This window comes from Bos mutus, chromosome 11, assembly GCF_027580195.1.
Source record: "Bos mutus isolate GX-2022 chromosome 11, NWIPB_WYAK_1.1, whole genome shotgun sequence".
Taxonomy (NCBI): Eukaryota; Metazoa; Chordata; class Mammalia; order Artiodactyla; family Bovidae; genus Bos; species Bos mutus.
Window position 1 is genome coordinate 5744956 of NC_091627.1, and position 226029 is coordinate 5970984.

A 226029-nucleotide genomic window follows, 5' to 3' on the forward strand; every position below is an offset into this window, starting at 1 on the left:
GCACACCAGGCCTCCCTGTCCCCCATCATCGCCCGGAGTTTGCCCACGTTCATGTCCATTGCATCGGTGATGCCATCCAGCCATTTTATGCTCTGACGCCCTCTTCTCCTTCTGCCCTTAATCTTTCCCAGCATCAGGGACTTTTCCAATGAGTCAGCTGTTCGCTAGCTTGATGAATTTTTCCATGGGTGTGTGTTAGTCACTCAGTCGTGTCCAACTCTTTGCGACCCCATGGATTGTAGCCCACCAGGCTCCTCTGTCCATGGGATTCTCCAGGCAAGAATACTGGAGTGGGTTGCCATTTCCTTCTCCATAGGTATGTACCTATAAAGGGGTTTCCCCAATGGCTCAGTGGGTAAGAAATTCACCTGCAGTGCAGGAGACACAGGAGATTCAGGTTTGATCCCTGGGTCAGAAAGATCCCTGGAGAAGGAAATGGCAACTCACTCCAGTATCTTGTCTGAAAAATCCCATGGACAGAGGATCCTGGCAGGCTGCCTTCCAAAGGGTTGAGAAGAGTCAGCTACAACTGAGTGACTAAGAACACTCGTTGTAAAAACACCACCAGGATCAAGACCAAGAACATGGGTCGCTGGGGAAAGTCCCCTCCGGCTCCCTCCTTGTCACTGTCACCTTTCCAAAGGGAGCTACACCTCTGTGACTCTAAGTCACTCCACGTCACTCCACAGGTTCTAAAACTTCAGAAAAATGCAACTGTATAATATTAATATGTACTCTTTAGTGTCTTTTTCTCGGAGAAGGCAATGGCACCCCACTCCAGTACTCTTGCCTGGAAAATCCCATGGGCTGCAGTCCATGGAGTCGCTAAGAGTTGGACACAACCGAACGACTTCACTTCCACTTTTCACTTTCATGCACTGGAGAAGGAAACGGCAACCCACTCCAGTGTTCTTGCCTGAAGAACCCCAGGGATGGAGCCTGGTGGGCTGCCGTCTATGGGGTTGCACAGAGTCGGACACGACTGAAGCGACTTAGCAGCAGCAGCAGTAGCAGCAGCAATGTCTCTTTTCTAATTGTTTGACATTAGGGTAGAGGAGATGCATCCATGTCACTGAGTATATCCGGGGCTCCTCCTTTTTCATTGCTGTGAAATATTTCATTGTTGTGGATACACACTTGTTTCGTTCATTCTCCTGTGGATGGACATTTAAGCTATTTCTAATTTGAGGCAATTGCGAAGAAAGCTACTGGTACGTATCTTTTTGGGAATATAAGCCCTCATTTCTCTTGGGTATATGGCTGTGAGTGGAATTGTTGGGTTGTAGGGTAGGTAGAGGTATATTTAATTTTACCAGAAAATATAAAGCACGTCTTCAAATTGGCAGTGACATTTCACACGCCCACAACAATGTGTAAGAGTTCCAGTTGCTCCAGGTGTGTGTCAACACTTGGTGATATCTGTCTTTAATTTTAGCCATTCTGGTGGCTATGTTCTGGATCTCACTGTGGCTTTTGTTTGTATTTTCACCACTGACTCTTACCTAGATGACTGCATTGGCCTCCCATCTGGGGTCCCTAGGCTGGTCCCTGGCCCCTCTAGTCCATCCTGTATTCAATAGCCAGAGGGATCAGTTGTCAGGTTAAAACTCTCCTTTGCTCAAAACTCTCCCAAAGCTCCCAGCTTGCTGACAGTAAAAGCTGAGGTCCCGATGGGTCCCACTGTGCCTGGGCCTTCCCCTCTGTTGTCCTCTGTCTCCCCTGCACCCCACCAGATGCTAGCTCTCCAAGGGCAGCACATGTGTTTTGCTCCATGTTACATCCCCAGAGCCTACACCAGTGTCTGGCACAGAACAGAAGCTCAGTCAGTACTGGTCGAATAACTGAAACAAGTCAGTGGCAGGTAACATGGCATTTGGTGGAGCCACTGTTTTGAATGAACATGGAACTCATGTAACATAAACTACTACTACTACTACTACTAAGTCGCTTCAGTCGTGTCCGACTCTGTGCGACCCCACAGACAGCAGCCCACCAGGCTCCGCCATCCCTGGGATTCTCCAGGCACGAACACTGGAGTGGGTTGCCATGTCCTTCTCCAATGCATGAAAGTGAAAAGTCAAAGTGAAGTTGCTCAGTCGTGTCCGACTCTTAGCGACCCATGGACTGCAGCCTACCAGGCTCCTCCATTCATGGGATTTTCCAGGCAAGAGTACTGGAGTGGGGTGCCATTGCCTTCTCCGATGTAACATAAAGGTAACCATTTAAAAAAAATTATTATCTGGCTGAATTGGATCTTAGTTGTGGCACGCAGCATCTTAATGTTGCAGCATCTGAACTCTTGGCATGTGGGATCTAGTTCCCTGGCCAGGGATGGAACCTGGGCCCCCTGCACTGGGAGAGCGGAGTCTTAACCACTGGACCACCAGGGAAGTCCCAAAAGTAACTGTTTTAAAGCACACGATCTGGTAACAGATACTGCAGACACATGGTCATGCGACCACCATCTTTGTCTTGTTCCAAACAACAGCCATTAAAAAAAAAATTTTATTTTTGACTGTGTGTGTGTGCTCAGTCGTGTCCGACTCTTTGCGACCCCACGGACTGTATGTAGCCTGCCAGGCTCTTCTGTCCATGGGATTTTCCAGGCAAGAAGACTGGAGTCGGTTGCCATTTCCCTCTCCAGGGAACCACAGCCATTTTGATGTGGCCTCTTCAACCCCTGGTGTGACCTTAATAGTTCCCACCCCCATCTTTTTTATTTCCAAAAAACTAGATGCCTCTGCGCTTCCAACTCCCAGCTCTGAGTGTTGCTGTGACCTGGAGCTTTCTCCCATGGAGGTTACAGATCAGCAGAAGGTCCCACCTTGGGACTTCCGTGGTGGTTCAGTGGCTACGACTCTGTGCTCCCAACGCAGGGGGCCCGGGTTCGATCACCAGTCAGGTAACGAGATCTTACGTGCCGTGATAAAGATCCTGTGTGCCACAACTAAGATCTGATGCAGCCAAATAAATAAATATTAATAAATATTGGGGGAAAAAAGTCCCCCGTTGAAGGTTGGCCGACCAAGGACTCCCATCCAATGCAAAGCACCCCCTCCCACCACGCAACCCTCCCACCACGTGACCCTCACACCATGCGACCCTCTCAGGGGCCTGATGGAGAGACCAGGGGCAGTGAAGGGGTTGGTTATCCACACCTCCCCGCTTCCCCCTGCAACACACACACACACACCATTGACCACTCCGCCTGGGCCCACGGGTCCCCTAGAGGTGGGACAGTCCTGGGCAAACCTGGGCTCTGCCTCCCCACACCCTTGCCAGCCTCCCTCTTCGACCCCCAGGCGTCTTTCCTTTCCTTTGGCTGATAACTGGGAGAGGGGAGGACGACCCAATTTATTTGGCAACAAATAAAGAGCTGCCATGATTAAGAGTAGGGGAGAAAGTTTAAAGGAGGAAAAATTCCTCGGGTAATGCCATCTCCTGTGTCTTTATATTCTGAAACGGATCGCTCTGGACGCGGGCAGAAGGCCTGATTTAATATCGTCATGGAAAATACTGCACCTGATCCAATTACCACGGGAATTTTGATACAGTCAGCAGTCAAGTTGAAAGATTCAGAGGCACTCGCCGTGGGAGTAAACGCAGAGACTGAATTACCCGGACTCCTCTGGGGGGTGTTAAGCGGTCCAGGTCGCCGTGAGGGCACCTCAGGGCAGCCGGCTTGCTGCAGCCGGCCCTGCGGCCGTGCTTCTGCGTCCCTCTGGTCGCCCTCCAGGCCAGCGGAAGGCCCTCGGCTTTGGGCCCTGGTGCGGTGGGCCAGGGTCTCCGTGTGGAGAGGGGTGGTCCACACAGGTGCCCGGGCCCGGTCAGGCCCTGGAAGTCCTCCTTGACGTCCAGTCTCTCCTCAAACCCATCCAGGCTGCCTTCTGAACCCATCTCCATGCACCCACCTGGCTCAGTTTCCAGCCATCAGACTGACCCAGGCTCCAGTGCCCTCTCTGGTCGCCCTGTCTGGTCCTGCTCCCCTCCCGCGACAGACAGCCCTCAAGCATGAGTCTAACTGAGCTCAGAACCCCCCAGTCACCTCCAGCTGGTCTCAGAAATAAGTCCAAAGCCAGGAAACACCTCTGAGGGGCTGCCCACCCGGAACCGGCCTGCCCCTTCCCCACTGTCTCCTTCCCCTGCACCCACTCCAGTGCCCAGACCAGTCCCGGTCTCCCTGCTCCATGCACTCTGTGAGCCCCTGTGCTCTGCCTGCAAAACACTGGCCATGACTGTAATTATATCAGAACCACCCAGGGACTGTGGGTGGAAATCATCTGCCCCGCTGGATTTGGGCTGCACAGATGTTGGAAGGGCCACAAGCTGCAGAGTCTCTGTCCCGTGCAGGCCACGCAGCCTTGAGCCAGTCTCTAGACTCTGAGCCTCGGTTGACTGATCTGCACAATGGGACCACAGTGTCTGCTTCACGGAGGTGGGAGGTTGGGGGAGAGGCTGAAGGAGAAGAGCCTGATGAAGAGTGAAGGTTCTGCCACCAGACTCTTTGGAGTCAAGTCCCAGCTCTGCCCCCCACAGCTCTGCGTCTCAGGCTCCTCCTCTGTGAAATGGGTCATTATGGTGATCGCATGAGCTACTATCCCTGGTCATAATAACACCGTAGCTGTGTTAGCTCTTGCTGTCTGGTGAAGTACCTTGAACATTTCCTGGTTCATATTGGAGCTTCTTCCCTCTGGGAGGGTCAGCTAAAGGCTTCGGGCAGCCCCGCCATCAGAGACCAAAGCCAGATTCAAAGGTCCTGGTGTTTCCTGCTGAAGCCAGATGTTATCCTGTTAACCATAAACCCACGAGTTCAAGCAGGCTGTCACCTCCAGAGCTCACCTTTGGGAAGGGACATGGCAGGTGGGGTGCACGGGAGGAAGTTGAGAAAGGAGGCGCGAATGTAGCCTTGGGATTGCTTTGTTCCCTGGGTGACTTTTGTTCTAAGAAAAGGTGACTCAGACAATGCCTTTGACTTTAAACATTCAGATCTGATTCGTGAATATTTCATATTTTAAAAAATGCTGTTCTGGGAATTCCCTGGCAGTTCAGTGGTTATGACTCTGAGTTTTCACTGCTGAAGGCACAGGTTCAAGCCATTTAAAATATATATATTTTATGTATTTATTTATTCGGCTGCACCAGGCCTTACTTGCGGCACGGGGGAGCTTCAGTTGTGGCACCCAAACTCTTAGTTGCAACGTGTGGGATCTAGTTCCCTGACCAGGGATCGAACTCAGGTCCCCTGCGTTGGGAGAGTGGAGTCTTAGCCACTGGACCACCAGGGAAGACCCCCCAGGTGCAAGCCCTGGTCGGAAAACTAAAATCCCGCAGTCCACATGGTGTGGCCAAAAAATAAAAATAAAAACAAAAATGCTGTGCTTTCTTAAGGTCAGTCTACATCTAGCTATTTTATTTCTATTTCTATATTTATAAATGTAGCACATCTACACAATCTCTTTCAAGGGCCACTGATTACCGTTTGTTCCCATTTACAAAACTAGTTAATCAAACTCCTTAAAGCATTTGAAACGGCATAAACAGATTGAATACGTCCCGCTTTCCTTTAGGTACTGCAGTGATCCGACTGAGAAGCCAGCCTCACTGCAGAATTAAGTGCATCCTTTGTACATCTAATATACGGAATCTATAAACTCCAGCACTGTTTCCAAACTTCCCGAGAGTACAGCCGGAAATCCCAAGTCTAAATCAAGTGCTCAGTCTCATATTTTAAATTCGAATCACAAGGCTGAACTAGAGCTTTAAACAGCAAAATGCTCCTGAAACTTAGAAATGCGTAAGCCACGCAACCCGCACACACTTCAGACAAAGATATTGATATTGCTGTTTTGATTCTCTTGGAGATGCCTATTCTTTATTTTTTTAATATTATTTATCTGGCTGCACCAAGTCTTGGTTGTGGAACACGGATCATCTGTGATGATGCAAGGACTCTCTAGTCGTGGCGAGAGGGCTCGGTAGTTGTAACCCGCGGGCTAAGTTGCTCTGCAGCATGTGAGATCTTTGTTCTCCAACCAGGGCTCAAACCCACGTCCCCTGCATCGCAAGACAGTTTGTTAAGCACCAGAACACCAGGGAAGTCTCGGGGTGCCTATTTGCCACCCAAAAGCTTCTTGGGTCCGATAGATGCTAACCCAGCATGGAAAGCACGGGGCTCCCTGGGCCCCCCTGGCTGGTGGGCTCATGCTGCTGGGCCCCTCTTTCTCCTCTGCTCAGCCCGCCTGAAGCCCCCCACCACGTCTTCCCCCTCCCCAGAGGATTGGATTCAGCTAATCAGTTTACTGATTCCTCCCGTCCGGGACTCTTCTCCTTCCTCTACGTTAGAGGCGACGTGGAGGACTCCTAATGACAGGTGATTGGATTCTGTGTGTCTCTCAGGGCTTTTATTGCGGTTCTGAGGTCACTACGAGGACAGAGTGGGGTGGGTAGAAAGCCTGGCCACCGCCCTGGAAGAGGCCCAACCAGAGTCGGAGGAGGAGTGGGTGGTCATTAGGAGACTGGACCTCTTCAAGGGCTGGAGGAGGCGCCAGTCTCCCCGCCGTTGTCCGCTGCAGGCCCCGTGTCCGCCGCTGCTGAAGCCACAAAGCGGGGCTGCTCCTTGCAGAAGGCGGGCTCCGGGGAAGACCTTGGGCTTCGGGTCACACGAGCCTGGCGGGCCTCCACCACCTTGCCCTCCCTGCTGAGAGAATGCGGTAGGGCTGTAGCTCTCGCTCTCTCGGGATCCCACTCGTTACACAAACCAAGCGCACGCAGGGTCTGACGCTTCCTCCTGGGGCCCCGAGCAGGGCCTGGTACCTAGCCGGCTCCACGTGACCATCCGACCCCTTCTCTTCCGGAGGCTGCGGTTGTGGCGGAGGGGCAGCATCCACACCAGCCCCTGTCACTGACTGCCCGCTTCCTGGGTGCCACGTGCCCGGGAGGGGCTGTCCACACCATCTCTTGTCTGATGTCCCAACGAACACCTGAAGACTATAACTAGTGTCTGGGTCAGTCCTGGGGCTCAGAGAAGTTAAGTAAGTTGCCCAGCATCACGGAGCTTAGAGACAGTGGAGCTGGGGTTGGCGCTCAGGCAGGTCTGACCCCCAGGGCCCCCTCGTCTTGGCCCCTGTGCCATCCTGCCCGCACATTCCTGCCTGAGACAGGCCAGGCAGCAGGCAGCAAGAGGAAGCAGCGTGACCCAGCTCCTTCCACAGAGGAGAGGATTTCGTTCCATCGGCTCGTCTCTCCCTCCTCAATTATCTCAGCACCAGGAACCTGAGGAATGAAATGTACCGCGACCACCGTGTCCCGCAGATGAAAGCCGTGGCCTTCGAGTGGGGCTGAAAGCCCCATGGCAGGGGTGCCCCGCTGGAGCGTGGGGGCCCTGGGGGAGAGCCGGCGTCGGGGGAGGGGTCTCCCCTCCAGCCTCTCTCCCTTCCCGCCAGCCAGCGGTGGGCAGGGTAGGTTGTCTTGGCAACTCAGGCTGAGTTGATGTTAGTCATCTTCCTGGGATTTTTTTTTCCCTGTGATGAAAGGTGGGAGCGGGAGGGGCAGGGTAGGAGGGAAGAGCCAGAAGGAATCAGACGCCCTCCTTCCACAGGGGGCTGCCGACTTAATAAGAATAAAGGCAGCTCTGGGGAAGCTGGAAAACCCCAACTGCAGGTTTGAGATATGTCCTGGGGGGATGGGGAAGCCAGGCCCGGCTGTGGGGAAAGTCCTCGGGTCCCATATGTCTCCCCACCCCAGGGGGCAGGGGCAGAGCCTTGGAGGGACCAGTGTGGGTCAGTGATTCCACAGACTTGGGTATAGCAGTCCAGTGGTTAGCGCTCACCCTGGTTGACCTTGACTCCCCTCTTCACAGGCGGGTGGCCTTTTCCTCGTCAGAACAGGGTGGGTGGGGTGTGTGTAATAGTGTCCCTCCCCCTGGGGTAGGGGGTTGAGTGAGATGCTGCCCTTAGTGGGCACCCCCTCCAATAGGCCAGCACCGCCCTCATCGTGGTTGTGGTGGGCTAGATGGCCTGGCTGGGACGTCCACCCAAGAACTGGAGGGCACAGGACCGAGACCAGCTTCCCTGTTCCTTTTCCTTTTCTTTGAACCAGCCTGCAGAACAGCAAATCATCTCCCTTGGACTGGGAAGAGAGGCTAACCCTGGCCTGCTCGGGGCAAGGGCACGTCTCTGCCTTGACCCCTTACTCACGCATGTTGTCCCTCTTTATAGCCATGGCCACAAGCTTGGCAGGGCGCAGCATGACTTGCCAAGGGGTTCTCAGCCAGTTGGGTTATCTCAGACCCAGGTGGGTGTCCTGGGGTGGGGGTGGGGGGGGGTCCAGGCGGCCCCCACCCACGACTCTTTTTTTTGACAGCCCATCGGCTCTGCCCTCTGCTCAGAGACCCTTGAGGCCGCCTGGAATGCGGATGGCTTCACCGTAAAACGTCATCACTCTCTAACCCGGAGCCCCGCATGGCCTTGGCCACGCCTCCAGGAAATGGCCACGTTAGAGGACAAACCCGCTCTCCTAACTCACCACCCCCAAGGCACCAACCCATGGCCTGAGAGTTGGGCAGAGCAGTTCTAATCAGAGAGCCAAGGACGAAAACTCTGATGGGAAAAGGTGGGTGGGACAGGACTCAGAGGCGGCTACAGACATTTCTTTTTTGGCCACGCCGCATGATACGCAGGATCTTAGTTCCCCAAGCAGGGATCGAACCCTTGCCGCCTGCAGTGGAAGTACAGAGTTAACCACTGGACCGCCAGGAAGTCCCAACAGACATTTCTAAAGCTGCTTCTCCCCAGTCACTGAGCCAGTGAGCTGGGACAACCAACCCCGACTGCCCGAGGGGCAATGCCTCATTCCTGAGTACCCTACTGACAGGACTGCGGTGTGTTCCACAGTAATCAGAAGAGATTTCATTTAGTGAGCCCTTACTGTGTGCCAGGCCCTATGCTAAGGCCCCTCATGCTAGCAGTGAGGAATGTCACGTCCATTTTACAGATGAGGCAAGTGAGGCTCAGAGAGGCAAAGTCACCTGCTTACGTTAGGTGGATTCTTCCAGGAGCAGACCTGAGTCGAGGATTTCAGGGCAAGTGATTTTATGAAGGAAGTGCTCCCAGGAGAAGCCAGAAGGAACAGGGGAAGCAGGACCAGGATAGAGAGAAGGCCAATGAGGGTGTGATTTCAGGTCAGGCCCTAGGCTCAGCACGGGAACATAGATTGTACGCTCGGCGTTTGTCTCATTGGAGGAGTGGCTGGGCTTCTGTGTAAACTGAAGCCAATGGTTGTAAACAGTTCTCGGCAAAGCTGGAGGAGCTGGCAGATGGGCACCAGTGCCACTGGGGGGCTCTGGGGACCTAACAGGCTTCCCAGGTTGTGCTAGGAGTAAAGAACCCTCTGCCAATGCAGAAGACCTAAGAGACGTGGGTTTGATCCCTGGGTCAGGAAGATCCCCTGGAGGAGGGCATGGCAACCCACTCCAGTATTCTTGCCTGGAGAAGCCCATGGACAGAGGAGCCTGGCGGGCTACAGTCCATGGGGTTGAAAGGAGTTGGACATGACTGAGTGACTTGGCATGCATGCACCCGGCCAGACACCAGAGTCCCTAGCTTACTTGCTGTCAGTCACACCCTTGGCCAGTGGTGGAGCCAGGATTCAAACCAGCACAGCCAGGTGCCTAGCCCTGGGCTCTCACCCATGCCCCCCCACTCATGGCCTCTCATGGGGCTGGCATGTCCTCATTCAGATGTTGGTGTCCCCTCTGTTTCCTGCTCTCTGCTAGGAAGGCACGGGGCTCACTGTAGATGTGACAGGCGCACACATCACACACTTCCATCACTCCACACTCTGCATCATGTCTAATACAAGTCTCGCCACGGAAAGCATAGCTCAGGGCCTCATGTATCTTTTATGCATCAGGACTTTCGGTGCAGGTACTGTGGGGGAGCCCTGGATATATACCAACGTGGCCCTGCATGCTTGGAGCATCTTCCGTGTGCAGGGGGACAGTTAGACACTCCTGAATTAGGGCCCCTCTCCTTGCCTGGCAAAGCGAACAAACAAACGAGTGGATTTGAAGAAAAGGACCTGTGAATATGTGATGGTTGGCCCGTGGATATGGCAGGGTGACTGAGGTTCGGATCACACTGCCCACTTAGGGGTTAAGGGAACAAAGGGGCAGGGACAGGGAGGCAGGCCTGGGGATGAGGTCTCGAAAGAGTCATTCCTGCCCTACACTGGGCATCGGCTCGTGCCCTCTGGAAGTTAGACACGGACATGTGACTAGCTCTCGCAAAGGAAAGCTGACATGGAAAGATGGGGCCACTACTGGGCCAGAGCAGGTAGATGGGGGTGCAGGAACCCCGGCCCGGCTCTCCCTCCAAATAGTAGAGCATCTGTTCATCTGGTCCCCACAGCCTAGGAGCCGCAGGTGCTGACAGAGACGTCGGGAGGGCCGACTGGGGACTGCACAAATAGGGGGTGGGGGTGGTGGCACCCTCCGGTTGGGTCCCCAGCAGGCCAGGGGGCCTGTGCAGCTCCAAGGGCCACCTGAGGCCACAGCCCACCTGCTGCAATTTCAAAGGCAAATGTTCTGAGAAGAAGCGAGGCATAATAAACCGGGTTGATCGATATTCCACTGAAGGAGAGGGACAGAGGGAGGGGGAGAGACTGACCTGGAGAGACATAAAGAGACATGGAGAGACCCGGAGAGACACGGATTAACAGGAACGAGACTAGAGAGAGACACTTCTGTATGGAGAGGTATGACAGAGCGAGATAGAGGTAGAAATGCACAGAGAGAGGGGGATGGAGAGAGACAGACACAGATAAATACATGACCAACAGGGGGACACACAGAGAGACAGACACTGAGACACCCACCAGCCCCACCGTACACCAGACACATGTGACAGACACGTGCACAGACAGACAGGGACAGACAGACAGACAGGGTTGCAGGCGGACACCCGGGGAACGGGGGATGCACACGATCGGGGGGCTGTGGGAGAGGGATGTAAGAGGCGGGGGAGGAGAGCTGTGGAGTCCGAGCCTCCTGGGGAGCTCAAGTGAAGCTGCTGGAGTCCTGGGCCCGCTGTCATTCCAGCCTCGAGGTCTTGTCCTTGGTCCTCCGGCTCTAAGGCAGTGGGGCAGGCATGTGGTCACCCCTACCCCAGTGCTCAGAGTGACAATCAGAGGGACGGGCGGGGCTGCGACCTCCCACCTGGGGCCAGCCCACCTCTCACCGGCCTCAGTGTCTACATCTGCGAAATGGAGGAGGCCCAGCTCTCGCCTCCCAGGGTGATCTCGAGGGTTAAATGAGGTGACGACCACAGAGACCACTAGTCCAGCAGCAGTTACCCTTTCCAGAAACTTCTGATGTGCCAGGCCCATCTGGGGACCCGGGGAGTCCAGCAGTGAGTGAGGCACAGAGACCCCATTTCCAGGTGAGAACACAGGGGGTCAAGAAGAGAAGTGACTCGCCTGAGGCTGCAGAACTGCCTTCACAGAGATGAGATGAGACACTGGCCCCTTCCTGTTCTTTCAACCTTAAAATATGTTTCTACCACTTTTAGGAGCAGACAGCACAAGTCCTGTGTTAAGTACGGTGAATGAATAGCCAAGAAATGGAAGCAACCTACACGCCCATCAACAGAGGAATGGATAAAGAAGACCTGTGTGCACACAACGGAATATTACTCTGCCATGAAAAGAAGGGAATGACGCCATTTGCAGCAGCATGGATGGCCCTAGAGATGATCACACTAAGTAAGACAGACAAAGACAAATATCATAGGATGTCACTAACATGTGGAATCTAAAAAAAGACATACAAATGAACTTATTTACCAAACAGAAACAGACTCACAGACATAGAAAACGTATGATTATCAAAGGGCAATGGTCAGGGGAGGGAAAAACTTGGAGGCTGGGATTAATATATACACACGGCGTGCGTGCTAAGTCACTTCAGTCGTGTCTGACTCTTTGTGACTCCCTGGACTGTAGCCGCCCAGGTTCCTCTGTCCAAGGGATTCTCCAGGCAAGAATACTGGAGTGAGTTGCCATGCTCTCCTCCTATATATAAAACAGATAATCAAAAAGGACCTACTGTATAGCATAGGGAACTCTACTTAATATTCTGTAATGACCTTCATGAGAAGAGAATCTGAAAAAGAATGGGTATACAAATATGTATAGCTAAATCACTTTGCTATGACACACCACTGTAAATCAACTATACTCCAATATAAAATAAAAAAAATTAAAAAAAAAAACCAGGTGAACGTCCACCCTGGAGAGCAGAGAACCATTCACTCATCCATCCCCCCATCCGCTCACTCATTCATTCTTTCCCTTCTTGAACACTTGTGAATTATCTGGCTATCACAGATTACTGATAACTAAACAACATTTTAGAAACCAGCTATCTCCTGTCCCTTCCACTGTTCCTCGGAGGCTGTTCTGAGTGTCCTTGGCTATCCGTGGACTGTGGGACCTCAGGCCTCCTCCAAGCTCAGCAATAACGCGCACCCTCATCTGTGCGAGGTTCACATCTTGGCTGGTGTGCCCCCCAGAGCAGGGCAGGGGACAGGGGGCTGCAGCTGGACATCCGTCTCAGGGGCCTGCCTGTCTCGCCCCACCAGACCAGCCTGGGCCGCATCCGTGCGGCCACCACTGGAGCATCTGCTGGACGCCCGCCCCGTGCCAGGCCCACACGCTGCCCCTCTCAGCTTCGCCACTGCAGGAAGGGGAGATCTTCACAGCTTTGTTCAACAGCTGGGAGAGGGAGGGGTCAGATCCAGGTCACACGGCTTGCGATGGCAGGACTGGGACCCCAGCCCACACTCTCGACCACCCTCCCACCCTCCAGGACAGGCCTGTCGCCCAGCAACACCTCCTGGGGCCCAGGGCCTCGCTCAGTGGCCACACTGGTGTGGTCACATCTCTGGAGCTTGGTCCTGGATTCTTGCCTCCGCGAGGAGCAAAAGGCCTTCCCCACCCTGGTCTAGGAATTGTCACCATAATCCAGCGAAGCAGCAGCTGGACTCTTTTCCTTTTTCTTCTTTTTTTTTTGAATAATTGATTTACTTCTGGGCCTGCTGGGTCTTCGTTGCTTCGAGGGCTTCTCTCCAGCTGTGGCAAGCGGGATCTACTCTTTAGTCGCGGTGCTTGGGCTTCTCCTGGAGGGGGCTTCTCTGATTGTGGAGCACCGGCTCTGCGGCGTTTGGGCTTCAGTACTTGAGGCAAGTGGGCTCAGTAGTCGCGGTTCCCAGACTCTAGAGCACAGTCTCAACAGTTGTGGCACACGGGCTCAGTTGCTCAGCAGCACGTGGGATCTTCCTGGACCAGGGGTTGAACCCACGTCTCCTGGCATTGGCAGGCGGATTCTTTACCACTGAGCCACCAGGGACTCTTTCTGCAGAGCACTGGCTCAGTGGTCCAGCCCTCCTGCAGTGTACACGCTGCATGGGCGTTGGGGCTCAAGTAGAACAGGGTTTGAGAGAAAGTGCTCCCCTCTCTGTCCCACTCCCCCTCTCCCGAGAGCTTCCTCTCCAAACGTGCACTTCCTGAAGACCCCTCCCTTAGATGTCTGCCACCCAACCCCGGCTGCACATCAGAGGCCCAGATTCCTGTGTCTCACACAGCACAGTCCAGTTCCACCAGCCTGAATATCTCCTGATAATTGTTTATAGTGGTAAAAAACACAAAACATAAAATTTGCTGTTTTAACCATTTTAAAGTGTATAACGTGATGGAATTCAATATATCTACAATGTCCTGCAACCACCTCCATCATCTGGCTCCAGAACTTTTCCATCATCCCAGTGGAAACCCTATATCCACTAAAGGGTCAGTCTCCATTCTCACCTCCCCCAGTCCCCACCCCGACCCCAGCAACCATTTATTCTACTTATTCTACTTCCTGTCTCCACAGACTCGCCTATTCTGGGTATTTCATATAAATGGGCTCATACAGTATTCGACCTTTTGGGTCTGGCTTTTTTGTTTGCCATGCTGTAACAGGCATCAGAACGTCATTCCTTTCTATGACTCAGCAATTTTCCAGTGTACGGACGTGCCACATTTTGTTTGTCCATTCATCATTCCACTGATGGACACTGGGTTGCGTCCATTTAAAAAAAAATATTTATATTTCTTTATTTGACTGTGCCAGTTCTTAGTGGCCGCACACAGGATCTCTAGCTGTAGCATGTAGGAGCTAGTTCCCCGACCAGGGATCAAACCTGGGCCCCCTGAGTCAAAACTGCGGAGTCTTAGTCACTGGCCCGCTTTCCTGCATTGGAGAGGGAAATGGCAACCCACTCCAGTGTTCTTGCCTGGAGAACCCCAGGGACGGGGGAGCCTGGTGGGCTGCCGTCTATGGGGTCGCACAGAGTCGGACACGACTGAAGCGACTTAGCAGCAGCAGCAGCAGTCACTGGACCACCACAGAAGTCCCTGCTTCCATCTTTTGGCTATTGTGCATAAAGCTACTATGAATGTGGGTATACAGATATCTCTTTGAGACTTTGCTTTCAATTCTTCTGGGAATATATTTTCTCGGGATGTACCCAGAAGTGCAATTCCTGATCGTTCTAGTTTTAATTTTTTGAGGAACCACATTTTACGTTGTAACCAGCAGTGCACAGAAAGCCAATGTCTCCATGTCCCCATCAACATTTGCTATTTTCCGATTTTTTTTTTTTTTAATATATAGCCATCCTAATTAGTGTAAAGTGGTATCTCTGGTTTTGATTTGGATTCCCTGATGGATGCCTTTTATCTTTTTCTTGCTTAACTGCTTTGGCTAGAATTTCTAACACTACGTTAAACAGATGTGGCAAAAGCAGACAACTTCGCTTTGTTGCTTCATGGTGGTTTTGCCCAGAGTATTTTTTCAGGATCTGGGATGATTCTGACGGGCAGCCTGCGGTATAGGCTTGCTTTGGTCAGTGTTTCCCCATCTTTTTTACTTCTCACAGCAGTCTTTTGAGGCCCCATTTGTGTACTCACTTTATAATAAGAGAGAAAACAGAAGTCATGAGGTGGAGGTTCTCCACAGGATGGGGGCTGGGCAGCAGAGCCAGGAGGACCCAGGCAGGGACCCTACTCACGACTGGCACCTGTTCTGATCGGTGGAATGAAGTTGCACAGCTTGGTGACTATTTCAAAGGTCACCACTCCTGGCCCAGGTCTGCCTGATTCCAAAGCCCTTTGCTCCTCCCTCTCTGGGCACACTATGGTAGCCCTGGCATTGGCAAACTATGGCCCACAGTCAAATTCAACTCCAGCCCGTAAGCTAAAGGTGTTCACGTGCTTAAAGGGTTGCAGAAAGAAATCTAAGACGCACATGCAAACAAAGCCTAAAGCATTTACTGCCAGCCCTTTACAGGAAAAGTTTGCTGGCCCAGCTTTGCCCAGAGAAGAAACTCTACTGGAAGGACCCTCCCTCGCCAGGGTTAGATTGGCATCCGTGGGTAGTGTCTCCCAGCTGTGCTTTGTCCAGGGACCAGGCCCTGGTCGAGGGGTGTCCCCACCCAGTGCCAGACATCAACTCTCAGCAGCTCAACCCTCACTCATCCCAGGAGGTGAAAAATGTGACACCTCAAAGTAGGCCATTAAAGTTTAAAGGGGCGATGCATATTTAATGGGGCTTAACAAAGCATTCTTACAGAGGCTCAGACAGCCCCCCAGGGGTGGGGGCAGGCTGCAGGAGAGCCACCCTGCCCATGGCAGCCCCCCTCCCACCCGAGTCCCCTCATCTGTCTGTGGTGGGACAGCTTGGCATTCCAAGCTCCTTCGGGAGCCAAGTGCAGGCCCTTCCATTATTAATATCATGCGGATGTCTGAGGAGCTGTGTGAGTAGGGTCGCAACTCAGGCTGGCCTGGCCCCGTTCCAAGCAGTCCCCAGCCTGTGGGACCTTTGTGGGAAGGCTGCCCCCCACCTCGTCTCTATCCTCTGACCCTCCACTCGTGTTAGGGGTCACTGCCGAGGGCGAGAGGTCAGCAGGAGGCATCCTTGGGAGTGGGGCATGGAGACAGCCCTCCTGGGAGTTTTGCTCGTGACAGGCCCCAATCCCTGACTCAGAGATCAGTGTCTGGGAATCAGAGGTCACAGATTCATAGATTCACGGCATCTTAGAAGAGCTGCTACTGACCCTCCTACATCCCAGCGGCCAGGCATCTATGAGTTCTGACGAACCCACATGAGCCACAGAACTCACTTTGCTGCTCCTCACCATCTGAAAAGCAGAGACATCACTTTGCTGACAAAGGTCTGTCTAGTTGAAGCTATGGTTTTTCCAGTAGTCATGTACAGATGTGAGAGTTGGACCATAAAGAAGGCTGAATTGATGCTTTTGAACTGTAGTGCTAGAGAAGACTCTTGAGAATCCCTTGGACTGCAAGGAGATCAAACCAGTCCATCCTAAAAGAAATCAGCCTTGAATATTTATTGGAAGCACTGATGCTGAAGCTGAAGCTCCAATACTTTGGCCACCTGATGTGAAGGAAGAGCTGACTCATTGAAAAAGACCCTGACGCTGGGAAAGATTGAAGGCAGGAGGAGAAGGAGACGACAGAGGATGAGATGGTCAGCTGGCGTCATCCACTCAATGGACATGAGTTTGAGCAAACTCCAGGAGACAGTAAAGGACAGAGAAGCCTGCCGTGCCGTAGTCCACAGGGTCGCAAAGAGTCAGACACGACTGAGCGGCTGAACCAGCACCATCCACATGGTTGTGTGGCCTCTGTCTACTCTCAGAGCCACCCAGAGCCTTCCAGGGACCCCAGGGGTTTCCCACAAGGAGGCCACCAGTCCTTACTGATATCCTGCCCTGGCCACCTGATGGAGGAAGCTCTCCTTGGCCACATGGCAGGTGCCCCGCCCAGGACGGTGAACTGGAATTCTCAAGCTGGGAGTCCCTGAGACTTGCCACGGCATCTCTAACCCTTGATCATCCCGTGTGCAGAGATGACACATGACCTGCACCCACAGTCCAGCACATGGACCTCTGCCTTCAGGACTTGCCGCATGGAAGGTTTCAAGGGTTCCCCCCAGCTTAGGGTATCAGTAGAAAGCTTCAGATCTACATCTGCTCCCCCCGCAAGCCTGATCCTCACCTGGGTTCCTTGTTGAATAGCACCCCATCATTGAAATGCCTGCACCAGATGCCAGCTTGGTCACCCCTTGACACCCACCTCTTGTTCACCTGTTTCTGACACTGTCCTTCCTAAGGCCCCACCAACTCTGTCCTCCCAACTCCCCCTCTTCTCCCCAGGCTGGTCCAAGTGGGCAGCACCTCTCCTGACCCCTGTGCAGCCCGCTCATGGGCCCCCAGTCCATCTCCCATTGTCATCAGAATGGACTTCCGGAAGTGCCATCTGATTACACCAAGTGCCTGTTTGAAACCATCAGTGAGTTCCCAGTTCTGTCCCCAGCAGGACATGCAGGGGATGTGGAGTCTGACCGCTCTTCCCACCAGCCCCTATCACACACCTTTTCCCTCCCCTCCTCCCAGCTGTCCCCCGCATCCCCATCACAGGGCCCTGGCTCCCTCCCCTCCTCACCTGTAACACCTATTAGCCTTCCCATCTCTTCTATTCCTTGTCACTTCCTCAATTCCTCCACTGACCCTTCCTGACCAGGTCAGACCCCTAAGGAGGTTCCTGCCTCCCAGAGTTACACCTCACAGAGGACACTCGATAGCTCTTGGGTGAGCCCCCGTACCAGCTGACCCCTTCACTGCCCAAGGGGTGCTGGCTCTGCTCTAAGACTCCTGGCACCACCCAGGAGCCCAGCTTCAGGCCGAGATGAGAGATGACCCCCTCTGTGTCAGTTAATCTGTAGTTAATAAGCACCTGCCCTGGGCCAGGCCTGGTCCCCTGGGTCCCAGAGCAGCACCATGTAGCCCCAAGTATTGCAAGTTTCAACTCCCAAGGTCCAACTGGGAGTCCCTGAGACTTGCCGAAGCATCTCTAGCCCTTGGTCATCCCTTGCGCAGAGATGACACATGACCTGCACCCACAGTCCAGCACACACACGTCCTAACCTCTAGGACCTGCCACACGGAAGGTTTCAAGAGTTCCTCCCAGACTTGCTCCATGGAGGGTTTCAAGGGCAAGGCTGGGGGGAAAGGCCCCTTCTCAGAGCAGACACACCAACCCCCACCTCCTTCAGTGACCTCTGCTGGCCGACATCTGGGCCCCTGCTCAGCTGGTCACAGATGCGAGCAGAGTGGCTGGCCAACCTGGCAAGGAGCCCAGGTTCCCTTGGCATCTGAGGAGCTGACCCATTGTCTTAGACTCCGAGGGTTTTCCAGTGTGGGCAGGTTTGATGTTACCTCTGCAGAGCATCCCTCCAGGCCAGGGGTTAAAGATGTCTCTCTTGCCAGCTCAGGTTCTGCGGAGCGGCTCTGCGGGGCTGAAGGTAGGAGGGGCTGAAGAGGGCGGCTGGCAGGTCAGCAGGGAGCCAGGGGCTTTCAGCACCCCCTCCCCACCCCCTCAGAACAACTTTGCTCTCCAACCGCAGGGTTCCATAAAAGATCTCTTTTAAACAGAGTATCTCGGCTAAAATCAAATCCAGAGACTTCATTTGAAGATGGGGGAGGTGGGGCAGGGCCTGGGGGGAGGGGGCGCTGGGCTGGGGGCTCGTCCTGGTCACAGTGGCATCCCAGGCTAGCAGGGACCCAGCCGCAGGGGTGGGAGTTAGCAGGAAAAGGTGGGAGTGGGTGGGGGGCTGGGCGACATCTGGAGTGGGTGTCGGTCTCTGGTTCCGGCTCAGGAAGCAGCAGGTGTCCTAGCAGCCTCTCCAGCAGCCCCCTCCGTGTTCCAACCCCCTCCCAGACACCCCGCACCCACCCGCCAAGAGGCACAAAGGAATCAGCCGTGCTCACATTTGGGAAGAATTACCAAATTCCTTTGCCATTTGCTATCTCTCACTTTTCTTTTTTTTTTTTTTAAATATTATCCCAAACATCCTGGGAGGCCCATGATTTCATGATTCTAAGAGCCTCTGGTCCTCAGATTCAGCAGTCGGAAGATTCTAAAAGCTGGAGATCCCTCTTCAGTGTCTGGGCCCAGGGTCCCCAGCCAGGTGGTCAGCAGAGCCCATCCTGGCCTCAGGCCACCCGCCTTCTTCCTACTTTGGTCTGAGGCCTCACCTAAATGGAGGCAGCCCAAGGTACGATGAGGGCACCTCCTGGCTGTGCAATCATAGGTGGATGTCTCAACCTCTCTGAGCCTGGGTCGGGACTCAGCACAGGCCGTGGAATGGGACAACATATTGGTCCATAGGCTTGTAGGAGAGGGCTCACGCTAGGGCGAGTGGTAGCAGCCCAGAGCCTTGGGATCCACGCAGGAGGCTACCCTGCCACCGATCCCCCCCACCCAAGGATGGACCGTCCTCACCCTGGAGGAGAGGACCCAGCACATCCTGGTGGTTTAGAAGCCAAAGCTCCCCCTCGCCCACCGGTTTCAGAGGAGGAGCCTCGGAGGTGAAGAGCCGTTCTGAGCTGCTGAGCTGTGGGTCCCAGGGATACCAGGCAACCCAGGGCCATGCCTGGCTGCCTGGAGGAGGTCATCGCACACAGAACCCGTAGGGCCTCTTGGCGGGGGGGACCTCCAGGCTGGGCTGCAGCCCCCTGCGCAGCACCCAAGCTGTTGATAATGGGGGAGATTGAAAAAAAAAACAAAACCAGATGCTTCTCTGAACATTTTTGGCATTCATGAGTTTCATCCCAAACGCAGCTAACTTCCGCTCCCCTGCTGCCGCCTGTCTCTGCCCTACGCTTCCCACACCCTCCAGGTGGGCAGCAGGATGAAGGGAGGGCCCTCTCCTCCCTCCAGGTCCCCCTCTGCCCCCCACCCCCTCCCTCCCCCATCAGCTTAGCCTCCCCAGGGAGCCACATTCCTGGCCTGGCAGCTACAGCTGGCCCCATGCCTGGGTCCCCGTCTGATGACCCCTCACCCGCTCCCTCCTCCGCATGCTGGAGGCCATGGCCTCTGCCAGCCCCTGGGGGCCTCTGATGGAGCAAACAAAGCCCCAGCTGTGCTCTGGAGAAAGGTGACTCATGACAGGAGCTTGCTCAGTCAGCACCCGGGGAGGGGCGGGCCTCTGGGGGGCTTCTGGGAGGCTTCAGCTTCAAGGGAGGTGGACTCACCTGCCAGTTCCAAAGGGGCAAGAGATCTGGGCTCTGGGTCTTTCCTGGACACCTGCCCCGGAAGGAATCTGTGGAGGGGCCCCTGCTCCATGTGCTGAGGGCCCTGTGGCCTCAGTTTCCCCCCCAGACATTGAAGGGAGTTAGACTGGACAGCCTGATGGCCCTTCTGACTCTGATAGTGCAGGATTCTAGAACCGTGACCCGCAATAACCTCACCTCCATCGCTAAGGAAAAGAAAAGGAAAAAATAACACCCACCCCATCTAATCCTTTGCTGGCTTATACCACGCAGCTCAGCTCTCTCGCCGGCTCCTCTGGGGGATGATGGAAATGTGAATTTAAATAGAGTTATGCCGAAAGAACATTAGCCAGCAAGGCCCCAGCAGGGAGAAGCCCCGCGGAGCCGCAGAGGCAGGCCGTGCGGTCTGCGTGTTCACGAGGAGGCCGGCACCTTCGGACAATTACAATCAGGAGGCTTGATTAGCCCTCCTCCCGCCTAGCCAGCCCCTTTCCCAGGACTCTCCTTAATAGCCCACTGCCTCCTCTCCGAGCGCCGGGGGGCCGGCTGCTGGGGACCAGCCGGGTGTAGCTAATCTCCCAGTGGCACCACTCTGCCATCCACAACGAATGGGGACTCCGAAGCAGCTCTCCGGGGTGGCTCAGTGCCCCCTCCCGGCCGGGGGCGGCTGCCAGCCTGAGACGGAATTAGCATGGCTGTCAGCTCTGAGTTCAGGGCTCAGCCATGGGGCTCCGGGCAGAACAGAGCTGGTGCCAGGAGCTGGGGGCATCTGGGAGGCCCTGGCTTCCCCCCAACCCCCGCACAGCCCTGAGCCAACCCCCTCCTCTGTGGTCCCCACACTCCCTGCTCTTTCCCATCACCTGGGTGCCCTGGAGGGAGGGGGCGGTCTGCCTCCCTGACTGCTGGGCACAAGGCAGACCCTCAGGGGATGGCTGTTCCTGCTCTAGGCCAAGGGTTTTGTAGGGTTTGGAAGGTGGGCAGGGCTGCCAGTGAGGCCTTGTGTTGGAAGCGCTCCTTGGGGCGGGGGTGGGGGTCCCAGTACAACCAAGCTCAGGCCAAGGGGGCAGGACAGGCCCCAGGGTGCAAGCCAGGAGGCAAGTGGGAGCCCAGTGCAGTGATGCCAGGGAAGGGGGTTGGACACGCCGAGTGAGCCAGGCCCTGGATTGGGAGCGAGAGGCCTGGACTGAGCCCAGAAGGCAGGATCCTCACGTGATCAGAGCAAGGGGCCTCCGAGCCCACGCAGGGCAGGATCAGCATGGGGAAGGGACTGTGCTTCCCACTCTCCTTTCTGACACTGTGGGGCCTGATGTGGCTAAATGGTGCCTGCTTTGGGGTTAGGTTCCAGAGGCTGCTCTTACCACACCCCCACCCCCAGAAGTGGTGGTGGAGATGATCACAGCTACTTGTGGGCCCCCAGGATGAACCAGGTACATCTAGAGGCCCCCCCCGGCCCCCGGCAGGCCCCAACCCTCCTGCCAAGCTCTGGTTACTGCTGGAGGTTCTGGGGTGCACTCTCCGGACCCCAGGAGCAGGTGGCTCCAGTTCTGTGCCTGCAGAACTCCAGCCCTCTGAGTAGGCTCCTGGCCGGGCCCTTCTCCCGGCCCCAGGAGGCAGCAGGACCAAGGTGACAGCGTCCATGGAGCTGCTGGACTCACCCTTGCATCTCAGGTCGGCATGGTGACAAGGCCCCTTCCCCTTGCTGAGCTGAACTTAACCCCCTCCTGCCCATTAGCCACACTCTTGGGTCCAGAGTCTCAGTCTTTCCAGGGAACCACTGCTGGTTTGAATGTTCTGGGTGAGCCTGTACCATCCTCTCCAAATCTTTGCCTTCTAGCCACATACTAAGGCCTCTGCAGCCCCATCATCCCATCCCGTGCTTTTGGTGAATTAGGGAAAGGCGCCCATTTCAGTTCTTACCACCTTTTTCAGCCAGGTGCCCTTGTTTTTTGTTTTGTTAATTATTTTAATTTATCATTTATTTGGATGCACTGGGTCTTCGTTGCAGCACACAGGATCTTTAGTTGTGGCATGTGGGATCTGGTTTCCTGACCAGAGATTGAACCCAGGCCCCCTGAATTGGGAGCTCGGAGTCTTAGCCACTGGACCACCTAGGAAGTCCCATAGCCAGGTGCCCTTGTGCAGTGCACAGCCTGGACAACTGTTCCAGGCAACCCTGCCTCATTTCTCCTCCTGAACACCTAAGGCAGAAAGTCCTCTTGCATTAGTTGCCTGCGTCGGGATCTCCCAGGTGTACCAGTTCTTTGAGGCTGCAGGCAAATCCACTCTGGATCCCAGTTTTGACTCAGCTGTTGGTGCCATTTGACATAGACTGGGTGTTGGATAATTGTAATCAGGTTGGATGCTGGGTAGATAAAACAGAGGGCCTGCGGGTGCCAGTGCCAGGCTCAGAGCTTGTCAGACCCATCTCCATGTATTCTCAGCACCCCTGGGAGGCAGCAGCAGTGGGCTTTTGAAAAAAATATCCGTTCCTTTCTTAGGGCAAACCTAATTCCCCTCCCCCTGAGTGCGGACTGTCCATAGGGGCTCCTTTCTGATGAACAGAATGTGGAGGAAATGATGAAGTATGACTTCTAACCATAGATCATAAAATGCACGGTGGCTTTCCTTGCTCTCTCTGACCCACTCCTATGGGGGAAGCCGGGGACCATACTGTAAGGATGCTCGTCACCCTCTCGAGAGGGCCATGTGGTGAGGAGGAACTGAGGCCTCCCGCCAAGCAGCCACATGCGCTCTCCACCTTGGAAGTGGGTCCTCCAGCCCCAGTCAAGCCTTCAGATGATGTAGCTCCGTCAGCATCTTCTCTGCACCCTCCAGAGCGGGCACTGAGCAAGAACCACACAGCCCAGCTGCTCCTGAAGTCCTGGCCCCCATACACTGCGTAAGATGATAAGTGTTTGTTGTTTCAAGCTGCTAGGTTTCAGGGTAATTTGTAATGGTGCAGTTGATAACCAATACAATAGGCAATTTTGTTCCCTGGTTTGTTCAGACCAGAAAAGTGAGCTCCAAGGTGTCCTGGCAGGGACCTGGCTTAAGCAAAGGAGCCCTGGCTGGAGCACTTGTCTCAGAAAGAAAAGCACTTGTCACATGCACAGTGAGATGGGACCAGGGATGGCTCTGGGGCTTCGGTTGCAAAACTGAGGGGTCCCTTCCCTCCTGCCCACCAGTGGTGGGGGGGGGGCTGCCCTGTGGGCATGGCTGCTGGCCCTGTGGGCTCCAGAGTGGGGAAGCTGCTTCATGGGAAAGCTGCTTCATAAGGAGCTGCTGGGCAACCAGCAGTGGATCCAGGCAGGCCAGGCATCTTGTTTGTTTGTTCATTCATTTAGAGATAACCAAGCCCCCACTGTGTGCTAGGAGCAGCCACGGTCCCTCCATTAAGACCCTCCTGTCCTCTCCTCTACCATCCTTTCTGGAAAAAAGCTGACTCATGGAGAGCCTCTGGCCTCCTTGGCGGGGATACAAGACAGGACCCGGGATGTCAGGCTGGAGGTCAGGGACAGATCTGGGCACGCGGGGGCCAGGCGGAAGGAGGCCAAGGCTGGACACCTCCCAATGATGCTCGGCTCAAGACAGTGTGGGAAAGAAGGCCAGAGATTCCAGAAGCAAGGCCGGAGCAGGGCGATGGGGATGAAGAGTCTTAAAGACAGTCCTGTCCTTTGACCCTGTAATTCTCTTCCTGGAAATCCACCCTAAGGAAGTAATTAGCAAGACCGACAGCAATGGGGGGTGGTAGGAGGCTGTTAGCTGTGCATTGTTTACAACAACTGGAAAATAGAGATAAATGTCTAAAAATGAGCCAGGCTTGTAAATGCCATGTCCCCTTCCCACCCCAACTCTGGAGTTGGAGTCCGATGACCCGGATGTAAATCTCCTGTCTGCAGCGGTGACCTCTCTGTGCCTCCGCTTCCTCTTCTGTCAATGGGGAGAATAACAGGACTGAGCTATGGGCACCTGTAAGGGTCTGATGAATCAGCTCTCTGAGCAGGCTAAGCTCAGCTCCTGGTGCAAAGATCCCCTCCCGTACATACTGCCTGATAGCTTTGTGGTGGTATTGCTTAGTCACTAAGTCGTGTCCGACTCTTTGTGATCCCCATGGACTGTAGCCTGTTAGGCTCCTCTGTCCATGGGATTTCCCAGGCAAGAACACTGGAGTGGGTTGCCGTTTCTTCTCCAGGGTATCTTCCCAACCCAGGGATGGAACCCGTGTCTCTTATGTCTTCTGCATTGCCAGGTGGCACTGTACCACCCGGGAAGCTCTGACACAAGCCTAACTCTAACAGTGAGTTCTGGAATCACGAAGAACATGGGCCAACTCTCACAATTAGGTTACGCGAAGCTATGTACCGCAGGCCCTCCATCTGGTGAAACGTGATGTGTGCCAGAAATAACCATCTCCACCGCTGCCTGGGGCCCTCCTCTGGGTCAAGGGTGAGACCTGGTCACTGGGGCACAGATGCCGGGCCACTTGCATCGGTGCATGGGTCATGGTCCACATCTGGCACACAGCAGCAGCAAGCGGAGTGCGGTGACGCTAGAATTTGCTGAATGACTGTGAGAAGGGATGGAGACGCAGGTGAAGCTTATACACAGAACACCTGGTTGCCTTACGTGGGCTTTCCCAGAAGCAGAGACGTAAACACAAGCGGTTTGTTTGGAGGTGATCCCAGGAAGTGCGGCCAGGGGAGGAGGAGGGTGACATGGCAGCAGGGAGGCAGACAGCATGGTGGGGGGAATGTGTATCAGATTGCACCGTGGCATCTGGGGCACCAGCCCCGGGGGACTCTGGGAAATGGGCCAGACCACGCACTCAACAAACAGTGAGGGAGCTGGGGATTTACCCCTCACTCTCCTGACTCCCAGAGAAGGCAATGGCACCCCACTCCAGTACTCTTGCCTGAAAAATCCATGGATGGAGGAGCCTGGTGGGCTGCAGTCCATAGGGTCGCTAAGAGTTGGGCACGACTGAGCGACTTCACTTTCACTTTTCACTTTCATGCATTGGAGAAGGAAATGGCAACCCACTCCAGTGTTCTTGCCTGGAGAATCCCAGGGACAGGGGAGCCTGGTGGGCTGCCGTCTATGGGGTCGCACAGAGTTGGACACGACTGAAGCAACTTAGCAGCAGCAGCAGCTCCTGACTCCACTCTGTCATTGGCCAAGGGCTGCCCTTTGGGGAGAAGGTACAGCACATTCTGGAACCATGAGTACCCACATGGACAGAGATGCAGCAGTGCCCGCTGCACTGATATCTGGTAAATGTTGAATAAATGCTGCTGGTATTTTCCATCTCAGCCCCACCGGCCTGCCCAGAAAAACACTGCCAAGATCCTCTCCCGTCTGTGTTATGTATCGGTACATACAGATAGACTCCCAAGCCTTTGCTAGTCCCACAGCCTGTAGTCTCTGGCAAATACTTGGAAAAAAGACTAGAAGGAAGAACCCCGAAATGGTAACCAGAGTCGTGTCTGGACACAGCTAAACTAGGTGATTTTTACAACTGGAAAAACTGATGAGATTGAAGACAGAAACACAGATGGACAGATGGCATCACCTGCGAATCTAAGCCCGAAAGGCTCCCGTCTGAGTGTTCCCATCCCTGGGCTCCTCATGGTCGCCCCTGCCACAGTCTGTCCCATCTGTTTCTCAGCCAGTGCTCAGCGGGTCTGGTGTTGGGTGCGCAGAGCTTCCAGATGGGTCTCCAGAAGGGGACACGGATGGTATGGGAACCATGGCTCTTGAGCCCTGGGCCCCGGAAGAGGGCAGGCCAATCCCTGCTGGGATGTTCTGGCCCAGAGGACCTCCCTGGGGTCTGTCTGCCTGCCGGGCTTTCTCTGTCTAGCTTCATCTGTCACTCAGGTGAGACCTGCAGCAAGGGACAGAGGCTACCTGGAACCTCCCACTCCAAGGCCTTGAGATCCGGGAAGGCAGGGAGTCAGAACCCGGCAGAAAGCCGGGGCCACACCCTCAGTGAAGGAGGAGACTGAGGATGTACCCACCCACACGAAGGAGCAGTTTAAGGAAATACATCTGCCACAAGTGTATGGCTGGAGCCTTGTTCTCGTGGAGATTTGGGGTTTTTTGTTTTGTTTTGGCTGGGCCATGCAGCATGTGGGATCTCATTTCCATGACCAGGGATCAAACACGTGCCCCCTGTAGCAGAAGCATGGAGTCTTAAGCACTGAACCACCGGGGAAGTCCAATTTGGGCTTTGAATTTTATTTTCCCCCTCATGCTGCTAATGGGAGGAGCAAAGGCTTACAACCACGTTGCGAAGCAATTGGACCACTGTTTCAGGAGGCACGGCCTTCAGCCCTTGATGCTGCTGGGTGCTGGGCAGTGCGGCTATAGAGAGCGGGGAGGGGCAGACTGGGAAATAGAATGATGATTGACAGGCGCTTCCACACGCTGACACGTTTCTGAGGTTTGAGCAAGACATCAGCTTCAGAGCACAGACGACAGCCGAGCTGGCCTCCCGACCACAGCCACGAGACAGACCCTCAGGCGGGTGTGTTGGGAGAGGGCACCCTGATGGGCAGAGTGGCACCAGCGGGCAGGACGCCCAGCCATCCCGAGGCCCTAATGAATGGGACAAAGCAGGGGAGGTGCTCAGGAAATGTCTGCAGAATGACAGGGAACAAGCGATGGGGCTTTGAACACCCACATGAGAGCCACCATCACCCATGTGGCACCCACAGGCGCCCTACACCTAGGAGGAAGCCAGGTGTAAGTCACGGGCCACCTGCACCCCCCAGACACTGCCCGTAGGGTGTCAGGGTGCACAGCCATGTTGGAAAGCAACTTGGCTGTTTCCTATACAGTTAAACTTCCTCCCACCCTATCAGCCAGCGATTCCAAGGACTGTGTACATGTGTGTACCAGCACGGGCGTACAAATGCTCACAGCAACGCCGGGCTTGACAGCCCCGCGTGGAAACAGCCCAAACGTCCATCACCAGCGAAGTGGTTAAGCCAATTATGCAGAACCATAAATAAAATACTATTGCAGTAAAAAGGAACAAACGACTGAAATACACAACATGGACGCGTCTCTTCAGCCTGACGCTGAGGGAAGGAAGTCAGATCCAAAGGAACACACGCCATGTGGTCCCACTACGTGAAATTTAAGAAAAGGCAGAATGAAGCTGTGGTGACAGAAGTCAGAGCAGTGGTCACCTCTGGGGGGACCGTGTGTGATGGGGGAGGGGCAGGAGAGAACTTCCTAGGCTGACAGAAAGGACAGGAGTGATGGCTGGAATTCACCAAACTCTACCCTTAAGATCTGTGCATTTGGGGACTTCCCTGGTGTCCAGTGGTTAAGACGTCACTTTCCAATGCAGGAGGTATGGGTTCAATCCCTGGTCGGGGAGCTAGGATTCCTACCTGCCTTGAGGCCAAGAAACCGAAACATAAAACAGAAACAATATTGTAACAAATTCCATAAAGACTTTAAAAATGGTTCACATCAAAAAAATCTTTAAAAAAGAGCTGTGCATTTTATCATACATAAATTAGAATTTATTTATTTTTTTAGTTAAAAAAAGTAAATAAGCATGAGAGAAGAAGTGAAAGTGAAGTCGCTCAGTCGTGTCCAACTCTTTGTGACCCCATGGACTGCAGCCTACCACGTTCCTCTGTCCATGGGATTTTCCAGGCAGGAGTACTGGAGTGGGTTGCCATTTCCTTCTCCAGAGGATCTTCCCAATCCAGGGATTGAACCTGGGTCTCCTGCATTGTAGGTAGACGCTTTACCGTCCGAGCCACCAGGGAAGTCTTGAGAGAAGAAGGGACTTGTGTTTTTAATAATATGGTAGACTAGACTCCTACCTGGTGGCTCAGTCGGTAAAGAAACCACCCGCAGTGCAGGAGACCCAGGCTCAATCCTTGGATCAGGAAGATCCCCAAGAGAAGGAAATGGCAACCCACTGCAGTATTCTTGTCTGGAGAATTCTACAGACAGAGGAGCCTGGTGGGCTACAGTCCAGGGGGTCACAAAGAGTCAGACACGACTTAGTGACTAAATACCACCCCAGACACCTACTACAACAACAACAAAGCTGCAAAAGTTGGATATGATATCGCAGATATTCTTTTAAATGTGTAGTTAGACTGAAAAATAAAGAAGGAATCAACAGGGGCCAGAAACCAAGAAGAACCAGGGGCCAGGGAACCTGCCTGGAGATGGGCAGACTAGGAAAAATTCCACCTTGGGAAGGGAAAAGGCCCAGGAAAAAGTTTCCACTTTGGATGACCAAACAGAAATCTGTTTTCATGAGGATCTGGGGTCTGAATTCGTTCTATATACAAGATAAGAACTTACAGTAGCTCTGAGTTTGAAGTATCTTCGGTTATCTAATGGAAACAAAAGCCATTCCTCCCGGGAAGGACAAATTCTCAGCTCAGAACACACTGGATTCCCAAAGATAAAATTTTGACCAAATTGGAACACGCGATCCAAAATTACAGAACACGCGGGGAAGCAGTCACCACGAGTGAGGGTCGGCAGACTCAACGACCAACAGAATTAGCAGGGACTCGAGATGGTGCAGGGACTCGAGATGGTGAACCAGTATCATAGCACAGAGAACAGGAGACAAGCAGAGAAACAGGCACGCCGTCTTTGAAAGTTTGGCCACGTGTAGGTTGGGATGTGGCCACTGGTTGCAAGATATTTTCTTTTCTACACCCAGTTTCTTTCATTCAACAACAAACATTGGGAACCTGAGGGTTAACCATACAGGGGTCCCCGAATTCTAAAGGAGTGGGTTCTGGGACCAGAATGCGGAGGTCAAATTGATGCTGTGACGTTTATCAGATGTATAACCTTGAGCAAGGCACTCAGCCTTCGCCTGCTTCAGCTGTTCCTTTATCTGTGAAGTGGCATAAGAAATGCTAGCAATCTGCCTCTTAGGTACCGGCCAGGGTTTCCGTGAGAAAATTCAAATCACCTACGTGGTGCGTAGCGGGCATTCAGTAAAACAGCACCTATCCTGATTCCTCTATAACGAAAGCTTAAGTCACCTGCCGGCTGGATTTCTTGCTTGGCCTGAATTCTGGACCACAGCTGTAGCATCCCTCCCGTCCCCTGCCATAGCCGACCCTTAACTGTGCCTTGCGCTGATCTCGGTAGGGGCAGGGCCCACTCCCTTCATTTCTCCCAAGCCTTTCCAACACAGGTTGTTGAGCAAAGCAGACTCTTAACCAAAGACTGGGGGATAACAGATGCGCTCTCCTGTATCGCAGCTCGGAAACCACAAACATCCCGCTCACACTCACATCAGCGCTGGGGTTCCCAGGCCAGCCTTCTCCCCAGGCCCCCATGCGGCTGGGTGGGCTTCAGTCCCTCCCTTTCTGGTTCCCTCTGCCTCCCTTCCCCTCCCCCACATCCCCTCCCCTTCCAGCTGCTTCTGCCGAAACCACATTTCTCCCTGAGTTTCTTACCTCCCCGCCTCTCCAGGTCCTGCCCTCCCCTCCCCAGTGAAGCCTGAGCCTCAGCTTTTTACACCCAAGTAGTCCATCGGGATGTTTTGCTGAATAAAAAGCCAGAATTCTGCCTCTAGCTTTAAAAATACCAGTGTTCCCTCCCTGCTCCGTATTTCCAGAGCGCTGATCTCAGAGGACGTGGGAAGAGGGCTGGGGACACTGAGACCCACAGGGAGGTCCCGTCTCGCCCGCCAGGCCCGAGTTATCCTGCTAGGTTCCGGCCTCAGCCTCAGCCTCAGCCTGCATTTCCCTGGCACCCTCCGACAGGCTGGCGGCAGAGGTGACCACACACAGCATCCCAGGGGACCCCGGGGTGCAGACCCCCCCGCCCATGCACAGCGCATCAACGCCAAAAGCTCACACACGCACGTTCACTCCATGCTAATTCCTGCCTTTGATCGCGGCCTCTAGTCTGTCATCACCACTCAGTGTTGACAAAGCAAAAATAAAAAATAAAATGAAAGAAATCCGCCCTGTCATTTGGACTGCCCCCCCACCCACCCCCGCGGGCTTGGCAGCCCCCGCCCCCGCCCCCGCCTTTGTATTATGGGTTTATGTCAAGGTATGTTGGATTCTAAATTAAATGTCAGCCCACTGTACGTTTCTGCCTCCAGCCGCAGAAAATGAAGAGCCAGCGCTGGAGACCATCCAGTTGTTCCGCTCCCCGTGCCTAACCGTGAGGGGTGACAAGCCCATTGAATCACTGCACGGTAGCTTTCCATGCCATGGGAAGCCAAGATAAATTTATTTTTAATGATAAATGTGACTGTCAGAGTGAAGTTGAGACAGCTTTACGGTGAGAGTCAAGCACCCTAGGCAGCCCGGGGCAGAGGCTGGGTGGACAAAGGCCAGAGGTCCCAACCTCCCGGTCAGCCGGTCCCCAGGGCCCCATGAGACAAAGCATATTCAACATTCAGCCCACGTGTGCTGAGCTCCTGCCACAGGCCAGCTTCGTAGTGCTGGGCTCAGGCCCAGCGCTGGCCAAGCAGGAGGACAGAGGCGAGGAAGAAAGGAAGACGCGCTCCAGCAGTGGGAGACTCCAGTTCACATTCTGGCTCCGTCAGCTGCTATGTGATCTTGGCTGAGGGACTTAACCTCTCTGAGCTTCAGTCGCCTCATCTATGAAATGGGTATATCAATAACATCCACGGGCTTTTGTGGAGAACCACATGAATTAAGATCTATTGCTAATGAACGGTACACAGCACATGAAAAATGCTTTCTGAATGGTAGCTATTATTTATATCATTTTTGCTAATAGCACTTTTACCCAAGTTATGTAACTTACCTTTGGGAGTCAATTTTGTCATCCGTGAAACAAGGATAACAATAGCTCTCACTTATGAGGGTGGCTGGGAGGATGCTCTGTGCCCGGAGCAGGGCTGAGTGTAGGAATGAGGGGCAATGGATTCTAGCCAGTCGGACAGCAGTAACCCTGAATGTTGTCACCCGGCATCTCTGGCCACGCTCATCTCCTTGATGAGAGGGTCTCTTCCTTTCTATCCCTCTCAGGCTGGCAGGCCTCACAGCCTGTCCTGTACCCCCTCCCTACAAAGAAAAGGGGGTACCATGCATCAGGACCCCACAGCCATCCCCTCCTTCACACTACGGTGGGCACCTGGCCAAAGACAGCTGATGACCTATGAGTGACATGTCCTGGCTCCAAAAGATGAGCAGGATGAATCAGAGCACTTCTTTTGGGAATTTAAAAATCCCCCACGAGGGATTTCTGTTGGTGCGGCCATCATGTCCAAGTGGCCAAAGGCAGGAAAGACAGGAACACGGGGAATCAGTGAACCAGAGGGAGAAGGGTGAGGCGATGTGTAAGGAGTGGGCGGGGTCCCGGAGCAGCCTGGGGGTCCCGGGTTCCAGCTTCCCTGAGGTCCTGGCTGAGGTCCTGGCTGGAGTGCCCTCCTCCAGCCCTGAGTCCACTGAGCACACCTGGGCTCTCCCGGGGGCTCTGTGGACACCAACTGTGCCCAAAGGAAGTTAGAGGCAGGGGCACTGGCCCTTCTATGGGGTCAGCTGCCCTTTTGCTCACATAGATCTGGAGCTCACAAACAGAGGGCAGACCCTCCTCTCCCCCAGACAGGGTATCTTGTAAGGCGCTGAGCAAACGCCGGTGGGCTCCTTCTTCTGGGTGGGCTCTTCTCCTGGGGGGGCTGAGCAGGGGCCATCATCACAGCGGGGGTCATGGGTGAAGACCACTCCCACACATGCACTCACCACACCCCCGCAGGCGGGAAATTGAGGAATCTGTGGCCCAGCGTGTGAGGCAGGCTGACCGCAAACAGTGCCATGAGCAGCCGCTAGGTGGCCCCCGCTTACCTGTCCAACCGCCCTTCTGCAGGCCTGGGAGCAGGTCCTCTGGCTGGTGTCCTCTGGTTGGTACCTGCCTGTGCCAGGGAGCTGTCATTTTCCATCCTCTGCCTTTGCTTTGCGGCTTTGCTGCCTGGAATGCCTTGCCCCCAACATTCCAGGTGTCTCCACCTTCACAGCCCAGTACCCCACCCCCTCCTCTAGGATGTCTTCCCCGCCCATCCAGAGCAGATACCCCCAAAACTCTGCTGGCCCTTAGCACCCCCTCCACTCAGAATCTCAGCTCAGGGTCCTCCAGAAGGGTGACCTTCTGTCTGTACAGAAACACTTCTGGAGCTTACCTCCTCTCCCCAAATCGGACTCAGGTTTGCAGTTCCCGCCTCACGTCTACAAACCTCATAAGTCCCCATTTAGAAGGGGGAGGTGGTGATTTCTTGTTCAATGAGGAGACTCAGGCTTGGAGAAGACAGGGAATCTGCTCAAGGTCACAGTGGGAAAGTCTGAGGTCTCATCCTGCCAAGTGTTTCAACGCACTCTCAGAACTTCACAAGAGCCCTCTGAAGAGGGTGCTGTTGGCCCTTTAGCAACCGTGGGGAAACCGAGGCTCAGAGGCACAGCTGCTTGCCCCAGGCCACTTGGCCACCACATGCCTCTCCGCAAGGCTGATGGCCCCCCCTGCCAATCCATTTAACCTACTGGAAAGGCCTCAAGAGAGATGACATCGAGAAAGAGCCCAGGGACCAAGACTCCAACCCAGGTCCCCGACTCCCAGTCGATGCTGGGGGACCCAAACTCCCAGGTGGCCCGACTGCCTCCCTTGGGCCTGGGGAGTGGGCTGCAGGTGAGGCCGGCAGACAGCTCTGGAAGGAGGAGGCGGCTGGCAGGTTGGGAATCCACCTTCTGTGGGTGAGTGACAGTCCACTCGGATTCCAGGGGCAGCGAGTGCGCCCCAACCCCAGCTTTCTGGGGCCCCCCCCCCAGGCAGTCTGCTGCACTCGTGAGGGCCCCGGGAGAGGGACGAGTACGGGGCGACAGACTGGCAGCCGGTGGGAGAGAGACGAAGACGGTGCCAGGGAACAGCCTGGTGGGCCAAGGCGCCCCGGGAACCTGAACACAGCTCTGGGGAGAAGCGTGGGGAAGGGAACACGGGAGTCTATTCTGAAGCTGGGGGAGCCGAAGATGGGGGGCCCCCGCAGAGAGGGGCGGGGGAGGGGCAGTCGGTGGCCCGGGGGAGGGGGCGGCCAGCTGGGAGTGCGGCCTCGGTCGTGTGGGCGCCTCCCGGTCAGGAGTCACAATAGCAGCTCGTTAACAGCGCAGATTAAGGACTTTTGTCAATTACCTTTGAAGGCTACACCGGGCGGATTAAATGCTTTTTAAAGTGCTGCCGGTGGGAGGGGGCGACTAAGAAGCCCCCTCCCGGCACAAATCCCTCCTCTCCCGGACAGAGGAGGAGGCGGGGGCCGAGGCAGCGCTAGGCGCGCCGGGGGAATGCGGGCGATCGGCCGCGAGCGCGGGCAGAGCGCGGAGCGGCTCGCACGCGACACCGCGGGCCGCCTGGGCGAGAAGAAGGCGTGGGGCCGGCTGTCCGTCCGCGAGCACCGGACGCAGGCCTACCGGCTCTGGCTGAGGAGCCCCCAGGGCCGGCCTCGCGGGTCGGGGTCGGGAGCGGGCAGTCCCTGGTGACCGGAGACTCCGGGCCTGGGCGCACTTGCCCCGGGACCAGGACCCATATCTCGGACACCCGAAGGGGGCGCCCTTCGGCTGGCCCCCACCCCCCGGACCCCGACGGGTCTCAGGGTGAGCCCCTGCACCTTGAGGGGGCCGGGAGGAGCGCGGCGCCACTCCCCGGAGACGGCCGAAGGCCCCCTCGGGGGCGACCCCGGGGCCTGCCCGGCGCCGCGCTCCCCGCGCACGGTGAGTTGGCGCGGGTCCGGCCCGGGAGGAAGTTTGCGAGGAGGCGGCCCCCGGGGTTCTCAAGCCCCTCCGGGCCCGGAGAGAGGAGGGCTGGCCGCAGCTCTTTGCTATCCTCCCGGGCTGGCCCCGGGGGTCTCGGCCCGCCCGCGTCTTCTCTATTAATTAGCCTTTGGGGAGGTGGAGTTTCCCCATTGCCGTCCGCGGTGTGTGCGTGTGTATCAGAGGGAGAGCGGGGGAGCAATAAAAGGCAAAGAGAGTCCGAGACAAAAAAGACACGGAGATTGAGAAGGAGGGAGGGAGGAGGGAGGAGCGCGCAGGGGAGGCGCGGGAGCCGGGAGCGGGGACGGCGCGCAGCGCGAGCGGCGGGCGGGCGGCGGGCGGCCGGCGGCTCTCGCGCTCCCGCTCCCGCTGTCGCCCGCACAGAACCGCGCACACGCCGGCACGCATACACACACGCACACACACACACTCGCACACCCGCCCGCTGGCCCGGGCCGTCCAGGTGCGGGGCACCGAGGCGGGAAGCCGGCGAACAGAGCGAGCCCGCGCCCACCTCGGCGCCTTTGCGCTCCGCAGCGGCGCGCCTCGCCCAGCGTCCCCGCCGGCGGTCCTGCCGGAAGATGGTCAACGACCGGTGGAAGACCATGGGCGGCGCTTCCCAACTTGAGGACCGGCCGCGCGACAAGCCGCAGGTACCCGCGGGCCCGGGGCGTGGGGATACGGGGGTCCCGCGCGGTGGGCGAGGCGGTGGCGGCTCCAGCCGGCGGGCTGGGCACCCGGGCTGGAGTTTGGGGCGTACCTCCCGTGAGGCTCGACAGGCCCGAATTGGGGCGGGCACCCTCCTCGGCTCCAGAGGAGACACTTGAACTTGGGGTTCGGGCTGCCGATGGGGGCGGCACCCCTGCAGGAGCCCCCTTGCTCCTCCAACGGACTCAGGTGCACGCCTGCACAGAGAAAGTAAGGGACCCACAGAGTTTACAGTGCCACCAGCACTTGAGCGCGAGCCTCTGTTTCCTCATCTCTACAATGGGCATCTGAACCATTTACTAAGTATCCCACCCTGGGCAGCACCCCGTGCCAGGCGCCTGGCATGCGACCCCCTCCCCTTCATCTCCTCTGAATCCTCACACTTTAGCCAGCCTATCCCTACCCCCATACAGCAGAGGATCAATAAATATTTGCCTCTTGTAAGAACACTGGATACTGTGATTCTCCAGCCCTAAGACAAGGGAAGCAGGATTCAGAGAGAGTTGCTCCTGCCCCCGGCCTGTGGCTCTGCTGGGATTTGAACCTCAGGTCCTTGGGCTGCAGGTCTGTTCATCCCATGCTTTGTGCCCCCTCTTCAGGGGGCCGTGGAAGATGCCCAGGGCTGTGCACTGGAAGGGGGGTGAGGACAGAGCTCCAGGGCTGGCCGGAGAGGGGGCTAGGGATGGGAAGCCGAGTGGAGGGGCAGCCCCGGGGCCGCCCCAGGCTGGGCTGCCAAGGGACTGGGGCAGGCAGGCGAGATGCCGAGGTCTGCTAGCCAAGGAGAGGAAATAATGGAGCTGCCCGTTTTAAATTTCAAATTTCTCCCAGACAGATGTCATTGGGGAAGGAACAGTTCTTGTTTGCAGAGGCAGGAGGGGGGTGGCAGGGGCGGGCCTTGGCGGGCCCCTCACTCTCTTGGGAGCGGCAGCCTGAGTGAGCGTTGTCTGGAGCCACATGCCTCCACACTTTGCAAAGCCCTTTCCCAACCGTCTGCACAACCTCGCTGTTGGCAGCAGCCTGGGTGGGGAGGCAGGGGTGCATGTGCCCTTGTCGCAGGAGAATGGTGGTGCAGAGAAGTCGAGGCATGCACCCAAGTCACACAGCATGTTAGCGGAAGAGCAAAGTTTCAAAGCCGGGTCTGACTCCATGCCTCTCCCAATACCTCCTGGTCCATTCCCCTTTCCTGTGAGCCCCCTTACAGGTACTGACTGCTTGTCATTTGCCAACAAGCAAATGACACCAGACTGCCTGTTTCCAAACGTTTGCTGCCTCATCGTCCCCCAAACACACACACACACAGACACAGACACACACACACACACATACACTTCATTCAGGGAAACCCTACATATACTTCAAAACCTACTCAGATGCCACCTCCTCCAGGAAGCCCTCCCCGATGCCTGATGCCCCGTGGGCTTTACCTTGATTCCCAGCAGCAGTTAGCCTGTGCCACTCAGCTGCCTTTATCTCCCTGCCTTGTTCCCTAGCCTTGGTCCGTCCTCTAGCAGGAGCTCCCTTTGCACATATGCTTCTTCTGGGCCCCCATCCTGGGGTCTCCCCCTGGGTCCAGGCTCCTGTCTTTCCATGCAGCTCAGACCGGGAGTTGAGGGATTTTTGCTGAATTGAGCTGCATGAAGCCCGGCCAGAAGGAGCTGGGAGAGCAGCAAGTGCTGATGTGTCTCAAGGGGAGGTGGCTTCTGGGGGATGTATTTGAAATGTGGCTTTAAGGCCTCCTGGGTCAGCCCTGGCCTCTCTGCTGCGTCGTGGGGTATATATTCCAACTGCCACCAGGCCAGAGCTCAGCTGTCTGCCCCTTGGCATCGGAGGCTGCCAAGAGCTTGTGGTCCCAGCGGCCTGGGCCAATATCAAACACCACCTTCTCACTCCACCCCTTTGGTGATCCAACATGTTAGACAGGCTATCCCATTGCCAGCTCCAGGCTTGTCTGAAACTTCAGGTAGGAGGCAAGCCCTTTCCTGTGCCCACCATCAAAAGGGAACCAGGGTTCCCTTGGGCCTGGCCTTCTTGCATCCATTGCTTCTAGTTTCATCTCCACCACTGACATGCTTTGTGACTGGGTAAGTTATGTCCCCTCTCTGAGTCTGGGCTTTACCATCTGTAAAATGGGAACAGCAATCACTGCTTCCTCCTCACTTCACAAGGACTTAACAAGAGCTGAGTGAAATAATGGTATGCTTTACAAATTGTAAAGCGCTGTACACCCTTGAGGAAGGTGGTTCTCAGAGCAGCCTGACCCCTTTGCCAGGCTGTCAATGTCCTGATCACCCCTTTGCCCACCAGGGAAAGCAATATGACCCCCCAGTTCCCTCCAGAAGACTCTGACTGAGGTTCTCTAACAAGGCACTTCCTCCAGAAAAGGTGCCAAAGCCACAGTCTGAGTGCCAGCTGTGCTCATCTGCATAACTTCTCGTTTCTGAATCAAACCACTCTCAGAGTTTGGCAGCAGGAATGATCAACCCATTAAACAGATGAGGAAACTAAGGCTGAGAGTTGCAACCAGGACTTGAACTTGGGTGGCTGATGAGCCTTTTTGGGAAGACTAAGGGAAGAGAGGCTGGCTGCCCTTGGCTCCTCCTGCTCGGGCACATTATGTAATTCCCAAGGAGAGGGCTCTGGTACCTAGTGCGTGGTTCCCCAGGGCACACACCGTACCCACTGCCATTGAAGGGCCTACATCCAAGTGTTGCTGTTTCTGCGGACAGCCTCAGGCCGGCTGTGTCCTGGGCCTGTCCGGCCTCAGCTCCTCACTTGCCAAGTGACCTTGGACAAGGTGCCAACTTCATTAGAGCTTCACTCCTTCCCCTGTGAAACCAAGGGGCTCTCACACCCTTAGGGCAGCAGGTGATGGTGGGATATTTGCCAGGAGTTCGGAGTTGCTCAGATAAAAGGACCCAGAAATAGTCACAATTCTCCTAATCTTCTAGTGTGGGGCAGAAAGTCACCCTGTAACTATCTCCTCTTGTTGCAGGAGGGTGGGGGGGGGGTGGCGGGGAGGCTCATTTCTGAGCAATCCCTGAGTCAAACCACCCCACAGGGAGGTCAACCTCTGAACCGTCCCAGACAGTGTCTCTTGATATTTTCAAAACTTTGAAAAATATTCCAGACAGGGAATACAGTTCTCATTGGGAAGTTCTTCTTGATGTCTAACCTAAACCCTGCTGCATTTAATTCACTCAGTGGCTATTTATAGAGTCGCTCCCTCCTCTAGGAGAGACAGCTGTAAACCTGTGCCTTGGGAACTTCTATAGAGTCTCTTGGGAGGAACACACTCGCATCATGGGATTATGACAAACCTCGATGGGCACTGTAAAGAAAACCATGCAGCCTCGGTCCTCATTGCCTGGGCTTTGGGCGGAGGTCACTGTGTTCGGGTTGGACGACAAGGAGGCTGAAGAGAACAGGGCCTTCCTTCCCCTTCTGTTTCCTGGGCCCCTCTCCATGGAACTCACCCCCAGACCAGCGTGCGGCAGTGATGAGGAGGCCGGAGGCTGGGGTGGGAGGTCAGAGACCACTCGGGCATTTAAGCTGGACAGCATCTGTCGGATCTGTGACACCAACGTGTGTTGGGGGAAATGACAGAGGGGGCGTCCCAGGTGATGCTAGTGGTAAAGGGCCCGTCTGCCAGTGCAGGAGACGTAAGAGATGCGGGTTCGATCCCTGGATGGGGAAGATCCCCTGGAGGAGGGCATGGCAACCCACTCCAGCGTTCTTGCCTGGAGAATCCCACGGACAGAGGAGCCTGGCGGGGGGATATGGTCCATAGGGTCGCAAAGAGTCGGACTTAGCATGCAGGCAGGCGGCTGGAGAGAGCTGGGCAGGAGTGGGGGTTGGGGGAGGTTGCAATAGCGGAGGCTGGGGGTGGGGCGGGACCTGCTCCTGAGGCCTCCGCAGCCCCGCAGTGGTCTGGCCGGAGCGTCCTGGGCTTTTTGCCATCAGGAGGGTCCTGGGCCTCTGGGTGGGGTATTGGTTGGTAGGGCTGGGAGGAGGTGGGGAGGCTAACGGGGAGATGGTTGAGGTGATTTTAAAGCAGACGATGGGGCTTGGACCATATCAGGGCTGGGGGGCCATAGGAACAGAGGGGCCCTGGGGATTCGAGGAGGTAAGAGTGTACGCAGCCAGGTGCTGGCTGGGGATGGGGTGAGGGAGGGGAGCCCAGGGAGGTCCCCGGTTTTGGAGGGGGCTGGTGAGGCTGATACCATCCCTGGGTGGAACTCTCAGGAGGGCTCAGGTTTGAAGTGGAATGAGCCTGGTTTAGGGGTCAGTGGGCTGGAGGCCTGGAGATCTGGGGGGTGGGGAGGGTGAGCAAGACCCTCACAAGATACATCAAGAGACCCTCCCTCATCAGAAATGGACTCAGAGCTGAGTGCTCTATGGGGAGTGACAAGGCTGGCGGCTCAGCTCCTTCGGGAGGGGTGGACGCAGGCAGTTCCCAGACCCTCCTCTTTGTCCCTAGAACACCTCCGGCCAGTCTCCTGGGGACTTCCTGGTGGCCTGAGGCTTCAGATGGCCTTCAACGTGGGTCATGTTCAGAGGCCCCTGGCAAGACAGGGAGCTCTTCCCCCAGGACTCATAGAGTGAGCCAGCAGGCCCTCTTCCTAAATCTTTGGGACCCCACCCAGAATTTTAAGCAGAACAACCACCTCCTCTTTTTAAGGGGTCTCTGGGACCCTCCTTCTGCCAGGGCCAGAGCATCAGAGCCCAGCCCAGGTCAGGCGCTGTTTGCCTGGCTGGGGCAGCAGATGTGTGTTCCTGGGGAGAGAGGAGGAAGACTCCCCCAGGGCCTTTGGGCTGGGCAGGGGCTGGGCTGCCCTGCTCGCGACGATCCACGAGCCCAGGTGCAACTCTGAGTCTCTGCCAGGCTCAGACCACACTGCCGCACCTTGGCTTTCTCAACATAGACCCACACAGTGGGTTTCTGGGGCTGGGGTGCTCCTAGGAGATGGGGGGCTGGGAGCGGCCTGCACCTGGATCTCACCTTGCCTGGCCTCCCCCTCGGGGAGGTTTTCTTCTTCCCACTTTGCTACAAGAAGTGTAGTCTCAGCCTACTCACGGGACCACAACCCAGCTCCCTTAAAAAAATAGGGAAAGGGACTTCCCTGGTGGCCTGGTGGTGGCCCCCTGCACACTCCCAGTGCAGGGGGCACAGTTTCAATCCCTGGTTGGGGAACTAAGATCTCACATGCTGCACAGTATGGCCTTAAAAAAAAACAAGAAGTGAGGTGCAGTGCAGGCAGAGCACTGTAGCCGTGAGCCCTTCCTTCTCTTAGTCTCAGCCAGACCCCGTGGCCATCCCTGGAGGCTGGGGACTCAGAGGAGGCAGTCGGGACACATACCACCCCTCTAATGAGGCAGCTCTGGGGCTTTCTCCTCCTGCCTCCCCTGGCGTGAGCCCACCATGTCCTACCCTGGCTGGGGCGTCCTGGGCCGCCTTGGACCACGGGCCAGCACTAGGGCTGATGCAGGGGACGAAGCCACATCCCCCCAGCCGGAAGCTTGCACAGGCGTTTAGCACTAGCAGCAGGTCTCAGACCCTGGGGTTCCTCGAATGCCCCCCACCCCCCTCCTGGGATGCCTTCCCAAACTACAGGCTCCTTGCCCCGGGAGGTGGGGACCCCAGGCATGCACCGCTCTGCCCCGGCCAAGGGCTGATGAGTTAAACGCCAGCCCCCCACACGCTCCGCTGGGCAGCGCGCACCCGAAGCCCCCCTTATGGTCTCGGATAGATTTCTTTGCAAGGCACGTAAACTGCAGCCTATAAAAGCGAACAGCACTTCACGTTTAAGGTGATCTCTGAAGACTGGTTCTCCTCTGCTGAGTGGCCGGTTTCATCTCCAGGCTCCGGCATCCCCCTGCCCCTCAGGGGACCCCCTGCAGCCTTCTGCAGCACGCCCCCTCTGCACCCTTGGCCTTCCCGCCAGGGACCAAGGGCCTGGGTGGAAGCAGATGCCCAAGAGGACCTGGGGATGCACATGGGGGACGTGGCTGGCTGCTCTGCCTCCCCAGCTGGGGACCTTAACGCTCTCCTGTGGAGGACGGCGCTCAGAGCTGCTCGGGGCAAGGTGTCTCTCGATGGAGTCCGGGAGGGGACTGACAGGGACTCACTGGCTGACACAGGGCTTTGTTTCAAACCCGGGCCAGGCTTCCCACAAGGCAGGACTGTGGTCAGATGGCTCAGCAACAGCCGCACAAACGGGCGATGGGTTTGAACCCAGTCACCCAGGCCTGGGTTCACATGCTCCTGTGACCTTGGGCAAGGCTCTTCACTCTTTGAGCCTCAGTTTTCCCATCTGCAAAATGTAACCAACCTCAACAAGGGGATGTTTGGAGGTTTCACTGGTGGGAACACAGCATAAACTCAAGTAATAGTGGTGATGATGCAATGCCCGCCCCTGTGGATCCTGCCGACTCGTGGCAGGGTTGGGGCAGCCTGGAGGCAAACTTCATTCTGTGCCAGGCCATCCTGGGTGGGCACAGGGCTCAGCATGGAGGTCATGATCCTCTGCCCTGCCACGCACCATGGGTCCCAGGGCCTTCACCTCCTCCCACGCCAACAAGGTCATGGAGAAATGACCTAGCCCGTCTGTCCTGCCCTCCATCCATCCAACAACCAGCCGCTCTATGCCTTTTGGGGGAGTGGGGGGGCTCACGGTTTAGAGCAGGTTTCCTAGATCTGGGCTCTGCAGGCCCCAGAATTCTAGCTTTCTTGTATCCACAGCTTTCATCATCTCCAAGGGGACCCATGCCCCCAAAGAGGGTAAGAGTCATAGTCCATGGGACACGAGGTCCCTACGGGCAAGGCTGGCATGACTGTCCACTGCTACCCCTCAGGGACTGGCTTGGACGCTGGCTCAGGGGGAACACCTGGTAATACTGAATGGATGTTTGAGTGAATGAATGCAGTCAAAGGTGATGACTGTGTTTTTCAGCCGGGAGCAAGAGCTGTGGAAACACTGAGGAGGAGCCTCACCCAAACTGGGAGGAGGGCTGAGGAAACAGTCTAGGAAGGCTTCCTGGAGGAAGTGACATCTAGCTGAGCCCTGAAAAAAGAGAGTTTAGCTGTGGAAGAGAAGCAGGGGAGGCTGATGCCTCGGCCCGAGGGAGCAGCCTGTGTAGAGCTGACGGAGGGAAGCTGACGTGTTCAGGTCTGGCTGGAATAAATTGTCCCACTGTGTGGAGTCCCAGCATGTCTGGGCAGGTGTGGGGAGAGGTGGGGTAGAATGTTGAGTCCCATCACTGCAGGGACAGGCTAAGGAACCCTCTCCCTTGTCTCTCCAACAACACAGACCCCTGACCCCTTCCTCCTCTGGTGCCAAATGGGAGATTCAGGAGTTACTTGTAGAATTTGAATTTAGGGAAAAGTAGCTATTTGCTCTACCATATTTTCTCATAGAAAAACACTGTATATAAGAGGCTGTTTTTTTTAATTTGGCTGCATCCTGCTGCACATGGGATCTTAGTTCTCTGACCAGAGATCAAACTTGCACCCCCTGCAGTGGAAGCATGGAGTCTTAACCACTGGACCACCAGGGACGTCCCTAGAGGCTACTTTATGTATCACCAAGAAAGAAAGTTGTCAATCACAATTGTAAGATCCTCCCATATGTCAGAGATGTTGAGATATGGAGATAAAAAAAAGGGGGGGAAGGGACATTCTAGCATCAGTGACACAGAAATAGCACTTTGGGTGGAAAATAAAAAACCCGACACCTCCAGATGCTCTGTGCACATTGATCACGAGATAATAAAAGCCGCTAATATTTATTGCGCAAACACAGTATGCCAGGCATGGCTCCAAGTGCTTTAATATACTAACTCATTTAAAGATGCCTCTTGGATTCAGAAAGTTGAAAATGTGGGGCAAATTCAGCGCTTGGACATTCCTGGCCCGGGAAGAGGCGGGAGGTGGGGGGTCCAGTCCAAGCCCAGCTTCTCATCTGCAGGGTGACCGTGGGCAAGCCCCTGGCCTTCTCTGGGCCTCAGTGTCCCCGTGTGTCAAAGGCTGTGATTGCTCTGCAGGCTTCCCTTGGGCCGTGAGTGATGCGGGCCAGTGAGTCTGGATTTGTGCTCCATCACGGTGCCTCCTTTAATTACAAGCTGTACTGGGTCCAGGGGGTGGCGGGGGTGCTTTGTGAAAGAGGGGGAGGAAGGAAGGGCAGGCAGGAGAGGAAAGGGGGTGGGGAGGTGCTCGGGAGGCCATCCCCGGCCTGGGGACTCATGGCAGCCTCGTGGGCCTGCAGTGGCTTCAGGACGCGGGGTGTGGGTGCTCTGGGTTGAAAAGACCGTCAGTGACAGCAGCCCATGACCCCAAGGCATCCATTCCGCTGAGACAGCGCGATGATTTGCAGCATCGCTGTGTCACCATCGCAGCTCCCCCTTCCCGAGTGTGCACGGCATCGGGCGCCTGACTATGGGGTAGGCGAGTCATCATTGCCCCCATTTCACAGATGAGGACACCGAGGCTCAGGGAGGCAAAGACCTTCACTCAAGGTCACCCTGCAGAAAATGACAGCTTGGGGACCTGAGCCTGGCCTGTCTGGCTGCAGAGTGGGAGTCCACCTCCCGCTCGCCCTTACTAGACCTGGGAGGGCTCCATGTGGGGCGATGTGCCCACCTGGGGCAGGGGCAGCGAGGGAGAAGGGACTGTCCCTCTATCTCCTGGCTCTCTGCCCTGGTTCCTCTTGTCGCCATCCCCATCTCTGTCTCCCTGCCTCTCTTGCTGTCTCGAGCTCGCCGTCTTTGGTTTCTCTGTCTCCCTTCTGGGGCTGTTTTTCCAAGACTCCCCTCTCTCATGCCCCAGAAGGAGGCTCGTCCAGGCTTCACAAAGGGCAGAGGGCCCCGTCCGAGGGTTGGAGCCGGAGGCCCGGGTCTGCCCCTGACGCTGTTCCTTCTCTCTCCCGTCTGTCCCTGTCCGTCTCTGCGTCCATGCGCCCGGGCTGGCCCGCAGCGGCCGAGCTGCAGCTGCGTGCTGTGTACCGTGCTGCTGTCCCTCGCCGTGCTGCTGGCTGTGGCGGTCACCGGTGCTGTGCTGCTCCTGAACCACGCCCGCGTGCCCGGCACGGCGCCCCCGCCCGTCGTCAGCACCGGGCCGGCTGGGGCCAACAGCGCGCTGGTCACCGTGGACAGGGCCGACAGCTCGCACCTCAGCATCCTCATTGACCCGCGGTGCCCTGACCTCGCCGATGGCTTCGCCCGCCTGGAGGGCGCCCAGGCCTCCGTGCTGCAGGCACTGAGCCAGCGCCAGGCCGAGCCGCGGCTGCCGGGTGAGCAGGAGCAGGAGCTGCTGGACACGCTGGCAGACCAGCTCCCTCGGCTGCTCGCCCGGGCCTCGGAGCTACAGGCCGAGTGTTCTGGGCTGCGGAAGGGGCACGGTGCCCTGGGCCAGGGGCTCAGCGCCCTGCAGAGCGAGCAGGGCCGCCTCATCCAGGTAAGGTGGGGTCTGTGCCTCCCTCGGGGTCTGTGCCTCCCTCGGGGTCTGGGCAGGGGTGGGTGGGGTGGCTGCCACCACCTGCTGGCCCTGCTGAGTGCCTGGTGCCCTCAGCATCACTCCGTCCCAGGGCCAGGGGCTGTTGTGATTCCTGTCTGTGGACAAGCAGATGAGGCTCAGAGAGGTGAGAGTCTCACCCAAGGTCACACAGCTTGTGCGGCCATCCTGGTGACCTGGGTGTTAGTGTAATCTCCATGGCATGCAGTGGTCCTTCCATCAGTCAAATCCATCCATCGAGTCAAATCCAGGCCTGGAGGGGCTTCCCAGGTGCTCCCGTGCCAGTGGACACAGGAGAGGCAGGATGTGGCCTCCATCAGGCTAATAGAAGTTCAAGGTCATCAGGCTAATAGAAGTTCACGGTCATGTGGTGCCCAGTGGCAAGCCCCCACACCCTCGGCTGTGCCATGTGGCCAGAGAGAGCCGTACCCCCTCCGCCAGGTCACCCCATCCACTGCCATTTGATGCCCACAGCCTTCCAGGGAAGGGGGGACCAACTGAAGAGCTCAACCAGACCCTTAGTGTGTCCCCAACACCTCCGCCCCACTCCAGCCCCCACCAGAGCCCAGCCAGGTAGGTCCCAGCAAGCACCAGGTGGATCTGGGTGAAGGGTTTCTAACACTGACCATGCTTGCAGCACCAGCAAGAATCTTCCCCCTCATAGAATCAGGGTTCAGGATCAGCTCACTGGCCCTCTGCTGTTTTCCAGAAGAGAAAACTAAGGGCCTGAGCGGAGCAGTGATTTGTCCGGGGTACAGTGGCCAGGTCTCCCCAGGTGGCGCTAGTGGTAAAGAACCCGCCTGCCGATGCAGGAGATATAAGAGACACAGGTTTGATCCCTGGGTCGGGACGATCCTCTGGAGGAGGGCATGGCAACTCATGCCAGTATTCTTGCCTGGAGAATCCCCTAGACAGAGGAGCCTGGCAGGCTATAGCCCATAGCATCACAAAGAGTCAGACACGACTGAAGCGACTCACCACATGCTTGTGCACAGCGGCCAGGTCAGGCCTGGCATCTGGCCTCTGGAGCATTGCCCAGCCTCCAGCCTTTACCCTGCTGCTGCCCATCCCCCACCCCCATGACTTAGGTCCTTAGGGACTGGGAGGCGAGCCCCACCCCTGCCATGGGTCCACATTCCGGACATGTGAGATGGCCAGGCATTTGGTCACTCACCAGCTCAAGAGTGACGGGCCTTTTCCCTCCCCCGAAGGCTGCAGCTGGAGAAATTACAGTCCTCGTCATCCTGTCTAGGTGACTGATGGGGAAGCGGCCTCCCCATCCTGGGGGGATGTTCAGCTGCCCTCCTGCTGCCCCTCCATCTGCAGCGGCCCTGCCCCTCATCCTCAGGACTCGGGGAGACCTCCAGACTTTCTGGGGCATGTGGGCGCCTCACTCTGCTCTCCCCGTGGCTCAGCCCTGGACAGCCTGGCCTGCCCGCAAATGCTCACCTTCAGGGCAGGGGCGGGGGACTGGGTGGGAGCCCTGGGCCTCCCACCCGCTCACCTGCATGGAGGCCTAAAGCCGTCCCCGGAAGACTAATGGCTCTTCTGGGGCCCAGCACTGCCTCAGCTCACCTGATATATTCACTTCTCACAAGAATGTTTAATTTGACTCATTTCCCACAGACTCAAGGTGATTTCAGAGACCATGTGTCTTGCAGAGCTGTGTTGCCATAGCTCCTAGTTCCCCTTCTACGAGCTTCCCAGACCCTCCGCTGTCAGCCCGAGACCTGGGCTTCTCAGAGGAATGCCCACGGCACTCCCTGTTGGAGTGACCAGAGCTGCTCATTAAAAGGCGTGTCCCTGAACCTCACCCCCAAACCCCCGGGTCCCAGCAGGTCGACAAGCACCTGGGTGACTCCTGTGCACTGATGCACAGGTGTCTAAGACCCATTGGCCCAGGAGCGGCAGAGCTGAGTGTTCCTGCCCTCACGGTTTGAGTCAGTAGAGTCAAGGCTTCACCGAGGACCAGCTGTGCGTCCCTGAGCACCTCCAGTGCCCTCTCTGGGCAGGGCACTGCCCTCCTCACCAGTAACATGGGGCTAGCACGGTCCATGCCCAGTAGGATGCTGTCACTCATAGCTGTATTGGGCCTGGTGGGCGTGTGGCATGTGAGAGATGTTGTCTACACATTCCCACTTCTTTTATTATGATGGTAGAAACTTTGTAAACTGAAGTTTCAGCCTATGGGGAGCCACCACTGAAAATCTTTTTTTTGGTCCACACTGTGTGTAATCAGCACTTTGTAGTACAATAGCCCTAGGAGGTGGTGAAGTGAAAGTGAAAGTCTGACTCTTTCAACCCCATGGACTATACAGTCCATGGAATTCTCCAGGGCAAAATACTGGAGTGGGTAGCCTTTCCCTTCTTCAGGGGATCTTCCCAACCCAGGGATCGAATCCAGGTCTCCCACATTGCAGGAGATTCTTTACTTTACTACAGGGGAAGCCCAGGAAGTGGAGGGAATCGTTATCCCCATTCTGCGGAGCGGCAGACTGAGGCTCAGTGTGGCAAAGCGACTTGTTTAAGCTCCAACAACTGAGAAGTGCTGGAAGCAGCAGCTCCGATTTCACTGCCTCTGAAAGTCGCCAAGTCCTCTTGAATGCAGCTGTGCGGCTCAGCGAGCAGGGACTGACTTTCCCCATTAATTCGGGGCATGTTTTTATGTACATTTTCAACTTTAATCATTTGCTGGTTTAAACTGAGGTCTTCCTTGCCCGTTAGCAAGAGCTGGCCGTGCCTGAGTTTCTCGAGTGTGTCTGCCTCGTCACAGAAGGATGGGCAGTACAGATTTGACTGAACCGATGGGCTCGGTGATCTTTCCTGCTTACATCCTGCAGGGCCGCCCCCTACCCCTGCTCCCTGGGGCTGCCTGCATCCCACCGCAGGGCTCCTCCAATGGGGCTTGTCTCCAGGACACTGCAATAAAACCCCAGGAGAAAGCTGCCACCCCGCCTCAATGCTCTCTCCACCCATCTGGGTGCCTGTTCCCCGGGCCTGAGCCCCCACTGAATCACCTGCTCAGCAGAGGGGAAACTGACAAGGAAACTAAAAGCATTGTCGGGCCCCTGCTCCCGGACAAGCCGAGAATCATATTTTGTGAACTGCTGGCACTGTATATTTCTATTTCCCTTCCTCGAACGAGCTATTATCTGGCCAGTGACAGATTCGGTGTGTAAAGACCCAGCAAGCTGCATGCTCACTGGCTGGCTGCAGTCTGCCCGTGACCCTGCCTCCCTCCCCCTGGAGCCCTGGGGTGGGGAGGTGACAGACCACAGAAGGCACAACCGAGAGACCCCAGGTGGAACAGAGCTGCACTAACTGAGCCCCAAACCTCTGGACCGCAATCACAGTGGGGATGGTACAAATCGAGAAGGAAGACTGAACACATGCTGTCGTGAACCTTCCCCCCTCCCCAGAAAACAGGGCCCACTGCGGTGGTTCGTGGGGAGGAGATTAATGTGAAAGGGGTTTGGTTACCCTTCCAGGGTTATTTGAAAGTGATTGGAGGAGGGTCCTGAGCCAAAACTCAGAATCAACACCAGAGCCTGGGTCCAAATCACCGCCCGGCCTGCCCCCACCTTAGGCTCCCTGCACGATGGCACAGCCCTGGGTTCCTTTCCTGCCAGTCAGCCCGCGGGTCATGGCCTGAGTGTGTCCCCCACAGGGACCTCCCCTTCTGGGCCTCAGTTTCCCCATCTGTAATAAGGGATGACACCTCAAGCCCTTCTACCTGGCACTGCTATGGGGTCAGGTGAAGGGGTGGACATCAGAGAGCCCTGGAAAGTCAAAGCCGGGTTCTCATGGGGTGGTGCAGGCCTCCAGGGTCCCACCTGTGGAGTGCAGACCCAGCACCCCTGCTTTGTAGCCTTGCTGGGCAATAAGAAGAGATGTTGAGTGAAGGTGTTTTGTAATCTGGAAGGTGCCTCATGAATTCCCATACTGAGGCAGGCACCCAGGTGCTGAGTGCTGAGTCCCTGCTGGGGGCCGCACGCTGTGACTGATCCCCAAGACAGCTGGGCCAGGGAGGCTAGGTTAGCCCCATCTCAAGGCTGGGTTAATCACTCACCTGCAGCGGTGTAACTGGCAAGTGGGTGAGCTGGGATTTGAACAGCGGGGTCTCCTTTAGTCAGCTCAGCTGGGCTGAAGGCACAGAAATGGATGAAGGACGGGGCCTGCAGGCAGCAGCGGCACAGGTGTCCCCTCCCACCTGAGCCCCCTCCTTTGCACACCGGGGCTGAGACCGCCGTGGGCGGCGGCCAGAGTAAATCAGGGGCTTGCACCAGGGGAGTGCCTCCACCTTGAGGACTAGTATGTGTGCGCCAGAGGTGTTGCCGGGTGCTCCACTCACCCAGGGCTCCATCCACCAAGAGCTCCACCCACCTGGGGCCCCACCCACCAGGAGCCCCACCTACCCGGAACTCCACCCACCCAGTGCTCCACCCACCAGGAGCTCCACCCATCCAATGCTCCACCCACCAGGAGCTCCACCCACCCAGTGCCCCACCCACCCGGAATTCCACCCACCCGGAGCTCCACCCACCCAGAACTCCACCCACCCAGTGCTCCACCCACCAGGAGCTCCACCCACCTGGGGCCCCACCACCCAGAGCCCCACCCACCAGGAGCTCCACCCACCCAGCAAACCATCCACCAGGAGCTCCACCCACCCAGTGCTCCACCCACCAGGAGCTCCACACCTTGGGCCCCACCCACCCGGAGCCCCATCCACCCGAAGCTCCACCCATCCAGCGACCCACCCACCGAGTGCTCCACTCACTAGGAGCTCCACCCACCCAGTGCCCCACCCACCAGGAGCTCCACCCACCTGGGGCCCCACCACCAGGAGCCCCACCCACCCGGAGCCCCACCCACCAGGAGCTCCACCCACCTGGGGCCCCACCCACCAGGAACCCCTCCCACCCGGAGCCCCACCCACCAGGAGCTCCACCCACCTGGGGCCCCACCCGCCAGGAGCTCCACTCATCCAGCGATCCACCCATCAGGAGTTCCACCCACCCAGTGCTCCACCCACCAGGAGCTCCACCCACCAAATGCTCCACCCACCAGGAGCTCCACCCACCCAATGCTCCACCCACCAGGAGCTCCACCCACCCAGTGCCCCACCCACCCGGAATTCCACCCACCCGGAACTCCACCCACCCAGAGCTCCACCCACCTCTGTGCCCCACAGCTTCTCTCTGAGAGCCAAGGCCACATGGCTCACCTGGTGAATTCGGTCAGCGATGTCCTGGACGCCCTGCAGAGGGACCGGGGGCTGGCCCGACCCCACGTCAAGGCTGACCTTCAGAGGGCACCTGCCAGGGGATCGCGGCCCCGCGGCTGCGCCAACGGTGAGTGAGGTGGGGACTGCCTTCCTTGCATGACCTGGGTGCCCAGGTTCATTCCCACAACGTCCCCCACCTGCCCCACTGACAAGGCTACACTGCTTCTGTGTGCCGAGGACTTCCTGCTGCCGGGCAGCCCTGAGCACCTTACCTATACCCTCCTGTTGACCCCTCTCCCTGCCCGATGAGGTGGAGCTCACTGCACCCATTTTCCAGATGAGGAAATTGAGGCTCAGAGAGGGTGCTCACTCACCACATCCACCAAGGGAGAGGCAGAGCCACAGTCTGCCCCCAAGGCCAGTGCTCTGGAGCCCACCTGACACTGCTGGACAGACAAGTCAGAGACCCAGGGACACAGGAGAGAGGGGAGGAACGTGGGTGCGGGGCCCAGTGCCCTGACGGTCTTCCCTGTCTCAGGCTCTCGGCCACGTGACTGTCTGGACGTCCTCCTGAGCGGACAGCAGGAGGACGGCGTTTACTCCGTCTTCCCCACACACGACCCCGCCGGCTTCCAGGTCTACTGCGACATGCGCACAGATGGAGGCGGCTGGACAGTGAGTCTCCCCGAGTGTGCGGCCGGCTGGGCCAGGCCCCGCCTCCTCTGGGCCCTGCAGATGGTCGGGGCAGATGCTGGGGTGATCCAGGAGGCTGTGCACGTGAGCCGGGGTGCTCTGCCTGGCCCTGCCCAGAGGCTCACCAGCCATCACAAACCTGCCCGTAATCTCACCAAAGCCTCCACAGGGCAAGTGGGGGGCATGTGCTGACACGTGGGGGCCACTTGGGAGCAGGTGTCAGATCCCCATGTCTGAGTGGAGCCGCCTTCCACTCCCTGAGCCTGCAGCCCCCGCCCCCACCCTGGACAGTGGTTCTGGAGGGGTGGGGGTTGCTGAGATTGGGTCCTGGAACTAACGGCTGCTAATGTGAGGGCGGAGGTTTTCAGTTACTCAGTAGACGGTGCGTGTGCAGGAGACACAAGGAGCAGCACAGCTGCTGTGAGCAGAGAGCCCCCCCCCCGCCACCAGGGTCTCCTGGCGAAGGGCTGTCGCCATCTCCTTGCACCTCCTGATTCCTGCCCTGATGGGAATTGGGAGCAATGGAAAGGGAAGGGTGAGAGCCACAGGTGGCCCGAGACCTCCCCGGGGCCAAGAGAAGGAGGAGGTGGCGTGGCGGGGCAGAGGCCCTGGTTTGAAGACCTGGAGGTCTCCTGATTGGACAGCGGAGAAGCCCCTTCTACAGCAGGGTCGACACACAGGTCTCCCCTGGTCTGCGCCGCAAGTCCTCAACTCTGGCTTTGCAGGGGGAATGTAGCCACAAAACTAAAACGCCTGGGGGTGCATGCTGGCATACAAGGGTGAGGGCAGGGGGGTTGGCCAAATGGAGCAGGAGGCGAGACGGGGAGGCCCGAGTGAGGCAGGTGGGCAGGGCCCAAGCGGATGCTCTCGGAGGGCAGAGCTGCCATCAGGAGCTGGTGTGAGAGCCGCTGAGAGCCCCCCGAGGACCCCAAGACAAACATTCTTCTAAATATCCCTACAAGCTCCGGAGAGAGGAGCATTTAAATGCACTGGACTCACATCTGAGCCTAAAAGCACTTTTGTTTTCCTATCTCAGAGCATCTGAGTTATGGCCTCCACCTCTGGGACCCCCTCGGCGGGCAGAACAGCTCTGATACACCAGCCAGAGCCCAGAAATCAGAGTTAAGGGTTAGGACAGGCTTAATGAAAGACCAGGATGCCGGCCCAGACCATGCATCTTCCACTCGGGTGGAGTGGAAGCCAGTCTCCTGGGAAGTCAATCAGGGTTGGGGTTGGGAGGCGAGTAATTTCTTGGGCCTGGGCTTCGGGGGCGATTAGAGGGGAGTCGATGAGGTGCACAGGTCTGCCCAGCCCTCCCACCCAGACATCTGGATCAGCCAGCCTGGAAGAAAGGCCATTCTCAGCAGAGAAGGGCTAGCGAGGCCCACAGACGTTAATATCCATTTGGGCTTCCGTCAAAAGCAATCTTTTCCCGGATACCTCTGGGCGTCTGTCAGGATCACCTCTCTGCCGCACGGAATCTCTCGGAAACTCAATTGCTGTTTGGGAGGGAGCTGGCTGCTGCTTTGCCGGACCCGAATACCATCCATCCTCATTTAGGCTCCATGTCCAAACTGCCGGGCCTCAAGTGCCAACACTCGGGGACAGGGTGCCTGGGGCCAGACACACCAACCAGAACCTGCTTCTCAGAGAGCCGGAGCTGCAAGAGGTTGGCAGGCAGCATCCCTGTTTGCCTAGGGGCACTTTACACTTTATATACTGTGGCCCTGCTGGCACTTTTCCAGCCCTCCTCCAACCCCTGGAGACCCACAGGGCAGCCTCAGAGAGGGCAAGAGGTTTGTTCAAGGTCATCCAGGTGGTGCTAGTGGTAAAGAATCTGCCTGCCAATGTAGGAGACATAAGAGATGCAGGTTCATCAATTCCTGGGTCGGGAAGATCCCCTGGAGGAGGGCATGGCAACCCACTCCAACATTTCTGCCTGGAGAATCCCACAGACAGAGGAGCCTGGCTGGCCACAGTCCACAGTGTCGCAAAGAGTCAGGCACAACTGAAGTGACTCAGCATGCACGCACCTGGCAAATAAGCAGCCCAGCCTCATGCAAGTTCGTGGAACCAACTGTCAACGGTGTCACTTGTCACTTTATGGCTCAACTATGGGGTGCCAACCACGGGCCAGAGGATTCCGCAGCAAGGTGCCAGCCTTGCAGGGAGCTAGACAAGTCAGCCAACCTGTATGGAGGCTGCAGGGCTAGGGGTCCAGGGAGACCCCAGAGGAGAGCCCCCTTACCCTGCCTGGGGCGGCCAGAGAGGCTCCTGGACTGGGAGGTTGGGGCACAGGGAGATGAGGTGAGAACAATGTCCAGGCAAAGGGAACACGTGCGGAGGTGGCACGGAGTGGGGCAGGGCTTGTTCTGGGACCATGGTGGCTCCGTTCTGCTGGCGTAGCCCTCGGGGGGCCGGGCACGGGTTGGGAAGCAGGCACGGCCTGGTTAGCATGGTTTTGCAGATGCTATAGGAGTCTGGCTTTCTCCCTGGGGGCACGGTGGGCTCTTGGGAGGGAGTGACCCAGAGATGTGGAGCCAAGGTGGAGAGTGTGCGAGCAGCTTTGGAGCTGGGGTTGCAGGGGCCTTGAACCCTTGCAAAGGGCGTGGGAGTCGCCATGTGGGAATGAGGTCGAGGGACAGGGGGACACAGGCCTCAAGGTGGCCTCTCTGCTCACTGGCCCTGGAGGAGCCCCAGCCCCTCTACACACTCATCATTGACCAGTGACCCAGGCCACACGGGGTCAAGCTGATCAGCCAGGCCACTGCTGACCCTGCCCCGTGCACCCCACCGACACCCGCCCCGCAAAAGGAGGAGGAAGGCAGGATGCACAGTCTGCCCCTGCTCACCTGTAACCCTGGGCAAGGGGCCCAGCTTGGTCGCTGGGTCATTTGAGAGTCCTCCCGGGTTCCCCCACTCATGCTCCCTTTCTGCACCTGTCACGGGTTGTCCGTCTGTGTCCCCACCAGGCTAGAGCTCTGCAGGGGCAGCTGGTCACCTGGTGGCCCCTGTAGCTCAGGCGTCCACATGGTGCTTCCATACCATCTGTGCTCCTAAATACTTGCCGGATGGGTAACCATTGGCATCTTCTGGCAGCATAACTTCCCCTCTTGGAACCTCACTTTTCTCATCTGTTAAATGGGAATAAAGTAGTGCTCTTCATGGTGGGGGGGCCATCAGAATCCCCCACAGGCTGCTCACTTGTGGGGCAGGGGCAGAGGAAGAGGGAGGGGCACCAAGGGTCCTTGCTGAGCCTAGGGATTCCCTGAGAACAGAAGAACTGGCTCTACCCTGTAGGATCTTATAGTCAAAGTGTCTTTCATTATTTTTTACCATTTTGGCTGCACCCCACAGCACGTGGGATCTTAGTTGCCTGACCAGGGATCGAACCCACGCCCCCTACATTGGAAGGCAGAGTCGTCACTGCTGTACCACTGGGGGAATCCCAAGCGGTGTTTTTAAAGAGGAGGAAGATGTGTTAAAAACAGAAGCCAAATTTCCTCATTTGGAAGGGCGATTCGTGGGATGAAGCAGCCGTTTCCAGCTCATCCCCGGGGCCCTGAGAGACTGGAAAGGTCACATTCCCTCTGGGGCGTCCCCTTCCTCATCTGGCCAGTGGGGTGGCCCTTGTGTTTTACGTGGCCACCTTTCAGGGCTGGGGAACAGGGTGACCAGGCCCAGGGCCTGGTTCGGGTTTTGTGGTTGGAGGGAGGGTCCAGCCAGCGTCTGCAGGCTGGATCCCCCACTGTCCTGCCCTTCGGCCCCGGGGACACAGCCTTGTCCCCACCAGGGTTGCTTCAGCAGAGCTGCCAGCCGGCGTGATTGCCAAGCCCTCATCTTTGCATAATCACCAGTCGAGGTCAAGAAATCAGGTCCAGTTCAGCGTCTCCTACCGCGGGGACCTGCAACAGGACTGACTCTGCTCTGCGCCCCCCGCTCAGATCCACGGTGCCGCCAGCTTTCCCCCGGCCCCACCAGCCGAGTGCCCGAGCCTGCGTTCTTTGCCAGGCATTTTTACTGCCGTGCAGGGTCAGCTGGCTCAGACGGGCCTCTAATTGGCTCCACTGCGAGAGCAAACCTCCCCTCCTACCGTGTCCATTCCCTCCCTACCTGTGCTCCCCAGGCTGAGGAAAATCCTTCTCTTACTGGGAAGACATCAAAGGAGCTGAACCCCTGAACAGAGCCCAGCCCAGCAGGGGATCAGGCTCAGGAGAGATGAAAGCTCCCAGCCTCAGCCAGGATGCCAGGATGCAGGTGATGGGGGGGTGTTGCTGTGGGACACACTAGGGGCGCTGCCTAGCAGGACCTGGGGGTCCACCAGGGTGCGGTCTCCTCCCTGTGTCCCAGGGGCTGCGGAGGCAGGAGGAGACCTGCCGTGACGTCAGTGGCTGTCGCCCAGCTCCCCAGTGTTCTGGGGGAGTCCTCCAAGCGCACGCTAGTAATGACCACGTCCACTGCTTGACGGCACCCCTCTGGTCCATGAGTGATCCGCTGGGAGTGTTTAGGATTTTTCAAACTTTGAACGTAGACGAGGTGGGGGGGTACACGTGGAGCTCAGCCCGGCGCCTCAGCATCTGATAAATGGCAGCTCTGAGCGCTGTTTGCCTGGAGCCGACAGCCACCGCCTGCCAAGCCTGGGAAACATGGCGGGGCGCCAGGCCCAGGGGTACCATTTGCAGTCACAGACAAGGAGTGGGCCCACTTCCTTCTGGGTTTTGGTGGCTGGTTCTGAAGAAGAGGGAGGTTAGACATACCGTGCCTCTCCCCGACCCCACCGGGCTCACACCTACCTTTTCCTGCATGGCATCTTCACTGTGACCCTGCGAGGCTGACAAAGGGGCTGCTGATGGGGCCTTTGAAAACATGTATATTTATTTACTTGTCTGCCCAGGCCTTAGTTGTGGCCTGCGGGATCTTGAGTCGTGCCGTGAGGGGTCTAGTTCCCTAACCAGGGATCAAACCCAGGGCCCTGCATGGGGAGCTCGGGGTCTTAGCCACTGGACCCCCAGGGAAGTCCCTGTTGGAACCTTCTTTTTTTTTTTTTTTACAGAGAGGGGAACTAAGGCTCAGAAAGGGTCCTGTGACTTGTCTGAGGTCACACAACCCATGAGAGGCACAGCCAGGATTTGAACTCAGTTCAGCCTTATTCCAGCAACAGTGCTCTTGCTAGCAAGCCCAGGCTCTGGGAGCTGCTGCCCAGAGGTGTCCAGAAAGGACTGGAGGAGCAGCTGCCTCCTGGGAAAGCCGGCAGAGCATCCCCAGGGGCCTGCTTTGAAGGGCTGCGTTTGTTCCACGTCTAAGTTCTTTGTTCTTTAGAGACAAGAATCCGCCTCTGCCATCGCCTGCCACCCCTCCTCCCGGCACCGCCTGCTCAGGAGGCCTGGGAAGGCTGGTGGAGCACAACCAACACAGTTCTGCCTGTAATTGGTTTCCGCAGCAACTTCATCAGAGTTGAGGAAAAATCTCAGATGCTGCCTCCTGGGGACCCTTCAATGGCGGCAGAGACCGCCCCCCCCACCACCTCATAGTGTTTGGACCCACCCTGTGCCTGTCTCTTGCGCCTCAGCTCCTCTGACCACCTGCCAAGACCCTGCTCAATCTGCAGTTCACCCAAACGTCTCCTCCTCCGAGAAGCCCTCTAGGACCCCACCCTCCCAACCATCCCAACAGGTGGCTCATCCTCCTCTGAGCTCCGGACAAATGTAACAAGTGTGACCCTTATGGACTCTTATCAACCAGCCCATTTAACCACGTCACCCGTATGCTGCTGAGTTGGAGCTGTTACAATTCCCGTTTTACAGATGAGAAAACTGAGGCACGAAGATCAGAAGAACACCTCAGATTGGGAGCTGCTCTGCCCTGAGGCTGCTGGTTTGTGCATCCCTCTCTTCTGGGGCTGTGAGCTCTCTGAGAGTCAGAGTCCCTCCACCAGTCCAGGCACACCACACGGGGTCTGCAGCAGCAACCCTATCATTTTGCGGAAGAGAGAAACCAAGACTCAGATGGTCGCATGGCCCTCGGCTGGAGCCTGGCTAGAACTTGGATCTCCTGGGTGCCAGCCCAGTGCGTTTCCTGGGACCCGCTCAGCTCAGCTATGATGAGGAGGGATGGGGGGCTCACAGGCCTGGGGGGCAACGTCCACCCCCTTAGCCATGGGGCCCCCCTGGGCCACCCTCAGCTTTGTGTACTGTCAGTCTCCCTACTTCAGGTTTCAGTGGGCCCCTGCCCTGAACCACTCCTACTCCGCAGAGGTGGCCCCACCTCTCCAAACCTTAGTCTTCTCATCTGTCAAATGGGAGCATGAACCCCTCCCTCCTGGGCTGTGGTGGGGAGGACTGAGATCATCCTTGAAGGCACTGGGGTGACCAAAGAGCCAGACCCTGACTCTCAGGAGGTCTCCGCACTCTGGGCGGCGTGGCTAACGAGATCAGCCGGGGCCTATCGGAGGAAGAGGCCCAGAGGACACTGAACCTGTGGAGCGCGAGACAGGCCCCAGGAGCCTGTCTGACAAACAGGGGACAGTCGGCCGCTCTGCTCCTCCCCCCACCCCCTCCTGCCGCCCAAATGCAGCGGCTCCTTCCTTTGAAACCTCCGGGCACCATCTGCAGGACCATGTGGGCCCAGCGCTCCCTTGGCAGAGCCTCCCTGAGCGGCACTTGGAAGATGCCGGGCGGCAGGCGGCTGGCTTCTGAGAATCCGTACCAGAAAAACGCGCCCGTCTGTCTTCCCACTCGTGGCATCTGCCCAAGAGGCCGCAGAAGCGTTTCTCCATCAATCACTTTGCAGCCAGAACCCGAGGGAGAGGCCCCAAGAGTTGGGCCAGTGGATATTTTAGCCCTAAAATTAATCGTTTGTTTCCCCACTTTTCCCCCACCTTTTGTGCCTAAATGGAGACTCCTGTTCCATGGCTGGGACAGAGGAGGGGGAGGTGGACGCCTCAATCCTTTACCTGCCTCTCCCCTTTTTTTCATTTAGCTGTACCAGGTCTTACTTGAAGCACGTGGGACCTTTTAGTTGTAGCATGGGGGATTTAGTTCCCTGACCAGGAATCAAACCCGGGCCCGCAGCATTGGGAATGCCGAGTCTTAGCCACTGGAACCCAGGGAAGTTCCAAGAGGTCTTTTTATTTTTTTTCCCCCTGCTACACTGAGCAGCCTGTGGGAATCTTAGTTCCCCGACCAGGGATTGAACCCAGGCCTTTGGCAGTGAAAGCGTGGAGTCTTAACCACTAGAAGGGAAGTCCCTTGTTTCTTCTTTGTATCTTCTTGTCTGGCTGATCCTTGCTCTGTAATTGAAGGCCTTCTAGTGGGTGACATCTGGCCCTCCAGGGTCCCCAAAGCCCAGCTGGTTTCCAAAAATCTGAAGCCACAACTGCAGTTCACCCTGAACCCCGAGTTAGAGAAAACACTCCTGGGAGCCTGGGAGGACCTGCGGATGACCTGTGGCCTGTGCCGACCTGGAACGCATGGCATGCCGTGGTCAGCTCAAGGGCAAGACCAGGGCTTCCGAGTCTGAGATCCCAGCCATTGCCCAGCATGCTCGGTCACCCAGAGTTGGAGCTATGGGATCAAGACAGCCCATGGCAAAGGCCGACAACTTCAAACTGCAGGTCGTGATCCATTGGCTGGTGGAAAAATCAATTTAATGGGTTGTGAGCAACATGGGGGTTTTTTTTTTTTTTTTTTTTTAATGAAATGGAGTGGAATAGAACAGAAGAACAGGGTGGAAAATATTAACACCCCTCCATCTGAAGGACAAGTATCGTTTCGGGAAGCTTTTGTTTCAGATACAAAGAGCTGTGAGTATGTGTGTCAGGATGTCAACTACATTTCCCTGGGTCACGGTCCAAGAGTCTAAAAGCCACTTCTTTGGAACTGCGCCACAGCTGTGTCTCGGCCCTGGAAGGGGTCGGTCATGGTTTGTTACCACTCGGAAGAGCGCCCGTGTTGGCAAACGATGCTCTGACCTCTGAGCTGCAGCGGACTGTCAAGACATCTGCTGCTGTCAGTGACGGCAGGTGCTTCCCAGGTGGAGGAGAGCAGCCGGGAGGCCCCGTGGTCTGGAACGTGTGCTCACCACCTCTGATCATTCCCAGACCGAGCCCCAGCCGGGGCCATGCCTGCCACCGGCACCCAACCTGGAAAGGGAGCGGGAAAGCGGGGCTGAAGGTGGGAGGATGCTGAGAGATCAGCTCTTGGCCTGAGAGGCCTCGCAAGGAGACAAGGGGGCAGGTTTGGGACGCCCCTGGTGGGTAGCAAGTGAGCATGTGGATGTGGGTGGTGAGACGCGGATTTCCGGGTGTCCAGCATGGCCCCAGGCTACGGAGTGAGGGGTGAGTCAGACTGTCCACCCATAGCTGCCTGACTTCTGGCCAGTGTCCGAGCTTCTATCTCCTGGAATGGAAAGTGGGGCGGGTCAGGGGACCCAGAACCGGGCTCCTGGGGTAGGGGTAAGGAAGTGTGTGCACCGGACAAGGAGAACTTAGCCTGAGCGTCGGCTGTGGTCAGCTCTCAACCCAAGCCGGTCTGTCTGTCCCAGCGGCTAGGGTTCATGTTCTGCCTATGCCTGCAAGCGTGACACCCCCACTTTCCACTTCATAATAGCGGGAACAGGAAAAACAACAGTGATGGCAATAATGATACCAACTACTCTGTGATTTATTCCTCGCTGAGGTCTGGGGGGTGAGCTGAGGGTGGGCGAGGCAAGCGTGGCCCCGGGGGCAGGAATGATGTTCCTGGGCCACACATTGGGACACGTGGGGGCCAGGATGGGCCCTTGCTCCAGGGTCACCCTGGATCTCCTCCCAGAAGCCAGCCCCTCTGGCCATCCACTATTCCTCTGATCTGCCCTGCTTCCAGCCTGGGCGGGAATCCCCTCAACTAGGCCTCACTCTGTGTTTCCCTGCCCCAAGGGCCCTGACTTGGATTTCCCAGCTGGTGCCTGACATGGATGTGCTCAGTGGGACATTTGGGGGAATAGACTTGGGACAGGCCCCTGGGACAGTTCTGGAGGAGACACGCCCAAGTCTGGGAGGAATATGGCCTGGGGCGGGGGCCGGGAGAGAAGGGAGGAGGGGAGGCCCTGGTGGCCCGTGTCCTGGGGCTGTGGGTCTCCTTGGCTGGTATGGGCTGACCACCGCCCATGTGCCAGGCCCTGAGCGGACTGTCTGTGGGTGAAAGTGTTACTTCCTCAGTCCTGTGCGACTCCTTGCAACCCCTTGGTCTGTCCAAGGAATTCTCCAGGCAAGAATACTGGAGTGGTTGCCATTCCCTTCTCCAGGGGATCTTCCCCATCCAGGGACTGAACCCAGGTCTCCTGCATTGCAGGCAGTTTTTGTTTTTGTTTTTTAACAATCTGAGCTATCTACAGCCAGTGGTCAGGGGGGTTTGATGCTGAGATCCCCATTTTACAGATGAGGAAACAGGCTCAGCGAGGCAGCGTCACTGGCTGGCACTCTAAGTGGCAGAACCCGAGCTGTAGAGCCCAGATTGGGAACCACTGTTCTCCCCGCCCCGCCCCTTTCCTCGGCCCCTGCAGCCCTCCCCCCACCCCACCCCCAGCCCGGCTCTTCTTGTAGAAACAGGCTCTGCTGTCCAGGCCTTCTCGGGGGAGTGTCTGAGCTTCTGCCAGGATTAGGCCTTTCAAAGGGCGCGTGCTCAGGGTCCCAATCCGCAGCCATCAATACCCGCTCGCCACCGGCTCTCTGATCTCCGAGCCTGATCGAATTTCCTTCTGCTCGCGTCCCTTCTGAGGGCTTTCACGTGTCAGGGCCAGGCCGGGCTGAAGGTAGCGAAGCAAAGGAAAAAGGTGTCGCCGCCTCCCTCCCCTCCCGCCACCTGACGTCAGAGCTGCCCAAGCAGCCGCGGTGATGGACGGTGCCCTGCGGACAGACCTGCAGTTGCGGGCAGACGCGGCACAGGGCGGTTCCAGGCGGCTGAAGCCCGGCTGCTTAGTAATGGATCGGGTGGCTCTGTGCCGCGGCCAAACCTCTAACACCTCAGACGCGGGCGCAGATGGAGGCGGTGGGGCGAGTGCTGCCTCTGCAAATGAGCAAGAAAAAGGCTTGTTAGACAGAAAGGCTTGGGGGCGGAGGGGGGGCGGGGGGCTGCGAGCTGGGGAACAGGATTGTCAGCGGATCCTGTAAATACTCAAGGCAGCTCTGGCCTGGACCAGCGTGCTACTTATTTCAAAGCAATTTAACCGATGGGATTCCGGACTCCCAAATCAAGAATGTTATTAAAATGAAGAACAGAAGCGGCCCGGAGGCTGGCTGCGGACTTCTGGTGCTCCCCTGAGAGGTGGCCGGGGCTCAGCTTTCCCAGGGCCCCCTGCCGATCCCCTACCAGGGGCTTTTTAATAGAGTTGGTGGGGATGTACATGAATGCAGCAAGGGCGCATTGAGAGACCCAGCCAAGCCCGGGTGTGTGTCTCTGTGTGTGTTACGTGAAGTGTCAGTCGCTCAGTCGTGTCCGACTCTGCAACCCCATAGACTGTAGCCCGTCAGGCTCCTCTGTCCATGGGATTCTCGGGGCAAGAATACTGGAGTGGGCTGCTGTGCCCTCCTCTGGGGAATCTCCCTGACCCAGGGATCGGACCCAGGTCTCCTGCATTGCAAGCAGATGCTTTGTCATCTGAGCCACCAGGGACACCCTGTGTGTGTGTGTGTTATTGGGCTTTAACAACTCAAGAATGGGCTTTTGTTCAGTGTTGTTTTGACCCAGGAAAAGGTACAGAGACCCTTGTTCACCCGCTTATTATTTGACCAGTGGGTAAACTGAGGTCCCCGCAGGGATGGGACCAGTCCAGGGTCACACAGCAAGGCAGCAGAGTGGGTCTAGAAGTCTGGCTTTCTCCACTGCACCCCAGTCCACCCCAGTTCCTCCTTGAGGGGGCATTTGAGGGCCTGGGGGCATTTGGTCAGTCCCCCCGCCTTGGAATACCATGAGCCTCCCGGGTCCAGGTCCCAGCGAGAGCTGTTGAGAGACTTGAGGCTCAGCCCCTGTGCTCCCCGAGTGGGCAGGTGAGGTGCAGTGGGGGGCCAGGGGACGCATGTGAGGTCCTGGGAAGGCTGGGACCAGCTCTCCATTCTCATCCGCTCTCAGGTGTTTCAGCGACGGGAGGATGGCTCCGTGAACTTCTTCCGAGGCTGGGAGGCATACCGTGATGGCTTCGGCAAGCTCACGGGGGAGCACTGGCTAGGTGAGACCCCTGCCTGACGCCTGGCCCACCCTCTCCCTGTGCAATGCACGCTGTCAGGCATGAGCCCCCTCCTCACATGGATGCCAGCCAGGTCTCCATGACCTCCTCACGCCCAGGTCAGCTCCCAGGTTCTGCATGGAAAGGGGACCTGAGCGTCCAGTGGAATGTGCTCTAGGAGCAGGAATCCCAGGGCGGTGCGCTCGCTGTGGGTGGGTCCCGCGAGGATGTGTGCTTGTCCCGCTGCGGGCACCCTGGGACCTGGTTTCTGTCCCAGCTCAGGCCTCTGTGGCCGATGCAGGTGCTGGAAGACCAGGACAACCCTCACGCTCCCCTTGAGGGTCAGCACCCACCCCCCCAGAGCAGCACTGGTGCCCCTGCCACTCCTGGCATCTTAACTGAAATCTGTCAGTAGCCACTGAGTGCAGGAAAAGCATCTGAGTGGAGCCTTGGCCAGCTCCTGGCAGGCAGGGAGCCCCGATGAGAATGTCGGTGGGAGCCCAGTCCTCAGCTGCCCTGTGATGTGCCCTGCCTCTGCTTTTCCACATTCCCCTGCCACCTTTTCATCCAGTGTTTTCTCTTTTCCTATTGAGTTATGAGAGCTCTTTATATATTAAGGTTATTGATTCTTTGTCAGATACCCCTGATACATAGTTACTCCCAGTCATTTGTCATTCAGCCTCTCTATTTTTGGTAACATTATTGCTTATTTCCTAGGAGTTTTAACTTTTTTTTTTTTATGTAGTTGATTGTGCTAGTCTTTTCCTTCATATCTTCTGAGTTTTAGGCCCTGTTTTTCTCTCTCAGTGTCATAAAAATGTCTATTTTTAAAATGCCTTTTCAGTTTTCGATGGTAGGTTCAGCTCTTTAATCCACCTGGGAGTTCACTGGGGTGACGATGGGGGTCTAAGTATGTTTCTGCATCTTCCTCCTCACGCGCTGTGATCTGAACTCTGATGGATGGTGGGGATGGAACTCCAGTCACCCAAGGGGCCCAGGGAAGTGGGGGGTTGTGAGCATCTTGGCAGATCAACAAGGACTGGAGAAACCCAGAGAGTAAAGATGAGGGAGGTGGAGGCAGGGGGAAGGGGGCCTTGAGGGGAGGAAGGGTAGAGAGGAGGGAGACCCCAGCCCCTCCTTCAGGACACCTGCCCCGGGCCCCCCCGTAGGCACTGGGCTGGCCCATTAAGGAGTGGAACTCTGCTTATCCCGGCAGAGTGCTGTCCAAATGGGGGTCCATGGGGCCCACTCGGGGGTGGGGAAAGGAATCTTCCAGCATCCCCTGGGGCTGGGCTCCCTCTTGCCCTATACCTGGATCAGATCATCTGTCCTGGGCAAGAACTAAATGAGTTCATGGAGTCTGGGCGAGCCTGCCTGGGTTGAGCTCTGCCACTTAGCAGCTGTGTGACGTGGGCCAGTGACTTCACCTCTTGGTGCCTCATTCTCACCTATGCAACATGGATAATACTAGCAGCCATCTACTGGATCACGACAGCAGTGGCAAACACCTGGATCATGTGTGCAGTGGGCCAGGCGCTGTTCTAAGAGCTGTACAGGGACCCTTTAATTAAATCGGACTCACTCGAATCCCCCCGGCTTCATTAATCCACGTGAAGCGCTCATAGCAGCGCCTGGCATTTGTAAGTGCTGTCTGGGGGGTGGGGGCTTCTGTCAGCGGTGCCTATGGTCTGCCCTTTGCAGCTTGGGAGGCCCTCTGGCCCTCACTCCACAGGCGTGCAGCCTGGGGCCCAGAGAGGGCCAGCAGCTGCTATGAGGCTCTAGCCCAGGGAGACGAGGCCCCTGGGCTCTGGCAGCCGGGTCCTCAGTGGATGCAGGGAGGTTCTGGCTGTCTGGACGGCTTTTGCTCTCGTCATGGTTCCTTTTTCTCTGCCCTGGACCTGGACCGGAGTCTTCCCTCTGGGCTGGTTGGGGAGGAGCCCACACAGCCCTCCCGCCCTGGAGGCATGCACACACTGACCCACGCAGGAAAGGAAGGCAGGAGGGACAGGCTGATGAAATGTCACTTGGTGCTGATAACTTGTAAGGCGTTTAATTAAAAGCCCTCTTAATCAAGAGGTAATCAAACTGGCAGGGAAGCACCTTGAGTGTGAGTGGCGGGAGTGGGGTGGAAGGGGAAGGGGAGGGCCTGGCATGAGACCCTAGGGTGGGCACAGGAGAGCGCAAGAGGGGAGGGACAGTGGAGGTGGGGGAGGAAGTAGGACAGGGTATGCTGAGGGGTGTCCAGAGCCAGGCATGGTCTTCTGCCTCTCGTCCACTAGGCCAGCATTTATTGAGCACCTATTGTGAGCTGGCCCACCTCAGATGCTGGGGTTCCACAGTGAGCGGGACAGTCATGTTGATCGCATGGAGCTTCCACACTGGTGGAGTGGGGGAGCCCGACATGGAAATAGGCAGCTGGGACCAGAATGATAAACACCAACAGGGGGCACCTGGGTTGGCAGAGGTCCTCCACCTCGACAGGAAGTCAGGCAGTCTTCCTGAGGAAGTGAGATCTGAAAATGAACAGAAAATAACCAGGTGACGGGGCTTCCTTGGTGGCTCAGTGGTAAAGAATCCACCTGCCAATGCAGGAGATGTGGGTTCTGTCCTTGGGTCAGGAAGATCTCCTGCAGAAGAAAATGGCAACCCACCCCAGTATTCTTGCCTGGGAAACCCCATAGACAGAGCAGCCTAGTGGGCTACAGTCCATGGGGTTGCCAAGAGTTGGACAGAACTGAGCGACTAAAGAACATCAAAGCAGGTGACGAGAGTTGGGAAAAGTGTCTCAGGCAGAGGGAACAGCATGTGCAAAGGCTGTCAGGCCAGGGAGTGCATTTGAGGACCAGATCCCATATGGCCAGAGCCCAGAGTGTCAGAGAAGATAAAGGCACCATCACCCCTAACCCAGAAGGTTTTCCAGACTCCTCTTGACTCCTGCAGCCTTTCTACCAGCCTTCAGCTTAAAACATTTGGGAAGCACAGCCTGATTTAAAGCAAACACAAAATATGAAAAACCCTCAGTCCTGTTTCCTGCCAAACACAGCTCTGCAGGAAGAAGGAAGTAGCCCAGGGCTGAAAGTACACCCTTGGTGGTGGTTGTTCCTTTCTGTCACCAGCCACACCAGCTTAGCTCTCATCTCCCCTTGGTTCTTTACAGGGAGGTCACTTCCTCAGCCCCCAACTTCTCTCATCATTCTCTCCTGTATTTCAGGGCTCAAGAGGATCCATGCTCTGACCACTCAGGCAGCCTATGAGCTACATGTGGACCTAGAGGACTTTGACAATGGCACAGCCTATGCCCACTATGGGAGCTTTGGTGTGGGGCTCTTCTCTGTGGACCCTGAGGAAGATGGATACCCGCTCACCGTGGCCGACTACTCGGGCACGGCAGGTAGGGGTCCAGGCTGCAGTGGGGGGTGGGGAAGGGCCGGGGCAGCCCAGCCACCTCCGCAGCTAGAAGGACAAAGGAAGTCTTTCTAGGCCACGGGCCAGCATCAAGGCTTCTCATCACCACCACCAAATCCCAGCTAGTCCTCATCCCAGCCACATAAAGCTCGCAGGGCCTCTCCCACAGAACCACCCATTTTGCAGATAAGCAAAGAGCCCAGAGCCAGGAATCAGGACATCTGGAGTTTGAGCTCTGCTGAGCCTCTCCACCCACTCTGGGCTGGGTTTCTCCTCCCAGGGCCGAGGCAAGAAAACCCGGGAAAGGGTGTGTGACAAAGCTAGAAGGAGGGAGAGGCTGCGGGGACAGCCGCCGGGACCATCAGGGGGGCGCTGGGGCTGCCTGTGGACACCAAAGGTGTGGGAAGGGGCAGGTGCGCGCATGCTCACGTGTGTGCATCGTGCACGGGAAGCACGTGCACGCACCTGTGCCCCACTGAACACACACCTGTGTGCACCTGCGCAGGGGACTCCCTCCTGAAGCACAGCGGCATGAAGTTCACCACCAAGGACCGTGACAGTGACCACTCGGAGAACAACTGCGCCGCCTTCTACCGCGGCGCCTGGTGGTACCGCAACTGCCACACATCCAACCTCAACGGGCAGTACCTGCGCGGCGCACACGCCTCCTATGCCGACGGCGTCGAGTGGTCCTCCTGGACTGGCTGGCAGTACTCACTGAAGTTCTCCGAGATGAAGATCCGGCCGGTCCGTGAGGACCGCTAGACTGGCACGCTCCGGCCCCGCCCCACCCCTGCTTCCCCGCCCCTCGCCCCGCCCCACCCCGCCCCTCGCCTCAACCCAGTCACCAGGCCCCCACCACGCCCTCGCCCCGCCCCCAGTCACCACGCCCCGCCCCACTCCCCGGACCCCACCGTCACCACGCCCCTCTCCCCACCCCCAGTCACCACGCCCCACCCCTCGCCCCCGTCGCCGCCATGATCACACCCCTAGCCCCGCCCCCCGCTGTCACCACGCCCTAGCCCCGCCCCCAGCCGTCACCACGCCCACCCCAACTCTGCTCCTGCCCAGATGCCCTTCTGCCCAGATGCCCGCCTGCCTGTGCATGACTGACCTGCTCTCGCCATGGGGTGGGCCAGGCCGACCCCGACCCGAAGCACCCCCTGAACGAGTGAGGCCACACAGCACCTTCACAGTCCCCACCCCCAATTTGGCCCTGCTGATGAGGGCGGGGCAAATTTGACCACCCCAAATTCTGCCTGCCCTGACTTTAGCTCCATGGGCCACGTGTCTGCCTTGGCCTTGGCCAGGAGTCGGCCACGTGCCCCTGGCAGCCCTTCCACTTTGCCAGCCCAAACATCTGGAGTCATGGGCGGCGGAGGAGGGGCAGATGGCACCCCTGGAGCCCTTTTAGCAGACAGAAGGAAGGGTCAGATATTTCTAGTTGGGTCCGACGCCAGCCTCCTCTGACCCTCTAGACCCTTCCTCAGTTTCTCTGGTGCCTGAAGGTCCCCTTCTCTCCCAAGGACTGGGGAGTCGTGGTACTCAGGGCTGCCTGTGCCCACGGGCTAGGTGGCCACATCCCTCCACGTCCCGAGGCCAGGCTGGGGTACAGCTGCCTTCAGGAACTCACACCCCAGGGTGACTGAGATCCGTTCCCTGGGAGCCCTGCCTACTCACCCACCCTGATTCCCAATGTCTTTCCAGGCCTGGGAGGCCCCCAGTCCCCTTGGCTGCTCTGCCCATCCTCCTGCCTTCCGGGGGCAGCTGAAGTCTGGCCCCACCCCATCCTCCTACCTGTGGGAGGCACAGGACCTGTGCTGGGCCAGTGAAGACCTCTTGATTTTCGGGGCAGTGGCGGGGCTGTGTCACCCCCACCATCAATTTCCAAGCAGGGACTCTGGGATCCTAGTCCTCCGAGGAGCAGGCTGGACGGAGAATCCTGGACCCAGAGGGGTTTGGTGGCTGGTACTTGGTCAGCCTGGACATGGCTGTCTCAGGGGAGGCTGCCCCCTGCTGCTGACTGTGGGTGTTGCCACCTTGGATCAGGGGAAAGGGAGGGAGTCACTGGGCAAGTGGGGGAGACTGAAGCACCTCCCAGGCATTCAGAGACCTTTCTCATCGAATCCTCTCAACGCTCAGTGCATTGTTACTGCTCCTGCGTAACAAGAACCGCAGGTTCCCCAGGCCAGAGGCCAGGAGGGGCAGAGCAGGGACTTCAGCCCATGATCCCCTGCTCAAACAGCCTTGGGGTCCTGGTGTCAGAACCAAGCCCAGGGCTGTTTTGCTGAGTTTCCGCCTGTAGGGACCTGAGAGGGCCAGGAGATCAGCCTGGAAAGTGGCCCAGAGGGTGGGCATCCCAGCGACCCCCTCCTCAGGCAGGGGCTGGGAGTGATTCCTAACCAGGACACCTGAAGGCAGCTGAGTGGGGAGTGTGGGAGCCAGCCCTCCCTTCCCCTCCCACCAAGGTCGTGCTTCGAAAATAATAAACCAGAGTTGGCCACGGACTGCAGGAAAGGCCCCGAGGGCCTCTGACGTGCCAGGGGACCTGGCCGGTCCCCTCCAGCTTCACCTGGTTGTTGGGCGTTTGGCAAGGTTTTCCGGACAAGATCCAGTCCCTGCTCTCCTGGCCCTCAGCTGGAATCAGAGACAGCCAAGGAATTGGCGATGACAGCCCAGAGTCACCAGGGTGGTAACAGGAGTGCCAGGTGCAGGCAGGGTGGGGGCAGTGTGCTGGAGATGTGTGTAAGATGACCACACGGGCCCCCCTGCTGGCCCCTTCCCCATCCTCTAGAAACCAAGAGAGCCAGCCGCCCCTGCTCCTGGCTGCTGGGACCCCCAGCCAAGGAGCAGAGGCCATGTGGAACCCTGTGTCCTCATCCTGGGGACCCCTCTTCCCCCTCCAGCTCCAGACCAGAGCCAGCTTCTGCTGCCAGCCTCGCAGTGCCAGCCACTGTTTAGAAAGTGCCAAGCGCTTTCTGATCTGTCATCAAACACGCTCCTGGTGAGAGTGATGTTAATGGATTCACAGATGTGCGTGTGCCTCAGAAGGCTCAGGGGCGCTCATGCCAGGGCTTGGCCCAGGAACAGACGAGCCACAGCTTTGGCCTGGTTGGGGGCCAGGCGAGGGTGGCTTTTAGGAGTGTCGAACCAACCTGGAGACACTGGTTCCTTCCTGCTGGAGATCCCCGCTACCCCTCCGGAACTCAGGTCTGGCATCGCTAGGGACACAGCCGCACCGAAAGCTGGCTGAGTGGGCACACGGCCCGTCATGGTGAGGACAGCCAAGGCCAGTGCACCCCTCTTCCTAAAGGGCACCCCTTCCCAGGGCCAGGAGGCTGAGGTGTGCGAGGCAGGCCTGGACCCCCGCTTGGAGGAGCCCACAGTGTGATTCCAGTGCACGTGGCTGTCACCAGAGATGGGAGTGACCACAGAAGGAAGGGCATGCCAGGGGAGCTGGAGGGGCAGCCACAGCACGACAGAGATGGAGAGATGACAGATGCATGTAAAGGCCGCCTGGGACCCACGGTCACTGCACCCGAACGCTGACCACCATCACAATGATGGAGTCGATGGCTTGACGGTGGGCTACCTGTGACCCAGCCATCCATGTTGTCTGATCAACCCCCTCCTGCTTTCTCCTTCCTTCTCTGATGAGGCGAGAACCAAGCAGGGGAGGGGGGGCTCTCTCTACTGGGACCCTCAGGCAGGGCATTCACCCTCCCCTCTTCTGAAAGTTCCTTTCCATAGGCATAGGCAGGTTTCATGGGATAAGCCTCAATCCTTGCCGCTCAAACTCTGGATCCATCTCTGAGACGCCACCCAGCTGGCCACCCCAGCTCCCCGAGTTCAGAGGGTGGACAGGCCCTGGGTTTCCAGCCTGAAGGCCTCAGTGCGGTCAGCAGGAGTTGAGCACGGAGCCGGGGGCCGTTCTCAGATGGCATGCTCCCCCTGCAGCCACACGTGAATAGGTTTTGTCACGTTGGTCTTGGAGCAGAAGCGACAGCCACACACCCCAGCACCCACCGCCTCCGGGTCCCCCACAGCCACGCACCCTCGTCCACGCAGACCTCTGGCCCGGGAGCTGGGAGCCCCGTCACCCAGGGTTCAGAGGATTCGTGAGGTCCGTCGACAGGACCCGCCGGTCGTGTTGCACTTCAGCAGAAGGGGAGGGAGGTGGGGACGCCGTGTGTGCTGACGTTGGGGGACCCAGGACAGGGCCCTGACATGGAGTCTGAGGACTGACACACTCACGGGAGAGACTGTTAAGGGACGTGCAGACAAGGACACAAGGCTTTGGTCCAATGGGCTGGCCGGCACCTCCCCAGGGCCTGTTTCTTCATCTGTGAGAAGGGAGAGGGCTGCCCCCAAACCCCGCGTGCCCACACAGCTGGCAGGACTTGGCAGACCTGGGGGCGCTGACATTGGACCTTGGTGGGGATGGGGGGTAAGGAGTGTACACTGGGCTCTGACCTGGCCACGTCGGCCCGCTGCCGTACCCCCAGGCTGCCTGACTGTCCACACGAGGGACAAGCCCAGCCCAGGACGGGTGCTCATGGGGCCCAAATGCAGTGGTGCCAGGACGTACTCCCAGGGCTGCCTGACTGTCCACACGAGGGACAAGCCAGCCCAGGACGGGTGCCCGTGGGGCCCGTGTGCACTTGGCGTCACGTGTGGTCCTGTCTCCAATAAAAAGTCTCGTGGTGACCGACTCGGGCCTCCGCCTCCCGCCTGCTCGGTGCCCCACAGGGTGGGTCAGACACCCCAGGGTGCCAGGACCGCCTTGTACACACTCCCCAGCATGGCTGTTTTGACATGGGCAACCCCTGTTCCCCAGACAGCTCTGTACCCCCAGGAACCGCACGAGACCCTGGGCAGAACCGGCCCCACTCCTGGCCAGCAGCCTGGGCATCGGGGTGGGAGAGGGGAGGCCTTCTCCCCTCAAGAGTGCACCTCCCGGGGCTGAAACTGGGCCCTTGTTTCCCATCATGGTCCCCAGGGTCCCAGTCGGTCTCAGTGGGTCTCTCTTGTGGCCGGGCTTCAGTCCTGAGTTGTTGAGACTCTTCATTCAGAAAATCAGTCACTGTCTCAAGCACTCAGTTGTGTCCGACTCTTTGCAACCCCATGGACTGTAACCCGCCAGGCTCCTCTGTCTATCCGATTCTCCAGGCAAGAATACTGGAGTAGGTTGCCATTTTCTCCTCCTGGGGATCCTCCCGACCCAGGGGTCAAACCCACATCCCCTGTGTCTCCTGCATTGGCAAGTGGATTCTTTACCACTTCCCTGATGGCTCAGCTGGTAAAGAATTCGCCCATACTGCTGGAGACCTGGGTTTGATTCCTGGGTTGGGAAGATCTGCTGGAGAAGGGATAGGCTACCCACTCCAGTATTCTGGGGCTTCCCTTGTGGCTCAGCTGGTAAAGAATCCACCTGCAATGCGAGAGACCTGGGTTCAATCCCTGGGTTGGGAAGATCCCCTGGAGAAGGGAACGGCTACCCACTCCAGTATTCTGACCTGGAGAATTCCATGGGCAGAGGAGCCTGATGGGTTATAGTTCATGGGGTCGCAAAGAGTCAGACACGGCTGAGCAACTAACACAATACTTCTATACCACTGAGCCACCTGGGAAGCCCCATTCAGAAAATCAGTCCCTAATGACTGTTTATTCATAAAACAAATTTGAAGCTTAAGGATATAGCGTTCCCTGAGTTGCTGTAATGAAATCCAGTATTTATCAAGTGCCTGCACTGGGGACCGTGGGCGCCAGGGGAAGTGAATGTACCTAGTGTCCTGCTTGGGCCGGCCTGAGAGGGGACCCCCAGGCTGGGGTGTCTGCACTGCTGGCCTGTGTAGATGAAAGCTGCGGCCCAAGACTCCCTGGAGCGTCCTTAGCACTGGTCCCCTCCACAAAGTGTCCTCGCTGACGGGCATGTGGTCCTGCCCTCTGACAGCTCCGTATCAGGCCCATGGGGACACCGCGGGGTGAGACCCCTGAGCCAGGCCGTGGGAAGTCACCAGGGTGACCATGGCCGCCTGCTTTCCCATGGGCCACATCCACCCCCCAGGGGGACCCCTCTCCTCTGCCACCCAACCCAACTCCTCTGGCCCGGCTCACAGCACCATTCCGAGGTCCGATGACTCAGGCACACGGAGGTTCTCGGACCTGACGAGTGGTGCTGGCATTTTAGTGACAAATAGTGAGCTTCCCTGGTGGCTCAGTTGGTAAAGAATCTGTCTGCAATGCAGGAGACCCAGGTTCAATCCCTGGATCATGAAGATGCCCTGGAGGAGGAAATGGCAACCCACTCCAGTATTCCTGCCTGGGGAATTCCATGGATGGAGAAGCCTGGTTGGGCTACAGTTCATGGGGTCTCCAAGAGTCAGACATGACTGAGTGACTAAACCTACCCAGGGGAGAATCCACATGGTAAGAGTCCCAGGGCAAGGAGGGTTCAGCTGGCATGCCCGGGAGCTCTCAGGGGGATCAGCTGACCTGGGAGGCCGATGCTTGTGAAGAGGGCATCGTCCGAGCTCCCCTGGACACCAGCAGCCTCCACCCTGGGCCCACTTGCCTTGTGCCCTGTGGCTCACCCTTCCCTCCCCACAGTGTGGGCTCTGCTGTGGGCCCCCATCAGGAGGAGTTGGAGGTTCAGGCAGTGACGAGACTTGCCCAAGGCCACGGCTGCCTTGTTGCTGAGCAGAGGGGAGCCTGACCCTAGGGGCTCACATGAGGCTGAAGCATGGCAGAGGGAGGCATCTGAGATCCGAGGCAGGGGCCTGGGCTCAGCAGTCAGGCTGTGTCACCCCGCGGGTTCCTGGCAGGTTCTGCCAGGGCAAAGGCCGCTGGTCAGCTTGGACATCCCGGGACACAGCTCCGCCACTCCGCGGGGGGCGGCTTCCCAGGGAGCTTGGTGGCCCTGGGACCCCCTCCCCCACAGCCTCCCGCGCTCACCGGGGGGTCCAGGGAAAAGCCTTTGCTTCTGGAAGCTGACCCTGACAGACCCCACCCACTGTCCTACAGAGTGTCACAGTTGTCACCTCCACGTGTCACAGTCACCCCGTGTGTTACAGTTGTTACCCCCTCCTGCTCAGGAGTGGGGCTCGTTCCCTGGAGGAAGTCAGGGGTTTTGAGGAGCCCAGGAAGGGACTTGAAACCAATATTTTGGGCCAGGTGTCCTGGGGAACTGCTGGCAAGCCCCTGGGGTTGGGATGTTTGGCACCAAATCTGACATCAGACTTGCTTCCGGGTGCCCCTGCTCCAGGGCTGGGGTGGAGGACTCCTGATTGCCCCCCAGTCTTGCTCCCTACCCCACTCACGCCCAACACTTGGGACCTTCTGTGGCCACTTCTCAGAGCCCTGGGCCCCCAACCTGAACCACGCCAGGGGCTTGTTTTCACAGCAGAATTGTCTTGGGCCCAGTGTGTTAACAGCCAGGTGGAACTTTCCTCCTTGGCAGAGGGGGTGGCCCTCAGGGCTCACCCCCACCTCTGCTGTCCCCACTGTCCACAGCTGTCCCTGAGGAATTCTGCAGGGCACAGCTTGGGAACCAAACTGTCTCATTTGATGCCCATGGGAACTGGGGCACAGAGAGGGCAAGCATCTGGCCCAAGGCCCCAGAGTGAGTCAGTGACCCCACTGCAGGCTGCGCTCCGTCGTCAACCAGCACCCAGCGTCACGACCAGCCAGCACTCACCAGGGAGGTGAAAGGACACCGCACCTCCCAGCTCACTGCACACGTTCACACACGTGTGCACAGGTGCATGCACATACACACAGCTGGCTCTGCACCTGCTTCAGTCGGCACAGGGTGTGCCCTCTGCCTGCGCCTGCCAGCAAAGTCCTCGCCCTCGCCAAGCAGGCTGAGCACACCCTTCCAAGGGGCCCGGAGGCAGCCCGCACTGCCTGCCTGCTCTTGACCTCGTTCCTGCCACAGACGGGGCTGGAGACAGGAGCGCCAGGACACAGCTCTGATCTCGGTGCCTCTGTCCCCCCACCCCGTCACCATGAGGGCAGTAAAGACTTTAGCCCCTTCCTCAGGTCTGGGGGCGGGGAAGGGTCTTCAGGGCCGTCTGTTCCCATATGCGGTGATTCCCACCCGTCCTTAGCACCTCAGTCGCTCAGCGGTAGAGAATCCCCCTGCAATGCAGGAGCCTGAGATTGCAGGTTCGATCCCTGGGTCAGGAAGATTCCCCTGGAGGAGGGCATGGCAATCCACTCCAGTATTCTTGCCTGGAGAATCTCATGGACAGAGGAGCCTGGTGGGTTATCGTCCATGGGGTTGCAAAGAGTCAGACACGACTGAAGCGACTGAACACTCACGCACACCAGCACCTCACAGGCAAAGCCAATACAGGTCAGCAGGGTGAGGGCCCTGGAGCCGGAATCCGCTGGGCTCAGTCCTCAGTCCGGCCTGAACAGCCACCCCTAGACAACTGCCATGCGGCTGAAGCCTCACCAAGCCCCTGCTCACCTCGCTGCCTGGCGCGCTCTGGGAAATCTAGGCTGGGTGAGACACAGAGGCTGGGGCTGTGCTGGGCACCTCCTCCTGGTCTCCCCAGACACTGGTGGTGGACGGGGGAGGGGCGGGGGAGGGAGAGGGACGGGAAGGGATGGGGAGGGATGCTCCTGGGTCTGTGGGCTGCTACGGGCCAGTGGGGGCCCCCAGGAGAGCGATTCCCCATGCTGGGCACCGGCCATACCCCTTTGGCTGGTGCCTTGGGGAACATGCTGCCCAAGGGGCCCCGTGCCCTGGCTTAGCCCGCAGCCCACCCCCCTCCCCGCCCCGTACCCAGCAGGCCCCAGGGCCACTCAGCGATCACACACAGGGCAGGCGGAGGGGCACACCGGACTTTGTGGTGAATAGTCATGGGGTGAGTGCCCTGAGGTGTGAGCAAGATGCCGAGGGACCAGAGTGGATCCCACAGGGACCCGTGCACCCACGGCGCACCCCCTCCAGCCCTGTACCCCGCTGTGGGGAAGTGGTGCAGGTGACCACATGTGCAGGTCCCCACCCGGGCCTCTGAGCTCCCGGGGGAAACTATCAGGGAGTGAGCGGCTGGGGAGGGACGAACGCCGGTGCCCTCCATGACCGTGACCTTCACCCAGGCCTCGACAAGCCCCACACCAGGCTCACAGCCTCGTCTCCATGGCCTGCGGCAGAGAGGCAGACGAGGTTTGAGCACACTCGCGGGTCCGTCCGTCCTTCCCCAAGTGAGGCTGGCTCAGTGGGGCCCACCGAGCCGGGCAGTGGGGCCTGGTGGGACTGAGCCTCCCTGCAAAAAGGCACACTCTCCAGTGTTTTATGGGGTGTGGACTTGAGAGAGGGGCTGGTCTCGCCCCCCTCTACGCTCTCTCCTGCTGCCCAGGTCAGCCTCTTGGCACTGATGCCCCTCGTAAGGCTCCAGAGCAGGTGACCTGTGGCACTGAACACAGCTCCTCACCTCGCCCGTGCAACAGGCCGGGGCGGGCTCCAAGCCGTCTGGCCTCCCGAGTCTCCTCGGGGTGGAGGTGCTGGCCCGGCAAGCAGATCTGACAAAGGCAGGGCCGTTAGGGTTCCTCCGGGCCGGGTGAGACCCCAGGGCCACGCCTGTGACTCACAATGAACGAGGCGCCCTGGCTCCTCCAAGCAAGGCTGCCTTTGCGCAAAAGGCGGCCCTGTCCGGCCTCCTGTCAGACCACATCCTGTTTGTGTTGGGTCTTTTATCAACGTGGTCCGCGCAGTCCCATCCTTCACTACCAGGTCCCCAATGGAATCCCAGGGTCAGGAATGCGCAGCAATCAGGAGTGCCCAGGGCACGGGCCCCCTGGGGGGGTCGCTATATAAAGCAGGGAGCACCCGGGAGCCGCACCTCCTGGACAAGAACCCAGAGCAGCTCTGCCCAGCCTGGCCCAGGTCCAGCCGCCCAGCTGGGAGCAGACCCGCAGCACCGTGAGTATGGCCGCTCCATCCCCGGCAGGAATCGCGCTCAGGCCTCCTGCAGGTTGGGAGCTGGGCACAGGCGGCGGGAATCCTGGGGACCCACAGGGCTGGGAAGGCCCTGAGGGGTGGAGACCCGCACCTCATCTTGCTGCCTAGAGCAGGCAGAGATTGGCCACGGGCGCCCTCCAGGGCTCGGCACTGGGCCTCCTTCTGTCTTCTCCTGCCAAGTCCTGGATGTTGGGGCCTGAACCCCAACTTGTGCTGGGGTCCAGTTTTTGGTGTGGAGTGTTCCAAGCTCCCATTGGATTTCTGAAGGGGTCCACGGGTCCCCCCAAAAGAAAGGAGAGACGGCACCCCACCCCCCCTTTTGAGACCCAGAGGCCATTCCCAGGTAGACTCATCCACCGGCTGGACTCCCACCTGGTCTCAAAGCTGTCTGCCTCGCTTTCTGTGGGGAGGAAAGCCCTTGAGAAAAGCCCCCACCCCACCCAGATGCTGATGGAGAGGCTTCCCTGAGGCAGGTAAGAGGTTGCTCCAGCCTCAGGAGATGAGAGAGGCGTAGGAGGGCTGGATTCAGGAAGAGGAGGGAGGACATGCTCTAAGATTTTTTTTTTTTTTAAGCTTTTTGGGCTGAGTACACTTTGAAATGTCTTCAAGGGAGCCAGTTCTGGAAAGAGCTCTGGGAGGCCTGGGCTGTCTTCTCCAGAACCCGTTCCCTCTATTCCAGCCTCAGCTCTCCTCCTCAGAGGACCAGCCAGCTCCCACCCACCATGGTCGTTACCAAAGAGGCTTCCTTTGCGAGGGAACGAGCAGTTACTGCCAAGGCAGGGGCACTGAGGGGAAGCTCTGTTTCTGTTTCTCATCCCCCACGGACCACCATGCAGGGGGTAGAGGAGCCATTCCCGCGTCCAGCCCAGTTAGACCCGGGCTTGCATCTTAGCTTTGTCACTTACAGAACTGAGATCTTGGGCCCGTCACCCGTTTGCGGATCCTGCCTCCTCTGTAGAAGGGAATAAGGGAGGCCCTCAAGGACAGTATCAGGTGGGGATGGCCCACAGTCCAAGAAGCCCCCTGGCCATTAGAATTGGGAATCCTAGAGCCTCTACTTTCTAGCTGTGGGGCCTGAGCACAGTCTCTTAGCTTTTCTGATGGTTCTCTTGCCTGTAAATAAAAATGTTCGAATAACAGGGCTTCAAGTTAGGTTTACTGTGAAGATAAAGTGCAACCATGCAGGCAAAGGTTTACCTTGCAGCCAGATTACACAGTTGGAGAAGGAAATGGCAACCCACTCCAGTATTCTTGCCTGGAGAAGTCCTCGGACAGAGGAGCCAGGCGGGCTACACAGTCCATGGGGTCACAAAGAGTCGGACACGACTGAGCAACTATCACTGTCACTCAGGTACACAGTTGGTGCTCAGCGGGCACTGGCAAGCGCTCCTCTCTGGGAGGACGTCTGAGTTAGGCCGGGCCGTCAGATCTGGTTCCTGCTTTCGGGAGAGACTGGCTTCCACGTCGCAGAGACATGAGCAGAGCATCCCCGCTAAACAGCTTAACCAGACCCATTTATTATCGAGTTGAAAACGAAGAGGGGTAGCTGCTATTAACTCTACCCTATGGCTCTGAGATGATATGGCCCAGGAGTCAATAATTATAATAAGGGAAGGACGAGCCCAAATTTGCTCAGCTCTCCCGGGGCCGCCTGTAAGCCGTCCCAGTGGCAGTGGTATTAGTGTGCTAAGCTGCCAAAGCCATCAGAAGATTGCAAGAGAGGGAGAATCAGCCTAATTGGTGTGGCTGGCTCCTGAACCTGCTAAGAAAATAAAGGCCTGGTTCCCGCAACGTGGTGACACTTCCTCTCGCTGCTTGCAGGCTGGGCTCAACCGAGCCGCCAGATCACGCCTTTGACGGCGGCCCGGGTTCCTGGGAAGCACGTGCATGGCTGTGCGTGGCCTCAGGGTGCAGCCCGTAACCCCCTCCTCTCTCTCCTCTGGACCAGATGCGGAGCCCTTACTCCCTGCCCTACCTCCTGTTCCTGCCCCTGGGTGCCTGCTTCCCGGTGCTGGACACAGAGGAGCCTGTGGATGCCGTAGGGGGCACCGGACGTGAAATGAGCTGGATGGACCTGGCGGGGGGACGCCCCTTTCCGTGGGGCTCCCCTGGGTGGCCGAGAGCCCCGTACCCACATGCCCTGCTCGTCACGGCCAAGGAGCTGCGGGCGTCAGGCAAGGCGCGTGCTGGCTTCCAGCTGCGTCTCGGGAGGCAGGACGATGGCAGCGAGGCCACTGGCCTCCTGGGGGAGGCCGAGAAGGTGGGGGGCCTGTTGGGAACCCTGGCTGAGGAGCTCAATGGCTACAGCAGGAAGAAAGGGGGCTTCAGCTTCCGTTTTGGCCGGGGGTGAAGGGGCCAGCATCCTGGGAAGGGCCCCTCTCCACCTGACCCCTCTTCTCCTCTGGCCTCAAAAACCAAGATACTGAGAAGGTGTGGGGTGTTCTTATAAAGGACGACAATAGGAATTATAAAAGCAGCAGGATTGGTTAGGTGGGTGCTTACTTTTGATTTCCAACTTTGCTGAAGCAAAAAAACCCTGGATGGTGTCAAAAAGGAGCTCAAAAGACCAGAAAGGCAAGGTAACAAGAGATACCACATCTGGCACAGCCCCCTGGCAGACTGCTGTGTTTCAGCCCCCTCCTCCGGGGCCTGGAGCCAAGGATGCCCTTGGACCACAAATCTGAACAGGCAGAGCTGGTTGTGCTGGCCCTGGCTTAAAGGTAGGTGGCCTGAGTGATTCTGTAGGATAACTGAAGTTTTGACAGTCTCCACCAGGACGTCAGGGGTTGACATCTGAAGTGCAACTGTGAGCGAGCACATTCCACTGGGTACAGACTGTGGTTCTGAAAGTTAACAATGGAAAAAAAAATCTTGTTCTCCATCCCATTAAGACAACATCCCTCTGGCAAGAAAACCTTGCTGCGGTGTTGCGATGCCACCGGAACCCACTGCCCAGCCTTTCTGACAACTGTCCTCATCGGTGGTACGTTTGCCAAGCTGAGAAGTCTCATGGGAGGTGAATGAGGAAGGAATACATTTCTTTTTTTGCTGCAGCAAGGTTGAGTGTCCAGTGTTCAGAATGTGAATGTGTTGTTGTCTTTTGAAATAAAAGTTGTAGCGACTGCAAACTGATGGGAAGCCCGCCTAACTCTTGCCTGCAGGTGCTCTGTGCCCTGGGAACTTTGCTTCCTGAATTGTGAGTTGCCTTGACTTTGGGGAGATGGAAATCATGTCTCCTGTACCCCACACCTCTCCCGGCATCCCCTTAATTGGCAGTTGGTGAAATACCTGTGGTCAGAGGTACAGGGAAAGACACACGGGGTGGTGCATTTTTCCTCTTGCGCTAGACAGCTCTTGCCCTGGTTTTCTCCAAGCGAGGAGAATTCTGAAAGCAACTGCTCTGCCCCGAGGGAAGCCCGCGCTGGGCAGCCCTGGGGCGAGGCGGAGCATCTCCTTCAAACGTGGCTTTGGTGGGTCCTGCGTTCCGACCCTAGTCAGCTTCGGCAGTCTGAGGCTCCTCACTCCCCGGCTGGCTTTAACTGCCAGGACCAGAACCTGTATCGATGTTGCCATGGCAACACCTCTCCTCCCTTGGGAGCCACGGCTTGCCCCTGTTCACAATTGAATAATTCTCCATTGAGCTGTCACAATTAATTGGTAGATTCTTATTAGCCTTTTTAGAACCACACTGGGCCTGGGCCCAGCTTGGCACCTCAGAGCATTTCACAGTGTTTTTCCCGTTCTATTAGAGACTTAGGTTCCCCGGTAGCAGTTCTCAATCCTCGACAGCCTGGAAAGTCACTTCATTAAGGGGTGACAGATCTGAGCCATAAAAAGAGGCGGGCTGACTGGGGAGCAGAAATGGGATGGTGGGGTGGGACGGGGATGCAGGAGTCGGAGCTTCGCCTTACGCTGAGGCGAGCTGCTTGGACCATGCGTCCTGGGCTCAGGGCCGCGGTGACGGGGGCCGGCAGTGACGCTGAGTCTGGGAGGCACGGTGTACCCTTTGGCCTCTGCCACTGGCGAGGGAGGGAAGAGCCGGAAGGGCTGCTGCTAATGTGGCAGGCTGATGCGGGGGCGGGGGGGGGGGCGGTCTTTGTGGGCAAAAGAAGCAAACACTCGGCCCTGAAGCCACAGAGGGAAAGCTCACGAAACCAGTCAAGGACAGCCCCGCTGCGGAGGCCGTACAACACGGGGTGGCCAGAGGAGGCAGGCAGGGTCCTAGCCTGGGCTCTCACCCCGGCACGTGCTCACCTCCACTCTGATACGGGGAGAGGCGAGGCAGCGTCCTGGAGTAAGTACTCCAGCCGTAGCTCACTTACGCACACAGAGAAGCCAGAGAATGTGCTCATGACACATGGGGGAAACAACAGACCAAGGGCAGAGGGACGCCCTGCAGCAAGGTGCCCTGGCCCACATGTGCACGGGCCTTCTACTCTTGGGACTGAAGGACTACCCCTGCAGTCACCAACGGTGAGAACTGAGAGCCTGGAGGTCACCGAGGGGGAAATGCTCCCGCACGTGTTCACGCGCGCTGTGGGTATGCACCGGTGGCTTTTAATTTACTAGGATTAGGTTAACCTCGATGGAGAAATCCGAGATAAAGCGGGGAGGGGGAGAGGGGAGGGCCTTCAAACAGTGGATAACCTGTCATTAGGCTTTCATCATTAAACAGAAATCAACAACAAAGCTGTCCTCTCCAGTTGCTTGTACATTCGAGTTCAATAAACCTGAAAATCAGAACAATCAAACTGCTATGGGCGCTGATCTGTTAAATCCACTCCCACTGCGTTCGGCTAACCTTCCTCTTTAACCTCCCCACACCTCTTGACCCCCCAGCTCTGTAAAGGTTTGGGGGTCTCTCGTGCCATCCCCACACAGCACCCCCCCAATCCTTGATGGAGATTACTCTCCAGATTAGTGAGGATGAGGCTCTTAGGAAAACACCTGCTTTGGAAGCAGGGCGATTGCGCTCCCTGGCGGCCCGGCCGGCTGCACCCGGTGTGGCCATGCTGTGCTCTGGCCCAGGCGCCTGGGAGCTGATGCATTCTCTCATGTTACGCATTCAAGACACACACACAAAACGCTCCATCTTGGTGTGCAGATCTCCAGGTATTTAGCTCTTAAAATGGATGGGGAATATTTGCCGGTATTTTCTTGCATGTTTGAAATATTAATAAAAATGTCCAGGAAAAAAAGAGGTTGGGGGTGGGAGCAATAGCAGACCATCAGGCAGCAGCTGTAGTAAGTGAGGCATCAACTCGTCCAAACAGTGCCCCGGTGCCAAAGATGCTGCAAGACACACGCCAGGGGAGACCCGGACCCAGGCAGGGGGCTTTCACCGTCCAGGCAGGGAGCTGGGGCCCTGGCCCGAGATGGGGGGGCGACCACGGAGGAAGGCTGGCACCAAAGACAGGGGACACCATGGTTGGGCAGTCTTCTCCCACCTAACATCTTCTGTACGAAGACAACACGTCGACATGGGCCCCCCAGAGTGCTCAGCTGAGGAGCGCCGTCTATAAAACACCCCTGATGCCGACAGGGCTGGGCGAGCTGTACCTCTCGCCTCCCCTCTTTCACGATGGAGGAGGGGAGGCGAGCCTGGCCCTGGAGCCCACCTGGAGTGTCGACAGATGAGTCCGGTGCAGTAGGCATTAAGCAGGCATGTGCTGTGTGACCTCGGGATGGCTGCCGCACATGTCGGAACCCGGCTTTCTCACCCATGAAATGAAGATGGTCACAGAACCTCCCTCGTTAATTCTGAAAAAGGTGTGGGGTTTCCCACAGTGGTGCATTCGTAGAGTAGCTAAAAGCAATCCCCTGTGAGCTGTAATTCTAAGATAATCTTCAGTGAAACCTAAAACACATCTGAAATGCGCCCTAATTCCAAGCGTGGTTGGATGAGTTTCCAGCCAGTGACACACCCATTAGCCAGCACCACCCAGGCTACACACCCCACGTTGCCCGCCTTTCTGACCTCTTCCATCAGACCACGTGCCCATTTAAACACCACTGTGCTGGGTCTGGCGGCTACCCGGCACTGTGTACTGTAGAGTGGGGTGAGTCTGTCCCCTCCCACTCCCAGTGCCCCCCAATATTCCATGGCGTGCACACACCACCCCTACCTATTCCGTCCCCCTCTTGATGATTGCTTTCAGTTTGGGAATCTGAAAGGTTTTAAAATTTTTGAGGCTGGAAGCTTATAAATTTTGAGGTAACCATGTCAACAGCAGCTGCCAGCCTTCTGGGGCTTGGCCCTTGGGTGCCCCCTCCTTTGTTCTGGACCTCAAAGGCACGACTCAGACCTTTGGCCACCGTTGTGTGTACACACAGATATGTCTTCCTGGGGCTATATTCGAGTCCTCACTAGGTTCTCAAGGGGTTCTGTGACCAAAGAGGTTCAGGACCACTGACCTAGAACAGTGAGACCCAAGTAAGCTTCTTCAGCTCGCCTGACACTCGTGGAAGACGCTACTTTGGAGAAGAGCCTTCTGAGTCCCCTGCCTCAGGCCGGTATGGCTGCCAGGGTGGCTGGCGCGTACACGAGGCCTCGTCCTGGTCTCACCACGTGGGAGCTGTGACTGGACGAGCTCTCTGCTGGGAGCTGGGAAGACAGGACGGCTCACCCTGTCTGTGAGGCTGAGTTCGGGACCCACGCACGCCTGACCCAGGGGAAGCAGCTGTCAATGGGGACCGTCACTGCAATCCCACATCCTCTTTCAGACTTGAGAGCTGCCACTCAAAGGAAGAGCCTGCTCTCCATGGAAAAGTCCCGACTCAGGAGCTCTGGTGTCCTGTGACAGCTCTGCCACTGACCCACCCTGCAGCCTGGGCCTGTTTCTGCCTCTGTGAGATGGGGAGACCTGTTCCCTGGTGCCGCCTGGGGCCACGCCATTTGAGCACACACCGCGGGTCCTGCCGACCTCTTCCCCGGGCTGGCGTTTCCACTGCCCCTGCTGCGGAGCGGCGCGGCTCGCTGCCCAGGTCTCTGGGAGAGAGGCTCCGCTGGACTGTCTTCACTGGGCTCTGGTGGACAGGATTTGTGTCCTCTGACAGGCCTGCTGGCTTAATAAGTATCATTAGCAAGGGGCAGCTACTCACTTCCCCGACGTCCACTTTCCGAGCCACCAGCTGGCGTCAAATGGAGAACAGATATTGAGGACACGTCAACACCCCTCAGGAGGTCCCCGTGGGAGAAGTCACGCTGTGGCCCTGGCCTGCAGCTCCATCCCCTCGCAGGCCGGCACACCCTGCTCGTCTTCATCCACCGAGAAATAAGACGCCTGGTGTGCTGAACTAAAGTGAGCGGACGGCACTTTGGGGACTGATGACAGTGCCCGAAAGTGAATTCAAATGCAAAGAAAAAAAAAAAATCCCGTGGGGAGGGCTGAATGCTGTCAGGCCAGAGAGGCATCCCGGATGTGACCTCCCCCTTCCATTCCAGGGATGGGCGGCACTGCTGACGGTGGTCTTCCTTTTCCATGCCAGATGGCCGTGGCCTGCGTGGGAGCACGGCCCATTCTCAGTGCTGCCGATGAGCCAGGCCGCTGGCGAGCAGGGCTCGAGGCTGCAGAGGGGCCCGACGTGAGGGCTGGCTGGTGACACGGCTGGTGCGGGGTTCTGCCACACTCCTGTTCTCTCCTGTCATTTGAGACCCGACACGGCGTGGCCCCCGGCCACTTCGGGAAAGCCTGGCTCCCTCCCGGCCCACGCGTGCGCCGGGACTCTGAGGATGACAGGGAAGAATTACGGACCACAGCAATTCGCCCAAGGTCTGGTGTTGTAAACATTTATTTAAAAAATACTACGGAGGGGAGACGTGGATTCAAAAAAACACAGAGTCATATACAGAAACAAAATGTACTGGACCAAAAAAAAAAAAAAAAAGACACCATAGGCATTCCAGAAGGGAGGACAGTGGAAAACTATTTACAGGTCATTTATAAAAGGGCGAGTCTATAAAAGAGTGTAATATCAAAGTATAAATGCAAAATATAGTGGCACATCGTGTGAACGGGAAGAGACAAGTACCTCAGAAACGGGCAGTGGAGGGGACCTGGTGGGTTTCGTTCCGCTTCGTCTGCAAGGCCACTGGCGGTGTTGGGGCACCCTCCCCCCTCGGCCTGCACAGCACAGCAGCCCGGGGGGAGCAAAGAGGTGAGGCGCTGTGAAAACAGCATAAAACGACCCAGAGGAAACCATCTCTATCAGAGAAATAAAAGACAAACTCAGGTGATTAGTGTACAAACGGGGCCAGAGTGAGGTCATGGGCACAGGGTGGCCTGGGGAGCGGGTGGGAGGCGGTCTCCTCCTGGTTTCTCCACCGGTTCTCCTGAGCAAGGCCCAGGCAGGTGCCAGCCCACTCTTCAGTAGCTGCTCCAGGTCAAGGGCACACGGGCTCCTACCCCCGAGCCTAGTCCTGGGCAGCCCGAGGAGATGATGCTGAGGACTGCTCTCTCAGACACTTCCTGGGGTTTCCTTTGTCTGATTCTCTTCTTCCCTGATGACTCCCACTGGAACATTAGGTTAAGCGTGCTCATGGTAATTAAATAAGCTATGTGCCCATCGGGGCATGGCCCACGCTGGGCGGGGCTTTGGTGCCCCAGTCCTTTCCCTCCTGCATGCTCGCTGGGCGCCCGATGGCGGGTCCTTCTCTCTGGAGAGGCAGCTGTGCTGAGGGCAGTTTGGAAATGCTTCAAGAACTCTGGAAAGCTGAAGACTGGCTTGTCACCAGGGAAAGAGCTCTGCAAGAATCTACTTTGCCTTAGAGGAGCACAATGGAATGGAAAGAGAGCAAGTGGAAGTAAAGACCAAGCACCTTATCAGGGACCCCGGGAATTCGGAAGGAAGGTAACTGTGCTCACTGCCGACCTGCCAGGCCCTGCTCTGGGCCATCCTGGGCCTGGCTGCGCCCCCAAGCTCACCACCTCCTCCTGCCTCTGGAGCCCCCGTGTGCTCCCCCGTGACCCTGCTACCCTCCAGACTCAAGCTTTCTATCCAGGATTAGCAGTGCACGTCACAGGAGAGCAGGTGACAGGGCCCTGAGGACCTGGAGAGGACGACGAGGAAACTCTCCCCATCGCGGACTCCTTGGCTTCCCCCCCAGACTGGGACCCAGAAGCTGGCTGATGGTGGCGCCCTGGCCTGTCTCAGCCCCTAGTCAAGAGCCGTCCTTCACATGGGGGGATGGTGCAAGGAGGGGGGCGTGGGGTGACCCCCGGGCCCCACTTCCCGGGACGTGGCTCTGGACACAGGTCCTCAGCAGGCGGCCCGAGCGAGGGGAGTGTACACTCGCTGCCTGGGGTGAGTGGAGGTGACAGTCCCCAAGCTCTGCTGACTTTGCTCCCGTTCAGAGTGCTCCTTCCTTGGGACAAAGGGGGCGAAGGCAGAGCCAGTGGAAGTCCTCCAGGGAGGAAGATGGAAAGGAAATGCTCATCGACCTTCCCGCCTGGCCCCGAGGGCTCAGTTTTGAAGCCCCACGTGCACGGAGGAGGCTGGGATGCCCACGGCGGTCCACAGAGCGGGAACTCCACAGACAGAACTTGGATGAGGCTCCGGGGCCAGGCGGAGGGGGGAGGCGAGCGCAGGAGGACGGCGGGTAGGACAAAGTCGTGGTGCTGCATTCCACGGCAGCAGCCGCTCTGCCCGGTGCAGAGCTATAGGCCAAGGTCCCCACGTGCGGGTCCTGCCGGCCGCCTGCCCGCTGCCCCAGGCACACACAGGGAGCCCTCGTGCGCCGCCGGCTCCTGCTACCTCTGCACGATGTCGCTGATCTCCTTCACGGAGCTGAGGAGTTTGCTGAAGTCCTGAGTGGCCGCTGGGCCACCACCTGCTGTTGCTGGGCAGATCTGCAGCTCCCGGAGGTTGTTCTCCAGTTTGTTGATGGCCTCGCGGAAGGCGAATTTGTTCCTCATTTGCTGGATGGAGTCCACGTAGCTCACGCAGAATGTGTAGAGGTTTTTGCCGGCTTCGAGCACGGCGCTGTGGCTGGCCATCTGCTCTGAGTTCTTGGAGATGGCCAGGCACAGGGCCTCCGTGCCATCCAGCACCATGCCCTTGGTGATGGCGCCACTGGCGATCCGTTCAGGAGGCTGCCGGGTTTTCCGAAGAGACACGCGGGTCGATATGAGTGGAATGAAGGCGGTGGAGGACGGCTGGTCCCCTGCCAGGGCAGAGGGTGCTGACGGCAAGGTGGCGGGGGTGGGGGCGGGGCTGGTCGGGGTTCCCGCCGGCTTGGTGGATGCCGGCGGCTTTGGCATGGATGGGAGCACGGGCTTCTTGGCGCCCTCTCCCAGCTGGCCAGACTTGGCGGTGTCGCTGTTTACGGCATCTGCAGCCAGAGCTGCAGGTTTCACCTTTGCCCCGGCGCCTGCCTCCCCGGCCGCTTCCTGGCTCGGGCTCTGCGAGGACTTCCCGGCTTTGCCCGCGGAGGTGGGTGGCGGGGGTGGCGGGGCGGGTTTGAGCTTGGACAGCTTCCCCCTGTCTCTCCCTGGGGACTCAGAGGTGGGCTTGTGCCTCCTCCCCCGGGGCTCCTCTGCAGCAGTGGCGGCAGCCTTGCTGGGCCCTCCGGAGGCTCCTAGCCCGGCCCGGCTGGTGGCGGGTGCCGGCTCAGCGGGCATCCCCGCGGCACTGGGCCTGCCGGCCTCCTCCTTGTGGGGAGGGCTGGAGGGAGGTGCGGCCGCACCCTGCCTCCGAATTGGTTTTGGCGTCAGGCTGGGTGGGCTGGAGCCTGGGCTGGCCTCAGCCGCATCCTTGAAGACCTCGTCGGCGGCCTCCTCGGTTTTCTTCACCAGCCGGGGCGGCGGGGTAACCGTGCCTCTGGTCATCTGGTCAGACCTGTTCTCGCTTGCCCGCTTTCGAGGCAGGGCCGGCTTCTCGCTTTTGTGGCCTCCAAAGGTGGACGAGTCGAACTGCCTGCCGGTGGACTGCAGGTCCCGAGGCAGGGTGACTGACCGCCACTCTGTGTCCTTGGCGCCGTGGGGCACGCAGGAGGCCGAGCAGGACCTCAGGAAGCGCTTGCTGGCGCCGCTGCCGCTCTCCTCTTCACCGGCAGCCAGCCGGCTGCTGGTCAGAGTGCTGGACTTTTTCCACAGGTGGGGCGACCGGAAGCCCGCGCCCCCAGACTCCCGGAAGGCTCCGTTGGGGACCCCAGCCCCGCCGCTGGGCTTTGGGGACTTGGCCGACTCCACTGCATCCGGGGGTGCCGGTGCCAGCGCCCCGTTGCTGATTTCCCGGCCTTCCTCCTCGCTGGCCGCTTTCCGCTCGGGCGGGCCATCCATCTCCCGGAAGGAGCTGCTGCGTTTGGGAGGGGTTGGGGCGGTTTTCTTCTTCTTCTTGATCAAGGCGCTGAACAGGTTGGTCTTCTTGTCTTTGGGAAGCAGGCGCTCATCCTCATTGAGGCTGCCATCCGGAGGACCCCGTTCTTTTCGAGGGAGCAGTGGAGATACAGCGGGTTCGTGGTCCACAGGATCTGAAACACACAGGGAAGAGCTGAACGAGTCCAGGCCAGAAGCAACGAGCCCGGCGTCACCTGGGCCGGCCGGCCTGTCCTCACAGAGCGGCTCTGCATCTGGGCTCTGCCAGGCTTGCGTGTGTGGTTGGGCTGCTCGCCCCTGGCGAGCGACTTCTCTCTGCTCACCCTCAGCTTTCTCATCGATAAAACAGAGCACAACAGAGCTACCCAGAGTGCTGCCGTGAGAATGGAATGGATGTGGGGCATTTATCACAGCTCTTGGCATGAAATCCTCAGTAGCTATTGTCACTGTATGTTGGTGTTGTTATTATTGGGCAGAGCTAAAGTCTCTCTCCTTGAAGACAACAGAAAAGCTGGGGCACCCAAGCCCACCGCCCCACCCCTGTTAAAGCAGCAGAGGCCCCTGCACACCACCATCTGGAGGGTACAAGGCAGACGAGGCCAAGCACAGGGTCAGGAGCTGGGCCTCTCTGACCAGGCGGCTGCTCGCGGCTCCCGCGAGGCCGGGCAGGAGGGAGGGGGGCCGCGTGCCACGGAGTGCAGTGACAACGGGCTATTATGCTCGGGGAACTATAAGGGTGACCTTTTAAAACTTTTAAATGGGCATTCTTTAAATATGAATAACAGTGCCTAAGAAATCTTTCTGGCGTTGCCAAGCTCCCCGCGAGTGAGTGACAGAGCTCTCCCTCCGAGGGCGGCAGCGGCGCGGTGGCTGTCAGCACCTGGGACGCTGAGGGACGGGGCATCTGTCAGAACAGCAGGCGGCACACAGGACTCCCGGATCCGGGGAAGTCGAGGCCCTCCACAAACCTCAGCCCCGTCGGACGAAGGTGAAGACAGTGAATTTCTAATGAATTATGCACAGCTCTGTTTCACGGGCTGAACAGCTAATTGACACTCTTGGCGCGCCATGAGATTACATATCAGAATGCCCCTCAGATGAATACTGATGGGGGGTAAATGAACATGATGGCTTATCACTGGCCTTTTAATAAGCCGCAAGTTCTCAGAGTGGCCCCCTTCCCCACCGCTGTCCCACTTCCTGACGTCGGGACGACTACCAGAAGGATGAGGGGCCAGGTTCTACATAGTCTACATGCTGTCGAAGCAGGGTAAGCACAACGGTCCAGGGAGTGTGCAGAAAGCGCAGCATCATTTATCTCTTACATAAATCTTTTAAGTGTATATTTTTGCTATATTTCATAGTAAATATATTTGTGCAGCAGTACATATACAATACCTATATATAGGAGCTACACATTCAACTTTTAAAATATGGGTACATAATTAAAGAATAGCAAGGACAGATAAGAAATCCGAAAACTTCCAAATGTTCAAGCTGTATTTAGAAAAGGCAGAGGAATCAGAGATCAAATTGCCAACATCTGCTGGATCATAGAAAAAGCAAGAAAATTCCAGAAAAACATCTATTGCTGCTTCATTGACTATGCTAAAGCCTTTGACTGTGTGAATCACAACAAACTGTGGAAAATTCTAAGTGATCAATGTGAAGAAATAGAGGAAAACAATAGAATGGGAAAGACTAGAGATCTCTTCAGGAAAATTAGAGATACCAAGGGAACATTTCATGCAAAGATGGGCTTAATAAAGGACAGAAATAGTATGGACCTAAAAGAAGTAGAAGATATTAAGAAGAGGTGGCAAGAATACACAGAAGAACTGTACAAAAAAGATCTTAACCCAGATGACCATGATGGTGTGATCACTCACCTAGAACCAGACATTCTGGAATGAGAAGTCAAGTGGGCCTTAGGAAGCATCTCTACAAACAAAGCTAGTGGAATGATGGAATTTCAGTTGAGCTATTTCAAATCCTGAAAGATGTTGTGTGAAAGTGGTGTACTCAATGTGTCAGCAAATTTGGAAAATTCAGCAGTGGCCACAGGAATGGAAAAGGTCAGTTTTCACTCCAATCCAAAAGAAAGGCAATGTCAAAGAACGTTCAAACTACTGCACAATTGCACTCATCTCACACGCTAGCAAAGTACTGCTCAAAATTCTCCAAGCTAGGCTTCAACAGCACATGAACAGAAAACTTCCAGATGTTCAAGCTGGATTTAGAAAAGGCAGAGGAAACAGAGATCAAATTGCCAACATCTGCTGGATCATAGAAAAAGCAAGAAAATTCCAGAAAAACATCTACTGCTGCTTCATTGACTATGCTAAAGCCTTTGTGTGAATCACAACAAACTGTGGAACAGCTGGGATATACCAGACCACCTTACTTGCCTCCTGAGAAACCTGTATGCAGGTCAAGAAGCAACAGTTAGAACCAGACGATGCAACAACAAACTAGGTCCAAATTGGGAAGGGAGTATGTTAAGGCTGTATATTGCCACCCTGCTTATTTAACTTATATGCAGAGTACATCATGCAAAATGCTGGGCTGGATAAAGCACAAGCTGGAATCAAGATTGCCGGGAGAAATATCAGTAACCTCAGATACAGCACCTTTATGGCAGAAAGCGAAGAGGAGCTAAAAAGCCTCTTGATGAAAGTGAAAAAGGAGACTGAAAAAGCTTGCTTAAAACTCAACATCCAAAAAATGAAGATCATGGCATCGGGTCCCATCACTTCATGGCAAATAGATGGGGAAACAATGAGAGACTTTATTTTCTTAGGCTCCAAAATCACTGAAGATGGTGACTGCAGCCATGAAATTAAAAGATGCTTGCTCCTTGGAAGAAAAGCTATGACAAACCTAAACAGTGTATTAAATAGCACAGATATCACTTTGCCAATAAAGGTCCATATAGTCGAAGCTATGGTTTTTCCAGTCATCATATATGGATTTGAGAGTTGGATCATAAAGAAGGCTGAATGTTGAAAAATTGATGCTTCTGAATTGTGGTGTTGGAGAAGACTCTTGAGAGTCCCTTGAATAAGCAAGGAGATCAAACCAGTCCATCCTAAAGGAAATCAAGCCTGAATATTCATTGGAAGGACTGATGCTGAAGCTGAAGCTCCAATACTTTGGCCACCTGATACCAAGAACCGATTCATTAGAAAAGACTCTGATGCTGGGCAAGATTGAAGGCAGGAGGAGAAGGGGACGACAGAGGACGACATGGTTGGATGGCATCACTGATTCAATGGACATGAGTCTGACCAAGTTCTAGGAAATGGTGAAGGACAGGGAAGCCTGGCGTGCTGCAGTCCACAGGGCTGCAAAGAGTCGGACACGACTGAGTCACTGAACAACATGATGAAAAAAATTGGAATCATGGGGTCTTGTAGATTCTGGCTTTGTCCTGTCCCTTCCCATTCACCCAGAGTGTGTGGCCCATCACACCAATCCCCTAGAAGCAGCTAAAAACCCAGACACCTGGCCCACTGCAGACATCTCCACTCAGTTGGTCTGCTCTGGAATCCAGACTTCTGTATTTTTTTTTTTCGGTTGCGGCAACTGCAAAACCAGAGCAGCCTCGCTCAGAGCAGAGCCTGGCACACAGGAAGCATTGGATCCATGTTTGCTCCTGTTAACCCCTCCTGCAGTGCTCCCACCACCCTCACTCATCAAGGGGACAGCACCAGAGTCTCTTCTCAGGGACCACGAGAGGACCCCAGCTCTGCCACGGGGGTCTCATGGCTCCGTCAGCACCAGTGAGCTTTTCGTATCAGTGCTTTCACAACGAGCTGCTCTTTGTTTGGTTCAGTGTTTATTATTGCTTTATCTGTCCACAATGCAGAACGACCACAAACAGTGTGAATGATACATGAAATGGTGGGTTTGTTCCTGGTAGGTTTTATGAATGTCTCTGCCTATCTGACTAGACTGACTGCCAAAGCAATGGCTCCTACCTGATGGGGGCAGGGGTGTGGTGGGTAGAGAGTGCAGAGAAAAGGAGAACTTTCCTCTCTTTGCAGCTGGCCCACTCATGAGGGAAGTGCCTGCCTTTCAGTTTAGAGTCGACTCCCTGGAGCCCCCAAGGCGGGTGGGGGGTGGGCACATACCAGTCTCTCCTGGGCCCTTGGAGTGGGGTGTCTCGGGCATGTCGGGGCTGTCTTTGTGCTCAGCAGCTCTCCTGGAGGTTCTCGTCTTGGTGGGCAGTTCTGGGGCCTGCAGCAGGGTACCTGCAACCCCTCGCATGCCTTTCTTCCCCAACTCCTTTTCCACTTCTAAGAAACACCAAAAAAATTAAGAACAAAAGCAGCAGTCATCAGCAGCAGTGTCACTGTGGTATGTTGGCTTTTTCTTTTTAAGGCAACAGTGGAAAACTATATACGGTTACAGAAAAGGGACACACACTCTGAAGAAACACTACTTGAGCGATTTTCAGAACCCTGGCTTCAAGAGACGGAAAGCTACCCTCAGCACCCCTGCTCCGCTTTCTGGTCTCCGGCGAGATGCTGGTCTACGTGCTCTAGCAGGAAGCGGACTGAAGGCCTGGGCTGGGCCCCACACGGCTGTCCCTCCCAGGTCGACCTCGCTCCCCACCACGGGCACCCCAGGACGGGCACTTTACCATCTGATATGCTGGATTCCTGGAACATCGTTTCAAAGGCTTGGTGGATCTCAGCGAAGGAGGGCCGGTCGGAGGGATTCCACTGCCAACCTGCAGATGAGACCCAAGTCAGACGGCCCACGAGGCCTCACTAACATGGGGGGATGAGACATTCTCAGTGGAAAGTCTGGAAATTAACATTCCAATCCTGCTTAAGCATCTTTTGCTATGACAAGTTAAAGTGACGAATGTCACTGTGTCCTATTACAGACATTGAGAATTTGAGAAAATTTTACATACTGGCAGGAATATGGAGTCTAAAATCCCAGAGACAGGCTGACAGCAACAACTACATTTACAAATAGGATTTTACCAGCCTGCCTCCAGCAAACGTAGAAAGTTACTAAACCCAGTAGCTCACTTCCTACCTTACCCTTACTTCATGGTTATCAAAGCCCAAATTCCTCATCAGAAAAGACGTACTAATTAAAACAAGGTTAAAATGGGGATTAAGGGATGACTAAATCCTGTTAGTGAAGACACAGAGTCCCTCTCGGAAACTTCTGTTGAGAGTATCAATTCATATAGCCTTTTTGAGAAAAAGATGATAAAACCTATCAAAATTTAAAATGCACTTAGCTCCCTGAACCAACAGTTCAACTTCTAGAAGTACTAGAGTACTTATACATATACATATATATGTACATATACATATATGTATATGTATGAGGGTGCTGGTTCTGCCTTGTTTAAAATGACAAAAAAACCCAAAAAACCAACAACAAATGTGTAAAACAACCAAATGCTCATCAAAAGAGGACTGGATGAATGAATAAATCATGCGATAGATGCCAGAGAGCTACATAAAGATATGAGACAGGAAAGTGGGGGAAAGAGAGTGCACCTGCTCTGAATCACAGACATGGAAAGACAGGCCTGTTCCACTGCTAAGTACAAAAAAAAGGTGAGGTGATAAATTTTTATACATTTTATATATGCACACGTTACATACTTATACACACACAACCTGTAACACACACATAACATACATATACACACGCCTATAACATACATACACCGCACGTATATAACACACACACACACACATACAGACGTGTGTATGTATATGTATGTGTGTACGTAAATTGCTGAATAATATATATGGGCTTCCCTGGTGGCTTAGCAGTAGAGAATCCTCCTGCCCATGTAGGAGATGCAAACTGGATCCCTAGGTTGGAAAGATCCTGGAGAAGGAAGTGGCAACCCACTCCGGTATTCTTTCCCAGGCAATCCCATGGACAGAGGAGCCTGGCGGACTACAGTTCACAGGGTTGTAAAACTTGGGGTTCTTATTAATAAATGCAAACTTCTTGTATAGTAGGCAAATATTCTGAGTGACTTTTATCCACACAGGTTTGGTAGCCATCAGTCTCATTTTGCATGAAAAACAAACAAAAAACCCTCACATGTAAAATACTATGCATGAATAAAGGCACAGAGAAACATGCGAAAAGTTAAGCAAAAAAAAAAAGCACCAAACTGTACAGTAGTTGCTTCTGAAGAATGGGAAGGAAGAGAGGAAATGGAGCACTTTTAAGCCCTGACTTGACACACACGCCCCGCACCGGGTTGCCTACAGAGCCCATATCGGAACCGGCGGGGAAGGCTCACATGCTCGCATGAGTTCGTAGACCTTCTCTGGGCAGCCTTCCGGGCGCTCCATGCGGTAGTCTTTCTCCAACAGCTCATACACCTGGGACAGGTCAATTCCTGGGTAAGGTGACATGCCATAGGTAGCAATTTCCCAAAGCAACACTCCAAATGCTAAAAGAAAGAAGAAAGATCAAGACTGTTCAAGGTGCATTTAAGATTTGACTGCACCACATTCAAAACTGGCTAACTGTGCAGCAGACTTCAGAAGTTACGCCCTCAGAAGCAGCCCAGACACTCTGACATTTTATAAGGCTCTTAATTACCAACAACCCTGGACAGAACAGGACAGAATGAGGCTTTCTGGTCACTCAAGCCCACGGACTAGCACATGCTGTAGGAGAGGAGGGGCCTGGGGTGACCAACCCCTCCAGGGTCTTTAAGGGAGCATGGCCATCTTGTTGGGAGATGTGGTGGAAGGTGCCTAGGACTGGAATTGAAGAGGCCATTTCTAGTCGTGGCTCTGTGACCAACTAGCCACGTGCCTCCAACAGGCACCTCTCTCTTCTGGGTACATGAAGTGATCTCTAAGATCCCTTCCAACTCCAAAAATTCCATTAAAATCTAACGAAATCACTGAAATTCCAGGTCCCACTAAGGAACCTAATTCCTTGGAGAAGTGAGTGCTACAAGTCAGGGGCAGAGAATGAACCTGGAGTATTTCACCCATTTTAGATAGCACAGATGCTATAGAAGACTATAGGGTTTTGTCAGAAAGAACCAGGAATAATTTGAAGTCCCCACAGGCCAAAGTTGAGACGATCTGAATATCAATTTTAAAAAACTCCTGCAGTGGATTAATCTATAATATACTCAAATATAATTAAATCCAAGAGCTTGTAATAATACTACAAAAGAAAAACAAAACCTAATTGGTCACCACTGGAGGGTATTAAGAACTCAATCTGTTATCATGGCAACTGGTAAATAATGGCAAGGAAGTTTATATTTATCTTGTCTTTCCTGTATGAACTGTTTACCCTACTGTAATCAGACGATAGGAGAGAGGAAGTTTCTTCTTAGAAGTATGGAGCTCATAAATGAGTAAGGAATAAGAGAATCTGGGAACTGTCACTTGGCAAGCCCCTCATCAATCAGTGGCTCTAGACAGAGAGGGAAAATCAAGAATTACGGGGCTACTGATCAAAGGTACCTTCCTTCCTATGAAGTACTCTTACAAAAACAAAACAAGTCAAACCTGAATGTGATCAAGGTGCCTAGGTCCAACTACCCATTTTCTGGGAATAGTGAAGACTGAGGAACATGAGAAACAGTGAGCAGAATCCAGAATGTGGGAGACTTTAAAGGACAAATGGCAGGATCTCTTCCACAAATAACCAGCGAGACACACAGAGAGATGAGAAAGGAGTTTACAGATGAGAGGAGACCTAAAGGATGTCATCAACTAATTGCACTGGGAAATTTGTATTTTCACCCCAATTCAAACAGATAAAAAAAAAAGGGGGTGACTTTTATGATTAACTGGAAATTTGAACATTGATATTTGCTAATATTTAGAAACCGGTTCTTTGATGGCTCAGCAGGTGAAGAATCTGTAATACAGGAGGCACGGGAGACACGGGTTCGATCCTTGGGTCAGGAAGATCCCCTGGAGAAGGAAATGGCAACCCACTCCAGCATTCTGGCCTGAAACATCCCATGCACAGAGGAACCTGGTGGGCTATAGTCCAAGGGGTCGCAAAGAGTCGGACACAACTGAGCGACTAAGCACGCAAAATCCAGAAACTAAACTCAACTTGCGGTTCTACAAATACAAAAGCCGTCTTTTAAGAGACATATGAAATATTCATGGACAAAACATTATGCTGTCTGGAATTTGCTTTGAAATAACAAGGGTTGGGGCTGGGCGGGGGTATAGGGTGAGAGGGTACCACAAGGTGAAGACAGCAAAGCTGGGGGTGGCAAGTGCCTGGAGTCATCAGGCAACTCTGCCTCCTTGACTGCCTGCTGACAATCTGCATAACAAAAAGTAAAAATAAAATACTGTCACACAAGGCTTCGGAGAGGAACATTCTACTTGAATCTCAAACCAGACTCTGCAGCATTCTCTCCGCAGAGGCAGACCCTGGGTGCCTGCAGGGTGGGCTGGCTGCCCTGCACATCCAGGCAATCTAAGAGTGAAGAAGACATAAAGTTGTTAAGTGGGGGAAAGAGTTCATCTGAATTATTTTCGAAGAGGAAAAAAAACCTCATTTTTACCTTATTTAGGAGAGAAAACACGGGAGAAGAGATTTTTGAAATTGAAAAAGAAGTAAAAGAAACAAAAAGAGAAGGAAGCAATGAGAAAGAAATGAAAGAGCAAGGGAAAAGGAACTCAAAAGGCAAGGAGAGAAAGCAAAATGGGGACACAGCCCCTCCCCAAGACGAGGGCGAGGACAAAACCAGAGCGGTGGCCCTTACCCCAGATGTCCGACTTGATGGAGAACTTGTTGTAGGCCAGGCTCTCGGGCGCCGTCCACTTGATGGGGAACTTGGCCCCGGCGTGGGCTGTGTAGGTGTCCCCTGTCATCAGCCTGCTCAGGCCAAAATCAGCCACCTTCACCAAGTGGTTTTCCCCTACCAGGCAGTTTCGGGCAGCAAGATCTCTGGGAAAGGAAACAGTTTATCTGTGAGTTCCTGGCTGACTGCCAGCTTTACAAATCTTCCACCACTGCTTACCAAGGGGCAACACCCACAATGGGAAAATGGAGATCCTAAATAAATACATCTGCTTGTAAATAGTAACGACCAAGCTCTACCCGCAGCGGGTGGCGGGGGAACAGGCTCCCTGGCCCCACGACCTGGAGTGAGTGAATCACCCCAGGACTCGGTTCTCTCACCCATAAGATGATGATAACGGTGCTTGCTTCTTAGGGTGGTTGTGAGTGGTAGTGAACTCACAGTAAAGCACCGATGATGCCTGGGGACAGTGTCCTTAAGAGTCTGTTCAGCTACTCCTGCCCTGTGCCAGGCACCAGGAGCAGATATCCAGGCCAGGCCTTGATCTCGAGAAACGTACATCAGCGTGAGTCTCTGCTTGTCCTATTTAGACTCAACAGGATAAAATAGAGCCCATGACATTCTTTATCCAAATTGTATTTCCCACTTTCCTATTTCTTCCTGATGTGTATCCAAATGTATCCTATGGATTCTCTCCTGTATAATCAGCTTCCTTTAGCCTCCTGATTCTCCCACGGATGCAGGAGCCTAATCTCTGGTTCACGGACATTAAGCATGAAATCACAAGGCAACCTGGAAAGCGGGATGAAGAGAGGCCCCCGCTGAAGGCGATGGCTGGGAGAGATAGCCTGATCACCAGCAATGAGAGGGAAAGGAAATTCAGGAGGGTGGTGCCTAATAGGATTTCGGTAAAGCATTTTAAGTTTGCGTGAATGAAGAGAGAATGAACCGAGCCGTGCAAGGCAAACCAGAAGTCAAGAAATTTCAATTTGCAGCCTCAGAGGGTTCACTTTCCTGAGTGACAGGAGCCTCTGAAGCAGACTCTCATGGACCAGAGAAAAATCTGTTGTACAAGGCACCGCCAGCAGTTCACACACGCTCCTCTTACTTCTCACTATGAAGTTCCGTGTACAGGTTTCATACTTGACTTAATTGGGAAGGAAAGGTCACCACGGTGGCTGGAGAACATCTTGTATAGAAGACTCCGGCAAAGCCCATCAGGCCCTGTCCTGCACAGGCCGTCACTCTGCTAGGAAGCCATTTCCACCAGCAAAGAATGTGGAGACCAAGATAATTGTGGCATGTTTGAAGGTCAGAACACTCCAGGCTTTGAAGCAGCCAAGATGCTTAATTTAGAACTACGCATACACAATCCTGACAATGGTGGAAACATCCCTGAACCAGATGACAGCAAGTTAAGTGGAGAATGAAATGATAATTACCAGAAGGGAGGGGAAAACACATACACACACAACACGGGAACAAAAGCCATGTAGGGCCGTTTCTGAGAGCTTGTGGGGGAGAAACGCCCCAGCGGCTGCTGGCAAGAGGTCACGACACTACTGATGAACCCCAGCCCTGGAGGAGCAACAGGTGCCCTATGTCACAAGGAGCCCTGCCAACGAAAAGAGGTGCCTTCTGACAAACTTCACCCAGTATTCCTCTTAGTCCAAAATGATTCTGCAGTGACATACTTCTCAGCCTGGGGATAACTACTCTGTGGGTCCAAGGGCCAGGCCGGGCTGAGTGCAGTCCTGGACGCACACCCGAAGCTGGCAACTTCAGGAACATGGTGTTCGCCTTTGCTCCAAGGTCCAAGGAGCTGCCGACGCTAAAAAATTCAGAGGCCGAGCCACAAGACCTTGTAGGTTGGGATTTTTTTTTGTAAAAGTATGCCCGGTCCCGTGGTTGCCCCGCGACTCCGCTGGTGCGGGGAGGGCAGCCTCGCGCGGCTCCTACCTGTGGATGAAGTTTTTCTTCTCCAGGTACTCCATGGCGGACGAGATCTGCGTGGCCATGTACAGCAGCACCACGGCGTTCACCTCCTGCCGGTTACAGTCCCTCAGGTAGTCCAGCAGGTTCCCATAGGTCATGAACTCAGTGATTATGTAGAATGGGGGCTCCCGGGTGCAGACCCCTGCCAACGAGACAAGGCTTCAGCGTGCCACTCCGCTCCCAACGGAGTACACACCAGAAAAGATGAGCCCTGAAGAACGAGGCTTCTGAGACGGATTCTCTCTCTGCCCCTACATCCCGGGCCCACGTCCTGCGATGACTCCATGCACTCGTGGGTTCAGATTATGTTCCCTCGGGAGGGACGTGCCCCACCCCCTCCCTTTTTTCTTCCTCTCAAGCCCATGGGCTTCAAGGAAACAAGCTGCCACTGAGTTCAAGAGCAGAGGCTGAGCCACATCAAACACACTAAGTCATCACCCCAATGGATACATGGATATTTCTATGTACAGAATCGCTTCAGGAAGGAACTTCTGAAATTCTTAGGTTTCAAGATATTGATTTGAGACTTGTGCTTGACCACTTTTGAGTATCAGCTTAAAAGTTGTAACATTCTCTCTCACGCGTGTGGGCACATGGACACACACACACACACACACACACCCCCATTCCACACAGGTCTCTTTGCACCAAGGGCTGATACAGGTGGGGAACAGATGTACAGACCAGAAACCTTAAGGCAGTGAGCCATTCACCTCTGCTTCAACAGCGCCTGTATCGCTCGGAGAGTTTAATTCAGAGCTCAGCGCTCCTCACACTCACCGAGTAACTGTACTAAGTTGGGGTGCTTGATCTCTTTCATTACTGCAGCCTCTTTCAAGAACTCCTCCACCTCCATGGTATCCTCCTGCAGGAAAGAAGGAAGTGATGAAATTATCTCAGCAAGGAAAGTGTTCAAGTGGGGAAGTACGACTTGAACGGTTAACACAAGCTGGAGCTTCGACAGGTAATCATCCTGGTCCACCGGTTTCAACCACGACATCCTTCTTGACAGGTTCCAAGGCACAAAGTTCCAAGGTTCCAAGGCATCAGCCCGATGGCACAAAGAATTTTCTACTATGGCGCAGAGCTTTTGAATTCTCACCCTGAGCACAACAGCGAAGCTGGCTGGGTATGCTGGTGACTTGCTCTGGTGGCTCCATGCACACTACTTGTTTCCATCACCTAGTGAAGTTTACGGGGAGGGAGGGAGATGTGTGAAGGCAACCACCACAATCATGGTACCACTCCCCTAAGGAACGGCTGGTTTCCAAGGACTCCCAAAACGTTTAACATTAAAAAAAAAAAAAAATCACTTGAAGAATCCAAAAGGTACTTGATTCAAGAGAAGAGACCTTGATGACACAAAAAGATGTATAGCACTACCAAAGAACAGGGCCTCAAGATGTGGCAGCAAGAGAGGACGCTGAGTTTCTTAAGAACGTGGTCTTGTGCGGCCCTTAATGAAGCAATCGCCACTACCTGTCAGGTCAATTTACTCAGACCCTAAAACAAGCCTCACTGGCAGCTCCCCTAGCAATGGGTTCATAAATGTGATCACCAGCCCACACCATGTTTCAGCGAGCTCACAGCATTTAAATGCCAAGGGGAGACAAAGATATTAGCACACGCCCAGAGCAAATGTGACAATATTGCTACATTTCCTCACCTATCAGGGCGGAGTGCTGTGGTGCTGGGTCCTGGGGTTGGCCCTGTTATCAAGATCGTGGGGGTGGGCTTATGTCGGGGAGACTTCTTTTCTGACCACCGAAGGAAGAAGCCAGTGGATGAGATGTGACGTAGTCTGTTGCTATAAAGGCCAATGAGGGAAGTGAGACCGTCCCCTCCCAGGTTTCAACATGGAGTCTGAGTCTGTCTGAAGAGCAAGACTGCAGGGGAGACGGGGAGAGCACGTCTTGAAAACTAGATTCCCCAAGAAGAAAGCTTTATCAACTACTGTAAAAGTGGAGCTTTCTTTACACTGTACCTGCGGCCCCTCTGGGAAACAAAGAGCTAAAGTGTCCTCCTCACCGTAGCTGCCGGTTCCCACCCTGGCACCTGGGGATGACCTCCCGAGGACAGGTCACCCTCTACTGGGCGCTGTCCTGCTCTGCTCAACGTGTTTACCAGTGAAGCAGGACCAGTGAGGATGTGCGTCAGCCCCTGAATCACTCAGCTCAGGGCCTGGTGGGGCTGAAACGTAGACGCAGTTTACTGCCCTATCGAAATGGTGAGGGCTTCCCTGGTAGCTCAGGGGTAAAGAATCCACCTAGCAGCAGCTCAGCATCAGAAAAACAAACAACCCAATCAAAAAACCGGCAGAAGACCTAAACAAACATTTCTCTAAAGAAGACATACAGATGATTAATAAAACGAAAAGATGCTCAACATCGCTTATTACTGGAGAAATGCAAATCAAAATACAATGTATGAGGTGATGGCCATCATCAAGAAATCTACAGACAAATGCTGGGGAGGGTCTGGGGAAAAGGGAACCTCCTTGCACTGCTGGTGGGAATGTAAATTAATAACAGCCACAATGGAGAACGGTATGGAGATTCCTTAAAAAACTAGCAGCAAAACTACCGTATGACCCAGCAATCCCACTACTGGGCACATACCCTGCGAAAACTATTTTAAAAGACACATGTGCCCCAACGTTCACTGCAGCACTATTTACAACAGCCAGGACCTGGAAGCAACCTAGATGTCCATGACAGATGAACGGACAAAGAAGTTGTGGCGCATACATACAAGGGAGTAATACACACCCATAAAAAGGAACAAATTTGAGTCAGTTCTAGTGAGGTGGATGAAACTAGAGCCTGTTACATAGAGTGAAGTAAATCAGAAATAGAAAAACTAATATCATATATTAAGTCTTACATATGGAATCCAAAAAAATGGTACTGAGGCACCTATTTGTAGGGCAGTGTTAGAGACACGCAGACAACAGACTTGTGGACACAGTGGGCAAGGAGAGGATGGGACAAACCGAGATAGAAGCACACACAGCACCATATGTAAAACGGTCAGTGGGAATTTGCTGTATGAAGCAGGGAGCTCAACTGGTGCTCTGTGATAACCGAGGGGTGGCATGCGGTGGGAGGTGGGAGGCAGGTTCAAGAGCGAGGAAACACATGTATGCTTATGGCAGATTCACGTCGCTGTATGGCAGAAACCAATACAACATTGTAAAGCAATTATCCTCCAATTAAAATTAGATAAATTAAAAAAAAGAAAAGAATCTACCAAACAATGCGAGAGGCCAGAGTTCCGTCCCTGATCTGGGAAGATTCCACATGCCCTGCAGAGCAACTAAGCCCATGAGCCACAACTAATTCCTAGTTTTTAAAGAAATCTCCATACCGTTCTCCATAGTGGCTGTATCAATTTACATTCCTACCAACAGAGCAGGAAGGTTCTCTTTGCTCCACACTCTCTCCAGTGTTTACTGTTTGCAGATTTTTTTAAGCATCTACTGAGCCCACGAGCTGCGACTAATGAATCCTGCGTGCTCTAGAGTCTGTCCTCTGCAAAAAGAGGAGCCACTGCAATGAGAAGCCCATGGACCGAAATTCTAGAGTGGCGGCCCCACTCATCGCAGCTAAGGAAAAGCCATGCAGCAACAAAGACCCAGCGAAGCCAAAAATAAAGAAAGAAAATTGCTTAAAAAAAAAGGTGAGCCATTCTAAGGTCAGTTAAACATCCTGGGTGGACTCTGTGTCAAGCTCCATGGGTGGGAAAAGAATACACCCCTGCTGCCACCTTCCTGGCTGTTTAATTCTTCAAGTCCTCTATGTTCCTGAGCATGCTGAACAGACCACGCTGTCTCTGGTGTGGTGGGTTCTGATCTACCAGGGTGAAAATGAAAGTGGCTCAGTCACATCCCACTCTTTGAGATCCCATGGACTACACGGTCCATGGAATTCTGCAGGTCAGGATACTGGAGTGGGTAGCCTATCCCTTCTCTAGGGGATCTTCCCAACCCAGGGATCAAACCCAGGTCTCCCACACTGCAGGACCACGCTGTCTCTGGGGCGGTGGGCTCTGATCTACCAGGGTGACACACTACTATGGATGGCTGGAGGGCAAGTGCCTGCCGGAACCACAGGTTCAACGCCACTCAAAGGAAGGACCCGGGCCTGTAAGACTCTTGCTCAGCCAACAGTATGTTCAATAAGCAGCCCTCGAATGAAGGCTCATGGGCGTAAAGGCCCCCATAACGAACCACGCAGAGTGAGATCATTTCCGAAGTAACACTGCTCTTGTAGTACTGACTCTTCTACAAGAACCACGTTCCAGGTCTTGAGGGGTGTGGACGTGCAAAGGAACACTGCGGCTTTCAAAGGCATCCTTCTCCTCTCTCTCCGTTCATTCACTCACTCACTCATACACACGCACACACGGCATGTGGACAGTATAAATAACTCCTTGTTTTTTGTCTTTCAGGACAATCTTGTGTGAACTTGTCTCCCCCTGCTGGAAGCAGGCCTGGTTCAATAGCATCCTACACTGGTAGCTGTGTTCAACTGGAAATAGCCCTGATGCTATCCTGCTATAGTCCTTTCATTTTAAAAATCTCCATCACCTTTTTGAAGAGGATTCTTCCATTTACATAGTAAAATAAAAGGAATTCTGAATGATTAGGGCGAAGGCCACACTCTGAGTAAAGGCTGTGAATTTCAGTCCTGTCTGTCAAGGAGGGAGATGGGTCCCCTGGCCTCTCTTCACGAGGCCTGACTGGATGCGGATGAAAGCTGTGGCTGGCCCAGTGGTTAAGAGGATGCTCGTGAGTTATCCCTACCGAGCTCTGCTGCTGCGTCACCACGGTCAGTCACCTACATGACAGGAAACAGTATCGCTGGACTTGCTCTCTCGCCTACCGCATGGAAAGAAGAGCATTACCTGGCTCGTACACAGAGAGCGCCGAGGGCAGCACTCGGAACACGGTCATCACCACTCCGGGGGATTCACTGTCACTATTATTAAGACAGCTGATCTCTATTCCTGAGAAGCAGGCTAAACATATTGCTGTATGGAAGACTTTACTTAACACTGGTTTTGGGGTCTTTTTCACATTCTCTCAGACTCAACATGTCACAGGTAGCTTCATCCTTTTTGCTCACTGGCCTCATCCTCAAGAGCAGGAATTCTATGGCACAGGAGAGTACACCATTTTTAAGTCCAGCCCAGCTCTCAGTCCTCTCCAGACCTCCCTCTTGGCTGAGCTGGGCTCGTGTCTAAGGTAGATCAGCTTCCACATTTCGTGTTTACCCAACGTCAGAGAAGGGCAGTTACAAGCACACTGAAGTGCCATCCCGCACCACTGGCTCAACCAGGATCAACACACGGGAGAGACAGGGGAGGTTCTGAGCTAGAGTGAGGAAGGCAGCTGGTTCACAAATCAGGTGGGGAGCTTAAAGCTCAAGTGAAAAGTCCATAACAGACGATCTCGGAGAGGAACCCCAGACTCTGGTCCCCAGTAGGGTAGCCGTGTTGAGCTCCATGGCCAGAGGGAACCCATGCGACAGGGCAGCAGCCCCTCTCCCCAGCACGTGGCTCCTCACGAAGCCAGAGCGACCGTGGAGACTGGACGGGGTTCCTGGTGTCCTGGGGCCTTCCCTTCTCTGCTCGTGATTGGAGCTCTCCAGTAAGACCAGCTTCCTGGGGGTGGGCGGGGCAGTAATGAATGTAAAACCCAAACCGAACACATACTGTGTTGGTGCAGGTGGGGAAAACGGGCACTTCCTCCACACGGGTGCTGGAGTGCACACTGGTACGAGCACTTGGATCCAGCAGTTTCTGCTCTGAGGAACTGACCTACCAGCTCAGTCTCCCACATGTGCAAACACGGAGAGTCCCTGTACTGCGTGTAACAGCAAAGTAGTGGAGAGGAGACACACATCTACGGAAGGCTGGTAAGATACTAAAATACCAACCAAAAACAAGGCCACCTTCCAAGTACTGTCAAGGAGGAACTTCCAAGATACAGTAACAGAAGGTTCAGAGCAGTGTCTATAGCAGGCTACCACGTGGTTAAGAAAGGTAACACAGGTGTGGACTATTTCCGGAAGGACGTTAAACTCAAGGGTGGAGGAAACTATGTATATATATCACCTACTGGAAAAACAGGTCAACAAATGAGTACAGGCTAAGCTTCAACTTTTTTCAACAGTGCGATTTTCTGCTATTTTAACAGTAAATTTGTCAGCTAGCTTATGAGTCAATATTAACACAATTAGATCAATGGCAGACTTTTCCAAATTATATTACTTACACAGCTGTTTTATACAAAGATGACTGATGTACAAACTTTTACTAGACAGCTCAAGACTGAAGACTGTCAAAATTCAAACTAAACGTTCCCCATCAGGAGGCCTTTGTTGTAGTTCCAGTTTCCCACCACAGGGGTCAACCTGCTGCTACTGCTGCTGCTGCCAAGTCAATTCGGTCATGTCCGACTCTGTGTGATCCCATAGACGGCAGCCCATCAGGCCCCACCGTCCCTGGGATTCTCCAGGCAAGAACACTGGAGTGGGTTGCCATTTCCTCCTCCAATGCATGATAGTGAAAGTGAAAGTGAAAGTGAAGTCGCTCAGTCGTGTCTGACTCTTAGCGACCCCATGGACTGCAGCCACCAGGCTCCTCTGTCCATGGGATTTTTCAGGCAAGAGGGGTCAACCTAGGGTCCCCTTTTTCTCTCTTCTGGTCTTCCTTTTGCCCTGAAGCAAAGAGACCAGTGTTGCCTGGAGGAGCAGTACAGAGTGGTGGTTAAGAGCAGGGCCTTGCTCCCCCCGCTGGTTAAGGAGGGTCTGGTTCTGTCTGCAGAGGGCCCCGCGATACCAAACAGGAAGGACAAAGAGGGCCTCAGTGAGAACTGGCTAAATGGACAAAAGCTTGGGCTAGAACATGAGGACTTCCCAAGGTGTCTTCAAGAGAAAGGCAGATCACAGCCTGTGGGGGAAGGGAACGGGGCGGGGGGGACTGGGAAAAGGTGACTTTTAAGGTGCGCAACTGTAGTTTGTGTGTATTCTTCATGGTATACGAGGAATCGGATGCTGTGTAACAATTTTTAGAAAGACCTGGGCTTTGCAGCAGGATGTCTGGGTTCACGCTCTGCCTCCGTCACTGCCAGCCATGCAACTGACGCCAGGCCAGTTAGTGAACCTCCCCCTGCTTCAGGTCTCTCAACTCTGAAACGGAAGGGGTAATCAGCAGCCTTCTCTTCAGGTTGGAAGGATTAAATGAGATGCTCAATGCAGAGCATGAAGCACTCAGACTCTGCCAGGCACGTTGGGAGCATCAGTAAACGACAGCTACCACTGCCACTTAGAGCCCACACAAACTCTCCACGTCTGTAGTGGGGATGAACGCCCCAAATGCTGACAGCAGGCTGATCTGAGAAGCGGGAAACATACTGCGCACACGCTTTCTGAGCAGGGTGTGCTGGAAGGAGGGATCGTTTATTTAGCCATTGCTCAGTACCTTATTACTGGGTTAATCCACCTCTAGAAAATGACACACTCCCCCTTCCCTAATTAGCTGCCACTGGGAATGACTGACTAGTCACAGAAATCTATGCAACTATATTCTGTAATTTCTTTTTCATGAACTATGGGATCATAAGTTAATAAGGCTCTTAGGGAAAATCATTAAAAGTATAAAAAGCTTAATAACACATCATTAGAGAAGTACGTTCTGGAAGGCACCCACTTCCAGTTAATTGTGATATACGGGTAGAATAAAAAACCCCCCGAGCTCCAGGGAGCCTCTCCTCTAGAAGCATCTTCTTCAGTCACTCAGAAAACAACGGCTCGGCACAGCTAGTGGGCTACGGTTTTCCCAAGTGCAACTGCTACCTCCTCAAGTTTTCAAACAGGCCTCTCCCAGACTGCCGTCTATTTGTGCTTTTCCTCTTGTTTGGCTTTGGCAAATCCTGGCAAGCGTGTGGGTAGCGCCTGGGCCTTGACCAGTTCTGCAAGCCAGCCGAGGCCTTGTCTCCCGGGGCCTGGTCTGCAGCTATGGTCACATGGGGACGTGGGAGCACGCGTCTCCCTGCCGTCGCCAGGCCTCCATTGAGCTCATTCGAAGCCTGCTGACAGGGCTGCCCCAGGAGCGGTGAATCCAGTCACCTTCTTCCTGTGCATCAAAACCTTCAGGGTGCCCCACTGCCTCCGGGACAGCACCCCAGCTCCTCAGGCGGGCTTGAGGGCTCTGAGACGTGCTGAGTCTGCTCTGCCCCCTACCTCCCTCTCCCAGCTCCGTCCCTTCGCTCACCCTGTTCCTCCTCTGTGGCTGGCTCGGGGCCCGTCCTGCCCTCTCCCTGGCCAGCAGCGCTCACCCGTCCCTCCTCTTGTCCCCACGCGGCACTACAGCTCTGAGCTCCTGTCGCGATCACAGCCTCCGTCACACGTGGTGCAGTGAGTGGCACACTGACCCATCTCTCCTACTAACTAGACTACCTAAGTAGGGCTTCCCTGGTGGCTCAACAGTAAAGAGTCTGCCTGCAGTGCAGGAGACCCAGGTTCGAGCCCTAGGTCAAGAAGATCCCCTGGAGATGGGAATGGCTGCCCACTCAAGTATTCCTGCCTGGAGAACTCCATGGACAGAGGAGCCTGCTGGGCTACGGTCCATGGGGTCGCAAAGAGTGGACACAACTGAGAGACTGACACCTGCACTTTTCAGACTACCTACTTTCAGCTAGACAGCTCTAACTACCTAGACTTAGCCCAAGGCCAAGGACTCTGTCCGATTCCTTTGTCACAGTCCCAGTGTTAAGCTCAGGGTCTGGCAAATAAGAGGATTTTTAAAATCTGATAGGCATTTACCAAATTCTTCACTATCTGGAAAACATACAGGAGTCCTCAAAACACCCATGCCACCCCCTCACCAAGTGTATCAATCCTGCATCCAAGGACCAAGCTAAGGGGACGCAGTCAGTACGAAGGCCAGGAAGCCACCTTTGGTATCTGGGACTAAAGAATGGGATCTTTTCTCTAAAGTGTCACTTCGTATCAACCAGAAACCACAACTTCTATTTTGTCATGCCTTTGAATGAGGGCATCAGGGAATTAACTGGGTCCCGAAAGGGCAGGCGTTCTGGCCACGTGCACCCGAACGACCTTCGAGAAGAAGCGCATACACACTCGGGTTCGTTTCCCCAGGGGTGGGTGTTTCAGTTCTGCTTCTTTGCCAATAGCTGCAAAACGGGGCTCACCTCTCTCCCATTCCTGGGCACAGCTCAATGGAATTGGGAGTTTATTTAAAACAAGTGAAAACCACGCAGGTCAACACTAGGGGACACTCTCGCCACAGCTAAAACTGTGGGTCACACTTTTAAGGAGGTGGAGGCCTGGAAATGAAAACTTCTCCCTGGGCGTCCTAAGAGCTGCCTGGACACGAAAAACACTAGGCATCAGCTGAGAGGGAAAGCCACAGTAAGGGCACAGAACAGACGGTATCTGAGTTAGCAAGAAGCCCTCATGTTTTCATAACGCCTCCTGGTGGGGCAGCCCCACACTCGTCTTTCCAGGAGTCTGGACACATAATACAGAGAACTGGAACCTACTAGAAACACCTGGTGCATCTGCTCTCACATCTAAAAAAAAAAATTCACAGATTTGGTTTTGTCTCCTACAAAACTCAAGAGATTCCCTGCCCACCCGCCCCCGCCCTCTTAACTCAATAGGAAGTGATTCAAATGCCACACAAACTGAACGGAAACCCACAGCTTTCAAACACCCTTGCCATAGAATGAAAAAACTCCTTCAAATGACTAATCGTTTTACACCAAAAAAAAAAAACCCACAGCACTTCTCAGCTCTCAGCATATGTGGAAACACGTGGAGAATAGGCGAATGAGTCAACCCGCTCACAGAAACCCAGACGGCGTGTGCCGAGGAGTCGGGCCCGGGGCTGGGCGTGCAGGCAGGCGATGGAGGGCGCGCGGCGGGGCCCCAGGGGATAACAGGCCCCCCGGAACTGAGGCTCCGCGAGCGCCTGGTCTCGCTGGACAGCCCGCCGGGCAGGTCCCGGGCTTACCTTCAGGGTCTTCACGGCCACCGTCAGGCTGTATTTCTTCCACACGCCTTCGTACACCTCCCCGTACTGGCCGCCCCCCAGCTTGTGCTTCATGGTGATGTCCGTGCGCTCCATCTCCCACTTGTCGTAGTTGGGGGACACGCCGTAGACGGTGGGCTTGTTGCGCTTGGGGGCCGGGTAGTGGAGAGTGGTGATGAGCCCGTCGGCCACAGTGGAGTGGTGATGGACCAGCTCGGCCAACGTGTTGAAGCGGCTCTCGGAGGAGACGTAGAGCTGAGGAGACAGGGACAGCCTTCAGCCAGCGAGCAGACAGAGCCCAACGACTCAGGAGGCCGGCTCTGTGTGCTGGGCCTTAACACACAGCAGCCCCTCAGAGCAACCACCCTCCACACAGGACCCCGGGTGGAGAAAATCACTCACGCTGTGTTTCTCTGTGAAATCCTCCACCTGCCTGACTGCCACACGTCTGGTTCTCTGTGACCAGCCTGAGTACACTGGCAGCGTCCGTGAAGTATTCCCTGACTGGCCAACGCAAAGTCACGGCTCAGCATCAGTCTTCTCATCACCTGTCTTACTTCTCTGCACTGTACTCACCTCTGGCTGATGATTCCTGGTCTACCTGCTTGGTTACTGTCTGTCTCCATCTACCAGAATGCCAGTTTCATAAGAATAGAGCCCTTCGGCTATCCGCTTTTATCCTGTGTCCCCAGTGTCCAGAAAAAGATACAAGCACATAACTGATACTCAACAAATGTTGTTGGTTAAATTAGTAAAGATGAGAACTTAGTATTTGCTGATTAGAAAAGAAAATGAATTATAATAATTATGTTTATTACCCTAAACTTATAATGATATAATTGTCTAGAACTAAACTAAACTAATCACTGAACTAAACAGTGATCAGGCTTCCCTGGTGGCTCAGTGGTAAAGAATCCGCCTGCCAATGCAAGAGATGTGGGTTTGACCCCTGGGTTGGGAAGATCCCCTGGAGGAGGAAATGGCAATCCACTCCAGTATTTCTTGCCTGGAGAATCCCATGGACAGAGGAGTCCGGCGGGCTACAGTCCATGGGGCTGCAAAAGAGTTGGACAGGACTTAACAACTGAACAGCAACAACAGTGATTAGAGGTGAAAATCACTAAATAAAACGTAAATCTCCTTCTCATTCCTACTCCCTCGATTTGGGCTGAGCAGGAAGCATCAGAGGCCAAGACTTGCAAATGCCCGTGGCGTGCCCATGTGGGATGTCCTGCCAGCTCTCTCTCAGGACAGATTGGGGGTGTGGAGGGCTACACAGAGTCCACACGGCCCCCTCCAGCACAGGGAAGTAGGAGAAGGGATAGAGACACAAATACACGTCAGTCTGGAATTGAGACTGACGGCCGGTGAGCACCCCCACAGCAAACCCCTCCGTGTGGCGTCCTGGTCTGAACGTGCAGAGGGGAGGAAGGCAGAGGCTGGCAGAGAGCAGCATGAGGACAGGACAGCTCTCTTTCTTCCTTCTTTTTGGTTCAGTGAGGCAGTGAAGGGGTATTTCCTTACCAAAACCAATTCACATTAAAATTCACAGAGAACACTCGGGATCCAGGCATGTAAGTGACTCTGCTGGCTCACTAAGGGCAGCTGACAATCGCTCAAGGTGGAACGGATCTTTAAAATCACAACTAGGTGTTTGTAAGCCTTGGTCAAACTGCAAAGATGTGGGAAGGAGGAATACAGATTTGGGACAGTGGTGATGCCTGAGGCAAGAGGGACAGAAGGAACAGGATCAGTCAGCTACAGCTGTATTAACTCCCTACTTAAAAAAAAAAAAAAAAAACAGGAAGAGAAAGCCCAGAACACCTATGACCGGGCCACGGCCTCGGCTGTTGGCAACAGAAGGCTCCGTTACTCTCTGCATGTCTGCAATTGTAGGCAGTAAAAACAGTTTAAAGGAAGGAAATAACAACAAATATAACAAGCTGACCCCAGCTATAGCTCTCAAGAGGTAAACTGGAGTCCTTAATAAGAGATCTTTCTTTGCTTGGGAAGATGACAAATTTTTAAAAATCAGGCAAGCCAGTGGCAAACTGTGGCTTCAGTTCAGTCGCTCAGTCATGTCCGACTCTTTGCAACTCCATGGACTGCAGCATGCCAGGCGTCCCTGTCCATCACCAACTCCTGGAGTTTACTCAAACTCATGTCCATGGAATCAGTGATGCACCCAACCATCTCATCCTCTGTCGTCCCCTTCTCCTCTTGCCCTCAAGCTTTCCCAGCATCAGGGTCTTTTCAAATGAGTCAGTTCTTTGCATCAGGTGGCCAAAGTATTGGAGTTTCAGCTTTAGCATAAGTCCTTCCAATGAATATTCAGGAATGATTCTGGCTTAGAGGTTTATAATCTGTAATCTTTTTGTAGCAATTCTACTAAAATAAAATTCTAACCCCAAGAACTGTGCAGAACGATCCTGCAGCCCTGGGGAGCTTGTCCCCCAGGAAGAGGGCGCCTCTGGGTGGGAGGATCAGTCAGGGTGAGGAGGCCCCACCTTCACACCTCAGAGTGCCGAGGACCAAGCCATGAGTGAACCGCTCTCGGGAGAGGCCATGGGCCACCCGCAGGTCCCCTGAACGAGGTGGGGTCGGGGCGGGCAGAGGAGGGCACTGCTGAGCCTGCCCTCAGCTTAATGTCTGCACACTGACGACACGGCACCCCAGTCAGTGTTAAGTCACCAGTGCACCTGCCATTCAAGAAGATGATGGAGTGGGGGATGCGGGGAGAGCTCCTAATCCCTGTCCTTCTCTGGAAAAGTCTGACTGCACTACTACAGGCTGCAGACCACCCCCAGCTCCCCAAGTCCTTTCTCTCCGGCTGCTCAGCTGGTGGGCACTTTTCCTACCAAGGAGTGACGAGAGGAGGGAAAAGCCATTCCAAGGAGGCACCCCCCTGGGACCAGAGTGACCCTCCCAGCCTGGAAATCTGTGCATAGCACAGGCAGAAGGAAAGCCTGTTCTGCCTGCTGGGCTCCCAGGGCAGGTCGCCTGGGAGCGAGGCTCATTACCCATTTCTCCCTGTCAGCTTGAAAGCGGTGCTCCCCAACCCGAGGATCAAGTTCACTCAGTTGCACAGAATGCTAATGGCTCCCCTAAGCCCTAGTTTATGCAGAATTTGTTCTTGGTCTCAGCTGATTCCCTCTCAGGCTCCTTTGTTAAAAGATTTCAGAATGATGGGAGGTTTCACTGACTGGGCAAACTTTATCCTTCTCAATAATTAAATTTACAGACCCTGAGACTCAGTTCATCTTTCAACATAAAATTTACATCCTGACATTTATTAAATATTGACACTGCTCTCCCTTCAACGTACGGCACAGCCATCTTCTAAGAGTCAAGTCTGGGGGCCTCCTTCTGATTAGGGCTGGTCTGTGAGCGGCATGTTGCTTAGTGAACTGGGGGAATCTTCATCAGGAATTCATGGCATGTGCACAGGAGAAAGTGAAATGAGCATTATGAATGGCATGTCACCATGCTATGCGCCCAGTTACGTAAACACTCTGGGTGCTCAGCCAGGGCTGCACGTCTTCCTAATCACACGGGGACCCGAGAGATGGGGCCTGTCAGAGACACTCACCAGGAACAGCTCTCCTCCTGACAGCCAGGCTCACGGGCTCATCGGGCTTGAGCAACCTATGGCTGCCTTAGACCTTGGCGTCCCACCTCGGACGTGTTATTTACAGGCTGTGAGGCTAGGAAGTGACACCTGCCCAGCAACTCCCAAGCGCCTCAAACAGCAACAGGAAGGCAGTCCTTACTAATAATTCCCCCTGGTCTCCTGGACTAGGGAAGGTCAGCTTGGTTCAGCAGGCTTCTCACCAGGTGCCTGCACCTGCTGAGCCAGTGTCAGGGCGGGCAGGTCTTAAAGACACAAGAGGGGATACAGCTGGTGCCCCATCATGCCACCTCTGCTAAAGCCCAGATTCTGCTCCTGCCAACTCCGAATCTGTGACTTCAGCAGCCCACAAAAATAAACGCCAACTGGGCGGCTCGTTGAAGAAAAGAAGGAAAGACTCTTACCGAGGGCTGTGAGGAACTGTGGGGCTTGGCAGTGGCGTCCCCCCAAGTAAGAAAGATAGAGACACAAATAACCAAACAACGGGAGAATGACGGAGGTGGGTGGTGGAGGAGGAACAGCGGCCTTTAATTCCGCTTTAATTCTGTTGGCAAAGGGTTCCAGACTTTAAGAAAGCATCAAGAACAAAAACCAAATTCCAGGGTATCTGGAGATTGTTAAGCCTCACAGGACACCCAGGAAATAGCAATGGCTGTTTGGTATGGCCCTTCCAAGAGGCTAGCCTGAAACTCCTGGAGTCCTGGGCTCTGGGCCCCCAGGCTGACTGACCAGCCACAAGGGCTGCTGAAACCAGAGCCAAGAGGGTGGAGGCAGAAAGAAATCCTTTGGGGCCTGAGAGAAGAATCTTCTAAAAATTCAGTTGTTTTCTAAAGATTAGCTAATTTGAAAATAAGAATTAAACTTATTCAACCCTGGCCTATTCCTCCCACCAAACTTTAAATTTTCCCCTTCAAAATCCAAAAAGGATTGCATCAAAGCTCTGCTATGCGAGCAGCGTTTTTCAGTGCCGAGCCACGTTGTCCCACGCGCCGCTGTAATACCTCCCCCTCCCTCTGACTCTGAGGCTGTTCCACTCATTCCAGGAATACGACCCCACCCAACGGAGTCCCCTTGAGTGTGACCTGATGACCCCATGGGCTGAGAAGTCTCCAGGTGCTGGGACAGCTGAACGGAGAGTCTTTGCAGAGGAGGGGAGGGGAGTCAAGAAACCTAGGACACGCTCATGAGCTGCCCAGCAGTGGACACTGCCTGGTCAGCTCCCCATGGACTACCTGGAAAAAGGAACCCACCTGGCACACATCAGCTTCCAGACAGGGAGCCGGGCTTCCTCGTTAGATGACTCTCAAATGCTGCAGATTATGTATCCACGCAGGCCTTGCTCTCTCTCCCGCTTTAACAATATTTCAGACCAACCCCCAGCTAATGAGTTGTCAAACTAGATCATGCCTGCCCTGCATCTGTTCCAAGGATGCTGATTAAACAACTCCAGGGAAAAGAAACCATTATCCTGTTCAGTACAGACCTCGCCTGATTACTGCGGTGCAGCATGGCTCGCCCTCGGTAAACAGCACAGATGGGAAGCAAGCTGTCAGCTCCAGGAAATCACCTCCCCGCCATGGGTGGTGCACTCTGTTCTAATTCACTGAAAAGGCTCCCCTGCGGCCTGAAGGCACGGTTGCAAAGGGTCCAGCACCCTGGAATGTACCCGCGGAGTGGAAGGACCTGGCTCCACAGCTGGGCTGAGAACAATGGCCGGCGAAGCATGCTGATGAGGCTGCACCCTGGTCGCCCGCCAACAGCAGACTATGCTGTTTGTCGTACAGACTCCGGTGCTGGTGTAAAGACATGGGCAGTGACGGAAAGGATCAGAAAAACATCAGATGAGAACACTGAAAAAAGACACGTACTGTGCGTCTATACGGTACAAATGAATGTGTGAGAATAGCCGTGAAGATGCTAGCAAGATTAAGAAAAGGGGACTAGGAACTTCCCTGGTTGGTCCAATGGTTAAGACTCTGCCTTCCAATGCAGGGGGCATGGGTTTGATCCCTGGTCAGGGAACTAAGATCCCTGCTTGCTGCCGAGGTTTGGCCAAAAAAAAAAAAGGACTAGCCCCACCAGATATTAAAATATAAAGTCGTACAATTAAAAAGTCTGGTATTGGTATATGTACAGACAGACCAATGAAAGAGAATATACCTAAATACAAATGTAAATTTGGTATACTTCAAATCTATAAGAAAAGATGAATTTAGGAAGCACAGGTATAGTAAATATAATGAGGTATCATCTTTACCAGTCAGTGATAGAGAGGTTTTTGCAAGTCTGAGAACATACTGCTGAGGAGGGGAAAGGGAACACGCTCTCACAACACTGCTGGTGAGAAAATGCATCTGCACAATTCCTAAAGAAAGTAATCTGGCACCATCTATACAAGTTTTAGATACGAATAACCTTCAATCAGTTCTAGTAACTTATCTTGCATAACTTGGACCGTACACAAAGAAGTATGTGCAGTGTAATTTCAAAATGCTGGTCATGACCCACCAGTGGGGTCTACGGAATAAATTTAGTGGATTATGTCCAGAATGTTTTAAAATGGAACAGAACAGAATGGTATACAAAATATCAGAGTGCATTACATACAGTAAGACTAATGAGTAGGGTTTCCTGAACCTTCTGTTACTAGTGTGTATATGGGATGGTGGTGTAAAGCTTTTTTTTTTTTTTACAGGGAGCTGAGATTTTTTTTTTTAAAGGCTTGAAATCCACCTCATAACGGCATTATAATAGCAGAAGACTGGAAACGGCCTAAAAATTGGCCAACAGGGAACTGCTTAAAAAAATGACGGTTCGTCCATACTATGTAGTCATTAAGAAGAATGAGGCAGCTCTGAATGTGCTGCTATAAAACAATCTCCAAAATATATTATTAGATTGAGAAAGCAAGATGCGGAACAGTGTATATTATGGATCACTTGTGTTTCTTAAAAAGTATAAACAAGTATACGCATGGGAACTATGGGAGAAACTGGTCACAGTGGTTGCCTCTGGGCAGGGGAACTGAATTAGGGGACAGAATTATGTTTCACGGCAATTGATTTTCTTTTTTTTTTTGTTTTTAAACCATATGCATGCATTACACGTTATTAAAAAAATACATACACCATCTGGACCCATGCCAACAATCCACCTATCTACACCCTCAACGACAGCGTGAAGCAGACAGTGGAATCTGAGCCTGGTTTCATCGATGACTCACTATGTGATCTTCAACAAAGAAATTTTATCCCTCTAAACCTTCACTGGGGGTTTCCCTGATAGCTCAGCTGGTAAAGAATCTGCCTGTAATACAGGAGACCCCAGTTCGATTCCTGGGTCAGGAAGATCAGCTAGAGAAGGGATAGGTTACCCACTCCAGTATTCTTGGGCTTCCCTTGTGGCTCAGCTGATAAAGAATCTGCCTGCAATGCGGAAGACCTGCGTTCAATCCCTGGATTGGGAAGCTCCCCTGGAGAAGGGAAAGGCTACCCATGCCAGTATTCTGGCCTGGAGAATTCCAAGGACTGTCTAGTCCCTGGGGTCGCAAAGAGTCAGACACAACTAAGTGACTTTCACTTTCAAACCTTCATTTCCTTAATGCAAAAATGCAGATAAAAGCACTATCTGTCCTGAGGACTAAAGTGAGGTTTAAAAGAATAGTAGGAACTCAGTAAACGTTAATTTCTCCTTTCCCTTCATGGACTCTTAATGACTGTTTATAGGAAGATCAAGAAACCATATATATCAACTCCTTTACAAAACTATAGCTCAGGTTTGGAAATATATAGGTATAATGTGATCCCATGTTTATTTTAAAAGATCTTTTATTTTGTTTATTTTTTGGTACCTAGACAGGGACTTGAACCCTCCCGTGTTTATTTTAAAATATTACACATACATGTGATTTTATCGACAGGAAGAAGGTCACGTACCACACTTGTTTTGGAGAGGTACTATTAAGGTGATCTTTCACTTTAAAAATAATCATCTATTGTGTGAATTCTCACTAAGGATAAATTACTATAACAAGAGATTTTCTAAAAAGGGAGAGTCTTAATGTAAGAAGTATGCCCACAACCCAACAGACAGTCCACCTGTCTTATGAAACTGCTGACCACACCACTCCAGGAGGACAATGAAAGAACATCACGCTGCAGACCTCTAACTGCATACGACTGCTCCTCCACAGAGGGTCTTTGACCAGGTTAGTGGGATGATACCTGCTGTTTCAAACATCTGCTTGCTTTGCTGCAAGAACTTAGCAGCCCAGCGGCAGGTTCTCTGGTCCCCGCCCCGGCCCACTGCTATCCCTGCCTAGGGCCACCTACCTTGCCATCAGAAGCAGTGTTGATGCGGTAGTGGTACACCCTTCCTTCGTATCTCAGTGAGATGGACCTCTGCCCAGGACTACTCTCGCTCTCCCGAACCAAGAAGCTGCCGTTGATCCCGCTGCTCAGAAGGTACTCGGCGGCGTTGCGGGACACAGGCCCGTGGTACCAGGAGTGCTTCTCCAGGCTGTTGACCGGTGTGATGTAGTTGCTTGGGACCCAGCCTTGGCCATTTTTGGTTTGGGCTTCACACCACTCCCCATTGTGATTGTAGCCTAAGACCCGGAGCTTTTCACCTTAGAAGAAAAACACCCGAACTGGACACGTCAGTTTTAAAAGCTAACACGTTCGTTTTCATTCACTCTTCTGTGATTACTAAAAAAAAAAAATCTCCAAATTCCTAAATATCTACTTCATTTTAACAGGTCCATATAAATATATGCATTTAGAACTGTATGAGTATACAGTTTCCTGTTTACAGTGAATATGTAGATAAATACATAGCTACAGTTTTTATAAATCTATTATTCAAGTGACCTAGTTTCTAACATAAGCAAGCTTTTTGTAGAAAAATACTTTTTCTTTAAAAAAAAAAAAAAAAGGGTTTTCAGTGTTTGGTCCAAATGTTTTTTTCAATACAAAATAGAGAAAGCTCTATTTTGCTAAGAACTATACAAGAACTTTTCTCCTGAAGGAAAAGTGACTCTCATAAAGATGCTCTTAGTTTTTCTGGCTCTCTTTGCACTTCAAACAGCTCTTTCAGCAAGCAAAGGTGTGGCCAGTCAAACCACATTTCCCCTGATCTCTGTCTCCTGCAACCACCAGCAGCTGCCCACAGCTCCTTTACCTTTAGTTATGCTTAAAGTGTTATCCCCACTGGCCACAAAGTCATACAGTGCAACAAAAAGGTTGGGGTCATTTTCACTGGGACCAGCAAGAAGGTTTTCCTTAGAGTTCCAACGAGCTGCTTCGCTCAGACCTTGGGGCTCGAAGTCAGATGCTACTGGCCTCTGAAGGGCTTCTGGAAGAGAAAGAGAAGAAACAGGGAAAAAAGTTTCATTATCAGGAGCAAAGTCTGTGTTTCCAACGTAATACATTCCTGGTTTACTTTTACTTCTTAACATCCGTACATACTACTTACTAATAAAAAGGGGGGTTAAAAAATGGGACTCTTCCATTCCCAAATCTTGTGAAAAATCCTAAGCATTTACATTCCTGAGAGGTAACTACTTACTGCTGCCAAACGGTTTAAACGTTAAGTTCTTTAACTCAAAATGAATTATATGAGAAAGAGACGGTCCATCCTCACACCTCTTTGCCATTGCTAATTTATGTTATAATATGGAGCAAAAGCCTCCTGCTTTAAAACGTTTTCAAATGTACGAATGTTAACATACATACATAATTTAAAAATCAAATAGCGTGGAAGGGCTTATAATGAAGGACAAACATTTTCCATCCCACTCTTCCGTTACCCAGAGGTAACAGCTGCCTTATTTTGGTGATCCCCTCCATCTCTCTAAACACAAGCTGTCCTGTCATTACAACTGCCCCTCCCTCTCCCACACCAGGCTCTACTACTTACCTTTCTACTTTCAGTAACAGACTTCCACTTTAATTTCCTGTTCTCCCTGCTAGAGTCGGTCTCTCTCAGTGATTTACCTCACAAGATAAGGATGTTAACACCCTACCCTTCCTTCCACCTACCCCCACTTCCCCACATACACACTCCAGGTAGGCCTTCTTTTCATTCTCTTTTACTTTGTGTAAAAGTTCTGTTCTTCTATTTTGTCAACAGTCTTCCATTTTTCTCTATGCTGCTGCTGAGTCACTTCAGTCGTGACCGACTCTGTGTGACCCCAGAGACGGCAGCCCACCAGGGGTTCTCCAGGCAAGAACACTGGAGTGGGTTGCCATTTTCTTCTCCAATGCATGAAAGTGAACAGTGAAAGGGAAGTCGCTCAGTCGTGTCCAACTCTTAGAGACCCCATGGACTGCAGCCTACCAGGCTCCTCCGTCCATGGGATTTTCCAGGCAAGAGTACTGGAGTGGGGTGCCATCGCCTAGGTATATTCTAAAAGTTGAAAACCAATCAACATCTTTTATGTTAGGAAAGTGTGATTATTACCCAGTAAGGGGTTAAACACAGTATTTTTTCCTGAAGTTTCTTCTATTTTTTTTTTTTTCTCGAACTACATTCAAACTCTCCACAGGTTATTTCAAGGCAGCAAATCTACTCCAAGTAGATCTTTACAGTTGTAGAATATTATGGGGTGAAATCTGATACTCATTTAAGGACACTACAGTAAGAAATCAAACTTTTAAAAAGCAGGAAAGTGGGAAATTCTAACTTTATGCCAAAAGCAAGAAAACAAAATTGTTTCAGTTTTTCCTTTTTATGGATTTGGAGGACCCAAACATGTCTTCTTGGGGAATGACACCCATCTCCAGGGTGGGCATGATTTTCCAGTAGTCACTTCAAAGGACACACTAGAGGCACCTACAGTATCTGAGAAACTAGGCTAACCTTCCACAAACATGACTGGAGAACTTTCAGAAACAAACACTCTTTAAACAATCTCTTTGAAATAAACCAACAGAACATAAATAAGAAGCCCTTTCTATCCTAGTTTTTGTACTACTGACCACAGTGAGTCTTCAGGAATTGTTTTTCTAAAGAGTAAGTCCCAAATTACATCACCACCGCGCTTGGTATTTCATCCTGTGAATCATGAGGGCAAAGAGAATTTCAAGGAAGAGGGTCTTGTGACACTACCATTTCCTAGAATGTGCAAAAGGCTTAGTGAGATGTGTTAGGCTCTGTTCTCTGAGTACTTACAATATAGACATCTCTAAAAGCATATCTAGTGCCATTGTGATCAGAGGCTGACCAATCAACCAAAAAAGCTGGTTAAAGCAGGGCATTCTTGAAAATTAAAACATGAGATCCCCTAGCCCTGCCTGAATGTACACTGATTTGCTAGTCTTGACAATAGGGCTGAGGACTGTCCTGAGGGTGGGTGTGTGATTAGAGCTGGATGCTGTCTTACCATCCTACCCACGATGCCTCATCTCAGTTCCAGCTCTACATTCCTGCAGGTGGAGGAAGAGGGTGGGCTACTCGCTATAAAATCCCAGTACAATCCCTTCCAACTGTTCACAGTTGTGTCACTCACACCTAGTCCTGAAACAATTTTTTTAAAAGACACCTGCATTTATAGTCTCTCTAAAACACTGACCTAAATTTTCATAGACAAATCTCTTCACATTTGGATTTCACTGGTTTCATATGAACCGAGTAATAAAACAAGTATATCTGAAAAAAAGGGACGTGGGAAGAAATACAAGTGGCTCTGGGTGTGCTTGTGACTCAGGGGGTGGGAGCAGAATGTGACACAGGAGCGGCTGCTTGACTCTGTGGGCACCAGAGAGGCGTGTGTTATGAAGGGAGCCAGGCTGCTCCACGCTGCAGTGAGTCAGTTAAGTGAAAGTAAGTCAAAAGAGCGTCTATGGTCGTTATATTAAGCAGACTTATTAGGCAAAGGATCCTTAACATAAAAGAACTCTTGCAAATCAAAAGGGAAAAGATAAACCCTCCTCCATGGAAAAATGGAGAAGGAAAACGGCAACCCATTCCAGTATTCTTGCCTGGAGAATTCCATGGACAGAGGAGCCTGGTGAGCCGCAGTCCATGGGGTTACAAAGAGTTGGAAATGACTGAGCGACTAACATACACACTCCCACTATGGAAAAACAGACCAAAACTATGAATAAGCAATGCACAGAAAATTTAAATTACTACTAAACAAGAAAAGCATGTTAACCTTTCTTGTAACCAAAGAAAGGCCAATTCTCTGTCATGTTGGGCAGGGACATTTCTGGATGAAATGGGCCTTCTCATACAATGCTAGTAGGTGATGTAGACACTGCTGGAACATTTTAGGAGAAAAACTGGAAACATGAACTGAACTGAGTCTTTGAAGAATTCCATCACCTTAGATATACCTCGAGGAATTTGTCCCAGGAGACCCAAACAATGATATGGATATGCTCAGTCACTCAGCTGTGTTGACTCTTTGAGACCCCACTGACTGTAGCCCGTAAGGCACCTCTGTCCATGGAATTTTCCAGGCAAAAATACTGGACTGGGTTGCCATTTCCTTCTCCAATGATTTGTATGCACTGATTTTTAAAATAACAGCACCAAAAAGGAAAAGCACAAAATATTTATCCATTCAAGATAGGTTAGTTTGTGGTCCATCCATAAAATAGAATATAGTCATAATGTCATTCAAAATATTTTTGGAAAAACATATCTAATAACTTGGAAACATACTATAACAATCATAATTTTATAAAAATTGAAAAAAGTCCAGAAGGAACTACACCAAAATGTGAACAGTAGTTAATGCATGGTAGTTGTCAACAGTACCATTAACAGTAGTTTAACACAGGGTGGTGGGATTACAAACATTTTAAATTTTCTTTTTTCTTTTCTATATCCTGGCATACTTCTCATCATGAATGCGAATTGTTTCCATAACCAGAGAACAATTACAAGAATAGAAAAATGGTCATAAAGAAGCCCGCTGACGCTTATATAATTGATCATCTAACATGAAACATCTATATATAATCTTATATATATATATAACATCTTATATAATTGATCATCTAACATGAAAAAGTACACAGGAGGAGGATGGACTCTTCTCTCTCTGTCCTGAAAAAGTCCATGTGCGTTTCCCTGCAGGATCCCAACCTCGTGGGCGTGAGCACACGACTCTGGCAGACCAGGGCTACACAGGAAATTAAACCAGAGTCATGAATACAGAAATGCTTTTCTTCTCAAAGACCATCTGACCTCTTCTATCAAACATTCTGCAGCATCTGGATTTGATCAAAGTTACATAATCGGGGGAAGTGGCCTGGAAAACACCTGGAATGGGCAGAACACAGACACCGGCCCGGGGGTGACTATCGATTTAAAGTGTGGATTATTAAAGGGGGACTGTCCCTCACATGGAGACAGATGCTGAGAACTTCATGTGAGGGGATGAGGCCTGTCAGGAAGGAAAGGGCCTCCCACTGCTTTTTGATTCAACAGGACGTCAGGAAATCCAAGGCAGCCTCGCGATTTTCCTCTCCAGTTCTTGCTCCATTCCACAAATTAATGGCCAAAGCCCAAAGGGAAGTATTGCTCATGCATGCCTCTGGATAGAGACGCTGAAGTGCAGCCACAGTCCAACACCAAAACCTTCCAGTCAATTCCCAATCCAGGCTGATGTCAAAATTGACTCACGATGTATAAATGCCAAGTTCCTTGCTTCATTTCATAGTGAACGATGCTCGTCAACCTTAAAAATGATCACAGCTTACAAGGCCCAAGTTGCAGAATGTACTTAAATCTTTCTTGCCTAATACATGAACTTCCTGCCAGTCCCCGGATGGACCCTCAAAGGAGCTCAAAGGACTCATTAAAAAAACGATGACCAAAATAGCTCCTGTCTTCTGTTCTGCCAATGGATAAAGAAATCCTTGCATTTATTCTTCTTAAAAATGTTAGTTTAACATTTTTTGCGGCATTCTGAGTCATAGCTTTAAAATATTTAAGATTTTTATCTTCAAGAACGCCTCTTACCTCATTGGAAATCCTTTTGTTATTACCATATCCTTCATGAAAAGGTTTCCACTCACCCACAAAACTCAGGAAAAGTCATTAATTAGCCAGCTGAATACCAAGAATGGTGCTATCTAAATGTGCTCCAAAGTTACGGCTCCAACTGTGACAACAAACTGAAAAGTCTGTAAGAACGATGCCACAGAGTTCACTGGATCTGTGAGTGATTAACTTATTTGGATGGCGTTCGAAGAAAAGAGCTTGGGTCTTTAAAGTATAATTTAAAGATCATTTTATACAAAAATAATCCTTTCTTAAAAGTTGTGAGTCACTGATCAAAAATGTTTACAAAAGATTCTCCCATATGGCATGTCTGGTCTAGACTCTCAGGGGCTGCTGCTAAAGCTGCCACTGCCAAGGAGGAGGGGAACAGGCTACTTTAGTCCCAAAGCGGGAGGGGATAGGAGCTGGGGGGGGGGGGAGGGGCAGAGGGGAGGGGATACGAGTGAGGAGGGGGTGGAAGGGGAGGGAAAGGGAGGCTTCACCTCCAGGAAAAACATCCCAGGGAAGCTTCCCACCTTCTTCTTGGTGATCGTGCAAGCTCACGGTTCCTGCTAGAGTCAGATAGCCGGGCTATGTGGCAGTCATTTCTGTTCACCTCATGGATGGGGGGGGGGGGGGCCGGGGGGGACGGGGGAGGGAGGAGGACGGGGCATGTCGCACGTGATAAACACCCCCTTTACTTTTGCTCACATTCCATTATTTAAACCCTGGTCGCTTTAGTCTTATTTCCTTTGTGGGCCCTTCATTATGATCCTCCAGTTCAAGGAATCTCTGTAATTTAAAAATCTATAAAACAGATCCTTCAAAAAAGAGGGACGGCTTCGTGTTTTATTTCACATTCAGTTCCAACCGATGAGATCATGCTCAGACTATTCTCAAGTCAGTTTATAACAGTCTGATACAACTTTTTATAATATGAGCTTAGAGGAAAAGGATGATTTCCCACAATCTGAACTCGATGAAAGTCATTTTATCTACATTCTACATGGTCCTTTATTTTGTAATTTACACCCTCACCCAGAGCAGTTAAACCTAAAAAAACAAGTTAGGCTGAATACAGCCTTGGCATTAACTTCACGCTCTGAACACAATGTTCCCAGCGCCCCCAAAACACTGTGTCAGCTGCTGGGGAGCAAGGGTAGGGCAACGAGGTGAGGATGCAAGGAACACAGCCTCTACTTCTTGAAGGAGAAACACCCATTCAGAAAATGTACACACCCTCAAAGCAAAAAGTCTAACAGAAGACAAGCGCTGTCCTGTGCATTAATTTTTAAGGACACAGACATGGACTCCCAGGAGTTGTGAAGGGGGGAGACAGGGTTAGGAAGAAGTAGACTCTGAACGAGACCGTGCCCAGCAAGAGAAGCCTGATTAACACAGGGACCCAAGGGCAGCCTGACACATCAAGCCTACTCAGGGAGGGGGCTTCATCTCTGCTGTGCTGTGGGCCCTGTGGTGATGCAGACTATTCTGACTTTACTCCTCAGAACAAAGTCTGCAAACACATCAAATACATATGGAGCACCGCAGAGAACAACTGTACTGAAACAGTCCTCAAAGTATCTTTTGAAAGAAATCTGTAATACGGTGTTTCTCTACTATGCATTAAATATACGCTCCTTTATTAACACATTAAATTGCAAGCTCAAGTAGTAGCTGTCATTTCAAAGTAGTGATGAGTTTAGGTAATAATCACAATTGTTATGTAATATGAAAGTATCTGAGTTCTACTGCTGGCAAAGTCACAAGCACTGCTAATATTACTGTGGTTATATACATTTATAAAAAAAAGATAAAATACTAATTTTCAGTTAGCACTTAGTGAAATAAAGTCTTAAATATTTTTCCATCCAAGGACATGGAGCCTCTGAATGTCACCCCAGACCCCAAGGGCCTTGCAGGTCCACGTCTACACCACCGACGTAGCTCAGCAGAACCCCAGCAACCCGACAGACACAGGCCTAGAAAGGGGGCCGCTGTGAGTTCGTGTGAAGTCCAGATTATGCAAGTTTCTTTTGTCTTAAGTAAAAAGAACTAATAATTTTCTTTCCATTACTTCCCATCTAGGGGTGTTATAGGCAATAAATTGGATGGGCTTCCAGAGAAATCCCCTTTAAAAATTAAAAAAAGTTTTTTAACAAGTTATTTAAATTGGCCCAAGGTGTAACTATTGCTGAGAACCTTTTTATATTGTGATACTCCTAGGCAGTCAATTTTAGAAAACAGAATTCTCCATCCTAACCTCTGTCCCGATAGGCAGTTCAGATACTAACTCTTCTGAAGATACAGTCCCCTGTCCCCCTTCGCTCAACCAGAAAGCAAAACCAAAGGAATTTCGTGTCACTTTTTAAGACTCTACTGTCAATGAAGTCTACGACGACTAAAAACGGAGTACAAGGACCGACAAAAGAAGACTACTACCTTCACACCATTCTGAGCCCAACATTCACACCCCTCTCCCTCTCAACCCGGTAAGCGCAAACCCACAGCCTGGCCACTTTTCCTCCCAAATCTCTCAGCAAACCTGTATTTTCCACACCCTAGACTGGTTCCCAACTTTGATCTGACCCCTCGTTCCACCTCCGCACTGCCACCAGAGCGGTCTTCCTGAAAAAATGCAGATCTGACCCAAGTCGCTCTTCTGTTAAAATCCACCAAGATGGCTGCCGGCCGAGAAGCCGAAGAGAAAGCTTGGGAGGCGGCTCTCCCTGTGGGCCTCGGTCACGTTTACTGGCGCGGTCAGCTGAGGCGATGTGAGGAACAGGGCTATCCTGTGCCTCACGGGGAAGCTGGCAGTTGGCTGACAATGTAGGAGACACTGTTCCCCCAGACACCGGCGGGGGCTGTTGCTGCTGCCACTCTGAGGGAGAAGTCTGAGCTCCAGAAGGACCATCTTCCCCCAGGACGCTTGCTCTTTATTCAGCCTCCTCCCATATGCCCCCGTCGGTTCCCCCTTGCTGTCTCAGCGGTGAGCACCTTGGCCAGGGCCAGTCATGCCCCCTGGAATGCCTAGTCCCTTCTCATCCTCCCGGCGGCACCATCTCCAGCAAACCTATGACTGGTCCTTCTGCCTCCCCACCCACCTCTGGTTGATTACTTCCGGTTCGCCTCACACTCGGGAAGGACCTGATGTCCGTTAAGAGCGCCGTGAGGAATCTGCCCCCATGTCCCTCGTGGGACACTAAGCCTGGGCTCCAGGGTGCACACGGCTTGTTCAAATCTCAGCCCACCATGTCTTTAAGATACTAATTTCTGAGCCTCAGTTTCTCAACTGCAATGGCTTCAAAACCGAGTCGGGCCGTCAGGCGGGGTCAACGCATACTTGCGGGTGGAGATGTTCTCCGCACGGATGCGGGCATGGAGCCTGGCACCAGGGCACCGCAACAAAGGGTAATCATCCCTTCTCTTATTATTGTTACCACAATAATGTAAATTCCTCTGGGGCAGAGATGGAGCGTTCTTCTCACAGAGTCTTCAGTCTCACCTGCCTAATATGACTCAGCCCTGCTCAGGGTTTCTTAGAAGGAACTCAGTTGTAAGAACATCCTGCATTTGTTTGTCTTTGGCAGCAAGGTAAAAAAATTAGGTCATGACTGAAGAGTGCACCTTAATGACCTGTCAACCTTAAGTAAGAACAGCAGAAGTGACAGACGGGAAAGATGAGAAGCAAATGCAACCCAACCAGGAAACCTTAGCAAGATTTAGGAAATACAGTAACTTTTTAAATGGAATCTACACCACAGCCAAGAACCTAAAACAAGGTGTAGCATGAAAGTACCTTTCTCTGTGCTTTCAAAAGAAACAGGATTCATTACTGTCTCATAACAGGCCGAGATGCCTCCACAGACTTCTTGTTTGAGAGGGAAGAAAGGTTCCCCGAGTCCCCAGACTGGCCCAGAGTCAAAGTGGCCACAGTGAGCCAACTAACCTTAAAAGCCTTTTTATTCTGTCACAGGCCATTTGCAACAGACTGAAAGCCTCCCCCTCTGCCTGCCAGGCTTGGGAGGGTATGTAAACCCTCATTTCGCATTTCCTGTTTTCTGTTATAGCATCATCAAGGCTCCTGGGTCACTTAGACCCAAGTGACTGAAGTGAAGAGGCTGCCCAATGGAAGGCAATTTCCCTAGAACGTCTCATCGGCCATTACTATTGGAATAACTTTAATTGGAGTCAATCCTAAAGGAAATCAACCGTGAATATTCACTGGAAGGACTGATACTGAAGCTCCAATAGTTTGGCCACCTGATGCAAAGAGCTGACTCAATGGAAAAGACCTGATGCTCAGAAAGATTGAAGGCAAAAGGAGAAGAAGGTGACAGAGGATGAAGTGGCTGGATGGCATCACTGACTCAATGGACATGAATCTGAGCTAACTCCGGTGAAGTGAAGAACAGGGAAGCCTGGCGTGCTGCAGTCCATGGGGTTGCAGAGTGGGACTCAACTTAGGGATTGAACAGCAAACAACAAAAATTGGAGTAACTGAATGTAACCCCAATAAAGGTATTTTGTCTCCAAAACACAATGGTCAACTCTATTTATTCATGGCCCATCTTTAAGTTAAATTAAGGTATTCAATGTATAGCACTGTTGGCTAAATTTGAGGACTGATAAGACTGATAGGGATTAGGTAGAATTTAAGAGTAATAAGGCTGAAATTTATGCAGCTGAATGTAAGGGAACAACAGCTAGCACTTATTGATCCCTGCTGACTGCCAGCACTGTGTCAAGCACTTTATCTGCATGAAATCCCACAACCCATTAAGTAGCCTCTATTATGAGGGTACTTGAGAGGGCAGGAAATGGAAGCAGATGTGAAGCGTCTCACATGCTCTCTCTCCAGGAACCCCTCCGTCAGCTCCCTGTCTGACAGTCTCACTCAGTCTCAGCATTGCTCTCTCAAGGTCTGGCTTTCTTTTCCTTCTCCACTCCGGTATCTCTTGTCCCCCTCCCCCCACCCTCCCTCTGCCCGTCCTAGCCCCTAACCCCCTCCTCTCTCATCTTTCTCTACACCTCTCCTGTCTCAACTTGTCTTGTCTTTGTCTCCCAGTCTGTACCTCCTCCTCCTTCTGTCTGTCTGCTCTATCTCCACCACCTAACACCGACAGTATAACAAAGCATCGAAGGTGTGGATTAAGACAGAAGCATTCGAAAGCCAATTTCAGAGAATAACAACTGTCAGTATCTGAGGACAAAGTTAAGTCTCTCAAAAGTCAGCAACTAGCAAGCTATTTTTCCGAACGGCTTTGGAACTTCACTAGGCAAGAAACAAGACTCACCATAGTGCTAACTATTAAAGATGGACAAGGAGTACAAGGGGCTTCACTATGCTGTCTGCTTTTGTTACAGGTTTAAAATTTTTCCACTAAAAAAAAAGTAAAAAACACGAAAATCCCCTGGTGGTCCAGTGGTTAGGATTCTGCACTCTCAATGCCAGATCACCATTACAGAGGAAAAGTTAAATTCTTTCAATGTCTCATCTGATCTTTGGTTCTTGGTTACATATACTTCTGGTTTTATTTTTTCCAGTTTTATTGAGATGGAATTGACATACCTCATTGTCTAAATTTAAGGTGTACAACATACTGAGATGATATATGCACATTTTATGAAATGATTACCACAGGGAGTCTAGTTAACATCCATCACTATACACAGTTACAGATGACTTTGCTTGTGAGGAGAACGTAGATCTACTCTCTAAGTCATTTTCAAATATACAATATAGCATTATTAACTATAGTCACCATGCTGTACAATGTTATGCATTTTTAAAACCTATCCATCAATAATTTTTCATGTTTCTATTTCAGATCAGTGATTACTCTGATAAAATTGCAGCCTGATTTTACAATAAGGTAATAAGTAGTACGAAATTTTAAGTTTTCACATGTTTGGAGCTGTGGAAATGCATCTCTAGAGATGAGAAATAAGATGCCAACTATGGCATCTATTCCTGCCAACAGGATTTTTCTTTCACAATTAAAACATTCACCATGGGAATAAGAAAGGGTCAGAGGAAGAGAAGATACTCTTCCTTAGAACCAAGGACAGGAAGCATTAATTATAGGCATCAAAGCAAACTTGGAAACAAATTGTTTTCTTAACAAGAAAAACTATGAGTGGGTTTAGTTCAAATTCTATCATCACACTTCAGCCATTACAGCAATTGGCAATGCCAACATTTTAGACCGTGAAATATTTAAATTAACAACAGCTAACATTTGCTAACATCTTGCTCCGTGCTAAACAGTTTAAATGAAATGTCTGATGTGAATCTCCCAACTCAAGAAGGCAGGGACTACGATGAGCCTTATTAGAAATGAGAACACCGAGGCTCAGGGAGCAACATGCCAGTCACTTCACTGGCAGGATGGCTGACATCCGGGCCAGGTGGCTGGCTTGGGAGTTGTGTGCTTCCCAGGAGAACAGGACCTCGGCAACATTCTAGCCGTAATACTGCCAGAATTTAAGGACATCCCAAAGGAGCCTCACATCAGTTTAAATACATACACTTAGCACTTCATTGGTCTCGAAGCTTTCCTGTGACTCATCTCCTGGATCCTCAGAAACAATCCTCGAAGGTGGGCTGGCCAGAGAATGTTTGTTCTCTTGGTCTTAAGAGGTAAGAAGGCAGAAAAGTTGAGACATGAAGAAAACTGGGTTCACCTGACTCCAAATTCAAATATTTTTCCTACCCAACTGAACTGGGGCCCTTCTTCTTCCTCCTCTCTAGAAACCTCATAGCATCAGTATGAGAATGAAGTGAGGATGTCTATGAAGTGCTTGGTGCCAAAGAACTGTCACCTCATTGATGCTCGACAATTTCAATGTAACCCTCAAATGAAAAGGACTGGCTTTCTATTTGGTTACAGAAAGAGCTTCAGATTTTTCTTTGTTACTAAACAAGGGAAGTATTTGATGACCTCAGAAGAGAGTATTTAGAAAGAGAGCATGAGCTTCTGTGAGGCAGAAGTTCTAAAAGTGTATCTGTGTGGCTGGCACCACACAAAGCCTCCACCAGAAAGTTAACTGCTGAATAGAAGCGTTTCAAAGTGGGCCCTTAAAATAAATGCGGACAGTTCACAAAGAGTTCACTTCACAGAACTCACGCGTCCGCATGTAAGATTCATGCACAGTGTACGCAAAAACACAAACACACGAACAAATCAAAGTAAACTGTGGGGGGAAAAAAAAGAATTCAATTGGCGAATGTTCATGTTTTCTTTCACACCTCTAGGAGAGAGAAGAAATTAATCAGAAAATTCAGTGCTTGAAGTAGACCTAAGATTGTAAAGTTCAGTGTGGCCATAAAGGACAGATACACCTATAAACATACATTTTTGCAAAGCTGGAACATGGAAGTTAAATGCTATAAATGCCTATGTGTGCATAAAATGTTTCTAAAAGGATACACAAGAAACTCAAGTGAGGTTTCTGGATGAAGAACAGAATTTCTTCTCACTAACCTTTAAGAATTTTTTAATGATGTACAGCTATTCTAATAAACATTTAAACATTTAAAATTTCACTGCTAAAAGTAGTCATTTTTAATCAGTATTAGAAAGAAAAAAAATCCCTGTTTCAGGCTTTAGAGTGTTTCTGAAGATACTATTTTAATATCCACAGAGAGTTCCAAAGGAGATGAACAGTCATAGCTGGTAAAGCATATAGTGGCTAAAACTGGGCTTTTTGAGGCCAGACAGCAAGGGTTCAAGTCCTAGCACCACCGCTTGCAGGCTCTGTGACCTTGGACGAGTTTTCTAACTTTCAGATGCGTCAAGTTTTCTTCATCTATAAAATGGAAGCAACCAAAGGGCTATCAAGAGAAATAAGCAAATAAAATCATATAGTATGCTCAAACAGTGCTTGGAATACAGTAAACATTTAATAATTGTTGCTTTGGCAGCTAGGCCTAAATAGCAATAGATGCACGATCAAGTTGCATATATGGCTGAACTTACTCTCAATGGAAAACTTGATCATACTCGATTTTCTAGGGCACTTGGGACACCTGGGCCCCCAGTTTGTGTCAATAAACACTGACTGACTGATTTAGGATGTCGGTTAAAAACAAAAAGGCTGGACTACTTATCCAGATGTTAGAAATATTTCTCCCAAGCAGCTAATAGCACATCCAGTCTTTAAGAAACGATCACTTAGGTCTGTTAAATTCCCTCAACTACACAACAATGATTTCATTTACTTTCTCCAATTAAACGTAACAATGAAAGAAGGAAAACTCAGTAACAGAAAAGAATTCCTAGAGTGATACCTTCCTAGATGGAGACTTAATGCCAGGTGGTCTGCTGTAATCAGAATTTTTTTTTTAAACTTGAGAGTCAACATCATTTCAAGACACATTAGATTTTGTAAAACCTCACCTCCAAAAAAAACAAAACCATAATTAAGCCATCCAGGTAAGAACTAAATCTACTGTTTACCCTCAGGGAATACAAAACAATGTCACAACAGTGCTGTGACCTAAACCTTCCTCCATCTCTGCAGCTACAAAAGTCCATTCATCTACCCTGCCTGAAGCATCATCTGCAAAATGGATGGTGATGCCTAACACTAACTCGTTACAGATGTAAATGAGCATGTGCTCAGAACTCTGAGCAACTTGGAAAATAAGCAGCATATTAACTGAAGATGATTTTGGCGGCTCACATGCCAACTTCTAGGGACAAATAAACCATCTTCTCCCTCTAAACGCTAGATCTTGTGAGCCCACTCCATCTGGATGAGCCTTCTCCCAGGCGGCCAATATACACGTCTCATGGCAAGAAGGGCCAGCTGATTTCATCTGTACCACTGGTGTTTATGGTTTGAGCTGCGCACGTGACTTCATGCAGACCCTCAGGTCAAAAAGTTGGAGAGAAAAGAAGAATAGGTGAGACAATGAACAAGGCCTCGTGTTCATTTCTCCTTCATTTTAAAGAGAAAAACGTTACAACTCTGATGGCACTTGTTCTAAAAACAGCTTTACATTTCTACTCCTGTTTTAAGTCCTAAATAAAAAGGACAGACAAATGTAAGCAGATTTACATCCCTAAAGTACAATTAACTTTTCTGCTGAAAGGCAATAGTCTGGGGCCACGAGTCCCCAAGTCAGATAAATTTCCGCTTCATCCTGAAGCTACAAAATGAAGGCCACTCATCATAGTCAATTGGTTTCTTGGGTTTTTTTTTTTTTTTTCCCAGTTGTCACCTTACTAGGACAGAAAACAAAGACACACAGGAAAGGGGAAAAAAGGGGTGGGGGGCGGATTAGAGAAGAAAAGGGGAGTAGAATGGGAAGAGGGCAAATGTGAACCGCCCGGGCTCTGGGGCTCTGAGGCTTTACGGAAGGAACTTAACACGAGCTGACCCTCCTCCAAGTGCCCTGGACTCATTCAAAATCTTCCTAAAATGCGGTGGAACTTCTCTTTTCTCCCCGCAGAAGTCTTAAGAATTCTTACGACCTCTACGTGGTCCGTAGATAAGATGGAGAGTGTGTGTGTGTGTGTTGGGGGGTGGGGGGGGAATGGTGTAGAAAGATCACTTCAAATTCTGTATCCATAAATGGTAGAGCCGTGCTCCCTTTTGTCCACGAGACTTTAATGAAAATCGTCTGTTTCGCAAACACGCGTCGACCTTTTGGACGCGTAATTCCCAATTAGCGGTGGAAATTCCACGACGTGGGCTCACGAGGCCCTTCGGGCCTGTACGCTTCGCTTTCTCAAACTTTCTCGGGGAGACCCTGGAGGCCTGGGGGCCCCGTGACTTGGCCCTCCCGGTGTGGGCTCCCCCCACACCCCTGGGGTTAGTGCGCGCGGGGGTGGGGTGGGCTGGGGGGGGCCCGACGCCCCGCACCCTCCGGGCTGGCGGCGGCGCCCAGGGGCGGGCGAAGGAAGCGGAGAGCGGGAGAGGGCGAGGGAGGAAGGCAGAGGGGAGAGGGGGAGAGGGCGGGCGCGGAGGGAGCGCGCGCGCGCGGCCGGGCGAGGCCTAGGAAAGCAGGCAGGCCGGCCGGCCAGCCGGGCGGCGGACACGCGGCCGCCCTCGGCCCGCTCCCCCGAGCTCACCTTCTAGGTAGCAGCTGGAGGAGGACGAGAGCCCCTTCTTGGATTTGCAGCCCACCAACTTCAGGCAGATCTCCAACATCTTGGCGCGCCGGAGGCGTCGGGGAGCCCGCGCCCCGGGCTGCCCTCCGCGGCGGGCTCAGGCCCGGCTCGCCCCGCGCGCCGCCCCGGGACCCCGCGGCCCCACCATGCCGCCTGCCCCGCCGCCTGCCCCGCCGTCCCACGCCCGCGGCCTCTCCCGGTCTCGGCTCCGGACGCGCTTGTTAACAAAGGGCCCCCGAGCCCGGCCCCGCGAGGCCCGCCCCCGCCGCCTTAACCCTCTGCGCGCCGCGCCCGCACCCAAGGGCTGCCCCGTGTTCCGACCGGCCCGGGCCGCCGTCCAAAACCGACGCCTCGCGGGTTTCGACGTTAAGCAAAGCGGGGGGATGGAGATTTTAAGCGCGGCATGTCTTGGTTCTCAGAGTTGCGAAGTACTGTCCTGACGCCCCAAGGAAAGACAGCAGCAATTATGGCAGGCAAGTCGGGGGAGGGCGGGCCTGCTCAGCATCACTTTGAGGAACCTCCTGCATCTCTGGGAGGAGATCCCCCCCCACCAACCCCACCCCACCCCCAACTGCACCGCTGCAGGCCAAGCGAGTTGCACCGGGCGCGGTGCCCTGGCCAACCCCGTGTCCCCTGACTGTTGGTGAATAAGGCAGATTCCTCTGCAGTTATCAATACTGGTCTCATTTCTATTCGGTGAGCTTACTGTGATTAAGGCCAACTCAGTGGGTGTCTGAGGAGTGAATAATCAGAGAGCTGCAACCCACAGTACAACTACACAAGTTTGCAACACATTTGTCAAGTCATACATCCAGACTAGGAGACAAAGGAGACGTGTGAGGTCAAACACAATGTCTGATTATTAACAAAGGAGTTTAGTCTCCTCCATGAGAACTCATCAGGGGCATGGCCTACGCCCTTTCTTTAAGAAGCCTCATTTTTCTTTGAGAGAAAACCCTTCTCTTGTTTGGTGTGTGCCACGGGGGGAAGGGGAAACACATTACTTAAAACCCATTTCACCCCTGGAGAAGGGATAAGGCTACCTACTCCAGTATTCTGTCCTGGAGAATCCATGTACAGTCCATGGGTCGCAAAGAGTCAGACATGACTGAGCAACTTTCACTCACTGCTGTGCTTGGCTCCAATAGACAATATCATCACATATAACAACATAAAAAATAACAATAATGTGTGACTTGGCACCAAACTGGAAATCTACATCAGTGGAATACGAATCCAGACATACCAAATAATTTAACAAAATCAGAAACGTTTTAGCAAGTATAGGAAGGAGAAGTTGTTTAAACAGTGTTAGATAACTAAATTGCAATAGGGAGAAAAATCAAGATAGCGTCCAGGAATACTAAGAGCTGAGGGGTACTGAGATTCTACTACGAATCAGACTCCTGTGAGAAACACCCTCCAATCGTTACCTGTGCACAACTATTCTGTACGGAAAACAGAATTATCATCCTGATTCTTCAGGTGAAAATCTGAAATTCAAGAGGAGTCAAGCACCTTGCCCAAAGTCTGAGCTGGACTACCCCGGGGTCTGCCTGGCTCCAAGGATCAGGCTCCTAACCAGTGGATTATGCAGTCCCTTCTCACCAAAAATAAATCCCAAGTAAATTAAAGCTACATATATCTTTATCTTTGGCTAATAACTAAGGTTACCATATGTTTCAGAAGAAACCTTCCGAAACAAGAGACCCTGGCTACAGTCATCAGTTCCACAGGCAAAGCTGGACTCATCTGTGGTCCAGCCTATCCTGTAATGACGAAGCCTCGGTATCTTCACTATACTAGGAGTGGCAAAGTAACAAGACCTTCACTCACACTGCCAAAACCTGACCATTCAAGGCTGGACTAGATACGACTAGTGTGTATCAGTGTTTCTCAGCCTCGGTATCATTCATTTTTCAGAGATGTCCTGTCAAATTCTGATTCACATACAAAATGTGTTTTTACTGCAACCAAGTGACCTGTGGTTTGTGTTGTGGTACCAGGTCAGACCTCATGAGCAGCTAAGAAGACACAGCACTTCCCACTGCCTGGAGACAGGGCTACAGGGCTACGAGGTGACACGTGACTGTGGATGCCATCTATTGATGGATGCTGGGAGACACTATCATTCTGTCAAACAGCCCATGTGTAATGACGGCCAACTGTTCCTTGAACCTTTCAACCTCCAAGTATAATGCCAAAAATAAAATCCCAAAGGGTGCCACCAATACAAATAAGCTGAAAACTACTGTGTTGGTACCTTTTAGAAAGTTCAAGGACTTTGGATCAGACTATAATAAAGTCTGTCATATAGCATTTCAGATGTAATGTGATGGCTATATTCAAATAGGCACCTTAATGACAAGAACAGTGGGCATTTTTGCAATTTTAACCATATCCTTGAATTCTATCAATTAATACAGGCCCAGATATTTGCCTGCATGTGTTAAACTTTATATTAAGACGTAAGTTGATTTTTAAAAGTTAATGACTATTACTAATATTCTGCTCTTGAGTCTAAAATGATCTTATCCCTTTAAAACATCTTAAAATGAGTAATGCTTATAAACTGTGTCCAGATCTTTTAAAATAGTTACAAAACCATACATCATCAGGTCTGGGAAAACACTCTGAATTAGCAGCAATGAACACTGAAAATATCGCAGAGCTCCCCACTACCAAATTAAACTAGGACTATTCTTTCCAGATCTAGCTTTTGATGCCTTTGAAACTCACTCACAAGTACAAAAAACATTCTGCTACAAGCAGATAGGAGAGCTCCAGTCTTCTTACTAGAACAAACAGAAGCCTGAGAAGGATTCCTTCCAAGTAATCTTAAACCTAAAGGCCATTAACTTTTTTTTTTTTTTAAGGAAAACAAATCTAAAAGGTTGTGAAGTAACTTGTTTGCTATGTTGTACTCAGTTTGGGAAAGGAATAACCTTTTAATATGTGCCAGGCGCAAACCTTCCAACAATCCTATGGATTTCCTGTAGTTTAACTCCATTTCACAGGTAAGGAAACTGAGGGGTAAGCAGGTACAGGGATGGGTTAACAGTCTGTCTAGGTTCACATAGCTAGGAAGTAGTAAGGTCTAAAGCCCTTGAACTTTCCAAAATGGACATAATTTGTAATTTAAGTAAAAGGTGGATAATTGTAGCAAAGCCAGAGGATGAAATAAAAATCAGTAACTATTGAAAAATGTCTTGAAACAGCTGATGGAATTAGAACTATTTAAGAATATTTTAAAATATATCAGAATAGTGAGAAAGAATAAAAGTCCTTACTTACATTAAAATATGTTATCTGTGCTGTGTTTCTAAAAGCACGGTCCATGGACAACCTATTTTTAATTGCCTGGGGTGCTTGTTTAAAATGCAGACTCTCTGGAGAAGGAAATGGCAACCCACTCCAGTATTCTTGCCTGGAAAAGTCCATGGACAGAGGAGCCTGGCAGGCTGCAGTCCATGGGGTTACATGACTGAGCATGTGTGCATGAGGGTGGAGGGTCACGGGTTGGTAGCAATAAACTGGTAGAACTAAAAAAATAAAAAATAAAAAAATAAAATGCAGACTCTTGCTCCAGTCTAGACCTACACAATCAGAATATATGGATGGTGGTATCTTAACATGATCTGAAGATGATCTGCATGCATACGTAAGTCTGACAACCATTGTTTTGGAAGAAGAAAGAGTTCCCCCTTGTTTTCCTTGGAAATAGGACAAATAAGGATGGATATTTCTAAAATTTATTCATCTGAAAGCAATTTCTGCATTTAAGAAATTGTATAACTCTAAAACAAGTTACTTTGTCAACAAAGGTCCCTCTAGTCAAGGCTATGGTTTTTCCAGTGGTCATGTATGGATGTGAGAGTTGAACTGTGAAGAAAGCTGAGCGCTGAAGAATTGATGCTTTTGAACTGTGGTGTTGGAGAAGACTCTTGAGAGTCCCTTGGACTGCAAGGAGATCCAACCAGTCCATTCTAAAGGAGATCAGTCCTAGGTGTTCATTGGAAGGACTGACGCTGAAGCTGAAACTCCAATACTTTGGCCACTTCATGCGAAGAGTTGACTCATTGGAAAAGACTCTGATGCTGGGAGGGATTGGGGGCAGGAGGAGAAGGGGACGACAGAGGATGAGATGGCTGGATGGCATCATCGACTCGATGGACATGAGTCTGAGTGAACTCCAGGACTTGGTGATGGACAGGGAAGCCTGGTGTGTTGCAATTCATGGGGTCGAAAAGAGTCGGACACGACTGAGCGACTGAACTGAACTGAAAACAAGTTACCAAAAGAGGACTTTTCTCTGAAAATTTTGGATAAAGAATGAACTTTTTTAAAGTCTGGAGTTCAGTCCTTTTTTTTTTTTTTAAATAGAGTTGCAGGGGGTGGGGCGTGGATAGGCAAGGGCCCACCACAGAAGTTGCTCGAGGGAAGAAAGCAGGATATGGATGCAGGAGGCAGGATGTGGAAGCTCTACCTGGGAGCAGCAGGATGGGGGTGGGGGTTTAAGGGAGACAGATGAAATCTGATATGGTGCCTGGTTTGGGACCCCCAGGACCAAATGATCCCAGATCTGACTGACCCCTTCCCTGTTTCCAGCCCAGTTAATAACTTTAGGAGGAAAGAGCAAAGATCTTGAGGTATGTACGTGCTTACTATTCCACTATTTCACGTGCCAACAGAGACTACATCCTCTGATTTGCAGACACTGTCCAGTGAGAGCCTGCCAGGTTCCCAAGTGATGGGTCCAATCCACAGGAAAATGTGGCTTAGAAGAACATATCAACCATACCTGCTTTTGCCCCGGTAAAGGGCATGCATGCATCTCTTTAAGTATCATAGATTTTCAGTGAGATAACACTGTTTATTGGTCAAGTGTCACAAAGGTCCAGGTACTCTGGTGTGAGACGGGAGGCCGTGCAGTGAGGCTGAAAGAGTTATGACATCACGATCTTATTCTCAGATTTTCCATTCACCGTGGTGGCATAGCCAAGTGACTCAATTTTCTAGTCTGTAAAACTGTGGGGTGGTCTTAAGAGTAGCCATCTCCCTGGGTGATGAAAATTAGAAATAGTGTATGAAAAGTGCCCCACGCAGAGAAGGTGCTCAGTGAACAGTATTTTTATTTCCAAAAGAGGACTCTTACTGTATCAGGTGATGCTCTGTGTTCCTGTCTAAGTCTTACTAGGACCAAGTCAAGAGCTAAAATTAACAAATGTGATCTGTGAAAATGATTCCAGAAAACACAGTCTGAGGGAGTGAAAGCAATCTGGAGGTTTTCCAAGGGACAAGGAAATCAACTTATTTTATTAAGGGAAAGAAACACTAGTTATGGGGTAAGAGGAGCAACCAAGGTTCAAATGTCACAGGGAGTCCTATCTTTAACTTCTAAAGACTAAGTTTTACAACCACAGCTCGGTGGCAAAACACAAACTCCACGCCGCACATCTTTAGTGAAAGCCTATTTCAGGCCCAGAACTCGAGAACTTGATGTGCGGTCTACACATGGGACTGTCTTTCGCAAAACACTGATTGTTTTGTTACTCCCTTTGGTAGTTCCAGACCTGCAATTCTCAACGGGGGTGGGGTGGAGAGGCACATCTGAACTGCTTTAGGGTAATTACATCCACTTTCTAGAAAACCTCATTCGAGAAAGATTTTACTATATTTTTATAATTGACAAGTCAAACATTACTATTAAGTGCTTTTTCTCCCAGAGGAAACTAGTATTACTGTTGGTATGCCCTAAATAGTCTTATTTTTATTTTTAATCAAAGTAATAAAAGTACATGGTTAAAAACAAATAGTACTAAAAGTCATATAATAAAATCAGAAGTCCCCTGACTCCATCCCCTTGTCTGTTTCTCCAAAGGCAGCCTTCTTCAGATTCTGAATATCCTCATATTGTTGTTTCTGGATTCATCAACTTTCCACATGCTATATTAACTGGTTATAGTAGTATCATGCTATCACCATCTCCAATCTCCCATAACAATACAATCACAATTTTTGGTTAAATCAACAACGGTCAGTGTTGATCATTATTACAATGACATAAATATTGTTCATTGCTCCACCAATAATATACTGTGAATGTTTCCTTTATTATATAACTTTGTTTATCCTGGAAATATTATTAGGTTGCAAAACTAATTGCAGTTTTGCACTGTTAACTTTGCCATTTGATATTGGAATACATTCTTAAATGTGGTTATTTTATACATCATTTTAATGTGCACTTCTCACTTTTTTTTTTGCTAATGATTTATTACTTGCTGGGAATTTTATCTTAGACTATGGAAATGATTTAGACAAAAAGCAAATTCGGGTGATTTTTCTTATTTGAGCTCAAAATGGGTCATAAAGCGGGCAGAGACAATTCGCAACATCAACAATGCATTTGGTCCAGGAACTGCTAAAGAACGGATAGGATAGTGCAGTGGTGGTTCAAGAAGTTTTGCAAAAGAGATGAGAGCCTTGAAGATGAAGAGCGTACTGGCCAGCCATCGGAAGTTGAGAACAACCAATTGAGAGCCATCATTAAAGCTGCTCCTCTTACAACTACATGAGAAATTGCTGAAGAACTCAACATTGACCATTCTACCTAAGGTTATTTGGCATTTGAAATAAACTAGAAAGGTGAAAAAGCTTGGTAAGTGGGTATCTCATGAGCTGACTGCAGATCAAAAAAAATCATCGTTTTGAAGTGTTGTCTTCTCTTATTCCACACAACAATGGTGAACCATTTCTTAAACGGATTGTGACGTGCGATGAAAAGTGGATTTTATACGACAACCAGCAATGGCCAGCTCAGTGGCTGGACTGAGAAGCACCAAAGCACTTCCAGAAGCAAACTCACACCTGAAAAAAGGTCATGGTCAGTTTGATGGTCTGCTGCCCGTCTGATCCACTACAGCTTTCTGAATCCCAGCGAAACTATTACATCCTTACATCCAAGAAGCATGCTCAGCAAATCGATGAGATGCACCAAAAACTGCATTGCCTGCAGCTGGCATTGGTCAACGGAGAGAACCCATTTTTTCTCCATGACAATGTCCAACCACACGTGGCACAACCAATGCTTCAAAATTTGAAAGAGTTGGGCTGTGAAGCTTTGCCACGTTCATCTGACCTCTTGCCAATGGATTACCACTTCTTCAAGCATCTTGACAGCTTTTTGCAGGGAAAATGCGGCCACAACCAGCAGGAGGCGGAAAATGCTTTCCAATAGCTCATCAAATGCCGAAGCACAGATTTTTATGCTAAAAGAATAAACAAATTTATTTCCCGTTGGAAAAAATGTGTTGATTGCTACAGTTCCTCCTTTGATTAATAAAGATGTAAATATATAATGATTTAAAATTCACGGTCCAAAACCACAGTTACGTTTGCACCAACCTAATAATGGCCTTGTTTTTTTTTTCATTTGATTAGTCTTCTGTATACCTATTACTGTTTTTTCCCCAAACATTTCAAATATCTGTTAAACAACTAGTAGTATTTTTTCCAAATATTAAAAAACATTTAAAATATCCTCAGTTCTATTTATTGACTCACATCCTCAGGTGGCTGGAATTCACCATCCAGTAGCTTCCTGGGGGTGGGGAGAGGTGCATGTTTGAAAAAAATGCCTTTCCATTCCAGTAAGTTTGGCTGGGTATAGAACTGTAGGTTGAAAATCATTTTCCCTGCTTAATTTTGAAGGTATCTCTCTGCTATCGTCTAGTTCTCAGTTCTGTTGTTTAGAAATATAAATCCACTGTGACTCCTGATCTTTTATATATCACCTGCATTTGTCTTTGGAAGCTTTTAAGATCTTCTAATATTCTCAGTGTCTTGAGATTTTACAATGAGATGGCTTGGAGTGAGTCTTTTTTCATATATTATGCTGTGCACTCAGGGAGCCAATCCAATTCAAAGATTTCAGTCATTGAACTCCAGAAAATACTCACTTCATTAAGTTCTGAAATTTTTCTGATATTTACTGTTTCCTAAATTCTCCTCCACTTGCTCTCAGTTCTCTCTTTCTGGAAGTCCTGCCAGATGGCTACTAAAGCCCTGGGACTGAGCTTCTAACCTTCTTACCTGTCCTGTTTTGTTGTCTGAGTCTTTGCCTTATGTTTTGCTTTCCGAGAGGGACTATTTCCAAGTCTCCTGTACAGTTCTTCTGAACTCTTCCTCTGTTTCCTACATTGTCTTTATTTCCACCACGTTCCCTTTCTCTGTGAATTTCTTTTACCCTTTATCTATCATGCAGAGACTTTTAATTTGGCTGTCCATTCATTATCCATGGGAGAGGAACTAAAAAGTATGCACAGAAAGGGTACAACACGTGGACTTAGATGAAGGGAGGTGGTGAGCTTACTTTTCCATCAAGAGAATGCCCAAGTCGGCTTTTCTCTGAGACCATTCAGTTTTTTGTTGTTTTTTTCTAGAAAAGATTCTTTCCATCTCTTCTCTGTTAGGAAGAGGGCTGGAGAATCTCATTATTCAGTATGCAGGCTCAAAAAAGAATCTGCTCTTGCCCACCCCACTGGTTTCAGCCCAATGGTGTACCCACACCTCTGCTGGGATAATACCCCAGAGTCTGGAGCCTTTATAGGGCAATTTCTCAGTAATACTTCTAGTCTCATGAAAGTGGGAAGGAGAAGTGGTGATCTGGCTGTACAGGGAGGGGGAGGGGGATGAAGAATCTAAAAACTCCTTTACAAGCTTTCAACTGATCCGCTTGATTTCAGTTAAGAGCCTCACCACCCCCTGCTTTTTGTAGTACTAAAGACTCCAATTTCTTATTTTTTTCTTCTCAGATTCTTATAACTGGCTTACTTCTAATCAGTGTCTCTCTCAGAAGAGGTTAGGCTTTAGTTTCTTTGATTCTGCTAGGTCTATTACACATTTAAAAAAATATATATATATGAATTTCTTTAATTGTTTTTTATTAATGAGTTTATTCATTTATTTTTGGCTGTGCCAGGTCTCCATTGTGGTACTTCTCATTGTGGTGACTTCTCTTGTTGTGGAACACGGGCCGTAGGCACGAAAGCTTCAATAGTTGGAGCACGCGGGCTCAGCAGTTGTGGCTTCTGGGCTTAGCTGCTTTGTGGCATGTGGAATCTTCCCCATCCAGGGATTGAACCTGTGTCCCCGGCATTGGCAGGTGACTCTTATCCATCGTACCACCTGCTGCTGCTGCTAAGTCACTTCAGTCATGTCCGACTCTGTGCGACGCCATAGACGGCAGCCCACCAGGCTCCCCTGTCCCTGGTATTCTCCAGGCAAGAACACTGGAGTGGGGTGCCATTGCCTTCTCCGATCGTACCACCAGGGAAGTCCTATTACCATGCTCTTGACTGCCTTCCATTTTCAAAAAACATTTTTGTCTTTCTTATCTGCTTTTCTTATTGGGTTCTTTTTGTCCTTATACATTTTCACTTTAAAAAAAAAAAAAAAAGAATCATCTTACTGCTGTTCCAGTAGGCCTTGGAGGAGGTAGTAGAAATGAAAACAGGTCTGCAAACTTTAATCATTTTAAATCAGAGTCTCATTTGACCATTTTATAGATGAGACTACTGAGGCAGGTTAAGTAACTTGACAAGGTCTCATAGCCAGTTAGTGGCAGAGCCAGGGAAAGAGCCCGGATCTCTGAATTACCTTGCTAGAGTTTTTCCATTATATGACACCCACGAGGCACCCATAATCAAGAGCTGGCAGACTAATTTTAGGATATGAAGCTAAAAAAGTATTTAAAATTTGTTGCGAGCTACAGGTCTCAAATCTTAATATTGCTGGTAGTGAAGAAACAACCAAACCCTGAATTCTTAAATCCAGTCACATAACTTTAAATTATAAACAGATATGTTATTAAACAGAAATAGTTTGGGATATTCTTATTAAACTCTTAAGTGCTTGAATTCAATTTAAAGAGGTTTCGCATGATTTCATAAATTGTCTTTGTCCCTTTCACTTTGGTTAACTTTTAAAATAAATGCCACGGAATTTTATTTTAAATCGTGGAAAGTCTTGTTTGTTTTTAATCAGAATATTGAATAAAAATTGAGAAATCTACAAGACAAATAAAAAAGAGCAATGTTGCCGAAATCTAAAGGATTCAAACTATTTTCTTTATAATAAAGTAAATTTAAGCCCACTTAAGTAGAACTGGTTGAAAAAAGAAAAGCCCAAGCGCCGGTTATTTATAAACAGTACTCCTTTTATTTTCAAACACTAGCACTGCTTTTGGCTTTTATAGTTTTGTTCCGTCTGAACTGGAAAATCAATGGTTAATCTTTTTTCCTCTCTTTCTGTAAGACTAAAAGAATCTGCGAAAGCAGCAGACCAGGCCTGGGGATCACGTTACTTTGGGGGTGGGGGGAAGGAGGCAGCTGGAGGGGAGTGTAGAGAGAAGGGCCAGAAGGGAAAGAAAACAAGTTGTCTGAACCTCCCCACAGTGTAAGACCCAGCAGGGATTAGGAGGTACGTGGAGGAGCCCGTGTTTATCCAAGTTATCTCTGGGGCAGCTGAAACGGGCTGTGAACGTATGGGCTCCCTCGATATTAAAACCTTCTCAGCAGCAGAGCTGCACCCGGGAAAGCGGATTTCTTGGTAATTGTTACCAAGGCCTGAAAACCTAGAAATGAAACGCTCAGGGGGCGTTAATGTTTGTTTCTTCCAACATTCAGTACCAATTTGTTTTGTTGTCAAGGTTTTAAACACACAAAGGACAAACGGATTCAGAAGATTTCTTCCCTACACTTGTTAGAAATTACCGCTGTCCTTAGAGAAGCAATGACATCTCTAAATGAAACACTGCTGCTCTTTTTCCTCCTAAAGAGACAGATCTGGCATATTAATACAGAACTACAGACTCACCAGAGAAGAACAGCCACAGTTAACATTGGAGAAACTGCTCATTAAACGGCACTTCTGGGGGAAAGAGCCACTTGAAAAGCTACAAAACGAAGCTGACCTGGCAGAGGCTGTCCTCTTGTCTGCCACCTCCCTACCACTGGTATATAAAATCTATATTCAGTACAGCAGCTCCAGAACTGTATTTGATCACTAGGGTATTTTCACATTCCCTAAGTAATAATTATTCATATTTAGTATTTATGGCTACTTCACCATTAAGAACAATTCTAAAACAATAGTAAAATGAACTCCTCCAAAAGGTTTAGGCCAATAACAGCATATCAACTAGACTTTCTTTGATGAAAAAGTCATGGGAATCCCACACAGACTAGTTATAGGAACCGCCAAGCCCAACAATGGCCCCTAACATCTGTTCTCCTCTCTCACCCTCAACCTCTTAAGTTTTAGATGGACATATGGCCCCTAGTCCCTCTTGTACCTAGTCATTACCATGTAACTAAGTTTTAGCCGGAATCAAGGTTGCCGGGAGAAACATCAATGACCTCAGATACGCAGATCTGATACGCAGACATCACCCTTATGGCAGAAAGTGAAGAAGAACTAAAGAGCCTCTTGATGAAAGTGAAAGAGGAGAGTGGAAGTTGGCTTAAAACTCAACATTCAGAAAACTAAGATCGTGGCATCCGGTCCCATCACTTTATGGCAAATAGATGGGAAAACCATGGAAACAGTGTCAGACTTTATTTTTTTGGGCTCCAAAATCACTGCAGATGGTGACTGCAGCCATGTAATTAAAAGACACTTGCTCCTTGGAAGAAAAGCTATGACCAACTTAGACAGCATATTAAAAAGCAGAGATATTACTTTGTCAACAAAGGTCCATCTAGTCAAAGCTATGGTTTTTCAAGCAGTCATGTATGGATGTGAGAGCTGGACTTTAAAGAAAGCTGAGTGCCGAAGAATTGATGCTTTTGAACTGTGGTGTTGGAGAAGACTCTTGAGAGTCCTTTGGAATGCAAGGAGATCCAACCAGTCGATTCTAAAGGAAATCAACCCTGAATATTCATTGGAAGGACTGATGCTGAAGCTGAAGCTCCAATATGATGGCCACCTGATGTGAAGAACTGACTCAATGGAAAAGACCCTGATGCTGGGAAAGACTGAAGCCGGGAGAAAGGGATGACAGAGGATGAGATGGTTGGATGGCATCAACGACTCGATGGAGATGAGTTTGAGCAAGCTCTGGGAGTTGGTGATGGACAGGGAGGCCTGGCGTGCTGCAGTCCATGGGGTCGCAAAGAGTCGGACACATGACTGAGAGACAACTGAAGTTTTAACCAATGATAATGGGGAGCAGAGGTGGCGCTCTGCTAGAGCCAGATGGCGCCAGTGGCAAAGAGCCCACCTACCAGTGCAGGAGATGCAAGAGACTGTAGGTTCGAAGATTTCCTGGAGGAGGAAATGGCACTCCACTCTAGTATTCTTGCGAGGAGAATCCCACAGACAGAGGAGCCTGGCAGGCTACAGTTCATGGGGTCACAAAGAGTCGGACACGAATGAGCCTCTGAGCAACATGGCGAGCAGAAATGATGCATGTAACTTCTGGGCCAGGTTCTTAAAAGGAATGAGGACAGCTTCCCTCCCATTTTCTACTTCCCACTGCCTGCAAGGAGACAGGCTAACTGGAGTGGCTGTTTGGATCATGAAGTAACAAGAGAGAAGGTGTCTGAGTCTGTGGAGTCCTCATACACATGCAGGACTGCTAATGCCAGGCTGTTACAGAAGCCAGAAATAAACATGCAGTTGTTTAAACCACAGATATTCTGTGTCTGTACGACAGCCATTTATTCTTTACCATAATACTAAAAGACCAGTTCTAACTCCTATAAATCGAAGAATTTCCCAAATCAACTGTTTCTTTTCTTTATCTAGTAAAAACTGTTAATCAGAGAGCAAGCATTTGAAATTGCCCTATAACCTTTAGAAAATGAGAAAGTGTTTTAAATAATCGCTGTGAAAAACACAGTCCAGTATCCAGCTCATAGCAAAGACTCAAATATTACACATTAACTGTTATTACTAGTATTTAACTGTCCCTTTTACCTTTCCACAGTCTCTGGTACTGGTGTGAGAAAGATTAAAAGATTCTGTGTTCTATGACATATCTGAGAAAGAATTTGTATCCAGAATACAGAGAACTCAACACTCAATAAGACAGTAAGCAAACCAAATAAAAAATGGATATAAGAGTTAAACTGGAGTGTCACCAAAAAGGAAATATGAATGGCTAATAAGCATGTGAAAAGAGGCTCAGCATCATTGGTTGTTCTAGAAAGGGAAACTAAAAACACAATGAGGTACTTCTTCACAGCCACTCAAATAACTGATCAAAAAGACAGACAAAACCAAGTGCTGGTGAGAATGTGGAGAAACTAGGAGCCTGGTGTGCTATAGTCCATGGGGTCGCAAAGAGTCAGACACGACTGAGCGACTGAACAGCTGTTACAACGCTGCTGGTGGGAACATAAAATGGTACGGCCCTACTATAGAAAATACTTCGGCAGTTTCTTAAAAAGTTAAACATAAATTTACTATAAGACCCCAAAATCTCTACTATTAGGAATCTACCCTAGAGGAATGAAACCGTATCCACACATGAATGTCCACAGTAGCATTGTTTGTAATGGTCAAAAACTGGAAACAATCCAAATACCCATCGATGATTGATGAATTAAACAACATGTATATCCAAAGAATGGAGTAATATTCAGTAACAAAAGGGAATGAAGTGCTACAATAGAAATGGCAACCCATTCCAGTATTTTTGCCTGGGAAGTCCCATGGACAGAGGAGCCTGGCAGGCTACAGTCCATGAGGTCACAAAAGAGTCGGACGCTGTGGAGCCACTCAACAACAGCGACAAAGAATAGATGAACCTCAGAAACACACTGTGATGCGAAAGAAGCCAGTCACAAAGGCCGCATAGTGTATGATTCCATGTATATGAATGTGCTGCTGCTGCTGAGTCGCTTCAGTCGTGTCCGACTCCATGCGACCCCATAGACGGCAGCCCACCAGGCTCCCCCATCCCTGGGATTCTCCAGGCAAGAACACTGGAGTGGGTTGCCATTTCCTTCTCCAATGTGTGAAAGTAGAATAAGAGTCAGTTCCTGCTTTAAAGAGATCTGGGTATTTATCTTCACTTCTTGATCCTTGTCTGACTCTTGACTTAGCTCTCATAAAACTCTTATTACTTGTCAATCAAAGATTAGACTTGTCATCAGAGATTTGAGAATGGGCTGCTCATGCAACAAACATTATAGAGCCAGTGGTGATGAAGACGATAAAAAGGAAGAAGACACACTTCCAGCCTTCTCAAGATGCTGGTCTTGAGAGAGACATGGGAAAGAGAGGAGCAGACACTGAAACAAGGAATTAAAAGGTTGTGGTTGGTTTAGTCACCAAGTCGTGTCCAACTCTTGTGACGCCATGAACTGTAGCCCCCCAGGCTCCTCTGTCTGTGGGATTGTCCAGGCAAGAATACAGGAGTGGGTAGGCATTTCCTTCTCCAGGGGCTTTTCCTGACCCAGAGATTGAATGTGGATCTCCTGCATTGCAGGCGGTCTCCTGCACTGCATGTGGATTCTTTACCAACTGAGCTATCTTTCAGTTTAGAAAACTGCAATAATAAGTATTTGCATAATAGCTACAGGAGCCCAGAAGAAGTGGCTAATTCTGTCTAGAAGTGAAGTGAAAGTCGCTTAGTCGTGTCTGACTCTTTGCGATCCCAGGGACTATACAGTCCACAGAATTCTCTAGACCAGAATACTGGAGTGGGAAGCTTTTCCCTTTCCAGGGGGGCTTCCCAATCCAGGGATTGAACCCAGCTTTCCTGCATTGCAGGCAGATTCTTTACCAGCTGAGCCACCAGGGAAGTCCAAGAATACTAGAGTGGGTAGCCTATCCCTTCTCCAGCAGATCTTCCCGACCCAGGAAGATCCTAGACATTCTGCCTAGAGATGTCAGGAAAGGTTTTCCAGTGGAGAAACCAGTAGTACAGTACTATCTCCTTTTAGAATATAGAAATCAACTAAAAGCATACAAGTGGCCCACACATACGTGTTGAGTTGCTTCTCCACAGAGGCAGTACAAAGGCAGTTGAGTGGGGATCAGTTCAGTTCAGTCGCTCAGTCGTGTCCGACTCTTTGCGACCCCATGAATCGCAGCACACCAGGCCTCCCTGTCCATCACCAACTCCCGGAGTTCACCCAGACTCACGTCCATCGAGTCAGTGATGCCATCCAGCCACCTCATCCTCTGTCGTCCCCTTCTCCTCCTGCCCCCAATCCCTCCCAGCATCAGAGTCTTTTCCAATGAGTCAACTCTTCGTATGAGGTGGCCAAAGTACTGGAGTTTCAGCTTTAGCATCATTCCTTCCAAAGAAATCCCAGGGCTGATCTCCTTCAGAATGGACTGGTTGGATCTCCTTGCAGTCCAAGGGACTCTCAAGAGTCTTCTCCAACACCACAGTTCAAAAGCATCAATTCTTCAGCGCTCCGCCTTCTTCACAGTCCAACTCTCACATCCATACATGACCACAGGAAAAACCATAGCCTTGACTAGACGGACCTTTGTTGGCAAAGTAATGTCTCTGCTTTTGAATATGCTATCTAGGTTGGTCATAACTTTCCTTCCAAGGAGTAAGCGTCTTTTGAACAAATGGAGCTGGAACACTGTGCCATCCATACGCAAAATAATGACACTTGGTCAATAAGCACCATATATGCTAAATGAAAACTTACAAAACTTCTAGAAGAGTATCTTTGTGACCTTGGTGTCAGCAAAAAATTTTTAGCTACAATACCAAAAGTATAAACCTTAAGAGAAATAACTGATAAACTGGACTCTATCAAAATTAAAAATTTCTGCTCTTCTAAAGACACTCTAGAGAGAATGAAAAGGACAAGACTGGGAGAAAATGCCAAGCGCTGGTGAAAATGTGGAGCAACTGGTGTGAACTGCTGATGGGGAATGCAAAGTAACACATTCACATCGTAAAACAGTTTGGCAGTTTCTCAAAAGCTAAGCATACCCTTAACATATGGCCTACTGATTCCATTCCTATTTAATCAAGAAAAATGAAAACTAATGTTCACACAAAAACCGGTATGTGAATTTACATGCAGTATAGTGGCTTTATTCATAACCATGAAAAACTGGAAACTCAAATGTCCTTCAACAGCTGAATGGATAAACGCACTGCCACACCATCACACAACAGGACGCTGCTCAGCAATAAAAAGGAATGAACCATATTGACTACATGCAACAGCACAGATGAATCTTAAATGCATTCTGACTCATAATTCTGTTTATGATATCCTATAACAGACAGAATCTTCAGGAAAGAAAACCGAAAAGTACTTGCTGGGGCTGGGAGGATATGTTGACAACCAAAGGAATCAGGGCTGGAGGCATGGGTGATGGGACAGTTCTCGATCTCAAGGGTGGTGGTAGTTTTATGACTGTGTGTGCTGGGCTTAGTCACTTCGGTTGTGTTTGACTCTGTGCAACCCCATGGACTGTAGCCCACCAGGCTCCTCTGTCCATGGGATTCTCCAGGCAAGAATACTGGAGTGGGTTAACATGCCCACTCCAGGGGATCTTCCCAGGGGATCTTCCTGACCTGGGGATCGAACCAGGAACCAGCGTCTTCTGCATCTCCTGCATTGCAGGCGGATTCTTTACTGCTGAGCCACCAGGGAAGCCCCACATGACTATAAGCACTGTCAAAACTCAAAACTCTAAAAGGGGCAAATTTTACTGTAGGTAAATTATGCCTCAATAAAAACATTTCCTTCTTCCTTCAGGGAATCCACTCACTGCCGGAGCCCCAGCTTGGTGCTTGCCTGTGAATAACACCCCTCAGGGGCTGTGAGAGGGCACTGCATTACTGGACTTGATTTGGCTGGTGAGAATTACATTAACGGAACTAAACGAGTGGTCCTAGAGGGGTGAGAACAGTCTATACCATTTGGTTTCTTTGCCTTTGTTCCTTCTACCTACAAGACTCAAAGATGAATATATATCAGAAGTACACACAGCACTGATAAGCAGCTTTATCCACTGTCATTCCAGGCGGCAGAAATCCATGCTAAAGGGTTGTCTTTCTCTAACGCAAACCGCCCTGCACCTGGATGGGAAGGCACTGGTGACCACAGAGGAGAGGTAGCTGTGGCGGATGGAGAGAAGCCCTGCAGGACAGTGGAACCCTGGGTTCCAGAGGCTTCTATAAGGCTCGGGAAGGCACTTCACCAGCTCTGAGCCTCATTCACCTGCAAAATGAAGGCTGTACCATGGCTGTTGTGATACGTCCAGGCTCTCGGTCGATAAGCTGGTTCAAGGTCTAAGGTAAATCTTTCTGCTTCTCCTTGTCAAGGGCTTTTTAAAAATGACCACAGGCATTTTCCTGACCAGGATAAGTTAGGTTTGCTAACTTACAAATGCCAGCACCATACCGAAAGACTGGCTTCCCTTGTCTAGACCATGTCCACAGCCAGTCAATCTTCACAGATGGACTTAAGAGCACTGGGGCCACAGGACAATGAAGGGCAGGTCTCCAGCAAATCACATCAGAAGTGTGGACGGTCAGCCCTGGCTGGCTGCAACTGATTGCTCTCAACATTTCCAGAGCAAGTGAGCCAGAAAGCTTTATGAAAAACAATGTCCAGAGCCCTGGGCACTCAACTTCCTGCTGGTAAGCTGTACAAAGACGAGGATGGGGTGGGGCTGAGCAGGTTTACAATCTCCTAAGGATTGAAAGCACTGTTTAATTAATTCTGCAGCTTTCCACTCTTTAAGGCCATAGAATTGCCTTTAACTTTGTCCCATAGTTGTGGGCTCTTGACTCTGCCTAGGGTTTGCATATCTGATTCCCGAGTCTCAAAAAGCCCCATAAGGGAAATTTGACAATATTCAATATCTATCAAAACTATAAATTTATTTACCCTTTGACCCAGCGATTATATTTTGGGGGGTTTACTCTATATAGCCATCCATACACACACAAGTGGATGCGAATATACACATATTCATTCAAATATACATACATTCATTGTAGATTGTTTAAACAGCAAGTATCCATCTTTAAGTTAAAGAAACTTTGGTCTTAGCCTTCAAAATGGGGTACATTTATGCCTGGATGGGGGTACACATTAGCTTTCCAAGAAATATGCAAGTATTTACTTAAAAAGGAATAAAAAATAAATAAATAAAAGGAATCAACTTTCAGAGCTTCAATTTCACACGTTATCCTTTTTACAACTGATCTGCCTAAGAACGCCTCTGTCAGTTCTCCTTGACTAATGTTGCTCTCATAATGACCCCTCACTTTCGCCACGAAGGAGAGGAATACCCCTCGTAAGTCCATGGGTTTAAAAATTCCTGGTTATAAACCATGGGACAATATGAGAATATATATCTTTAGACAGGAAGTTGGTTTTCTTTAAAAAAAATTTTTTTTTTATTTTGTATTTGAGTATAGTGGATTACAATAAACTGTGGAAAATTCTGAAAGAGATGGGAATACTAGACCACCTGATCTGCCTCTTGAGAAATTTGTATGCAGGTCAGGAAGCAACAGTTAGAACTGGACATGGAACAACAGACTGGTTCCAAATAGGAAAAGGAGTTCGTCAAGGCTGTATATTGTCACCCTGTTTATTTAACTTATATGCAGAGTACATCATGAGAAACGCTGGACTGGAAGAAACACAAGCTGGAATCAAGATTGCCAGGAGAAATATCAATAACCTAAAATATGCAGATGACACCACCCTTATGGCAGAAAGTGAAGAGGAACTAAAAAGCCTCTTGATGAAAGTGAAAGTGGAGAGTGAAAAAGTTGGCTTAAAGCTCAACATTCAGAAAACGAAGATCATGGCATCCGGTCCCATCACTTCATGGGAAATAGATGGGGAAACAGTGGAAACAGTGTCAGACTTTATTTCTGGGCTCCAAAATCACTACACATGGTGACTGCAGCCATGAAATTAAAAGACGCTTACTCCTTGGAAGGAAAGTTATGACCAACCTAGATAGCATATTCAACCTAGATAGCATATTCAAAAGCAGAGACATTACTTTGCCAACAAAGGTCCGTCTAGTCAAGGCTATGGTTTTTCCTGTGGTCATGTATGGATGTGAGAGTTGGACTGTGAAGAAGGCGGAGCACTGAAGAATTGATGCTTTTGAACTGTGGTGTTGGAGAAGACTCTTGAGAGTCCCTTGGACTGCAAGGAGATCCAACCAGTCCATTCTGAAGGAGATCAGCCCTGGGATTTCTTTGGAAGGAATGATGCTGAAGCTGAAACTCCAGTACTTTGGCCACCTCATGTGAAGAGTTGACTCATTGGAAAAGACTCTGATGCTGGGAGGGATTGGGGGCAGGAGGAGAAGGGGACGACAGAGGATGAGATGGCTGGATGGCATCACTGACTCGATGGACGTGAGTCTCAGTGAACTCGGGAGTTGGTGATGACAGGGAGGCCTGGCGTGCTGCGATTCATGGGGTCGCAAAGAGTCGGACACGACTAAGTGACTGATCTGATCTGATCTGATAGTGGATTAACAATTCTTTTCTTTCTTTTTTTTTTGTGAGAACAAAACAAAGAGATGCCCATTAAGAGATAAATATTAAATATTCTGCAAATGTTTATGGAGTACCTACTAAGAGCTAGGTACTGTCCTACATGGCAGGGTTACGACAGCTAGAATAGAGGGGGAAAAAAATCCCTGTCCCTTGACAGTTCACACGCCCGGGGTAGGGGTGGGGGTGGGGTGGCGGCAGACAACAAAATAAACTAGTAAATTACAGACTCCATAGAGGGTAGGGACCACTAGAGAGGGCTTCCCCGGTGGTTCAGTGGTGAAGAATCCGCCCGCCAATGCAGAAGACACGGGTTGGATCCCTGGTAAGGGAAGATCCCACCTGCCATGGAGCAACAGAACACAGCTAACTACTGAGCCGGGGCTCTGGAGCCAGGGAGCCGCTGCTCCTGGGCCCACACGCCGCAGCCACTGCAGCCTGCGTGCCCTGGAGCCTGCGCTCTGAAACGAGAAGCCACCGCAACGAGAAGCCCATGCACCTCCGCTGGAGAGTGGTCCTCGAGCCCCACAACTAGAGAAAAAGCCCATGCGGCAACGAAGACCCACACAGCCAAAAAATAAATTAAAAACAAACAAAACAAAACACTAGGGAAATAAAGCACATAATAGGGGTGGGGATGCTGAGGTTGAAGAGTAGGGACTGAGAGCAAAATTTTAAATAAAGTGATTAGGAAAACCATCACTGAAGATGACAACTGAGCAAAGACCCAAAGGAGGCAGCGTCAACTATGGGGAAGCACTTTCCTAGCCCAGGGAACAGAAAGTACAGTTAGTGGGGCAGGGAGGATGACTGCGGAAGGTTCAAGGAAGAGCAAAGATCCCACGAATTTTTCACTGCATTTTCACTTTCATTCAGTTCCAAATACGTAAGAATTTCACTTTTGATTTTTTTTTTCTTTGACTCACGGTTTTACTTAAAATTGTGTTATTTCATTTGCCAACAGGTGAAAGCTCTTCCAGATATCTTCCTGTTATTGATTCCTCATTTAACTCCACTGTGGTCAGAGATCATACTTTCTATGAATCGAATCAACTTACATGTATTGAGACCCTTTAAATGGCCCAGAAAACGACTTGTCTTGGTAACAGTTCCATGTGCACTTGAAAAGAATGTGTATTCTCCTATTTGGAGGCGGGGCCAGAGTGTTCTATAAGCATAAATTAAACCAAGATAGTTGTTTTTATTGTTCAAACCTCCCATATCTTTATTGATTTTCTGTCTATGTGTTCCATCAACTGAGTGGGAAGTATTAAAATCTCCAGATATAATTGTGGATTTCTCCTTGAAGTTCTATCAGTTTTTGAGTCATGTATTTCAAATCTCTAATACATATATGAACACTTAGGATTATAGATTCTTATTAGACTGACCTCTTTATCATTGTGAAATGACTCTCTTTACCCTTGGTAATATGTTTTGCTTTGAAATCTACTTTGTCTGATAGAGCCATTCAAGTTATCTTTGAATTGGTGTTGATATGGTACATTATTCCCTACCCTTTTGATTTTAGTCTATCTGTATCAAAAGAGTTGCACATAACTTTGCGATAAACAACAACACATCTTTATACTAAAAGTAGGTTCACTGTAGGCAGCATATAACTGGGTCTTACTTTTTTACCAAATCTGACAATCTCTGTTTTTTATTGGGACATTTACAACTTTTCTATTTAACATAATATCAATGATAGAGTTTAATCTATCATCTTGCTATTTTATATTTATCCAATCTATTCTTTTTCAAATAGTAAGCTTCAGATGTACTGCTATGGTTAGACAGCATCAACGACTTAATGGACATGAATGTGAGCAAACTCCAGAAGATAGCGGAGGACAGAGGAGCCTGGTGTGCCTCAGTCCATGGGGTTGCGAAGAGTTGGACACGACTTAACAACTGAACAAGACAAGTACTGATGTGTAATTGGCTCTGTGTTCATTTTTCCAAGTTTTTCTGCCTGTCCTTTTTTTGTGGTAAGTAACTTCATGATTACAATTTATCTCTGTTGGCTTATTAGCTGTAACTCTGCTGCTTTAGAGTTTATCATATACATCTTTAACTTATTACAATCTATCTGCAAATGATATATTAACTTCACATATGGTATAAGAATCTTGAGGCTTCCTGGGTGGTCCAGTGGTTAAGAATCTGTCTTGCAGTGCAGGGGACATGGTTTTGATCGCTGGTGGGGGAACTAAGGTCCCACATGCTGCAGAGCAGCTAAGCCCGCGTGCCATCACGGGAGAGTCTGTGCACCAAAATGAAAGGTCCCACATGCCACAATTCAAACCCCACACAGCCAAATAAATAAATAAATATTAGAAAAAGAATCTTACAATACTATGCTTCCATTTCCCCACTCCCATTTGTGCTTTGCTTCTACGTGAGGTATAAATGCCACAGTGTGTTATTTCTGCTTTTGTTTAAAAGACATATCTTTTAAAGAGAGATTTAAATAAAGAGAAGAAATATTACATATTTGTAATAATAGTTGTCCTTTTTCCAGTGTATTACTTTCTTTCTGTTGCTCTGGTTTCCACCAGGTATCAATTTTCTTCTGCTTCAAGAACATTCTTTTAAACATATTTTTAGTGGTAGCCCACCAATAATGAATTCTTTTAGCTTTTAATATGTCTGAAAAAGATTTTATATTGCCTTTGTTTTTGAAAGATATTTTTACCAAGAAAAGAATTCTAGGTTGACAATTTTCTTTTTCTTTCATTACTTTGAAGACGTTCCTCCACGGCTGCCTGGCTTATACTGTTTTCCAAGAGGAATCTGCTGTCATCCTGAGCTTCATTCTCATATACGCAATGTGTCTGTTTCTATGGCTGCTTTTCACATTTTTCTCTATCACTAGTTTTAAATAATTTGAGTATGATGTGCCTTGAAACCATTTTTCTTCATGTTTTTTAATGCTTGGAGTTTCTTGAGATTTTTCAATCTGTGGGTTTATTACCTTCATTACATTTGGAGATTTTTTTTTCCAGTTATTCTTCTCTTGTGTTATTTCTTGTGTCCCTCACACTCCCTTCTTTGTCAGGCATCCCAATTACATACATACTTGGCACAACACTTCAGTGATGCCCTGTTCATTAATTTTTTTCAGATTCTTTGCTTTCTGTGTTTCATTTTGGACAACTTACATTGTCTTCGACTCCCCCAGTGGCTCAGACGGTAAAGTGTCTGCCTACAATGTGTGAGACCTGGGTTTGATCCCTGGGTTGGGAAGATCTCCTGGAGAAGGAAATGGTAACCCACTCCAGTATTCTGGCCTGGGAAATCCCATGGACGGAGGAACCTGGTGGGCTACAGTCCATGGGGTCGCAAAGAGTCCTGCCTTCAAAACCACTAATCTTTACTTCCATGCTGTTTATTCTGACATTAATTTCATTCAGTATATTTTCATCTAGAATCTCTAGAAGTTTATCTTCCATGTCTCTAACACAATCTTTCCTCTAGCTTCTTAAACATATGGAATACAATTATAATACTTATTTTAATGTCCATATTTACTATCTGTACCATCTGTGTCATTTCTGGTCAGTCACTGGTTGTCTTTCTTACTTCCTTACATACCTAGTAACTTTTGATTGGATGCAGACATTGTGAATTTTACCATATTAGGTACTAGGTATTTTTCCATTGCTAAAAGTATTCTTTAGCTCTGTTCTGAGATACAGTTTGGAAACAGTTTGACCCTTTGGGGTTTTGCTCTTAAATGTTGTTAGGCAAGACCAGGGTAGCATTTATTGTACCGTTAACTGGGGCAAGACCCTTGTGATGGTTAATTTTATGTGTCAGCTTAACTGGGTCACAAAGCACCCAGATATTTGGTCAAAATGTTATTCAGGTTCTTTCCATGTGGGTGTTTTTGGATGAGATTGCCCTCCTTAATGTGGGTGGATTTCATCCAATCAGCTGAAGACCTGACTAGAAAAAAAGGGCTGATCCTCTCCCAAGTAAGACAGAATTCCTACTGCCTGACCACCTTTGAACTGGTATTCTAACTTTGTGTAAGAATGGGATTTAAAAGTATATGAATTCATTTTTGCTTATGTTTACACAAAGAAGTGATGGGAAGACATCTAACAAAACTGACTATCGTGTTTATTCACGCAAGAAATGAGAATGGAATAACCAAGCAGTTCCGCACAAGGGTCAGAGGAAGACTTCTCAATCTACTTTTTTTACACATTAATTTTTAAACTAGCAAATTCATTATTTTACTTTTAAAAAGTCATCACAGGAAATAGGGCTGGCCTGGCTTACTAACATATGAACAGGGATCTTAATATTCTGCAGCATGCTGGAGTCCAGTAGGGCGTTCTCTGGAATTTAAGTCTTACTGGAGCAACTATTTCATAGTAATTAAATCACCTTGGATTAATTCCAAGGCAGATTTAGCCTACCATTAAGGCAACAACTTAAGTAATATTTTGCTCAAAAGAAGAGCTATACTGTGAATTCCCCAGGCAGCTAAAACCAAGTCTTATGTCCAATTCACCTTTGTACATACTTAGAGCCAAGTCCTATAGTTATTCATTATTGATTGCTTGGGTTGGTTGAATTAAGAACCTAATTCCACTGTTAAGCAAACAGTGTTAAGGTGAATTTCCATAAGCCCTGTTTTCTAAGGATAGTGATAGATATCTATTGTTGAAGGAAGGGTTCACTGGAATTCCACTTGTTGGTTTCCTGGCTTTTGACCAGATTCTAGAGTTATGAAGTTTACATAAGCACCATTTCTTTTTTTTTTTTTAATTGAGGTATACACCAATAAACTTAAATTCCAAAGAACCCCCTACTGGATTCCAGCATCCTGCAGAATATTAGGATTTCTGTTCTTATGTTAGTAAACCAAGCCAGCCCTATTTTCTGTGATAATGTTTTTGATAAAATAATACATTCACTAGTTTAAAAATTAATATATAAAAAAAGATTCTTTCACTAAAATTTTTTGAAGTAATACAAAGTTATTTTAGAAAAGTCAGAGTAGAGAATACTAGTATCTTATTTTTTATTTCTATTTAGTCTTTTTAAAAATTTATTTTTGGTATTATAGTATCATACCTAAAATAGAAATTTAAACCAACACTTTATTGAAAAGCAATTATCCTCTAATTAAAAATAAATAAATAAAATTTCAAATAATTAGAAATTTACATCCCACTTGAAAATATACTGATTGCTTAATCAGCCCAGCCATGGGTTTTTATTAAGAATTTTTCATATTTATAAAGTGAAAAATACCTATTTTGTAATTTATCTCTTCAGCCAGCTGCAATTTTTAGACATCAGAGTCCCTTACAGAGAAATGTAGCTAAACAAAAAATATCTGGCCAGTTATGCAAAAGTAAGATACCAAATTAAATCTTTAAGCTATGAAGTCAATAATCAACATATCATATGTGGACACAACTGTATTCATAAGTGCAGTAAGTTTAAGCACAATTTTTGAATCTGTCATGCTCATGTACTTATGATATTATTGGGAAAACAATTTTAAAAATAAGAGCAAAGAAACAGCTACAAGGAACAGACTATTCTGAAACCATTTCCAGGAATAGGGTTTGTTTAAACAAAATGTATTAAGTGAAACCAGCTGCATTAAGGGTCAATGCCATCTGAAGTGGAATTCTAAAACCACCCACTTCATAATATCTGGGTAATTATTCCTTCCTGTTGCTATAAAGGAAACACTCAATGGCCAACTTGGTATAAGAAAGCATGGCAAGGAGCAGTGTACCAGTGAACAAAAGGCCCAACTGTAGCACAAGTTGGATGCCCTCAAAAACCTTGCGTCTCACTAGCTAGTTCAAATAGCTTTATGCCTCCATATCACGCATCAACGTGCTGAAGAAATGTGAAGGGAGCCGCTCTTTTGAGGGTACCAGGAGAGAGAGGCCTATAGTCAGGAATAACAACATTCTGCCAGTGGGTCAACTAATGATGCTTTCACACAAACTGGTTAAAAAAAAAAAACACTCCTTGAATTAAAATATGCTCTAGGGAATTCTAAAAAATGCATACTTATTTTCCAATCTGAAAACTAAAGCAGATCTCAAGAAAAAGGGGAGTCTGAATCATAAACAAGGTTTCATTATTTAAAATCATTTTCCTTAACTTATAACAAAAGCACAAAAAAGAGCTTGCTTCTTTGAAGACTTCCTAGTGGCAGTATATCAGGGGAACCCTTCGTGAAGTCATGTGACCCAGTCAGGACTATCACCCGTTATGAAAGTGTTTCCCAATGTGTCATCAGCAGTGGTGGCAGGACTGTAATCAAAACAACGCAGTTGAGAAATGCAGCCATTAATCATTTTATTTTGGAAACCAATTAGGATGAAGGAAGAAAAAACAGTGATTCATTTGTTTTGATGAAATCTGGCCTTCAAAAGACAGAACAGGCCAGGAGACACACACATTTTTATGGTCTAAGGTATCTTAAACTAGACCTTTAAAAAAGATTCTTCCCAAGCTCACTAAATGAACAAAATAAATCAGTTAGTTTATGAACCTGACTGTGATGTATTCTGCTAAATTTACGGATGTAAGCTTACAGGTAAAAAATAATACATATGACCTAAAGGCAGTCACAAACTTAAACTCAACAAGATAGAGAGGTACCACCATCCAATGTCACCCGCAAGGTAATGGTGGCCCAGGTTTGAAACTGCACTCATTAGCTGGGTTTACCTCACTCTTTAAAAAGCAGGAAAAGCTCAGTATTAAAATCCAAATCAAAATGTACAGTTCGCAACGCAGCTTATATGGACCAGAGCTGTTTATCAGAGGGAATAGTCTGAACTTCTAAACTCCACCCAGAGGATAATATCAACAATGTCCTGAAAGGTTTTAAGAACATTCCAATTACAGGGATTCCTGATTAGTATGGCTGCTGCTGCTGCTGCTGGTGCTGCTAAGTCACTTCAGTCGTGTTCGACTCTGAGGGACCCCATAGACGGCAGCCCACCAGGCTCCCCCGTCCCTGGGATTCTCCAGGCAAGAACACTGGAATGGGTTGCCATTTCCTTCTCTAATGCATGCAAGTGAAAAGAGAAAGCAAAGCCACTCAGTCGTGTCTGACCTGCAGCGACCCCATGGACTTCAGTCTACCAGGCTCCTCTGTCCATGGGATTTTCCAGGCAAGAGTACTAGAGTGGGTTGCCATTGCCTTCTCCGGATTAGTGTGATTACCACCCATTAAAAATTCATGATAACTTGGGCCCAGGTTAGACTTCACAATACTTATTGAGAACAAAGCGGGTAGAGGCTGAGTACTTGGAGGAACTGGGGGAATGCGGAGCAAAGTAAATCTATGGAAGAAACTTTTGAAGAAATTCATCAATAGTGATAGGAATACTAAAAATAAGCAAATTGCATATGGTTCTTGGTGGCTGATTAAAAAGTGGTGTTCCTTAGCAACATCTATGAGCCATTACTATACAGAAGCAAGATGGTATTGGTGGAGAGTATCTGATTAGAAACCAAGAAGACATGAGCTTGAGTCCTGGGACTCTGTCCCTTCATGAACACAGGCAAGTCAATTAACCTCTCTAAGCCCAGCAGCCTTTACCCATACAGCTGAGATAATATCGGCCATCTCATATGACACCAAATGAGATGATGTCACATGACCAGTGTTGCCAGCACAACCATGTAAACAGAAGGTACAGTATTATTTGAAATAGCTCTTAAAAATCTATTTTTCCTAATTTGATTCTAGTTGCTAATTGCTAAGTCGATTCAGTCGTGTCCGACTCTGTATGACCCCATAGACGGCAGCCCACCAGGCTCCCCCATTCCTGGGATTCTCCAGGCAAGAACACTGGAGTGGGTTGCCATTTCCCTCTCCAATGCATGAAAGTGAAAAGTGAAAGGGAAGTCGCTCAGTCGTGTCCGACTCTTAGCGACCCCATGGACTGCAGCCTACCAGGCTCCTCCGTCCATGGGATTTTCCAGGCAAGAGTACTGGAGTGGGGTGCCATTGCCTTCTCCATGATTCTAGTTGATTTTCTCTTAAAATATCCTATTCAACATGTTTCACACATCTTAACCCATCTCATACTCTCCCTATTCGCTATTTCCACTCTTTGTGCTGCCCAGGACCCTACGTCAGAAATCTTACTTGATGCAGCTACTGGTCTATGGAAGGCTGGGAAAAGGATGAAACACTTGAAGGGTGGTCAGTGCAAGAAGAAGCTGATGGAAACTGGAAAGGAAAAAGAAGAAAATCAAGAGCCCAGGAGTGAAATGAAAGTGGTCACGTCCCTGGCAAAACAGAAGAGGCTTTCGGTTACTTGTGGCCTTAGGCTACCATGTGGCCTCTTAAGGGCAGAAAATAAAGATAAGAAAGTTCTGTTTGAGCAACCAGTGTCCAGAGAAAGGGAAAATAACACATGAGCAATGAGAAGTTCAGAGCAAATTCCCAGAGACTGTCTCAACCTAAGTGATGGTGGGTCCTGGCAAACATGCAGGCTTTACTCACAAGTGAACCCCAAGGCGCCCGAGGTCTACTTCCTAGACAGAAATGGTATTCTGTTTTCAACTTCCTTAACTCTCATTCTGTCTGGATGGAAGAAAGATGATTTGGAGGTTTAAGTCCTGGCTAGGCTCTAAACCCGGAGAAGGCAATGGCACCCCATTCCAGTACTCTTGCCTGGAAAATCCCATGGATGGAGGAGTCTGGTGGGCCGCAGTCCATGGGGTCACTAAGAGTCGGACAAGACTCAGCGACTTCGATTTCACTTTTCACTTTCCTGCATTGGAGAAGGCAATGGCAACCCACTAGAGTGTTCTTGCCTGGAGAATCTCAGGGACGGGGGAGCCTCGTGGGCTGCTGTCTATGGGGTCGCACAAAGTCGGACACGACTGAAGCGACTTAGCAGCAGTAGCAGCAGCAGGCTCTAAACCACCTGGGATCTTCAGGCAAGTTAATCCACCTTTCTGGGTCTATTCAGCTTCTTAAATTTTATCTTTTTTTCTTAGAGTCATTTCCCTTTTGAAATATATCCTTGGGGATGTCTTTTAGTGCCGAGTTCTCAGTGGTAAATTCTTTTTATTTACCTGAAAATGTCTTTATTTCATTCTCATTCTTGAAAGACAGTTTCATGGCTATGTAATTCTAGGTTAACAGTTATTTTCTTTGCCTACATTGAAAATACCACTCTACCATTTCAGGGCTTCTCTAGAAAAGCCAGCCATCACTCTAATCTTTTGTAGGTAATCTGTCTTTTCTCTATAGCTATTTTAAGAGTCTTTTCTGTTTTTGATGTTCTGTAGGTTCACTATATATTTAGACATGTGTTTCTTTCCTTCTTTCCCTTTTCTCTTTGACTGCTTTGGACTTTAATAGGCTTCCTGAACCTGAGAATTTTTATCTCTCTACCACCCTTACTTAGAACTTAGGACAAGAGAGGCTCGTCCTCAATTCCACGATTTAAGACTCCAGCTCTCTCCGTAAGGCAAGGGGTCTGAAGGTTCAGGGGATATGTCCACCCAGAGCCTGAGTAGCATATTTCAGGTACCCAGGACCCCGGAATCCCCTGCCTAAACAGCTCCAAGCCCACAGTCAGGCTTTACCTGGATCTCTTCCCCACGTCTACTCTAAAAGTGGAAGGCACCAGCGGTGTGGAAACATGCCAGAGGTGTCCTCAGGTGGCATGTCTGTGAGAAGTGTGACCTGAGATCATACACGTAGGGTGAAACATCCATGCATGTGTGCTCAAGGCCCCTCGGCAGCGCAGAAAGCAGCCAGGGGAAGAAAGAGAAGGGGGTCAGGCCACAGGCCAGGCTTTGGCTCAGTGTGTGCTGCTCCACGCCAGTGCAAAACTCTGTGACGTCTGGACACTCTAAATTCCTAGGGTACTGTGGCATGTATATCCACCGAGAAAGGAATACAGAACATATTTTATTTAATAGTTTGTTACATTTGTAACTTCTAAATATTTAGACATATGGTGTGTATGTTTCCATTTATACTGATGCACTAGCTCTCACAAATGTTAAGGGATGGCCTGATTTCATCAATTATAAAAGTTCTCACCCATTGTCGCTTTCAGTATTTCCTCTAGGCCATTGCCCACAGCATGTTTTTCTTAGAACTCCAATTAAACATAAGCTGGATGCTCTCGCTATGTACTCTCTCTCAACCAATCGCATTGTCTGCCTCTTCATCTCTCCAAACTGCACCCTCTGTTCCGCCTTCAAATTTATCTTCCAGTTCACTAATTCTCTCTTCAGCTAGGTCTGTTTCCATATTCAATCCCTTCTTGAAATTTTTATTTCAAAGATTACACTTTTCACTTCCTGACATTATATTTGGTTTTTAAAATAAATTTGCCTGGTTCTGCTTGATGAGATCTTTTTATTTACTCATACTTTCAACTCCTCCTTTTTGTTTCCAAAAATTACTAAGTGATTTTTTTTTTATTTTCAATATCCGATATTTCAAATATCTGAAATCATTAGATGTCAGAGTTGACTACGATTTCTAGTGACGCTTGCTCATATCTTGTTTCTGTGTGTCTGCCTGTCGGCTTTTTGGTGTGTTCACATTGGCTGGAATGACCCAAAGGAACTCTTTTGAGTCCAGAGAAGACTTCGATTTGCTTCTGTCAAGTGCCCAAGGCCACTGAAAACCTAGGTCCACTTTAAGTCAAGATTTCCAACTTGTAGTTATTGGAGGGGGGTGGGGATCACAGAAATAGTATAAAATCAGTTTCCAAATCCATGTGACAGCAGGTCAGTAGCCACAGTTCTTATGTTACTTTTTTTTTCAACTTTGTCCTCCACCCGAAGCCAAAAGTGAAACAGAAACTTTTCTTGCTGCTTGATATTACATAAAGTCCTTCTCTCCTAGTCCACCTTTCCTCTGCAAGTGTAACCTCTCTCAAGTCTTGGCTTCACAAGAAATGGTCCTGGATCACCAGTGAACTCACTTCTCTATCCTCAGAGAGCCCAAGGCTTGTCACAGGCACACTACCCCCCTACCTCCCCCCACCACAGTTCCAGGTCATCTGAATCTATGTACCAGGGTATCATCGATGGATGCTTATTCTGGGGGTGAAGTTTTGTAATAGCAGATTATTTACATTGTCACAGAAGGTCTTCCCCAGATTGCTTTTTAGTTGCAGGAGCAAAGCCAGCAACTAATTATCCAAACCACGCACTTCACTAGGTAATCAAAATCAATGTCACGAATGACAGGCAGAAGGACACGGTGGGTACCTGGAAGTCACACCATGAGAAAGACATGACTTTACTTTTGTAGTATTCTAACCAGGGGTGCGTAACCAGAATCTAACAGGAAGGAAACAGGCCAGAACTGAAAAACATTCTATAAAATAACTGGCCTATATTCATTAAGAAATATCAGTGCTGTGCAAGATAGAAATACTAAGGAACTGTTTGAGATTACAGGAGATTAAAGAATATGACTGCTTAATGCAATCCATGATCCTGGGCTGGATCCTACACTTGGGGGTGGGGATGGAGAGATGCTCTAAAGGACATTACTGGGACAGCTGAGAAAACTGGAAACACGGATTATAGATTAAACAAAAATAGTTATCAGAGTTAAAAATTTCCTAAAATTGGTAATCAAACTGTAGTTAAATAAGAGAATATCCTTGTTGTAAGGAAATATATTTGAAACATTAAGGGACAAATGTTACAACCTCAACTGACTCAGAAAAATGAATTTTATATCCACATACACATATGGGGGGCGCGAGAAAGAAGGATAAAGAAAATATAAACTGATAAAAATCCTAAAAATCGATGAATCTAAGTAAAGAGCATGTGGGAATCTCTATATACTATCCTAGTAAATATCTTGTAAATTTTGAAATAATTTCAAAATACAAAGTAAAAAAAGTGGGTGATCCAACTCGAGCCAATGGCAGCCGTGGAAAACAGAATAAACAGACATACAGTGCTTGCATTAGCAAACTATACTGATCTGTGAGGAACCTAAAACTCCATTTTACCAAGTATTCCTGCTGAGGAGCAGGTGAAGAAATAATATAGAGCTCTGCTCCTGTTTAAGATACAGAAAGTTGTAAGAGAACATCTCTCTCAACCTAACAAGAAAAAGTTAAGAGTATCTATAAAATCATAACATTTCTTGAGCTAATCAAAGAGAGCTGAGGTCACAAGGTAACCAAGTTAACTGAATTCTAAAGAGTGACAAGTCCCTCCAAGGAGAGACAAGACACACAAACTCTGCGACCTTTCACAGAGCACGAGAGAAAAGGCTGGATGCCATAAAATCAGGTAAAAGGGAAACAGCTTAAATTTTAATAAATTTTTATAAAGCCAGTTGTGGCTTCATATAACAGATCTCTGGGGGTCCAAACATCACTGCTGTCTGAACTGACTTGCGAGCTCCTTCCCATGAGGATTCTACCAGATGCTCATGAGAAAGACTGGGAGCAGAGAGGAAGACTGGAGAGCCCTTCACTCCCCCAGTACTGACTTGGGATAAAGTCGTGCCCACTTCCTGGACCATTCTCTCAAATAGTGCGTTTTAATCCACCAGGGGGAAGGGCAAGAAACCTTCCCTGCACTCCAGGATCCAAGCAAAGATCTACCATTTCTGGGGGTGGAGGAGAAGCAAAGACATTGTTGGCTGACTTGGGCATTGATACAATGTAGAGGTCTGCTATTGCTGGGGAGCAATTATATTCCACTCCTGCCACAGAAGGTAGAATTTGTGTGCCACAGAGGGTGGAAGTGCTGGAATGCTAAGAAAGCCCCACCACAGGACTAAGGGGACCAAGAAATTCCCTGTCCCAAGCAACCACGCGCCTGTCTCCAATTAGAAAATTACAGCAATTTACCACTTGGGTAATAATAAAGGTAGGTTAAAAGTAAAAGAATAGGGGAAAAACTACACAAGCATTATCAAAAGGAAGCTGAAGTGGCTATCAGAACAAAAAGTATTACCAGGGATTAGGAGGGATGATACATAATGATAAAGAGGCCCATTCAAGTCTAAACAGTCCTAACTGTGTCTATACCTAATAACATAGCTTTAAAATATAAAAAGAAATAATCTAAATAAAAATAATTTAGTCTTTCCTTTCATTCCAACTAGTCATTTCTTTGTCCTTCCTCCATCCTTACTAGTCCAACTTTTATCACTCGTTACTATATGGTAGGTAACCAGCTTTGAAAGCTAATGACTAATTTCAACATATGCCCTATTTTCATTGCAGCACTGTTTGTGTTAGCAAAACAACTTAAATGTCCTATGACAAGTTGGCAGAGATGTTTACTGCATTAGGGAAGAGGGAGGAGACGATATCAGAGGAGTTAAGTCCCACCAGAAACAAGTAGAAGGTCTAAACCTCCCATTGTATCGAAGTGTGAAGAGAATAAGAGAGAAAGAAGCAAATAGACAGACGTGTCACCACCTCCCCTTCCTGCAACATTCTGAGGGCAGGGATGACCTATCAGTCAGGGACAGACATATCGGTCGAGACAGAAACCACAACAGTAATTTGTACAGGGCAACTTTAATATAAAGAATTAACTAACAAAAAGTTGTTAACTAGTAAGAGGGCTTTCTAGCTGTGTGTTCTTAGGAGTCTCTACGTGTCTATTTGGCATCCATTAACTACAGGGCCAAAGTACCCAGCCAAGCTGCTTACATCTGCCCCGTGATCCAGAGCCTTCACTCCAAACCACATCCTTATCCAGCTCTCACACACCCAGCTGGTACTTCCCCTGCCCTAAGTCATCCAGGGCCAAGGGAAAGCACACGAGGAAGGAACTGACAGCTCAGAAGAGCCTCCCCGCCACTCCAAAGATGAGGCTCAGACCCTGCACAGACAGGTCCTGCTGCACTGCAGGAACACACAGCCAGCTGTGTGTCCCACACAGGACACCTGCCAGGGGGAGCAAAGCACAGAGGAAGTGGGCCTCCGCGCGGTGGGGAAACCTGTTGGGAGAGTGTGTGAATGGGTTGGAGCCAGTCCACAGTATGGCCTCTTGGGTGGTCTGGGAGGATGCTGAGTGTGTCACTGGGCGTAGTCCACGAAAAGCCACGCCCCACTGAAAATCAGCACACCGGAAATAGGGAAGGAAACCCCTTCTCCCTCCATGGCCTTGCAGGGTCCCTTCAACTCTGTCCCTCTACTGACAAAGCCTAACATGAAGCCAGCTGGCAAAGGAGAAATGCTTACAGAGTCCAGATCCCATCCAGATCCCATGTCACAAAGCAGGGCAAAGAAAAACAGATTTGGAGATGAAAGGCAATAAATGGGGATCTGGCACAGAGAGGGGAGGGGAGGGCAGGCTAGTAGGTGGAGGGGAAATAACATGCTTGTGCCCCACTTGAAACTCGAGAGGGGACCACCTTGCAGGAGGCAACCTCCCATCATACACAGGGATGGCCACAGAATACAAGTGGGGAGTAGCGTGGCAGGATGAGACACAGGGAAAGTCTGAACGAAGCACTCTGAGCCTCCCTTAGTTTCTGTGTGGGAAGAAAGGGACTCGGAAGTTCTTTTCTGCTTCACGGAAAAAAAAAAACAAGTCAAGGGCCATGTCATCTGCCACAGGGTGAATGCACTGAAAAGGCAGAAAAGGCTAGTCAGCCGGACCTGATGGAAACAAAAGCATAAAACAAAAACACAAGGTTACCAAACACACCTCTGGGGACGTCGGCACAAAGGGCCCAGGGACCAGACAGGGCTGGATCAGCGAAGGCGGCGAACAGGGAGCCCGCCCTCATCATAAGACCTTATTATCCTCAAGCCGCTCAGATGTCATTCTCTCCTGGGGAAGGGTGGGGGAGGGGGAGGAGGGAAATGTGGACGCCTCAGAGCTTACCCAGAAGGTAATTTTTAAACTGAAAGGAAATCAGACCTTGTTAACTGGCTAATTAAAACGCTTCTCCCCACTACAAGATGGCAATTTATGAGGAAGACAGATTGGTGATTTAAAGGAAAAAAAGATTCTCATATCTCTGCACAGTAGGTGGTAGTATATAAATCTATGACTCGTCTACATTACTCTATGTCTTTAAAAGAGACGGAGAAACCAAAAGGAACACACTAACTCCTATATGCATACAATATTAAACTTCATCAAGCCTAAGACGCCACTGTGAGATACAGTTTTACTTTCTGTATCATTAAACCATGGCATTCTAATAGAATTCTTATAAGATCCATCCTGATATTAGAGTTTTTCTTCTCAATTTTTAATTTTTTAACCATTTTTTAAAACTGGCATACAGTTGATATATATGTTATAGGTGCACAATATTCACAATATCTAAAGGCTATATTCCATTTATAGTTATTATAAAATATCTGTTATAGAGCTTTTTAAGTGTGAAATAATGGACATTTTCACAAAGTAGCTCTGAAAAAACACAGGAGAAACTAGCAAGGTAGACCTTGCTGCTACTGCTGCTAAGTCGCTTCAGTCGTGTCCGACTCTGTGCGACCCCATAGACTGCAGCCCACCAGGCTCCTCCGTCCATGGGATCTTCCAGGTAAGAGTACTGGAGTGGGTTGCCATTTCCTTCTCCAATGCATGAGTGTGAAAAGTGAAAGTGAAGTTGCTCAGTCGTGTCCGACTCCTAGCGACCCCATGGACTGCAGCCCACCAGGCTCCTCCGTCCGTGGGATCTTCCAGGCAAGAGTACTGGAGTGGGGTGCCACTGCCTTCTCCATGCCTTCCTTTGTTGCTTTCATTTTCTCACTGTATTTAAAAAAACACACATGCACAAACTTCCCTACTATTCATCTTAAATTCTCTCCTTAAAAGACATCCTGGTCACTCTCAATTTGAGGGAAGAACTTAAATTTCTACCCAGACACATTCTAATTCCAACAAAATATGTGCTCCCAATTCACAGCTGTCTAAATTCACATGTAACCTGCTGCTCCACCTCTCTGCATTTTGGCGGGTACCTTTCTGGTGCTTCACTTTATTACCAGAGCACATCTCTGTGAACTGGCTGAGTAAAGGATGCTCTCTATACTGCAGGTGTGATGGCTGTCCCCACACAGAGGAGACAACCCCCAGCTCCATCTCATCTCAGCAGCTCTCTGTGGTTCATATAAAAGGAGGCCAGCAGCTGATTTAACATTCCACATGAGAGTTACACTTTGGGTGTTTATTTTCATCTTCACAGGAGTGAGGACCTTCCTAGGCCATCTGGTTCATCCTTAACTCTTTTGAATGGTTCATCTTTAAAACCTTCCTTTGTCAAAGACAAGGTGTCCATAGGTGCGTGGATTTATCTCTGGGCTTTCTATTTTGTTCCATTGATCAATATTTCTGTCTTTGTGCCAGTACCATCCTGTCTTGATAACTGTGGCTTTGTAATAGAGCCTGAGGTCAGGTAGGTTGATTCCTCCAGTTCCATTCTTCTTTCTCAAGATAGCTTTGGCTATTCGAGGTTTTTTGTATTTCCATACAAATTGTGAAATTATTTGTTCTAGCTCTGTGAAGAATACCGTTGGTAGGGACCTAATTAAACTTAAAAGCTTCTGCACAACAAAGGAAACTATTAGCAAGGTGAAAAGGCAGCCTTCAGAATGGGAGAAAATAATAGCAAATGAAGCAACGGACAAACAACTAATCTCAAAAATATACAAGCAACTCCTACAGCTCAACTCCAGAAAAATAAATGACCCAATCAAAAAATGGGCCAAAGAACTAAATAGACATTTCTCCAAAGAAGACATACAGATGGCTAACAAACACATGAAAAGATGCTCAACATCACTCATTATCAGAGAAATGCAAATCAAAACCACTATGAGGTACCATTTCACGCCAGTCAGAATGGCTGCGATCCAAAAGTCTATAAGCAATAAATGCTGGAGAGGGTGTGGAGAAAAGGGAACTCTCTTACACTTGGTGGGAATGCAAACTAGTACAGCCACTATGGAGAACAATGTGGAGATTCCTTAAAAAACTGGAAATAGAACTGCCTTATGATCCAGCAATCCCACTGCTGGGCTTACACACTGAGGAAACCAGAAGGGAAAGAGACACGTGTACCCCAATGTTCATTGCAGCACTGTTTATAATAGCCAGGACATGGAAACAACCTAGATGCCCATCAGCAGATGAATGGATAAGAAAGCTGTGGTACATATACACAATGGAGTATTACTCAGCCATTAAAAAGAATACATTTGAGTCAGTTCTAATGAGATGGATGAAACTGGAACCTATTACACAGAGTGAAGTAAGCCAGAAAGAAAAACACCAATACAGTATACTAACGCATATATATGGAATTTAGAAAGATGGTAACAATAACCCTGTGTACGAGACTGCAAAAGAGACACCGATGTATAGATCAGTCTTATGGACTCTGTGGGAGAGGGAGAGGGTGGGGAGATTTGGGAGAATAGCATTGAAACATGTATAATATCATGTATGAAACGAGTCGCCAGTCCAGGTTCGATAGACGGTACTGGATGCTTGGGGCTGGTGCACTGGGACGACCCAGAGGGAGGGTGGGGGAGGGAGGGGGGAGGAGGGTTCAGGATGGGGAACGCGGGTATACCTGTGGTGGATTCATTTCGATATTTGGCAAAACTAATACAATATTGTAAAGTTTAAAAATAAAATAAAATTAAAAAAAAAAAAACAACCTTCCTGTGAGTTGGGCAATTTTGCAAATGGACCGCACATTGAACAATGCCACTGGATCCATGCTGATTTTCTTATGCGCGACATTGGTACTGTGTTGGTAGAAGAGAGAGGGTCCTTATTCTTGGCTATCAGGCGTTTACAGCCAATTTCCAGGTGGCTGGGTAAAAAGGAAGTTTTGTATGTAAAGAGAGACAGAGAGGGTGTGGCAGTTGTTAACAGCTGATGAATCAAGGGGAGGGATAGACTGGTTGTTCTCTGCACTTATTATTTCAAGTTTTTACTGGTTTGAAAATTTTCATAATAAAAAATTAAGAAAAGAAAATAAATGTTCTTGATAAGTACAATCTATCCTTAACATCTTCAGGAAAGGAAATTTCCTGACTTCCCTTGTAGCCAATACAGCTGCAGCATCTTAATAAGGGGAATCCTGACCACCACTGAAGCAGCCATTAATACAATTACCGGGGAGGTCTCTGCAGGCACCGTGTTAAGAGGTTTAGCCGTGGCCTCTCCTCATCCTCTCAATAATCCTTTGAGGTGGGAGTGTGTTATCACCATTCCTATCTCAGGGGAGTCAGAGCCAAAGCTTTCAAGGGGTAACCCAGTGACTATGAGATCCCACTCCAGTTACGGTAGAGTCAGGATTTCTGGGCAGAGAAACTCTGGGGCCCCTACTCTTTATACCGTCTCTTCAAACTTGGATCAGGACTCATTCCTGGTCATGAAATCCACTATTAAGTAAGTCATAGTCCAGCATTTTTCAACTATGAAATAAAATAGAGAAATCACTGTGCAGGATAAAGAGTGTGCGTATTAATTCACAGATTTTCTTCATACACACAGAGCGAATCGTACTAGAGTATATGTTCCCCACACAGGTTACAATGTTTGAAAGCCACTGCGTTATTCTATATTGCTGCTGCTTCTTTCATTTCCTGCCCAGAAGCCTGTTTAGGAGACTAGAGAAAAAAAAAGCAATGCAGATTCAGAGAGTTAAGAGGGAAAAGTCCATTGGGAATTCTCTAATCTCAATATAAGCCAAAATAATATACTTGTAGTACACACTAATAGATAACAATGCAGCTGGCAAATTTGCTAATATAAAAGACATTTTCAAGTAGGAATCTGGATAATCCCCTTGATGTTTGTTACAGTAAGATGTTATCTGCCATTCTATTAAAAGATACCAATTTAAAGTTCCGGCTGAAATAGTACATATAAATACAGTCAGTTTTTAAATGAAAATTCTTCTCTGGTGATTCTTCTCCACTGAAAATCCCATTGCATGTCAACAAGACTGAGGTCAAGAATGAAGAGTGAAAACTACACTGAGAAGTCCAAGGTGAGGCGTGTATGGCTATGTGTCTGTGCTGCTGGCAGCGTGGGACTGTGCAAATGAGTGGTAGAGAATTATATCAGTAGCATCTCCCCAAACCAAGTACCCAACCTTTTTTAAAAGGTTAAATGAGAAAAGTGAAGGGAAAAAAAAAAAATTCCAAATGTGTTGAAGGACTACCATTTAAAGAGGGTTATCTGTGAATTAGTCTTACCAGCACCAAATGAAGTCATAGGAAGAAAGTACTATGTCTTTAAATCCACAGCTATTTTTCATTCCAAGTTTCTGTTTAAGGCCATTACTGCTCCCTTGGGACTGTACTGACTCACTGCATCTTCAGAATGACGCAAGTGAGCTTCTCTGTACAACTTCAAAACAGACTGTGAACATATCCAGGCAAAGGCTGTCTGGGGAGCCAACAGGTCCATCAGGCACCCATTCGCACAACCACTGCTAGGACCGGGCCGGTGACGAGAATGCTCTGCCTCTCATCTTCAATTTAGTCACGGTCTGAAAACTTTCTTCAACTGGTAGAAGACCCTGACCACTTTTTCCACATCTTTTCTTAACTTGCCTATCCTCTTCAGGACCTCAGAGCCACCTTCTCTGCCCATGTGGGGTCCAGTCTACTTTCTTGGACTTACTTGGGTATACAGTAAGAGAAGAATGAAAACAAGAAATCCAGTTCAAATTTCTCCAGTGCTGGGTCTCTTACACATCTCCAGTTCCCTCCTCTAATCTTTTTTTTTGTGTGTGTGTGGGGGAGTGGGAGAGCAACTTCAATTATCCATGCTCTCCTGCCCCATTATTAGAAAAAACTGAGAGCTGGCTATAACTCAATATTTCTTCCAGTGCTAACAGAGACAACACCGAATGGTTCCCCTCAACTCCTGCATCAGTCCCCGTCTGCATCCACCAACCATGGGCAGAGTGGGGAACGGGAAGGACTGGCCGTGGCGGACCTCCATGCAGCCATTCAAAATCCAAGAGCAGCAGCCCATGGCACGCGCCGGGCGCTGTGCAGGCACCAGAGATGGAGCAGGCAGGCCCAGACAGCCATGGGCCTTCCCTGCACAGAGCTGACATTCTAGTGAAGGATGGAGGCTTTAAATGACTGTCACACTAATAGGGTTCATTGTAAGCACGGAGAAGTGCTGACAAGGGCTAACACAGGCGCTAGACAATCTGGCTGAGAGTGCAAAGGCCTCGTTGAAAGCGACAGGTAAGATGAGACCTGGAGGAAGAGGTGATGTTTGCCAAGGAGAGGAGAGGGTGGGATATGAGAAATGCAGGGAACAGATCACCTAGCAATAGCAGGGACAAAGGCCCGAGGCAAGGAAGGACTCGCTACAAGAATCAATATGAGGTGAACAGAATGCAAACCTGAAGCTTCAAGGGGTTTCACCCGGAGTCACATAGACAGTCCCAATCACAGCCAACGTGACAAAGGCAAATAAGGCTACAGCTGCCTGGCCTGAAAACCAGGTAACTTCAGGGTTACCTGGTTCAGCACATTTCCTAAAAGCCCTACTGCTTCCTTCCCAAAACACATGACCAAAAGGCAGAGAGACTGAACCAACATAAAATGTGCGTGCTTTTTAAAAAAAAAAATAGTTTACATTTGGGGCTGATCATTTTCACACAGTGTTCTTTCTGAGAACATTCAAATTATAAAAGGTATCCGTGGTGCCAGAAAGCAGAGTGGGGTCTATTAATACAACAGCTGAGCAGCTGTAAATAATAAAACCTCAAGTAATCAAGCTAAATGTCAGGCTTTGCCTGTAGTATCTCTCAAAATCAAACACAACTTCATCATACTTCTATTTTATCCTTACAACATGGGCGGCGATAGTGGTAAAGAATCCACCTGCCAATGCAGGACACAGAAGAGACAAGGGTTCGATCCCTGGGTCAGGAAGATCCCCTGGAGTAGGAAGTGGCAAGCACGCCAGTATTCTTGCCTGGAAAATTCCATGGACAGAGGAGCCTTGCAGGCACGTTAGCCACCTAAAGTATCAGAAGTATGACAGTGTTTTAAGCCCAGAGAAGCTCCTCACATAACAGATTACTCACATGCTCTATATTGTTGGGAGCTTAGTTGAGGCACCCAACTAAGATAGTTCACTATCAAATGCACCACTTTGAACTCATTTCTCTATATAAATGTTTATGCTCTCCCTCCCCAAGCATAAAGGGATAAACAGTACAAGGCCCTTTCGGGATTTACTGTTGGGGACTAAAGTCTTTAACACATCTCAAGACTTTACAGGACTTTGTATCAGAGGTGAAATTGTACCCCATTAGGCCGTAAGTCAGCAAGCTCTAACATAAAGTAAAAAATGGCGGAGGGCAGCAAAGAGGCAACGGAGGATGGAATGTCTATAGTAAACAGCTTTGCCATTGTGAATAATGACTGTTACTAAAATGTGCGGCTGCTTTTCCAGTATCTCCCTCTTTCTCCCTCTGTTGATCTCCGTTGCCATAACTACCATTTGAATCATCTTAACAACTGCATACACATCTCCAGTGCTGTTACTGCCGCTCTGTCACTCCAGCTCGGCGTTTGTTCACCTGGCAGCTGCTTAGACCAGAGGCTGCTTAGCACATCGCACGAGGGCCTGTTTTGTGGACTAGTAGTTAGGAAAATTCCTAAGTCCTAGTTCTCAATATACGGTAATATTTAAATCTCAATCATAATTTTCAATCAACTAGAAAGTTTTTTCTTCCCTAATGGCCACAACTTTTTAATTTTCAAGGAGAAAATGACAAATTTTCAAAATATAAGAAACTTCTAAAAAATTCTAAGCTCTATATTTGGCTTCACGGCCTATGCTTTCCTCTATCTGCAGTCATCCATCATCATCATAAGGTAAAATAACGACTGGGTTTCTGGGGAAAGATGATGGACTGAGCACACGTGCTCAGCTCCTCTCCTGACGGCAGCCCCTTTAAATTGCAATAAAGGAATTTTAAAGGAAGTCTAAACCCACGGCACGGAGAAGGCAATGGCACCCCACTCCAGTACTCTTGCCTGGAAAATCCCATGGACAGAGGAGCCTGGTAGGCTGCAGTCCACAGGATCGCTAAGAGTCAGACACGACTGAGCGACTTCACTTTCACTTTTCACTTTCACGCAATGGAGAAGGAAATGGCAACCCACTCCAGTGTTCTTGCCTAGAGAATCCCAGGGACAGGGGAGCCTGGTGGGCTGCCGTCTATGGGGTCGCACAGAGTCGGACATGACTGAAGCAACTTAGCAGCAGCAGCAGCAAACCCACAACAAGGAAGAGAAAAGATAGGGGGGTTGTCATCAGACTAGAAGTTCTAACTAAATTTTTTTAGAATCTGAAAGTGGATGGGTACATGTTGCCTGGTGAAGCAGAGCAGAAGAAATCACCGCTGCGCAGAGTCTTGAAAGAGGAGAGTGGTTAAGAGGGAGCCCGTGTGCCGGGAGAACTCTGAGCACCAAGATGGCAAGCAGAACGTAGGGTGGAAGTGAGACAGGGGAGTGAAAACTGAGGGATGCAAGCCTGAGCACAAAACGATCCGCAGCCAAAACCCACACCTGACCCACCTCTGTACCCCCGGACATTCACCCCACCAGCAAGGAGGAGTCTGCTCCAAAGGAGTTAAAGGCAAGTCTGCAGAGCACAGATGCAGCCCACTGATGCCCCGATGTCACATAAGCCACCGGAGAAGGTTTCTTCACTCCCCTACTCACCCACATACACAGAACACACTCAACCTCCCAATTCCCACTTTTCTATGGACAACAAGGATCACCAGACTCTTGAGGAAAGCCTAGAGCATCACAGAAAGAGATCAAGACAAACTGATTAACCCTGAAGGGAACAGATAATTTAGGGGGAAAAAAAAAATTTAAAGCACCAAAACACAAGACCCTCCAACTCCTCTAATTCATACCTTCAGAGTCTCCTAAGGATTACATGTTGAGAAATCAAGAATGTCATGCTAGGGAAAAGATTTAAAAAATTAAAGAAACCCTCTGGTAGTTAAAAACATGACTGCCAATATTAAAAAAAAAAAAATTTAGTTAAAAAAATAAATGAGGCCTTCCCTGGTAGCTTGGTGGTAAAGAAGCTGCCTGCAAAGTGCAGGAGACACATGTTCAATTCCTGATCCGGGAAGACCCCACATGCCGAGGAGGAGAGGCGAAGCCCGTGCTCTGGAGTCTGGGAGCTGCAACCACTGAGCCCTCGAGAAGAGAGCTGCCTGCCCTCGCTCACTACAACTAGAGAAAGCCGGTGCACCAGTGAAGACTCAGCACAGTCAAAAAATAACCAACTACATAAATAAAAATTCTTAAAAAAAAAAAAAGAATGAAAAGTAGGGACTTCCCTGGGGGTCCAGTGGCCACACTCCCAGTGGAGGTCTGATCCCTGGCGGCAGAGCCAGATCCCACATGCCACAACTAAGAGCTGGGGCAGCCTAATTATTATTATTATTATTTTTTTAAAGAGTGAGAGGTAGTCAAGGAAATTTCCCAAAACCCTAGAAAAAAGGCAAAGTCCAGGAGGGCAAATATGAAATTAATACAAAGAGCCCTCGTAGTAAACACAACCCAGATTCACGGCTTCCGTGGTGGTCCGCACTCTCCCTACTCTGCCCAGCCCCTCCGGGGCTTTCTCCTGTGTGACACCATCCTGGCCACCAGGGTGCCTGGAAATGAGCTACCACAACTTGTCACCTGAGGTTCACTTGGAGCTCACCTGATGCAAATTTCACAGAGACCACCTAGAGCAGACTGGCCCTCAGGTTTAACTCCTGTATCTCACGGTGGCTATACCACTCAGGCGCACACAGTCTCTCTTGCATCGCAGACATCTGTTCTACCTTTTGGGGTCCTTTTCCCTTTTTCCTTAAAGTATAAAAGTTTCTTTGCGAGAGTCTGCTGCAGGTCAAAGCTCAGTTTTCATTTATCTGAAAACGTTATTCCCTGATTATTAAAAAATTACATTTTAGCTGAGTTTAAGAGCCTAGGTTTGGCAATCATGTTCTCTCAGCCCTTTTAAAACACTATTCCACTGCCTTCTGGTTTCCATTGCTGCTGCAGAGAAGTCTCCCTGGGAGGCAATCAGTTTTCTTTTTGACTGCTTTAAGATCATCTTTATGCCTTTGGTGGTCTATTACACTAATTTGTCTGGATAATGCTTTTTCTAATTTTAATTCTACTTGGGATTTACTCTGATTCTTAAATCTAAATATTTCTGGGTTTCAGTATTTTTGGAAATTTTTAGCATCATTTTCTCAAATACTGCCTTTTCCTCACTATCTCTTTTATCTTTTTCTGCCTCGCTATTTAAATTATCTCATTCTGTTTCTTTAGATTTAATTTTCACAGTTTTCATCTTTGTCTTTCTATACTGTATTCTATGGAGTTTCTTCAGCTTTATTCCCAGTTTACAAAAACTCTCTTTAGCTCCGTCTAACACATCGTTCGGAGAAGGCAATGGCACCCCACTCCAGTACTCTTGCCTGGAAAATCCCATGGACGGAGGAGCCTGGTAGGCTGCAGTCCATGGGGTCACTGAGGGTCAGACACGACTGAGCGACTTCACTTTCACTTTTCACTTTCATGCATTGGAGAAGGAAATGGCAACCCACTCCAGTGTTCTTGCCTGGAGAATACCAGGGACAGGGGAGCCTGGTGAGCTGCCGTCTATGGGGTCGCAGAGTCAGACATGACTGAATCGACTCAGCAGCAGCAGCAGCAGCAACACATTGTTTGACTCATCCACTAAGGTTTAATTTCACTGATTACGTATCTCTGCTTTCAATTCTTCCAGATCTTTCTTCATAGGATTTTAGCTCTTATTTTCTATTTCACGTTACTCATCTAAATGTTTTTAAGCTATAATTTTATATTATAATTCTAATATCTAAAGCTCCACACCAGTTCTGCTTTTTTTCTCTCTCTTGCACTCATAGTTGCTCATTTCCTCATGTTTTTAAATTGAGGATTATGAGCTAATGTTTGGAGAGGCTTTATCTGTGGGAATCCTGGGCTAAGGCTAGAATAAAGGCAGCTATATCCAAACAGGATATATATTGACTACTGCCAGTATCCGGGAACTCTATCAACCCAGGATCTCTTTAAGATAATTTCTCTTTTTGGAATTCTCCAGACTACATAGGTCAGGTAAATTCAAACAAAGTTCATGAGAAAGCAGGCCTAGGGTAAAAACTATCCAAGGAGAATCCCATCACCACCACAAACCTCTGCCCCAGCAATTCAAAGTACAGGCCAAATCAGACAAGTTTAAAAAAAAAAAAAAAAATCTGCCAATGGGCTTACTTTTTCATTCTACCATTTTGCTAGAGATATAGGTAGCACTTCAATAATCCTAACTTTATACAGTAGTCTCAGTTCCACCTGCCTGTTTAACACACGCTCCAGACTTTGTCTCCTATTCCAAAAAGCCTTTAAAACCCAGGTCTCACAGACGCTCACCATATGAGGGAACCACTCCACTTGTAGCTATATACCAAAGGGAAATAAAGCATATGTCCACACAGACTTGTTCACAAATGTTCTGGCAGCTTTATTTGTAACAGCCCCAAAAGGGAGACAGCCTGGACGTCCAATAACAGGTGAGCAGATAAACACAGTACGGCATGTCCAGACAATGAATCGCGTTTAGCAATCGAAAGGGACAGACTTCTGATACACACAACAATACAGGTGAATCTCAAAACAGGTAACAGTATTCAGGATATGACTGCATTGTCTAGAATTTTATACAGATGAAAACTAACACATGGGAATAGAAAACAGGTAAGTGGCCGACAGGGGACAGGGCAGTGTAGACGGGGAAAGGCTGCAGGAGGTCATAAGAAAACCTAATGATTGATATTTTCATTATTTTAATTATGGTGATGATTTCATGGGTGTATACGTATGTCATAATTTATTAGATTGTACACTTTAAATATTTGTAGTTGCAAAGAAATAGAGGAAAACAACAGAATGCGAAAGACTAGAGCTCTCTTCAAGAAAATTAGAGATACCAAGGGAACATTTCATGCAAAGATGGGCTCGAAAAAGGACACAAATGGTATGGACCTAACAGAGCTGAAGATATTAAGAAGAGGTGGCAAGAATACACAGAAGAACTGTACAAAACAGATCTTCACGACCAAGATAATCATGATGGTGTGATCACCTAGAACCAGACATGCTGGAATGTGAAGTCAAGTGGGACTTAGGAAGCATCACTACGAACAAAGCTAGTGGAGGTGATGGAATTCCAGTTGAGCTATTTCAAATCCTGGAAGATGATGCTGTGAAAGTGCTGCACTCAACATGCCAGCAAATTTGTAAAACTCAGCAGTGGCCACAGGACTGGAAAAGGTCAGTTTTCATTCCAATCCCAAAGACAGGCAATGCCAAAGAATGCTCAGACTACCGCACAACTGCACTCATCTCACACGCTAGTAAAGTAATGCTCAAAATTCTCCAAGCCAGGCTTCAGCAATACGTGAACTGTGAACTTCCAGATGTTCAGGCTGGTTTTAGAAAAGGCAGAGGAACAAGAGATCAAATTGCCAACATCCTCTGGATCATCAAAAAAAGCAAGAGAGTTCCAGAAAAACATCTATTTCTGCTTTATTGACTATGCCAAAGCCTTTGACTGTGTGGATCACAATAAACTGTGGAAAATTCTGAAAGAGATGGGAATACCAGACTACCTGATCTGCCTCTTGAGAAATTTGTATGCAGGTCAGGAAGCAACAGTTAGAACTGGACATGGAACTACAGACTGGTTCCAAATAGGAAAAGAAGTACATCAAGGCTGTACATTGTCACCCTGCTTATTTAACTTATATGCAGAGCACATCATGAGAAACGCTGGGCTGGAAGAAGCACAAGCTGGAATCAAGATTGCCGGGAGAAATATTAGTCACCTCAGATACGCAGATGACACCACCCTTATGGCAGAAAGTGAAGAGGAACTCAAAAGCCTCTTGATGAAAGTGAAAGTGGAGAGTGAAAAAATTGGCTTAAAGCTCAACATTCAGAAAACGAAGATCATGGCATCTGGTCCCATCACTTCATGGGAAATAGATGGGGAAACAGTGGAAACAGTGTCAGACTTTATTTTTGGGGGCTCCAAAATCACTGCAGATGGTGACTGCAGCCATGAAATTAAAAGACGCTTACTCCTTGGAAGGAAAGTCATGACCAACCTAGATAGCATATTCAAAAGCAGAGACATTACTTTGCCAACAAATGTCCGTCTAGTCAAGGCTATGGTTTTCCAGTGGTCATGTATGGATGTGAAAGTTGGACTGTGAAGAAAGCTGAGTGCCAAAGAATTGATGTTTTTGAACTGTGGTGTTGGAGAAGACTCTTGAGAGTCCCTTGGACTGCCAGGAGATCCAACCAGTCCATTCTAAAGGAGATTAGTCCTGGGTGAACTTTGGAAGGACTGATGCTAAAGCTGAAACTCCAATACTTTGGCCACCTCATGTGAAGAGTTGACTCATTTGGAAAAGACTCTGATGCTGGGAGGGATTGGGGGCAGGAGGAGAAGGGGACGGACGACAGAGGATGAGATGGCTGGATGGCATCACCGACTCGATGGACGTGAGTTTGGGTGAACTCCGGGAGTTGCTGATGGACAGGGAGGCCTGGCGTGCTGCGATTCATGGGGTTGCAGAGAGTCAGACACGGCTGAGCGACTGAACTGAACTGATAGGTCAATTATACCTCAATAAAACTATCTGGGGGGGTGTGAAAAGGCCTCTTGGTTACTGAAAACAGCAAATGACGCCAAGACAGCTGTGGTTTCAGCTTGCGCCTCTAATTTTCAGGTTGTCCATTATTTTTTAGGCCTTGAGGAGTTCCCCCTTTTCTTGCCAGTTACTAAAAGATGTCATCTATTTAAGCATTGTGTCTAAGCATTTTTATCAGGTGGATTTTCAGAACAGTTAACCTGTCACGTCACCAGTGAAAGTCTCCCTTGTATCTGTGCTTGCAGGCGATGCTAAATTTCCCTCCAGTCCTATGACATTATGCCATCCCATCCCAGATCCTTCAACAATAAAACCCGGAGGGCGAGCAGAGTTGGATCACAACCTAATCCTTACGGGCCTTGTATTGTCCTTTCCTCAGGCTCTTGACATGCACTCTGCCCAGAAGCTGTGTCTTCGTCCTGTACCCTTAACTCCTTTCAACAGTCCTACTTGGGCTGTAGTGAAATCCCATCCCTTTACTCCCGGCCTTCGCACATGCCCCAAAGCTCTCTCTCACCTCCCCCCACCAAACAGTACCACTCCCAAATCTCTCCCTGACCTATCACCCTAGTGAGTGGCAGGCTCTCCTTCCTCTCGATCTCTGTAATTCTTCTCACCAACTCTCTTAATGGGAACTAAATCATGCCTAGCATTTGAATTAAATGCTTGGGTGTTTCATCTTCTCAACTTGGTTCCTGAAAATCAGGACCATCTTTGAATCTCCCACAGCTCTAGCACAATGCCTTGTGGTCCTGTAAACAAACAATAAACACCTGGCAAATGAATCACTGAATGTACTCGGGAATGAAAATCCTTAAGGGCAAATTATTAGAATGGGAGAGATCTCCCAAAGGTGCACAAGGGCCAACCGTGGGCCTGTGTCCGACTCTTTGCGACCCCATGGACTATAGCCCGCCAGGCTCCTCTGTCTATGGAATTCTCCAGGCAAGAAATACTGGAGTGGGTTGCCATTTCCTCCTCCAGGAGATCCCCCTGACCCAGGGGTCGAACCTGAGTCTCCTGCATCTTCTGCATTGGCAGGAGGATTCTTTATCACTGTGCCGCCTGGGAAGCCCAACCAGCCTGACATTCTGATACAAATCACTTAAATCCAGACAGTCAGAGCAAGAACTGTTTGGAAGTATCCATTTCAAATCTACAGGGCATGTACAGTTTGCTTCAAGAGAATCACAACTAAAATGTTAAAACTGCCCTCCCTAGAGTAACTATCAGGTAGCATTTTTAATACCAATTTTTGAAGGAGAAATATCGATGATACTTTCTTTACAGATGTATTTTTCCCTCATAAGCACACACGCTTCTGAATGAAGGTATCTGCAGCATTTCAAAAGTCTAGCACCGGTTAATGTACCATGAATATGTCACAGTGCTTAAGAAAGAACAAATGTTCCTATATTCTGACATCTGCATAATTTGTTGAGCCAACAGAATGAAAGGGCTCTAGGCCCCGATTTGTCCCCCCAAGCTCAAAGCACAAATGTATAGAACATAAACTGGCATTCCAGCTGCCCGTACTCATCCACGCCCAAACCTCGAGCTTTTCCTGGTCTCACTTTCTCAGGGAGTGCCACCATGCGGTGACCGACTTTAGCACACTTCTAACAGATGCCACTAAGGTGCGCTGTGTGCTCGAGAACAGGAGGGGAAGGAATAAATTATCCAGGCCGCATTTTATAACAGATCACTTTCACAAATGATCAGACTTTTAAGTCTAATACGATATTCTCTGTTCTTTTCAGGAGGGTTCAGGTTGGGACCCTGATTTCATGTTAGTGAGACCCAGAGTCAATAATCCCCACAGCAACTGGGGCAGGGCTGAGAGGTGGGGCAGGAACGTTGCTAGGCCCTGCAATCCCGGTCTCCTGCCTGGCTGTCCCAACCCCACAGCTCCTCTGTATAAGACGCAGGTTATCTGGCAACTTTCAATTTTATTTATTTAACAAATACGTACATGGCACTTACTATGTGCCTGCGACTGTTGTCAGCACTTTATAAATATTTGTAAAGCAATATTTAGAGCAGTGCCTGGCACACAGTAAACACTACACGTGTCAAATAAACGAAAAATGAACATCTCCAAATAATTTGTATTTAATGCAGCTCTTCTCATCTGAGGAGTCTGAAGCAACAGCCTATATTATAGAATCTCAGCAATCTTCTAGGGTTTTGTTTTTTTTTTAAAGGATGCAAAATTCATAGAAATTAAGCTAAGAGCAAAGGAGAAGGCAATGGCACCCCACTCCAGTACTCTTGCCTGGAGGGTCCCATGGACAGAGGAGCCTGGTGGGCTGCAGTCCATGGGGTCTCTTTTCACTTTCATGCACTGGAGAAGGCAATGGCAACCCACTCCAGTGTTCTTGCCTGGAGAATCCCAGGGACAGGGGAGCCTGGTGGGCTGCAGCCCTTGGGGTCACACAGAGTCGGACACGACTGAAGTGACTTAGCAGTAGCAGCAAGCTAAAAGCAAACGCCAGAAGTCTGTGCTCTAAAAGGCTGGAGCACTGTCCTTCAACTGGTGACTGGAAACACGAGCAGCAACACACCCACACAGAGGGACAGCACTCAGACATAAAGGGAGGGACTCGCATGACACGCAGCACCATGAATGACTCACGATGCTGACGCTAAGGGAAAGAAGCCAGACTCCAAAGGCCATAGGCTATATGCCTCTGCTATAGGATGTCCTGTACATATAAGGACAGAAAACTCGCTGCGGTTGCCAGAGGCTGAGGAGGAAGCGGGGCGGGGATGACTCCAAAGGAGCAGCGCTTGGGGATGTGGGGGATGAGGGCAGGGCTCCGTGTCTTGAATGAGGTGGTAATTTCACAACTGCACGCATGCGTCACAGTCCACAGAACTGTACCCTAATGAGTAAGTTTTATACTATATGGAAATTATACCTCAATAAACCTGACTAGGTCCATAGTTTAGCTTTTCAAATTAAAGACTGGTTATATTTTAAGAAGCTAAAGAAGTTGCGTTTTAGAAAAATGAAACAAAAACTGGCCAGATTGTTTTCTCTGTCACGGACCTCTGTCTTTTATTAACTTTATAACTACCCTTCACGATAGTTATGGTTTGCGGAGCTAACTATGTAACAAGCACTATTCTGTTTCTTCCCCTTTACTGCTTCTTCTTCTATGTCAACTTCAGATACATATGAGATAAGGAGGGGAAAATGCCCCTTCACTTCTCCATAGCATGCTCCCGCACCCATTCCACTCCCAGGACATAACCACCATCAACAGACTTTTTTCTACACATGTTCAGACCCACACTTTTCCCTGTGGTATGAGTGGGATTGTATTCCATCTTACACTTGCTTTTCTACTGAACGCTTTAAACGTCGCTCCGTGTCTGTGTAAAGCTGCCTCAATCTCTTTAACAGCTGCAGGATGTTACACAGAACCATACCATAATTTATTTAGCCATTCCCTAATAACGTGTACCTAACTCCTTCCAAATGCTCTAAGGTAGGTTCCTCGTAGAGAGTTTAATTTTCCCAATGACCCCACAACGAGAGGGCGTATTAAAGATAAGTACCCCAGGGCTTTAGAAAGACGCACTAAGTCCTTCCTTCCACAAATCCTGCTCTGTGCCAGGAACACAGCAGTGCACAGGTCAGACACTCCTGGCCACCACCTAAGTCACTACCTTTCTTCTTCACTGGCTGTAACCAGTAAAAACCCCCTCAGTCCCCCAACTAGTACAAGTCAGGGCTGATGGGAGAGGGGCTCTGGGGGCATGCAGAGGGACTCTCGGCCTGGACTGGGTGCAGAGTGACCGCCGGGGGAGGCCTTCCCGTTCCTGATACTTGTTGCGGCCTTTCCTCCATCCCCATCAGATGGAGGACACACAGGGAGAATCGTCTCGGACTCTATCCCAGAGCGGCTCTGCTCCCAAAATGGAAGTCGTCCACCTGCTGCTGCTACATGCTGGCTCACACCAAGCCTCCCAGGAAGTGGTACATTCGGCAAATCATAAAGTAGCTCACAGGTTCACCAATGAAGCCACCGAGTAAATCTTTCTCTCAACGAGGAAACAGAAAAAGAGGAGGCTGTGGGCTCTGACATGAAGGAAGACATGAACGAAGGGCACAGGGAAAGATCCCCATTTTAAGAGATGCAACTGAAAGAAGCAGTGATTCAGAGCCAGCAGACAACTACAAGTAGAAATGCAGGGTCTGGGGGTAAAATCTCACAGTTTTTTTTTTTTTTAAAGGTACTATGGGAGTTAAAAAAATGTATCTCAAAACAGAAGAGCACTGGAACCTCCAGGCAATCCACATACTCCATGTCCCCACATGCGACTCTTCCTGGCTCCAGCAAGTATTGACGCACAGCTGATCATCTTTCACTTAGACCCTGGCCCACTCCTTTGGCCCAAATAATTTTGAAGCATATATCTGATACTATATAATTTCATTCATTCATAAATATTTTAATACACACTTCTAGAAGATAAAATCTAATTTATAAACATAATGATCCTTTTGGTTATAAGATCTAAAAATTAACAGTAAATCTTAAATATCATGCAATATTCAGTTAAACTTCAAATTTCCCCAATCAGCTCATAAATGCATTTCCACCACTCCAATTTTTATAGTTTGCTTGAGTTCAGATCTTAATAAGCTCCATGTACTGTGGTTACTTCTCCTTTAATCTACAGGTTCCACTTAATCTTTTTCTTCTAATTCACTTTCTAAATAAATCAAGACCTTTGCTCCAGTATTGCCCTCTGTCTTAATTTTGATGACTAAGTTTAACATGTTAGGGGGCTGAATTTTAATTGTTTCTTTTCCTGTGAAAACTTCCTTTGCTCATTTGCGGGTGACGACTCCTGTTTAAAAGAGGTGCTTTTTTCTGCGTATAGAGGGCGGGCGGGGATGGATAAATGTGCACACTTTATTTTGGAGGGCTGTTCTGTGGCTGGTTGGAAGAATCAAATGAGTTTCTCAGACAAACTGCAACTCTTTCACAACTAAAACTTGGTATTCCCTCATGAGGTCAGACTCTCCAGGGCATTCTGAGGCCAAGCAAGCCTCTAGAAGAACAGGACTATGGAGGACTTCCCTGGTTAACACGATGTGCTCCCACTGCAGGGTGCCTGGGTTCAATCCCTGGTTGGGGAACTAAGATCTCACATGCAGTGCAGTGTGGCCAAATACAAACGGTAGGGTTATGAAGGGGTCCTCTGCATTATACGAGTATAGACAGAGGGGAGACCCAGGTGGCGCCAGTGGTAAAGAAGCCGCCTGCCAGTGCAGGAGAAGTAAGAGGCACGGGTTCGATCGCTGGGTCAGGAAGATCCTCTGGCGAAGGCAATGGCACCCCACTCCAGTACTCTTGCCTGGAAGATCCCATGGACAGAGGAGCCTGGTAGGCTGCAGTCCATGGGGTGGCTAAGTGTCGGACACGACTGAGCGACTTCACTTTCACTTTTCACTTTCATGCATGGGAGAAGGAAATGGCAACCCACTCCAGTGTTCTTGCCTGGAGAATCCCAGGGACAGGGGAGCCTGGTGGGCTGCAGCCCTTGGGGTCACACAGAGTCGGACACGACTGAAGTGACTTAGCAGCAGCAGCAGCAGCCAGTGCAGGAGAAGTAAGAGGCATGGGTTCGATCCCTGGGTTGGGAAGATCCTCTGGAGTGGGCATGGAAGATCCACTCCAGTATTCTTGGCTGGAGAATCCCATGGACAGAGGAGCCTGGTGGGTTACAGTCCATGGGGTCTCAAAGAGTCTGACACGACTGAAGCAACTTAGCACACACAACCATTTTCATAAATAAACAAGGTTGAGTTTGGATGGCATGAGTTGGGAAGAAATTAAAGGGGGAGAAAGCGCTGGTGCTAGCATGGGCACTCTGCTGGGATGGGTACTCTGGCTAGGTCGCCGGGGAAGGTCTTTCCTAAAGGTGCCATGTGAGCTGGGCCTGCATGATCTGAAAGGCCAGTAACCAGAGCCAGTGTACTAGTACCCAGCAGAGGGCAGAGCAGGGCTGGGGGGCAGGTACTGACAAGGCAGAGCACCCGAGTGGGCAGAGGGAGGGAAGGGAGCGGGGGTCTGAGCAGGAGACCAGGCCCAGACCACACAGGGCCCACAGGCCGTGGAGGGAGACTGGGGACTCCCTTCTGAGGTGGGCACCCAGCAGAGGACGAAGACTGGGAAGTGAAAAGGTCTGACACGGATGTCTGCAGAAGGGTCTTTCTGACAGCAGGCGAGCAGACACCAAGGGGAAAAAGACCGGGCCGGAAGGCGGAGAGCTTTTCCAAACAGAGGTGGGGGTGAGGGGCCAGGGTGGTGCGTACTTGCTGTTAGCCTTCATTCTAGGATGCTAGGATTCTTCTAAGATTTATTCTGGGAGTTCTTCTTCTTGGAGCTTTTGCTGCCACCTCAGATGCGGGAGTGGGGATGAAGGAGAGGTCCAGGTCGACACCTAAGGGAGAGTGGGCTGGAGACCTGGGGAGACGATGCCATGGTCACAGGCTGTCACCTCTTCCCCAGGCCCGAAGCCATGGAAAAAAAAAAAAAAAGGGACAGGACCACAGTGCGAAGACCAGGTTTGGGAAGAACGGATTAACGCAAAAAAAAAAACACCCAACAACCCTGAAAGCGCCTGCGCGTCTGCCTCTTCACAGTCACAAGGTTCCACTCTCATCCGCGCCCTAACGAGCTGCGTCCGACACAGCCGCCCGGGGGAGCCCACCTATGCGGCCCTCCGGCGTCCCACCAGAAGCCCCCACGGGCTGGGCGGCCGTTCACCACAGGTTTCTCCTTCTTTACTCCAGATCCTTCTCAAGATTCTGTCTGGGGATCACCTTCTCTCCCTGAGCCAATGGTTCCGCCTGGCCAGACCCACCTTCCGCGCTGGCGGTCACGCAGCTTGCGCTGGCTGTTCGGCCTGATGGGGAGCGGGCGGTGGGGGGCGCCGGGGGGAGGACAAGTGTGCTGGGCATGCGTGTGTGCAATACCGCGGCCACGGCCGCATTCCTCGGCGGCGTGCACCAACGCACCGGAAGCCCCTGCTGGGCAGCCGTTTCTTGGCAATCCCGGGAAACTTGTCGTGGGCGATGACCCGCACCCACTTGGTCTCCGTGCTGCCAGATGCGCTCTGATGAATTCGCCCAGTTCTCTGCTTTGGCTTTGCTCTCCTCGGGGAAGCGCTCATCAGGCAACCAGCACCCGGTCCCTGTGACGTCTCCGTCTCCGTACCTAACTCTGCTGATAAGGGTTGTTGTTAGGTTTTTTTTTTTCCACCAAGCGAATGCATACGACTGATTTTTTTGGCCCATGCCAGGATTTGGAAAATGTGCCAAACTATGATGCCCTGCTAGATTTATAACGCTTTCAAAAACCTCAACATTTGTTAAAGCATTAAGCTATGGTATAAAAAAGAAGGAAAAAAAATGCAAAAGGGGCTCTTGGGGGCCTAAGAGGCAGATCAGAAACACAGGGGCCGTCGGGTGGAATTATGGCTCCACACCACAAAGTGATGTGAATTTCCTCCTTCATAAAGAGAAATAAACACTGCTCTGTTATTGTCAGTGCACAGGTAACTGTTGTACTGGACACACCTTCCAGGCGGCACTCCCAAGGACATCTCCAAAGCCTTTAAAAGTACCTATTCTTTTGATGCAGAAATCCCACTTCTAAAAAACTTATCCTGAGGAAATAACAACATACAAAAATGGATTATGAAGACAATCTTGGGGAGAAAAACTGCAAACAGCATTCAGTGCTCGTAAATGGCAATTAGAATAGGCCATGGCGTGGCCACATCTACCAGGCAGATGAGATTTCCATCCTGCCACACGTGCGTGCAGTGCTCCCTCCTCCCCTGAGAGCACTCGGCAGAGAAGCAGGTGAGCAGAACCCAGGTGGCCCGGGCTGCCGGCTGCAGCGCTGTCATGACTGCAGCAAAGCCTCTCCATGCGTCTCTAACAACCGCCCTGAGAAACCAATAAAGGCCTTCTCACACACACACACGCAAAAGCCACGTGAATATACAAATGTCTGCATATAATTTCAAAAAGGCCTACAAAATCCAAAGAGAAGCATATCGTTTATATTTAAGAATAAACAAAGAAAGCATAAACAATCATCTTGGCAAGGTAACAAATTCTGAATATGGGCAACTCTGACCACAAAGAACAGGGGTAGGGGAAATTGAGTCTTTGGAGGCAGGCCCCAAGCACACCAGGAACTCTACCTGGATCTTCTTTTTCAATTATTTATTTTAATTGAAGGCTAATTACTTTACAATATTGTGGTGGTTTTTGCCATACTACCTGTTATCTCCTGAAATGATTAAACCAATCCACACAAGGTGTCGGGAACACAAAACACAAAACACAAAATGCCTGGCCCTACAACACACAAGCACAAGGAATGAGAAATCTGTAGCGATTTCCAAGATTTTTGCATACATTCACTAGAACAGGAGTCTGATCCTGCTAAGTAAACCCAATACATCGTTGAGACAAAAAGCCCAGACCCTCTAATGAGAGAAGGAACCTCTGACACGTAGAAAGGTCAGCGACAGAGTTTAGTCCAAACCAGAATACCCGGACATACATTCCTCCAAGGTTAACGAAAGAAAACAAAGAGCTCTCGGGAGATGCATGGTACACAAATACCTCCATTTGCAGGATAAACACAATCCAGAAAGTTCAGCTCTTACTTTCTCTGCTATCTTCTGGATAAACGCAGCTGTTCTTCTAGAGAAGAAACTCTCCCTAAAGAGCACGGTGATGGCACATCCTGGCCTCTGTAGCTGGGTGTGACCTGCTCTCTGCCCCTTCATGGCCACTCTCCCTTCCCCATTCAGCAGCCTGCCCACTCAGGACCTTCGCATGTGCTGCCCCTTGGCCTGGAAAGTTCTTACTGCTCCGAAGCCTGCCCCTTGGTCCAGTCTCGGCTTAAAGGTCTCCTCTTCCTGCCCTCCCCCCAAACCCATTATGTTAGGACGGTATCTCATGTGGGAGGGCAGAGGAGGTAGTGGTGGTGGTTAATGACAAGACACAGTCACAACTGAGATGCCTGCAGTGCCTGCTGTGTCCTGGGGAGTTTTCCTCATTCACTTTACCCGTATAATCTCGTTTAATCCTCACTATAACCCAAGGATGCGAGTACCATTAGGATGGTCACTGCAGGGCCGGTATAGCAGTCAGCATCCAACATGGTCCCCAGTGATTCCCACTGCACCTTCAGTTCAGTTCAGTCGCTGAGTCATGTCCGACTCTTTGCAACCCCAAGGACTATAGCATGCCAGGCCTCCCTGTCCATCGCTAACTTTCGGAGTTTACTCAAACTCATGTCCATCGAGTCGGTGATGCCATCCAACCATCTCATCCTCTGTCGTCCCCTTCTCCTCCTGCTCTCAATCTTTCCCAGCATCAGGGTCTTTTCAAATGAGTCAGGTCTTCGCGTCAGGTGGCCAGAGTATTGGAGTTTCAGCTTCAGCACCAGTCCTTCCAATGAATATTCAGGACTGATTTCCTTTAGGATGGACTGGTTGGATCTCCTTGCAGTCCAAGGGACTCTCAAGAGTCTTCTCCAACACAGTTCAAAAACATCAATTCTTCGGCCTCAGCTTTCTTTATAGTCCAACTCTCACATCCATACATGACTACTGGAAAAGCCATAGCTTTGACTAGATGGACCTTTGTTGGCAAACTTTAGTCCCCTCTCTTACTGAATAATGCTGGCCAGTATAACCGACAGCATACGGCAGAAACAACAGTGTGACTTCTGCGGCCAGGTCGTAAAAGACACAGTGGTTTTGGCCTTGTGGTCTCTTGGACTGCCTGCTCTGCAGCCACTCAGGTAGCCTGTGGAGAGGGCCATGTGGCGAAAAGCTGAAGCCTCACGCTAACATTCAGCATCACCCTGCCAGCCCTATGAGGGAGCCTCCTTGAAAACGACCCCCCTTTCCCCACCAGCCCCAGTCAAACTGTCAGATGGCTGTAGCCCCAATTGATGTCCAGACTGCAGTCTCACTGAAGATCACAAGCCAGACTCAGCCAGCAAACCCACTTCTAAATTCCTGGCCCACAGACACTGTGACGTGATGCTTGTTGTTTTAAGCCTCTACACTGTGAGGAGATTTGTCATGCAGAAATAGATAATACTGATGGGAAAACTGGGATGCAGAATGAAACACGGTTATACAACTTACAAGTGGTGCGACCAACATTTTTGAATCCCACTAGTCTTCCCTGAAAGATTCAGTTGGTAAAGAAACTGCCTGCAATTCAGGAGACCCCAGTTTGATTCCTGGGTTGGGAAGATCTGCTGGAGAAGGGGTAGACTGCTCACTCCAGCATTCTTGGGCTTCCCTTGTGGCACAGCTGGTAAAGAATCCGCCTGCAATGTGGGAGACCTGAGTTTGATTACTGGGCTGGGAAGATCCCCTGGAGAAGGGAAAGGTTACCCACTCCAGTATTCTGGCCTGGAGAATTCCATGGACTGTATAGTCCCTGGGGTTGCAAAGAGTCAGACATGATTGAACCACTTTCACTTTCAGTCTGACTCCAGAACTTGAGTTCTGAATCATTCCACCTGGCAGCCTTCTCCACAGCAGGATTAATGACCCCAACTGCTAAGTCACTTTAGTCGTGTCCAACTCTGTGTGACCCCATGGACTGCAGCCTACCAGGCTCCACCGTCCCTGGGATTCTCCAGGCAAGAACACTGGAGTGGGTTGCCATTTCCTTCTCCAGTGCATGAAAGTGAAAAGTGAAAGTGAAGTCGCTCAGTCGTGTCCGACTCTTCGCAACCCCATGGACTGCAGCCTACCAGGCTCCTCTGCCCATGGGATTTTCCAGGCAAGAGCACTGGAGTGGGGTGCCACTGCCTTCTCCGTAATGACCCCAAAGGACCCCATAAAAGCAAGAATCATGACTGTCTTTTTTCTTTTTAATGCTATAACCCCACCAAACACCAGTACAACAGAGCTGGCATATAGCAGATATTTTGTCAAAAGAAAAATAAATGAAAAGAATCACCAAAATGTGGAGTCAGTAGTGGAATTTATAAGGTGGCATGCTCTAGCCTACATTTTGCTAGGTTTTTAATTGTATTTATTTGTTGTGTTTATTTCTGGCCGTACTGGCTCTCTGCTGCTGCGCAGGCATCTCACTGTCGTGGCCTCCCTTGCTGGGGAGCGTAAGCTCTAGGGGCAAGGGCTTTAGTCGTTGCAGCTCCCGGGCTCCAGAGCACAGGCTCGACAGTTGTGGCACGCGTGCTCAGGCGCTCTGAGGCATGTGGGATCTTCCCGGATCAGGCATTGAACCTGTGTCTCCTGCACTGGCAGGCGAATTCTTTACCATTGAGTCAGCAGGGAAGCCCCTTGGCTAGGTTTTTTGAAGTGTTCCTACCAAGTACATGTATTCTGGGGTTCACTTCACTTGAATTCAATTTGCACTGGGATCTGAAAGGAAGGAAAGCCCATCACCCAGTGTCCCAGGGCAGAGGAACTAGAAAGCAGGGCAAAGACCCTCTGGTTGAAACAGATCTGTCCTGTTTAATGAATAGCAAGATGGGGCCAACGTGGCTGTGGGGGGAGGCTGGGGACATGGATGGGGCAGATCTTGGTTAGGCGTTTGGCTTTTAGCTGAAGTGAAATGAGAAGCTACTGGAGGGTTTTTAGCAGAGGAGCAATATGATCTCATTTGCATTCCTGAAAGATTATTCAGGCTTCTGTATGAAAAATAAGTTGTATAGCATAAAGTCCAAAAGCAAGAAGAGGCCAGTGCGCATGGCCGGATGAAATGAGGATCTGATGCGGTGATTCCTGTATGAATACGGGGCACACCGCCTGGCAGACTTTATGCACCCAACTGTTCTTTTTTCCTTTGGGAAGGCTCAATTTGAAAATCAGTATAAACATAGGCAATCACTAAAAAGTACACACCCGTGCACCCAACACAAAATAAAAGTTACCATATTCTACATTCAGTGGCATGGAAAAATATTTACAATATATTGTGAAAGGTTTTTTTAAAAGTAAATGAACAGTTTCTATATGTGAGTGGTATGGCTCTGAGCAGAGAAATAAATCTGAAAGGTTTCCACAGAACAAAGACTGGGTTATCTCTAAACAGGATCGGAGAGCTCAGTGAAATTGTGGACGGCTTTTACTTTCTTTGTGATCCCTTTCTATACTTCTGAATTCTCTTTAACAGTATTTATTAAAAATTCGTATATGCACACCCTATGGCTAGCAGTTCAAGAATTCTTACCTGTATTTACCAAAAGACACGTATAAATACACACTATTCATCATAGCCCACAGGGTCGCAAAGAGTCAGACACAACTGAAGTGACTTAACTAACACACACGATAGACCTGATGGAAAAACATGCATTCTCTTTTTTAGTAATGAGCACTCATTTAACGGAGAGAAACAGAAAATTGTTTTCATTGGTAAGGAAATACTTAACTTTTCAAATATTTTTTTTAAACATTTGAAGAAATGGCTGGATAGCCCACTAAATGAAGATTTATATTATTTCAAAGCAGAATAATTGAACTGGGAGAATCTTCTGGCCACATGGTAGCTGCGAGATGCGATGTTCGTGACAGAGCATGGAAGAAATCTGTTAATGTCTAACAATGATTTTTCAAAAAATTAAAGGGGGAGTTGGTTAAAACAGGATATTTCAGCATTTCTTGATTTTTGTCCTCCTGGTCTGAAAATGCTTCCCAAAAAAGACCTTTCCTTCACAGAGGAAAGAGAAAAGGCTGGGAGAAGCTTCAGGGTGGGGAAGGACTGACAGGTTAGAGGTGTGATTTGCTACTCCAAAGTCAATGATCAGATTTCAATGATATGCCAAAGCCCATGAATAGTCATAAAAACGGGGGTGGGGGTGGGGGTGGGGGGCGGGGCAGATACATTTAGCCACCGAGAAAATTTCTTCCTTAAAAAGTAGAGAAGCAGTATGTTAAGGATGTGTTATCCCAATATTTTAGCAGAAAAGCTGTCACCTAATATTTTTGGGTCTTCTTACAAGGATCAATTATGCAGCCACTTGGAAAAGAATGGAGTATTTCCTGCTTTCAAGAACCCCTGACATTTGTAAGAGTGAATGTTAAGAGAACGGAAAGAAATTCAGGAACAACAGGTCTCCTGTTATAGGACAGTGCTGTCTAATACAAACCCAAGAATAACAGGAATCCACTCGATAGCAGCCACTTGGAAGTCGCCACACCAAAGGACTGCCTTTAAGGAGGGGGTAAGAGACCAAACACAGCCACTGCTTCTCCTTGGCACAGCAAAATGACGTCCTGACAGCCCCAGGATCTGCAGGCAAGGCAGTGACAATCCTAAGGAGACCACATTTTAACAAGGCTAAAGTGGGGAAACTAAAGAGCCGCAAGGTGGCCAAGGGTGAGCCTTCCAAGTCTGTGACAGGAGCCTGGGCTCTCGTCCAGGCCCACCACTGAGAAGATGGGAAGCGTGGCTACTTAGTGACACTAGCCCTGCAGTGTGATTGGGAGGATTAAGCCAGAGACTAGGAGAATTCCAGACACGATATGCTCAATAGTTATTATAATAAATGGCAGACATCCTGGGAAACGCTCACCCCTTGCTCTACGTGAGACAGCAAGCTCTGCGGGTGCCCCCAGGCCTCCCCAGCCCTGGAGAACTGCTGTTAGGCACTTACCAGGCCTCCCTCTGCTCTAATGAGTGAGAGAATGCCCTCCCAAACCCAAGGAAACAGGTATGATTTTAGCTGAAACCACCAGCCAGATCTGAAGCTGGTAAAGACAGGGTCAGAACTCCATCCCACGTCTGACTCACTCCTGGGCCCAAACTCTTAGCCACTCTGCAAAGCAAAATGGGCGTGAGACGTTGAGCACCCAGCAGCAGGTCGCCCACTCAGAGTAAGCCCTCAATCTAAGTCAGGGAACCACCGAGGTAATGTCAACAATATCCCTTCAAGGAAGGGAACTGGGGTAATGCTCCTGGGGGAGAAAAGACAGTGCATGGGGGCGTCCTGGAGAGACCATGGCTTCTCAGCTTTCTCAGAATCTTGCCCAAACTCTCCAGTTTCTTGTACGACATTAGATTCTCAACAGGATCTGGCGTTCTCCTCCATGAGGCGAGCAGACTTCCCCAGTGGGCTGAACTCAGAGCCTGTCATAAGCCTGTCATAAGAAAGAATGCTTGAGCCAATCTCAGTTTCTTCCCTTACACGGCAAGTTTTGAGGGCCCCAGACTGCCTTCCCACAAGGTCAGAAGGAAATTCTGAAGAATAAAACGGCCTGAGACCCCCCTTTCCACCCAGCATTCAGGATTCTCCCCCTTTTCCTGAGGTCAACTGTGTAGCGAATCCAGCAGGTAACACCAAGAGAAGCCCTGCTCTGCCCAGGCTGAGGTTCTAGAGGATTCCAAATGCCCTGATCCCACAGCCATGAGCATGGGGCAAGAAAGAGCTTGGTTCCAAATGCCCACATCCCACAGCCATGAGGACGGGGCAAGAAAGAGTTTGGTTTTCATTTCCTTTTAAAATGCCCCAGGCACACACACCTCAAAACCTCCTTATAGTCAAGGTAAAGTGGACACAGATCAGTTATCACATAATAGAATGTAGCCAGCCAACGCTATTCTGCAGAGGCCAGCGGCAAGCTGGCACCATGGGCACAAAAGTTCCCTTAGACATCTGAAGATAAGTTGGCAAACAGCAGCAATAAAACATCTTCCCCTCAACTCCCACAGCCCTAACTATTTCTCTTTTTCGGTGAAACACTATCGGGCGGCCTTAGACACTGCCAAGGTAAGTCTAAAGGTGAAGAGGAAATGTTAAGAGTGAAATGGACTTCAATGGTTTAGAAGAGAAAACGGCCATTTATAGCAGTGCTGAAAAATTGCTGAAAAAGGCACCAATTTTGTTGTGCCTGCATTCGTCAAAATGTTTTAAAAGTCGTAAAGAATTAAGTGACCCACTGAATAAGCTAGCTGGAAATCTAAAGTCTGTTGCAATTTCATACGGAATATCTGAAGTAAATGCCTTTCATTTGACCACATAATTAATTAAACTCCCCACCCAGATGCAGAAAGCCGGAGAAGCAGCTCTCTGCAGGAGGAAACCTGGGGCAGGGGGGCAGGGAGAGGGGGCTCTGTGTGAGCCCGGTGTGACCAAAGTCAAGGAGAAAAGGAAGTGAGAAAACACAAAGCCTCCCAGACTCAGCTGCTTTCCTAAAGCGGTATAAACTTGGAAGCAGGCTACGACAGCAGGGAACCAGCTTCTATTTGTTGATCTTTGCATTTCGAAACCCATTCATCTTCATAAGAAAAGTGGTTGCCTCTTCTCTCACAGAGAAATACTAAATGGCCTACACAGTGAAACAACCACAGTCTGCAGATCACTTTTTAATAAAGGAGAAGTGTGGTCGACACTTGGGTATCCTGACAGAAACTTATCCTGACGCTAAAGGGTGTTCTTCCTGCACAATTAAAGGCGTGAAAGGCACAGGTCCTGGAACGAGGCCCGGCCTCCTTGGTCAGCCGGGGCAGACCTCCGCAGATGGCAGGTCACAGACCCCATCTCTGGAGACCAGGCAGAGCAGCAGCTACGCAGAGGCCCCTGGAGCTGGGTTTGCAGAGACAGCCTTCATTCCACAGCGCCGCATGCCCAGGGAGAGGAGCTCCAGGGTGCCCAAAACACAAGAAAATACAGTTTTGCTTAGCTTTTCCAAAGTAGAAAAAAGGAGAGAATTGCTCAAAACGGTCTCCTAACTTACACACTATTATAGCTAACACATCAAATACACCTTACGAGTGAAGAGGAAAACCACGTGAAGGGGTGTGTCTTACTGAATCTTCAGGAAGTAATCCTACCAGGCACTTATTCTCATCATTACAGTTGATTCTCTCCAGAGACCTAGACTTCCCAAGTCAAGTGAGAACCATGAACACCATGGAAATAAGTGGTGAGCGAGTGCAGCTGTGTACAAAACAGTGAGAAGAGTGGATGCAGACTGTCAACCAACAGCATTACTAAAGCATGCCCAGAACAAGGCTCACCTTCTGCTTACGTGAGAAGTGCAAGGAACTGCCCTATGTCTGTGATTTCACTGCTGTTTCTGGTTACCAGACTGAAGTTCAAGAGAGTCACTTTTCCCTCTTGCCCATCTCTGCCCACTTGACCAACCCAGTCGAGCCCATACCCAAGATGGCTCTTGGCATCACTGCTGTTCATCAGGCCCTCCTTACCTCCTTCTCAAACTACAGACTGATTATGCTAAATCATGGCTCTGATCTTTTGACAAACTCCTTCAACAAACATTTATTAAACATGTACTCTACTGTTCTAAGTACTGGGGATACTCTCATGACGCTAACAGATTAATGGGAATCCTCTGTAACTTTCATTGGCTGCCAAATATCCCCAGAATCTTTGGCTTGGCATTTGAGGTCATCACTGAAGCAAGCCCAACGTGCCTTTCTGCCTTAATCCATGTACCACCCTAAATACTGCAGCCAAGCCATTCCTAACGAATTTTTTCCTTTGCCACCTGAAGACATCTCCTCTCCCTTATTAAAGAATAATCTCCCTGAGACTGTTCCCTAGGGCACTCAATGAAGATACTCAGAGAAGGAAGAGTCCTGAGAGGCCCCACTGAATTCGAATCCCTCTTTATCGTCACATCTTGCCTCCTTCTGAATAACCCCAGTGATAAAATGATCCTGGTTTTCCAAGGCACTCATGCTATTGCTCAACTGCTCTCCTGTCTGAAAACTCTTTCCACACTGAGCCCAAACACATTTTACTTTGTGACTGCCATCAACTTCTCCTAATTCTGCTTTCCAAAGCAGTGTAGGGTGAGACCAGCTTCCTCTCAATAACCATCCTTTAAATATCTTCAGACAGCTAACACACCTTCCCTTGGTCTCTTCTCCAAGCTCAAAACATCACCCAGGTTCAACTATTCCTTACACACTCAGTCACTGAATACTTACTGAATATCCTATGTGACAGGCACTAAACACAATCTCTGCTCTAAAGACATGTAAGAGGAAATGACAGAGAGGCAATTATAAAACAGAGTGATAAATGCCACAGTGATAAGCAAAGAATGCAGCTGGAGCAGGGGAAGTGATACCTCTCTGGAGGGGGTGGATTCTGGCAGGTAGCAAGGAAATGACATGGAATCCCATTTTCTGAGCCATGACCATTTTTAGGTTAAATAATGGGCTCTTCAGTTTTCAGAGATTGAAACTTGCTGCTATTTATTTATATTAAACCCCAAATGTCATATTAAAAGGAACACAATTAGACTAACATAATAATATAAAGATATGTCATTTATTTCGTATCAGTTCATTTATTCTACTCTGCCATGCCTTTCTGAACTGAGGTTTTTTTATTCTCAGATAATGGTTACCAGCATTCATTTAATTGCCCCTCATAATTCAATAAGAACTCGCACATCAGAAGCTCGTGTGTTGGACTTAATCAAGGACCAAAACACAACTTAGCACAATTTATTACGATAAATTACCACTGCTTCAGGAGGAGATAAATGGTTGTACTTCAAATCTAGTCTAAATGATGATTAAATGTCCCTAAAAGTGATCTATAGCAACATTAAACCAGTGTGAACTGCAGCCTGACAGCAGGAAAAAGATACACTCATCATGCTTGGGGTCATGGTGGAGACAGGGTTTGGTAGAGATTCTTCATTTAAAAAGATAATTAGGTAAAGAATCAACATGTTTTAGATTTTTAAAATTATTCATTAGAAAGCTACATAACATTCACCTCTTATAACACAATCAAGAATATCATCGACTCAGATAACATCTTATAAAGAAATCTGAGAGAAGACGCACTAAATGGAATAACAGAGATTCGCAATGTGGTATTGCACTGTTGTTGTTGTTGTTCAGGCACCAAGTCATGTCTGACTCTCTGCGACCCCATGGACTGCAGCACACCAGGCTTCCCTGTCCTTCACAATCCCCGGAGTTTTTTCAAACTCATGTCCATTGAGTAGGTGATGCTATTTAACCATCACGTCCTCTGCCACTCCCTTCTCCTTTTGCCTTCAATCCTTCCCAGCATCAGGGTCTTTTCCAATGAGTTGCCTCCTCCTTGCCATCAGGTGGCCAAAGTATTGGAGCTTCAGCATCAGTCCTTCCAATGAATATTCAGGGTTGAGTTCCTTTAAGATTGACTGGTTTGATCTCCCTGCAGCTCAAGGGACTCCCATTCTCCAGCACAATTCAAAAGCATCAATTCTTTGGTGCTCAGCTTTCTTTATGGTCCAACTCTCACATCAGTACATGAGTACTAGATAAACCATAGCTTTGACTATACAAACCTTTGTCAGCAAAGTGATGTCTCTGCTTTTTAATACACTATCTAGCTTTTATTCCAAGGAGCAAGCATCTTTTAATTTCATGGCTGCAGTCACCATCTTCAGTGATTTTGGAGCTCAAAAAAATAAAGTCTGTCACTGCTTCCACTTTCTCCCTTTCTATTTGCCATGAAATAATGGGAATGGATGTCATGATCTTAGTTTGTTGAATGCTGAGTTTGGAGTCAGCTTTTTCACTCTCCTCTTTCACCTTCATTAAGAGACTCTTTAGTTCCTCTTCGCTTCTGCCATTAGAGGGTATCATCTGTGTATCTGAGGTTGCTGATATTTTTCCCAGCAATCTTGATTCCAGCCTGTGATTCATCCAGCCTGGCATTCTGCATCATATGTTCTGCATATAAGTTAAATAAGCAGGGTGACAATATACAACCTTATCATATTCCTTTCTCAAGTTTGAACCAGTCTGTTGTTCCATGTCTGGTTCTAACTGTTGCTTCTTGACCTGCATACAGGTTTCTTAGGAGACAGGTAAGGTGGTCTGGCATTCCTACCTCTTAAAGAATTTTCCACAGTTTGTTGTGATCCACACAGTGAAAGGCTTTAGTGTAGTCAATGAAGCAGTAGTAGATGTTTTTCTGGAATTCTCTTGCTTTCTCTATGATCCAACAAATGCTGGCTATTTAATCTCTGGTTCCTCTGCCTTTTCTAAATCCAGCTTGTACATCTGGAAGTTCTTGGTTCACGTACTGCTGAAGCCTGGCTTGAAGGACTTTGAGCTTAAACTTCCTAGCATGTGAAACTGTACTGTATGACAATGCTGTTAGGCCAGATTCTGCTCCAAGACGATCATGTTCTTTCTTTAGCTATGATTCAGTTCACCCTTTTCTTCCTCATATTTATAAAGGCAATAAAAAGAGCAAAATTAAAATGTATAAAGTTTTCACATGAAAAGATTCTCAACATCATTAGCCAGCAGGGAAATGCAAATTAAAACCAGAAAGAAATATCCAACAAGAATAGCAAAAAAAAAAGATAGTACCAAGTGTTGATAAGGAAGCCAGGAATTTTGGCACGGCAAGGTACTGGTAGGGATGTCAAATGATAGCTCCTCTGCAAAAGAGTTTGGAGGTTTCCTATAAAACTAAATAAACTTATCAGGTGACCTAGTAATACCCACACTGAGAAATAAACCCACACACTTATGGTTAACCCACAACAAAGGTGGCAAGAATATATAATAGAAAAAGACAGTCTTTTCAATAACTGGTATACTCAGTCCAGTTCAGTTCAGTCGCTCAGTCATGTCCGACTCCTTGCGACCCCATGAACCGCAACAGGTAGAAGAATATAATTAGAACATTTTTTACATAATATACAAAAATAAACTCAAAATGGATTAAAGACCTAAATGTAAGATCAGAAACTATAAAACTCCTTGAAAACATAGGTACAACATCCTTTAACATAAATTGAAGGTAGTTTTTTGGATCTGTTTCCTAAGGCAAACGAAACAAAAGCAGACATAAACAAGTGGGACCTAATTAAACTTAAAAGCTCTCGCACAACAAAAGAAACCAGTGACAACGTGAGAGGGCGCCCTGCAGAACCACAGAAAATACTTGCAAATGACATGACTGATAAGGGTTAGTATCCAAAATATACAAACAGCTAATAAAACGCATTATCAAAAAGGAAAACATTAAAAAAATGGGAGGAGAGAGTGAATAGACATTTTTTTCTAAAGAAAACATATGGACACATGAAAAGATGTTCAACATCACTAATCAACAGGGAAATGCAAATCAAAACCACAGTGAGGTACCACCTCACACCTGTTGGAATGACTATCACCAAAAAGATCACAAGTAACAGATGCTGGCAAGGATGTGGAGAAAAGGGACCCCTGGACACTGTCAACGGGAATGTAACTGGCCACTACAGAAAACAACGTCCAGGTTCCTCAAAAACTGAAAACAGAATCAGCGCAGGATCTACTGATTCCACTCTTGCGCATATATCCAGAGAAAACAAAAAAGCTAATTCAAATAGCTACACGCACCCCAGTGTTCACAGCAGCAGCATTTGCAACAGCCAAGATATGAAAGCAACCCAAGTGTCCACCAACAGAAGAGTGGATAAAGAAGGTGTGAGATATATATACACACACACACAGACACACACACATATGTGTGCATACACATACATACATACGGTGGAACACTACTAAGCCATAAAGAAGAACGAAATTTTGCCATTTTCAAGGAGATGGATGGACCTGGAGGGTATCACGCTTAGTGAAATGCCAGACAAAGACGACTGCTATATGTTATCACTTATACGTGGAATCCAAACAATGAAACAAGCAAACGGATATAACAGAAAAAGAAGGGGGAGGCTGACGGAAACATGACTACAAAACAGGAGGAGAAGATGGAAGTGAGAGGTTGGAGGGATTTGGGGAAGGACTTACTTCCACGGAAGCCACTCCATGGCTTGCCAAGGAGTGCTGGTGGCCTCTAAAAGCTGGAAGAGGCAAGGAAGAGGTTCTTCCCTAGAACCTTGGAAGGGGCAAGGCCCTGCCGACACAATGACTTCAGCCCAGCGGTACTAGTCTCAGACTTCTAATTTCTAAAACAGTGGGGAAAGAAATTTCTCTTGCTTGTGGTAATTTGTTATAGCATTCATAGGAAACTAACATGCTATGTGAATTGAAAGCTTATATTCCCATTAAAAACTGTACCCAGAGGTTTATAACAACTCTATTCATACGCATCAGTAGCTGGCAATGACCCAAATGGCCTTCAACTGATGAACGAATAAACCACTGCGGTACGTCGGCACAACAGACTACTACTCAGTAACAAAAAGGAGCAAACTAGTGCTATTTGCAACACGTGGATGTATCTCAAAGGTGTTATGCTCAGTGAAAGAAGTCAGCCTTCAAAGGTCATACACTGCATGGTTCCAACAACGTGGCATTCTCAGAAAGACAAAATACGGAGATGACAACAGACCAGCGGTTGCCAGCGGCCAAGGATGAAGGGAGGGAGTGACTGCAAAGGAATCGAAAGGGGAAGGTTACTGGGGCACTGAAAGTATTTTGTGTCCTGTTGTCATGGGTGGTAGTTATTTATAGTTTATTCCATATCTTCCCTCTTATCTTCTCTAATTAAATCAGCACTAACACAGTAATAAAGAAGAATGAAATAACTTTTGAGCCCAAAGCATGCTCCAAAGACATTTGGGTCAGCCCACATTCACTATGTAACTAAACATAAGCCTAAGGACCATAAGGTCAAAAAATGATTCTGTATTGGAAGAGCCTCAAAGAAATTCACCCGTTCCCTTCATCCTTCACCAGCAGGTGAAGATGCTGGTGAAAAATAACATGGCTACATAGTATAAGAATGGAGGAAGCTGAAAGCAAGGGCCTGGAAAACCAGTTGTCAAATAACCAGCAGAGTGTAAGCTTTACTTCAAATCCCTACAGACTTCTTTAAATTGACAAATGCCCAGAAAGTCATGAGGAGAACCAGCCATCACAACAACACAGAGAAAAAATGCAAATACTCTGGTGTGTGCGTGCTAAGTTGCTTCACTCATGTCGAACTCTTTGCGATCCTACGGACTGCAGCCCACCGGGCTCTGGTAGACCACTAAATTCCTTAGGCTTTTACCCATGCAAGAAATCTTTCTGACCTAGGAGAATTGAAGGCTTGCAGGGTTGCTTATAAACCTCAGAACTTAATCTCTAGCAAACTAACCACAATATATAAATTTAAATATTTTATAAATTGTTTTATTATTCTCATTTTTCTTTATTTATTTTGGCCGTGCTGTGTGGCTTGCAGGATCTCAGTTCCCCGAACAGGGATCGAACTCATGCCCCCCTACACTGGAAGCGCAGTCTCAGCCACTGGACCGCCAGGGAAGTCCCTATCCACAACACGTTACACCAAACCGTGCCTCACGAACTAGCAAAGGTTCACAAATAAAACCTATGCAGACTCTGACAAAAGGGCTGAAAAAAAAAAATGTGTGCGAAATGACAAGCAGTAGATTTAAGGATTAGAAAACTGTCCTGAAGAAATATGAAACTACAGGAGGGAAAGAAAAGGAGGCGTCAGGTCAGAGGACGCTGCCACTACAGCAGGAATGGCCCGAAGGCCCGAACGACAAGGAAATCCTCAGGGCAGGTGATTAGAGGCACACAAATCAAGTAGCAGGAATGGAAAGATCTCTACAGCTCACATCCTCCAACCACCCTGAAGGAAGTACTTTTTTTAAAAAAGTATTTACAGTTTAAGAAGGGTTTTCTTGAGAATTTTCTTGAGGCATTGCATTCCAGTGTCATCATGTGTTCAGATACAACCCATGGATTTTACAGATAAGCCATAATTACCAACACTGTGCAACCTTGTCTCTGGCAAACTGCTCATCACAACATTATCACTACTAGAGTTTATCTCTTAATTTTCCTCTAGTTTAGTCCTTTTTGGCCTGCTCCTTATGACTGACAGGTATATTATTCTAGAATTATAAATAATAAGAGCAGCAATAATTAACATTTGTTAGAGGCTAAGTAGTTGTGTTTTTCCAGTAGTCATGTATGGATGTGAGAGTTGGACTTTAAAGAAAGTTGAGCGCCAAAGAATTGATGCTTTTGAACTGTGGTGTTGGAGAAGACTCTTGAGAGTTCCTTGGACTGCAAGGAGATCCAACCAGTCCATCCTAAATGAAATCAGTCCTGAATGTTGAATGGAAGGACTGATGCTGAAGCTGAAACTCCAATACTTTGGCCATCTGATGCGAAGAAGTGAGTCATTTGAAAAGACCCTGATGCTGGGAAAGATTGAAGGTGAGAGGAGAATGGGATGACAGAGGATGAGATGGTTGGATGGCATCACTGACTCAATGGACAGGAGTTTGAGTAAACTCCGGGAGCTGGTGATGGATACGGAGGCCTGGCATGCTGCAGTCCATAGGATCAAAGAGTCAGACACGACCGAGTGACTGAACTGAGAGGCTAAGTGCCAGGCTTTGTTAGACTTTTTATTATCTCATTTAATTCTCCCATCAACAGTACAATCAAGGTGAGTACTATGATTCCTATTTTGCAAATCAGGAACCAGAGACTCTGAGAAGTTAAAAAGACTTGCTGGGTCTCCTTGGTGGCTCAGTGGTAAAGAATCCACTGCCAATGCAGGAGACATGGGTTCGATCCCTGGTCCAGGAAGATCCCACATGCCTCGGCACAACAAAGCCTGTGCGCCACAACTATTGAGCCTGTGCTCTAGAGCCCGGGAGCCACAGTCACTGAAGCCCTCGCACCCTAGAACTTGTGCTCCGCAACAAGAGAGGCTACCATGATTAGAAGCCCATGAACCACAACTAAAGTAGCTTCCGATCTCCACAACTAAAGAAAAGCCCAAGCAGCAGTGAAGGCCCAGCACAGCCAAAAATAAACAAATAAAATTGTAAATATATATATTAAAAAAAAAACACTTGCTGTATTGCTCAGTATAGTTCAGTCACTCGGTCATGTCTGACTCTTTGCAACCCCATGGACTGCAGCACGCCAGGCTTCCCTGTCCATCACCAACTCCCAGAGCCTACTAAAAAACTCCACTAAGTTTTCATTGTCCATTGAGTCAGTGATGCCATCCAACCATCTCATGCTCTGTTGTCCCCTTCTCCTCCTGCCTTCAATCTTCCCCAGCATCAGGGTCTTTTCCCATGAGTCGGTTCTTTGCATCAGGTGGCCAAAGTATTGGAGTTTCAGCTTCAGCACTGCAATGAATATGCAAGCTTAAGTCCTTGCAATGAATATGCAGGATTGATTTCCTATAGGATGGACTGGTTGGATCTCCTTGCAGTCCAAGGGACTCTCAAGAGCCTTCTCCAACACCACAGTTCAAAAGCATCAATTCTTCGGTGCTCAGCTTTCTTTAGAGTCCAACTCTCACATCCATACATGACTGCTGGAAAAACCATAGCTTTGACTAGAGAGACCTTTGTTAGTCAAGTAACATCTCTGCTTTTTAATATGCTGTCTAGGTTGTTCAGGAGAAGGCGATGGCACCCCACTCCAGTACTCCTGCCTGGAAAATCCCATGGATAGAAGGCTGCAGTCGATGGGGTCACTGAGGGTCGGACACAACTGAGCGACTTCACTTTCATGCATTGGAGAAGGAAATGGCAACCCACTCCAGTGTTCTTGCCTGGAGAATCCCAGGGACAGGGGAGCCTGGTGGGCTGCCGTCTATGGGGTCGCACAGAGTCGGACACAACTGAAGTGACTTAGCAGTAGCAGCAGCAGGTTGGTCATAGCTTTTCTTCCAAGGAGCAAGCGTCTTTTAATTTCACGGCTGCAGTCACCATCTGCAGTGACTTTGGAGCCCCAAAACATAAAGTCTCTCACTGTTTCCATTGTTTCCCTGTCTATTTGCCATGAAGTGATGGGACCGGATGCCGTGATCTTAGTTTTCTGAACGCTGAGTTTTAAGCCAACTTTTCCACTCTCCTCTTTCACTTTCATCAAGAGGCTCTGTAGTGTTTTGCTGCTGCTGCTGCTGCTGCTGCTGCTGCTGCTGCTAAGTCACTTCAGTCGTGTCCGACTCTGTGCGACCCCATAGACAGCAGCCCACCAGGCTCCCCAGTCCCTGGGATTCTCCAGGCAAGAACACTGGAGTGGGTTGCCATTTCCTTCTCCAATGCATGAAAGTGGAAAGGGAAAGTGAAGTCGCTCAGTCGTGTCCGACCCTCAGCGACCCCATGGACTGCAGCCTTCCAGGCCCCTCTGTCCATGGGATTTTCCAGGCAAGGGTACTGGAGTGGGGTGCCAGTGCTTTGCTAGTACCCAGCAAAACGTGTAGCACAGAGGATGTCCTAAGCTAGTACCAACTACACCAACGCTGGTGTCGGCAGTCACACTGCTCAGAAGTGGTAAACAGGGATCTGCATTCAGAAAAAGTCATGATTTCAGTATCACCCTTATCTCCCTGTTGGGACAAGGAGGTAGACACAGAAGCAGGAAACTGTCAAGGAACAAAAGAAGCCCTGTATATTCCATAGTCTGTACTTTGATTTCTGGGAAGGCTTGGTTTAACATATACTCTTCATTCACTGAAGCCTTACTTTTCCAGGTTCACTTTAAGTTATTAACTTAATCTTCAATTTCTCTTTCAAAAACAGAACCAGCCACAATCAAACAAGAAGGAGTTCAATAATTAGACAATTTGGGGAGTTTTATGAGATCAAAAATGCCACAAATTTCAGGATTCCCCTGGTGGTCTAGTGGTTAAGACTCCATACTTCCAATGCATGGGGTATAGGTTCGATCCCTGGCAGGGGGAACTAAGATCCCCATGTGGCAGACTGTGGCCAAAACAAAAGGAATGGAAAAACGGGCCAATTTCCACGCTGATAAACATTTTCCACATGCATTTCAAAGAACAAGAGCTAAAGTCTGTTATCAAAAGAGTTCAGGCTGAAATCTGAGGGAAAGAACTTCAGAATGATCAACACAAATGTGAAAGTCATTTCCCCCTCACTCCGGGAGTTTCCATTTCCTATCGTGAGCCAGAATTCACAGGCAGAAGGGAGGAAGGGAGAAACGAGGAGGTATCAAGAGTTACGCTGTTGTTTATTTTTTTCTTTCTACAGAAAAATACAAATCAAAACTGCAGGGTGGTCTATTAGGCAGGCCAGTCTAAGCCACCTACACAGCAGACAGTTAAAAGGTCCAAAGCAACAGTTAGAACTGGACATGGAACAACAGACTGGTTCCAAATAGGAAAAGGAGTACGTCAAGGCTGTATATTGTCACCCTGATTATTTAACTTATATGCAGAGTACATCATGAGAAATGCTGGGCTGGAAGAAGCACAAGCTGGAATCAAGACTGCCGGGAGATATATCAATAACCTCAGATATGCAGATGACACCACCCTTATGGCAGAAAGTGAAGAGGAACTAAAAAGCCTCTTGATGAAAGTGAAAGAGGAGAGTGAAAAAGTTGGCTTAAAGCTCAATATTCAGAAAACGAAGATCATGGCATCTGGTCCCATGACTTCATGAGAAATAGATGGAGAAACAGTGTCAGACTTTATTTTTGGGGGCTCCAAAATCACCGCAGATGGTGACTGCAGCCATGAAATTAAAAGACGCTTACTCCTTGGAAAAAAAGTTATGACCAATCTAGATAGCATATTCAAAAGCAGAGACATTACTTTGCCAACAAAGGTCCGTCTAGTCAAGGCTATGGTTTTTCCAGTGGTCATGTATGGATGTGAGAGTTGGACTGTGAAGAAAGCTGAGTGCCAAAGAATTGATGCTTTTGAACTGTAGTGTTGGAGAAGACTCTTGAGAGTCCCCTGGACTGCAAGGAGATCCAACCAGTCCATCCTAAAGGAGATCAGTCCTGGGTGTTCATTGGAAGGACTGATGCTGAAGCTGAAACTCCAATACTCTGGCCACCTCATGAGAAGAACTGACTCACTGGAAAAGACCCTGATGCTGGGAGGGATTGGGGGCAGAAGGAGAAGGGGACGACAGAGGATGAGATGGCTGGATGGCATCACTGACTCGGTGGACATGAGTTTGAGTGAACTCCGGGAGTTGGTGATGGACACGGAGGCCTGGCGTGCTGTGATTCATGGGGTCGCAAAGAGTCGGACACGACTGAGCGACTGAACCGACAGAACGAAGGGAGAGGACCTTCTCAGCTCCCTACCTCTATTCTTGCCCACTTTTGTCTCTGTAAAAGCAAAGAAGTGAAAACAATTCTACTCTAACACAACTTCAGCAAAAGGAAAAAAAATGAATATATATATATGTATAATATGTATGTACATATATATGGTTTACCTGCTCAATTTTTAGATAAGACTATGTAATTTTTCACAAAAATAGAGACTGTTTCACTATATAATGGGAACCACCAGAAGTTTCTGAGCTACACAACGGCAGATTGCACCTTAGCACAAGGGCTCTGGTGTTATTTGGGAACTATAGTTTGCTTGCTCAAAAATTTTTGAGAGATAAAGGTACGTGATATTTTACAAAAATAGAGACTGCTGCTCTACATAATGGGAACCACCAGAAGGTTTTAAGCTACAATGCCCCACACTTAGATTGTTCTTTAGCATAAGGGCTCTGGCTTAATTTGGTAAGTTTTAAAAATAATATGCCAGGTGGGAGGGGGTTCAGGCTGTGTGTGGGGGGACACATGTATACCTGTGGCTGACTGACGTTGATATACGGCAAAAGCCATCATAATATTGTAATTATTCTCCAATTAAAATAAATTAATTGAGAAAAAGAATACACTTTGACATAAATCGTAAAAAATAATAATAATAATTTTAAAAAGTAATACACCAAGGGTTCTGCACAGTGCTTTGCACAGAGAAAGCACTCCAGGGGCAGGTACAACAGGTGAGGGGTATATGACGACGCCTAGTGTCCAAGCCTCCACTTCACCCAACGCCCTTCAGAGATGGACGTGCTTTGCTGAAATAGGGCTCAGCCTCCAGCCAGGGGAGAAAAGGTTTTGCATGTAGTCATCAGGCCTTCTCAGAAGTCTGTCCAAGTGCACGGCATTGGTTAATGACTGAAAAGCCCCGGTGTGCGTCCTGTCTGACTCACTGCTGAGCACACAGCCTCAAAATGACTGACATCCACACAGCTGGAGACGTCCCACATATGTGGGAAAGAGAACTGCTATTCCTCACAGATGGCCCTCCTTTGAGCTCAGCCAAAGCCAAAGACAACCAGAGAGTACACGTGACCCTGTAACCTTTGTGGGCCTAGGAGTGAGCATCGCACCACAGCAAAGGACCCAGGCGATGGGGCTGGCGACTGCTCTGTTAACGGCACGGAAGGTCTGGGTCCAATTTATCGCAGCCCTCAGAGCCCCGGTGCTGTGCAGTGGCCAAGCAGCTGGGCGTCGCCAATCCCAACAAACCTGCCTTATCCCTTTTCTTAGGCTCTCATCCAATTCCCTTTTTGCTGCATTTTCCTTACCCTGTTCTTGTTTTCCTCTGTGCTGGATTGTAAATGGCTGAGGACACGTGTGGTCTTGCCCTCTTCTGTGTAACCCACAGTTCTTGGCCAACATAGGCACTCTGGTGGGCTCACTGGTATCCCTGCTCACAGGTCTCCGGTGGCGTCTGTGAGAGCAGCCAGCCCCATGACTAGCAACCACACAGAGCAGCTGCCCACTTAGCTTAGGAACTTTGTACCTATGCACAGAAAAGGAGCCAATTTCCAGTTCTTTCCAGCCCTGCAATTCGAGGGTTCTTTGGGTTGTGTTATCTGTGGCCATTCATTATGGGATTCATTATTAATTTACTGGTAAGTCCTCCCACAAGTCAATTTAAACAAAACCTTCATTTCAATTAAAGAATCATACGTTACTGACTCCACTGACTCACTATCTACATCATGATTACACATTCTTACAAAACAATGATGTGAACTTAGAAAGTCATACCAGAGTTTGATCAACTTACAGAATCCATCCCATAACCATGACTTCATAATTTGGAAACACTAACCCAAATGCACCCTGAAAACTGTCGCAGGACACCTCCATTTTTCTTACTTGGATCATGTATTGCTTGTCCCAGGAGAGTATTAATTTTTCATTTGAACAATGCTGACTGAACTTTAAATTACTTTCTGAATCAACTCTTCTTTGAATAATTTACAGAAATACATGTTGTTTTTGTAAAAAAAAAAAAAAAAAAAAAAAGCTATTTTTAAAGTAACACCTCTTACATTTCCTGAAGGTGTCTCTCCGTCATGTCCTTGTTGATGTTGTTCAGTTGCTAGGTTGTGTCCAACTCTTTGCAATCCTATGAACTGCAGCATGCCAGGCTTCCCTGTCCTTCGCTGTCTCCTGGAGTTTGCTCAAACTCATGTCCATTGAGCTGGTGACGACACCCAGCCGTCTCATCCTCTGTCACCCCCTTCTTCCTCTGCCCTCAATCTTTCCCAGCATCAGGGTCATTTCCAGTGACTCGGCTCCTCTTTGTTATCAGGTGGCCAAAGTATTGGAGCTTCAGCATCATTCCTTCCAATGAATATTCAGGGTTGATTTCTTTTTAGATTTACTGATGTGATCTCCCTGCAGTCCAAGGGACTCTTAAGAGTCTTCTACAGCAATACAACCTCAGCTCTTTCTCTGTTATGCCCACATCTTAATTAAACTTTTTTAAAAAATAAGAGCCCTAAAAAAGAAATTCAGGAAACGCTATGCATTTAACTTAACTGACAATGACATGATGGCATGATTGTGAATTAGACAACGCCAAGGCAGGTGCTACTAATTAAACATCACATGTCATGGCTCAGCCAAAGTAAGACAAGGCTATACAGGCAGCTTCCTGCTAACACATAACAGAAGCAGTGCTCTTTTCTGTATTTCAATAGCTCCATTTTCCCTGCTAGGCTGAAAAGGCTTACATATCACCAATGAAACACATATTTTTCTAAGGATAAAAACTTTTACTTACCTTGTAGCCACTGAACAATATATTTTGTTTTGAATAATGGGGGGGGGGTGGAGAGTAATAACTGTCACTATTACTTTTAACAACATGATTTAACATTTTTATGTTATCATTCACCCACGCAGACCACCTGATCCCAGCAACTACGTCAAATGTACTTCTCAAACAAAACAAACCTTCCAAATGTGCTAAAAATGATCACTTCTTAGTTTCCATGTTTTCCTTGCTGTTAAAAGTATCTGAAACTGTAGTTGTATTAAATAACTTAATGTATCACAAGTGACTGGACTCGTACCTGAATGTCCTCATCAAATGTCGCCAGTTCCTACTGTGGAAGGAAGGGCAATTGAAAGATAAACACTACTGTGACATTTCTTTCCCCTTCGGCAATGTTCTGACTGTATCTTACACTTTGAGGTTCTTTGCATTATGACTGTATCTGGTTTTCCAACTGTCATCGCTCAAGAACAGATAGTGTTGTGAGGCAGAGGCAGTTTTAATACTTAGACAAGAGTGGCCACCAGCAAGCCTCAAAGAAGGCACTGAAAATGAGCTGAGTCTTTGACCAGTCTTTACCCTGGGCACTCAGCACACTCTACCACGTGGCTTCCATGTAAAACGGTCCGAAACAAACACAGTAGCTCCTTAAGCCAGAGGTCCTGGGTTCTTTAAACTGACCTGGAGCTCAGCACGTTAGCTGGGGTGCTGACCACAGGAAGAGCCAAGCACAGGAGGGCCAGGCACTGTGCCAGGGCTGGCACTGGCTGGCCCAGTCAGTCTCCAAGAAGTGGCAGTAGCCAGGCTGCACTACCAACCCAGGACTGGGTTTAAAGGCAATAAAAATAACCTATTATCTTTAACAAAGTGCTGCTGTAACAAGGCAGTCCAGCAATATACTTCAGGGATATAATTAGTATAGTGCGGTAGGGAGAGTGAAAGTTGCTCAATCGCATCCAGTTCTTTGTGACCCCATGGACTATACATATACAGTCCATGGAATTCTCCAGGCCAGAATACTGATATGGGTAGCCTTTCCTTCTCCAGGGGATCTTCCCAACTCAGGGATCAAACCCAGGTCTCCTGCATTGCAGGCAAATTCTTTACCAGCTGAGCCACAAAGAAAGCCCAAGAATACTGGAGTGGGTAGCCTATCCCTTCTCCAGCAGATCTTCCCGACCTGGGAATTGAACCAGGGTCTCCTGCATTGCAGGTGGATTCTTTACCAACTGCGCTATCAGGGAAGCCCAAATATGTGAAAGTCTCTCAGTCGTGTCTGACTCTTTGCAACCACATGGACTATACAGTTCATGGACTTCTCTAGGCCAGAATAATGGAGTGGGTAGCTTTTCCCTTCTCCAGGGCATCTTCCCAACCTAGGGATTGAACCCGGGTTTCCTGCATTGCTTCTGAATTCTTTTTTTAAACTTATTTTTGCAGGTGGATTCTTTACCAGCTGAGTCACAAGGGAAGTCCGTGGTAGGGAGAAGCATCCTTATAAGACAGAATTTTGCCAGTTTCACAAAACATAAAAACGAGTGTGAAAGTAGAATACAAACACAGAAGTGAAGCCACTCAGTCGAGTCCGACTCTTTGTGACCCCATGGACTGTAGCCTGCAAAGCTCCTCCATCCATGGGATTTTCCAGGCAAGAGTACTGGGATGCGTTGCCATTTCCTTCTCTAGGGAATCTTCCTGATGCAGGGATCAAACCCAGGTCTCCCGAATTGCAGGCAGACTCTTTACTGTCTGAGCCACCAGGGAATCCCTTAGACTAAGGCAGAACCTAACAAATATAATTATGATTTGTCAATGGAATCTGTCATTTTTCTTTCAAAAAATGGAAAGGTGAAATAACTGATCACCTTAAAATGTATCGCCTTTTCAGCAAGAACACCGGTGGTATAAGTTACAGGAAAGTGCAGGCGTGCTCAGCTGTGTCCGACTCTTTTCAACCCCATGGACTGCAGCCCACCAGGCTCCTCTGATCGGGGGACTTCCCAGACAAGAGTACTGGAGTGGGCTGCCATTTCTTTCTCCAGGGGCTCTTCCCAACCCAGGGATCCAACCCTCCTATCTCCTGTGTCTCCTGCACTTCAGGTGAATTCTTCACCACTGCGCCACTGGGAAGCCCAAAAGTAACAGTAAATCCAACACAAAACTGGTTTAAACAATCAGGAAACAGTATGATGTCACAGAATTCAAAGTCCAAAGGTCAGCTGGCAGTAGCAGCCCTACACTGTCCCCCTCACGCCCCAGCTCCACCACAATGCCAACCCTCCCAAGGCTTCCGGGCTCCCGCCTGAAGGTGGCTGCCTCATGGTTTACACTGACTGCCAGAAGCAAAGACTGTCCTCCCACAACTTCAGGGAAGAAAAGGCCTTGCTTTCCATCAGAGGGCCAATTCAGAATGCTATGAGGGTCTGAGGGCAGGGGTGCTCATCCTGGCTGCTTGTTAGAATCACCTGGAGAGTTAAAAACAGAAACGAGGAGACACTTTGCAGACCTTATGGTCACGGTGTTCTCTCTAGCACAACAGCCCCTTTCCCTCCCCGCAGTAATCCTTTTGTATAAAATATTTCTCTGCTAAAAAACAAATTTAAAAACTGATGCTCCCCAGGGTATCTCCCCAGGCCAATTAAATCCTCCCGAGTGGTGGAACCTAGATGGAAGTCTTCTCAAGCCCCTAAGGAGAAGGAAATGGCAACCCACTCCAGTATTCTTGCCTGGAGAATTCCACGGACAGAGGAGCCTGGTGGGCTACAGTCCATGGGGTCACAAAGAATAGGATGCGACTGAGTGACTAACACACAGGAGATTCTAATGCAGAGTGGGGGCTAAAAACCGCCTGGTGAGAACCCCTCTGGAGGCTGGGATGGGGCTGTTCCTTGAGAGGTGCAGGGCAGTGAAGGAGCCGAGGGCAGTGGGGGCTGGCCAGGCAAGCAACCCGGCCCTGCAGTTACCTATTCAGGATCTGCCACACAGTGAGCCTGCTGAGATGGTTCGCAGCAACATAAATACATATATCCCTTAAGCATGTTAAAAATGCTCAACCTCACTCAGAGGAGAGCTACTAATTAAATTAAACCCATAGTAAATCCAAGAGACTATTTCCTACTGAAAAGTCCCCAAATTTGATAACACAGGCTCTCAGCTAGGCTCTAGGGATACAATTACCCTTGTGCATTACTAGTGAAGAGAGTGTAGTATCAACATAGTATCCACCTTAATATCTACTACCTACCACTATCTATTGATACTAAGTAATACCTTGGTATAGAGATTAATTAAACTGATTCTAAAATGTATCTAGAAATGTATCTAAAAGGTACTTGGAACAAGAATAGCCAAGCCAATCCTGAAGAACAAGTCTTGCTCTGTGCTAAATTGCTTTAGTCCTGTGCTACTCTGCGACCCCATGGACTGTAGTCCCCCAGGTTCCTCTGTCCACGGGACTCTCCAGGCAAGAAGACTGGAGTGGGTTGCCATTTCCTTCTCCATCCTCTACTGGCTAGTAAGACTTACTTTAAAGCTACAGTGTTTAAGACTACAAGACACTGGTGCAAGGACAGACAAATCGCACAAATAAGTAAGCAATTCCCACACAGACCTCAACACACGTGGACACCTGATTTATGCAGCAGCAGATGTTCTTCTCAACTAAAGAACTAGTTAAATATGGGGGGAAAACAAACAACCATCGTCTCTACATAGAAAAAAATCAATTCCAAGTGAACTATAGGTCTAAATACGAAAGGTAATAGAATAAAACTTCTCCATGACCTCGCGGTAGACAAATATTTCTTGTATAGGACCAAAAAAAGCACTAATCATGAAGACTGTTAAATTGAACATTAAAATTAAGAACTTTGGTTCATTAAAGATACCATTAAGAGAATAAGAGAAAAAAAAAAAGACAAGCCACAAAGTATAAGAAGATACTTGCAATAAATGCATTCAAAAAGAGATTGAGAATATATAAACAACTCCTATAAATCAATAAGAAACACATATATGTATGTGTATATATGCATGATATCCAAATAGCCAATAAACATATGAAAAGGTACTTAATATCATGAGTTACAAAAAAGTTCAAATGAAACCCAGAATGAGACACTACTGCAGAGTCCCACAAAAAGTGGACATTTAAAACACTGACAGCATCAAGATTTGAGAAGAATGTAAAGAAACTTAGTCTCCTCTACTGCTGATGGGAACTTCGCTGATGCAATGACTGGAAAGTTCTTTGACGGGGAACATGCCTATACCATGTAAACGAGCGATTCCACTTCTAGGTTTATAATAAGAACATTCATAGAAGCATTATTTGTAAGTAGCTAAAACTGAAAGTAATCTGCACGGCCATCAGTAATAGCATGTGTAAATAAATTCTTGAACGTTTATAGACCAGACTACTAATTAACAATGAAAATGAACAAACTACCAATACCTGCAACCACATGGGTGAATCTTACAAAAACAATGTGGAATGAAAGAAGCTCTCACAGCACAGAAATCTACACAGATATATCCTGCTCGGGTTGAACACATGCAGACCTGAGCCTCTGCTTCTGGCCATAGTGCAGTTTCAGATATCCTTTCGCCCTAAGCAAATGCAAAACTGAACAAAATAAATGAGACAACTGTTTTCAGGCATAAGACAGCAGGCAAGGCAGGGCTGTGACCCTTAGAGAAGAGGAAAACAGCAGGGAAGCTCCAACTTCCTGCACAGGGCACTTTCCCAACCATGGTGCAGGGAGACGATGGTAGCCAAGCTGACAGCAGCAGTCCCTGTGAACTGTGGAAGACAAGACTGGAGCTCCAGACTGCTGAGGTAACTAGAACTGCAGGGCAGGACATGAGGGGGGAGGCTTTGGGAAGTGGAAAGCATCAGACAACAGCAGGTGGCTGACACACACACAAGGTGAGATGCCGTAAGGCTCAATAGGCAGCATCAGCTGCGAGGTGAGAAGTGAACAGGGGCACCAAGACTTCACGGCGCCCAGAACATGCACGTGCAGCCGGTCCAGAGTGGAGAGGCCTTGCTAAACACCTCTTTCACTTAGCTGAGATTCCAGAAAAGTCAAGCATTAGTATCAAGAATGTCCTCTACAGTAAGGGCCATGCCTCTGGACTAAGGATAAATCCCAAAACAGACTCACTCTAACAAAATACAAACAACCTACGGGGTCAAAAGAGCATGTCAGTAACTTAACCGCCTGTCAGAGTAAAATGAAAACCTCTCTAAAGTAAGACAAGACTGAAAATCCCTACAGTGTAACATCCACATGTCTGACATATAATCAAAAATAATTAAACATGCAAAGAAGCAGGAAAAGGTGACTCCTAAGGCAGGGAAAAAGCAATCAATCAAAACAGACCCCAAGATGACCCAGATTGGGATTCCCCAGTGGCTCAGCTGGTAAAGAATCGGCCTGCAGTGCAGGAAACCTGGGTTCGATCCCTGGGTGGGGAAGATCCCCTGGAGAAGGGAAAGGCTACCCCATTCCAGTATTCTGGCCTGAAGAGTTCCATGGATTGTATAGTCCCTGGGGTTGCAAAGAGTTGAACATGACTGAGTGACTTTCACCTCTTTCACTTTCACTTGACTCAGATATTTGAATTAACAGACAGGTCTCTACCTTCAAGGATTTGGAGGAAAAGATGGACTTAATGAGTGAAAAGATAGTGAATCTCAATAGAAAAATGTAAACTATAAAAAAGAACCAAATGGAAATTTCAGAATTTAAACTGATCATATCTGACATGAAAATTTTAAAGAAACTGAACATTAGAAACTGCAGTTAGTGAACTTGTAGATCAACAGAAAGTATCTCAACTGAAAAATAGGAGAAAAAAAAAAAGTCTGGTGACTTAATAGAGTTTCAAACTATATGACATGAAAACACAATATCTATAGTTATATTTTCATTCTAAATATTGCTCTTGTATGCCTTTTCTTTTTCTTCATCAATCTCACTAGATGTTTGCCTATTTGACAAATTTCTTTCAAAGTCAGCTTTTGGTATATTTTAAAATTTTTAATCTATTTATTTACTTATTTGGCTGTGCTGGGTCCTTGCTGTTGCACGTGGGCTTGCACTAGTTGTGGTGAGCAGGGACTACTCTTCATTGGGGTGCACGGACCCTAGGCGAGGTGGCTCAGGAGTTGCGATGCACGGGCTTAGTTGCTCCATGGCGTCTTCCAGGACCAGGGATCAAACCTGAGTCCCCTACGTTGGCAGGAAGATGCTCAACCACTGGACCACCAGGGGAGCCCCAGCTTGTGGTATTTTTGATCATTTCCATCTCTCAGCTTGTGTTTTTATTTTTGCCACTCTTCTTCTTCTGTGTACTGTGGGATTACTCTGCTTTCCTAACTTCTTTAATTAAAAGCTTAGTTACCTACCATCTTTGTTTTCTAATAAAAACTTTTAAAGCTAAAAAATAAAAAAATTTAAGATAGAATTAAAAGCAAAAAACCCCCCAAATCTATCATCATAGCTGTGCTTTTTAACATCTGAGGCTCGGCAACAAAACACACCAAAAAAGAAGCTGAGCAAAAGTACAGATAAAATAAGTATCAAAAAATAAGTAAGGCCATAGAAGATTTTAGACAACACTGTCAACCAACTTGATCTAATTCACATTTACAGAAAATTACAACCAATGACTGCAGAACACATATTGTTTTCAAGTACAAATGGAACATTCAGTAAGACAGGTCAAAGGCTGGGCCATAAAATTAATCTCAGTAAATGTCAAAAGACTGAAATTTTACAGAGGATGTTCTCTGACGACACGGAATTAAGTTTGAAATCAGTAAGATATCTAGACTCTCCCAAATATCTGGGAAATAAACCCTTTAAAAACAACACATCAAAGTCTGCCTTTAAGAAGGAGGGGGGAGTCAAGCAGAGTTCTGAAGGGCAGATGGGTTTTGAACACACAGAACAGTGACGTCCGGGGCACAACCACCACGCAGAAGATGTACGCAGAAGGCCCTAAGGGAGTGCTTCCCCTTACTGCAGCTCATCTTCTGAGTAGCAGTCTTCATCTTTTTAGCCCACAGACTCAGATAATATGCCTGACATACTCCTATGGGTGTAATTCCCAACTCAATCATGTTAACTCATCCTTCTCCCTCCCACTCATTAAATGCATCTCTTTGCAACACACTTCACAACACACCAGTGGTTATCACATGGAGATCTGTGGCACCGGCAAAGTCCCTAACCAATACAAAGTGATTTCTTCTTTCCTCCAATTTCTATTATTTTCTTCGCTAGGTTGCTTCATTTAAATAAGGTAAAAACTCTTTCAGTTAAATCATCTTTGATTATCCTCCGTTACTAATCCCATTTTTCTGTTTTCTGAATTTTCTGTTTTCTTCTACATTATTAGCATATTTCTTAAACAGGGGAACAAGGGACTTCCCTGGTGGCTCAGTGGTAAAGAATCCACCTGCCAGTGCAGGGCACATGGGTTTGACCCCTGTTCCGGGAAGATCCCACACGCCGCAGAGCAACTAAACCCATGTGCCACAACTACTGAGCCTGTGCTCTGGAGCCCTGGAGCCGCAGCTGCTCAAACCCAAGTGTCTAGAGCTGCACAAACCACCGCAATGGAAGTCCGTGGGCTGCAACTAGAGAGCAGCCCTCACCTGCTGCAATTAAAGCCAGGTGAGGCTTTAATGAGAAAGCCAGCATGCAGCAACGAAGACCCAGTGCAGCCAAAAATAATTCGGCCAAAATAAATAATAGGTCAATAAAATTTTTAAAAAACTTACTTGTAATGCCAAAAATAAGTTTTTTTTTAAAAAAAATGGGGAATAAGATTTGATGAAAAACAAGAAAGCCATACAAAATGTATTAGACTATGAAAAATAACAGGATGCCTTGAAAAATCTACAAACATACAATTTTGCATTTTCTTAGTTCATGTACCACAACCCCAATCACTAACATAAAGTACATGATATAATCTTTCCAAACAACCTCTTTATTTAAAGACCTAATTGAACTTCAATACCTATAAGACTCAACAGCTGTACTTCTTCCCACCTTCTAATCTATATGGTTGCATAATATAATTTAACAACAGTAAGAACTATATTGTTGCTCTATGAAGTTCCTATTTGGTTACTTCGAATAAAGTTTTATTTGAAAACAGTGAAATAGTTTTAAACTGAGAGTAAATAATTTCTTACAATCATTTTTCAGTTAAGCTCATAGTAAAACATCTGATATGTACAAATTAAATAAGTAATACCCTGAAAGACATAGAATGTAATAACTTAAAATTAGAAAATCTAGAAATAATTTAGAGGGGAAAAAACCTTCCATTTTTAAAAGTACTAACTAGAAAAGCATTACAAAGCTTTACAAATTGAAATGATTTTATATTAACAACATTCACTACCAAGAAAAACAGGAAAACTAGTGTGCAAATTTTTTTTTAACTCCGCAACTTTCTGATTTAGGGTGGAAAAACCTAGAGAAATGGGATTTAAAACTTAAACATGAGTTAAAATCATTCTCTTGTAAAATTTTGAATATCACCACCCTGACCTCCGCAAAAAAAAAAAAAAAATTCAAACTAATCCTACAAAAAGGTGTCAAGTCTTAACTTCATAAACCACCGAACGGCAACTTGCTTATGTGAAACACACACGGAGGTCCTCCCTTGGGGATGTCATCCACTCTCGTAGCTTTAAATGCCAGCGAGAACCTGGTGACCCTCGGGTTCCCTCTCCAGCCTGGACTGCCTCCCTGAAGTCAAGCTTGGGTGTGCATGTACGCATATCTGACAGAGCCACGCACAGGCGCCTCACACACAGCCAGTGCAAGCAGCAGCTCCAGGTCCCTGCCACTTCCTCACACTCCCACCCTCTGGTTCACATTTCAGGAACAGGCAGCTCCATGTTTCCAGTCACTCAGTCCCCGGATCCTTGACTTCTCTCACATCCCACATCTAAGAACAAATCTAGTCAGGAGTGCCTTCAGATATTCACAGAATCTGACCCCTTCACCGCAGCCACCACCCTGGACCAAGCCAGCGCCATTCTCACCCAGACTAGTGCCATCAATGGCCAGTGGACTCCCTCCTGCCTCCTCGGCTCCCCTTCAGGACGAAGCAGCCAGAGAGATTTCATTACAGCATGAAGCAGGTTGTGGTCCTCCTCCCTCGAAATTCTCCCAAGACCACATGAGGAAAAGCCAAGATCCTTGAAGTGGACAACAAGGCCACTTTCTTCTCCAGCCAACCTCCCGGCTCCCTCACTTCATCTCCTGCAACCCTCCTTCACTCTCTCTGCTCCAGGTACTCTGGGCTTCTCGAACCTGCTAAGCAAGCTCTACCTAGGGCCCCCATACGCCTCGATTCCCCTCCTGCCTGAAAGCCATTACTTCCATGGCTTGCTCCCTCACCTTCCTCCTCGGGTCTTTATTCAAACCCCACCTTCTCAAAGAGCCTCTCTGGCCACCCTAACTAAAGTCACCCCCTAACAGTCCCTGTCCCTTTCGGTGTTATTCAGCTCCTCAGCAACTCTATGTTTTACTTGTTGCTGGTGTTGAGCTCCTTATTGCAAACTTCAGGCTTAAATTGAAGAAAGTAGGGAAAACCACTAGACCATTCAGGTATGACCTATGTCAAATCCTACTTATGAGTATACAGTGGAGATGACGAATAGATTCAAGGGATTAGATGTGGTAGACAGAGTGCCTGAAGAAATACAGACAGAAGTTCATAACATCATACAAGAGGCGGTGACCAAAACCATCCCAAAGAAAAAGAAATGCAAGACAGCAAAATGGCTTTCTGAGGAGACCTTACAAATAGCTGAGAAAAGAAGAAAAGAGAAAGGGAAAGATACACTCAACAGAGATAGCAAGGAGAGACAAGAAAGCCTTCTTAAGTGAACAATGCAAAGAAATAGAGGAAAACAACAGAATGGGAAAGACTGGAGATCTCTTCACAGAGGAGGCAATGACAACCCACTCCAGTACTCTTGCCTGGAAAATCCCATGGATGGGGGAGCCGGGTGGGCTGCCATCTATGGGGTAGCACAGAGTCGGACACGACTGAAGCAACTTAGCAGCAGCAGAGATCTCTTCAAGAAAACTAAAGATACAAGGGAACTTTTCACACAAAGATGGGCACAATAAAGGACAGAAATGGCAAGGAACTAACAGAAGCAGAAGAGATTAAGAGGTGGCATTAATACACAGAACTATACAAAAAAGGTCTTAATGATCCTTTTAACCAGATCTAGATAACCACAATGGTATGATCACTCACCTAGAGCCAGTGTGAATTTAAGTGGACCTTAGGAAGCATTACTGCAAACAAAGCTAGTGGAGGTGATGGAATTCCAGCTGAGCTATTTCAGATCCTAAAAGAAGATGCTGTTAAAGTGCTGCACTCAATATGCCAACAAATTTGGAAAACTCAGCAACGGCCATAGAACTGGGAAAAGATCAGTTTTCATTCCAATCCCAAAGAAAGGCAATGCCAAAGAATGTTCCAACTATCATACAATTGTGCTCATCTCACATGCTAGCAAGGTAATGCTCAAAATCCTTCAAGCTAGGCTCCAGCAGTATGTGAACCAAGAACTTACAGATGTACAAGCTGAATTTAGAAAAGGCAGAGGAACCAGAGATCAAATTGCCAACATCCACGGGATCATAGAGAAAGTAAGGGAATTCCAGAAAAACATCTACTTCTACTTCATTGACTATGCTAAAGCCTTTGATTGTATGGATCACAACAAACTATGCAAAGTTCTTAGAGATGAAAACAACAACAACAAAAAAATTCTTAGAGATGGGAACACCAGACCACGTGAGCTGCTGTCTGAGAAACCTGTATGCAGGTCAATAAGCAACAGTTAGAACCGGACATGGAACAAAGGACTGGTTCAAAATTGGGAAAGGATTTTGCTGTATATTGTCACCCTGCTTATTTAAGTTATATGCAGAGTACATCATGTGAAATGCTGGGCTAGATGAATTACAAGCTGGAATCAAGACTGCCAAGAGAAGTATCAACAACCTCAGATATGCAAATGAAACCACTCTAATAATAGAAAGTGATGAGGAACTAAAGAGCCTCTTGATGAAGGTGAAAAAGGACAGTGAAAAAGCTGGCTTCAAACTCAACGTTAAAAAATCAAAGATCATGGCATCTGGTCCCATTACTTCATGAAAAATATATGGGGAAAAAGTGGAAACAGTGGTAGGTTTTATTTTCTTGGGCTCCAAAATCACTGCAGACAGTGATTGCAGCCATGAAATGAAAAGATGCTTGCTCCTTGGAAGAAAAGCTATGACAGACCTAGACAGCATATTAAAAAGCAGAGACATCAGTTGGTTGACAAGGGTCTGTATAGTCAAAACTATGGTTTTTCCAGTAGAAAAGAAAGAAGGCTGAATGCCAAAGAATTGAAGTTTTTGAATTGTGGTGCTAGAGAAGACTCTTGAGAGTCCCTTGGACAGCAAGGAGATCAAACTAGTCAATCCTAAAGGTAATCAACCCTAAATATTCATTGGAAGGACTGATGCTAAAGCTGAAGCTCCAATTTGGCCACCTGATGCGATAAACTGACACACTGGAAAAGACCCTGATGCTGGGAAAGATTGAAGGCAGGAGGAGAAGGGGTGACAGAGGATGAGATGGCTGGATGGCATCACTGACTCAACGGACATGAGTTTGGGCAAGCTCTGGGAGATGGTAAAAAGCAAGGAAGCCTGCTATGCTATAGTCCATGGGGTCACAAAGAATCAAACACCATTTAGTGACTGAACAATGAACAATAACTCCACCAACTAGAACGTAAGTTTGAGGAGGGCAGGGAGGTGCTTTTACCCACTAATGTATCACCAACGACTAAAACACTTCCTGGAACGTAGTGTGAGCTCAATAGATATTTGCTGAGAAAAGGACACATTAAGGTAAACAAGTTTACTAGGGAGTGCTTTCAATCCTGTTTTACCAACTTTCACAAAAGTGAATTTTCTTAGTCAAGACACTGAAATTTGGAAGGAACAGAAGGTCCATAAAACAATACGATGGTTTCCTTCCCCCGTTGCCTGTACATATGACTAGCCCTTTGACCCTGAATAATCCTAGCAAAAAGCTGCCATCTGCCCATTCCATTCAGGTTCATCACCACCACCGTACCACACACTATTCTTGGCTTCCAGATTCACATCTGGTCCAACACTGTATGTTACGGCTGCGAGTTTTTCAATCCAAACTATATGGATATTAACCAACTCTAGAAAGATCAGCCTGTGAGAGATCAAGAACCATTTGCTCCCCTAGGAAAAGTATACCCAAAGTCCAAAGAAATTTACTTGTCTTCAGTTAAAACATGATCTAGGCAATTTCTTTCATTAAACAATATGTATTACAAAGAATTGACTATTTGGTTGAGATGCCATCAATTTGTTTTTTAAACCCTAATTTGGGTATTACAAAATAGAACAAATTTTTTGTAAAAAGTCTGAAACATCACAAATGCAAAGTAAAAAGTGTAAGTTTTCTGCTATTTCACCTAAATCCCAAATTCCCTAGAGATTAACAATTATGTCAGTCTAAATGCTTCTATCTTTTTTCCATACATGTACAAATAAATAGTTAATTTTTGTTTTACAAGAATGGGGCCACACCACGTAGACTGATCCCCAAACTGCTTTTTTCCACTTACCAGTACATGGACAGCTTTCCGTGTTGGCACTTACAGTATGTGGGCAATAAACATCCTAATATGATTTCCTATTTCGGTTTGTTTGCTCACTCCCTTATATGACTTCTTGATAGACTTTCTATAATAACAGTTTAAAAACTTTTATCTCACCTCTTTACACTCTTGAAAACTATATAGAACCCCAAAGTGCTTTTATATAGATTACCTCATCAATATTTACTGTAGTATAATTTAAACTGAAAATTTTAAATAATTCATTTGTTCACCTAAAAATAAACATGTCTGTTTTCACTGGGAAATGGCTTGTTTTCCCCCATTTGTAGATAACTATAGATACTGTTCTTTGAAGCTACACCAAACTCGGTAAGTGGTAGTTTCCTAAAGGCTAGTTTTGATATAGAATCTAAAACTCGTATCAATTAATATTTGTATTCTGTTACATGAAAATTCAATGGTCCTTCTTGCCCCTTGAATGAATCTTTTTTACCTGTGCTTGACTTTATAACATCATGTATTGTCATTTACAAAATATCAGTTCACTGGATCATGCAGGTCTTCCAAATAATGTAGTCCATTATAAGACATCAAAATAGTGTGTTTATAAATATTACCACCAATCTCTACTTCACAGGAGCAGATACAAGTTTTCCAAAACCCTAATTTTTGCTGGAAAGCAAAGATGTTTTCATTGACAACAGACACTACCAGCTGTTTTCCTTGAAACACTTTTTAAAACATTTTTTTAATCTGAATAACCAGTTTGTCAGTAAAAATGGTAGTCTATGAAAAAAGCGGCAAGTTCAGCTCGAACTAACCACTGCCCAAAGCTCTTCCTAGAGACAAACAGCACACAGAAGTACTTTCCAGTTCCTTCACTGAAGATTACAAAGATATTAACAGTTGAGAATTGACAAAATTAATAATTTTTGCTGTTTCATCAGGAACATCCTTAAGTGAAAACCAAAAAATATATGTATTTATTATTTTTACTAGTCTAGTCAAGGCTATGGTTTTTCCTTGGTCATGTATGGATGTGAGAGTTGGACTGTGAAGAAAGCTGAGCGCCAAAGAATTGATGCTATTGAACTGTGGTGTTGGAGAAGACTCTTGAGAGTCCCTTGGACTGCAAGGAGATCCAACCAGTCCATTCTAAAGGAGATCAGCCCCGGGTGTTCTTTGGAAGGAATGATGCTAAAGCTGACACCCCAGTACTTTGGCCACCTCATGCGAAGAATTGACTCACTGGAAAAGACTCTGATGCTGGGAGGGATTGGGGGCAGGAGGAGAAGGGGACGACAGAGGATGAGATGGCTGGATGGCAACACTGACTTGATGGACGTGAGTCTGAATGAACTCCAGGAGCTGGTGATGGACAGGGAGGCCTGGCGTGCTGCGATTGATGGGGTCGCAAAGAGTCGGACATGACTGAGCGACTGAACTGAACTGAACTAGTTTACTATGAGTGCATGGCATGAAGAACACAATGGCTACTATGGTTAGTTGCCACAACCTTGATTCATGCCTAGAAGCCTACATTACTTTTGCACCATTACTGCAAAGATTGCAAATAACGTCTTGTGTGAGTGCATGCTAAGGTCAGCTCAGTCGTATCCAACTCTCTGTGACCCCATGGACTGTAGCCTGCCAGGCTCCTCTGTCCATGGGATTCTCCAGGCAAGAATACTTGAACGGGTTGCCATTTCCCTCTCCAGGGGAACTTTCTGACCCAGGGATGGAAACCTCGACTCCTGCACTGCAGGTGGACTCTTTATTGCTGAGCCACTGGGGAAGCCCAACATCTTAGTATTGTGTTAATATGAAAAGTTTTCACCTCTGGACCCCCTGAAGGGGTGAAAGGCACACCAAGGGCACTACACTGTTCCATGCTAGGACCGCTTCCTAGAAGTGAGATTACTGGGTCGATGCTATGTACATTTTAAATTCAGATATGTTTGGCCAAAGCTCTCCAAAAAGTCTGTACCAATTTTCACTGGGGGTGGCAGAGGAGGAGATGGGTGGATGGCATTACTGGCTCAATGGACATGAATATGAACAAACTCCGGGAGGCAGTGAAGCACAGGGAAGGCTTGCAAGCTGCAGTCTATGGAGTTGCAGAAAGTTGGACGTGACTCAGAGACTGAACAATTCTCACTACCTAAGGTTGCATGATCATCACTAGTTGAAATGCAAATAATTCACTTATAAATCTTGATCGTGGGAAGTGCCATAATACATTACTTTATTTACCTGTCTAAAACCAATGCTAAAATACAACTCGTGTTTCAAGGCAAAAGTAAAATCCAACATGTTTCAAGGCAAAAATAAAATCCAAGTACCCAGATTACTCAGAAAAATCAAACCTCAATTGTCAAATACAAGTTCACTGAATAGAGAACTTTGTTTATTGTAGTCACAGATTGTTAAGGGTATTTGTGACTGAATTTCAAAGTATATGCTACTTGCACACGTCGTCCATTTGCTTACAGAGGGTGGGTGGGCTCGACTGATATTTTAATAAGTACTAGGTCTGAAAAATGTCAGGCTGTGACAGTACAAACAGGATGCTAATTAAATGGTGCGTGGCTGGCCCCTGGCACAGACATCAGTCTAAGCTGATCCTTAGCGTTAAAACTTCACGCAGAATTACTGGACGTGACCAGTATAATATGTACTGTCAGCACTCAAATGCCAGTGGTGTTCATAAAAATGTCAAAGACAACCTTTCTTGCCCCAGGTGTCATGTGAAACAAAAGAGAGAAGGAATAAAAAGCTCCATTCTGAGGAAAGGACTACTCCCTGTCTCAGGTGGAACCACTGAAAGTTGGGGCTCCTCAGTTCACAAGGAATGTGGCCTCCCCCAACTGTTTCCACGTAGCTCCAAAGTGAGGATTTTCAAGTTCTACTTATGACTGAAAAGATCAAGGTTATTAGTGTCAACTAGGGCCTGTGGTTTTCAGCTCTGGGGGGTGCACAAACCCCTTTGAGGATAAGATTGAAATCTTCCCACAGATAAAGCAGTGAAGGATCCATGTACCTCAGAGGAAGGAAGAGCCCAGGCCATAGGTCAGAGCAGAATCATGGACTATGGATCCTGAGAAATAGCTTATGTCCAACCTCCTCAGGAAACTGGAATAGTAAAATGGCTTGTCCAAGGTCAACGGTGAGTTAGAAAGGCAATCAGGCAAGAAATAATCAGTAAGACTTTGAATAAAGCCATCCAGTGTCACCAAGTAACTTTTTCTTATACAAAGAAAGTTCCACGTGAGACTAAAAGATAACTACAGGAACTGAAGTTTTAAATACAGCTGGAAGGAACCAACACAAGCCCTGTGGTTCGAAAGTTCCTTACGCATGGCAAAGCAGAAAATAGGACCAGAAATCTGGAAGAGCACTCACCATGTTCCACAAAAACATTGCAGTGTGGACCCCCGTGCCTTGATGGCTCCTTCTTGCCTGCTCCTTTGATAAAGTGCAGGGCAGGCAGACTTGGCCTCCTTTGGTCCCCAAGAACTTTTCCAGGCTGCTGCCCCATAAAGCAAGGATAGGCACCCCTTTCCAGAAGAGGGTTCAAGATCTTTCAGAATGATCAGTGAGCTGAGAAGGAAACGGTCTTTACGTGGGATTTCACATTCCCCGCATCTCCACCAGTCAGTAACTGAGGTCAATCACAAGACATCTTCCACAATAAAAGGAAGCGAAGATTTTAGGATTTTAGGTTGACGTGTGCAAACAGGAGTTCCGATTAGATTCGCAGTTTATCAATTCGAAGTAATGTAACTGCAGTGCGACCTCAAAGTTCCTGGATTTCACGTGTCTTTTACTGGCTACGTTTCCTCCCTTTCAAGGAGAAAAACCTAAAGAGAAATATTCACAGGGGATGCTGTACAACGGTCAGTGAGGCTAAAGTCGTGTCGATTTCCACACATCGAGGAAACGTGGATCGGTCTTTGAATGCTCCTCCAGAACTTTTCCTGGGGAAGTCAGCCACCCCCTATCTTGGTGTCTCCATCTTCCAACAAATTTCCTGCCACACTAGCTGCCGCTCCTGCTTTTTCTCTACCCTGCTCTCCGGAAAAGGACACGGGTCACCCCGACTTCAGCGAGAGCTGGCCCTCTGACGAGAAGGAATGCATGGCCAGCAACTTTTTAAGTCCGCTTTTTAAAAGGCCTGTGAAACCAGTCCAGGCTTTTCCTCTGCATTAAAGTTTCTGGCTGGGCTGAGGCTGAGGGGGCCGTAGGTGACATTGGAAGAAGTCAGGGCATTACAGGCTCACGGGAGCAACGTGGGGGGGCGGGGGGGGGGGAGGCTGGGAGCGGGGGGAAGGGGAGGCTACTTGACAGCAGGGAGGGGATTTGAATGAGGGGGGCCTCCGAGGCCAAACTTGAGGCCGGGATTCGGAGTTAAGGGGCGGCTCGGGGGTAAAGAGGGAGGCTGCCGGGGCGGGGGGGCATGGGCGGCTTACTCCGGGGGGCGACGCTCCTCCAAGCCTCAGGAAACGGGGTGTCCCCAGGTCTGGGGAAAGAGACCACAACCCCAGGGTCCCAGAGCCGGGATGGAGCTGATAAGGGACGACGGGCTCTCGCGGCCCCGAAGGCGGGTGGAGGACAGAACGGGGAGGAGGCCCGGCCGCCTCAGCTGCCCCGAGCCTGGGGGGGGGTCTCTGTCCGAGACACCCGCCTCCCCCGGGCCCGAACGTGGCTACGGCCGCCGCTGCCAGGCAGTCACATCCCCCGGGCTCCGTCGCAAGACCCGGCCTCCCCGCCCAAGTAGGGGCCGTGGACAACGCAAGGCGGGCTCCTCAGCTGCAGGACCCAGGAACCGGTTCCGGCTCCGGCGCTGCTCAGGGACGGTCACCGACCCTCGCGGCCGCCATGATGGATTACTAGCCGCTCCACAACGAGGCCAGGCCCCGCCCCGGCCCCGCCCCCCGATGACGTCCGGTGCGCGCCTCGCGTGGGGACCGGGACCCTCCAGACACCGCTTTCGGAGACACTGCGGCGTCTTTCGGCTTTGGTCCCCCTGCCCTCCAAGGTCCGGCCCCGTACGACCTGTTAAATGTGGTTCTCCAGAGGGGCAAGGTGAATGGTAAGGAAGCTCCCACCTCCCCTGCACTGCCATTGGCCCCCGAGAATCCGTGTCAGCTCCCTCTCCTGCACCCCATTGGCCGACGGAGCTAGAGCTCCCAACCAACCACTTTCGGCGTAGCCCGCGGGGCAGGCCGGAATTTGTGGTCCTGCTGCGCCCCCGCCCCTGTCCGCAATCGCCCGAGACTTGCCCTCTGCTCCAGGCTCCTGAGCGTCGGTCCCGCCCTCCTGGGAGCCAGAGGACTCTAGCCGGCCTCGCGCAGGGCTGGCCAATGTCTCCCCTGAGCGGGTTGGTAAGGCCGGCGAGGAACCAAAGCAAGGGGAAAACTGCGGATTGGATTTCCCCAGAACCGGAGTTGGATCGCTTCCTTGAGCTTCTTTAGAATTTAGCTCGCTCCTCGAAACCTACGTTATTTGGTGCCTCCACTGCCGCCCCTCACCAACTTCCACCTTGACTCCAAGAAGCATAAATATTAGAACGAGCGAAAAATAAAGAACTGGAGAGCGTCGACATATTGCTAACGAATTGTTTCTTTGGAG

At 49.6% G+C, this 226029-nt stretch overlaps 4 protein-coding genes across 5 annotated transcripts; 2 read left to right on the forward strand and 2 right to left on the reverse strand.

The window, feature by feature from the left end:
* Window positions 1-34521: 34521 nt before the first annotated feature.
* Window positions 34522-65442, forward strand: FIBCD1 (fibrinogen C domain containing 1). The gene is made up of 7 exons (XM_070380104.1): window positions 34522-34593; window positions 43617-44096; window positions 49348-49507; window positions 49919-50055; window positions 61179-61275; window positions 64484-64663; window positions 65183-65442. Exons 1-7 carry the CDS (start codon window positions 34522-34524, stop codon window positions 65440-65442), a joined length of 1386 nt encoding a protein of 461 aa, XP_070236205.1.
* Window positions 65443-76575: 11133 nt separating this feature from the next.
* QRFP (pyroglutamylated RFamide peptide) lies at window positions 76576-77556 on the forward strand. The gene has a single exon (XM_005902772.2). It carries the CDS (start codon window positions 76596-76598, stop codon window positions 76995-76997), a length of 402 nt encoding a protein of 133 aa, XP_005902834.1. The 5' UTR covers window positions 76576-76595; the 3' UTR covers window positions 76998-77556.
* Window positions 77557-82420: 4864 nt separating this feature from the next.
* Window positions 82421-224444, reverse strand: ABL1 (ABL proto-oncogene 1, non-receptor tyrosine kinase). Of its 2 annotated transcripts, none has more exons than XM_070378833.1 (11): window positions 223801-224444; window positions 115617-115790; window positions 114770-115065; window positions 106793-107065; window positions 97532-97616; window positions 96716-96893; window positions 94718-94902; window positions 92258-92410; window positions 90608-90697; window positions 90096-90260; window positions 82421-86117 (listed from the first exon to the last, which is right to left on the reverse strand). In XM_070378833.1, the coding sequence occupies exons 1-11, from the start codon at window positions 223934-223936 to the stop codon at window positions 84397-84399; spliced, it is 3456 nt and encodes a 1151-aa protein (XP_070234934.1). In that variant the 5' UTR covers window positions 223937-224444; the 3' UTR covers window positions 82421-84396. The 2 variants fall into 2 exon arrangements, with proteins under 2 accessions (XP_070234934.1, XP_070234935.1); XM_070378834.1 differs by lacking the exon at window positions 223801-224444 and adding an exon at window positions 130514-130995.
* A 106-nt stretch (window positions 224445-224550) lies between these two features.
* Window positions 224551-225483, reverse strand: LOC138989815 (uncharacterized). The gene has a single exon (XM_070378835.1). The coding sequence runs from the start codon at window positions 224647-224649 to the stop codon at window positions 224551-224553; it is 99 nt and encodes a 32-aa protein (XP_070234936.1). The 5' UTR covers window positions 224650-225483.
* Between the last annotated feature and the right edge of the window lie 546 nt (window positions 225484-226029).

Coding starts and splice junctions, on each gene's coding strand:
- FIBCD1 (XM_070380104.1), top strand. CDS start 34,522: ATGGTCAACGACCGGTGGAAGACCATGGGCGGCGCTTCCCAACTTGAG. Junction 49,508..49,918: donor GCCCCGCGGCTGCGCCAACG/GTGAGTGAGGTG, acceptor TCCCTGTCTCAG/GCTCTCGGCCACGTGACTGT. Junction 50,056..61,178: donor CAGATGGAGGCGGCTGGACA/GTGAGTCTCCCC, acceptor ATCCGCTCTCAG/GTGTTTCAGCGACGGGAGGA.
- QRFP (XM_005902772.2), top strand. CDS start 76,596: ATGCGGAGCCCTTACTCCCTGCCCTACCTCCTGTTCCTGCCCCTGGGT.
- ABL1 (XM_070378833.1), bottom strand. CDS start 223,936: ATGGGGCAGCAGCCTGGAAAAGTTCTTGGGGACCAAAGGAGGCCAAGT. Junction 107,066..114,769: donor ACACTGCTTCTGATGGCAAG/GTAGGTGGCCCT, acceptor CTGTCTCCTCAG/CTCTACGTCTCCTCCGAGAG. Junction 92,411..94,717: donor CATCAAGTCGGACATCTGGG/GTAAGGGCCACC, acceptor TCTTTCTTTTAG/CATTTGGAGTGTTGCTTTGG.
- LOC138989815 (XM_070378835.1), bottom strand. CDS start 224,649: ATGTCACCTACGGCCCCCTCAGCCTCAGCCCAGCCAGAAACTTTAATG.